The 247408-nt window shown below is 38.2% G+C and overlaps 1 protein-coding gene across 1 annotated transcript; it reads right to left on the reverse strand.

Annotated features, from left to right (window-relative positions):
• Positions 1-372: 372 nt before the first annotated feature.
• SYNPR (synaptoporin) lies at positions 373-161383 on the reverse strand. The gene is made up of 5 exons (XM_024556603.3): positions 161084-161383; positions 127113-127237; positions 50403-50601; positions 7891-8082; positions 373-2356 (listed from the first exon to the last, which is right to left on the reverse strand). The coding sequence occupies exons 1-5, from the start codon at positions 161105-161107 to the stop codon at positions 2099-2101; spliced, it is 798 nt and encodes a 265-aa protein (XP_024412371.1). The 5' UTR covers positions 161108-161383; the 3' UTR covers positions 373-2098.
• Positions 161384-247408: the final 86025 nt, after the last annotated feature.

Raw genomic sequence — 247408 nt, forward strand, 5'->3', positions numbered from 1 at the left:
AAGGCTGCTGTCTGCCTGGGATATTTTCCCTCCCACCTTGTCCTTGTGAAACTTTGTGCCATCTTCAGGCCTGAAGTTCCTTGACTTCTCCCTAACTAGCTCAGGTCTCTCTGATAAATGTTCTCATGGAATTCTGTGCCTCTCTTTGTTGCACAGAGCATAACTGGGACATTATTATTTTAATATCTGTCTCTTCAACTAGAGTATAAGTTTCTCAAGGTAGGGCATATTTCTTCTTTTGCTCACTATCCTATCACCATTGCACAGCAATGGGTGTATAGAAGGTTCTAGACCAGTGGAATGAATGAACACTCCTGTGCTCATGAAACAAGGACAGGGTAGGAAACCAGAAACACTGTGCATTTACCCCTTGTTCTTTTATTATTAAAGCTAAATCAGGTTCTATGTTTGTTATTCTCCATTATTGAGCCAGCATTGTATGCAATAACTTTATTAAGGTCAAAAAGATATCACAATACAGATTTATCCAACAGAATCCAGGAACTGGTTACAAATGTCAAGACTGTTTTGTGTTAAAATCACAGACCACACAATGAGCTTATACATTGATACCAACTTTTATCTGGAAGTACAGATGCTCAGCTTTTCCTCACAGTTGGGCCCTGGTGTTTCAATTGAGTTAAAACAAAGAGGCAAAGATTGGCATTTTCTTGATAATGCATACATTACCAGCTGTCATTGTAGGCAATAACTTTATTAAGGTCAAAAAGATATCTTAATACAGATTTATCCAACAGGATCCAGAAACTGATTACAGATATTAAGACTGTTTTGTGTTAAAATTCTTCCAACATCGCAGATCACACAGTGAGTTTATACATTGATACCAATGTGTATCTAAAAGTACAGATACTCAGCTTTTCCTCACTGTTGGGCCCTGGTGTTTCAATTGAGTTAAAACAAAGAGGTGAAGACTGGCATTTTCTTGATAATGTATACATTCTGGGGGGTATTTCATGAAAACCCTTTTTGGGATATGGAATGGCTCATGGAAGTAAGTTTTAATTAGAATTGGTAATAAGTAAGTTGAGCTAAGACTTGAGAATTTTTAATAATTGAAGAACATATTAACTTTATAAATAAGTAGAATTTAAAAGTTTAGCTGGTAGTCTAGGTTCTCCAGATTATTCTTTAAAAATTAATATGTCAATACAATAGCCTTTTGACCATGGTGTCTGATATCTGCATCACTATTATTCTAAGAAAACAGTACTCTATAAGCACAAACATTTATTGGGCCTGTTGTTCTTGGCCCACAGGATAAGATCCACAAAATCCGTAGAAAGTTATAAGAGTGTAAATATTAAGCTAAGTAAATAGAATAAATACCGAGCAATTACAATACAGTAACACTGAATATCTACTAATAGGGATAAAAGAACCCCTAATCTTAATTACAATGCATTCAGAACTGGTGAAGCCCGAGAGACAAGTTTGCAAGTTACAAAGTGTGAATATATATTTTAAACATCCATTTAACAAATTCCTGGTGCATACTGGAAAATTTTCATAAATACCATTGGAATGTTCATTTTGTGAAAAATGCCTATTCATGCACTAAATTATATAAGTGTTGTTTCATTAAATAGAAAAACACAGAGTAACCATCTAAAAGAAATAATTAGAGACTCACAATCCTATACAGTCTGCAACTAAAAAAATACATGCACATTGTGATGCACCAAATCATCTTATAGAAATATTAAAATGTCTTTGCATCAAAATGCATAGGAAAACTCACTGCTATTTAACTTACTTTATGCATATTACATACTAGAGAACTTAAGCTACAAAATATTTCAACTATTTCAACACACATATGAAACAACATGAAAGTATCTGTGTTTATAGCAAGGTATGATATCCAATTAGCCACCTATGATGAATAATATATCTCCTCATGTCATCTCATCTTTATGTACCATTTATCATGATGCAGGCTTCTCTGCCTTAATGAGGATTACAGATCTCTAATTTATATTCAACACTCTACATTAATAAGTTACTGAAACCTAAAAAGTCTTCTGCCACTGGAAGATGGTGAGGCTATCTCTAGAAGAATGCAAATACTACCCTTTTAAATTGGATTGGTAAAGGAGGCAGGGCCACTGGACTGTTGGCCAAACTCATCGGAAGATGGCCCCAAACTCGCGGGCTGACTGTACCCTGCACTGGACCCATAGCTGTCTTGATTGTACCTGCCTTGGTTATAGCTGCTTGAATGTTTCTCCAATGGGTCTGAGAGATATCTCTGTCCTGAGGAATGCCAACCAGTCTCCTTGAAAACAAACCAGATGTTTCCAGCCCAGAGAATAAAGTTCAAGAATCCAAACACCTAAAGGAGAATGAAAGCAAATGAGTTGATACAATGGACAGAAACCCAAGGAAAAAACCTCAATTTCAGAAAAATCCTTCATAATACTAAAAGTCACTATTCATTTCAATGTTGAGGATATCTGACTGTTGAGTTCTTACTACATGTTAGGCACTGCATAAAGGGGTTTATTTGTATCAGTTCAGCTTCTCTAAGAAGGTCCTATTATTATACTCATATTATAGATGTGAAAACTGAGGTTAAGCAAAGTTGAGAATCTTGTTCAAGGTCATATGACTTGGTAAGTAGTAGACCTCATTCAAACCCCTGTTCTTTCTGACTCCATAGCCTGAATATTCCCCTTGATGTGTAAGATATCTCCAAGGAATAGAGGGTTATTTTCATTGTAATGATGGTGCATTCATTTATAAAGTTGCCTTTGCTTTATGGCTAGAGATACTACTTTTCCATTTATTGCAATGATATAAAGAAAATTAGACCACTTAAAAAAAAGTTTGGAATAAACAGCGTACAGGGATATGCTGATAAGCATACGCATGATCATGTCCAGAGAGGTTGCCTCCTCTAAATAATTGTTCTTTCTGTGCCTCTCACATTCAGAAGGGAAATACTGAACCCAGATCAGGAATAAAGTGCAGGTTTCAGAGAGGCATGAAGTGTTTTCTTTGGAACTGGGTGTAAGACTTTCTTATGGAAATTCCTTTTATTCTCTGCAAGTGTGTCATGGGGCGAGTCAGAGGACCAGGTGTTAAGTGTTGAATGGAAGCAGAAGTGTTCAATGCTTCGAGGCCCAGACAAAACAGTGCTTCTGACACCTTTCCCAAGGCAGACTGGTTGACCTGGGAATTAACCACAGGCACTCAGTTTCAATGATACCTGTTGGAGATGGCTAACAATATAGTATGGTACAAAGCTGTATGACATTAAAGTACATTTAGTAACAACTCCAGCACAACACTGACCAGTCAAAGTGGACTTGAGCTAAAGCTCTGGAGTAGGGTGCTGGAAGTCCCACAAGGTCAAAATATATCCCTTGGTTACTTAATATTAGGGTGGTCCAGAATGCCCTGGGGGTGGTATTGGTGAGCTAGAATGGTCAAGATGAGCATGCTGTGGCTATTGTGGCTCAGTAGATTGAGTGCTGGCCTGGGAACCAAAGGATCGCTGGCTCGATTCCCAGTCAGGGCACTTGCCTGGATTGTGGGCCAGTTCCCCAGTTGGGGGTGTGTGAGAGGCAACCACACATTGATGTTTCTCTCTCCTTCTCCCCCCCTTCTCTTCCCTCTAAAAATAAATAAATAAAATCTTAAAAACAAAGATGAGTGGCTTTGGGGACTTGCTTGAAGCAGGACCTACTTACCAAAGTATTTCAGTATATTAGCCGCAAGTGGATCAGACTGACTAACTGGATATCAGCCTTGGATTCATCCACCCAGGCTTTGGAATCACAGTGGCCTGGGCTCTGCAATTTCTTGCTCTATGTCCTTAGACAAGGCAGTTTGCCTCTGAATCACAGCACTTCCCCCTCTTATTGAAAGAAAACAATTATTCCTTCCTTGGGGGAAAGATGTGCATAAAGCAGCTAAGACAGTGTTGGGCACATCAGTAAATGCTTATTAATTGCTAAGTTTTGCTCTGAATCATTTTCTAAAACATTCCTGTGAATTATTTTCAGTTGGCTCTTTTTCTGCAGCATAAATTGAAGTAGGGCTTTGACAGTGAGTCCGTATTCTTCAAGATGTCGATAACTAAAATTGACTGTCTAGGACCCTAACTGATTTTACTGAAGACTGGTTATCCAGACATCCCTCCCTCCCTTCGTTCTTCCCTCCCTTCTATTCCATCCCCTTTCCTTCCTTTAACGTGAACTGACATGTATTTAATATTACTTTGTGCTATGCCTTAGGCTCCTTGCTGAGGAAGACACAAAATATAAATAAGGCACTTATACTAATGTAATAGTTGCATTATCAAAATGAATTGGGTAATCATTGACATAACTATAATTTACATATAGGGCCTTTTAACTATGTGTATAATAACTAGGATATTTTCCACCAAAGGGGAGATCTTGATTAAACTGTACCTCTGTAAGTATATGTCAATATTATATATGAGTGGAAAAAATTATCAAGGAATCTTTTCAGATATAAAGGGATAGCTCTGCCAGGGGCTGTAATTTTATGTTTTCTATTCCGTGATCTCTTTCTACCAATGCTACTTGGTTTCTAAAAAAGGGAAGCTGAAGAAGAACCTGGAAATCAAGGAAATGCAACTTAAATGAAGAATATAAACAAGGCATTCCCATGTGCATATTTAAGGAAGAGTAATGTCTTACTGTATTTTTATCACAGAGATATCAGATCTCATGGCTAGCACATTTTAGGGGTACATAGACCTGGAATATTTTCTTGCCATTTTGTTGCAACTGAAATTGGAGTATGGATTTTGATTCAAGCTCAGATGTGAGGACAACAGAAAGAGAGACTCCACATAGCATGAGAAAGGAGGGGAGGCTGGAATCTAGAAGTATGTGTCAAGATTGCCTACTGTGAAACCGGAGAAAGAGAAGTGGAAATTATGGATAGCAGGACAGTGAACCTTTGAAAGAAAAATTGAGAAAATGAAAACATTCCTTTTCCCCCTTGTGTGGCTCTAATACTGTATGAAATGTAAGGAAATAAATGCATTTTTGTAGCAGCTTACTTTGGAGATTAATTGAACATCTGCCATATGCTGGGCATTGTACTATGCTAAGTACTTATGCACTTTTACATCAAATCCTTTCAACAGTTTTGTGAGGTCTCTTTTATATTATCCCCATTGTATAGATGATGAGAAACTATAGAATTTATAGGTGATGAAACTAAGTTTAGAAAACTTAATTACTTTGTCTAAGAACAGTCACTTATCGAGTAATGGAGCAAGAATTCCAACCCTAAGCAGATCAACTGCAGAGCAGAGCCCTTCACCACTTTGAGTGGCAATAGCAATAGGAGAACTTGGCTCTAGTCTGGCACCGCTGTAACTACCTGAGAAACCTTATGCTAATCCCTTTACCTCAGCTCCCTACATCTGAAATACCTGATTGGTTTGCCTACCTATTAGTGTTATTGTGAAATTATAGATGCCAAAGTGCTTTGAAAAAAGTAAATTGTTACCCAGGCAGAAAATATTATAGTTATTGCTTGAACCATTAACTTGTAGAGATTATCTCTTATGGTGTGTGTCTGTCTCCTTCTCCAAAACCTACACTTGCCCAAGAGGTGGAGCTCCATGATCCATGTATCCATTATACCTTTCCTCTGGTCCCCGAGCCATACTGATGAGACCAAGGTACACACCTCACCCAAGATGGACTAATGACATTCTGCCAGAAACCTGGGATTGGACCTGAGTGATTTTTGTTCTGTCCAAGATATTTCTTTAAAAAGAAATATAAACTCTGAAACTGTAGAGTGGCTATCTTCTCTTGTATGAGCAGAAAAAAGAGAAAAAAATTCCATCTGATAAGAGGAATAAAGTAGCAGACATGCAGACAGAATCAGAGATGAAGGAGGGAGGATGAGAACTGTCCAGTTTCCTGACAGCCTTCCAGGTTCCTGGCCCTGGGTTTTGACCTTTACCTCAATGTAAAGATACATTTTTAAGGTTTTTAAAAAATTATTTGCACTTTTTGTTAAAAGCTAGCTCAATATGATTTGAAGCCAAATGAGTTTGTAATAAAAAAATATTGTGTTTTAGCACATTAAATATTTTTCCTCTGCCTTTGGTAATAAAAATTTGATTTTCCTTGCAGAGGCACACAATGGTCAAGTAACTTGAGTTCTCTCCTGGAACTTTGCATTTTGAGCAGAGTTATGCAAGGTAAGATCCAACTTGCCATTAATAGCATCTAGATGACACCATTTTTCAGCATCTGATATCTAGGACCTTGGTCCTCCTTTAGACCCTGCTTTTTGTAGGGCCTGTTTCTTCAGGTCTCATCAGTTTTCTGAGAGACTTGATTTTTTTTCCTGATGAAGTTAGAGTGAGTTTCTGTTACTTGCAACTAAATATTCTAATGCATAGAGATGTTTATTCTAGAAGTGGGGGTGCAAGGAGAATGTAGGGATATAGGGGTCATCTTGCATTAGCCAGTTTGAGCTGAGTTTTCCTTTCACTAGGAACCTTAACTGATAGGGATCCACAATGGTAACAGAATGAGTCCTACCCTTTTCTATTCCATATTTTTTGGTTTCCATCCATCCTCAACTTTGGTGTTAAGAAATATGTCACATTATGTCTCATTCAAAATTCCTGTCTCTTAGCCTAAAACTTCTTAGAGACATCAGAAAGGATATTAAATGGACTATGCAGGCTGTCATAACTTACATAGAAGATTATTACTTAAACTCAAAAATATATCAAATGATTTTAGCTTTGTTCTCTGAGATTTTGAGATCATAGTTACATTAACTTCTATCAAGTACTGTGTATGAACAAACTGTAAAAGCACTGGAATATATTTTAATGTACACCTAAAGTAGTCACCTACAGGTGTGGCCCTCAAGGAATGAAAATGACTGTGAGACACTAATACATAGTCTATTTCCATGTTCAGTATTTTACACACGCAATATTCACAGTCAAATCATCAGGAACCCTCTTTCCTTTCTTATAAACCTTCTCAGCTTAAATTTCAGAAAGCTGTAGAAACATAAGTTAACCTTGAAACAAAGATAATTATTTTCAGGGGTCGCTGAAGAATGTTGTTCCTTCAGCAAACATTGCTGAGTCATTTATTTTTTGATAACTGCTGCTTTTTTTGTTTTTGTTTTGCTGCCATTATACCTCCTGTCTTTCTCAGACATGGTTTCTTTCCTTGGAATAACACAAGTTCTTACGCTCATAAACGTCCAATTTAGCAACCCTGTTGTCTGTTAGATTTTCTGTCTTCCCAAAAGACTTGATCAACTTGATAACATTTGACTTTGTTTAGCTTGTATAGTGCAGCTTTTCTGATGTTATCAAACAACTAAACTGGGATCATGGAGAAGACAAAAACTGACCATATCAATTACAAGTACTTTCTTATATGATGTATTTCTTTCCACATCCTACTAGGTCTGGGTATTTTTTCTCAGACAATCAATTGGATATATTCTAACTACATGTGGTTTGAACACTGTTTTCTTGCCAGGATACCTGTATGCCATCAAATATTCATTTTTAACTTCTGGTAAGCTTCAACCTTAAAGTCAGATTTTATATTTGCTTCCTGCTTAGGATTTTGACTTGACTGTCATCCAAGTGACAGCTGTTAATACGTGCTGAGTTCTTATTAAGAACTTTGTAATTGGCAGCTTTCAAGTCTATGGGTTCTAACAATAGAAACTTCAAGACCAAAGAATCATCTTGTATATGGAGTAAAACATCACCTGTTAGATTGGCCTAGTTTTGGAGGCAGAAATTTCCAAGGTGACTTCTGAGATGTTTTATTCACTTGACGGGCAAACAAAGATTTGGGAGGTAAAGCATAGGTGAAAACATACCACTGAAGTGTTTAAGCTGGACATTACAGGGCTGTGGACAGCCATGCATTTGTTGGACGGCTGTTTGCAAGCTGATATCAGTGACAATACTTCTTTGGGATCAGTTGCCACCTTGACATCAGACAGTCCTTTTGCCCAAGCTGATGAACCAACCAACCACAAGAATGAAAAGACTACAGTGACGATGAAGTCCTATAGAAACAAACAGAAAGATAAAACGTGAAAGAAATGTGAATCATAGACACAAATCATTTAGTTTATACAACTATTTGCCAACTGGGAAATTCCAAGAGCACATAGTATTGAAACCAGGGGAAAAGTGAAAAACAAATAAAAACAAGTTCTGTGATATTATATTTATATTTATATAAAATAATAATAACAGTAATACTTATTAAATGCTTACTGCATCCCAGGAATGAAGTTAAGTACTTATAACCCTCATCTAATTGTTCTAAGATGCCTGTAAAGAAGTGAGAATCATTACCCCATTTGCACATGGTGAAGCTCAGATAGAATGGTTGAGCCATCTGTCTGTGATGGTGTCAGGATTCAGACCCCCAATTCCGCAGCCCATGTTCTCAACCATCATGTTATGATGATTTCAAATATTTGGAGAAATTTGCTGATTGGTAAAGACTCCTGGATGGTAATACACATTCATTCATTCATTTGTTCATTTATTCAACAAACCTATGCATTAGCTACATCATACTTGGGACTGTGCCAAGTGGGAAACCATAGCTATAATGTTTTGAGCACTTTATTATGGGTGAAAGGTTTTATATGAAATTATCCATGAAAATATCATGTTAAATAGCTTTTTAACAATGAGAAAACTGAGGCCCAGAGATATGAGGTAACACATGTAAAGTGGCAGAGCCAGAATTTAAATCCAGACCTGTCTGACTTAGAAAACCATCTGATATGAGTTCAGGCAAAGAAGCTTCTTTATTCACATCAAACAAAATTGCTATGGTGTAAGGGGATGAATATTTTAGAGAAACACCTACAAGTTTCTGATGATGCGGGTAGCTACTTCTCACATCCTCCCTCATGACTCACAGATGGCAGAGTGTGGGAGTCACTGTCCAAGACTTAAGCAGACCATGTTCTTACATAGGATAATTTTTCAGATTTCCTGTATTTATGTTTGATTACTTTAAAAATGTTCCACCTTGTTTATCTAGAATATTAAAAGCAGTAACCTGGAAAAGATAACAGGAAATACACCAACAGAAATAGACTTCTTTTTTATTCTAAATGCTAAGCCCCTGAAGAAAAACTTGTATGTGTTTCTTTCCCACTTGAGGTCATGCCACATCTGACCTGCTGTGGTTTGCCTTTGCTCATGTTGTGACTAAATGACTTTTCATCAAGATCCCATGATCTAGACTGAGGGAACTCATAGTCTAAAATTACCATTGTGAATGATAACTGTTAGGAATGACTTTTGTGAAGAATGTCCTAAAAAGTCCACTACTAAGAGTCGCTGAATCTTCTGAGCAGCCAGTTTCTTCATCCAGGGTCTGTTGCAAATTATGTAACTCAACAGTTGACCTTTTCATGTTGGCTGTAGAAAATTTGTGACCTACTCATAGGATTTTTATTGTATGAGTATTCTAACCCTCTTCCTAACTTTGTTTTGTATAGCCATCCTTCTTTTTCCTTGTTCTTCCCTTCTTATTTTAAATTAATTCTATCTTGAGTTTCATATATCCTTGTGAACCATCTTAAGTTGTTTCTGGAATAAGACAGAGGTGTAAACAAACAAACAAAGACATACAAAACTGCAGCTGGTCCAACATCAGTGAGAACATCTGAAATAAAGAGACTCAGATATTTGAGTTTGAATTAGAAATTGGAGAAATTGTTACAAATAAATAAAAGCCAGGTTGACTGTGGCAAATACAACATTCTGCTGATGTTCAGTCTAATACTTGTTTTATTCATACATTTAAACAGTAATTTTTGAGTACTATGCCAAATATTGAGTAAGGTCTTATGGGGAATTTAAAAATGCAAATTATAGACTCTACTTTCTTGATATTAAATATTGGTAGGGGGCCACAGATACCATATAATGAAACTATGAGACAGTAGCTGTCTTTATACTCAAAATCAGAAATAGACTTGTTGAAAAGCCATTAGGAGGGGAAACCTTTAAGAAAAACATCATGTGAAAACCTGTCAATTAAAAATTGGAGAAAATAGTATCAAAAATTTTAGTCTTACTTGGTAAAATAATAATTTGTTGAGCACATATGTTCAGAGTATCATTCTTAGTTTGCATGTATTAGCTCAATTAATCCTGAGAACAACACTGTGAAATAGATGCTAATTCTGTCCTCATTTGACAGTTGAGGAAACTGAGTCATGAAGAGGTTAAGTAAGATTGCTCAGAATCATGAGTTAGTAAGTGAGGGAATCAGGACTGTAAGCCTGGTTGTCTGTTTCCAGGACTTGTGAGCTTGACTATTCTCTACTGTCCCTCATGTCTGCTGTAAGGAATTTTGATCTTCTTATTTAAATCAAATACACTAAAAAAGGTAAAAATTGAACTGGAGATCCTTCTTAATTTAAATATGAACAAATAATAACAAATCACTTTTTGTAAGTAAACCTCATGATTGAAGTCAGAAACTATGTCTTTGGAGTAAATATGTTATCTTGGGGTGCTAATTCAACCTTTTAGCCCTTAGTACCATTTTGTAAAGAAATATCAGCATATCATACCAAGGTAACTCTCACGTGAGTTAAAAGTTCAGCTTGCTATCAGGTAGACCTGGGGTTGAGTCCTGACTTTGCTACTTACTGGCCATGTATCCTTAGGCAGTTTGCTTGGCTACTTAGAGCCTCAGGTTAGCTCTTTGTAGACTGGGATAATAACAGTGTCTCTCTCAGAGGGTGGTTGTGAGGAGTGACAATATGTGTGTGTTTGCTCTTTCTTCTAATTAGCTATCAGCTCCATGAGGACAGGGACTCTGTCGACCTCGGTTATTGCTGGGTCTTGGCAGAATAGAAGCCATCAACATTTGTTGAGTGAGAAAATAAATGAAAGAAAATGGTCTTAATTTTGTTAACACATATTTATGTAGATAAAATTGTATAAGAATTTACCAACTGGTATTGGTAGGATTAGAGATGATTTTTTTTGTGTGTGTGTGGACTGGTAAAACTTTTTTTATTGTTGTTCAAGTACAGTTGTCTCCATTTTCTCCCCACCACTCTCCCCAACCCCAGCCATCCCCACCTCCCACCCTTGATCCTATCCCTCTTTGCCTTTATCCATGTGTCTTTTGTACATGTTCCTGAACAACTTTCCCTCTCCCCTCCCCCCATTAGCCCCTCTTCCCTCCCCGCTGATTACCCTAAGAATCCTGAAACACCAATTCGAAAGAACCTATGCACCCCGATATTCATAGCAGCACAATTTACAATAGCCAAGTGCTGGAAGCAACCTAAGTGCCCATCAGTAAATGAGTGGATCAAAAAACTATGGTATATTTATACAATGAATTCTACACAGCAGCAAGAAAAAAGGAGCTCCTAACCATTGCGACAGCATGGATGCAACTCGAGAGCATTATGCTAAGTAAAATAAGCCAGGCGGTGAAAGGCAAATACCATATGATCTCACCTATAAGTGGAACCTAATCAGTAAAACAAACAAGGAAGCAAAATATAACCAGTGATGATTTTTATTTTGTTTTATATAATCTTGTGTATTTTAAAGATTTTATTTATTTATTTATTTTAGAGAGAGGGGAAGGGAAGTTGAAAGAGGGAGAGAAACACCAATGTGAGGTTGCCTCTTGCACACCTCCTACTGGGGACCAGACCCAGAACCCAAGCATGTACCCTGACTGGGAATTGAACCAGCACCCCTTTGGTTCACAGGCCTGCACTCAGTCCACTGAGCTACACCAGCCAGGGCTAGTCTTGTGCATTTTAAAACATATTTTGTAATTAGACCAAGTAAAAACAATGGGCAATGTGATGAGGACACTGATTGATTATATCAATGCCTCACCCAGACAGAAACTTCAGATGGCCCTATTTGTCCTTACAACAGCAGCAGGATTTATAATTAGAACAAATTGTAAATGTCATTAGGGTTGAGAGTTTTTACATTGAAGGGTCTCAGAAAGTAGCCTGAAGCCGTTTTTTATAACTAAGTAAACTGTGAAGATGGGGAGACCATGCCAAAAATTCTAGCTAACATGTGTGTTAACCTGGACTTTTTTAGTTTTTGGCTTTGGTGTCAGCCTGAGTATAATGCTACTTTCAGGGAGTGAGACAGAGAGACAGGAGCCAATCCTGGACCCTACTTTGCTCTCATCCTTTATCTCCTGGGGAGGCTTCCCAGTTCCCAGTGATGTGATCCACCTAGGTCACCTCCCAGGCACAGAGCAAGGTGGAGAGGGGCAGTGTCCATCAGAAGCTGTCCTGAACTAATGGTTTAATGTCTGTCTTAGGAGCAGCAACAACAGCTGCATTCACCCATATTTACTGAGCGCTTCCTCTATGCCAGGCCTCTGCTCAGCACTTACAGACTCATTGACCTTGCAGCGTGGGTACTTATGTTAGCTTTGCTTTTCTTATGAGGAAATTGAAGCACAGTCAGGGGAAATGCTTTACTTGTAATTAATGCCTGACTTGACTACTGTAGTAGTGTATCATGAGCTTTATGAAAAGCTGGGGGAAAAGATGCTCTTTGGTACATTCTATATGGATAATTATCTTAGTTAATGTTCTCTAAGTTTTAGTCATTTTGGTACTACCTAACCAATTTTTATTTAATCCATATACCTCTTGTTATCATTTGGTATTTAATTTAAAGCAATTTATGTTTTTAAAACATAAATATGGTCATCCCAGAAGGAAATTACACATGTACTATAAATGCTAACCCATACAACTTGACAGAGATAGAAGAAAACTGCAAACATAAATATTCTACAGTGAAATCAAAATAAATTGTAGCAGGGGATATTTGCACAAGGCTTTGGAGCTGATGATCTTCATTAAAAGAGGGATTAAATAGTGTTAGAGGCACTTTGTAAAATATATGATTTTCTAGCCACTATGCTGTACACCTGAAACTAATGCAAAATAATACTGAATGTAAACATTAATTAAAAAATATTTTAAAATTTCAAAAAAGGAGTGTTGGAGGGATATTAAAGAAATACTGTCATGACTTAATCAGAAGGCTTGAAGTTAAATTGAATGTTGAATAATTTTCTCACTCATGTTATTTAAAGCCCTGTTAATGGTCCACCTAAGTGACTCTTCTGATAGTGCAGGTAAGAGTCCAGTTGTTTACAAATGGTACCCCTTGTCTATCAAATAGAGATGGACTTGCATGGAAGAAACTCAAGACATAAATTTGTAACATTTGTTGATAGGTTATGATGGTGTAGAGATTAATTCTTTTAACTCTTCTGCGAGCTTTGCTTGCATTATTTACTCCCACAGAGAGGAGAGGCTAACATTTGGAAGGTGCTTGGATGCCTTCAAAAATACTCTCATACTTGGGATCCCTATAAAAGTCCAGGAAGTAGCCAGAGGAGGCATGTATCAGCCTCATATCACAGATGAAGAGACTGAAGCCAAGTGGGCTGAGTGATTTGCCCATGGTTCATTAGTGCTTTATAAAATATGCCCTGAACTATTGGTCTCACTCTGTACCGATAGAACACTGACACAGTATCTGGTTGTGCGTCTGCCATATGTTGTATGTATCTGTTCAATGATCCAAGTAAATGGCTTCCTCTGCAGAGGGAGCAGCCTGGCTTACAGCTCGCTGGATGCATTGTTTCCATTTCCTTGTTGGGTGTGTTTTGTTGTCTTCTCTTCTCCTAAGTTACTGTCAGCAAACTCATTTTTACTAGAATGTAATTTAATATATTAAAGATGTTTGTCCTGGATTACTCTGAGGTATACAGAGGGAATCATCTTTGGTGACAGAAAACTTAATATTTCAGAACCAGGTAAACCTGTCTCCATCTCTGCCTGGTAGTGGCACACTGCACCTCCACTGGCTATCAGGGAACACAGCCAAGTTCCCATTTCTATTAGCAAATATTCCCAGTGTTTCAACACCAATGACTTTATTATCAGTTTTTCTTACTGGATGATTTTGCACTTTTTTCTGCAGCTGACACCTACACGGAGAGCCTAGACCAGAAACTGGGTGGTCTAACCAGGCACTGTCACCCTCAGTACAACTGGATTCACTTTGCTAAGTTAGCTTTTAGGGATTCCCAACAGGAAGTGTGAATCAGGAAACAAAGAAATCCAAAAGCAAGATAGAGAAGCTCATCTCAGGACAGAGCTTTGGACTTGCTTTTGAAGAGAGGAGAGCTAAGCAGTGGCTGGATGGAATAACTTTCTGTCCACTCATATGTTGATTTTATTACTTCATTGGAAGGACTAACAAAAATGACATCTGACTTCTGAAGAATGTCAACAGTTTTTAACACATGATCACAGAAAATTGTTTGATGTTTACAATAACCACATGAGGGTGAAAATAATTATACCCATTTCACAGATTCAGGGAAGTTAAGAGAGATATCCCAGTTGAATTCAGGGCACTGCCTTAATGTTCAATGAGTGGTTTTCCATTACGCCCAGGTTTTCTGAAACCTGGCGTCAACTACCATTGTGGGAACATGGACATGGCAACAAATAACATCAAGTTACACAGGAAGAAAGGCATTCTCCCTCACAATTCCCTTTCAGTCTAGTAGTAGAGGAGAGAAAGTCTCAGCTGTGTGAGGTAATCTGTCTCTATAACTTATTTAATATCTATTTATCAAAAAAAAAAAGGCCCCAAGCTTCAGAGTATGGCTAGAATACAGTACTTTTTATTTCCATTGATTCATTTCTATGTTTATGTTGTAATTATGTCAAATAATGCTGGATCTCTATAACCAATAGTGGTGCCGGATTTTCTTCAAAAATTCATTTTATTGAAGTTTAAGAAGACGATTTAATTTAAAGAACAGTAGTAAATAACTCATGGCCCAGGTGACAGAAGCAGGGCAGAGAATGCCTGAAGATTGGAAAGGGCTGCTTGGTTCCCATGGGGTGAAAACACTGAGTCTCTGACCCTGTGCTGTCTAATAGAAAAACAATACAAGGCAGAGATGTGAATCAGACATGTAATTTAAATTTTATGGTAGCTACATTTAAAAAAAGGAAAAGGAAATTAGTATAATTAATTATATCAATACATTATATGTATTTCTATAATAAAACCGAATGTATAAAATACTATCATTTGATAAAATTATTAATAAATTACTTTACTTTTTGTACTAGTCTCTGAAATCTGGTGTGTATTTGATACCTACAGCACATCTTAAATCATATCAGCCACATTTCAAGTGTCCGATGTCACTATTGCTACCCTTTTAAATAGCACAGCTCTAATCCACAATTAACACATGGAAGTACATTTATGGAGTCTGTCCAGAAGGTATCCAGCCATGTAATATGAAAAATAGAGACATTTATTGAAGAAGATACAAGACACAAGAAACATTACACACAGGACAATGACTCCTCAGTCCCCTTCAAAGTAGGCACCTTGGGACATCACACAGTTCTCCCAATCGCCATAAGCTGCCCTGTCATATTTTCCTGAATCTCATTTACAGTCTAAAATCTCTTCCTTTTCAAAGGTGATTTTAGTTTTGGGAAAAGCCAGAAGTTGCAGGGTGCCAAATCTGGGCTGTAGGGGGGCTGAGTCAACTGGGTGATTTGATGTTTTACCAAAAAGCTCTGTATGAGATGTGATATATGAGCAGGTGCATTGTCGTGATGAAGCTGCCAATCACCAGTTGCTTATAGCTGCAGGCTTCTGAATCATCAGAATAGTTTCTATAGAGGAATGTTCAAGCTTAATGCAAATTTGATGCAGATTCATTGCTCTGTTTGCTCAGTTATTTTGAATGCGATGGTCACAGTACACATGCTCACTCAATGGAATCTACCATCCTCAGTGACTAGTACAGTGAAGTCATCATTGTCCACACATGCACAGTCCACTCTCCTTGGCTGCCAGGTTATATCAATGTCATACAAACTTTTCTTGCTATATTAACAACGGCTGGACTTTTTCTGGACAGACCTTTGCATATCCAAGGTCAAGGGAGAGTGATACTCCTTTTCTTGTTTTTGCTCATTGATGTCACAATTTCTCTTGGCACTTGAGTCCAAGGTGGCCCTGGTAACCATCCCTCAGCTTAGCTTCTGTGAGGCCAGCCTGCCTCTCCCATCCCTCCTGGCCTACAGGGTGCCATATGTGGATTCATATGGTTGCCCAATGCCTCATCCCAGTGGGGGTCTGAAGGCAGATAAGTGTTAACAAAGGGATGCTTGGGCTTTCTCCCAAAGGAGGAGGTGGGCCCTGAATTTCAGGCTAGCTAATAGGGTGAAAGTCTGACTTGACCCTGCTATTCTCAGGACCTGGCCCAGGATAGTTGGCTGGTCAAATTGGATGAAATATGTAGTCCCATTTTACAGATGGGATAAATTACTTAACTCCAGCTTGAAAGGAGGCAGAGCTAGGATTTTGACCCAAGGAGTTTGGTTCCAGAATCTGTGTTCTTAATCTATTATAAAAAGCACTCTATTGCTTTCAGGGGACCATGATATTATTGGCTCATAATAAAAATTAAGTTGTAATATTAATATTTATGGATATCACTTATGGAGCAGTTACTGTGTCCCAGACATTGTGTGTGACATATGTTACTCATTTAATTTTCTAATAACATTTTGAGGTGGTTATTATTGACCTCACTTGATAGATGAGAAAATCAAGGTTCAGAAAGATTGAGTTGCTGGAGTTCTCAGAGTCACTAAGTTGCTAAGCATACAGAAGTTAAGTAAGTAGAGGAATTGGGTACCAAACTCAGATCTGTTTGACTACCAATCTCATTGATTTCTTTATTTGTCCATCATTATGTCTCTTTCTCAGTCATCTGTCCAGTACTTATTATCTTTCCATTTATAGGCTGGGTACTGTTCTAAAAATGGAGTAGGAGCAGGGGGATACCAGCCAAAGGAGATCTGTTTTTAGTTCTCAAGTGGTTTATATTTTTCCTTTCTCTGCACTGTCTGGGTTGTTTTGTGTTATTATCTTAGATATAGTACAGTTGCACCATCAATTAATCAGGATTTTGTAAAAAGATGCAGAGGATGCTGCTGTTCTGTTATAGGGCTGGCAATACTCACTCATCTTGTCTCATGTCTGAAGGATCTGGCTTATGCTTGAGAATCAATGTAGGATTCCATTTCTTTTTCTCTTAAGTCAGATTTGATTGTGATTGATATTCTGCATTTTTTCTTTTTGAGTATGCTCCTAGAGAACTTTATCAATAGATTTGTAGTTGCTCAGCTGTGGACCTGAGGCTTCTGGTTTCCTGTTTTTAATTTTTTTTATGAAAATAAGACTTTAAAAATCATCCTCTGAAGCTCTTCCTTTGGCTCATAGACAATGGGTTTCACAATCTTGGTGCAAGTGGTGGGTATTTGTGGCTGTTTGGCCATCTCAGAATGAATGCGAAGTCTGCATTAGTTTGCTGCAATGTGATTGTAAATCATATTTTAAAAACATTTCCTTAAAACTTGACTCGGTTTCCAATTGATCCTGCTTAACCTTTTTGTTACAAATAGCACATACATTTAAAACAGGATATTAGAAAATTAATAACTGTTCAAAAGAAATTAATAGTAATAGTAGCAGTTACCCATAATGGCTGTTATCGATTCCTATGAGCCAAAGACCATGTTAAGACCTTTACGTACATTGTTCCACTTAATCTTCATCAAGAATTTGTGAGTTAGGTTTTATTATACATAGAGTTTTAGAGGAGAAGGTATCACATAATGGTTGTCTACAGTCTTTGCAATCAGGCAGCCCTGGCCTTACATCTCAACTCTTATCAACTAACTCTTGGTTCCTGTTAAGTTTTCCTCTTTATAAAAAGGGGTGATAATGACAAATTTTCACAGGATTTTTGCCAAGGATAAATGAGTTAATTCAATAAAATGTTTAGCCTGACACATAGTAAGCCCTCAATAAAATTTCACATAGACACTTCTAAATATAAAAATTGAATATACAACAGAATAGAAACATATATAGGTATTATTCAGTGAATTTTGGTGGTCAAACAAATCAGGTAGGTTTATTCAGTAATTCAAATCTCTAGTAAAAACCAACTATATTCCAGGTGTTAGGAATATAGTAGTTAATAAAAATAGACATGGTGCCAGTATTCATTCTGTTGGAGGAGAGAGACCTGACTCAAATAATCACAGAAGAATGTGTAACTGAAAAAAGTAATAATGGCTTTGCATGAGGAGGATTTGGTGTTTTGAAAACAAACCGAAGATGCATGTGGGCACTGGCTCGTCTAGGGAAATGGGAAACTGCACAGATCAGGATTTATCCAGGATCCTTTTGGACTTGTCCTTTGGGTGTTTTTCAAAGCAGACTCATGTTGAATTAATCAATCTTCCACACAATGGCTTACCTGGAAGGCCTAGGAATTGGCATCTAGAGGAAGTTTGGGCTTCTCTCTACTACCTGCTTACAACGAGGATGCTTGTTGATCACCATCAGGACCAAGAAGATTTGCTGGGCCATGATGTTAACAGAAGGAAGTGCAAGGAGGGAAAATTGCTTGTTTACTGGGAATTTTGGTGGCTCTTGTGGCTGCTGAGGCTATCAACTTCCTGAACTTGCACACCTGCAACCCTCTTCCTCTAAGAAAGCCAAACAATAAACAAAATAGAGTAGAGAGGTAAGAAGTAAAAAGGTCTGGGTAGATCTGTTTACATATCAAATGCTGGCAGAAAAGTATTCCTGTCTTTCTGAACCCTTGCACTCTAGAAGCTTGTAAGACTAGAGAAAAAAACCCAGCATTGTTCAGTGTTTACAGGTGAATTCCTAGCTTATGCAGAAAACAGCCCTCTTTCCAAGTGGTTGGTTATTGATTTGACACATCCACCAATAATTACAGAAACAAGTAAGATGCCCAAGTTCTAGACCAGAAATGAGGCAACTGTTGAAATGAGTGTAGAGGTCTTAAAGATAACTTGGGGGAAAATCTCACTTGTAGAGTGAGTCAAGGATTAATCTGGAAATCTGAAGATGCTAATTGAACATCTTATCAGTCTTTTAAATTGTTATGTATTTGTTAGGACTTCCAAAATATTTGGGGGACTGCTATTGAACCAACTAGATAAAAATGCTAAAATTTAGACTATTAACCACCAACTTTATCTACCGGACATGAAACCATTGGGCATTGTAAACATAACTGGAAAATACTGTCTGTCAGGCAGTGTACAGATGAGACAACCAAAAGTGTGGCACACAGGGAACATGGCAGAAGGTTCAAAGCCAAAAATAGCCAGATCTCCACTTCACCTTTCATATGTATCCTGGGCTACAATGTTCTCTCATTACATGAACAAAATTACTTCATCACAGTGTTTTATATATATAAAACTTGGGAGTCAGATGTATGAGGGGAGACCCCCCAAAACCCTGGAATTTATTTATAAAAATTATGCATTTATTGTTACATGTTAAAACTTCAGTCACCTTCAAAGGACTCTCTGTTTGATGCAGTACACCCATTGAGACTTTATTTGCACTACTCAAAACAGTTTTTGAACTTGTCAATTTTGATGCCTTTTAGTGCTTCTGCCGTTTTTTGTTTCACCTCTTCCACATTGACAAAACATTTCCCTTTGGGGACTTTTTCATCTGGGGAAACAAAAAAAGTCACTTGGGGTAAAATATGATGAATAGGGAGGTTGGAGCATGGGAATCATGCTGTTTTGGGTCAAAAATTGCTGTACACTCAGTGCAATGTGGGCAGGTGCTCTTGTGAATCACCCATCTTGAAATGGGCAAACATGTTGAAAGAGTCTAGAAAAATTCACTGAAGCCACATGCAGCCAATCACAACAATGCCAGCTGGTGCACTGGTACAGAGGGGTTCCTAGAACACTCACCTAGGGGGAAACCTGTACTACAAGGGGCCTGCCCTTCAGAAGATAATTCCATTTTTTTGATAATTCCATTTTTGGGGTCCCCCCTTGTATATGTGATATCACACATACACACAAACACACACGCACACTTTTTAAGAAAGAGATAACACACAACTATCTTTTTCCTCCATACAATGGCAAATGGTAAAGCCATGGATAATTAAAATATTAGATAATTCAAAGTCATTCCTTAATTTGTCTAAACATTTTTAAGTTGTCCCCACCACCAAGCTATATTTAAAAATGGATGTGAAATCATTTCAAGTAAGCTATACTGGCAAATTTTGACTCAGAAAATGCTGGCAGACCTTTCAGGTGCCACTTTCCGAACCCTGCTTTGAGGTCTCTGGCCATCACCTTCCATGAAAATGAAAAAAATGCATGTGTTCCCTCTCCAGACTTACAGAATCTTAGAGTGGGAAGGAACTGCCAAGATAAGTCCAGGCTGTCAAATATTCCTTTGAAAACATAATTCTGTTAACTTACTATTCTACACTGTTGATTATCTCTCAGAGAGTACAGGGAAGAGTTGATGTGCATGGCTGGAAATAATTCAATAGAACAAAATTCATCATGGATTTTAAAATTCTCTGATGTTCAGTGTTCATATCTATACCAAGAAATAGGATGCCTAACTTATAGGATTGTTGTGAAAGTTAAATTTAAATAAAAATGTTAAGCATGGAGACTGGAATATTGTAAGTGTTGAATTAATGGTTGGGATGATGATGGTGGTGAGGATGATATAATCTTCAAGTGGCATGGCTTGATTTTCTCATGGTCAATGACATTTGACCATAAATTCAGCTGCAATGACTTATTTTTTTGCAATCTGTGTTCTGATATTCTTTTGAAAATAGATTCTTCTGCTGAGGTTAAATGCATATGGACAAAATTTTGTTAGTACAGTCTAAGTTATAAGCCTGTAGTTCTCTATCAGTAGAGCTTTGCAACAACCAGGTGTGCACACTTGTGTGTGTGAATATTTCATCTGGTTGCACTACATGATTGGAAAAAACAGAGGTGATTGTGCTAAGACATGTAAGGCCATTTGGAGAAGTTTTACGTGGGGGACTGAGTCACTGCTATGATCAAGGAATAGCTGATCATCATTACATTCAGAATGTAGAGTATGTGCTATTTTAATTCTGTTCACAAGTTGGTCTCATTCACTTGACTGTACTTTCCTTGGGGGTGGAACAGTCTTAAGCACTTGTGTCCTTGGTACCTCACCAAATATTTGATATATATATATACAACTTCTCATATATATCCCTGGTATGCGAGAAGAAAGTATAGAGACTTCACATTTGGCTGTGTCACTTAGAGGGGAAAATCACTTGTATTTCAAAAATTTGCCTGCTCCTTAAATTATCCCAGAGATATAAGAAACTCATAACATTGGCTGCCTATTAAAAAAATGAAATAGCTGAAAGATAGTGATAGAAGAAGGTTTTTGAGGGTTTGTTTTTATTATTTTTCTTTATGCATATCTTTCTCCCTCTGTATACCCTTTTAAATGACTGGATTTGAAAACTTTAACATAATTTTAGAATAGGCTTATTTTACCAGATTTGACCTTTGGCAATTGTGAGAAATCTTCTGTTTAGGGAATGATTGTGATTATATTTCACACTTCCCTCCTGCAAACATTATTTTTTTGCAAGTAAGTGAGAGGTGTTAGCTCAGTTCATGCTATTTTTCAGCATTCCTTATGCCTTTCTAGAATTGAAGACCCATTATCCTGTCATATATCAAACCATCTGTCAGCCTGCAACAGATGGTTAAAATGAAGAACTTCTAAAATACTGAGGAAATTATTCTGCATTTCACCATCTACAGCTTAAATTTAGTCTGATTTCAGAAAATTACTTTGCCACTTCCCCACTCATCATACGAAGTGAAAGTAAGGAAAATATTACATTTAAATTACAAATTAGAGGCCATTCCTCAAAAAGATGGCTATTAGATGTATAGATGCCGGCTTTACTCTTTCAGAGAGGAGACCTGGGTTTAAATCTCAGTTATATTGCTCCTTCGATCATGGCCTTTGACAATTTATTTGACCTTGTAGACCTTTGTTTCCTCAAGTTAGATAGAGAATTAATAGGTTATCTTAGTGAGTTCTTACAAGAAGGAAAACAAATGGATAATCTGTGAGACAATACCTTACATAAACAGGTACTTGATAAATGATAGAGATTATTTTCACCATCAGTTCTTTCCTTTTGTTCTTATCCCATTTCTTATATTTATTCCACATCAAAGGTTCTGCTGTGTCTCTGGCAGCAAGACTTGGGCAGGTGCATCCAACAGAAGGAAAGCAGACATGAAAAAGTGGCCAGGTGTGGATAAAACTGGGGGTATGTATCTGTCTCTCTGCAGTGTGTGTTGTGTACATAGTGTAACTCACTGAGATGTTGTATTGCTGTTTGGTGTGTGTATGTGACAAGGATGGATGGGCAGATACAACTGAAAATATTATGTTCTAGGTGGCAGTGGGGGTGGTGGTGGTGGTGATGGTGCATATTTTTATAAGCCTGGTGGTACCTGGAACTTCTGCCCAAACCCTCCCAAAGAGAGTGATCATATGTTTTCTTGGTTTTCATTTTCATTCTGGATGAAATAAATATTTGTGATTTTTACTCTGTTTAGGCATAAATATTAGTTGAATCATAACTTATGTTTCACACTTTATTTAGCTGATTCCACTTAGTTTTGTCAGTTCTATCCTATTTTCAATACATAACTGTTAGAATTTAACATTCACAGTTTTTAGTAGTGGGAGTTTTTGGGAGTATAGTCTCCCTCTTCCCAGCATTATTTTTTTATAAGTGCTGATGTCTGTGCTAAAAGGTAGTGCAGGCCTAAAATGTTTAAGAAGCAAGATGCGTCCAAGAGCAAGGCATTTCAACTTTATGTGTCACAAGTATCCTGGCATTTCTTGACATGCAGATTCCAAATCAGTAGGTCTGGAGTGGGTCTGAGAGTCTGCATTTCTAAAAAGCTTCTGAGTAATACCAAGGCAGCTGGTCCAGAGACAAACTGAGAAGCAAGGTCCTCGCCTATGAGGAAAGGTCCTCCATATGAACATCCCAGTCTACTCCAGCATCCCCTGCTCTCCCCAGCTCCACCCTCAATGGGCCTTCCCCCACCACTGTGCATACATTGCTATTCTGCCTCATTTTCATGTAGGTCCATCTCATTTTCCCAATTCAACTTTTAGGTTAGCCTCTTGCTGCTTTCTCTCATCTAACAGTTATTAAGGAATTTCTACCCATCAGAGATTGTGCTAAATGTTATTGTCATTTAATGCTTAGGGATAAGGTAGTAGTGCTACTACCATTGATTAACAGTGAAGGCTATGGAGGCACAGAGAGGTCAAGTAAGTTGCCCAGGTTAACCCAGCTAGCAAGTGGCAGAACCAGGACACAAATGCAGTTGGACTTCAAAGCCTGGGCCCTCAATCATTCAGGCTTTGCTAAGATTATGCTTTCCATCCAATATGTTTTTACAACTCCTGCAATACCTATTCCAGTGTTATATCTAATACATCTAAGCACATAGAGCAAAAACCCTTTGTGTAAATTAAGAAGAAACAAATATGCTGCTTTTATCTTTCTTTTCCTTTTATTTTCCTGAACTGGCTGCTTAATAAAACCAGTGGAGTTGAGTATCTGGGGATTAGGACTAACAGTATCAGACAAAAGTCCAAAAATATACACTTCTCTAAACTGCATATAATTAGAATCTGGGTCTGTAGTTCTGTTGTGTGGGCACCATTAAACCTATGTTATATTAAAACCTGTTATGAGATCTCATTATGTGCCATATTACATCCTGTTGATGAGAGAAAGAAATTAGCTATTAAAAAAGTGAAGGTTCTACTTAAGATATTCTTAATCACAGTGAGGACCTTGATTCCACAGAAATTTGCAGAAATTAGCTAAAGATATAATAACCTTGTACCAGAGGGCAGAGCTGCCCCTGTTAAGTGTCACTCATAATAGCATTCCTTTTTTTTCCAAAAAAAAATCTTTTTCACTATCACCAAAATTAACTATATAGAAAGGATTTGGGTTTTTTTGGGGGGGTTTTGTTTGTGTTTTTTGTTTTGTTTTTTTTAGCACAAAGAAAGCTTCACCTTATTCTGGAACTAAGTATGAAACATCCTGGTTTCATATTAGAGGAACTACCCCCATTCTATTTATGCACCATGGCAAGTAGTGTTAACTCTATTGAAAAACACATGGGAAATAAACATGTTGCAAGTTATTTGTTTTGATGAGTTTGAGAGAACATGAAAGAGAAATTATGGTACCTGTTAAGGTAATTCCACAGAACTTAAGTTAAAAAGAAATGCACACTTGTAATAACGATAATTTTTCAAAATGTGTTAAAAATGTGAGAGTTGAATACACACAAATGGAGATGAGTTCTAAAATACTTCTATAAAGTGAAAGTCACAAAGAGTCCAAATAACCATCGAAACATTTCAAGTCTCCCATAGTGAGTGGTGTCATTGCTTTTGTGCATATATCAAGTGTGGGCTCATGCTTAGGGCCCATGGAGGGAAAACGTAGACCTCTGGACACTGGAACTGTTTCAGTTCAGGGAGATGCTCTCACTGTGAGAACCAGCTGATGACAAGCTGAGAGGGAGCAGGCAGCTATGCTGATGCTTCTCAGAGAGATGGCAGGCAGATTGCCTGCAGGCTGAAGATGTTCTTCTTCCCTTTTTCTCTTTAACTTTGTGTGTGTGTTGTTAGTTTTTGCCTTTTTAAAAAAATAAATACACATCGTTGAATAATCATATGTCAAATGCACACACAGTGCTATGTTGTTGGTTTGGATTGGCCATGAGGATTTTTTGTTTGGTTTTGTTTTAGTGACATCCTCCCAGCCCACCTTACCCAAAAGTTTCAAAATAATAGTTCTCAACCTATTATTCCTTTGAAGCAACTTATGAAGTGTCAATTTGGAATAGAGGCTGGATGAGCCTTTTTTTCTGATTTAGTGTGTAGCCTTCCTTGCTTTAGAAGGGTAGGAGAGCATAGGGGTAATGGCTGCCGAACAGAAGTCAGCTCCAGATTCTTCATCACTGACTACTTGTGTGACTTTAGCCAAGACCTCTAAATGCTCTCAATTTCAGTTCCTCCATTTGTAAACTGGGGGATAATAACTACCTCAAAGATATGTTCTGAGGATTAAATGAGATATAATATATAAACACTCATTACATGCCTGGAATATGGCAAATACTCAATAAACACTAACTGTTGGCATTATTATTCCCAGTGTACTAGACAACAGGGCAGAATTGTTTAACAATGAGAATTAATCATCAAGAGTGAAATTCCAAAGCAGATCTAGAATGAAAATGACCCACTTGCTTTCAGGATCAGAGACTAAGAGTAGTAACTAAATTTCACCAGCTGTGATACCACGTTAATAAAGGCTGACATTTGCATTAAGTTAGTCCTCTGGTTCCTGGAAGCCAAGCAGCATTTGCCCTGCTGAGTTTTGCCCTCTGAGGCATTCTTACGACACTGTGTACCTAGTTTTTGTGGGTACTTCCTTCCACTGTATTTTGATCTACACTTCATTTAACTCCCCACAGGCCACACCTGACTCAGAATTTGTATTGCTATGAGTGAAGAATAGTTATGAAAGTATTCTTCTGAGTCACATTTTTAGTTGCCCCAGGGCACTTAATTCCATGCATTTTAGCAAAGAAATAATGTTGTAAGTCACCTACATTTTATCAAAACACATATATTTTCCTCAAGATAAGGGGAACTTTCTCAAAACTGTGAGTTCTGTTCTAAAGAGGTTTTGATGAACTTTACTTATATAAAAGTAGTAAAATAGAGAGCTTTATTTTTCTAATATTCACTGACTACTTTTTTCTAAGTGCAAAATAGATATGAGGACTAATTGTTTCTTCACCATTAAAGATCTCCTAGCTCAACTGGATCATATTATAGCTATTTTAAAGTATGAATGGGAATACCTTTCAAGAGAAAATTCATAATTCATTTTTAATAATTTAAAAATGGATCAGTCCTCCACCCACCCCATCTCTGCCATGGTTGGCATTCAAAACTAAGGTGAAATATCAGAATGTTCTTCCTTAAAATAACAGATAAGTTTTTTGTGTGTTTGTTTTTGTAGCTAGTTATAGAGGAATCAACCTCAAAAAGAATTTGAAGTTACTTATATACTTCAAGTGAGAACTAGAAAAATTAGCTAGATAATCCAGGATGATAAGAAACACCAAAAGAAAAACAATAAATCAGTAAACATCAGTAAACATTGATCATACATCACTTTTTACCATGTGTCAAGTGAGCTTTAGATTCTGGGAATATAGCAGTGGACAATAGCAGACAAAAATTCCTGCTCTGCAGAATGTGGAGGAGGTAGACAATGAGTGAGGTAAATACATACGTAGTGGTTTGGATAGTGATAAGTGTTGCGGAGAAAAAAATAACACAGGGAAAGGATAGGAACTGATATGATGGGGAAGTGAGTGCTGAAATTCCAAGTTAGGTGGCCTTAGAAACCTTATTAAGAGGGTAGGTTTTGATTACGGGCCTGAAAAAAAGTAAAGGAACCAGTCGTGTGGATATCTGGGTAGAGCCTTCCAGGCAGAAGGAAGAGCCCACATGCCTTGTGGGTTTATCAATTTAGAAAAATGAAGGCTTAATTAGCTTGCTTGCAATGACTTCAACAGTGGTTCTTTACATTTTAGGGTCAGAGACCCTTTCTAGGATGTGATGACAAATGTACTTATCCAGCTCCAGGGAAGTTGGATTTGGGGGAAGGATGAGGAGAGAAACAGGAAGATGGTAGTCACACTTTCAACAAAGAGTGACAGTAATCTGAATTACAGAAGTAATAGCTAGATTAAAGGAAGAAGTAATCAGGAGATGGATTTAATGGAGTTTAGTTAGGAATTTGATTTAAATATAGGGAGAAGATGTCATAGAAAACACCCAGGTTTTTGGCTGGAAAGATGGTGGTTCCATTCACTGGGACCCCTGCTCTGAGAATCTGTAATTCCAGGACACCTGACCTCCAGCTCAGCCTGTGGGCTTGGTTGGCCTGCCCGCATGAACTCAGGAGGTTCAGGGCATAGGCAGGCCATGCTCTTGGATAATTAGTTTTTAAGATATAGTTCTGGGCTCTATTTACCCCATTAAAAGTATACACATAAAAAGAAGTATCACTGTATTTCTACATCTTATCTTTGACTAGGGTGGTTAAAAGAACCTCTCATTTTTAAATCTTTTAGATGGAAGGTCTTCTGATGATCAGTACTACCACCTTAAGTTCTTTAGAGTGCTCTTTGGTAGCCTCTTTCTTGTTTATCACTACAATATGGGAGTTTATGAAGTCATAACTTCTCTTTCACTCTTCCCCTCTCTTATATTCTCATACACCCTCATGACCTCATCTAAATTTCAGATCCATACCCCACCTCTTTGCTACTACCCCCACATGGATGTCCTCCACTCCACCAGTTTAACTTGTTTGAAAAGAACTCCTTTCTTCTCCCTCTAACCCTACTACTGCATCTGCAGGTAGCAGCTAGGCTGAAATAAAATCTCAGGTTCCACTGGGAGCCTTCTTAAGCTCTGCCTCCTTGTCACTACCCTCGGACTTCCCTATGGTAGAGTGCGAGGTGGCGATTACCAGCCCTGGATCAGACAGATCTGGTTTCATTTCTGGCTAAACCATTCAACAGCCATGTTACTGACCTTGATACTCATTTGAAATGGGAATCAAAATACTTAGCTAATAGGATTTCTATGAGCTTTAATGAAATAATATATGCAAAGTACTTGGTTTCAGGCTTGGCACATAGTAAGTGCTCATGAAAGAGTTCATGTAATGATTAGAGTCTTACTGTTCTCTCTTTAGATTATTTCAATCATCTTCTAGTTAGTCCCCTTACCACTATTACCAGCAAAATATTTAATTAACATAAATGTTTTAAAACACAGGTTTGCTACTACCCATCTCCGATTGAAAACTTCCAGTTGAATAAATAAGTGTCTTCCAGTTGAATAAATAATAAATAAGTGTCTTCCAGTTGAATAAATAAATAAATCAGTACTCATCCTACCTTGGATTTTTTTTTTTTTTTTTTTTTTAGGAGGAAGCAAGCATCAGAGGTCTTTTATGCTACACAATTAGGCTCTTCCCACCTTTAATAGCCTCATCTTGTAAGTCCTTCTTCTTTAAATTACACTCACCCTCATACACTCATACCCACCCTCACACATACAAATACACACACACATAAACCCACACTCTCTCTGTCCTCTTCTGCACCTGGTACCTTATTTGACTTTTTCTTTCTTTTTGAAAGAAGCTTCCCAGTGTATTTGCATATAGAAGCCAAGCCTTTGTTCTCACATTTGACCGTCTGTTCTTAAAAAAAAAAATCCCAATTTCTCAGGTTGAAGTCAATCTCTTGTTCTTTCTTCCTATACAACTATTTGCTTTTCCCACATTCTGGCCATTGGCACAGTGAATCAAATACCTTAAAGCTAGGGCTCTCTATTATCCAACTTTCTCTGGGCCTCAGAGAGTAGCATAGCATTTTCACATGGTGATTTCTCAATAAGTGTTTGTTGAATTCAATTAGGAAGATTTCAGTCTCTAAAATCTAAATGTAAACATGCAGACAGCATGGAAGCATTGCATTTACCCAGCCACCTGCTGCTCCTGGGTTCACAGTTTACCTTACAGCTGAGTGTGAGAGTTGTATCTGCAGAGCCATCTGTCTTACAAAGTGCCAGCAGGCCCAGATTTGCCCAGTCTTTGCATCACTACACCTTACATTTCTTTTTCCTCACCCTTGAGCCTTTTTGGAGATATAAAAATGAGTACAACCAGTTTGAGAAGCTTAAAATGCTGGTGTTTAGGAGTAGGGTGAATGTGGAAAGGGACTTTCAATGGCTCAATGGGTCACAGGTTACTGAGGCCTCCTTTGTCCTGATCAATATGTTCACCAATGACTGGAAGAAGATTTAGATAAGTTTCTCTGAATGGAATACTGTGGTCTGGCCTAACATACTGTTAAGCAGAATGATGGCACAATTTTAAGAAAATCAGCTACTTCTTGGAACTTGGAAAGTCATTCCAACTGAGAATTCCCTCCTAACTTTGCATGAGGGAAATGGCCAAGAATTTTTTTTAATTCGCACCAGTTTCCTTATCCTTAGACACATTACCATCTGGTGTTTCTTCCATGTACTTGCAGAAAGCCAATTGGAATAAAGTTTATCAAATACCAGCAACATTTTATTCTGAAAGGTTCACTTGGTATAAAACTCACAAAGTCGTGAAATCTCTAAATCTATACACAGGTGATGGATGCCATTGATCTTGATTTAAAGAACACTTCTTAATCTAGTCTAGGAAGAGACTGTATATTCTAATCTCAGCTGGGGATTTCTCTGCTGTAGCAGTGTGTCAGATGGGACTACAGAATAAAGAAAGTTATTTTACCTAAAATTAAAGATAGTAATTGTATTGTCACTAATACATGCTCCTAATAAAACCATGACAATTTGGATCATAAAGAAGTTGGCCTTATTTTCACAATAATTGCCCTAAAATTGATAAACAATTGGTTTTTACTGAGAGAGTTTAGTGCAAAAGGAAAATAATGTTAACTTGAAGCTTCAGTGTCTTTCTTTCAAAATCTAGGCTTGGAGAACTCACAACCACACTCTTAGAGTTTACTTCACCCTTTAGCAAGTTTCTACATAAGATCTTCCTGACCCTCTAACAAAGTATGCTTGCTGCTGAATGAAGATAGATAATCCTACCTACCTAGGAAACATGAGGCCCAGACCTTCTGTTGTGTTTCTATGGGCTTAATTGTTAAATTTCTTTTGAGTAAACTGATAGCCTGAATATTATTTGCTCTGCAAAGCTTTGCTCACAATCCCAGGTAGAATTAACCTTGACTTTTGGTTTGAAGCCACAGCTCTGCAGAAATCACAAGTGTAGCTTGAGGCTGTGAGAACCATATCCAGGAGAGATTATTTTTGTTTATAATCTCTAACTGGTTTCTATGCAGGGAGTACCCCTTGGTGGCTGAGCAAAGCTAATGGGTGGATATGCAAGCGGAGATAGTGCTACATCTTTGTGATAAGAAAAAAGAACAGGGAAATCATGGAAGAAGGCAAATCTGGGAGGCTGGAGAGGCTGGTAGGTAAAGGTTTAAGAAGCAGTAGAGAAATTTGTTGACTTCAGAACACTTAGCAGAGGGTGGGCATGAAATTGAGGCTGAGAATGAAGAACAAATCTCTTAACAAGGTTTCAATTGTTTATTCTTATTAACTTTTTACATTGTGATATGCCATGTAAACTTTGCCAGCTCCCAATGAAGTCTCCTAGATGGCTAGCACCTAGCTCACAGGATGCTGTTGAATCCCATGAAGCACCAGCAATCGGTTCTGGTGGGTGTTCAGTCATGTGTGGGATGAAGCCAGGGTTTACCAGAAATGTGTCCGGATTTGTGTAGAAAAGGCCTATTGCAGGGTTTCACCTGTTGCCTTGCCTTAATTATTTGAAAGTGCTCACTTTCCATTTTGAAAGTGTATCTATTTGATAAAGTCTAAAGCCATACAACATAGCTTTTATGTTACTGTAATTTAAAGACCAGGCATATGTTGTTACTGACTTGCCCATTTACCCACCTCCACCCCTGAAATCATGGGCTCCCTGAAGGACAGGATACCATCTTCATTAATTCATTCAACACTATGTACCGGGTTCTCTATTATATGTGTTAGGTGCCAGGATACAACAAAAAATAAGAAGTGGTCTCTGCACTCAAAGATCTTACAAAATGGGCCAGCTGATATGTGACCAGACAATTATAAACCAGAGAAATAAGTCTGACAATAAGTCTCCACTCCTGCACTATAGAAATTTTGGACTGAAAAATTCTTTGTTGTGTTGGGGTATCCTGGGTCCCTAGAGTGTTCAGCAGCATTCCAGACCTCTACCACTAGGTGCCAGTAGTAGCCCCTCCAGTGGTGACAACTAAAAAAATCTCCAGGCATGGTCAGATTTCACACCTCACCTTCACCCTGTCCTCCTGGCCCCTGTCATTGACAACCATTATTTCTAGTTAAGGTTAGACCCAATACATCATGGCAGGAACGCCAAACCCAGATTTGAGCAGAGTCTTATTAATTCTTCATCCTCAACCCCTAGTTGGTCTTTAGTAAGTGCTTGATGAGGGAATGGAATGCATAATATCATGCCGTCCTTTAGGATTCTTGGAATAAAGCCTGGTAAACTAGGGGGATATTTAAGTATGAAGCCATAGGCAAAATTTGGCCAATAAATTTCACTCAGAATCATTGGCCCCTATGTACTTGCCAGAAGCATCATACGTAGCCCCAAAGGGACTTGCCCCCAAAGTATCACAGTTCAGATTTCCTAGCAATTATTTTTATGTTAATAAACACTGACTGTCAAGCACTTTGGCATATATCAGCTGCACTAAATGTTGAATAGTTATTGTAAAGCCACATAACTATTTTAGATTTAATCATCCACAGCAGGAAAAGGAAAGAGCCTATTCACCTAATGGTTTTACCAACTGATGCACCCTCCTGGGAACTGGCACGTGTTGGAAGTAATCGTCCTTTGCAAAATACAGTTAAATCTCTCCCAGTTAAATCTCTCCTTGCTGCAGGCATCTTGTCCCTAAGTCAGCTATTGTTTTGATGTAAATGAAGACAAGAAAATTCCCAGCACAACCCATATATTCCTTTCACCCAACTTTGCCTAGACTGACATGGAATAAAGAGAGAGCAGGATAGTTAACATGAGCCTGATCCACTCATTGGCTTTTCTTCGTAGACTTGGATGTGCTGGGTGATAATGGAGCTTTCTGGAACAATCTGTGTGACGTTGGGCAAGTGACAACTTCTCTGGGCCTCTATTGGTAAGATGGAGGGTGACGAAAGTAATGATTTCAAAGCTGCTCACAGCACTCTTGTGATTTTTATCTGTAGTCCTAGATCCTTCAAGATTTATAGACTTGAGGGTTTCACAACATTAACTTTTATTTTGGGGGTGGAGGAAATGGCATTCAAAAATCAGCCTCTCAACAATCCTGAACTCCTTTAACAGACTCCCTAAAGTGTGATGAAACCTCACAGAACAGAGTTCTGAGGATGGCAGCCACGTGGGATCAACAGGCGTGAATACTTACTCTGTCTGAGCTACTTCCCAGCTCTTTCCTCACTTGGCTGGTTTTGAGTTGACTACTATTGCAACTTACCAACTGGAAGATGATCCAGCTGGTAGCCCTGGGCTCTAGGTTACCAAATCTTCTGACAATTCTATGAAAACCCTTCCTTTTCCCAAGCTAAGTATGCCCAGCGACTGCACAGAGACCCAGTGATGTTACTTATAAGTTGCCATTAATAATAGGATTATTTTTCTCCAGTGAATCAGTTGTGTCCCTTATTGCCCAACCATAATGCTGACTCCCCAGGGGTTCGTATTTTTGTAGCACTCTTAAAGCATATCCCAAACCCAGGAGAATAGTTGCTTCTTTGTCTTAATATTGCTGCTAGGCTTAAAAAAAATCTCCTCCTTCATTTAATTCCTTCAGGAAGTGTCTCATTCTCAATACTTATTAAAAATGAGGAGGCAGTCTGGGAGGCTTCTAGAGGTCTAAGTTCATAAAGTGAATATGTATAAAGGCAGCAGGATATCAAGTTTGTATAATTACACCTTTTAATGCATATGGTTCCTGCAGTGAAATCAGCTTTGATTTGGGCTGATTTAATATTGGCCTTTCTAATTCAAATCTATTCCTTAATTTCTACTTAGCTGTTGTTCAGTTTCAGATAGAAAAAATGGGTTCCTATTTTCCACCTTCACAAACCAGTAAAAATTCTGTATTTCTAAATAAGAGTAATAAGATAACATTTATTTTCTGACCTTTTCCCCTAATTCAAGAGTTTTGGGGGAAGGAAGTATTTCTGTTTTGGAGAGATAAACTATCAAATGAGAGAGCAGAAGAGGATTAAGAGACACAGGCTTAGGTGAATATGCCCACCCTAAGGCCTTACTCAGAGTCAGCAGGCATCTAGCTTTGCTGCAAGAACAATGCTTAAGACAGGAGAGGAGAGTTTGAATAATCTCATAGCAAAAGAGGTATTTAAGAGGGTATGCCAAAAAAGCATAGACAGAAGTGGATTTTGATGAAAATGAAGGCCACTTAGAGTAATCTGTTTCAAGAGACAGACAAAATCAACTGGAAAGATTTTAAGATGAATTACAGCTGAAAGTGAACATATGGTGTAGCAGGAAGATCTCTTATATGTATGGAGATATATGTATGATTAGCTTAAATGAAAAGTCTGAATTCCAGTCAATGAGCCATATACATGCAAATTGGAGTTTGGAGTTCATTCCTTTAATAAGCACTTACTGAATTCCTGTTATTTTCTATTTAGTGCTGGTTCTTCAGAAGTAACAAAACCAGACCCATTTTCAAGAAGTTCATTTCCAACCTACTGACACATACAGAAAACTGAAGATGTGGCATTGTCCTGGGATCATAGGTGTGGGTAGGGTCACATTTTCCAGCCAGGAAAATATTTTCTTTCCAGAAAATTTCAATTTTTTTAGAGAAATAAGTTGATTTATCTTCCATTCACCTCAGGAATCCATTCATAGATAGTCTATCATAAATTACTTTATATCAGCAAGAGTAAAAACTCACCATTAATTAGCTTTATTTTATTAGGTACAGTAGAAAAAAGGTTTCTCTTCTTTTATAAGCATTTATATAATATTACTAGTTCTCTACTTCTCTCGGAAGGAAATTCATATTTGGGTCTTTAAGAGAATGGTTCTTATTCAAGAGTAATTCTTTAGTTTTCTGATTACACATTTATCAAATAACTTCCCACAACAAGGAAACAGATGCACATTAGTAACCAGTGGCTGAAATGATGCTTCAGCAATTTATATATTTTTTATTTTTGTTCAAGTACAATTTATAAATTTGAATTTGCCTTGATGAAGCATGATTACAAATACCTCTTTTAAATGAAAAGTATGAATTAAAAGCAAATTTCACATTGTCAAGGAGGAGTAAAGACTATAAAATGCCATGAGTACGATATTTTGTTTCCATTTCCATCTTATAAAATAATTGATCAGAACAAAGTGCAAAAAGACATACCTTAATATCTTTTGGTTGGGCAGACTACCCTGTACATTGTAGAATTCCTGTTGTAGGTGGTCTCCGAGAAGAATTACGGTGCAACATTTTGACATAGCCAGTTCAGTTTCTTCTGAGATGAGGCATCATCTTAACAATGGTGTTTGTTGGAATTCCTGAAGTCCTGTTGCTCAAAGTGTAGCAGTCCCAATGGATACCTCCAATATCTATAGATCCAGATCTAGATAGTGTATATTTTATGTTTTTGGAAGTTCATCCTATGTTTCTTTTGGAATATACATTTGCAATGTATAGTCAGTGCTATCCACAGCTCCTGGCACAAAGTAGGAACTCAACAAATATATGTTCAATGATGCTTGTGTATATCCTATTCTGATGACCAGCTTGGAAGGTCATGAATTTCACTTTTAATACTGGTTTCAGGAAACTAGAGCTGTGTTAGAAATAGTCTTCATCCTTCTGATATTTAATATTTAGTGGTGAATCAGAAAAAAACACATTTAACTGAAGTACAAGGCAGGAATGGTTTTCACACAAAGATTTCCACACAGAATTATGGATGTTTGGGTAGGAAAATTCATATATCTTCAGAAGTAAGGATATGGATGGTGAAAAAATTGTTCATGGAACAGATAGCATTTGAGATGGGTCTTTGAGGATGAGTCAAATTTTGATAGGCTGAGATGGGGGAGGAAAGGAAGACTTTCCAGTGGCAGGTGCTCAGTAACTATGCAGAAATAGAAATGTATGCAGCATGTTTAGGGAATGGTAAGTAGTTCAATTTGGCTAAAACATGAGGATGTAGGAAATAGTCTAAAATGGCTCTGGAGAGTAGGTGAAGGGTCATGGCTTTGAAGGGTCTTGAATGCTGGAGTGAGGAGTGAGTCTTTTTTTTTCTATAAACCAGATGTGGCCAATGGCATAAATACAGCTGTATTTATGATGGTGAAAAAATAACAGACAGGAGGTAGGAGGCCACTCCATTGAGAATCTTCATAAATCCAACCTAATATGAATCATTTCTCTCCACAGCCCCTCACCCAACCTGTTCCCTATAACTTTGCCAATCCTAAAAGTGTGTGGGTGTCATAAAACCCAGAATGGAGCCCCAAGAAGTTGGATCTTTTAATCAGGGACATTAATCCCATGTAGCTTTTTTTTTTTTTTCAGTCCTGAATCAACAATTTACAGAACAGGTCAAAAAAAAAAAATGCTAGGAAAGGCTGTGGGATATAGCTTAACTGGGGTTTGAAAGGAGCAACCAGATTTATGCAGAAGCTCTTAGAAGGCCAACTGCAGCAGGCAGGGCTGGGCAAAGACGCCCACGACCATTGCTGCTCCCCAGCCATCTGCTGGATTGCGCAGTGCAGAGCTGCAGGCATTGGAGACAATCAGGGTGAAACTTACAAAGTAATCCATTATTTTAAAAAAAAGTCATCACGCGGAATTTCTGTACCTTTGTTTTCTTCTGTGTGTGGCCAGAGGATCAGTTAACGTTCTTGAACTTCATTTACTGAGCCTCAGTGAGAAAAGACGCTGCCAAATCTGGGGGCATGCAGAGCCCAGCACTGGGGCTGAGCTTTCACTGCCACACAGATCAATGACTGTCATGGGGATTTCTCACTGGTGCTTAAAGCCTGAGCTTCTGCATACTTAAACATGGCTTGATTGAATTTTTGATGTCCCCTTAGTATATCAAGTTTCAAACAAATGTTTCAGTGGCAGCCTTCTTTTTGAAAAATTAGTTTTCTCCTCTGGGAAGAAAATTCTTTGTAGATCTTTTTTGGGGGGAGATCTCTAATAGCACAAGATTGCTGGGTCTAGGTTAGAATCAAAAGTTGAAATCTGAATTCTTCACTCAGATTACAAGTTATCAGTTAGGGGTATATTTTATATAGATTTAAAAACAGGAACTTCTGCTTTAAAAATCAGGAAGACAAACAATTTCTGGGGTTTTATCCTAAAGAAATTACTTAAAATGTGTGAAGATTGAAGTAAAAGACTGATCATAACATTGTTTATGAGGGAAAAATTCAAAGCCATGAAAATTCAAAGTCCAACAATAAGAGATTGACTAAACAGTCTGTGTTATCTCACTCTAATGTAATATTATGCAGCCATTACAAATGGAAAAATAAAACTAGTGTTAAATAAAAGTGAATATTAAAGTACTTACCAGAGTCATTTCACCTTATTCTTTTGTGGTCTTATGAATAAATAAATAAACTGTTATTAAGAATCTACTTTGGCTTAACACCTAACTATGATACTAGAGATTTGTTATTCAATCTCAATAATTATATTTTGATATATGGGTTCTTATAACTTTTTTAAAGAGGAGGTAAGAAAGTATGTATAGATGAAGATCATTTCATTTGTAAATTATTAGAAACCCCAATCAAACAAGCAAGTACAAAGAGAAAATCATAGCTCATGTAATGAGAAAGTCTAGTGTGTGTGACTTCAGGTATGGTCAAATCCAGGTGCTTGTTTTTACCTGATTTTTTTTGGTCTCTGTCCAGCTTTTTTCCTCTCCAAATTTAGGAACTGTTTATTTCTGCTCAGCTTTATTATCTAGAGACTTCCACATCGTGTCCAATGTGGTCACCAACCAGACTCACATCTTCCTAGCCTAACAATTCCAGAAGAAGAACTTTACTCCACAGATAAATCCCAGAGGATTGACAGTACAGCAGTACTATATAAGAGGGAGAGGGCTGGCTATTCCCAAGAAGGAAGCCAGCAGGCAGAAAATGTGTCTGCTATTATATTATCCCTCACCTCTCAGTCTTGTTTAAGACATTCCCTCAGTCAAAAATCTCTCCTTTCCATCCAGCTAGTTTCTATTCTTTGTTAAGTCTCATGTACTCCATCAACTTTCTTTGACCATGCAAGCCAATAACATAGACTCTTTCCTGTTGATTCCTACATGATGTCTCTATTACTGGTAATAATAAACATACTTTTTTGGTACTTTTATACCATGCTATGTCTTTGTCTTATGTTATTAACTTGACTATCAGCTCCAGTGTGGACACTCTTAGATTTTCATTTTCCTCCTTCCATGTAATGAGGTAGTTGTCCAGCACGGTGGGGAAGAACAAGTCTCTGGAGGCTCACTGAACAAGTTACTCAATCTTTGTAAATCTGACTCAATTCCTGTAAAATGGGCACAAAATACCTGCCTTAAAGGTGTTTGGAGAATTAAACAAAGTTACGTCTACCTTATTTAATCTCTGGCCTATACAAAGTGCTCAAGAGTGAATGACAGCTAAAACAATGACATTTAAGCCCTCTTTCACCTACCCTCAACTGCAACTTTCCTAAGTTCTTGTTCTACTCTAATTTTTTTCTAGGTTGTCAATATCTGCATACTTTTCTGCCAATAGATGTGTCTAGTCAATTTGCCACTGAATCACTAGGACTCAAATAAAACCCATAGCAATTCAACCTTAGCTGTTTATTTCTTGAGACAGTACATGAATCAATCAGCTGTTTCTTTTTATTATTTTTAATATATTTATTGATTATGCTATTACAGTTGTCCCATTTCCCCCTCTTCACTCCACTCCATCCTGTCCATCCCCTCCCTCCCACATTCCCCCACTATAGTTCATGTCCACGGGTCATACTTATAAGTTCTTTTGCCTCTCCATTTCCTATACTATTATTACCCTCCCCCAGCCTATTTTCTACCTACCATTTATGCTACTTATTCTCTGTACCTTCCCCCCTCTCTCCCCCTCCCCCTCCCCTGTTGATAACCCTCCATGTGAGCTCCATTTCTGTGGTTCTGTTCCTGTTCTAGTTGTTTGCTTCGCTTGCTTTTGTTTTTGTTTTAGGTGTGGTTGTTAATAACTGTGAGTTTGCTGTCATTTTTACTGTTCATATTTTTCATCTTCTTTTTCTTAGATAAATGCCTTTAACATTTCATATAATAAGGGCTTGGTGATGATGAACTCCTTTAACTTGACCTTATCTGAGAAGCACCTTATCTGCTCTTCCATTCTAAATGATAGCTTTGCTGGATACAGTACTCTTGGATGTAGGTCCTTGCCTTTCATAACTTCAAATACTTTTTTCCAGCCCCTTCTTGCCTGTAAGGTCTCTTTGGAGAAATCAGCTGACAGTCTTATGGGCACTCCTTTGTAGGTAACTGTGTCGTTTTCTCTTGCTGCTTCTAGGATTCTCTCCTTCTGTTTCATCTTAGGTAATGTAATTATGATGTGCCTTGGTGTGTTCCTCCTTGGGTCCAGTTTCTTTGGGACTCTCTGAGCTTCCTGGACTTCCTGGAAGTCTATTTCCTTTGCCAGATTAAGGAAGTTCTCCTTCTTTATTTGTTCAAGTAAGTTTTCCATTTTTTGTTCTTCCTCTTCTCCCTCTGGTACCCCTATAATTCAGATGTTGGAACGTTTCAAGATGTCCTGGAGGTTCCTAAGCCTCTCCTCATTTTTTTGAATTCTTGTTTCTTCCTTCTTTTCTGGTTGGATGTTTCTTTCTTCCTTCTGGTCCACACCATTGATTTGAGTCCCAATTTCCTTCCCATCACTATTGGTTTCCTGTACATTTTCCTTTGTTTCTCTTAACATAGCCTTCATTTTTTCATCTAATTTGTGACCAAATTCAACCAATTCTGTGAGCTTCCTGATTAGCAGTGTTTTGAACTGTGCATCTGATAGGTTGGCTATCTCTTCATTGCTTAGTTGTATTTTTTCTGGAGCTTTGATTTGCTCTTTCATTTGGGCCATTTTTTTTTTTTTTTTTTTGTCTTGGCACTCCTGTTAAGTAAAGGGGCAGAGCCTTAGGTGTTCACCAGGGTGGGGTAACACTGGTCACTGCGCTGTGATGCTGTATGTGGGGGAGGGGCCAAGAGGGAGCGATGGCACTTGCTCCACTCTCTGCCCGATTTCAGTCACTCCCTCTGCTACCCACAATCAAATTGGGCCCCTCTGGTGCCGATTCCCGAGTGGGTGGGATTGTGCATGCTCTAGGCCCCTGTGGGTCTCTCCAATGAACTCTCCTGTGAGGCTGGGAGTTTCTCCTGCTGCCGCTTCAATCCCCACGGGTGTTGTCAATCAGAAGTTTGAGGCTTTATTTCCCCACTCTGGAGCCCTGGGTTGTGTGGTCTGCTTCACTTCCCCGCCATTCCTCCTAGTTTATCTGTGCGAGAATGTGGGGCTGCAGGGTCTGCCAGCTGCAGCCTGGCCTGCCCCGTTCCACAATCTGCCACCTCGCTGAGTCAGTCAGCCACCGCCCTGCCGAGAGTCCTCTCCGTCCTGGCTGCCCATCTCTGCCCCTCCTACCAGTCTGCATGAATGTTTCTTCTTTATCTCCTTAGTTGTCGGACTTCCATACAGTTTGATTTTCTGTCAGTTCTGGTTGTTTTTTGTTTTTAAATTGTTGTTGTCCTTCTTTTGGTTGTGCGAGGAGGCACAATGTGTCTACTACGCCTCCATCTTGGCTGGAAGCCCCAATTAGCTGTTTCTTAGACATTTCAGAACATGGAGGCAGATTCAAAGTTACCCGTCCCAAAGGCAGGTTGTTGAGGGAAGGTGAGATCATATCTTGGCCAAGCTCTCAGGTATTCCCCCAAACCATGTCCTTCACAAGGAATCCAAGACAGTTTTACTAGAGTCACTACCTCCATGTTACCTGGTAAAATTTTGAAGCACTTTCTTGTCTGGCTCCATAGCTATGATTTTGGTCCTGCTAATAAATAAGCAATGGAACTGGTGATGTCCAGCTGGGAGAAAAGGCCAAAAGGGCTGCAAAAAATCCAAGCTCTGAATTTTGTGCTAATTATTTGAAAATTTAACGAATGATGGGTCTTAGAACAAGACATCCTCCAACTGCTGAGGGCCCCAGTGAATCCGAAGCTGCATGCGTGAGTGTCTGCTTGTTCTTGAATCAAAGACATAAACTTAGCAAGTAGTAAGAGTATTTTTGCCATCACGGCTGAGGGGTGGGTGGGGAATATCTCACCACTTTCAAAACCTTATAGGAGGAGGAGGAACGTCTGAACTAGTTTCTCAGTTGGATGCCTCTGAACAGTCATATTTTCCAGTTTCTTCCTGTTACACAATTGTGCTCTTCACACTCTTCTGCTATTTTCAGATTTGACAGTTGATAAGGGACTGAAGTTTCTGTTCTCTGTAGCCTGGTTAATTTAATGAAGCAGTGTTCAGTCCTCTCTTTCCCTAAAGTATGAAATCTGAGTGCCAGAATGGGGACAAGGGAGCTGAAGGGAGGGAACTGATTGATGAGGGACAGTGTGAGGGGACATGGTGGGGCTGACTGCATTTGTGTGTAATGAAAGCAGCTTATGCTGAGTTTGAGACTCAAAGATTAAAAAATAGTAAGAAAGAGTATTTGATGTTAACCATGCAACAAGTCTTCCAAAGCATTTCTGAAGATGAGAAAGTCAGTGGAGTTTGTACTTATCCACTCGTTTTTCAGTCAATCAGTTCATTGAGATTAATAAATATCAGCTACATTAAAGAAGGACAGTATGGACCCTAAGTAGATAATAATATCAGGCTGATGAAAATAATGGCTCAAATAAATGAGCACCTACTGTGTACCCAGTATAGTTCTAACTGCTTTAGGTACAAAAACTCATTTAATATGATCAGAAATTTATGTTAGTAACCATTGTAATCTCTATTTCAAAGGCAAGACCACTCAGAAATGGAAGCACAGAGTGATTCTATAACCTGCCCAATGTCACACAGGTAATACATGGTGGTACTCAGATTTGAACCCAAATGGTCTGGATACAGACCACTGGCCTCTACTGTCTGTCCATGACAGATTTTGTTCCCCTGTCCTCACAGGTAATAGGAATAAAGCAGGTCTCATGAGGCCAGGAGCCAGGTCTTATTTTGCTATATGTATTTTTTTAAACATTTTATTTATTTATTTTAGATAAGGGAAGGGAGGGGGAAAGAGAGGGAGAGAAACATCATGTGGTTGCCTCTTGTGGACCCCCTACTGGGGACCTGACTTGCAACCCAGGCATGTGCCCTGACTGGGAATTGGCATGTGCCCTAACCAAGCGACTTTGGTTAGCAGGTCACACTCAGTCCACTGAGCCACACCAGCCAAGGTGTTGCTATGTGTTCTTGGTGCCTAGCACAGGGCCTGGGCCCAGTGGTGCCTAAGTAGCCATGATCATTCCTCTTGAATCTGAGGAAGAGCTTTGCCTTTCATTGAAAAGGAAGTGCCACATAAACTTGGTGGACTGGAAAGCAAAAAGTAAGAACCAATAATGTGTAAGGGTACTATAAAAAACAATATAAGACAAATTTTTAAAAATTATAGATAACTATTAATTAAATAAGGAAATATCTTTGCCTCTTTCCTTCTCAACTTGATACCATTTTTTTTAGCAGTCTTGTTGAAATGACTTGTAGCCCTGAGTTTAAACTACTTTCCTGAATCGCTTGGCAATATTCACATTGGCTCGAGTTTCACAATTGAAGATGGAGTCAGGAGCAGTGTAGAAGTTCTCAAAGTCTTCTGGGAAAATGCCAGAGTTCTTTCAAACATGATATCTAAAATTGGTTAAAAAATTGGGGTTGGCACCATTTCCCTCTCCAGTATGTCAACTAGATCAGAAGGCAGAGCTTTGGAACAAAGGCTATAAAACTGAGAGGTTTTGATTGTGTGTCTGTGCATGTGTTGGGAATAGAGGGAACAAAGAAGATGGAGAACATGGGGGGTGGGTAGGCGACCCAGATGTGAGATACATAGACCAAGAGAAATAAACACAGTGAGAGATAGAGAGTTCCCCATGAGTGGAAGAATTCAGAAAAAAAAAATGAAGCAATTTCTGAGGTGAGGTCAGATAGACCTGAATTGCCTCTGGGGCAAGTAACTTAAATGTTTCCAGCCTCATTTACTTCATCTCAAGAATGAGAATTAAACACCAAATTCAGCCCTGACAAGCATGGCTGTTAGTTGGGCATCGTCCCACAAAGTAAAACATCATGGTTTGATTCCTGGTCAGGGTACATGCCTGGGTTGCAAGTTTGGTACCCAGTTAGGATGCCTATGAGAAGCAACTGATCAGTGTCTCACATCAATATTTATTTCCTTCTCTTTCTCCTTCCCTTCCCCTCTCCCTAAAAGATTAAAAAAAATAATAAAAACACCAAATTCAAAATGTTAGCTTAAGGATTTAAAGAGAAGACATGTAATGCTGTGCAGTGCCTGGCATACAGTAGGTATTTAATAACTGCTGTTTATTGGTATAAATCATGGTTTCTTATCCTCAGCACTGTTGACATTTTGGGCTAGATAATTTTTTATTCTGGGTGTTCCTGTGCTCGGTAGAAAGCTTAGCCACACCTGTGGCCTCTACTCCCTAGATGCCAGCAATATTTGCCCAGTAGTGACAATCAAAAATGTCTCCAGACATTGCCTGCCAAGTGTCACCACCACCAGTTGAGAACCACTGGTTTATGTCAGAAAAGGAGCACGGTTTCTCCTAGGTGTGCTGGGCCATGGAGTAGGCACATTTACATTTCATGGTGCTTAAAATGAGCAAAGAAACACACAGGAAAGACATATTTGGGGCTTTGCCAAGTTTCCACTAGGTCCTGATTTTTTTCTGACTGAATGATGAGTTCCCTGGAATAAGAGGGAATCTGACAAAGACAAATGGAGTTCAGACAGAAACTCTCCACTTGCCCTGTGACCCATGGCTCCAACACAGGATGAGAAGAGCACTGGGTCTCTGAAAAATCACACTAATCCCATAAGCAGTTCACTACATTGATTAAGGTTGTTGTACTCACTACAGCACATCCCTCTGTTTAACTAGTTATTTAGAGAAACATGGTTCCAAATGGAGTGGGAATTAACCTTCATTTAAATTGTAATTAAGAATCTGCTAATCAAAAAGAAGCTGGAAAAGGCTGAGGATGTAAAATCTGATAAAACATGTAGGTGGTTTATTTCACTTAGCATAATATTCTCCAGTTCCATCCATGTAAAAAGGATTAAAAAATACATGTAGATGGTGGGCTGGGAACCCTTTAAATGGATTAGTTTATTTGCCTTCATTTGTGGTGCCAATTCTGGAAAGAATGTATTTGTTGATGCAAAATGCATAGTAGTTTAGATTAAAAATTCACTTAAGGTTAGGTCCATACCCTTTTGTAATGTCAACAGTTCTTGTTTCAAAGAGTGAGGAGGTGGATACACACACACGGTATCACAAGCCAAGTGTCAGATTCTGACAAGCATGCATGCCTACAACTAATAAGATATATACTTTGGAAGCTTCAAGTGATGTAATTATTCTTAGCATCAGATACAATGAACCTGGAGCAGAACTTCAAACCCAATTTTCCCCGCTCCTCTTCTTACCAATCCTCAGATGCTCTGGTGTTGTCTTTAGTATCAATATACCAACTGGAACCTGGGGAGAGAGTGCCCTGGCTTCTAGCATGGTACACTTACTCCTCTAGATTATCAGAGCCTATCTACATACTTCTAGCAGGTCGTTTGTAGCAGAGTCATAATTGTTAAATCATCAATATCTACACATCGCTTGGCTTTTGGAAAAGTACTCGGTAAAATACACTTAGGCATGAAGTAAAACTGACATGATGAGAGAGAGAGAGAGAAGGGAGAGAAGAGGAGGGCAAGAGTTGAGAGGGAGAGGGAAGGAAAGTGGAAAGAGGAAATTTCTTCAGCATTTTACAAAAAGCTCAGAGACTGCAAAATCTGATTTCCTTCTTTTTTTTTCTACCCCCTCAAATTAATAAAGGACAATTTTTTTTATTGTTGTTCAAGTACAGTTGTCTCCATTTTTTAACCCCCCCCCCACACCCTCACCCTACCCATCCCTGCCTCCCACCCTAGAACCTACGCCTTTTGGCTTTGTCCATGTGTCCTTTATACATGTTCCTTGATGGCCCTTCCCCTATTATCCTGTCTCACCTCCCCTCTGGTTACTGTCAGTTTGTTCTTTATTTCAATATCTCTGGTTATATTTTGCTTGCGTGTTTGTTTTGTTGATTAGGTTCCACTTATAGGTGAAATCATATGGTATTTGTCTTTCACCACCTGGCTTATTTCACTTAGCATAATGCTCTCCAGATCCATCCATGCTGTCACAAAGGGTAGGAGCTCCTTCTTTATTTCTGCTGTGAGGTATTCCATTGTGTAAATGTACCATAGTTTTTTGATCCACTCATTTACTGATGGGCATTTAGGTTGCTTCCCACACTTGGCTATTGTAAATTGTGCTGCTATGAACACTGGGGTGTATTAGTTCTTTTGAATTGGAGTTTCATGATCCATAGGATATACCCCCAACAGTGGTATTGCTGGGTCAAAAGGCAGCCACTGTGGAAAACAGTATGGAATTTCTTCAGAAAACTAAAAATGATTTCCTTCTTTGATCACAGACAAGTAAAGATGCAGTTGATAGTTAGAAATTAGCATTTGATTCTCTGAGCATCTATCTCTGTGCCTGCCTGTTGTGTTCCTCCCTTAGTGATGATCTGAGCCGATATTTGAAAATGAGAGGCCTTGTTTTGTTTGGGGAGTTAAAAATCCACCTTCCAATGATCTAATGGAGTGGAGCTCCAAGAACAGAAAGGTAGTTAGATGCTCAATTTAATAACTGTGATCTTAGAAGTAGTCCTGAGTCGAGCTCTATCCTTGGAGAACCTGAGGGAGGAGGTGCATGGGGTGGAGGGACTGGAGGGTAGTAGAATTGTGAGGCCTACACTCAGTTAAAGGAGGGTGGCTGCACTTTCCCTCCATGGGGCTAAGGTATTATCCAGTAACGGGTGGGAGGATAATTAAAATTAATGACAATAGTACTGCTATAATTAAATTCCATTAATTTATCACTTACTGTGCCTTTCCCTGTGCAAAGTGCTTTATAGGCATTAACTCTTCCTTTGCTTTTGGCAGCCCTGTGAAGTTATGTATTATTATTAACTTCATTCTACAGTTGAAGTAACAGGCTTCCAACTGTGAAAGTCATACAGGGGGATTAAAATCCAGGACTCAGAGTTTAGCCACTGCCCTTGAGATCATTAGCCTGAGAGTTTGAGCTCATGCTCTGCAATTCACTTGTTCTCTCACCACAGGCGGGCTTTCTTATCTCCCAAGGTCTCATTTCTCAACACCTGTGATCCATAAAGATGAGTTAAAGGTATCTGGGGCTGATTCTCGTGAGTCTCCTGCTCTTTCAGGATTATGTTGAGGCTGGACAGGAAAGATGAATAGATTTGGAATGCATGGGGCATGAAGCAAATGTGAGCCACCATACACTGCATACCTGCAAGGATAAACACTTCTCGACCCATAAAATGCTTTTGGTCACCCTGTCTCCTTTATGGGAAAAGCAGAGTTTGAATAACACAGCTCCTTCCTTCTCCACAATATCTTAAGGTGAATATGTATTCTTCTTAACTGCTAGAGTAGTTACTTTAAACCAAAACTGTCATGACAAGGATTCACCAAAATGTGGGATGGTGTTTATTATATAGTCATTGTTAGAGTGCCCTGTAAGATATTTTTTAAAACTTACTTTACATGAATATAAAAAATAAACCTACTTTGACATGAGATCTGAAAATGGCTCAGAACATCCTTTCACAGAAATATAAGCAGGAGATTGGCTTTAAAACCATACTCTAAAGAACATGGCACAATTATGTAACCAGATATGACATTTCAATTCCACAATCATGCACCATTCAGGTGGCCTTTCTTCTTCCTGAGAACTGATATGTATTCATCTGTACAAAAGGCACTTACTGCAGTATGTATAGTGACTGGCTGATACATTGGCCTGATTTTCTAACTATTGTGTCATTCAGCATCAGTAACATTAAGTTACTTCCAATGACATTTAGATTTTTACTTAAAGATATGCCATCTTGTTAAGCATATTCAGTAGAAAATATATTTTAAAAAATAGCCACTGATAAGCTTGGCCCCAATCTGTCTGTGATTGCTCATAACTGCTTGCAAATGTGTAGGAATCAGTCTTGTAATTTCTGATTTTTAATACACATTGATCCTGGGCATTTCTAAAGCTTATTTTTTAATCATGGATGTATTCCCTGTGCAACACAGTAAATTGTAACACAAGCAGGAAATTCCAGTTATCCTAGCATCATCCATAGTTCCACATGGATTTTATAGGCAAGTAAACATACCCCTATAACCATCAAATGTGAATAAGAGTCTAGGGGTTCTAGGGCTTGGTATCTCTATATCCATAGTTAGAGAGTATAGGAGCAGTCCAGGTACATAAACCAATTTATCTCACTCACCCCCACCCCTCTAACTTCATAGCACATTGCCCATCAGGATTTGGGGTCATCTTTCATGGTGGTTATGAATTTGAGCACTGGATTTCAAGATATCTGGATTCTAACTCTTTACCCTCTATTAGTGTTGGATGTGACCTAGGAGAGTTGTGTAACATCTCTGAGCTTCCCTCTCCTCAAGCATAAGTGTGAATAATATTATAAGCTACAGTTGTAAGTATTAAATCAACTTGACACAGTAGAAACTCAATCAAAACAAGTTGATATTATTGTTCTATCAACATTGTGAACATCCTCATCACTTTCCTACATATTGATCTTATTTGTGCATGGTCTGTAATGTCATGTAGAGCCAAATAAGAAATTACTTTTTAGCTTATAAGGATACCTGACTTTTTTAAACTGTTTGTATTAGTTCATGTTAGCATGATATGGTAAGTTTGTTGTTTCAGACTAAGTTTATGTGAATTAGAGAATTCAGAATTACAGAATAAAGAAAAAATGGATGTTTTGTTAAAAGCAAAGCAACAACAAAAAGGAATAGATGATAACAAGAACAGAAACACCCAAGTAATGACCAGTAGCCATTTTTGGTGAATAAATTGTTAAAATATGAACCAATGCTTTTCTAGTTGTTAAGAGTGTTTCTATGCATGAACCACCTTTTCCTGATCTTGCTCCCACTGTGGATTTGCTTTAACCTACTAACTCATAATTAAAAGTGGATATAAGAGCCCACCCTTGTTCCTCCCATCACAACCTTGTCACAGTGGGATTAGAATGGGTAAGGCTCACCTTGTGCAGCTGCAATGACATCACTGGTCCTCCACATTCATTCTGCCTCTGTGACTCTTAGGACTCAAGCTTATTTTTAAATTCACTTTTATCTGCAAAGTTTCACTGAGGAGACTGTCCTTTCCTATAACTAGAATTAAAACAAAATCTACCCAATATAGTACAAAATTCAGGATTTCATTTTATCCTACTTGATGAGGAAGACTACGCAGAGATGAAGTAGCATGCCTTCACAAAATTACTTCATATGAGTAGAATGTAGTTTTATAAAACAAAGTAGATCTTTCCCCACTTAATAGGCAAACTAGTTGAGCCAATTTCTTCTCTCTAGAAAACTTTAGAATTCTGTGAGAGTGTCTACAAGTCTCCAGGAATGGATGCAAGCAGGGTAGCTTTATGGTATCTATCTATCATCTATCATCTATCTATCATCTCTCTATATATCAATCTGTTTTGTGTGTCCATCTGCACAGCACAGGAGGAATGAGCCCAAGAAAGGTGACTCTATTAAAAAGTATTTTAAAACCATTTAGAATATTTATTGGCCCCATCTTAAGAGGATAAATTTTTAAAAGACCCTTGTTGAAAGGTTTAAGTTCTGATCACTCTTCTTTTCCAGGATAACATATTAAAATGCTGCAAATCTGATTTTTTACGGTCCCTTCAAACTTTATCACAAAGTTTACAAACAGAGATTTCTCCTACTTATCCTTCAAAATGTTTTTATTTTAAGGATAAGGTCTCTTTATATGTAGATTAACTTAGAGATCTATACAACTCTTTTACTCACATACTACCTAAAAGAAATCTTCATAACTGTGTTCCTACTTGTATAAAGCTGACATCTAACTTTGTTTTGATTGTAAGTCTAAATTGCAAAGAATATAATTTCTGCCATACAATAAGTATTAATATTTAAAAATCTACTCATTGCACCCTGGCCAGGTAGCTCAGCTGGTTAGAGAGTTGTCCTGAAATGCCAAGGTTCTGGTTTGAGGCCAGGGCACAAACTAGAATTAACCAATGAATATATAAATAAGTGGAACAACAAGTCAATGTTTCTCTCTCTCTCTTCCCCTACCTTTCCTCTCTCTCAAAAAAAAGTCAATAAAAAATTAATAAATAAAAATAAAAATATACCCTTTGCATTCATGTAAGAATTAATCCAATGCAACAGTTATTTGATATTTTCTATCATCTATTGAAAATTAATAAATAAATTCCTCTTTAACAATTGGAAACTTTACATGTTCCTTTTGTTCTCTTTGAACTTATATTTTCATTACACTTCTCTCACACAGTTTTAGCTTGATATAATATTTTTATATGGGAAGGCATTTTATCAATCAATATTTTATTAATATTAATTTGCAATAAATATATGTATATAAATTTATATGACTTTTTATTTACCAGTGACCCTAATGCTTTAAGTATCAAAATTTTCTTTAGGGTTGGATGATTATTTTAAATACAATGAATGTACCATTGTCCAAAACAACATAAATATATCATAAATTTTAATTTCAAAATTTTTAAAAGTTAAAATTTTTGTTTTGTTTATTAGGTTCCACTTATAGGTGAGATCATATGGTATTTTTCACTGCCTGGTTTATTTCACTTAGCATAATGCTCTCCACACCCATCTATACTGTCACAAAGAATGGGAGATCCTTTTTTCTTTCTTCTGCGTAGTATTCCACTGTGTAAATGTACCATAGTTTTTCGACTTACAAGGGGAAGGGACATCAAGGAACATGTGTAAAGGACACATGGACAAAATCGAAGAGGGGTAGGATAGAGGCTAGGAGGTGGGGATGGATGGTCAACAGGGAGTGGTGGGGGGGAAATGGAGACAACTCTACTCTAACAACAATAAAAAAAAAAAAGCTAAACTTTTATTAGAAATGTATGGGGCTGATTTTACTTCAATTAGTTTATATTTTGGGGGATGAATATTATTTACATCTAGAATGGGACATGATTCAGCATAAATTCTATTCCCATTTTATAGATATGTTGAGAGTGCTTGTTCACATAAATGAATGGATGGGAAAGGATGAAATTTTGTTATAGCAATGTCATTGATTTCTTTGAATTCCAGCTGAGTTTTATGCCTCAGATCACCAACAATTATTTTAATGATCTATCAGCTGACAAGTAGATTGAAGGAAAAAGAAAGGAAACCTATTTATATGCAAAACAGTGCATTACCTAGGCATTAGAATCACTCACTTTGGTCAACACCAACACTGATACTTCAAATGGTTCTTTCTTTAGTGCCAGAGAGGTTTTGTACCCTAGCATTGTACTGTGTAGTAATACCTGGGATAAAAAGGAAAGATACTTTTCTCTCATAAAATGGGAGTAGGTAATTGAGAAAGAAGACAAAGATATTTTTAAGTGTAGGGTATTCTCAGTAAGGTAAATTTTAGGTAAGTGTACATGTGAAGGTTGAGATATTTAAATTTGATTTCCTAAAAATTATCCATGGCCATGTACCCCTCTGAGAGTTGTTGTGTCCCCCTAAGTGCCTGGGTGTCCCTGTTTGCATATGCTGGACTCTATTGGTTTCACCCATGTGAGTTCTTGAACCATTGCATAAGGAAAAAGCAAATAGGAAAGTGGTGGTAGGGAAAGAGTGAAAGAGAAACAGTGAGACAGATTCAGAGATGAAGAACATCATTTTCAATCGAACTGACTCTATGCCCAGTCTGTTGTATATTAAGGTAATGTGCAATTCAAAGAAGCAGAAGTGAGACAACTGGTTTACTAACTCCATAATGCTGGAATTATAAATAAATCTGCAGCAGCCTCACTACTCTTCCTTTGATCTCATGAGATTTCCAACCATTTATGTCAGAGGAGGTTTTAGCAAGTCTCGTGATACTTTTCCAACACAAGGGCACAAAAGAATGACAGACATCATGTTTTAATTTTACATCCAAAAGATTTGGATGGAAAGGAATGTGATTGCTTTTAAAATACCCTTCCTGAGGGCTTGGGTAACTCCAAAGCCCTTCAAGCATTGGAAAAAGAAATTAAAGGGGACAGAAAAAAAGTTATCGTGAAAAGCAAACTACTTACAATGAGTGGACCTCGGTTGTTTTCCCGATACTTGTTCTGGAAAAAAATGTAAACGACAGTGGCGGCCAAGGAGTACAGGAAGGCAAACACAGCAACGGTGACGAAGAACTCTGCTGAAGATGAGGAGTCGCCAACCAGTGCCAGCTTCTCCCGCTCCTTTCCCTCGCAGGTAGGCACTTCAAATGTCACCTGATGCAACCTAAAGTGCCAGATTTGAGACACTCTGTAAATGCCATGGAGGGAAACCTGGATGCCATGTCTACATGTTCTCTAAAGCAAAGTGGGAAGTGATTAGGGAGTTTTATGGCATGCCTGTGAGACAAGTTCATTAACAAAATGACAGCAATTATAACTGCAAACATGGAAGGAAATATTGCAGTTAAACACCATGCCATTGGGTTTCACACTAGCTGTCACTGGAGAGAGAGGGGAGGAGCGAAGGGGAGGGACATTAGAAATTATGATGAATTAGAACATGACATCCTTTGCTTAATTCTTCAGGGCCTACTCATATTAACTTGGACTCAAAATCTAACTCCCAAATGTGACCCACTTGGTCTTACAACATGGTCCTGGCTTAGGGTCTTTTCCCTGACTTCCCTTTTGCTAAATCTTCCTGCACCCTGATATTTCCTATGCCTGGATTGTTCTTGGCATTCAAGTGTGAGCTCAAATGCCTTCTCCTGGGATTGTCTATTCCTGTCCATTAACCCAAAATAGCTCCTTTCCCTTAGACATTTCTATCATAACACACTGTTAAATGTCAGTCTTAGCACTCATCACCAGCAACACTATCTTGGTAACATATTTAACTACTTATTTTTTTTTCTATCCTACTGCCCCCTCCATAATCATGAGGGGGCAGTAGAAAATACTAGTTTTCTTCTCTGTGTATTCAAATTCTTGACACTCACTGGCCACTCACTAATTAGGACTTGGATAAGTGAATGATTAACTGATAGATCCTAATTTTACAGAACTTTTAGAACTTCTGTTTTAGACATTAAGTTCTATCAGGACAGCATCCAGGCTCAATATATTAATTAACAGAGAAAAATAAGATTTGGGGGGAGGTAATACTTCCTGCTTAACAAATGACATCTAAGACAATGTGTTATAATTGGTACATTAGCTAATGTGTGAATTAGATGGTAAACTATAATTCAGTATAGGAGCCCAAATTCTGCTTCTTCAGAAATGAACTCATTATTCCTTGAGGTTGAGGGAGGCACTCATAAATAGACATAAACAAGGTTTAGCAATATCAGTAAAGTATGTACCACTTGTAAAATTACCTACAAAAGTAACAATGATAATAAAGCCACTGATGAACCTGTTAAATTCCTAACTTATGCTTAGGAGGAATTTTTCTTACTAAGCAAAACTCAAGCCCTTAAAAAAAGATTTGTTGTGTGCATTCTCTTATAATTTATAAATAATATAATAATAAAATACTAACAACAATGGCAAATAACATATTGGAGCATTTCCTGTGTGCCAGATATTGTGTTTTATGTGCATTATTTAATTTAATTTAATTTTCATGGCAACTGTATAAGATAGGTACTTTATTGTCCTCTCCCACCTTACAGATAAAGGAACAGGCTTAGAAAAATTAAATTATTTGTCCTAAGCCACAAGGCTAATAAATTGGGCTGGAAATTGAAATTTGAGTCAGACCAGAGCTCGATTTTTTAACCTTTGCATTAGCCTGTTTCTGTTAAATAATAAGAATATTAACTACAATGACTGGTTTTTTTTTTTTTTTTCCCAAAGTTAAGCCTATGGACCAGTTAGCTTCAGGATCATAAGGGGCTTTGTTGAAAATATACATTCCAGGGCCTTGTCTCAGATCCACTGAATTGGAATCTTGAGTTCAACTAGGGTGTAGCCTAGTTGATTGACAAGGCAGAAAAATCCAGTCCCCCTCAGTTCCTTATATCTCACAGACCTGTCCTTTTTCATTTACTGCTTAACTTGAAAGAGAACTTTTTATACAGTCCACTTGATTTTGCTTGATCACTGAACCTCCTTCTCTTTCTATGAAACAGAGAGGTGGGCACCTTCAGGAAAAATTAGGAAAATAGAAGCATTCATCATGGTTTTACTGCACAATAGAACCCCTTTTCTCCCTTTATCAGAGCTATTAAAATATTTCTCAATAGTTTAGTCTGTGGCAGGCTGAAAATGAAATTGATTTAAAAAGTAATCAGGCCAATTATTCTGATATAGGTGATTTTAAGATAATGTACACTTTTTTCCTCATTATTTTATAGTATGTCATTCATTCAACAACTTTTTTAACAAGTAGGTCTGTATTTCACACAATAGCTAGATGCTGGGGATAGAGTGGAAAACAAAGAGGGGATGGGATGGTCAAGTTGAACTTCAAGTTTAAAGAGTAAAGAAAGATTTTCTGAGTTGAGCCCTTGGCTAGTCTAGGGGTAGGATGGCCAAGACAAAACTCCCTATGGAAGTGATTTTTAAGCTGCAGCTTGAAAAATGAGTAGAAGTTATCCAGATGTTGGGGGTGAAAAGCACAGTTAAATATGACTTTACATCCACTAGGATGGCTGCATTCAAAATGATTATAAAATTGGAATAATAGGTGTTTGTGAGATTAGATTGGTATAACAAGATAAGATTGAAATAACATGTTTGAATTGGAAAATGGGAATTTTCAAAAAATTTCAGCAGGTAGAAATGAAAATGGTGCAGCCACATTGGAAAACAGTCTGGAAGTTTTTTTAATAGTTAAATGTAGAGTTATCATATGATCCAGCAATTCCTCTCCTAGATATTTACCCAAGGAAAATAACATTTTTCTGCAAAAAACTTGCACAAGAATGTTCATGGCAGCTCTAAAGTGAAAACAATCCTGATGTCTATTAACTGATGAATGGATAATTCAAATGTAGTATATCCATAGGATGGAATATTATTTCATGCAACAGCATGAATGAACCTTGAAAACCTTATGTTAAGTGAAAGAAGCCATACACAAAGGACCCTTTTAAGATTACATGCATATGAAATGTTCAAAATAGGCAAATTTATGGAGACAAATGTAGGTTATGGCAGGGGACTGGGGAGGATGAGAGATTTGGGGATGATGACTAAGTGTTATGGATTGCCTTTGGGGTAATAAGAATGCCCTAAAATTGATTTTGGTGATAGATGCACAACTCCACAAATATACTCATGAGAATTCTATATTTTAAATGAATGAATTATGTGGTATGTGAATTACATCTCAATAACTCTGTTAATAAATAGGTAGGAAATTGTATGTACCAAGATCCTGTGTAGGCAAGGTGCAGAGCACATGGGAGGAGGTTAACTATGGTATGGGAAACTGGAATATCACAGGAAAAGGGGCTAATGCAGAATGAGATGGAGAAGTAGCCAGAAGTCCCCATTGTGGGGTCCTGTGGGTCAGATTATAAATTTGAGTCTTTTTTGAAAGACTTTCTTACAATAAACAACATACAAAACAAAAATAGCAGGCAGAGCAGAGTCACCTGCTACAAACAGCGACGTACCCACTTGTTTTCCAGCTTCTAGGACTCACATTAGAATCAGCCATCATCAACTTGCCAGTTCCCTCAGCCAACATGCACAGACTGGGTCTGAGTCATGTGTGTGTGTCGGGGAGCATCACAGAGGGGGTGAATAAAATAATTGAGTTTTTTCTATTCAATCAGCTAAATATCAACATTTTCCCCCATTACTAACTAACTGTGTTGATTTACAGTACATGTTAATTGTGCTTCTACGTACAAGGCAAAAAAAATGTCACAAATAAATCTGCTGTACTTAATAACAATGACTTAAGGCTTGGTATTTGGTCCGTGAGTCACACTGGAATCAGGAGAAAGAGGGGAAATGGGAGTGAAGCTCTAAGCTAGTGCCTATTGTGTGGAAGGAAGGAGAGATTATTTATAAAAGAAGAGCATGTCAGCTTAAAATAGTCTGAGCATAATAATTCATATCACTGAACATTTTGAATGTTGTATGAAAGTATATATTACTAAATATATATATATATTTAACAAAAAGATTTCTTTAAGCAAGAGTTTCATACATATGGATAAATACATATGTCTTATTTTGGAGGGAAAGATTTTTTAGCCAGCATGTGTTTAGCAGCTGTAAAAACTTTGGAAGAAAATATCATTCATTTAGAACCTAAACAAGGGAAAAACTGTTCTGTACAGACAGAGCATGTCAGTTGACAGAATCTGGAAGCCAACAGGGCCACCTCTGATCTTGTGAGAAACTAGTCAGAGAGCAATTGCTGAACCTGAAAAAGATACCAAATCCAATTTGTTGATTTCAAATGTGTAATTCCCTTCTTGGCTGGCCTGACTCAATCAAGGGGTAATTGAGTGTCGCTGGGTTTTATTGCATTATGTCGATCAACAAAAAGCCTCCACATTACAGGTTTTTTAAAAACTGATGCTTAAACACAGTACTTTTAACAACTCACTGCTGCTTTATTTAAAGAAAAGGAAATAGTTTCCCCCCACAGTTCTTAGTTCTGTTTGTAGGGCCTAGGGAAATATTAAGTGAGTTAGTGTTTTTTAGTTATAAAAATACTTATGAGAACAAGGACCCTCGTTTCTCAACCTCCAGGCACTATGCTAGGTTCTTTACTATTTCTCACTTAATGCTCATAACAACTTTCGTAGGTAGGTATTATTACTATCGTCATTATACAGATGAGGAAACTGAGGCTTGGTGTGGGCAGTGAACCTGCCTGAGGTCATGTGGGTAATGAATTGCAAAGATGAGTCTCAAATGCAAGCAGATTAGGAGGAGCCTATACTAGTAACCACTGCATATTTCTGCCTCTCTGTTTCAAAAGTTATAGCATCCTTACATTTCCAGCTGAATGTGTGTATAAAAACAACAAAGCCAGCTTTCCCATGCCATCTAATTTAAGTATAGGTTGGCAGTTTATACTGAATAGGATTCTAAGCCAACATTCATTCTGCCTCCACCTTGAAGTATGTGCATTGGACATTGTGCAAGGTACCCAGCAATGAGAGGTTTGAATCCCTGTAGACCAACCAATAGGAAGTCATTAAAAGCTCCCTAATTTCCAAATTTTATTCTGCATTAGTCTGACATTTGCTTCAGATGGGAGAAGAGGGTAAATGAACCTGACTGCAGCATGTACTGAAATTGTGATCATCATAGTGTCTGTAGTTCTTTATGGAAAGTGAGATACTTAGGGAAAAAAGCACAAATTCATCTCCAGGTAGCACCGTACCATTATGTGCATCTGATAATAAGACTTGAAATTATTGAGAATAACTTTCACCAGATGCGGAAGAAAACAGGACTAATAATACATCTAGGGGAGGCTCAGTGCAAGACAGTGAGAACATATCCCAAGGGGTTGATCCCAGTGAGGAGTATTCAGGGTGTTGGGAAGCAAGTTGCTGTCACTGAATTTCTGACAGCCAGAGTTCAAGTGGCCAAGGGAAGAAAAGAGGGCAGATTGTGGTGCTGAGCACGTTTCTCTTTACTTGATTATTTTCTACAGCCCCTGTTTAATCCTTCTTACCAGTTGATAGAGACTTTAATCCTCTTGCTCCATTTTTCTCTCTCTTCCCTATATGAAATATTGGCATTTGTCTGGTTTCAGGTTGCCTTTTCTTTTGCTAGCAATGTGTATGTCTATAATAATTATGTTTATGTGTGCATTTACACACACACACCCCTACTTGCTCAGCCTATGATTCACAGCATGTACAAATCACTAGAAAATCCTGGGAGTTTATGAACATTTTCAGACAATACACTTTATTTTTTCCCAACCTTCCCCATTTTACAGATGAGGAAGTTGGTGCTCAGTAATCTTGAAACAGTCATCAAAAATCACCCAGCTGGCACAGAGAAGAGGCAAACTTAGAACCTAGGCTTTCTGATACCCCAGACGTATGATTTTTACTTATGACCCAAATTCCATTTCTAATTTTTCCAGACCACTGAATTCTTTTTTTAAATTTTTAATTTATGTTTAGAAAGAGGGGAAGGGAAGGAGAAAGAGAAGGAGAGAAACATTGATGTATGAGAGAAACATTGATCAGTTGCCTTTTGCCTCTCTCACCTGCCCCAGCTGGGACCAGCATCACAACCTAGGCATGTGCCCTGACTGGGAATCAAATCGAGACTTTTTGCTTTGCAGGACTATGCTCAACCAGTGGAGCCACACTGCTTAGGGCTGAATTCTCTATTATGCTTAAATCCTTCGTTTGAGAGGGATTTACTGAGCCCATGTGCCAGTCCTCAGAGAAGCTAAGAAGGTAAGGCAATGAGTTGTGAGAAATATGAAGAGAGATAGTCTAGGAGTTCAAGAAGGACAAGCTTCCCTCATCTGTCATTTCCCCTGGTTTTCTTGCTGTACCTGAAGCATGGCATTTGGTGATGCTATTTAGGATAATGACAGTGATTTCACTTCTACTGTGTGGCAATCACCAACTGGTGTTTATTGAATACATTGTAGGCCAGGTGCCATGCCAAATGCTTTCACATATTATCTCACTTAGATTTTTAAACTTGATCAAATCGGTAGTATTACCCTTATTTTAGGGACAAGGAAAGTGAGAACTGAGCAGTTAAGTGACTTGTTGAAAGTAACAACTTTGAAAGAGAGTCTATCTGACTCCAAAGTTCTTACTTTTAACCTCTCATATGACAAAACATTCCCCCACTTTAGATACTTTTTCTTTATTATAACAACTTCATTTTTACAACTTTGTTCCTTTATGTGCACACTTTTTTCCATATTAGGATTTTGTGACTAAAAGGTTTTAGGTTACAATGTAGCAAAACAGCAGCAAATATTGAGACCAATAGTGAACTTTGAAAATCAAACTAAAATTTATACGAATGGTAAGGTTATAGAAGACTTTCTAGAAGAGCACACATTTTAGACTAAATTCATTAAACAGAAGTAGAGAGTAAACCAATAACTACAGAGAATTTCTAATTCACATTTTAGATAAGAACATTTATTTGTCACTTGGAACCATAAAGTAAATGTCCAGGAATATCAAGCTGTTGGTCAGGATCCACCATAGGAGGCTAGCATAGTAGATAGGAGTTCTGGAATTTCCAAGAAATCCACATCACTTTTTTGGAATGTTTTGCTATAATTGGTCAGAAGGTGGCTACCCCACACACTACTCTTCTCCCAGAGCTCATAAATCAGGTAATGGGACTCATTTGAAGGCTTCTGTACCAAAACACACAAGCATATCTTTGGGAGGAAGCACAGTCCACACAGGGCTTCAAAGCAAGTCCCTTTCTGTCACTGACATTTGACACCGCACAAGTGTACTGTGAGATACAGTATTCCTGACAATAGCTTCTTCCAGTGGCTCAAGTCTGAGATCCTTGTTTTGTAATGAATTAATGTCTGCAGTCTATTATTTATGTATTTATTTACCAATCACATTTTCACTGACTTCTTAGACCATTACTGGCTTTTCTGATGACTCTCTTGCAGCAGACTCACTTGCCACTTTCAGGCATTTTTCACAGGACAGTGAACATAAATGTGATGACTGTATGGAGACCGTGACCATTTGTTCCATTGCTTCCTTGGCTCATAGGTGACTTCAAACTGGTTCTAAAGGCACACACTGATTAGAACTAGGTTTTCCTTTATGCCACCAGCAGCTCATAAGACATTTTTATACTATAGTCAAACTCTGGGGAGATGTTTAGGATCTATTTGGGTGAAAAGGGTGGAATATGGGGACAAGGTGAAGATTGACAGCAGACTTGGGAAATATACTGGTGAGAAATGAGAGAAGGCTCCAGTAACTGGATGCAAATTGCTAATGTTGGAAACAAGTTTGAAGATGTTAGCCTGCAAAGGAGAATGGAGAGAGTTTGTCTGAGATGCAGAACCCACTGACTCAATGTTGACTAGGATCAGTATACCTGGGATGCCTTGTGACAAAAAGGATCATTACTCGGCTCAATCCAATGTCAAAGCAAGTAGAAAGAGAAAATGGTCCAGTTCACAAACATCCTTCTAGGAGCACCTCAGAGATTCTAATGATGCTGCTTGTTCCCAGGAAAGTCTGTGGACATCGATATCATACCTGTACTCCCATCCACTAGATTTAAGAGGTGACCTCCAGCTTTGTTATTTTCACATTACTGGCACTGTTTAGACAGTCAGAATCATTTTTTCCAGACACTTTTTACTTAACCTTGATCAAATCAAAACCAGCTTCATCCCCCAGGCTTCAACAACAGCATATATTCAGTGAAAGTATTTTCTTTAAAAAATAAACAAAACTAAGTGAAAGACAAAATGCTGTACTTCTGCTATTAAACACGATAGGAGCATGTTTTCCCTGATGTGATTATATACTAAATATATTAGTTTGTTTTCTCCAAATGAAGAATTTTCCTTTACTTTTTTGTGCTCTCTACCATTAGAGAAGACAATTTTTAAAAGGAGAATAATAATAAATGCTAGGCAGAGGGAACTGATCTAAACACTGGAAAACACAAAGTTTCTGCAAACAATACTCTGTTCCACACAGTTCCTTGTGTGTGCACACCAGGATAAATCTAGAAAATGGCTGGCCCTCCCCCCAGTGTGTCACTTTCATCTCCATGGGCCAGAAATATATTTACCAATTGATTCAAAATATATTATGCTAAGAAGGATCTTTTCAACTTCTGACCCTCCCCGCACAAGTTTGTATTTATGTAGATAAACATTTTTAAAATAAAAAAGTAGACTTTAATGTGATTACAAAGGAATGGGTTGGTGGAGGCTGTGACATGGCATGGGGTCAAACTGAGAGAAGGAAAACTCTGGAAACCCCATGCAATGGCTGCAAAGAAGCATTGTCATTCTCACAATACTATGATTTATTAATTTTAGTTCCTTCAAGTAGAATTTGAGTCATAGGGCACTCAGACTGCCCTTACATGTTTAAATTAAATAAATGCGGTCATTATCTGTATGTTTTAGGGAAAATCCTTTTTATTTCTCTTCTCTTGTTTGTCTTCCCTGAACAGTGGTACTCCACTGAAGTGAGTTGTGGGGAAAACAAAAACAAAAACAGAAACAAAAACAAAAAAACCCAACTCCAGAGCTTTTTCTTTTAAAGTTTGAATGTCCAGATAACTGCCTATCTATCCATTTTATCTGCTTCATGAATAAACTACTTAAAATATTTGACTAAAAGGTATTTATCACATTCAAAAACATATGCAGGTAGCATGAGAGGGGGCGGCAAAAATCTGAGCTAACTTTTTTTTTAGAATTTAGATCAAATTGATTAATTCAGTCAAAATATGCTATTTGTAAAAATTCAGTCAATATAAAAATGCTTAGAGGGAAACAATATTAGTTTTCTTATAATATTTCATCTCCAGTATTAACAACTTAAAAAAAAAGAAATCAAATAGAGTCTTTGCTCTGCTGTTTATTATCTAATAATATGACCAATACATATTTTATTATTTTAAGAAGATCTACCTTGTTCTTTTTAATATGCATGTAATATATCTTCAGGGTATATGAATTATCATATTGTGCAGAATGTTCTAGATAGTTGCATAGTCCACTGTTGGGTGTATGATTGTTTCCAATCTTTAACTGTTAAAACAATGGTTTGAACAAGTATCTTTGGATATTTGTGTGATAACTTTCTTCAGATAAATTTCTAGAAGCAGAACTGCTGGGTGAAGGAGTCAGGATTCTTCAGAGAAACAGAACTCATAGGATCTACATTTTGAGGACTTTATTCTGAGGAATTAGCTCATGTGACTATAGGGGTTGGCAAGTCTGAAAGGTACCGGGCAAACCAGCAGGCTGGAGATTCAAGTAAGAGTTTATTACAGTCTGGAGTCTAAAGCCTGGAAAGCCAGAATTCCTAGTTGTAGTCTGAAGGCAGAATTCTTTCTTTGGAAACCTCAGTCTTTGCTTATCAGACCCTCAAATGGTTAAATGGGGCTCATCTACTTTACAGGACAATGGAATGCACTACATTTATTATAGTACTTGCATGTAATTGGCAATAACAGTTACTATTAATAGGTGAACTGCAAACAGCTTCCCGAGTTCAAAATTCAAGTTCTAATTATTAAAGTTGATGTAAAAACCCAAATGCTTTCAAAAAGTAGATTTCAAAGACCTGGAAACATGACATATTCTATTGCTATAATCCTCTGTCAAAAAGCCACCCTATAAGCAGTTATTTGGTCATTTTTCTGTTGCTGCTTGCTGTTATTTTATTCTTCACATAATAACTGGCCTCACTGAATGTCCAGTATAGAACACCTAACAGAACTGTTGCTGGCTAGGAAGTTCAACTTATCTAAATCTCATCATATCAGATTATAATGAAATAAGCAATAATTGCTAATACATTCAGGATACACAGAACAAAATGCAATCTCTGTTAAGCCACTAAAAGACCCTTGCCCTGTCAAGTGACTATGGAATTGTAAATTTCTAATTTTTCAGTTATCATCATTAATACATGAATTCTTTTTGAAAAAAATGTCTAAGATACAAGGAAGCATTTTTCATATTGGTTAACTACAAATAGTTTTCTTTAACATATTTATCAGTTCAGAATGGAAAAAGTGCCCTTTGTGGTCAGGAAATATAATGTCACCCATATTTCCCATGATTTGTCAGCAACCAGGAGATTAATCATATGATCCTCAAGTTGTATTTGGAACATGACATGTAAGAATTAATTTTCCACACAGCAACCAGCAATGTCTTAAAAACTTAAGTCAGAGCATGTCCCTCTCTAGCATAAAATTCTTTCCATCATTTTCCTGGCACACAGGGTCATATTCGAACCCCTGACCATGGCCCTCAAGGACCCATATCACCTGGATCTTGCCTAGCTGTTTGTTATTATCATACCCACTTGACATTCTCTCTTCCTAGAACACAATTTTCCCCTGCTCCCAGGGCCTTTGAACCTGCTTCCATATTGTCCACGGTTAGCTTCATCTTTTCATTCAGGTCTCAGTTCGAATGTGACCATTTCTGAGAGGCCTCCCTTGGCCAACTAATATAAAGGGCATGTCCAACTCCTAGTCATTTATTGCTTTAATTTATTTTATTTATTGTTCTATTGCCTGTCTGAAGTTATTCTTTTTATTTGTGAACCTATACTTTGCCGTCTTTTTAAGGACCATGAAGGTAGGGGTCCTGTTTATTTTGTTCACCTCTTTATTACTGAGCACCAGGTCAAATCTGGATCAGTAAATACTCAATATATATTTGTTAAATTAAAAAAGAAAGATGAGAGAGAGGGAGGAAGAAAGGATGGAAACAGAATGGATAGATGTCAGTGAATTCTTAGATATTTGTATGGAAGCTGAGCCTACTCTTAACTCACAGAACTATAGACAGAGATTCCTCACCTGTCCAGTTAGAGGAAACCAGACTTAGAAAGGTGAAGGCATTTGATCAAGGTCACATATGCAAGAATCACATCTCAAGCCTTCTGCTCCTAGATCAGGGGACCTTTCACTGCTCTGCAATTCCTACACTCTCTTGTAGCCAAGAGAGGCCATGCCTGGAAGCTAGAAGGGTCAAAAGGACAAGGAGTCAAAAATGGAACCCATCCCTTTGGGGCCTGCTGGAGAAGCTCAGCAAACAGCCCTCCCCTCCAGGCCTTCTCAGTCAGGCATTCCTCATAGACCCCATGTCTCTAAGTCACACCTGTGCAACTGTGTGCTGGCTTTGCCCCAATGCCACGGCCAGGCCTTGGTTCCACCCTTCCAGCCTATGTCTCACTCATTTATTCATCCAGTCATCTCCTTCATGCCAAGCACTGTGCTAGGGATTGTCAGAGTAAACAGCATGGAGATGGTTTCTGCTCTCAGAATCTTTGCTCTAATAAAAGGCAGACAACTGAATGATATGTTTTAATAAATGGCAATGAGGGTTAAGTCCAGGATATATAGGAGCCCTTTGCTAGTCTAGGGGACCAAAGAAGGCTTCCGGCAGGAGGTGATGCTTAGGTGAAGTATGGAGGGTGAAGAGAGTTGAGGAAAGGCGGGAAGGAGGGCTCCTGCCTGAAGATGAGAAAGTGTATAGTTTGAGGAACTATTTCTTTCAGAAAGGGGAAAAAGGATTGCCATAATAACTTCAGTCATTAATAATGATAACAGCAAGGATAATAGCTAGTCAGTATCGATCCCTAACTCTGGGCTTTGCATGCCTTATTTCCTTCACTGTTCACCAGGCCCAGGGAGGAATAATTACTGTTACATACCCAGAGTCTGCAGATGGGGATATTGAGCTGGACATAGGCTCATAAAAGGAATGAGATGCTTCCTTTCCTGGCCCATTGAAGTCTAATACAACTGCTTTGTCTGGAGATTCGAGTGGCACAGTGAAGACTTCTTCCTTTTGCCTTTCCCCATGCACGCTTTATGCTTCTCCTGAGGACTGAATGTTTCCTTGGCTACTCTCAGGCACTCATTGGAGCCAGTTGCCTATACACCTCAGAGGGGAGGAGTGGTGCACATTTTCAGAATGGCTGACACAGGAGAAACTAGCTTGTTAAAACTCAATCGGCTAAAAAAACAGTTTGCCAAAAAAATCAGTTAACCTGTCAAGGAATTTTTACCACAGCTGTTTTTCCACCTTGTCTGAGATCGAAGTTCCTCCTCAATTTGAAGGCCAGTGAGAATGTAGATGAGTGCATGTGGTGTGTGTGTGTATGCTGGGCTGTTGGGGGTGTTGTAGAGTGTTTGACCCAGTGCAGCTAATACATTGGAAGTATTTTGGAATATAAAAATGTATCTTTCAGCAAAATGATTATTTGGAAAATCACCTTGAGGGCAATGGCTTTCCCGAATGTTTAGTTTTGGTGGGAATCAACCTAGAGACCCTCAGAAGCACCCACATTTCCCCTGGAAAAAAATCCTTAGGGAATGACTTGGTGCCATTGGAGCCAGTGTCATCTTCCCCTTGACAACAGAGGTGAAGCTTGCATTGGAAATGAGACTTTGTCCTTCAAGGGATGTGAAGGCTTCTGTGTTGCCCATTCTAGTCTATATACATGTTGGGGGTCTCAGGAAATCTTTCATTTGTCCAGCTCAACCACTTTATGCTTGTCCAAGCCAGCCTTCTGAACTTCTGTCTCTGAATAAATCATCCCAATTTTCCCCAATCCTCAATAAAAAGCAGTTTTATACAATGTTTAGCAAGGATTTCATTGTAAAGACTGAATTTTTTAGTGAGACTAGTAACACCAACCTATTCATATAAAGATCAAAAAAGTCTTAAAGTGGAAAATGATATTTAATCATTGGTAAGGTTTCAAAAAAACAAAACAAAACAAAACAAAAACACCTTTCTATGATTTTTTCCCTCTTGATTCACAGAATGTTTAAAAGGATGAGAACAGAAACTAAATCCAGCTTCTGATAACTAAAAATCAAGGTCTAAACTATATGAACATATTCTACAAATAAGCCTTGTAAGTAATTTTTGTTTAACTTCCTAGAAATACTTAATGTTTCTGAAAACTCTAGATGAGAGCTTTTCAAACTATGGTTCATAAACTTATAAGAATATCTGAAACCCGTCCAGGAGGTCCATGATCAAAGTTATTTTTATAATAATACTAATATGTTATTTGTCATTTTCACTCTCATTCTCTCACAAGTGCATAATCACAAGTTTTCCTGAGACACATGTTGTAGGATGAAGCCATATTTCTGAAGGATAATTGGTGTGTACTTGCCTATTCTTATATTCTAAAAATTTTCTAATTTTTATTTCTAATTGGTAAATATTCATAGATACAATCCACATAAATCAAACATTCTTGTTGCCGTCAATCATTTTTAAAGCTGTGGAGGCATCTTGGAACTTAATATTGAGAACTACTGTTCTAGATGATATTTTTTACTTTCTCCAAATTATTTCATTTTTCTTATGCACATTTTTGGTAACTCAAGTAATATGGGCATATAAGGTCTCATTCTCCATTTACACAGGCTTTCTTTTCATGCACCAGATACTTAATGAGTACTTATTAAATGTAAGTCTTCATACTAAGCAGTAGTTTTTACTGTCATCAGTCAGAGTTTATATCTGCTTCCTGTCCTTGACAAATACTGAGTAAAGAGCTCTTGTATCTGAAATGTAAATATTATCCATACAGCTGATTGTCCATGCTTGTCCCAAAAGGATAAGCCTTTATATCAGGTTTATAAATGCTTCCTGGTCTTTGAAATTTCACTTCTTGAGGTCTCTCAGGCTAGAGGTAGGAAAAGAGCGATCAGACTTAGATGTTACATTACTATGATTATCAAGTGTACTCATTAACTCTCCACCCCTTACTTCATCCATGAAAGAAAGTCACAGACTGAGGCCTAAAGATGAGGACATTTGCAAAATGAGAGCAAGTGTTCTCAGTCTTATCACCCCCATGTAATGGGCATTTGTTGTTTTTGCTTACCTGGCACCTATTCTTCCTTTTCTGAACATTTCCTTGATTTTGGGTTAGAAAATCATCTCTAGACCTGATCACTTATCATGTTTCATCCCCTAGGCTTAAAAATGTAAGACAGGCACATTGGCTCCTACTCCAGGATAATGAGGCCAATATAATATGTGGAGAGAGAGAGAGAGAGAGATTCTAGTTTCTTTGCATCCCTAGTATCCAGCACAGTGCCTTGCACATAGCAGACACTCAAAAATACTTACTGATTGAATTGACTTTATGCTAGCTTCTTTACGAATGGAGCATCTGATATAAAAACAGAGGCCCACTTATTCTTTTATCTTGAATTGGCATCACTGCAGAAATACCCACTGGCAACTCAAGTGTGACAAAATCTATTTCCTCCTCTCTCTTATATTTACCCTCTCTCTTTGTTGCTCCTTTGTACTACTTTCTAGCTTTATATTTTCATTCCAAGTGCCCCTTGAGAAGGAAGTTGTCTTATATGAGGACACTGAATATGTTGTATGATTCAAAAGCATTATTTTCTGAAAGTATTTTTATCATTGCATTTCTGTTTTAGCTTCTCTGGCTCCTAAATCTTGTGAAAAAATTTCACATGTGCCCAATCTATGCCAACATTCACAGTCTAGAGAGCAAGCCAAGGAACATGAACTAAAGTGGATTAGGAGAGCAAATGAGCAGAGAAAGAATTTCATAAAAGGAGGATTACAATTAGCAGAATTCTGTGCTCAGTAGATTTGGCTTCTTCAATCAAGACAATATTAACCTGAAGTTCAGATTTCTATCTGAAATCTATACAAATATTCCAGAATCCTACTTACATAAATATTCCGTGCTTTTGATGGCCTGTGATGATTCCAGTCAGTAGAAAGAACTGGTGCATTTTGGCATCCTGAAGACTGACTAGGCCAATAGAATGTAACTCTGCATCTTCAGTTAAGTTTTATAAAAAGCCACATTAAGAAAAGCTTACCTAATTAACATTTCTTCCTTCCAACTGCAATGAAAAGGGTTTCTTCTAAGAAATTTAAGATAGGATTTATCTCTTGTTTACTGTAAAGACTGAGCCCAAGAGTTAAAAAAAAAAATGGTCAGGTCACTGACTCCCATTCTTCAAATCTGCTTCTGTTAGACTTTACTCTTTCTCTATATGGGGGCAAGATAGCAGCCTTACACCCACATCTTATCAGCTCAGTAGTTCTGATCATCAGAGGCAAGCTTCTCTCCCAACTCCAGTAGAAAAGCACAAATTAGGTCACATGTCCACCTCTAAAATAATCACTGAAGCTAAGGAACTCGATGCTTTAATTGGCCAAGTTATGATCAGGTGTCCAGTGTGTGAAAGTATATATGTGATATGTGTGTATGTGTGAGAGTATATGTATATTTGTTTATGTATATATTTGTGTATGTATGTATTTGTATATGTATGTGGGTGTGGGTGTGAGAGTGGGTATGTGTGTATGTGTTTGTGTGTGTGTGTGCACAGAGGGTCACAGGGTGTGGAACTCCACTTGAACTTCACCGAATGGGTTCTTCTGTGAAAGAAAGACTTTCATTACTAGAAAGCAGAAAAAACACATGTCTACTCTATGGGTCTCATTCCTAAAATTAAAAAACAAAATCTCAGTACCTCTTGTACTGAGTCTGAAGTAGATACATACTTGTTGAATGAAGATTGAGTTACCGGCAATATTATATATGTCTTTCTCTGTACAAGGACCAACTCTGTATGCTGTCCAATGTGGATATTTTGCTGAATTCATATTTATTATATGACAGACTCCTCCTGCCCTCCTCCTTCCCCATTGGTATCATGCATGAGCTCATTTCTTTTTCTGCACTTTTCCACTGAATCAATGTGAAAGTGCTATTCAAGTATACTTGCTCCTGAGCATGACATACTTCATTATTTTCCTTACCTTTGAGTTACTGGTGCCATTGTTTTCTGCACTTACTCCTTAATGAGTAAAGTGTTGTCTAGACCACAGCTCTATAATCAGACTACCCATGTTTCAAATTTTCACCATTTACTTGCTCTGTCACCTTAAATTTCTTAATTTTCTGTCTGTAGAGGATGATAATACCAGTATCTCATAATAACTATTATCTGATATATCTACTATCTGATAATGACCTCAAGTATTGTTGCAAGGATTAAATAATATGGTATCTGTAAAAAGTGTAGCATAGTGCCTGGTTTAGAGTATGTGCTCAGGAAATATTGACTATGGTTATACCTGATGAAATAAATAGTTGTATTCCTGTAGCAGACAGAGATGATGCCCAGCACCACATTTCCTTGGCCCACCTGAGTTCATCAGGTTCTGTGTATGTTGATAAACCTCTTATCTTACACTCTCCTCTCTGCTTCCTGGGCCCAAGGAAGTTTATGTTGCTGCAAGAAGGCCCAGTGGGAAGTGTAGGGAGTTGATCCTCTTGGATGTAGCCTTTAAACACTGAGGATGACCATCAGGGGGTAAGTGCCCAGGTTTCCTGCCTTCTGGTCTTAAGATTCTTGGGTGTGTCCTGCAGTTTCTCAGAGGAGCCCCAGCAAAGTTGACCACCAGTTGACCCTCATGGTGACTTGCTCATTAATGAAAACTTAAATGGCTTTTTATCCTTTCTCTGTCTCAGTTCCCCTACATTTTTCCTTGTGCTTCATGAACCACCTCACACATAAGCTCTCAGTACCCAAATCTTTGTCTGAGTTCTGCCTTGGGGAACCCCAAATTAAGACAGGTCCTGCCATGGCTGGTGTGGCTCAGCGGATTGAGTGCTGGCCTGTGAAACAAAAGGTCGCAGGTTCAATGCCCAGCCAGGGCACATGCCTAGGTTGTGGGTTGGTTTCCCAGTTGGGGGCATGCAAGAGTCAACCAATTGATGTCTCTCTCACACATGTTTCTATCCCTCTCTTTCTCTCTTGCTTCCCCTCTCTCTAAGAAACAAATAAATAAAATCTAAAAAAAAAAAAGGACAGGTCCCAATAGTTTAAGTTGTTTGAGTCATTCTTTCAGATACTTTCATTTAGAAGAGGGTTCATGCCCATTTTGGTAGCTCTATATTGGTTGGCATGTTTTGTGGACTGACACTCAATAACTACTTGCTGAAAAAATGATATATTTTGAGAAAATTTGTAGTATTTAGATTCAAGAGAAGGAAGTCCTATGATATTTCTCACCACAGCTGATGAAATTAGTTTTCTATTTGCATTCCTAAAAGGTTGAGGTTTGGGATATTCATGCATGAATGCCTCAACTCCTTTTGGAAAATTTAGCCGAGGAATGATAACTTGTAAAAAATGAACCATAAATTTGGTTTATTTATAAAAATAACTTCACTTGGTGGATTTTACTTTGTTGCAGAATCACACATCTATTGAACAACTCACAATGACACACAAATATGCCAAAATATAAATGACAAGCTACAGAGTTGTGTATTTTTTTTTTTTAAGCAATGTAAAAACTTTAAACTGTGGAACCGAAAGATCCGATGTCCTGGTTCAGAGGTGGAAACAGAAGTGGGAAAGAGAGAAAGGAACTTTGCTTTCCTTCAACCAAACAAATGGCTAGAACCAATCAGGAAGCTGGTCAGATGAGATTTATTCTTTCCAAAGACAGATAGCTATGCTTGTTTGTTTTATTGATGATTTACAAACAACCTGTTATCTGCAGAAATGATTTGGCAACTGGAGATTGTATGAACAGTAAAATAATGTTTAAAAAGTGAAAAATAGAAAGGCACACAAATATTGGGTAAGATTAGTATTGAAGACTATCAGTTAACTATTATCATGATAAAGCAGCATAATAAACAACTTCTAAACTCAGTGCCTTAAAACAGCCCCCATCTATTCTTGTACTTGTGTCTATGAGTTGGTATGAGCAGCTCTGTTTTGTGCATGTTAATTCTGGGGCTCAGGATGAAGCAGGCAGGTCTACATGGAAAAGGCCCTTTCTTGTCAAAGGCAGAGGTGCAGAAAGGCAAATGGGAACAGCCATGCCCCTTAAAGGCCTCCTCTGGGAAATAACATGCTATCACTTCTGCCACCTTCCATTGACCAAAGCAAGTCAGCTGCCAAGCCCATCAATGAGGCTGAGAAATGTACTCTGTCTCTATCTGACCATGGCAAAGGTGGCTTTGCGAAGTACCAGTAGGGGGAAGGAGATGAAGAACTGTGGCCAATAATTGTGTTTACCACAGGGAAAAATATTAATTATTATACTGCCATCTAATATTCATTATGCTCTAGTCACCCTGAGCTCCTTCAATTCACCAAATATATTCTAGCCTTTACACTAATTATCCTGTCTGCTTGGAATTATTTTCCTTTATATCTCTTCCCCTTCTGTAATGTAAAGTATACAGAGGCAATTTTTTGGTTCTTTTTTTTTTTTAACTGAGAGTGGTTTCTTATTTCTCAGAGGTTATCTACATCTTGTATATTTGGATTTGTGTGGGTGGGTTGGGGGGAAGGGGAGAAAATGCAGACAACGGTAATTGAACAGCAATAAAAAAAAGCAAAAAAAATACATTGAGAAACATGAAAAATTAAATAAAAATGTCACCAAAGACACAATATTTTTTAACTAACCAACCCCCAAAGACGTAAAAATCTATAATTTGTGTGATAAAGAATTAAAAATAGTTGCTTTTAGAAAAAAAGTCTTACTGATCAAAATTCATTGTAAATACTTAATTCTTTTGTCCATGTGATAATCTTGTTCAGATGTTTCAAATCACAGGGTGCTTAAGTAGTGTAATAAAACAGGGGGATACTGTTTGGGGAGGACAATAATATACAATTTATTCACCAGGGGCTCTATTTCCCACCACAATATACTCATGATTCAACTCTTACAGCATCTTGGGTATATTGAAAACCAAGGTTAGATGCTCCAATGGAATGTTTTAGGATCCTACAGTGTAGGTGGTTAATTGTACAAGAATATTACACGTGACAAGAAGAATTACTTGTTCCTCTTCAAAAGCTCAGCTTATCCCAGGGCACTTGAGGACTGAGCTAGCATTTCACATTAAGAAAGCAAATATTTATTCATTGTAGCATTGATTTCCACAGGTAATTTGAGTTCCACAAGGAAAAGTATTTAAGGTTTAAATACAAGACACTTTCTGTGATCAGAAAATACCTTGATATCATAAAAGCCTTCAAAGGGAGATATTCTTTAGTTTTCTGTCTTTAAGCATTCATCCAACCATTCATTCACTTATTCATTCAATAAATATTTTTAAGTACCCACAGTATGCCAGACACTGTACCATACCTCAAAACTCAAAGAGAAATGCCTCAAGGAGCTTATACATTAATGGGAATACAGACTCATAAACAGATAACTATCATGGAGTATGATCTGTGCTGGAATGAAGATGTCTATAAGGTTTAACGGAATCTGCAGGTAAATACAGCTCAAGATTGAACTAAGGATTCAGGGAGATATCCTAGTACAGATGAAGTCTGAGCCAATTCATAAAGGAGGATTAAGAAATTTACAAAGCAGAAAAGGGATAAGAATGGGGATGGTTAATTAAGTGGAGGCTTGTAGACAAAGGGTAGAGTATGTGGACAGTTACAGAAATGTATGAAAATAGCAAGTTTAGGGAACTATAAGTCATTTCTACAAATTAACCACCTCAGATTGATAATGACTGACTGTCATAACACTTGGAGAAACTGCCAAATGGTTTTCCACAGTGGCTGCACCATTTACAACTCCACTGGCAATGTAGGAATGATTCAACTTCTCCACATTCTTGTCAATACTTGTTATTGTCTGTCTTTTATATTTTAGCCAGTCTGGTGGGGTTCTCAGAGTAGTTTTAATTTTCATTTTCTTAATGACCAGTGATGTTGAGCATATTTTCATGTGCTTACTGGCTACTTGTATATCATCTTTGAATAAATGTTTATTTAAATTCTTAGCCAATTTTAAAACTGAGTTGTCTTTTTATTGTTAAGTTGTTAGCATTATTTTTCAATCATTTTTTATTTTCAATTACAGTTGACATACATTTTTATATTAGTTTCTGGTGTGTACAGGGGTTAGACATTACATAACTTAATAGGTGACCATGCTGATAAATCACCCATCTATCTGACACCATACATAGTTATTAAACTATTATTGACTATATTCCTTATGCTGGACTTTACATCTCATGACTATTCAGTAACAACAAATTTGAATTTCTTAATACCTTAACCTTTTTTGCCTATTACTTCAACCCACTCCCATCTGGCAGCCATCAAAACATTCTCTGTACCTGTGATTCTGTTTCTGTTTTGCTTGTTCATTTATTGTTTTTAGGTTCAATTGTTAATAGATATGTATTTATTGCCATTTTATCATTTATTATTTCCTCTTCTCCTTCTTCTTCTTCTCCTCCTCCTCCTGCTCTTCTTCCTTCTTCTTGTTCTCCAAGAAAACCATTTAATATTTCATATAATTCTAGTTTGGTGGTGATGAACTCCTTTAGCTTTTTCTTGTAAGGGAAGCTTTTTATTTGCCCTTAGATTCTAAATGATAGCTTTGTTGGGTAGAGTAATCTTGGTTGTAGGTCTTTGCTTTTCATCACTTTGAATACTTCTTGCCAGGCTTCTGCTGGCCTGCAAAGTTTCTTTTGATAATACAGCTGACAGTCTTATGGGACTTCCCTTATAGGTAACTAACTGCCTTTTTCTTCCTGCTTTTAAGATTCTCTCCTTATCTTTAACCTTTGGCATTTTAATTATGATGTATCTTGATGTGGGCCTCATTGGGTTCATCCTGTTTAGGACTCTTTGCACTTCCTGGACTTGTATGTCTATTTCCTTCAACAACATAGGGAAGTTTTCTGCCATTATGTTTTTGAATAGGTTTTCAATTTCTTGCTCTCTCTCCTCCTTCTGGCAACCCCATGATGTGAATGTTGGTATGCTTGAAGTTGTCCCAGATGCTTCTTACACTATCTTCATTTTTTTGGATTCTGTTTCCTTTTTGCTCTTCTGATTAGTTGTTTTTTGCTTCTTTATATCCCAAATTGCTGATTTTATTCTCAGCTTCATCCAATCTACTGTTGATTCCCTGTAAATTATCCTTTATTCAATTAGTGTGTCTTTTATTTCTGTCTGGTTTTTTTTTAAGCTGTTGAGGTCCTCACTAAGTTCCTCAAACATCCTTATAACCAGTGTTTTGAACTCTGCATCTGTTAGATTGCTTGTATCCATTTTGTTTAGTTTTTTTCTGAAGTTTTGTTCCATTCTCTCATTTGAGCCTTGTTTCTTTGTCTCCTCATTTTGTCAGTCTCCCTGTGTTTGTTTCTGTGCATTAAATAGACCTGCTATAGCTCCCTGTCTTGGTATCATGGCCCAACACAGTAGCTGTCTTGTAGGGTCCAGTGGCACAGTTTAACCTATCACCCAAGCTAGGTACTCAAGGATTGCCCCTGTGTGAGCTGTACATCCTCCTCTTGTAGTTAAGCTTTGATTGCTCTTGACACATTAATGGGAGGGATTTACCCAGGCCAATTAGCTGTAACCAATGACCACCAACCTCTGACCTCCTTGGAGGAGCAGCAGTTATGTAGGGGCATCCTCCACAGAGCAGGACTTCCCTCAGCAGGGCTCTGGTGCCCACTTAGTCCACCCTTTCAGTGTGCTTAGTCCACCCTTTGAGTGTGTTGCTTTTGGAGTTGGTTGGGTGGTGGTACTTTGATGTGGCCTGAAGCTGTCCACTGGGTGTGCTGGCTCTGGTGCCTCCTGGGAGGTGCAGGCCAAGGTCAGCCACCACCTGTGTCCTGCATGGGGCCACCTGGCATAAGCTATAAAGCACTCTGCAGATGACTGGTATTTGTGTTTGGTTAGAGATGCCCAGGTAAGGCCAAGCTGTGAACTAAAGCATGCTGCTGCTTGTGCCAGGCCAGGGTCCACTTAGTGAGGGGAGAGGAATGGGGCTTGCTGAGATCAGATGTGGCTTATTTGAGAGAATTAAGAAAATCTGAAGCATGAGCCAAGAGAAGCCATTCATACGGAAAAGCCACTGGAAAGAACCTTGATGGGACCAAAAGTTGTTTGGGGTGGGCCCTCAGGGAATCACCATGGTGGGACAAACAGTGTGAGCCAGGTTATGAAGTCTCAGATATGCATCTGCCCACAGGCACTGTGGAGGAGGGCTCAGCAAAGTAATAATGGCCTCTGCCAGCATTTCTGTCTCAGAGAATGCTGCCCCTCCAGCTCTTGCCCTGTTGCCAGCTATTTCAGTTTGTCCCTATATGTCTCTAGTGCCTTTGAAGCTGCTGACCCTGCACTGGAGCCCAGAGGGAGTGATTCTTGGAATAAGTCTGTGTGTGGGCCCTTTAAAAGAAACTGCTTGGTACCCCAGAAGTTTCTGTCTTCCTCAACCTCAACCCCTGCTGGTTTTTATAGTCACAAATTATGGGGATTTCCTTTTCTGGCACTTGAACCCTGAGCTGGAATTCTTGTGTGGGGCTGGAATCCCATGCTCCTTGGGGAAGAGGGTCCTCCAAAGCTGAGATATCCCTCCCAATTTTTATCTCCCACATGTGGGTGTGGGGTCAGCCCACTCCTTGTCTCTGTCCCCCTTGCCAGTCTTGATGTGGTTTCTTCTGTAAATTGTAGGACTTCCATTCAAGTTGATTTCTGGTGGTTCTGAGTGATGGTTGTTCTATAGTTTAGTTGTAATTTTGATGTGGTCATAGGAGGAGGCGAGTACCAGTTTACCTATTTTGCCTTCTTGATCAGAAGTCTGGAGTTCTTTTTTTATTAAATATTTTATTTTTGTTCTATTACAATTGTCCCACTTTTCCCTCCTTTGCTCTCCTCTGCCTGTCTCACCCCCTGCTCCCACAGTCAATCCCCACCCTGTTGCCCACGTCCATGGGTCATTCATACATGTTCGTTGACTAGTCCCTTCCCCTTCTTTCCACCATTATCCCCCTCCCCTGCTCACTTCCTCTCTGGTCGCTGTCAGTCTATTCCTTGTTTCGATGCCTCTGGTTCTATTTTGCTCATTTGTTTGTTTGTTTGTTTTATTAGGTTCCATTTATAGGTGAGATCATATGGTATTTGTCTTTCGCTGGCTGGCTTATTTCACTTAGCATAATAACCTCCAGTTTAATCCATGCTGTCGCAAAACATAGGAGTTCCTTCTTTCTGTGTAGTATTCCATTGTATAAATGTATCACTGTTTTTTTAAAAAAATTATTTTACTGTTGTTCAATTACAATACCATTGTTTTTTTATCCAATAATTTACTGATGGGCACTTAAGCTGTTTTCAGGTCTTGACTGTTGTAAATAATGCTACTATGGACATTGGAGTGCATAGGTTCTTTTGAATTGGTGTTTCAGGATTGTTAGGGTATGTTCCCAGCAGTGGAATTGCTGGGTCAAAAGACAGTTCCATTTTTAGTCTTTGGAGGAAATTTCATACTGTTTTCCACAGTGTTTGCACTAGTCTGCATTCAAGTCTATTTTGGAAAATATGATTTTCCAGATTTTCTCCCATTTTATGAGTTGTCTTTTTATTTTCTTGATAGTGTCCTTTGAAACACAAAATTTTTCTTTAATTTTGATGAAATCCAATGTATCTATTTTTCTCTTCTTTTGCTCATGTTTTTGGTATCATTTCTAAGAAGCCATTGTGTAATTCAAGATTATATTTACTCCTATGTTTTATTCTAAGAATTGTATAGTTTTAGTTTTTATATGTTCTATGATCCATTTTGATTAATATTTATATATGGTATGAGGTAGGGGTCGAACTTCATTTCTTTGCCACTGAATATTCCCTGAACTATTTGTTGAAAAAACTATTCTTTCTCCATTAATCTGCCTGGTACCTTTGTTGAAAATCAATTGACCATAAATGTAAAAGTTTATTTCTGGACTTTCAATTTTATTCCTTGGTCTATGTATCTTTCCTTATGCCAATATCACTTTCTCTTGATTACTCTGATTTTTTTTTAATGGTAGAAAAAATGCACTCCACCACTGCATTTAATAAGCTATTAAATAGGCAAACAGACCAAAGAGTTAAAGGAAACTTAATTATTTTTTCCCTCAGTATATACTCATACTATAACAACTGAAAACCATTTTCCAAGTTAGTAGCAGAGATAACAAATCATTATGTTCTACATCAAAAGATCTTTTATGCTGATGGACCTTTTCCCCACCTACAAAATTCCTGAGAGTCATATTTTTAGAATCACATTATAAAGTCCTACCTTTAACATACACTTATTGAGAACTTATCCTTTGTAAGGATAGATAATCTAAATGCTACAGAAAATAATTTCTAAAGCTAATAACCATGTATGTAATTATATGCATGATGCATGTGTAATGCATTCATTTTCCACATCAGTATTTTCATATTTTACTTTAGTTCTGCCCCTTACTATTTGTGCAACCTTGGAAAAGTTATATAAGTTCTCTGACTCATAGTTTCCTAATACCAAGAGTGCCTACTCTCATTGGATTCTTATAAATATTAAGCAAAAATGCATGTAAAGATCTTAGTAGAGCATTTGAGACACAGGAGCACTTAAAAGCTTAGACTATTAGCAGGAGATATGCAATAAGTGTCTACTGACAATATGTAATTTTCATGAGCTAATTAAAGTTAGAAGCTAGAAATGGACAACCATGTAATTTTTAGAGTTTTATTTCACTAAATAAACTCAGTTTGTCCGTTTTTCCTCCTAGCTGCAAACAAAGGTTCTATACCCGTATGAGATGGTAGAAAAGGGGTGACAGAAATTCAGTTGCCTTACTGTTCTCATTAATTGTAATTTCTAATTTAGTCATTATTTGATGGCATCTTCCAAGATTGGTCCTTTAATCTTTTTATTAAGAGGAAGGTTTTCTAAGCAATTTAACAGTATAAAAAACTCATTATATATGTGGGTAACACAAATAGTTGATAAACTATTTCACAGCACTTGTCCAAATGCGTTGTATTTAAATTTCAAGTCTAATCTACTTAGTAAATAATATTTTACTGTCTCATCTTTCAGAATAATTCTAAGATTAGTTTTTTTAATTTGGGTATTTTCCAAGGTAAGACTGTAATAGACATTATCTGTCTTGGTTGTAAAGCACTCACTCTCCCTTCTCTTGATTTCTTTTGGGGAATTGTATATCTTGGGAAATTGCTTCACTTTTACAGAAGGGACATTCTTTTTTTTTTTTTTAAGAAGTCTCAAATTTTATTCATTTTGTCATTTTTCCCAAATGCATTCTTTTTTTAATTTATTTTTATTTTTTTTTAATTTTTATTATTATTCAATTACAGTTGTATGCCTTTTCTCCCCATCCCTCCACCCCACCCCAGGTGAACCCACCTCCCTCCCCCACCTCCACCCTCCCCCTTGGTTTTGTCCATGTGTCCTTTATAGTAGTTCCTGTAATCCCCTCTTCCCACTGTCCCCGGCCCCCCCCCCCCCCCCCCCCGCCACCCTGGCTATTGTTAGATTGTTCTTAACTTCAATGTCTCTGGTTATATTTTGTTTGCTTTTTTCTTCTATTGATTATGTTCCAGTTAAAGGTGAGATCATATGGTATTTGAGAAGGGACATTCTTGAAACTAGAGATAGGTATGTGACCCAACTTAGACCAACTGGATTATTTTGGGGTTTTTTTTTTGGACCTTGAAGGGCATGATGTAAGGATGGGATGAAGTTTTGTGTTGAATCATTCCTATAGCAATGCTTGCATTTAACTATGAATTGAAGCCATTCCTTAGTTTTTACTGTATATGTGCCTAACCTGCCCCATTTCCTGTATTTTTTGGAGCTCAGTTCTTCAGTGTTCCTTTTCATTATGTGAACTTCCTTATATACTTCCAATAAATGGCCTCACTTTTGTTACATGCAACATCAAGAACTCTCAGTGATATAAAGTCTGCCTCCATCCCTGCCCAGTTACAGACCCTCCAAAAGAAGTAGGGCTATGTGAAGTGAGTTTTCCATGTGCATTTGTTTGTTGACTCATTTAATTTCCCACAAGTCTTACCCCTAAATTTATTACTCCCTTTAAGTCCCAGAATTTCTTAAGTATTCTAGAACTCTCCTTTAAAAGATTTGATTGCGACCATATCTGATAGAAGAAAGTAACATTTGATAATGATAGAAAAAAACCACAAAATCCTTCTTTCACTTCCATCCTTCAGTTCTTCAATAAATATCTATTGAGGTCATACCATGCTCTGTCCTAAATTCTAGAAATACAAAAATGACTATGACAAAGTCTGATTCCTTAGAGAGCTTGGAGTCTTGCAGGGGAGATAAGACACACAGAAATAACAGTAATGCCTCTAAGATTGTGATAAGAACTATAATTGAGGTACAGATCAAGTGCCATAGGAGCACAAAGGAGGGGAGATTAATTCAGTCTGGGAGGATTGGGGGAGATTTCAGGGGAGAAGATGAAACTTCAAGAAGATTAATCATCCTGTAAGTGCGCAGAGGCCAATTATCTCCAGGAAATGGAGTTTGCAAAATTAAGCCTGACCTGTAAAGAGTAGTTTATTTTCCCTTAGCGTGGCATCTTACAATTTCTAAGGTTTCTGCCTTCCTGGGCAATGTACTGAATTGCTAAGGACATGACTGAGAATATAAAAATGTCAAACGTTGCTGGTCTGTGTCAAATATATCTAGAGCCCAGTGTTTGCCGTTTTTTAGTCAGTGGGGCTGGCCGTGGTCTGGATTGGGGCCAATGTACTTCTCAGCAGTCTTTAAATATGGTTTAAAGTTAACTACCAGCTCCAAATAGCCTCTTGCTCTTATTTTGTTCAACTGGAGACAGCAGCCTGGACAGAGACTGTGACTGGTTCTCAGCCACCTTGAAAATAGATACTCATTTCACGTTCTTTTATTTCCACATCTTCCTTTTTTTCCTGCCTACATAGTAAAGTCAACTTCTTCATTTTAGCAGAATGAAGGATGCTCTGAATTAATCTGAAATGGACAATCAGTCTGACAGAATGGGCTTTAAAACCTATTGTTGCTCATGGCTATCCTTGCAGAGGGTTTGTATGAAAAACTCTTTTCATGCCTGTGACCTTTAAGACATTAAGAAGCAATGTTATGTGTAACATGAGATGTTGTGTATCTAGATGACAATGAATTCATCTGTCTATCCAGAGAGCATGTAATTGAAAGAGAGAAAGCCACTTATTTTTTTTTAAGTCCTATTTTTTCAAAAGGATAGTTTAATTTGACAAAATAAGTGGCCCAATGTGCTCCTCCATCACCTGCAAAATTCACATTGTGGACAGTGTTTCCATTAGTCTTTCACTGGGCAAGAACAAAGGAAAGAATGCAAGGCCATTGCTTCTTATAAAGTCTGGGAAGGAAGACATTTTAAGTCATCATTTTACTGAGATCTGCTGTGTGAACACATTTAGGGAGGAGCTTTTGGGGCTCACATAACATTCCTATAGAAAAGGAAGAAGGTTTCAGTGGGAATTCTAGTGCTGCCCTGATTTTCCCAATACGTGTCCTCAGTGTCGACTCAGTTCAGTGACCCCCAGGATATCCTAAAGATTCTTCCATATTTGGAAAATGGTAAGTATAGAGAAAGCAGAGGTTCTTCATACCTATGGCCCCTCATTAGTTCACAGTGCTCATTGGGAAAGGGTCACTTTTGAAATTTGTCAGATAGGGCACAGGAGATTGCTTGGGCCCAATGAGTGCATACAGATTTGCTGTTAAGGTTTGAATTGTGTTCTGCAAAAAAGATGTGCTGATGTCCTAACACCATTTTCCTCAGAATGTGACCTGATTTGGAAATAGGGTCATTGCAGATGTAATTAGTTAAGATACTGGAGTAGGGTGGGCCCCCAGTCCAGTATGACTAGTACCCTTATAAGAAGATGGCCATAAGAAAACAGACACACAGGGAGAATGCCATGTGATGACAAGGGCAGAGACTGGAGTTAGGCAGCTGCAAGCCAAAGAAGGCCAAGGATTGCCGACAATCCCCCCAAAACTAGAAAGAGTTAAGCAACGACTCCCCTAGAGTTTTCAGAGTGAGCATGGTCCTACTAACATTCTGAATTCAGACTTCTAGCCTCCTCCAGAACTGTAGTTTTAATCTACCCAGTTTGTGGTAGTTTGTGGTAGTTTGTGGTAGCCCTGGGAAACAAATACTTTTGCTGATGACTATGACACAGATGTCCAGGTTCATGGTCCACTATATACCACCTCCCCTTCACCACATCTTAGGGCTCCCTACGGCTTTGAGCATTGCTTAAGTTTCCCATCTCCTTTCTCACCTCTATGAATGTGTTTACTTCCTGGCATAGCCAGAACCCTGGATTCTAGTCTTCTCAAAGTCTACTCATCATTCAAAGTGAAAACTCCCCCATTAAGCCTGGCTGAGTGAGAATGACTTTGTCTTCCAAAGTGATTTGTTTGTACCAGCACTCTGCTTGCTATTGAGCTAGCTAACTGCATGTGCAGTTTATTTCTATATATTAGCACTCTTTAAAAGTGGAGACTGTATGTTGTTCATTTTGCATCTCTGAGTGGATTGCTTCTCAAAGTATGGTTCCCAACTGGGAGCATAAGATCACAGAATCTCAGTCTCCATCCCAGACCTTCTGAATCAGAATCCACATTGTAACAAGTAAGCTCCTATGGGATTATAATGCACAGTAAAATTTGAGAAGCACTGCCTAGAGGGCCTTGAAATACCAGCCACTATGAATTGAATGCATGTTTCACCTCTGCTACTTCACTGAGTATTTTTACTTATGTGATTCAAACTTAGTCATCTCAGTGATTTATGAATAATTCTGTGAGGTAGGAGTTATTTCTCCCATTATACAGATGAGAAAACCGGGGTTAAGCTAGATTGAAAACTGCAGGGAATGCTCTTACTTCACCTCCCAGTTGAACACAACTCTGTAACTGGCCTACCCAGTGGTTTGGAACTCCCCAATTTCAGGGAGACATATGAGCATCCATTGCAGAGCTAAGTACTCCCCCCTACCTTTTTTTGTTTTCTATTTTAATGCTAGTTGATGAACTCATGTCTCTCCAGATACCACATCAAAACAGGGTTCCACGGAAACACTAAATTTGGGAAAAGCTGCAAACGACATGGCCCTCTAGAGTATTAACAATGCAGAGCCACCTATTAATAAAGGCCTCACACATGACCTCAATAAATATACTTACTTAGCTTTGTTTAACTCAGTTTTCCCTAAAGTTTATTTGACTCCAAATTGAGGTTGTGTAACAGCCATTAACATTCTGTGAAACACACTGGTTTAAAATGAGATGTTAATGAGAAAGGGAGATCAAGAGGGAGACTCACTTCATGGATTATTTTTTGATTAGTGAAGGGAAAGAGAGACAGAGGAAGCAGAGAGAGACAGAGAGTTTTTCCTGTAGTTATCTTCCAAGTGGAAGTTTTTTCAAAATCAGATATTAGTGTGCAGGAAGAGACTAGGGACCAGTAGGAGCTTCTGAGCCACTGGGAAGGGTGGTTCACTTCTCTATGCATTATTAAATATCAGCAAGACCTCCCTAGAATTTTCTGTTCCATGCTGTAACTCAAGACAAAGAACTATGATAAAATTAAGTAGGATGTTAACTCTGAAGTGCTTTGGGAAGATAAAGTACCCCATTAAATTATGCTAACTTTTTAAGAACAATCTAACAATAGTCAGAGGGGAGTGGGGAGAGGGGTTTACAGGAACTACTATAAAGGACACATGGACAAAATTAAGGGGGAGGGTGGAGGCGGGGGAGGGAGGTGGGTTCGGATGGGGTGGGGTGGAGGGATGGGGAGAAAATGCAGACAACTGTAATTGAATAACAAAAATAAAAAAATTATGCTAACTTTTAATAAATGAATCCTAAAGTTATAAGCTTGACATACGGGGGCACAGAATTGCAAAGTAGCAAGATAAAGCCATGTAAAAGACATTATTACACATCAGGGGATGCTGAGGAGAGGAGGAAGGGAAATTACATACTTGGCTATCAGGGGAAATCTCTTTTCAAGGATCCTTTTCCCCATTGAGATAAGAACTTCATTAAGAGATTTCCTTTTTGCTTGGGCTGGACTCTTAATAGTCCAGAGGAAAGATTTATTTGGATTCCTGGAGCTGATGGAGAGTAGTTCTCTGTCCATGGAACTAATCAGGGCTCTGGCAAGCAAGGCCACCATTCTCCAGAGTTTTTATTTAGGCTTGGCATCCCTTTAATTCAAATCTAGGACATCGGTTGATTGGTGCCTGCTTGCTTATAATGGAAATGACAGGATTGGGCTTTCTAGATATTTTCTTTGCAGACAGAAAAAAGAGGACTTGGGGATTTTTTTTTTCCTTTTGGAGAGACACCTTCTTTATGCTTGGTGAGGACATGGACACAATCATCTGAAATGCCTTTGGATGATGAATGTGAAGCTCTGCAAAGAGAGATGAAAGCAGGCAGATAGAAGTGCAGCATGAGCTTTCTGCTTAGTCCATATATTTGTTTTCCATAGTGCTCTGTGATCTCTTTTTCCCAAATGAACTACTGCTTTACTCCAGTGTCCCCTCTGTCTGGAATGCTTTGGCAGCCATTTCTGCCTATTGAAATCTTATCCATTCTTCAAGGCTCTGTTCAAATTTCTCTTATGAGAAGGGTTTCCCAATCACCTCTGGAGACACAAAAGTTGCTCTTATATAGCCTCTTTGGGCCTGTCTTATAGCACTGATCACATTTTGCATTCTGCTATTGTGGTGTCCATGGCCATCTATAAGGTTCACCCTTTGAATATGGGATTGGATTCTGTATCACATTCTCAAGCTCCCCCTACAATCAACAACATGAGCTGATGCTCAGTAAATGCCAGTTGAATTGTATCTCAACACTGCAAAAGGCTGCAATTGGGAATAGGCAAAGGTCATTATTCAGCATCCTGATCTGGATAACTAGATGGTTTTCTCCTTACTTCCAGGCCTATTCTACTGTCTTTATTTCATGACTTGCTACTAAACCAACATTTTCCAAATGCCAGTCATTTTCATATCTCTCATGAATATGTCACACTTATTCTTCTACTTACTTAATATTTTTCTTTAAATGGGTTTCCTTATCTTAACTTATTTAAAAAGCACACAATTTACCTATAATTAGTATCAGTTGCCCTTAATAGAAGATAAACATACATATGAATACGAGAATTAAACCTTATTAAATTCATCAATTTAACAAATATTTATGGAGTATCCATTATGCACCAAGCACAATAGCTGGGTGCTGGGGCCATGGCAATGAATAAGGACATGAGCCCCACTCTCTTTGGGTTCATGCTCTATTATAAAAAATGAAAAATGAACAGTTAAACTTATTGTTCTTTCAAGCAAGCGAAGAAGGGTAAAAAGATGGAGAGGAATTAGAATACTATTTATATAAAGATGTCATGGAGGGTCTTATTTGGAGGTGATATTTGAGCAGAGACCCTGAAAAGCAAATTTATGTGATCATCCGGAGGCAGGGGGTTACAGGCTCAGGGAGTGGCAGGTATCAGGGCCCAGAAAAGGGACTTGCTCTTGGTGATATCTCAAGACCTGTAAGTAGGCAAGTGTGGCTGGAGTATACTGAGGGAAGGGAAGAGCACTAGGAAATGAAGTCAGAGTTAGAAGCAAGATCAAGATCATGGCAAGGCTCTTTGATTAAGACAATGCCTCTCTCATTCTAAAAGGGATGCAATTCTAGGAGACTTCTGGTCAAGATGGAGGAATAAACATGGATCACCTCCTCACACAAAATTACAACTAAATTACAAAGCAACTACCACTGAGAATTGTTAGAACATCAAGCTGTATGGAGGTCTGACAAACCAAGGAATTAAAGAAGTCACATTCATCCAGATGGTAGGAGGGGTGGAGATGCAGAGATGTGAAGATGTGAATTGGGTGGTCCCACACCCACGTGTGGTGGATAAAAATCAGGAGTGATACCTTGAGAGCAAGGAATCCCAGCCACACACCAGACTACCCAGCTCAGGGTTCTAGTGCCAGGAAGATAAGTCCCTATAGTTAGGGGTTAGGGTGATGGAAGAAATAGGGGGATTTTCAGGAATCTCCTCTTAAAGGGCCCACAATGGTCTTAGTACTTACACAGACTCACTTTCTCTGGGATCCAGCACTGGGACAGTCACTGGAAGGGCACCAGTGGCATATGGGGAGAAACTGAAGTGTCCGGCATCAGGGCAAGTGCCGGGGGACAGCTTCCTCCAGGACAAAACTCCAGAGGCCAGGAAGTGGCCATTTTCCCTTTTCTGAATCCTCCCCCACACAGAACCACAGAACAGCAACACTATATCTGAGACTACATCAACCTGGTTCACACAGGTTTCCTTGCTCTGGTGGTAACCCAAGGTTCCACCCCATCTAATTTACAGGTGCACTTTTCTACAATAGGCCATCCTCCTCAGACAGAGAGTCCAAGCAGCTCTACTTAATACATAGAAACAAATACAGGGAGACTGATAAAATAAGGAGACAAATAAACATGGCCCAAATAAAAGAACAGAACAAAACTCCAGAAAAAGAACTAGACAAAATGGAGATAAGCAATCTATCAGATGCAGAGTTCAAAACACTGGTTATTAGGATGCTCAAGGAATGCACTGGGTATTTCAATAGCATAAAAAAGACCCAGGCAGATATGCACTTCATACTAAGTGAAGTAAAGAAAAATTTACAGGGGATAAATAGGGGAATGGGTGAAGCCAAGATTCAAATCAATGATTTAGAACATAAGAGAGAAAAAAGCATTCAATCAGAACAACAAGAATAAAAGAGAATCTTCCCAAATGAGGACAGGGTAAGGAATCTCTGGGAAAATGTCAAACATACCAACATTTGAATCATCGGGGGGCCAGAAGGAAAAGAGAAAGAGCAAGAAATTGAAAATTTATTTGAAAAAGTAATACCAGAAAACTTTCCTAATTTGGTGAAGGAAATAGACATATAAGTCCAGGGAGCAGAGAGTCCCAAACAAATTGGACCCAAAGAGGACCGCACCAAGACACATCATAATTAAAATGCCAAGGGTTAAAGATAAAGATAAACTCTTAAAAGAAGCAAGAGAAAAGAGGTCAGTTGCCTACAAAGGAGTTCCCATACGACTGTCAGCTGATTTCTCAAAAGAAACCTTTCAGTCAAGAAGGGACTGGCAAGAAGTATACAAAGTGATGAAAAGCAAGGGCCTACAACCAAGATTACTCTATCCAGCAAAGCTATCATTTAGAACGGAAGTACAGATAAAGTGCTTCCCAGACAAGTAAAGCTAAAGGTGTTCATTGTCACCAACCCACTATTATAGGAAATGTTAAAGGGATATATTTAAGAAAAGAAGATCAAAACTATGAACATTAAAATGGCAATAAATTCAAGCAAACAAGCAGAACAGAACAGAATCATACATATGGAGATCATTTGGAGGGTGAGCAATTGGAAGGGGGAAGGGGAAGAATGGGGAAATAGATGCAGAGATTAAGAAGTATGAATTGGATAGGTACAGAATAGACAGGGGGATGTTAAGAACAGTATAGGAAATGGATTAGCCAAAGAACTTATATGCATGACCCATGGACATGATCTAAGGGGGGATTGCTGGAGAGAATGGGGGTACACATGGAGGGAGGCAGAGGGGGAACATTGGGACAACTGTAATAGCATAATCAATAAAATATATTAAAATAAAAAATAAAAAGGATGGAATTTTAGAACATGCTATTGCACTTGTCAAAATAACACCATTGGTTGAGTGAAGATCCAAGAAAAGTCTGCTTTGGACTTCTAATTAGAACATCCTACTTGGTTCATGACCAAACCAGCAGTCAAGCACACTTGTCTTCAAGAGATGGTTGCATTTCAGGGGACCCAAAGGGACAATGCCAATCATCTTGTTTCCCTAAATTCTGAAGCCATTGGACAGTGCCTGGCACAGAGTAGACATGCCTTTCCTGTTCATGTAATGAAGAAATATATTTTGCTTTTCCCTTTCATACTGTCTTGTTATTTTGGAGCTGATAACCCTGTGCCCCCCAGTCCTGCTACTCACCCCCAATGGTCTCACCTCCAAGGATTGTCTCACTCCCCAGTGGTTCTTTCTGGCTTATCAGCGAAAATGTGGGACTGACTGATTCACCAGCCACTGCCTCACCCACGGTCTGCCAGACAGCCACTGCCTTGCTGCACATCCTCTCCTCCCTGGCTGCCCATCTCTGTCACTCCTTCCAATCCAGATGAATGTTTCTTTAACTCCTTGGTTCTCAGACTTCCATGCAGTTTGAATTTCTGGCAGTTCTGGTTGTTTTTTTGTTTTTAAATTGGTTGTTATCTTTCTTTTGTTTGTGGGAGAAAGACAGAAAGTGGGATTTCTATCTACACTTCCATCTTGGACAGAACTCATCCTCTGATTCTGGGTTCTTCATAGCAGTTTTTGTAATAAAGAAAAGAAGGCAATACTTTCCTTGACTTTTACTTTAGGAGAATCAGTTTTTATATCTTTTATGCTTTTTCCAGTAAAGTTCCCTAAATGTATGGTTTCTTCTGCTTCGTACGATATCTTTTCTTCCATGACCATTCACTGAGATTGAAATCATGTGCAAAGCACTTAGCACTTGAAAGCACATTAGCCCCTTAAAACATCACAGTGATTCCCTGAATCAGCATTAGTATCTCCCCATTATACAGAAAAGAAAACAGACTTAGAAGTAAGGTTGGTTCTAAAGCTGTCCAGGCTTATAACCCTTATGATATATTGCCTTCTTCTTTGCTAGAGTCTTCAATTTGTGGATAAAAGCTTGTCCAATCCACTGTTTGGTTTGTAATACCTCTGGGTCTAGAGATGTCAGAATTCTTCTTAATTATTTAGTCAATACCACACATAAACAGATCACTCTGAGGCCCACAGGTTATGTTCCTTTTAAGTCAGAATGTTAATATCCCTGAACAAGTAAGTCTTGCTTATATAAATAGAATTTGCAAAGTAGGTTAAATGACATCCCATATACAACACTATTCAAAGGCTTCATGAATATATATTATATTTTTAGGTAAAAAGAGAAGAGGATACTTTAATACATCAAGGATTCTAATGAATCACAAACATGTAAAATAAGAAAAGTTGCTTTCTAACTCTTGGAAAGGCAAATGCATATCAAATTGAAATTTAAAAAGAAAGAAAAGTTAACAAGATAAATAGAGCTAAGTTTGACGTAGGTGAGTCATGGCTTTTGGTACTCTGCTCTGAGAAGTTCCAAAGATTAGCTCCAGAGGAAATAAAAGGCCAAGCATGGTCTTTGGCATCAGGTAAACTGGGATTTGGATATAGCTCAACTAAAATGAAGGTGAGGCTTCAGATCTCTTACAAGATTATCAAGAGAATAGAATGTCAGCACTATGTAGGTGGTCAATAAGCATTAATATTCTTTCTTCCTTCTTTAGAATTCTTCTTCTGATTTAGGATAAAACCAGAGTAACTATTTCCAGTGCACAGTTATTTTAACATGAAAAACTTGCTCCTGATACAAAATGATGTCTCAAAGATACAACACCTTGCTGGAGAGTCACAGAAAGCCCCAGAGCATCATTTAGAACCACTTTAAGAAAACAACTGGCATTTCCAAAGCATGTCCAGCCAGGGAGAGCATGATCCAGTGTAGTTCAAGATCAGCAAAGACTGGAAAAGAGTCTGACTGACATGGGTGTCCTCTTCTAATCTAAACCAAGATGAATGCATGAGTTAGTTAAAACTTCTGAATGCTCTTCTGAATACCCAATACTCACTAAAATTTAATATCTTTGAATACCAAATCTAACTTCAGAAATTCTTATTGAAGAAGTAATTTTTAAAAATACTGTTATAGCTATGAAGAAACGATGTTGATTGCAGCATTGCTTACATTATTAGTCCAATTAATTATTGGACTGATTGTTAATTGTTCAACTCTATAGGACCAGTTAAAGAAGTTGTGGTCCACCTGTGTAAGAGAGGCTCTGCAGTCATGATAATGTGAAGAAAATTTAATTTAAATGACCACAGTATATTAAATTGTAAGGTAGAAAACATTATATTCATACTTCTCAATGGAAATTCTCCAAGCCAGAAGGGAATGGCAAGAAATATTCCAAGTAATGAAAACCAGAGACCTGCAAATAAGACTACTTTATCCAGCAAGGATCTCAATTAAAATGGAAGGCCAAATAAGGAGCTTCCCAGACAAAAGAAGCCTCAAAGAATATACCAACACCAAACCAGCTCTGTAGGAGATACTACAGGGTTTGCTTTAAGAACAGTAAGAAAAACAGTGAAAGAGAGAGGAACATAGGTATGAAAAAATAGCAATGAATAAGTACCTATCAATAATTACCTTACATGTAAATGGATTAAATGCTCCAATCAAAAGACATAGAATAGCCGAATGCATAAGAAAGCATGACCCCACTTATGCTGCCTTCAGGAGACCCAGCTCAGAACAAAAGACCTACACAGAAGGGCTGGAAAGTGAAAGCCTACAAACAAATATTCCAAGCAAATGGATAGGAAAAAAAAGCTGAAGTAACAATACTCACATTGGACAAAATAGACTTCAAAAAGAGGGCCATAAAGAGAGACCCATAAGGTCACTTCGTAATACTCAAAGGAAGAATCCACCAAGAAGACATAAACATTGTAAATGTATATACTCCCAACACAGGAGAACCCAAATACAAAATGAAAATCTTGGAGGACTTCAAGGAAGACATTGACAGCAACACAATTATAGTAGGAGATTTTACCACTCCACTGTCAAAAATGGACAGATCTTCCAAACAAATATCAACAAAGATATTGTGGCATTAAACAATGGCCTGAATGAAATAGACTTTACTGACATATATGGAGCCCTCCATTCCAAAGAAGCAAAATACACATTCTTTTCAAATGCACATGGAACATTTTCAAAGATAGACCACATGATAAGACACAAAACAAACCTCATCAAGTTCAAGAAAATTGAAATCATATCAAGCATTTTCTCTGAGCACAAGGGACTGAAACTAAAACAAATCTGAAGGGAAAACACCCCCAAACACTCAAAAACATGGAGATTGAGTAGCATGCTATTAAACAATGAATGGGTCAAGAATGAGATTAGGGAAGAAATGAAAAAGTTTCTGGAAACAAATGAAAATGAACTCACAACAATCAAAAACCTATGGGTCACAGTGAAGGCAGTCCTGAGAGGGAAGGTCATAGTGATACAGGCCTACCTGAAAAAGATAGAAACATTTCAAACAACCTAACCCTACACCTACAAGAACTCGAGGAACAACAACAGAGACAACTCAGAGCAAGTACAAGGAAGGAAATAACCAAGATCAGAGCAGAATTAAATGACATAGAGACTAAAAGCACAATTCTAAGGATCAATGAATCCAGGAGCTGGTTCTTTGAAAACATAAACAAAATCGACAAGCCCTTAAGCAGGCTCATCAAGAAAAAAAGACAACCCAAATAAACACAATCAGAAATGAAAAAGGAGAGACTATAACTGATACCACAGAAATACAAAAGATTGTAAGAAATTACTATGAAGAACGATATGCCAAGAAATGTGAAAACCTAGCTGAAATGGACACATTTCTAGAAAAATATAATCTTCCAAAACTGAATGAAGAAGGAGCAGAAAGCCTGAACAGACCAATAACACCTGATGAAATTGAAACAGTAATCAAAAAGCTTCCGACACACAAAAGCCCTGGACCAGACAGTTTCATGGGGGAATTCTACAGAGCATTGAAGGGAGAGCTAACCCTTACCCTCCACAGATTATTTCAAAAAATTCAAGAAGATGGAAGAACCCCAAACTATTTTTATGAAGCCAACACTGTCCTAATCCCAAAACCAGATAAAGACACAACAAAGAAAGAAAAAACTTCAGGCCAATATCACTGATGAACAGAGATGTTAAAATTCTCAACAAAATATTGGCAAACCACATCTAGTAATACATTAAAAAGATCATACACCATGATCAAGTGGGATTCATCCCAGGGATACAAGGATGGTACAATATTCCCAAATCAATAAACATAATACACCATATAAACAAAAGCAAAGACAAAAATCACATGATCATATCAATAGATGTGGAAAAAGCATTTGATCATATATAGCACCCATGTATGATAAAAATGCTCAGCAAAGTGGGAATAGAGGGAGCATTCCTCAACATAATAAAGGCCATATATGAGAGACCTACAGCCAACATCATACTCAATGGACAAAAACTTAGAGCTTTCCCACTAAGATCAGGAACAAGACAAGGATGCCCTCTCTCACCACTCCTATTCAACATAGTATTGGAAGCCCTAGCCACAGCAATCAGACAAGAAAAAGAAATAAAAGGCATCCAAATTGGAAAGGAGAAAACAAAACTGTCATTGTTTGCAGATGACATGATAGTGTACATGGAAAATCCTATAGACTCCACCAAAAAAACTACTCGACCTAATAAATGAATTTGGCAAAACAGCTGGATACAAAGTCAATACTCAGAAATCAAAGGCATTTTTGTACACCAACAATGAAACATCAGAAACAGAAATCAGGAGAAAAAATCCCATTTGATATAGCAACAAGAAAAATAAAGTACCTAGGAATAAACCTAACCAAGGAGGTAAAATACCTGTGCTTAGAAAACTATACAACACTGAAGAAAAAAATTAAGGAAGACACAAACAAATGGAAGCATGTACCATGCTCATGGATTGGACAAATTAACATCATCAAAATGGCCATACTACCCAAAGCGATTTATACATTCAATGCAATCCCTATTAAAGTACTTATGACATATTTCACAGACATAGAACAAACATTTCAGAAATTTATATGGTACCATAAACAACCCTGAATAGCTGCTGCAATTTTGAGAAAGAAGAATAAAACAGGAGGGATCACAATAACTGATATCAAACTGTATTACAAGGCCACTGTAATCAAAACAGCCTGGTACTGGCATAAAAACAGGCACATAGAGAATAGCACAGAACAGAGAGCACAGAAATAAACCCAAGTCTCTACGGTCAATTAATATTTGACAAAGGGGGAAGAAGCATATATTAGGGTAAAAATAGCCTCTTCAACAGATGGTGTTGGGAGATCTGGACAGCTATGTGCAAAAAAATGAAATTTGATCACCAACTTACGCCATACACAAAAATAAATTCAAGGTGGAAAAAAGACTTCAATATAAGTCATAGCACCATAAAAGTCCTAGAGGAAAACATTGGCAGGAAAATCTCAGACATTCCACGCAGCAACATCCTAACAGACACGTCCTAAAGCAAGGGACATAAAGGAAAGAATAAACAAATGGGACCTCATCAAATTAAAAAGCTTCTATATGCTTAAAGGAAACAGCATTAAAATGAAAAGAGAAAAAACTGTATGGGAACACATATTTGCCAATGACACCTCCGACAACGGTTTGATTTCTAAAATATATAAAGAACTCACATGACTCCACTCCAGGAAGACAAAAAACCCAATTCAAAAATGTGTAAAGGACTTGAAGAGACACTTCTCCAAGGTGGACATACAGAGGGCTGAGAAACATATGAAAAGATTCTCAGCATTACTAACCATCAGAAAGATGTAAATTAAAACCAACTGAGATACCACTTCACACTGCTCAGAATGGCCATCATAAACAAAACAAACAAGTGTTGGAGAGGATGCAGAGAAAAACGGAACCCTGGTACACTGTTGGTGGGAATGCAGACTGATGCAGCCACTGTGGAAAACAGTATGGGATTTCCTCAGAAATCTAAAAATAGAACTGCTTTTTGACCTAGCAATTCTGCTGCTGGGATTATATCCTAAGAACCCTGAAACACCAATCCAAAAGAACCTGTGCACCCCAATGTTCATAGCAGCACAATGTACAATAGCCAAGTACTGGAAGCAACCTAAGTGCCCATCAGCAAATGAGTAGATCCAAAAACTATGGTACATTTACACAATGGAATTCTACACAGCAGAGAGAATGAAGGAGCTTATATACCCTTTGTGACAGCATGGATGGACCTGGAGAGCATTATGCTAAGTGAAATAAGCCAGGTTGTGAGGAATAAATACCATATGATCTCACCTTTAACTGGAACATAATTAACAGAAGAAAAAAGCAAACAAAATATAACCAGAGACATTGAAGTGAAGAACAATCTAACAATAGCCAGAAGAGAGGGGTGAAGGGATAGTGGGGAGAGGGGTTTTCAGGAACTACTACAAAGGACACATGGACAAAACCAATGGGGAGGGTGGAAGCAAGGGAGTGAGATGTGTTTGACTGAGGTTGGGGGGAGGTTGAGGAGAAAATGTAGACAACTGTAATTGAACAACAATAAAAATTAAAAAGAAATCTAATAATTAAAAAAAAGACAAAACAAGAGAATCCTGCAGAAGAAGAACTAAGTGAAAGGGAGGCAAGCCATTTATCAGATAGAGTTAAGAGTAATGATTATAAAGATACTCAATAGCATAAAAAAACCCAGAAACAATAAAAGAGGACAAATCAAAAATAAAGAATGCAATATCTGAAATAAATAATACAGTGGAAGGAGTAAACAGTAGGTTCAATGAAGCAGAGGATTGAATCAGTGATTTGGGTGACAAGGTAGAAAAAACAGACAAGTAGAGCAGCAAAAAGTAAAAAGAATTGAATAGAATGAGGAGAGCTTAAGAAACCTTTGGGACAACATGAAGTGTAACAACTTCCACATAACAGGAATACCAGAAGGAGAAGACAGTGAGCAAAGCATCAAGAACCTATATGAAGAAATAATGACTGAAACTTCCCTAGTCTGGTGAAAGAAAAAGACACACAAGTCCAGGAAGCTCAGAGGGTCCAAAAAAAGGTGGAGCAAAAGAGGCCTATAGAAAGACACATCATAATTAAAATGGCAAAGCTTAAAGACCAGGAGAGAATCCTAAAAAACACAAGAGAAAAGCAGATGGCCACTTAAAAGGGAGATCCAATTACACTCTCATCTGATTTCTTAAAAGAAACATTTCAGGCCAGAAGAAACTGACATGAAATATTCATAGTGTGGAAAAGCAAGGACCTACAACCACAGATACATTACCCAGAAAAGCTATCACGTAAAATGGAAGGAAAAATAAAGAATTTCCCAGACAAGAAAAAGCTAAAGGAGTTTGTTAACATCAAACCAGTATTGCAACAAATGTTAAAGGGTTTGTTCAGAGAAGAAGGAGAAGAAAAAGCAAAACAGAGGAAAATAGTCTAAAAATAAAAACGGCAATAAATACATATCTATCAGTAATCACCTTAAATGTAAATGGCTTACATGGTACCACCAAATGACATAGAGTAGCTGAATGGATAACAAAAGAAGACCACATGTATGGTGTCTCCAAGAGACTCACCTCAGATTGAAAGGTACACACAGACTAAAAGCAAAGGGGTGGAAAAAGATATTTCATGCAAATGGAAAAGAGAAAAAAGCTGAGGTAGCAATAATTATATCCAACAAAATAGACTTTAAAACCAAGGCTATAGTAAGAGACACAGAAGGATACTACATAATGATAAAGGGAAAAATCCAACAAGAGGATATAACCCTAGTAAACATTTATGTACCCAACACAGGAACACCTAAATGTGTAAAGCAAATCTTGATGGACATAAAAGGAGAGATTGAGGCAGGTGGATTTGGCTGGGACGGGCGTGAGTGGTGGTGGGGAAATGCAGACAACTGTAATTGAACAATAATAAAGTAATTTGCAAGTCAATAAATGTGATTCATTACATAAATAAAATGAAGAATAAAACCACATGATCACATCAATAGATGAAGAAAAAGCATTTGATAAAATCCAGCACCCTTTTATGATAAAAACTCCCAGCAAAGTGGGATTAAGGGTAACATACTTAAACATAATAAAGGCCATATATGACAAACCCACTGCCAGCATCACACTCAACAGGCAAAAACTACAAGTATTCTCCTGAAGATCAGGAGCAAGACAGGAATTTTGCTTTCACTTCTCTTATTCAACATAGTACTCGAAGTCCTAGCTACAGCATTCAGACAAGGAAAAGAATTGAAAGGTATCCAAATTTGAAAAGAAGAAGTAAAACTGTCTTTATTTGAGATGACATGACATTCCACATAGAGAACCACAAAGATTCCACCAAGAAACTACTAGAACTGAGATATGAATTAAGCAAATTAGCAGGTTACAAAATTAATATCCAGAAATCAGTTGTATTTTTATATGCCAATAATGAAGTAACAGAAAGGAGAATTAAGAAAACAATCACATTCACAATTGCTTCAAAAACAATAAAATACCTAGGAATAAATCTGACCAAGGATGTAAAAGACTTGTAATCAAAAAATTGTAAGACACTGAAAAAAGAAATTGAAGAAGATAAAATAAGTGGAAGAACATGGATTGTGTTCATGGATAAGAAGAATTAACATCATTAAAATGTCCATGTTACTCAAAGTGATCTGTAGATTCAATGAAATTCCTATCAAGATTCCAATCTGGTATTTCAAAGAACTAGAACAGATACTTTGAATATTTATATGGAACCACAAAAGGCCCTGCATAGCAACAGCAATCCTGAGAAAGAACAAAGTTGGAGGAATCATGCTACATAATATCAAACTATACTATAAGGCCATAGTAATCAAAACAGATTGGTACTGGCACAAAAACACACACATAGATCAATGGAACAGAATAGAGAGCCCAGAAATAAACCCACACCTTTATAGTCAATTAATATTCAACACAGGAAGCAAGCACCTGCAAGGGGTAAAGATAGTTTATTCAATAAATGGTGTTGGGAAAATTGGACAGATACATGCAGAAAAATTAAACTAGAACCCCTTGTTACACCACACACAAGAATACATTCAAAATGGATTAAAGACTTAAATATTAGACCTAAGACCATAAAAATCCTAGAAGAAAACATACATAGTAAAATTTCAGGTATAACTCATAGCAATATTTTATTCCATATATCTCCCAGGCAAGGGAAACAAAAGAAAAACATAAACAAATGGAACTACATCAAACTAAAATGTTTTTGCACAGCAAAGGAGACCAACAGAATAAAAAGACAAACCATAGAAAGGGAGAACATATTTGCCAATACTTCTGGCAAGGAGTTAATATCCAAAATTTATAAAGGACTAATAAAACTCAACACCAAAAAAACCAAAACAACCCATTTAAAAAATGGGCAAAGGATCTCAGTAGACACTTCTCTACAGAGGAGCTACAAATGGCCAATAGACATATGGAAAGATGCTGAATGTCACTAATCATCAGAGAAATGTAAATTCAAACCACAATGAGAGATCACCTCACACCTGTTGGAATGGCCATCATCAATAAATTAACAAAGAACAAGTGCTGGGGAAGATGTGGAGAAAAGGGAACTCTCATGCACTGTTGGTAGGAATGCCGATTGGTGTAGCCAGTGTGGAAAGCAATATGGAGATACCTCTAAAAACTAAAAATGGTCTGCCTTTTAACCCAGTGATCCCACTTCTGGGAATATATCTGAATAAACCTAAAAAAAAACATTTCAAAAGAATATATGCACCCCTATGTTCATTATTTACAGTCACCAAGATATGGAAGCAGCCCATCAGTAGATGAGTGGGTAAAACAACTATGGGACATTTACACAATGGAATACTACTTGGCCATAAAAAAGAAGAAAATTTTACTGTTTTTGACAGCATGGATTGACCTGGAGAACATTATGCTAAGTGAAACAAACCGGTCAAAGACATATACTATACGATTTCACTCATATGTGGAATCTAATGAACAACCTGAATTAACAAACAAAATAGAGACAGACTCATAGATAGAGAGTAGGATGACAGCTATGGGAGAGAGGGCAGAGGTTAGAGGGTAGAGCAGGGGTGTCAAACTCATTTTCACCAGGGGCCACATCAGCCTCATGGTTGCCTTCAAAGGGCTGAAATAATTTTAGGCCTGTATAAATGTAACTACTCCTTAACTGTTAAGGAATTGAAATTATATTCAGCCCTTTGAAGGCAACCACGAGGCTGATGTGACCCTTGGTGAAAATGAGTTTGACACCCTTGGGCTAGAAGGATCAAGCAAAAAGGAGAAAGGACTCATGGACATGGACAACAGTGTGGCAACTGCAGGGTGGAGGGGGTTATAAGGTGGTTAAATTATAATGGAAAAAAAAATACACACTTTAAAATAAAGAACACTGGGAATAGGAGTGGCTGGTATGGAGTAGCTTTCATTTTTGGCTTAACTGTATTATGTGAATATTGTACAAGGGCATGTGTTACTTTTGTAAATTGAAAATGAAGAGAAAAAGAGAGACCACAGCACAGAAAATAAGTTCATTCAGGGCTCTCAGTTCTAGTTTAAGCGGCAAAACCTCATAGGCTTTCTTTCAATTGGTATTTTAAAATAGTGCATGAATCCATTTGAGAGTCCATAATTACAAGTTCCTTCTTAGTCCCTGGTAGCAGGTTTTATCCTTTAATAAAGCTATTTAGATGGGACCACAGATAATAAAAGGCATAGCCTTTCAGAGGGACAAAGAACTTGCTGGCTTGTCATCCCTGTTCAGGTTCACATGGCAGTCCTTGACAGCACAAGTTTGTCCCAGCTCTCTTTCTTGCCTCCGTGGACTAAAAATACAGGCATCATAGGAATTCATGTCAAAAGAAAAGAAGCAGAAACACATGTTTGCATTTTCCTTAGCAAACAAAATGATAAAAGCAGCCTCACTCCAGCTGCGTTAAAAAATGGGAGCAGAACATTTTGTTAAAATGTCACAATTAAGAGCTCTAAAGCATCCTCCTATTGGACTCGGCACAGTGAGTACAGTAGGCTGGATCAGAATCCTCCACTTTTTCCCTTGTTTCTAGGTCCAATACACAGAGAACCCACCAATACGCACAGGGCAGCTCAGTGTGACTTCCTTAGGAGAGGCTCTCTGGGCACTCCAACCAGTGAGCAGAGGCAACAGGATTCAAATCTGGGCCTTTCTGGTGCCACAGTCTATGGTTCTCAATATCTGAAGAGCTTAAGAATCACTCAGGAAACTTACTAACTTCCCAGACTCTCAGGCTCCAACCCTCCCCCAAAGATTTAGAATCTAGAGATTTGGGGCTAGGCCTGAGGGTCTGCATTTCAACAAGTACTTGGTATAATCAGATGCAGAACACACAGACACACACACACACAGTTGTACCTCCACTATTTTTTTGGCAATTTTATCTCCAGAAATTTTATTTTTAAATTTTTAAAATATTATTTTATTTTATTTTAAGTATATTTTATTGAATATGCTATTATAGTTTTCCCAATCTTTCCCCTTTATTCCCCCCCCTGCACCCCCCAATCCTCCAGCATTCCCCCCCTTAGTTCATGTCCATGGGTTGTACATATAAGTTCTTTGAGTTCTCTGTTTTCTATACCATTTTTGATCTCTCCCCATCTATTTTATGCCTACCAATAATGCTTCTTCTTCCCTGTACCTTTTCCCCCCATCCCTCCCTTCCCCCTTCCCACTGATATCCCTCCATGTGATGTCCATTTCTCTGATTCTGTTCCTGTTCTAGTTGTTTGCTTAGTTTTTTTTCATTGTTTTTCTTTTCTTTTAGGTTCATTTGTTGATAGTTGTGAGGTTGTTGTCATTTTACTGTTCATAGTTTTGATTTTCTTTGATTCTCAGATAAGTCCCTTTCACATTTCATATAATAATGGCTTGGTGAAGATGAATTCCTTTAACTTGACCGTATCTAGGAAGCACTTCCATTGCTTCCTAGACCGTATCTAGGAAGCACTATGACAGTGGCCACAGCGAGGGAATGGTGGATAGCTTTTCAGAGCAAGGTAGAGGTTTGGTTACAGAGCGGGACTAATCACTTGAGTGTGTAGGGTTTTTTTCTGTATACTATTTGCAGCTTGAAAGTTGTCTATATTAAGTAGTTTATATGTATAAAAAATCCATATAGAGCAGGAAGGAGAACCAAGATGGTGGCATAGGTAGACACACTGCGCCTCCTCATACAACCAGAACTTACAGAAAATCGAACAGCAAGGAAGTCCGACACCAAGGAGATAAAAAATAAACATTCATCCAGACCGGTAGGAGGGGCGGAGACGGCAGCCAGGGCAGAGAGGACTCATGTTGCTGTGGCCGTATCTAGGAAGCACTATCTGCTCTTCCATTCTAAATGAAAAATTTGCTGGATAGAGCATCTTGGATGTAGGTCCTTGCCTTTCATGACTTGGAATACTTCTTTCCAGCCCCTTCTTGCCTGTAAGGTCTCTTTGGAGAAATCAGCTGACAGTCTTAAGGGAACTCCTTTGTAGGTAACTGTCTCCTTTTCTCTTGCTGCTTCTAAGATTCTCTCCTTATCTTTAATCTTGGGGAATGTAATTATGATGTGCCTTGGTATGTTCCTCCTTGGGTCCAGCTTCTTTGGGACTCTCTGAGTTTCCTGAACTTCCTGGAAGTCTATTTCCTTTGCCAGATGAGGGAAGTTCTCCTTCATTATTTGTTCAAATAAGTTTTCAATTTTTGGTTCTTCCTCTTCTCCTTCTGGTACCCCTATAATTCGGATGTTGGAACGTTTCAAGATTTCCTGGAGGTTCCTAAGCCTCTCCTCATTTTTTTGAATTCTTGTTTCTTCCTTCTTTTCTGGTTGGATGTTTCTTTCTTCCTTCTGGTCCACACCATTGATTTGAGTCCCAGTTTCCTTCGCCTCACTATTGGTTCCCTGTACATTTTCCTTTGTTCCTCTTAGCATAGCCTTCATTTTTTCATCTAGTTTTTAACCAAATTCAACCAATTCTGTGAGCTTCTTGATTACCAGTGTTTTGAACTGTGCATCTGAGAGGTTGGCTATCTGTTCACTGCTTAGTTGAATTATTTCTGGAGGTTTGAAGTGTTCTGTCATTTGGGCCTTTTTTTTTTTTTTTTTTTTTTGTCTTGGTGCTTCTGTTACTTAAAGGGGCGGAGTTTTAGGTGTTCCCCAGGGCGGGGTAACGCTGATCTCTGTGCTGTGATGCTGTATGTGGGGGAAGGGCCCAGAGGGAGCAATGGTGCTCACTCCACTCTCTGCTGGATTTCAGTCACTCCCTCTGCTACCCACAATCAAATTGGGCCCCTCTGGTGCCAGTTCCCGAGTGGGTGAGCTTGTGCACGCCCCACGCCCCTGTAGGTCTCTCCAACGACCTCTCCCGTGAGGCTGGTAGTTTCTCCTGCTGCCACCCCAACCCCCATGGGTGTTTCCACTCAGAGGTTTGAGGCTTTACTTCCCTGTGCTGGAGCCCTGGGTTACAAGGTCTGCTTAGCTCCCCGCCATTAGTCCCAGTTTATCTATGCACGAATGTGGGCCGCGGGGTGCCACCCACCGCTCTGCCTGCCCAGTTCTCCGCCACTCTGAGTCCAGCCCTCTTGGTTTATCTGTGCGTGAATGTGGGGCCGCAGGGTCTGCTAGTGGTCGGATTGCCCTCCCTGTTAGTCCCACAGTCTGCCAGTCTCGGTCCTGCCACAGCAACATGAGTCCTCTCTGCCCCAGCTGCCGTCTCCGCCCCTCCTACCGGTCTGGATGAATGTTTATTTTTTATCTCCTTGGTGTCGGACTTCCTTGCTGTTCGATTTTCTGTAAGTTCTGGTTGTATGAGGAGGCGCAGTGTGTCTACCTATGCCACCATCTTGGTTCTCCTTCCTGCTCTATATGGATTTTTTATACATATAAACTACTTAATATAGACAACTTTCAAGCTGCAAATAGTATACAGAAAAAAACCCCTACACACTCAAGTGATTAGTCCCGCTCTGTAACCAAACCTCTACCTTGCTCTGAAAAGCTATCCACCATTCCCTCGCTGTAGCCACTGTCATAACTACAATGGGGGACCTGTGAGATGCAAGCTTCTGCCATAACACATTTTTCTTCTTCCCGGTAGTGTTGTTGATAAGTGAGGAAAGTGAGGGAAAGAATTAGTGTTTTGGAGCCAGCTATAGCTGCATTTGAAACCTCATTTCAAAATTCTTTCACTCTGTATCTTTGGGCAAGATATTAGTTTGAAACACATGAAATTGTCAATGTTCACCTAGTTTTGATTAATAAAAATGGCAATTTCATATAGTTCAACCTAAACTTCTGAGCCCTGGTTTTCTCATTTATAAATGGTACTAATATTGCTTTTAATTGTGACTATTACATGTGTGTAAAGTATTTAGCACAGTCCTGGAACAAAGTGGGGTCTCAGTAAATGGGAGCTATTATCACTGATCACTTAGAGCATGTCCCACACATTGTCTCTCCCTCCTTCTTTATTCAGAGCATTATTCAGTTCCCAGTTCATTATTGTCTTTAACTCACCCTAAATCTCTTTAATAACCTTTCTTTTCTATCGCCTTTTCTTAATCATCTCAGAAATCTCTCTTTGCTGTCTTACTCTTTCTGTCTCTTCCCTTACACACTTCTGTCCATGTGAGCCACAAAAGAATACTATGAGATGCTATACAAAACCTTTGCCAGTAACTTCAATGGTCCCTGAAATTTCCCAAAGCAGCTTTCAGGATGTACACAGAAGTCTCTCCAATCCTTGTTTCAGTTGCTAATTAAAAACTGATTTTCTTTAGGCACTGATATTGAAGGCACATTTGAAAGATTATATTCAGTTTTGTACCAAACTCTTTTAATTACTAACCTTGCATCTGTGTGTTCATTTAAATGTATAACATTTTAGCAGTACATGGAGCTTTAGTGGGCTAGTCTTGGAACCTAACACTGTTCACACTTCAACAGGAAAATGAGGTTTAGAAACCCAATTCTTTCTGAATTTCAAAGACAGGTCGTGAAAAACCTATAGAACAAAGAGGGAAGATGCAAGTGACAGGATCACAGAAACAGCAATGTTTCATTTTGTGAATTACAAATTCTAAGCTAAAGCAAGTTCATATTGAATATCTTTTTATACACAGCTATTTGGTGTGCTTCAGAAAGTTTCTGGACTGCTGTTTGCAAGATCTCCATAAAGCATAGCAGTTTCTCTCTACTCTTAGTGGACAAGGGTTCTTAATTTTATTACCTTCTCAAAAGCCTAAATATTCAGACCTATGCATGGCCAAAATATACGTGTGCATATAAGATTTAAAATATTACCAACACATTGTAAAATATTTTTGAACAAAAATAACATTAAATTCCCCTTTGTTATAGGTACTGTCTACTTGATAGAGGTTTAGGAAATTGCATGTTATATAAGATTACTTTCAGTAAAAATCCAATGGGTTCACACATTAGTAGGGAATATTTTATAGGACACAGTAACCTGCAATCTACATTATAGCTAGACATCTGGATTTACTGAATACAATATTCTACTCATATACATTAATCAAAATACTATTGATATCTAAACAATACATGATTTTTTCAGACTAATCACCTAATTTCAGCCATTGACTCTCCTTTAAGATTATTTATAGAAATACAATATTATTGGTTTGTGCCATGCCCTATGATAAGCAATTGTCATTATTTAATTAAATTTCATGAAAACCTTACATAAAAGGGATTATTAGGCCCATTTAGTTTACTTATTTATACAAAACTACAGTCAACAAGGAGTACTGATCTTTGCTCATGCCACACTATATATTATAATGTATAGTCTATTTCATAATTAACATATTTGACAAAAGAAGGTGACTTCTCTGGATATTCTGTTATTAAATTGGGAAGATGAGGCTTACTTGCTAAAAATGACTGGAAATTATTCTGAACACAGTTCAAATTGTGTGTTTTCTGATAATAAGTGAGAACAAGTTTACAGAAGATTAAAAGGAGCTGAAGAATTCTGGAACACAGCTTAGAGGGCAAAAATATTTTTTGGCTTTTAAATCCCAGAATTGTCCACTGGGCACTCACACTAGGAACCCACATATACAGTCACTATAGTCCAAAACTGCAGTCATCACAAGCACTGCCATTTGCTGAGCACTTTTTTAAAAGCGTTTGGACATACTTTGGCTTATTTGATCCTTATAATCTCCTTTTAAGGTGGACAGGGAAGACATGTACTCATTTTATTGTGGAAAGGAAATGGCATTCACTCACCCAGGATCCAATAGTAGCTCCTTGGGGGAGGACCTGATGTACAAATTTAGATTTTGTGAATCTGAGTCCAGCATTTTTCTATGTCAGTGTTTGCAAGAATCTGGTAAGTGTATCTGTAGTGGGATTTTAGTTGCATGCAGGACTGCTCTTTATTTTCAAGGTCACTATTTATTTTTATGGATTAAAAATATATAAAAAGTAAACAAACCAGAATTTCAGAGTTTTATTGGTTAGGATGAGACTACAGCTTATATTTAAGATAGAAAAGTGAGTTTTATCCATGTAAACATTAAATAAATAAGAATCCAGGTGGTATGCACATATAGTAAAAAACAATAATCAAAATCTGGGAAACTCCACCTTATACAATGCAGTTTATTTCATAATACAAATTATCACTTGTACTTTCCATTACTTGATGGAGTTTTTTTTATTGTTGTTCTATTACAGTTGTTCCAATTTTCTTCTCCCATAGTGCTCCCCTGCCCCACCCACTAACCACTCCAGTCAATCAACACCTTGTTGTCCAGGTCCATGGGTCATTAACTTGTTCTTTAATTAGGCCCTTCCCCTTCCTTCCTCTCTAACCCTGCTTCCATCTCCTCTCTTGTCCCTGTCAGTTTGTTCCCTGCTTCCATGCCTCTGGTTCTATTTTGGTCATTTCTTTGTTTTGTTTGTTAGGTACCTGTTATGGGTGAGATCATGTGGTATTTGTCTTTTGCTGCCTGGCTTATTTCACTTAGCATGATACTCTCCAGTTCTATACATGCTGTTGCGAAAGGTAAGAGTTCCTTCTTTCTTTCTGCTGCATAGTATTCCATTGTGTAAATGTACCACAGTTTTTTTGTTCCATTCTTTTACTGATGGGTCCTTAGACTGTTTCAACACTTGGCTATTGTAAATAGCACTGCTATGAACATAGGGGTATGTAAGTTCTTTTGAATTGGTGTTTCAAAATTCTTAGGGTATAATACCAGTAGTGGAATTGCTGCATCAAAAGGCAGTTCCAGTTTTAGTTTTATGAGGAAATTCCATACTGTTATCCCCAGTGGATGCACCAGTCTGCATTCCCACCACAGTGCACTGGGGTTCCCTTTTCTCTGCATCCTCACCAGCACTTGTAGTTTGTTGACTTGTTTGTTAATAATGGCCATTCTGACTGGTGTGAGATGATATCTCATTGTGATTTTAACTTCCAACTCTCTGATGGCTAGTGTTGCTGAACATCCTTTCATATGCCTATGGGCCCTCTGTTTGTCCTCCTTGGAGAAGTCTTTGTTCAGATCTTTTGCTCATTTTAAAAAATTGGATTGTCTTCACGGTGTTGAGTCCTATGAGTTCTTTATTTATTTTCAGATAATGTTTAGGTTTAAGTCTTTCATCCATTTTGAGTTTATTCTGGTGTATGGTGTAAGTTGGTGGTCTAGTTTCATTTTTTTGCATATACCATTCCAGATTTCCCAGCACCATTTGTTGAAGAGGCTATTTTTACTCCACTTTATACTTCTGCCCCTTTTGTCAAATATTAATTGACCATAGACCCATGAGTTCATTTCAGGGCTCTCTATTCTGTTCCATCAATCTATGTGTCTGTTCTTATGCTACTACCAGACTGTTTTGATAGCAATGGCCTTCTAGTATAGTTTGATATCAGGTATTGTGATCCCTCCTACCTTGTTCTTCTTTCTCAAGGTTGCTGAGTCTATATGGGGTCTTTGTTTGTTCCATAAAAATTTTTGAAATATTTCTTCTACATCTGTGAAATATATCATTGGTATTTTAATAGGGATTGCATTGAATCTATAGATTTAATTGGGTAGTATGGGCATTTTAATGATATTGATTCTTTCAATCAATATGAACACAGTATATACTTCCATTGTATCTTCCTTGATTTCTTCAGTGTTCTGTAATTTTCTGAGTACAGTTAGGTTAAGTAATCCTTGGTTAAGTTAATTCCTAGGCACTTTATTTTTCTTGTTGCTATAGTAAGTAGGATTTTTCCCTAGTTTCTGTTTCTTATATTTCATTGCTTGTGTACAAAAATGCCCTTGATTTATGAATATTGACTTTGTATCCTGCTATTTTGCCAAATTCCCTTATTAGGTCAAGTCATTTTTTGGCGGAGCCTATAGGGTTTTCTATGTACACTATTGCAAATAATGACAGTTTTACTTCCTCCTTTCCAATTTGGATGCCTTTTATTTCTATTTCTTGTCTGATCACTGCACTAGAACTTCCAACACTATGTTGAATAAAAGTGGTGAAAGGGAACATCCATATCTTGTTCTTGGTCTTAGTGGGAAGGCTTTTAGTTTTTGCCCATTGAGTAGGATGTTGGCTGTAGGTTTCTTGTATATGGTTTTTGTTATGTTGAGGTATGCTCCCTTTACTCCCACTTTGCTGAGCATTTTTATCAGAATGGGTGCTGTACTTTATCAAATGCTTTTTCAGTACCTATTGATAAGATGATATGATTTTTGTCTTTCATTTTGTTTATGTGGTGTATTATGTAAGTTGATTTGCAAATATCATACCACCCTTGAATCCCTAAGATGAATACTACTTCATCATAGTGTATGATCTTTTTAAGGTATTGCTGGATCTGGTTTGCCATATTTGGTTGAGGATTTTAGCATGTATGATCATCAGTGATGTTGTCCTGTAGTTTTCTTTCTTTGTTGAGTCTTTACCTGGTTTTGGAATTAGGAGGATTCTGGACTCATGAAAAGAGTTTGGGAGTCTTCCCTCTCCTTTAATTTTTTGGAATAGTTTGAGAAGATCAGGAGTTAGCTCTTCCCTTAATATTTGGTAAAATTCTCCTGTGAAGCCATCTGGTCCAGAGCTTTTGTGTGCCGGGAGCTTTTTGATTAGTGCTTCAATTTCACTAATTGTTTTCAGTCTATTCAGGCTTTCTGCTTCTTCTTGATTCAGTTTTTGAAGATGATATATTTTTAGAAATTTGTCCATTTTGCCCAGGTAGATCAAAATTTTTGGCATATAGTTGTTCATAGTGATTTCTTACAATCCTTTGTATTTCCGTGGTATCATTTGTAATTTCTCCTCTTTCATTTCTGATTTTACTTAACTGGATTCTCTCTCTCTCTCTCTTTCTTTTTTCTTTTTGATGAGTCTGGTTAAAGATTTGTTGATTTTGCTTATCGTTTCAAAGAACCAGCTCCTGGATTTACTAATCCTTTGAATTGTTCTTTTAGTCTCTATGTTATTGAATTCTGCTCTGATCTTGATTATTTCTTTCCTCCTACTCACTCTGGGCTTTGTATGTTGTTCCTCTAGTTCTAGTAGATGTAGGGTTAGGTTGTTTATTTGAGATTTTTCTATCTTCTTTTTTTCTTTATTTTTTAAAATTATTTTATTGTTGTTCAAGTACAGTTGTCTGCTTTTACCCCCCCACCACTATTCCCTCCCCACCCCAGCCATCCACACCTCCCTCCCCTGCTTCCGCCTCCCCTTGGTTTTGTCCATGTGTCCACAATCTTCTTTAAATAGGCTTGTCTCATATGAACTTCCCTCTCAGGACTGCCTTCACTTTGTCCCATAGATTTTGGTTTGTTGTGTATGCATTATCATTTGTTTCCAGGAACTTTTTGATTTCTTCCTTGATCTCACTATAAACCTATTCATTATTTAATAACATGTCACTCAGTCTCCATGAATTTGAGTCTCCATGTATCTGAACATTTTTGAGTTTTGTTTTCCTTGAGGTTGGTTTTTAGTTTCAAGCCATTGTGATCCGAGAAAATGCTTGATATGATTTCAATATTCTTGAGCTTGTTGAGGCTTGTTTTGTGACCTACTATGTGGTCTGTCTTTAAAAATATTCCATGTGCTTTGAAAAGAGTGTTTAGCTTCTTTGGGGTGAAGGGTTTGTATATATCAATTAAGTAATTTGATTTACGGTGTTTTTCAATGCCACAATATCCTTGTTGACTCTTTGCTTGGAAAATCTATCCATTGTTGATAATGGGGTATTAAAATCCTCCACTATGAGTGTGTTGCTGTCAATATCTTTTTTTGAAGCCCTCCAATATTTTCCTTTTATATTTAGGTGCTCCTATGTGGGGTGCAGATATGTTTACAATGGTTATATCTTCTTTATGGATTATTCCCTTAAGCATTATATAGTGTCCTCTGTTGTCTCTTTTTATGGTCTTTATTTTGAAATTTATTTTGTCTGATATAAATATTGCTACCCCAGCATTTTTTTCATCTCCATTTGCTTGGAATATTTTTGTCCTTCCCTTCACTTTCAGTCTGTGTAGATCTTTTGTTCTGAGGTGGATTTCTTGTAGACGGCATATATGTGGTTCCTGTTTTCTTATCTATTCAGGTACCTTATGTTTTTTGATTGGAGCATATAATCCATTTACATTTAAGGTTATTATTGATAAGTACTTATATATTGCCATTTTCCCCCTTTGTATCTCTCTCTCTCTCTCTCTCTCTTTCTTCATCTTCTTAAAGCAATCCATTTAGCATCTCTTGCAATATTAGTTTGGTGAAGATGTGTTCTGTTAGCTTTTTGTATGGGAAACTCCCTTCCATCTTAAAGGACAGTCTTGCTGGGTAGAGTCATCTTCATTGCACGCCTTTGCTTTTCAACTTGGAATATTTCTTGCCACACCCTTCTGGCTCATAGTGTGTCTGTTAAGTAGTCAGCTGATAGCTTTATCAGGGCTCCTTGTGTGTTACTAGCTGTTTATCCCTTGCTACCTTTAACACTCTCTCTTTGTCTAAATTTTGTCATTTTTATTATGATATGTCTTGGAATGATACTCTTTGGATTCATCTTGATTAGTACCCTCTGTACTTCCTGGACTTGTGTGACTTTTTCTCTCATCAAATTAGGGAAGTTTTCTGTCATTACTTTTTTAAAACAGGTTTTCTATGCCTTTCTCCTCTTCTTCTCCTTCTGGTATTCCTATATTATGGATATTATTATGTTTCATGTTGTCCTGCAGCTCCTTTAAGCCCTCTTCATTCTTTTTGAGTCTTTTTTTGTTCCTCTGTCTGGGAATTTTTTCTTCTTTGTTCTGCAGCTCACTGATTCAATCCTCTGCTTCATCTAGCCTGCTTTTAATTCCTTCTACTATGCTCTTCAAATCAGAAATTGTATTCTTCATTTCTTCCTGACTCTTATTGATAGGTCCTATGTCCTTTTTCATGCTGATGTCTTTTGCAGTAAGTTCCTTGTAGCTTCCCTGTAGTTCTCACTGAGCTCATTGAGCTTCCTTATAACTATTATGTTGAACTCAATGCCCAATACTTGCCTCCATTTCACTTAGCACTCTTTCTGGGGACCCTTCCTTTCCTTTTGATTGGGGGTTGTTTCTTTTTCTCCAAGTTTTAGGTGCTCTTCTTGTTTGTTTCTGCTTCTTAGATTGATCTGCTTTGACTCCCTACCTTTTTTTTTTTTATTGTTGTTCAAGTATAGTTGTCTCCATTTTCTCCCCACCACTTCCCCCTACCCCAGCCATCCCCACTTCCTTCCTTTGATTGTAACTCCCTTTGGTTTTGTCTATGTGTCCTTTATAGATGTTCCTGAAGACCCTTCCCCCTTTCTTCATGGTGTGAACTTCTATGGGAGAAGATCTGTGGGATTTAGTGGTGCAGTCTCCTTGATCTCTTGAATTTTATGTTCTTGGGATGCCCTTTATACCATTTATGTTGGCTTTCTGGTTATAATTTTGTTTTGATAGTTATTGGGTCATTATTTCTTGGTTCCTTCCCTCTGGCTGGCTGACTAAAGAGTCACTCTGCCCATTAGGTCCTGTATGCTCTTGTGTAGGTGCACTGTTTTTTCTTTCTGGATCTGCCTCTGGTGATGTCAGATGGTGTCCCAATATGGCCTTAAGCACTTTTTTGAGGCTACCAGGGATCCACAGTCTATGACTGTCTCTTACTTGATGCAGATTTTGATGGACAAATTATGCATTTAATTTTTTGTTTTACTACAAAAGAATGTATAATACCAATGACAAATAAATAGTGTTTTAATACCTTTATCCTTCCATTTGGAGTTTATATAACAATTATTTGCATTATTTTTTCTTCATTGGGCTGCAGACTCCTTGAGGAGAGTGACTTCATCTTCCTCATCTTTGTAGTCTTCAGTGTGCTGAGGTATTTATTTCAAGTAGTTTAGTTTATTAGAAAGAAACAGACTGATTTCAGTTACATCAAGAAAAGAGCATATTTTTGGAAGGACACATATGGACAACACTAGAAAGTAAGAAAAAGAGGATGAAGCCCTAGGGATCAGTAACTCACCTCAATCTTCCTTGACAGAGATGCACCCTGAGGGCTCCTTGAAATACTTTTACTTCTGTCCATCTGATACTCTTCTTCCTGTAAATGTCTTCCTTTTGATTCAGATTTTCTGCTTCCTTTTAATTTTGGTTCAAAGATAGCTTTTCATGGCCCTCTGGCTTTGAATATATCTCATCTGTGATCTTCTTCTGCAACACCCTCTCTCTCACCAGCTTCTTAGTGCAAATTTCCCCAATATAGAATCCCATTGGTCTCTCATAGCTTTGTGTAACTGGTGATTCATTAATTTGTTTTAGAAAATAAATAGCTGATACAAATATTAAGTATCTCAATTTGACAACTTCCCACCATCATCCTCTCAGTTCTTGGGCCCCAAATCGTAATTAGCTTTACCTTCTTTCCATATATCCTTTTTGTCATCTAATTTTATGGACCAAAATTTTAAGAATAAATTAAATCTTTCCAAGCTTCTCTCAACCAGTAAAACCCTAATTTAAGACATCATCATCTTTTGCCAAGATTAACTCATAGTCATTGAACACAATCATTTCTCCTTATCCCACTAAAAAACTTTTTTTTTCACAGAGCAGTTAAAATAATTCTTAAAATATGTAAATCAGGCGCTGTCACTCCCCTGATTTTAAGCAAATGATTTCCATTGCATCTAGAATAAAACTCAAGTTTTACATGGCTCATGAAGCCTTATCTGACATTGGCCATTGTCTGCCTTGCTGTCCCACACTCCTCTCCTTATGCTGTGTTCTTGATGCACAATTCCTCTATCTATTCCTTAACCGCACCCAGTCCCTTCCCGTCTTTGCACATACTATTCTATCTGCACAAATCTCTTTCCAGATCTTTGCATGGTTTATCTTTCTTGTCGTTCAGGTCTCAAAACAAATGTCCCCTCCTAAAGGAGCCTTTCTTGCCTACCTCTTTTCCAGTTTTTCTCCATCACATCACTATTTAATTTTTGTCCTTGCCTCTGTTATTTTCTGACATGATCTTGGTCTTTTGCTTGTTTCCTTCCCCACCCTCTCTCTGTTCCTTCTCCTCATTATCACCAACCTATCTTGTCCTCCACTGGATCTCCAGCACCATGAACAGTTCCTTGCACAGGGTAGGTGTTCTAAAAATGTGTTAAATGAATTAATGAGTCTTTCTTTGCCCCAGCAACCATTCACAAATTGTTGACCAAGTAATAATTTGGTCCAATTGACTAAAATGAGTAGGGCCCCTGGGACCTATGGCTGAGTATGGTCTGGATCTGTTGCAGAGGGCAAACACCTGATACTCATCTGATTACATGCTTGGCACATTTATTCATCAAATGAATAAATAGTTAGGTTCATAAATTCAATAAGTCTCCGAGGACTCTTGGAGATGTACAGGAAGATTCTGAAGAAAGGACTGAGTGTGCTTTGCTTTTTTTCATATTGTCTGTATTTCTCTTCCAAAAAGCATTATAAAAAGTGCTAGAGACACACTGTTTATTTGACTAGAGGCATTTGGTTGAAAATTGAAGTGATTTTTAAAAACATAGAAACACAGTCATCTGGGCAATAGTGATGAACTTGAGCTAGAAAGTAATTCACATTACATTTTCATTTAGTCTTGTACAACATAAGGCATTTATGTTCATTTTCTTATATAGTACTTTTTCTTTCAATATGGGATATTTATGCTTCACATTTTTTTTCTGCATAAAGGGGACATTAAACTTTTTTATTCTTTAGACAACATTCACCCTGCAGAGGAAGCAGATTCCATCTCTAAAGGCCATGGTAATCAGAGTAGCAATTTCAGGTCTAAAAATGGTAAGTATCACGTTGGTCTAAGATGATGACACAACTATCATTATAGGTAGCATTTATTCTTAATTGCTTGTGGTGACTTGAACAAAGGTCAGAGAAAACAATCTCTTCTCATTTTGGTGATGAATAAACTAAACATAGAGGTAAATAAAAGTATATTATTAAAAATTAGCCAAAAGACAAACGCTTTCATGATCTTTTGTATCTGTGAGGAAATAGAGATTGGCAAATGAGTTCTCTTTGCAATCACCATTGGGTACACTGTTCTCAATGTTAACTTTTAATGAGGGCTTATTAAGATGAGCACCATGATATAAATTAATTTAGTAAATGAATTCTTAAAATGTTCTATGATACTGTAAATATTAATTTGTCAATTTAGGCAATTTGTAATAGGCCTCCTTTTCATTAGTAGAGATTAATATCTTCATTCTATTTATCTCCACTGTGACTCTGTGTGATGGTCATATTGCATAAGGATTTCAAGGATGTTAGTGCAAATTCCTGCATATGAGGAGTTGCTGTGGGTGCTGGATGAGTCATGTAACCTCTCTGTGTCTCAATATCATCAGTGTTTAATATTCTTTTAAAAGACTAAGCTCTATGAAAAGAGGACCTATTCTGTTTTCACTTTTAAATTTCCATTGTTACCAGGCACAGTACCTGACACCATATTGAACGTTTGTTGCATCAATTAGTAAATCTCACAGGAGTGCATTGAATAATGCTGAGTGAATATATCAACTGAGGTGGGAGAAAGTAATAAGGTTTATATGCCAGGGATTAGATATTTTACAAAAAAATGAGCATACTGTTTTTTCTTTTTCTTTTGCCTGCAATATAAATGTCTAATAATTATATAACATGTTCATCCTCACTAATAATCAAATAAGTGCACTTATTTCATTTTTGGAAGAATATGGAGAACTAGGCATCTTTATACCCTTTTGGTGGGCATATAAATTTCTTTCTAGGGAGGGATTTGGCAAAAACCTATGAAGATTTACGGCTTATATACCTTTTGCCCCAGGAACCTGCCTTATAAATGAAGTTATGAACCTATGTTAGTGGTATCATTGTTTGTAATTATTTGTAATAGCAAAAAACAAAACAACCTAAATGTCCATCAATAGGTAATTGGCTTAATAAATTCTGGTCTAGCTGTGCAATAAATTATGGTCTAGCTATGAGGCCAATAAAACATGGTAGATCTATTAAGGTTGATAAGGAAAGCTATCTATAATTTTGTAAAAATTAAGAATTATTTGCAAAATACTATTTATACCAGAATCAGTTTGCATAAAAAATGAGTACATGCAAAGGAAAAGTCTGAAATAATATACATCAAAACTTTTTTAAATTTATTTTGTTTATTATTATTTTTAAATTGTTGTCCGAGTACAGTTGTCTCCATTTTCCCCTCACCACCCCCCCACCCCACCCATTCCACCTCCCACCCTTGATCCTACCCCCCTTTTGTTTTTTGCATGTGTCCTTTATACATGTTCCTTGATGACCTTTCCCCTTTTTCACCCCAGTATCCCTTCCCTCCTCCCCTCTGGTTATTGTCAGTTCTTTATTTCAATGTCTCTGGTCATATTTTGCTTGCTTGTTTGTTCTGTTGACTAGATCACACATAGGTAAGATCATATGTATACATCAAAACTTTTGATAGTGGTTATCTCAGAGAAATTACAATTCTCTAGAAGGGGGATTCTAATATTTTCCTTCATTTGTTTCTGCATAATGGGATTTTTTAGAACAAAAGTATGTTCTTTTTTCTAATAAACATGTATTTCAAAAAGTGTAACTGTTTTAGATAATGGGATGTAAGATGTTAAAAGAAACAATGGAAAAGTAAACTCTTGATAGGTACGCTAAAATAACACATGAATAAAGATTGTTAAGCTTAATTCTCAGTTAGTATCTAAAGAGCCCAAGAGCTAATTGAGTATATTTCAGAAGTCCCAACTCTGCAATTAGGAAAAGTGGTTCTCTATACTATCCACTTATTTCGGGTATCTCAGTGCTAGGCTTGAGCAACTAAACTAAAGATCTTTCTAATCAAGTCTCCTGATAAGTATCTGAGACCTCTTGACTCCTCAACTCCTGCTTCCCTCTGCAATCCACCCCTTTGCCAGGGAAATGAGAATCTTTTGTAGCACTAAACCCTTTGGAGTAATTTTATTCTTAGAAAACACTGCCATTTATGTGACTCCATAACATTCAGCCTCAAGTGACAACTGCTACTTTTGCATAGAGACTTTCAAAATTTATTTCAAATTCTGGCCAGCTGCATATAGGAAAAAGAGGGTGATCGTAACATATCCAGGCTGGAATTATTTTTCCTTCGCAGTTTATTGCTGGACTTGGGAAATCAACTGGAAAAGCAATTCTGAGTTCCAAGGAACACGATGTCCCTAAGAACCATTCCCTAAATCTCTCTTGCCTGCCTAGTCTGCCTCTCTATAGGGAGCAGGCTATAAATCTTGGAGATGATGGAAGGAGTCTCTGCGATTGTGGGGGTTCATCAACTCAAAGACACACTGCTCCTCTTTCCAGTGTAATGGTGAAGAGCGTGGTCTTAGTCAGGCTCAGATGTTCAAAGTCCAGCATTGCCATTTGTCAGATGCATGAATTTGGGCAAGTCATTCAACCTCCATGAGCCTTAGTTTCCTCACTGTCAAGTGGAGTTCAGAGAAGCTATTTTATGGGGATGTTGTCTCACAGGGATATACTTTGCACACTTCTTCAAACATGATAAAATTATCAATAAATAGTGGCTTTTATTTGATGATTATGATCATCATCATCTTCTTCATCCATATTATCATTGTTAGAACACAGTTTGGGGTGATAGCAAACAACTCCATCGAGACACCCATGGGAGTCAGAATATTTGGATAGGTTTCCAGGTTTGTAATTTATTAGCTGAATAACTTTGGTCAAGTTTATGTCTCCGTGTGCTGATTTGTATAAAGAGAAATAAAAATACTCTGGTTCTGCCTAGGACAGTGTTGGTGTGACAAAGGGATAATGACTATATCAATAATTGTTATTCATTATATACACATACATGAAAGAATCAACATATTCATCCCACTTTCTGATTTCTACCCTGATTTCCACTTGGCCTGGGGGGAAAGGCAACTACTACTTTCACATTTTCAGGAGACATGCTATAAAGCACATTATGAGTTTGGGGGAAGGGTAGTAAAATTGCTGTAGGTTTGTCATTGCTACCAAATTTAAATTGCCATTTGCTTTTTTTGTCATTTATTGTTTTCCATTCTAAGAGTAATATATGCCCAACAGAAAATTTTAGAATAACAGAAAACAAACATCCATTTACTATTCACATTCTTATCTTTTTCATTTTATCATGTTAAGTATAATAAATAAGACAAGTGTTTGCTTAAACAAAAATGTAATCTCAAATATATTTTTTAAAATCCATCAGTGTTAAAACCCAAAATACTGGATAATTGCAGGTTCAAGTTCTACCTATTTCTCCTTAGGTCAGCAGATCTCCAACTTCTATGTGTCTAAGCATCACTTAGGGACTTTAATAAGTGCCAGTCCTGGGCCCCAGGGCAGTAATGCTGACTGGGTAGGTCTGGGGTAGGATCTTGGCCTCCCCATTTTTAACAAGCTTTCAGTGTGATACAAATGCAGATATCATACTGGTATAGAGTCTAAAGTCCTGATTCAGATGCAGGCCTCTGAATACCCACAGCTGCACCCTGGAAGGGGAATTAGGAATATGAATCTCAGCCTTGCAGTTGTCACTTCTTGAATCCCAGGCTCTGAGACTTTGACTTTTCAGTTTTGACTGGAACATCTGGCAAGCGAGACAGCGTGGGCACTTGCCTCCTTTTTGTGTGACCTGTGGCCTCATGGCTGACAAAATGCCATTCTTTAAGGAATGGTTTGGGGTAGGAAAAGAGAGGGAACACAGGCCTCTGTCACTTAGTTGACACCAGCTTGACCTTGTGCAATTTATCATGTGACTGCTAGCCACCTGCTTGATAGCTCCAGGGGACACAAAGAATGTTCCAACATTTTTCTGGCCCCAGAAGAAAACAGAGATGGTGGCTAATGTGACTGACGATCAGACACCTAACAGTTTCAAGGAACAGGACATACATATGGGTGTGAGTGTGATCCTTTCTTCTGACATTCCTGGGCTGTTAATAAAGTTGAATCCCTTTGTCCTCTTCTAGGCAACTCAAAGTCAGTCTCTCTTTTTCATTTTTTCTCTCTCCCACACCCCTACTCTAGAAATGAAAACATATATAAGGAAGATGTATATATAGATATATAAGAGATAGATATAGATAGATGATCTAGATATAGATGATAGATATAAGTACAGATATGGATATATAAGGAAGAATGAATTTTTGTAACTTTGAAAAAAGCAACATTTGCATTCTTCTGGGGGGGTTGAGTTTCCCCAAGTAATGAGGTTCTGCCCACCCACTCACCCATGACTGCTCTGTAAAATTTTACACAATGTGTCAGAGAACTACATAAAAGCCTCACTCAGCATACACTGATTTAATCTCTGCCACTTGCCACCTCCCTATGGGAACTCAACAGAAATAACAACCTTGGTTACATAACCTACAATCATTTTTGATAAGTGCCCAAATCCTGGTCTTTAAGGGCCTGTCCAGATTTTACCTAAACAGAACAAATATCAGAAGAAGCCTTATGAAGTTGAAAGTAATTCTGTTGAATTTTTGTATTTCCTTCTGCTCTCTCTGAAGCAGCAGTGGCTAGTGCATTATCAGCCTTTCTGTCCAAGGTCAAGTACAACTGTTCCCCTGAAAAACAAATCTATGTATTTCTATTTCCATATAATTAGAGGTCTAATTCTCTCTTAAGAAAGCTTCAATCCAGTTTTCTCATTTTGTAGATGAGGAAACTGAAGTTCAGAGAGGAACTCTGCTGGTCATTGCTTGTTTGTTTTCAATTCCATGCCTTGCTCCTCTCCTGGTCTGCTCTGCATCTCTGGGTCCTGATTTCCTTAACAACTGCTTTTCAGGTAGGTTTGCCCAATGGTACATTGTTGCTAGACTGGAAGGCAGGAGTGAGGGAGAGGCCAGGGTATTTCTCCCTCTTTCTCTTATTGCTTTGGGCAGCATCTCCAGCAATGGCTGCACCTTCCATTGTTCCTACTCCTTCTGGAAGTCTCTTTTCTTCATGGTCCCTGCTTCTACCACACAGGCCCCATCTTGTGCTCTGATGAGACCACTTCCTCCCTTCATGCCTCTTGCTCAGGAGTCAGTGAACTCATTTTTTTCTAAGGATTGGGTAGTAAATACTTTAGGCTTATGGGTTCCCACAGTTGCTAACCTCTGGATTGCCTCTTGGTCCCCTTTCCAATCATCAAGCTCTGTCTACCTAGGTCCTTCTCTATATTACTTTAAGAAACTGAACCACCTATCATGAACCCTTGACTGATAGAGGCAATGTTGCCAGACTCGGACATGAGACCTCTGTACCTGTTCTCACCTCTCCCTGGAATATACCACTCTGATATCTGTGAGGTGCCTGCTTTCTCCCTCTCCTTCTCTCTTATTTCTTGCAGGTCTGTCCTTCAATGTCACTCCAGCAGAGAGATTTTCCCCAGCCAGCTGGTCTAAGACAGGCTCCCCACGCTGGTCCCTTGATCTTCTTAATGTCTTCTCAACATTACCCATGCCCTTTCCTTCGCTTAGGACATTCTTTCTCCTTCTCTTTTGACTGGCTTAAATGCCACCTCCTCAGGGAGGCCCTACTGGAGCATTTTCTATAACTGGGTGTCCTTTAACCCTCACCAGTCCCAACAAACTTATTTTCCATCTCTGAACAATGTTCACCCTCTGCTTAGAAATTACCACTACTGTGAGTGTGTGTGTGTGTGTGTGTGTGTGTGTAACTGTCTTCCTCCCATTCCCATGTGATTATAAATTTCACAATGGAAGGGGCCATGTCCATTTTATCAACCAATAGAAATCAAGCACTTACATAGTTCAGGGCCTTTTACACTGAAGGTACTCAATAAATATTTGAGAGAATGAATAAATGATCCAATAGGGGGTCATTCACAGATATAGGAAAGGTGCTTAAAGAGTCTCCCCATTGTAACAGAGACCACCAGCTGAGCACCCATATCACTCTGGCACTCACCAGTTTTGTATATAATGATGGTCTTCTAATATAAGCATCCAAGGTCTCTGCCCAAAGGCTTTCTTGGGCTGCAAGCACATGCTTGGTCTGCATGCAGTACCAGGGAGTTAACACCTGGTAGAAGCAACTTTTGACCAATGGCCAACAGGAGTGGGTAGATAATTATCCCAGCTTCATCGTATGCCTAATAGAATTCATCTGAAGCACATTATCCACAGTTTCGAGAACTCTTGGTTGCCCCAATTGACCACAGTAGTACCTTACCCATTAATCCACTCTTTATTGGCTTTCTTCCCTTCCCTGTCTCACTCACCACATCTTACTGGTGCTTCCAGGGGTCACTTGTGAAGAAAATTAGACATTTGACTCAGGGTGTGCTTCTGGGAGAGCCGAAACCAAGACATCCCTCTATCTAATTCTCCACCACCACTCTTCTTTTGGAGAAGTATTGCAACGAAATAGTTCCAAACTACCAGTTACATAAGTTGGGTGGGGAACAGTGGAGTGGGGTAAAATAGATTAATTAATTATACATTACTTTTTTCCATGCCAGCAGCAATTTTGCCCCATTTTCTGTGATCTCTGCAGACATTCCCTACAAATTACAGTTCTCCTTTCTTCACTGCAGAGATTTCCAAATAGGGCTGTCCTTGTCTTTGGTCTACAGCCATACTGTGGTGCCAGCTCCTTGCACTAGCTTCTATTAATAATATCAACCACCAGGATAATACAACTGAGTGAACACTTGATGTGTGCCAGACTTTGGTACACAATTAACTTATATGACTTAACTGAATGGTCACAATCATACATGGAGGAAAGTGCTATTATTTTCTCTTTTTCTTTATCATTTTTTTATTGTTGTTCAAATACAATTGTCTCCATTTTCCCACTGCAACTTTTCCCTGCTCTACCCACCCCCACCTCCCATCCTCCATCCTTCCCCACTTTGGCTTTGTCCATGGGTCCTTTAAATATGTTCCTTTATGACCCCTCCCCTTCTTTCTCAGTTATATCCCTCCAACCTCCCTTCTGGTTACTGTCAGTTTGTTCATTTCTTACGATAAGGAAAGTTAAACCTGGGAGGTTGTAATTTACTCATCCGCTAGGTGGCAGAGCTCGTATTTGAAGCCAGAAACTTGGCTAGAATTCCACCATTAGCACTTTGACTATACCACATTCAGGCCTCCCCACCTCTCCATAGAATCAACAGGTCTCATCACACACAAAATTTATTTTAAGGCATGACTTTAAAATGAGATATGATAGTAATAAAGTTTCTAAAATTTTAGCCAAAAGAGTATTGTTTCTTTGGTTATGAGAAACAATAAATGAATTGCTCTAATATAATTGCAAATGGATCATTTAACACAAGGCATACAAAATTGCAGCCCTTAACATTTTTATTTTCCCCTAATTGGCCCTGATAGTAAAATAAAAAAAAATGTTCATTATTGTTGCTCTATGGTGTGGATCTTAAGGAAAAACTGCTTTCCCGCTGACAGAGCCAGCATTACTAGATAATGGCCCACACTGCACACCTTTCCTAGTGTCAGCCTCCACCTGTCCCCACGTTCCAAACAGGCAGAAGGGAAATCCGACTCAGCGCAAGCAGCTTGAATCATAAAGAAGAGAACTTCGTACAGCAGCGCTCAGATAAGCAGACCCAGCTCATCCCTCCCTCAACACAGAAGCCCATTCTTTGAATTTTATGTTTCAAGGAAGGATCACAAGGATCAGACTCAGAGTTTCATTCTCTCATCTCATTCCAAGCAACCGCAGAAGGACCACACTAGTGCCACTGAGTGTTCTCCGTCCTGTCACTTTGGGGGCTTTCATTCTCCCATTAGTTTAATGAGAAAAATAACAATGAGCCTGATAATAATACCTTCAAGGGCAACCCAAAGAAGCATTAAAGATAACAGTTAAAACCAAATTAATAAATGTAAGACAGTTAAATATGTACACACCATTTAATGTTTGCATATTGGGGCAGTGAGGGTTGGGAAGCTCCCATTCTGGGTAAAACATAACATAATAAAAGGTGTTTTTTTTGGTTTTGGGGGGTATTTTTTTGTCTTGGGAGTAGTTTTGCTATTTAAGTAGAATGTTATTTTTTTAGGTCTTTAATTTTAATTACCCTTTCTTGATTTTGTAAGTAAAATAATATACTAAAAGAGAACTTACTGAATGCTAGACCTTGGGTTAAGTGTTTTGCATGTATTGCTCATTTAATACAACACTACCATGAAATAGCTAACATTGTCTCTGTTTTACAGATAAGGAAAAGAAATGGTAAGCAATTTCTCAACATCACACAGCTAAGCTAGTAAGTAGCACCGAGGGGGTTTACACCAAGCTACTTTCATTCCAGAGTTCAAGCTGTTGTGGTTGCCTCAGTACATTAACAGTGTAAAAAAATCTTCACAGCTTACTATAGAAAATCTGGATGAACTGTACAAATGTAAAAAGAATATTTGATTCACTCATAATCTCACCGCCTACAAATAAGTTAACATTTTGATGCAATGATCATGACAGAATCTGTATACATATGGTTTAGTTTTTGTTGTTTGAGAATCCTAATGACAAAGGCTTATATGCTTAGCCACTAAATTTGGAGAATATAGCTGGAATAGACTGACTTAAAATATGGCCTATGTCTTACACAATATCCATTTTGAAGGAAGGCCCAAGAAATATCTTCAAAATCTGAGCAATCATTTACTTTCAGAAAATTTGAAACTGCAGTGAAAGAACATGTTATTGTGAATTGGAAAAGACCTACCATACATGCTACAATACCATGGACAGAGAAAACCAACTGTGGCTTCATATATGAGACCACAGTGGGACGTTATAAATGGAAGGTACAAATTTCCAACCAAGCTGGTTTTCCCATGAGCAATATTCTATAACATGATTTAGAGTGAGACAAAATAGGGATATCTATCTAGCCACCTAGCCATCCATCCATCCACCCACCTTCCCATTTATCCATCCATCCATTTTCTTTTATGCTGGTAATTCACGCAATGCTAGTGTCTTATGTTGAATTTCCCAGAAGCAGACCTTGACATCAAAATTTGAGTGCAATTTGTTTTTGGAGAATCCATTCTTGGAAATACCAACATGTCAGTGGAGAATTGAGGTGGAAAAGGAAGAGAAAGTAATAAAAGGTGTGTTAATGACAAGTTTTCCACTGAGGGTAGTTATCCTGCTGGGTGACTCTCGAAAATGGTATGGAACATGACTGAGGTTTGTACCCATGAAGGGTGGATAAGTTGGAATATTTATCCTCCAATTCACATTTGTCATTGGATAAGGGTTTTCCCAGGAGACACTAACTCCCCAGCATTTCTGGCCTGACATGCATATGACCAAAGAAGTTCCTGTGGCTAGAGAAAGCCCTTGAACATTCAGAGGGGCTTTTAGTAAAAGGTGCAGGCATGAATGATGAGGGACTGGGAAGTATGGGCAGCAATGGCAGTATCCGCCTCAGCCAGCTGGTTAAAAAAATTGGACTCATTAGATATACAGAGTCTTATATTTTGTTCTCTCACCTAATACAATGTCAGGAGCATTCCACATATCTTTAAATGTTATTGGAGAAAACGACTTTTAGTGCCTGCCTAGCATTTCCTTGTATAGATATAATTTACTTAACTGATTCCCTATTTTGGGACACTAATTTATTTCTAATTTGGCAGGATTTAAAATAATTCAACAATAAATACTTTTGTACAGACTCCTTTCTCTGTATACCCATTTCTTTCTTTCTTTTTTTAATATATATTTTTTATTGTCGTTCATTTACAGTTGTCTACATTTTCTCCCCACCCCTCCACACCACCCCAACCCAGCCAAACCCACCTCCCTCCCCTGCCTCCACCCTCCCCCTTTGTTTTGTCCATGTGTCCTTTATAGTAGTTCTTGAAAACCCCTCACCCCACTATCCCCTCCCCACTCCCCTCTGGCTATTGTTAGATTGTTCTTAACTTCAATGTCTCTGATTATATTTTGTTTGCTTTTTTCTTTTGTTGATTATGTTCCAGTTAAAGGTGAGATCATATGGTATTAAGGCAATCTAGCTCATTATCTAAAGCAGTGATTACCAGTTCCATATCTACAAGAATATTTAAAATTGATGGGGTCTCCAGACATGGAAATGACATAATATTGGTTTGGCCAAAAGTCCATTTAATTTTTTGTATAAAATAAAAGAAACATTTTTCATTTTGACCAATAATTTTATTGATTTGGATATTTTGAGTATGTTAACTACCTTCCACTATTGGCTTCTAGTGGGTAGAGGCCAGAGGTGCTGCTAAACATCTTCCAATGCATAAGACAGCCTCACAGCAAGTAATTATTTGGCCAAAATGTCAATAGTACCAAGAAACTTCACAAACCACTTTTGGCACATATGATCAGTCACAGCACTTTCTCCATATACTGCACAAATCTTTTTTGCTTTTCAGTTGCATTTTTACCTTTTTTGAAATAATAAAGCATGATATGCCAAAATGTTGCATATTTTCTTTCATCTTCAATATCAAAGTGGCTGCACAAAAATTCACCAATTTTGATGTTTTTTTAAATGCACTCTGATATGACAGTAGTCACAATACAATCTAACAAAATTGTTTTGAATGACGTTAAAGACAACTAAGCACTACTAGAGCCATCTTATAGAAAAACAAACAAACATTTTGGCCAACCCAATAATACATATTTAATTCTGAAACTTCTGTTTTCTCTATATTCAGTTATTCTCAAATTATGGAAGATTTTTCCACTGCTTCAGTCATTCTAATCACTGAGTCATCTACAGTGTGGAAACGCTGGACATATGTTTTATTATTACACTGGAAATCTTTATTATTGTCTACCCAAGATGACAAGTTTATCATCATGTCATCAAATTACTTTTAAGAAGCCAGAGGTGAACACCTTCTCCATAAGACAGTTGTTAAGAAACTTGGTCTCTTTTTCCTCTAAAATCATCTTATGCAGGCTTAATGTAAGATTGGTTAGAGTCCTTAGAATTTTGCATTTTACTTATCTAAGGAAAAACACCTAATTCTATTTCCCATTCAACAGCCTGGCATGCTTTTCTTCCTGATAAAATATCTTACAAAAGTCCTTAATAACCACCATTAATTCTATACACTGGCCTTATCTTAGTTTTCACTCCTTTACTTCTTTGAAGTTTTGAGTGGTACCACTAGTGAAGATTTCTTGCTTTCTGTGAAGCCTACACTCCCCTGGTTGTCCCACTTCTTGTCCATTTGGCTCCTCTAGGCTCTCCTTAGTCTCCCCTCTCCTTTGTTTCTCATAAGTGTGGGCACCCTAGCTGGGCCCTGGGCTCTGTCCAGTTTGTCATGTTCCTCTGGTCCTTCCAACTGTCTTGGACACCATGCTTCTTCCAGGACTTACATTTCACAGTGTGAGGATGGCTCTTAGAGCTCCATCCAGTTGCATCTCTCTCTCCTTACACGGGATGTTCAGGAAAACTTCGTGACAGAATGTGCCTCACACTGTACCGGATGAAATCCAAATGTATACCTTCCATTTCAAAATGATTTCCCTTATTATTCTCTTTTTGTAATCTTTAACTCTTTCTCCCTATTAATCATTTAGAAACTCACAGTCTTCTAAAATCTTACCAAAATCTACCTTTCTGACTTTATTACTTTCTCCATCATAATTCTTTGCTCCACTCACCATGCTTCCAACAGACTGAAGAGGGTCCTCTTCTGTTTGTATTTGAATTAGTAGAATATATGAAATCCAAATGTTTGGATTTGATTTTCTATGTGATGTTGACCAATTTCTCTCAGCTCAGTCTTCTCAATCAGAATAATAGCAACCTTCTTCACAGAGGTGGTGTAATGATCACGTAACATAATGGAACTGAAAGTGGCTAGTACAGTGTTTGACACATTGTGGGATCCATGCATTGAGTATTAAAGCAAACCGTTCATTGGCATTTTTTGAGTAGGCTTTTTCCAAATATATTTAATTCATTAAAATAAGGAACACTACTTCACACTTCTGTGTATAAAGTGCTAAAAATATTAAATCCAGAATTCCCACCCATTATCAAAAAGTTTCTACCAAATTAGTAAATACTAGTAGATGAGAAAACAGCTAAATATTATTTGTTCATTTTAACCACAAACTAGAAGGAAGATCAGGTGACAAATGTTTCATTCCCATAGTAAAATGATATATGCTGAATGTATATTCCTTTTGATATGAGTCAAAAATACATACATATAGTGGTGTGAAGGAGTTACACACTTTGGTATATTAATTAGAAACAGCACGTGAATATTTTATAAAGTTATCTAGCATTTCTAAATTGACATTTTCCTATATCTGATAATCAGATTAAAAAAAAGTTAAGTAGCTTCCTTTTATGTCATTTACACACTACTGCAGTCCCCTTTTATCTGAAGTTTTGTTTTCCACATTTCAGTTACCTGCAGCCAACCAAGGTCTGAAAATATTAAATGGAAAATTTCAGAAATAAATAATTTATAAGTTTTAAATTGTGTGCTGCTCTAGGTAGTGCAATGAAATCCCATGCCATCAGTCTCCATCCTGCTCAGGATGTGAATCATCACTTTGTCCAGCGTTTCCACACTGTAGATGACTCAGTGATTAGAGTAACTGAAGCAGTGTCACAGTGCTTCTGTTCACCACTCTTTACTTAATAACGCCTCATTCACCTCACTTCATCTGTTCATATAGGCACTTCATCATCTTACATCTTCACAAGAAGGAGGGTAAGTACAGTGCAACTCATGTAACTTTTATGACAGTGCATTGTTATAATCATTCTATTTTGGTGTTAGCTATTGTTGTCAATCTCTTATTCTGTTTTATTTATCAATTAAACTTAACATAGGTATGCACACGTAGGAAAAACATAGTATTTATAGGGTCTGGTACTATTCAAAATTTCATACATCCACTGGGGGTCTTGGAACATATCCCCTGAGGATAAGGGAGGACTAATGTCCTTGTTTTTGTTCAAATGACTTGGTATTAGAGTTTATTATTTTCCTTGTGTTTGCAATAAACTGAATACTTAGAAGCTGCTGAATGCTCTTATTTTATTTCTAAGATTATAATCAAATCACTGGCATTGGTTTGTGAACATTTGGAAGAAAATAACTTTTTAATGATTTACATTACTAGCTTCTTGCTAATCCAACTTCTTCTGAAACTAATGACTTCAAAATAATCTGTATGAATTCTAGATTCAAATCTAGAATTACTCAAATCTTTCCCAAGAAGATAAGGGCACAACATTTAAAAATATCCAAATGTATAACTGAAATTGCAACTCTAGTAAAACCGAGCCTCTTTAGAATAGTATGTATATCTCCTAGATGGGCATTAATGGGACAAAACTATAATGCACTCTGTGGAGTAATTAGGCTCCTGAATAGTAGTCAGTAGATGTAAAGATGTGGTAAGCACAGTAGGAAAAGCTTTCTTGCTTTCGTCTAGAACAGTGATTTTAAATTACTTCTAGGAGACCCAAGGTTCTGAGGACTTTTTGTAGGAGTGGTACAGAGTGCTGGGGTGGGATGGAGTGAGTGGTGAGGAGGTCATGGGGGGGCAATATGTGTGGCAGGGAGAGGGCAGAGAAGGACCAGTTAGATGCTTCAAGCCCCTTTCTTCCCCTACTCCAACTTTCTTGATTACTTATATGTGTTTTCTATACAGAGCTTCTTAGCAGAGTAATGTTTAGACGAAAAGCTCTGCTACTCACTCCAGTCCAAGTACTAACCAGGCCCAACCTTGCTTAGCTTCCAAGATCAGAAGAGATCAGGCATGTACGGGGTGGTATGACCATAGATGAAAAGTTCTGCTACTGAAAAAAACAGTGGTTGATCATTTGTTTCAGAACCCAAGTAATATTCTTTCAAATGAGTATTATATACTTATAAATGGCAATAAACAATTTCATACCATTTCTTAAGTTGCCTTTAATTGGGCAAGTAATAATGTTCTGGGAAGAAAATGAAGAAGCCCAGAGCTGGAAGTTATGTTCTTGAAGGGTTTTTTTCAAATTTTACACAGCCCAGGATTGCATGAAATTGAATGTTACCTTGTTCTCCATCCTACCCCAAACCAGATACTGGTTTTCTATGTTTAGAGGACTCTTGATCAGTCTTTTCCAGTCTGAGAGACAGACAGAGAGACTTGTGCCCCATGCTGGTGACCTGTTGTTCTTCACATCTTAAAAGTTTGACTTTCAAGTCACCTGCTCCTACCACACCTCTTGGTGGGAAATCATTGTAGAAGGCAATGCAGACCTCACAATTTCATGACTACTGTTACTAAGCATCTCACCCCTGCTGCCCAGACATTGGCAGTTCTTATCTGCAATTTTGGATTTTGTATGTTTATCAGTGAGCTCGCATTGGCTTGGCCATTCTCTGTTAAAGCCAAGGAGTTCGCCCAAAACTCCAAGGTGTTAAGCACCCCTACCCCCATTTTCAGCAGCACAGGATGCTCTTCTTACCAAATTACCAGGGGTAATTTGCTTAACATTTGTTGGATTTATTTTAACTTGCTTAAATAATTAACTTGAACTTTGGATTCTCTTATTAGTTAGGAGAGTATCTACTTGAGCAGAGGTACTTGCAACTTTTATCAGCTTTACTCTTAAAAACTGTTAAGAACAAACTGTTTAGTATAAATGCCACTTCCCTGTGATTCATTGCCTATGAACTAAGTCTCTTGTGTTTTGGATTAGGATTCCCTAGATCAACATACCAAGGATGTGTTCCATGATATACAAATCCTCTGAGATGTTCAGTGAGAAAGGATTTCTGTGGTCAGACACAGCTGGGAAACACTGTACTTCTCTTGGTGATTAAAAATGTGCATTAGAATCCCTATTAGAGTACCCATGACATATTTCACAGATATAGAACAAACATTGCAGAAATTTATATGGAACCATAAATGACCCCGAATAGCTGCAGCAATTTTGAGAAAGAGGAACAAAGCAGGATGGATCACAATACCTGATATCAAACTGTATTACAAGGCCACTGTCATCAAAACAGCCTCGTACTGGCATAAAAACAGGCACATAGACCAATGGAACAGAACACAGAGCCCAGAAATAAACTCAAGTCTTTACGGTCAATTAATATTTGACAAAGGAGGCGGGAGCATAAAATGGAGCAAAAACAGCCTCTTCAACAGATGGTGTTGGGAGATCTGGACAGCTACGTGCAAAAAAATGAAACTTGATCACCAACTTACGCCATACACAAAAATAAACTCAAGATGGATAAAAGACTTAAATATAAGTTGTAACACCATAAAAGTCCTCGAGGAAAACATTGGCAGGAAAATCTCAGACACTCCACGCAGCAACATCCTCACAGACATGTCCCCTAAAGCAAGGGACATAAAGGAAAGAATAAACAAATGGGACCTCATCAAAATAAAAAGCTTCTGCATGGCTAAAGAAAACAGCACCAAATCACAAAGAGAACCAACAGTATGGGAAAACATATTTGCCAATGATACCTCAGACAAGGGCCTGATCTCCAAAATATATAAAGAACTCACACAACTCCACTCCAGGAAGACAAACAACCCAATTAAAAAATGGGCAAAGGACTTGAACAGACACTTCTCCAAGGAAGACATACAGAGGGCCCAGAGACATATGAAAAGATGCTCAGCATCACTAGCCATCAGAGAGATGCAAATTAAAACCACAATGAGGTACCATCTCACACCAGTCAGAGTGGCCAACATAAACAAATCCACAAACAAATGTTGGAGAGGATGCGGAGAAAAGGGAACCCTAGTGCACTGTTGGTGGGAATGCAGACTGGTGAGGCCACTGTGGAAAACAGTATGGAATTTCCTCAGAAAACTAAAAATGGAACTGCCCTTTGACCCAGCAATTCTGCTGCTGGGATTATACCCTAAGAGCCCTGAAACACCAATCCAAAAGAACCTGTGCACCCCAATGTTTATAGCAGCACAATTTACAATAGCCAAGTACTGGAAGCAACCTAAGTGCCCATCAGCAAATGAGTGGATCCAAAAACAATGGTATATTTACACAATGGAATTCTACGCAGCAGAGAGAAAGAAGGAGCTTATACCCTTTGCAACAGCATGGATGAAACTGGAGAGCATTATGCTAAATGAAATAAGCCAGGCGGTGAGGGACAAATACCATATGATCTCACCCTTAAGTGGAACATAATCAATAGAAGAAAAAAGCAAACAAAATACAACCAGAGACATTGAGGTTGGGAACAGTCTAGCAGTGGCCAGGGGGGAGTGGGGTGGGGACAGTGGGAAGAGGGGATTGCAGGAACTATTATAAAGGACACATGGACAAAATCGGGGGGGATGGTGGAGGTGGGGGAGGGAGGTGGGTTCAGCTGGGGTGGGGTGGAGGGAAGGGGAGAAAAGGCATACAACTGTAATTAAATAACAATAAAAAATTTTTTAAAAAATGTGCATGAGAATGACAAAGTGCTAGGAAGTATTTTTTAAACAATTGATTATATAATTTTTAAATTCTCCCTCTTTTCCCTTTGCCCTCCCTTCTTTTCTTCTTTCCTTTCTTTTTAGAAACATTAACTATTTAGGGCCCCTTGGGGAAGGTTTGGAAAGCACTGCACTTGCCTGTTTAAGAAAAGTTTTTTGAGGTTAATTTCTACTTTTCTTTGTAATTCCAGAGCTAGCACAGTGTCTGGCAGAAGGTGATTACTCAATACATGTTTGTTAAATTAAATGAAAGTGTATTAATAAGATGCCAAACATTGTGTTGCAAACAAGTTGTTTTCAAAAATTGCACCGGTTACTTGGTGCCAAGAATTTGGGAGTTTTACAGACATAAATTATTTTGAAATTAAATTTAATTAATCCATATTGCATTTGGATCAGAATCACAACATGTTCGATTTGGGACAAGCATTGGTATGTATTTTGTAGATAATGCAAAGACAAAGACAAGGTATTATCTTTCAGACTGAAGATGCTGAAAGACTTATCTCAACCAAATTAAGTATAGAAATAAATACATGAGCCCTGGTCTCAACTCAGGTGGGCTCAAACCCCAGCTCCCCCGTTTACTAACCAAGAGAATATGAGCAAACCTATCTGTGCCTATTTCCCCATTTTAAATGGTGATGGTAATTGTGCTCCTCTCAAAGGTCATTGTGATGACTAAGTAAGATTAACAAGTAAACAGCAAGTATCTGACACACAGAATTAACATAAGATATTAATATTATTAAATACATTATCTGCCAAGATTGCACAGTCAATATGAAATTAGAGGTGACACTAATCCTATTTAGAGTTTGGAAGACCTTAAGATTGGAAATATGTATGGGGAGAAAAGAACTGTATAATTGAAGTCTCTATGTTCACTTGCATCATTTTCTATGCTAAGTCTCTGTTTACTTGCAGTCACTGTGGACCACTTGCAGTATTTTCTTGGAGGAGAGTCAATTCTGGTTTGAAAGTACAACTCACAAACCTCCTAGGGAGAGGTGGTAGGTGGACATTTTAGTTATTTGGGTGTTTTGTGGACTCAGGGAAAATTCTTACTGTTTACTCAGAAGTCCCTGGAAGTCTGCATCATTTTTGGAGAAATGAGAGAAGGAAGATAGTGCCCTCTTTGTGAGGCCAGTGTGCACGAGTCCCCATGCCTTACCTGAATGGGTAGGCAAATGCTATGTCAATGCTAAGATTACTGTCTGTCTTGTTGACGCAGTCCACACTCAGCCGCAGACCTCCAGAATAACCACCGCATGTTGCAAATGCAAAGATTGCAAAAAGCTGTCAAGAACAAAAACAAAAGACAAAGCGGCTATTAGAGTGATGCTGATCAAATGAGAAATATCAATATGAGCTTATTGTCTGGATTGAGTGAAGTTATGGTTCTTCTAAAGTGCAACAACACCATGTTTGGTTCAGGCTGGAAGATGAAGGCCAGAATGACAGAGGACAATGGAGAGGTGGTTTCTGAAAAAATAATCTGTCAAGCTAGAGTCATTTTGCTTGGGGATAAATTAAACACAAGGACAAAATATCTGTATTTGTGTGTGTAAAGAGCCATCATGCCTCAGAAGCTAGAGATGTCATCTCACATCAAAGGATCTGGAAAGCTACCTGTCCCACAGGATTAATGATGGATGTTTCCAGGTGGGAAGAATTTGAGGTGTCTCCTTGCTGTCTTCTTTTTGTTTCTCTGTATTTTTCTTCAATAAACATGTTTGTCTTTTGAAATAGATTATTAAAAAGGCATGATCAATTTTAGATCCAAAGGGTTGAGGACAAGTAGATGAGTATCTAAAAGGTACCATTTCAGAGCAGAAGACCCCAGCATGTATGGGCCTCAAGCTACTCTTGGTGGTTACATCTGTGTGTAGGTTGCTCTTTCTAAGCCAACTATTATTTGGTTCAATTGCTTACCAACTAATACCATGGTGTAGTCTGGTGTAGACATAGATCTATGCAAATTAGGCAATAAAAATGAGAAGCATAAACTCAGGGATGTCTTTAAGAAAGAAGATACATCAGGGAGGGTGGGTAGCTGAAGATGGAAAGAAAAAATGCCGGATTATTCCATGTAGTATAGATAAATTCAAAACAATTTCCTTGTTTCCAAAGAAAGTTGATCAAGTGCACTTAACACTGATCCATGCTGTAATATTCCCATTTATTTTATTTCAACACTTGGAATTCAGCTTTTTGTAGTAGGTTGGGATCCCTATTAGGAACACTAGTTCACTTTACATAGCTAGAGCAGTTATTTGTTTCCTTACAATAACTATAAATGTATAGGCTCTAGAATGTGACTTTGGCATTGTTAGTTCATTTCTCCATGCCTTGGTTGCCACATCAATAAAATAGCATTGATAACAGATCCTCTGGGTAATTTTGCTGTTCATGATATGAATCAGACAGTTGCTGTAGACAAGAAGGCTGCTGAAGCTAGCAACAGTCACCAGGTCTGTTCAGAAAGTTCAGAAGGTGAAATAAGTATTGCCCATAACACCTACTGCCTCCCTCAATCGGTGGTAGAAGAAGAGCTTCAGAACTGTTTGTCCCAGTTGTCTATTTAACTTTAATAGAAAAAGACTGGTTAATGATAAAACCTTCACAGGGAAAGCAATAGTTGGTGTATCATTTGTGTGTGTGTGGCAGTTTTAAGTTGTTAGTTTTAAAATCAATATTTGAAAAATGGAAATAACTTGTCTAAAATATATAGTAGATATGGTAAAGAGCAAACTGGGTTTCTATGTGTTAATGTTTGTAAAACATTTAGAACAGATCTTGGCACAGAATAAACACTCAATAGATATTATCGAATGTTATTATTGTAAATAGATGTGGATGAGCTCCTTGGTAAGATGTTCCAGACCACAAAATATGGCATTTAAACTTACTTATCTCTAGCCAAGTGTGTATGACCATCAGCCCCAGTGAAAAAACATCATGTCTTCCAGAAAAACTGGTCATTTTTTTTTCTGCTTTTCCTAGTTTGACTCACTGATGGGAGGTGAGGAAGTATGCAGGAGCTACTCCAACCCACTCCACAGTGGGGATGATGCACACAGAATATCAGGACAAAAGGGAACCTGATCTTTATCCCTGTGGCATGGATTTGATGACTTCTCATGATCAAATATTCTTTGTGACAGCTCTTTGTATTGGTAGGAATAAAGAAGAAGTGATTTTAATGTTCAATACTTAAATCCAGATTTCATCATACAATACTGAGTGTCTCAGCCTTTGTGCCATGTCATGGTGGCACCATTGGCAAGTCTTCTTCCAAAAGAAGGAATGGAGAAATGGAACCCACAACTCTGTGGTACACCTGAGGAGAGAGCTCTTTCCCTGTCCTCACCTGTCAAACAGGGAAATCCTGTATCTTTCTGAGTCAATGAGAGAATTAAATGAGATGGAGTATGTATTCATGTGCAGCCCCCTCTCAATTTATGAAGAGATTTGTGTGGTATTTACGCTTGTGCATTTCTCTGGGGCAAGAGCCATGTGTGTAATTGGCATTATATTCCTTGATTAAAGATGTGGAAGAATAGCATAGCCTTTGAACAGCTGCATTTTAAACAAATTCCTTGAAACATTAAAGCATAGCAAGTTAGAGTAGAGGGCATAAAGACAAATCCTGATAATTTTAGCACTTAATGGCTACAAAGAAATTATCCTTGCATTTCATCTTATTTTAAAGTACTTTATATACAGTAATATATTATTAATACTACCATGTAATGAACTTAAGATGAAATGATAATTACATTCAACTGTTCAAAATGTTAGATGCATAGAGGAATGTTGGGAACCGCCCTGCTTGGTTTCAGAAGCTATAACCCCCCATGGTTAAGGCTGAGTCAGAATTAGGACGATAAGCCATTAAGGAGACAAAGCTTATCTCCTTGGCAGGTGTGCCACCTCTGCCCACTTCACACTGCTTGGCCCTGAGCTTGACCAGTTAGCCAATGATGGGTAAGATTCCTCAAGGGAGGAACAACCTAAGACAGGCATTGGTCATCAGGTATAAGCCCACAGGGAAGGACTCGGAGGGCTATAGAAAAAGGGGGTGATGGACCCTCACCCCTTGGCTTTGAAATAGCCTGAGTCCTTATTCTGTCTGCAAGAAGTCTCCTAATCTCTTGGCTGCCTTACTTCCCTTGCCTGACTTAAGCCTGAAGCAATAACAGAGGGCAGTGCAGTCCTGTGCTGGGAGGGGCGGATTCCCTGAGGAATCAGGCCTAAGAAAAAATGCATATAATCCTGTGAAACCTACTTAATTTATACCCTCAGTTTAAAAGATAAGGGTCCAGACCTGAGATGAGTCTGGCACCCAAGGTTTTATAGCCCTTTAACTAATTGACCATAACTCAGAATAAGCCCTCAAAGTTCTCTGTAAATTATGCATTGTTTAACCCTTACTGCCTGACAATGATTGATGAGCTTTATCTGTATTCCTGTGCGAATGAACCTAATAAAAGCCCATAGAGTAAAAGGCTCGGGGCCCTTCTCCTTTGAGAGATCAGCCGCCTCTCCTCCCCAAGAAGATCATGTCTTCGTGGACTTATTCTTCATCCGTGGCGGACGCGGGGCTCAGACATAAAGCTCTGCGACAGAGGAAGGCATCATACTATTGAAACCACACACACCACTAATTTTTTCTTTTTATTTCTATTGAGTTCCGACATTGTACAGGAGTTAAATATGATGCCCATGGGCTTTGTGCTCAACTGTCTGCTTTCCCACATCCTCACTGATTAAAGTGAAATCATATTGTGTGACTGATATCAAATTAAGTAATATCATAATATGAGGATTAAACAGATAACAGCTGTATAACACTGAAAGAGTCAGATCCTGCTGAGTGAATAACAGGTTACAAGATAGCTGATTCTGGATTTGAGTGAGTGAAATCAACTCCTTCAGAGTATATTAGCCAAGGGCCTGGTCCTGTAATTAGAATACATAAAGACAGAATGGGAAGAGGGGGCTGGAAGCTCTTTGGGGAGTCAAAATTCTCATGGTGTTGTAGGAGAATGTAGAGTGGGAGGAAACTTTGGAAATCCTCCCACCAGTTTCCCTCCCAGTAGTCCATGGAGCAGTTCCAGAGTCAGGCAGACCTAAGCTTGAGTCCAATTCCCAGCTGTCTGATACTGAGCAAGTTACATAACTTCTCCAAACCTAACCTCCTACATCTACCACATCAGGACACATTTGATGGTTCATTTAGCAGATATTTAATGGTGTACTTGCTAAGTGCCAGCTGATAGGGAACAGAAATGTAAAAAAGTTAGAGAAAAGACAAAGAAGGGCCCTGGCCACTACAGAGTTTAACACTGAATGCAGGAGACAGAATCAAGAAGAACATACATATGAAGTAATTACAACTTGTGCTACATATATTGACGGGAAGCTCTTCTAGACTGGGAGTTATAATTGAGAATGTCACAGTTAAGCTGAGACCTTGAAGATGACTGAGAGAAAGCCATGCAGAAAGGGGTTGGGGGTGAAGGAAAGTGCTCTGGGCAGAGGGAAAAGCACAAGAGAAAGCTCTGGGGAGGAAAAGCCTGATAAGTTCAAAGAGCCAGTGGAAGGTCATCTTGGCCATTGGTCAGTGAAAGAGGTGGAGAATCATAATATTTATCTCCCATGTGTTTGTGTCCATTAGCTGACGGAACACATGTAACACAGCAGGCTTTTAGCCTTCCATAACCGTTAAAAATATTACCATACTACTGAAGAAACTGAGAACTAGAGAGTAAAATTCACTTGTCCCAACTCAACTAAGTGGAGTTGGAACTAGAATCTTGGTCTCTAGATTCCCTGAGTCAGTATTTTTCTAGAATAAGAGAAAGAATAATTTCTGGCCATGTGGGCAGCAGGCATGTCAAATGGTCCAACCTTCTTTACCCAAAAGCACACCATGGTACTTATGTGGCTTGAAGCTCTCTACGTTTCTCTTTAGTGCCTCACAAACATATACCTGTGAGCTCACTAGTCAAGCAGAGTGGGTACTTTGCCTGCCTTCCTTCCTTCCTTCCTTCCTTCCTTCCTTCCTTCCTTCCTTCCTTCCTTCTTCCTCTTTTAACTCTTGATGGGGTGGAGGATTTAAGAAGGAGGGTCTTAGAAGATGTTGTAAAGAGAAATTTCCTTAGTTTGACAACCATGGTTCTGAGAGACCATTATTGTTAGCAAGAGGAAGGTTTGTGTTTCTTGTGGGTGTTTGGCTCCACAAGACTAATGTTTTTCCTAAGACAGACAGTATCCCTCCCTGGGAGATGGAAGAGATGGGAACCCTTTGTTATGCTGCCAGGATGCAGTGAGAAATGGGTGTGGGTCCTGGAATGTAAGGAGGGAGAGGAGCCTGAGGACACCAGGTATGTTGAGTGTAGAGAAAAATTAGAGTTTGCCTGGGAGAAAGATTGTCATCTGAGGCCAACTCTCTAAACAGCTTGATGAGGCATGTAAAGACAGGTGTTTGTGTGCCCATGTGCACACATGTGTTATTTTCTCTTAACTCTGGACTCCATATGCTCATCCTCAGCTAACAACGTGTCTTCTTTCTGGTAAGGCAGTGCTCTCACTCAAGAGACATTGGGTGTCAAGAGACATTTCTAGACATTGAGGGCACAACTCAGGGGCAAAAGTCCATTTGCCCAATCAAGTGAAATTGTAAAGCTTCTGTGTTCCCATCTTTCCTAAAGCTCCCATTTCTCTTCAAACAAAGCAGATACCTTACTTCTAGCACATTCCAATATATCATACCATAACCACTGGCTCAATCATTCACTTCCCTTGAGTTCAGGAGACCAAAGTAAATCTCCTGCAATAAACTCTCATTTTACTACTGTCTTAAATGACGTATGGCTCTATTCCTAACAACAAAAAATTACTCTCTAAATGGACAAAATTGGCCAGTGGAGATATCTGTTGCATACAGTCTGATTAGAAATACATTCAGGTGAATTAGAACAGAAGAATTGCCTCGCATTTTCTGGCTTAATAAGCATCCATAAACCAAAATTACCCATATCAGGAATATCTTTGCACAGTTAATGAAACCAAAGGTTTTCCCCTGACAAGAAGGCAAGCAGCTCCCTCCTTGGAACTGATTGAACCACACAAGAAATATTAATGAAAGCTACTATTAATCCTGCTGGTTAATTTGCAAGGTATAGTGAAAGCAATCATTGGAGGAGGACAAGAAATAAGGCTGAGTAATGGTTCTCATAGGAATCTGTGGTCTACAGTGATGTCAGGGAAGGGACATATTCCAAGGCCTGATACACAACCTTAGGAATGAAAGATGCCTTGGAAGAAGTGAGAGTAAGGAGACTGGTAGGAAAGGTATTGGTAGATTGGGACCTAGTACTGGTACTCCTATTACCACCAAGCTGTGTGCGCTGACAATCACATCTCCAGAGGAAAAAGCTTTCTTTATAGAATTTACTAATTTCCATTGTGTAAATACACCCACCATGGCCAGCTCCCAGTAACTAACATAATACCTCTGAACCTTTGATTGGGAATAGAACTGTGTGTATAATCAGCTGGGCTCCAACAGACCACTGCCACTGAGTGACTTTCCCTGACTCTCCCCTGGAGCAAGAACTCTGGGATGATTTCATTGAGTTACTCCTCTTCCATCTAGTACAATTATTAATTCTTTGATTCATTTATCCACTCACTCTCTCACTTACTTATTTATTATAGCAAAAGTTGTTGATGTCTTACCTAGATTCCCTTAGCCTACCCTAGTGGCCACCTGCAGCTTTAGGAAGAAAGTCCTCATATACACCAAAGGCTTTCTGCTCAAACATCTGAATATGTGTGCTGAGGGCTTTTTCAGGCAGCAGGAATATGCTCAACCTGTGACTGAGGCAACAGGGAAGTCTCTGGGAGTTAACTCCTTGGCAGCCTCCAAGAAATGTGCAATGAAAATTGGTGAATAAAACCCCAGTGTCCTTGCACCTCTGTGGGGAAATTTTCAGGTGTGTTCAATACAGTTTCTCATAGGATCATACCAAGGTTCAGGCCCAGTTGTCTGCAGCAACATCTGCTCATTCACATGCCCTTAGTTGGCTTCCTTCTTTCTCTATCTCATCTCCCAACTCATTATCATGTTTCCTGGCATTGCCTTACCAATAAACCTCTTCAGCCAAACATTTCAAGATCTACTTTTGAGAAATGCAATGGAGACAGTTACTGAACACTGACAGGCACTGAAATTGGGCCCTAAAATATATTAATAAAGAAAGCAATATCTCCTTATCTCACGCCTTTCAGTGTCTTGCTTACCACACTCTCACCTCTCCAACTCTCTCTCAATAAGCTGATCTCTTTTTTAAATAGGACTACCTTGTCTAGAGTAGACCTTCTGACCCCAGCCCACCCCTACCCTGGCCCCACTATTTCCTGTTTTTTATTTTTACATGAGCAGACTTTTTAATATCTGTATTTCTTTGGCATCATTTATTAACCTGTTTGTTTTGTTTAACTACTTCCCTGAAGAAAGATAACAACACACTTGTCTTTGTTTCTTACTGACTCTCTGCCATTATGCACAGTGCTTGGTATGAAGTAGGTGTTCCCAAACACTTGTTGAAATAAGTAAACATATCTTCCCCACACCTCCAAGGACTTCCTGTCTATTTGGGGATACAAAGAAGTGAATGAACAGGCACCATGACAGTCTTTTACTGTGGTGGGAGTATTTGGATCGTATTATAGGAAAACATGGTACACACTTGCAGAGGAATGGAGGGAACATGATGAATAGCTGTCTGAAGGAATGAATAGCTAAGCAGAAATAAAGAAAGCATGCAAGCTCTACCCAGGTAAGAGGGACAAGAAGAGAATTCTAGGAAAAGAGAGTAGCAAGTAAAAAATATTCAAGTAAGCAAGTAAGGCACACTTGGACTATGCATTTTGTATAAGTGAAGCAGACATTTGTAAAGTGGGAAGCAGGAAGTGGCTCTGTTCAAGAGGCAGGCAGGATTTGCCAGGTACTATGTTGCAGAGTTCCTAAACTACAGCCCCTGTGCCATATGCAGCCACAAGTCTATGGCACTTTTGTGCTACAGTGGTAGAATTGAGTACTGACAACACAGACCCTATGGTCCACAAAGCCAAGCATATTACTACTTGGCCCTTACAGAAAGTTTGTCAATGTGAAGAAACCTGGGTCTCATGAGGGGATTGAATGTTCAGCAGGGGATGGGCAAGACCAAATTTGCACTTCAGAAAGAACACACTGATTGCAGTAGAGAGTGGATTGAGACAGGGTGTGGCTAGATGTTGGAAGATGAGCAAGTGCCTGACTTCCCCAGATGGTCTGCAAATCCTTTGCCAACAAGACAACACCTCAGTAAACTGTGTGTCCCTTATTGTGCCAAAATATCATAGATGATTCAGAAATCTTAATCAAGTGAATGAATACAGGATGGGGCAGAAGTAGTTTACAGTTGTTCATGTGGGAAACAATATAATAATTAATAAATAATAATACAAGAATAAACACCATGTTTTATGTACTTACAACTGTAAACCTCCTTTCATCCACCCTGCCTATGAATGAATGGGCAAGATAAGATGAGAGGATGAAGTGCTTGGAAAAGTGTTCTGGCACTGAAGAATAGAATGATAAACATTGTAATGATGATGATAATAATGACTGTAATAATAAAACAACCACATTTGGTTTTTTGTACCAGACTCTTCATTATTTACATCAGCTCATTTAATCTTCTCAACATTCCTTCAAAAATAGAAGCATGTCCCCTTATTTTACAAATGATAAGAAAATTGACGTTAAACAGTGTGTGAAGGTCACAAGGTTTATTGCTACGTGAAGTAGTCATGGTTTGAACTCAGATCTGCCTTTCTCTAAAGTTTATCTTCTTTCTCCACTCTGCCAGGGCTGTGAAGGGGTCTCTCTTGGCTGGAGCAAGTTATGGAAAGACTAATACAGAAATGTCAATTATGGGCTTGTTAAGGCTTTCTCTGTCACATTAGTGCTCAGAAAGCCCAGTGAGCACTAAATGAAGCGTTTGTAAGACAAAGCCCTGATCATGTAAATGGATGTTAAGGGCAGACTTTGTGTTTTGCAATAGCAACACCAGCCTTCATTCAGCCTGCATCATCACAGGCCATGAGGGGAGGGGGATTAGGGTCTGACATGACAGCAACATTGAAGAAGCCTGACTTAAATTGGTTATGCCAATTTACAAGTTTTTTCTACAGTCAGCTACTCACAGTGAGGATGGAGTTGGCTTTCTCGCTTTCATACATCTGAAACATTCAACAGTTTATAGGTTAAAGAGACCCAATTTCTGTTCTTCTACCCACTGTGATGAGCCCCTCTTGTCCCATCTCCCTTTATGATTTATCTTGGGCTGATGAACCATTTGTCTTCAGCACCCTTGAAGAGCATTTCTGGAAACACAGCTATTTGTAGAAGCTGATTACTTCAAAAGTAGCCCTAGAAAATTAAGGATTAATTCCTGTAAGGATATATTCTGGTGCAGAAAGAGTTTTTGATTAACTGTGGCTTCCCTCATACCCACTCGCTCCCGAGGAGGCCCCCAACTTCTAAAACTTAACATTCCATTTCTACTCATCTTTGTTCAATTCTCCTCTCTTTTAGTGTTTCTGCTCCTGCTGATATTGGATTTTTCCAAGGAAATTGACCAAGCTACATCAGTTTATGGTTATTGCAACACTCTGACCCAGAAGGCTTTTGTGAACAATCCTGTAAAACATGGGTTGGGACCATCATGTGAAAATTAAAAACTGCAAGTTGTCCCTGGAAAACAATATAAGTGTATCTGATTTGGAGGCATTGAAAACCATTGTTAAGAGCTTTCCCCCATAGAGCCATATGTTTTTGCTGTCATTGTATATAATCATCTTTTTCTTAACCAGCTCCAGTACCTTCCACACTGCATTCCATTTCATGCTACCTGCTAAATCTGGGACACTGTGTTCTTCCTGCTGCTTTATGATTTGTGTGGCAACTTCCCAGACAAAAGCAGCCTAACAGAAGTACTTCATACAATCACCTGAGGAATTCTAACCAAGCACTGCAGAAAAAGAACTCCAAATTACTTGCATAACAAAAAATTTTCCATTTCCATTTTCTCCAACCTGCAGCTTGGAAACTGGATCAGTAAAATATGTAAAGTAGGTCATAGGTAACAGAAAGTTTGACCTGTACTGGCTTAAACAAAGTTTGACCTGTAGTGGTTTCTCCGTATGTTTTTTATACATATAGAGAAGTCCAAAACCAGGTGACTACTGGTGTTGGTGATGGCGAGGCCAACATCTCTTTGGTTATTATGGTTTTTGCCTCATAGTCACAAAATGCCTGCTGTGTCCCTGGACACCCTTAGCTTCATGGGAGACTGGGAAGTAAACATTAAGTTTTCTTGGGCTCTATTGATAGGCAAGGGCACAAGGCCTGGGAATGACTGTTTAGTTAGTCAGTCTCCACTGTTTACCACAGGAACTTATGAAAGAAAGGGGCAGATGTAAAATAAGCATTGATGACATTTTATAAAATCAAGACAGGAAAGTCAAGCCCATTCAATATCTGGCCATTTCCTTTTCCCTGGACAGTACCTAGAAATTTCTGTGCCTTTATGTGAAATACAAAATAGCTAAATTTAACACAGGCCCATAAATTAAAATGTAAATTTCTGCTCAAATTTTATTTTCCAACATAAACTCTGACACAAATCTTCAAAGTAAAATGCATGGTTGAAATAGTAAAAAATAAATTGGAAACAATATTCATGCCTATAAAATAATGTAGAGTAATCAAATAAATTCTAAGGCAACAAATGGAATATTATATAGTAGTTAAAAATAAATAGAAATATAGAAAGTTATAATCTTTTATAAAGCAGAAAAAGCAAATCACCAAGTATAACATACATTCATTGCATTTCCAAAAAAGGAAATATTTGCACATATACATACATACATACATATGTATATATACACATATACAAATGTATATACATATATACATTTTAATAGATAAGGTCTACAGTCCTTACAAAAGTCCTTATATTGAAGGATTTTGCAGGCAGAATCTGTTTACAATGATTTTCATATTATTTCAATTCCTTCCAATAAGCCTGTATAACCTGGGTAACTCAAAAGAGATTTTCTTAAAAATGCAAATTTAGACAACCTCTCAGTGACTTGAGCAAAGTAAATTCGGGCCTGTCAATAGATGGCTGTGCTGCTTTTAACTTTCATTTGAATAAAAATTGTAAAGTCAAAGAAAATCCACTCCCTTCCAGAATTATCTTCAATACTACCTTTGAGTTATTTATACTTATAGAGAATATAAATAGAGCAATATTTTTGCCCTGCTTATTTATTAAAATATTTTGGCAAAGTCACTCTTTGGAGTCAAGGTAAAAATATTTCAAAATATGTCATGGGAACATATGTCAATCATAGTTGAATAAAAAGTATGACTTAGCTTTCATCAGATTCAATGACAGTATTTTTTAAAGGAATCAACTCCAGTTCTTTCATATCTGTCACAATGGAATAACAAGAAGAAACAAAAATTCAACAGGGCTTCTCACCTAGAACTGACAACACTTCTCTGATACCTGATTAGAGAGTCTGATGAATTAATTTCTTACCTATTATACTGCTTTTGAACTTGACACTTTTCCAGGGTAAACTTATCATGTGGACTTTCTCAATTTCCTTACCTACCATAACCATTTCTTAGAGAATTGAAGAAAATCACTGATGATAAATACCTTAATAGCATACTTCTGCTTGAAAGAAAAATTAGAGCAAGGTAAAGGATCAGAGCCACTGTTCTGTAGTTCAGAAATACACATTGAATATGCTAGCATGAACTATTTCTTGCCAGAAGCAAGGTTTTCATAATAATGTAGAGTGATTAGATTTTTTTACCTGAAGCTAAGTTACAAGCCTTAAACCTCATTTTTAATTTTTAGAGAAGGCCTCATATTACTATGTCCAGTGTTCTCTGAATAGAAAAAAAAGTCAAATGGGATGCTATTATGATTGAATTCAGTATATTTGGCATTTCTTCTTTAAGATTTTAGTATTTCATGAACTAGAGTTGTATGATATCCATAAAGCAAATTAGAATAACAGAAGATTACTTGGGAAAAAATATTGATCAATAACCAATTGGCCACATTCAATTAATGCCTTTTCACTAGACAGCAAGGGCCATTAAACAGAGAAGTTTCTCTTGTTCTCCATTCTTCTTTTAAAAGTTTTGTTTTGTTTTAAATTTAGCATTACCTTAATGAAAGACAAGCACAGGATCATGTATCATGTGAAAAGAGCAGTTAAGAATTAGTCATAACTAATAGGACAAAAGCCACTTTCTCAGGCCCTCTTTGCCAGAGCTAGCTAGACCCCATAAAGCATGACTGACCCTAATTGTTTTATGAGCCTTTATCCTTAGGACTAGAACATTATTGGAAGTACCCTGAAGGTTCAGAGGCTCCAGGAACTTATGAAACAGGACATACCAGACCACAACCACGGGACGGATCCTGCACCCAAAAATAACATTGAAACAAGTTATAGTCCAACTGAAATATCCTGCTCTACAACCAACCATTACCGACTCCTCAGGGCTGGTGCTGGTGCATATCTCTGCACCTAGCCCCTTCTCTTCCTTGGGAAAGTAAAAATAAAAACCTTTACTCTCTGTACTTTCTTCTCTTTATGAATTCTTTCACAGCCCGTGTCATCAACCACCCTAACATTTTGGTGGCCCATACTGGGACATTCTCTATTTCTCCCTCTCCTCTGGCCTCCTGAGACTTGTGACTAGGGCAGCAGTGGGCAGCAGAAAGCTTGACCAGGGCCACCCCCCCTAACCCTGTCTCTGTAAGACTTGGAGAGAGGATTCTAATCCTTCTCTGTCTGTCTCTCCGGACTCTGTGACAGCCTCCTCCTCACTCATCTTTATGGCCAGCAATTATTAAGCCTCTCTGAATTGTGGGATGAAAATATCCTATCAAAAATGATAGCTTATCCCCTCATCTCATTGTCATAAGCCCCAGTACTGGGTCTATGACTTTCACAAACCTCATGTTTGGTCTGCTCTCAGCTCTGGCCACGGAACTCTAGGTTGTTTGAGTTGGGACATCCTTCTCAAATCCTGCCCTCCACACCTTGATTGTTCTTGTCCCTGAGATATCCTTCCCTTTTCTTTTTGTAGTTCTCATCATGGGCAATACTCAATCCACCCCACCCAGGGACTCCCCATTGGGATGTCTGCTTAAGAACTTGAAGGCTCTGGGACATACAGACCTCAAGGCCAAGTATTTGATTTCCTATTGCAACACAGTCTGGCCTCAATACAAACTGGGTGACCAGGAAGTCTGGCCCATGAACATCTATCTCTTAACTGTAATACTATCCTCCAACTAGACCTGTATTGTCACCATCTCAATCCCCTCCTTAGGTTTAGTTCTTGAGAGCAGACAAGATTTTAACTTTCAGCAGGGATTCCAGGCCTCTTTCTCCTATCCCTCTCATTCAAATTTGCCTCACTCTAACTATGCCCTGCCCCACCCAACTGTAAAACACTCTGAATTCTCCCTCTGGAGACCTGGGAGATGCTCAATCCTGGGAACAACTGGGCCTGCCTGCCAGTGCAGAGAAAAAAGTGGTATTTTAAACTCAAGCTGCTTTACTGTCCCTTTGTCTGACTCTTTCACACCCCCTTCATCTCATCTTCCTACTTCTCTTCCTCAGACTTCTCCCCTTTGCCCCCCTTTCAGATTGGGTTTCTTCCAACCACACCCATTCCTGTCATCTATTTCAGGAAGCTCCCAAGAGAAAACTAATCTTGACACTGACTGAATGTTTGCTAACCATCTTTTCTTCATTATTAATTTCCATGAGATCCTCAGGGACAGCTTAACAGGGCACTTGCTCTACTCAGAATGTCCCAAAACAGTCTAGAGACTTACAGGGATGCCTCTAAGTCTTGGCTTGCTACATATCTATCTCTCTGAGTGGGTTAAGTCCATTCTCAGTGCATCTGGCTGGTGCTCTCGTCATTGGTAAGGTCACCCTCAGGCACAGGGTAAATACATCCCTTTCTTTGTATTTCTCTGCTGGTGTGGACTATGACTCCCAGTATTCTATCTGCCACATATATCTTCTGTTACCAGGTTTCTGACCTTTCAGAGGCCAAAGCAACCCCATCCAGGCTCTTTCCTACTGCTCATTCCTTGGAGCCAAGACATTATTTCCAGCACTGCACTCACTAACAGTCCTTAAAGCTTTTATTGAGGGTCTCAAAAGGTCTTCTTGCTTGGTATTTAGGACTTTCCATCCCCTTTTCTAGTCTTCCTAAAAGTTGTCAAAAACAAATAGGAAAATCTATGCTTTCTCTACAAAAATTAGTAATTAAAATTATGTGTATGGACTATAGGTGATATGTGTTTGTGTATTATGTGTGGTATGTTTTCTACTTCTGGATGGCATAACGAGGTTGTAATATTTTATTGGCTTAAAAATATTCAAAACTAGTATCTTAATTTTTGTGGCTGTTATATGACTACATGCTTTAAAAAAACTACATTAAAAAGGTGAATTTTACTGTTTATAAAATACAATAAAAATTGGCCAACATAAGCAAATCAACAAACAAATGTTGAGGATACGGAGAAAACGGAACCCTAGTACATTGTTGGTGGGAATGCAGACTGGTGAGGCCACTGTGGAAAACAGTATGGAATTTCCTTAAAAAATTAAAAATGGAACTGCCTTTTGACTCAGCAATTCCGCTGCGGGGATTATACCCTAAGAACCCTGAAACACCAATCCAAAAGAACCTATGCACCCCAATGTTCATAGCAGCACAATTTACAATAGCCAAGTACTGGAAGCAACCTAAGTGCCCATCAGCAAATGAGTGGATCAAAAAACAATGGTACATTTACACAATGGAATGCTACACAGCAGAGAGAAAGAAGGAGCTTATACCCTTTGCAATGGCATGGATGGAACTGGAGAGCATTATGCTAAGTGAAATAAGCCAGGTGATGAGGGACAAATACCATATGATTTCACCTTTAACTGGAACATAAGCAACAAAGCAAAAAAGCAAACAAAATATAACCAGAGACATGGAAATTAAGAACATTGTAACAATAGCCACAGGGGAGTGGGGAGGGGATAGTGGGGAGAGGGGTCTATAGGAGCTACTATAAAGGATACAAGGACAAAATCAAGGGGGAGGATAGAGGTGGGGGAGGGAGGTGGGACTGGCTGGGGTGGGGTGGAGGGATGGGGAGAAAAATGCAGACAATTGTAACTGAATAAAAATAAGTAAATAAATTTAAAAAATACAATAAAAATTAGTAATATAAAAATATATATTAAATACTAGTATAAATTAAACAGGATCCTGTGGTTTGGACAAATTATTTGATATCAAAACTGGTTTTAAGTTTGATCAATGTCTTTTAGGGTTATAACAAAAATATGTATATACATGTATGTATGTATATATATTTTACAACAAGGTTATGTTATAATCTTTTAGTTAAGCTTGTTTGACAACCTTCCCAAAGTTTAAATTTTAAAAACTGAGAAATGACTTAAGGTTATTCCAATGGGTGCCTGAATGCCTCAAGGATTTATTCCCTCTCCTTATAAAAGAGAAACTTTTGAAGAAATGAGATCTATTTAATATGTTTGAAATTACATGGGAAGCTTTGCCAAACAGAATAATAATAACTATTCTATTTGTATACGTATATTTTTATCAAAATAGATGCTCTAGAAATTTCAACCCACCCTAGGAAGAAACTTGAAAAATTTTAAAGTCAAGTTCAAATAGGAAACTCTCAGCGGTAGCAGGTGTCTTGTCAGTGACACCAGACAAGGCAAGGGTGATTGCCCCTGTGGGGACATCAAGCAGTGGTACTCTGGGTCTTTGTAACCTGAACATTGGGAATTTATGAATTGTTTCCAATGCTTAATGCACACTTCCAATAAGTCCCATACAGTGTTTTAAAATCTTGTATACTGTTTGGTCTTTATATAGGAAGAGATTGTGTGTTAAGTCAAAAAATATGGGCTTTATATTATTCTTTTATGTCATGCGTAGTAATTATTACTTACCAAGAAATTGTTATCTTGGAAATGTTATATCTTATAATGAAGCAAAGTGCTTTATCAATTGCATTATAACCAAATCTACAACCATGTCATTTTAAATTTTGTCATTTATAAACAATCTTTTTTTTTTGACAATTGACATTCAATATTATATTAGTTTCAGGTGAACAGCATATTGGTTAGACATGTATACAATATACAAAGTGATCCCAATATTTCCAGTACCCACCTGACACCATATATAGTTATTACAATATTATTTACTATATTCCCTATGCTGTACTTTACATCCCTAGGATGATTTTGTTACTATTAATTTGTTCTACTAAATCCCTTCACCTTTTTTTACCCAATCTGGCAACTATCAATTTATTCTCTGTATCGATGGTCTGTTTCTATTTTGCTTGTTCATTTATTTTCTTCTTTAGATTCCACATACAGTATAAGTGAAATCACATGGTATTTGTCCTTCTCAAGAAAACAAAACAATTTAAAATTAGCAATATTTTGAATCAAATTTTGTTTGTTTTGATTATTTGCCTGTATGTCCATGAATCCAGTTATTCCTTAGGGTTCTATAAATCTTCATTTACTTCAACTATATGACCTGTTTAGATACCTGTAATTTAAAGTAAGCCAGAGTTCTTTCCATGAACCTTTCCAAAGATACATTTTCAAATGCATTAGAGTAAAACAATGATTGTTATTTGTCCTTCATTGTTTTAATCTATGCATCCAATGTTGATATGAATGTGTATGTATAGACAAAATGCAATAGTTTTTTTATTTAATAGATATGTAAACAGTTTTCATGTTTTTAAAAAGATATTTAAAATAATTTTATCAAAATTCCTGAAACACCTTTTAAAGTGAGGAAGTCTCATTCTGTTATATTATTATAATACTGCAGGACTTAGAAGAAAATATATTCTCTTTTCTTTAACAAAAATTTCTTTCTTAATAATCTTTTATTGATTGTTCTAAGAATCCATTTAGTTCTGCCTCATTATGAGAGAGAAGCCTTTTCTCATTATGTTTTAATGAAATGAAAGATCACTATAGCCTAAAGGATTATACATTTCATGTAAAGGACATTATTTCCTAGACAATAAGACAAAAATCCCCACCATCATTTGATAAAAATACCTCAAATTACTTAATATTTAACATATTGGTTTTAGTTTCTGAGTATAATGTTGTTGAGTGCATATTTACTATCCTGATAAACATAGGCATATATAAACCATCAACTCTAGCACTGCAGAAGAGACCGAAAATGTGAAACTATTTAGTGATTTGTAACTAAAAGCAGAACGGCCTTTAAAAAAACTTATGTCTTTCAAATTAAACTTATGCCACTGTTTAACACATCTAGCAAGATTGAAATACTATCAAAGCCACCTTATTTGTTTGTGGGAATCAGAGACAATTATGAAAGAAACAGTGATATCACTCTAAAAGAAGGGCATTGCATGGGCTGGAGAAAATTGGAAGGCATGGGGAGAGAAACATAAGTGGAAAATGCCTTGCTAACAGTAGTTGACCAACAAAACTGTTTTTAATGAATGTGAGGGACAACTCTTCCTCTAAGAGACAAAAGGGAGGTACTTGATGGGCAGGGAGTCATGCTGAGTTCAAAAGGAGGGCAATTAGGGGCCTATGTGGAAGGGCCTCAATCTTCTCAGTGAATAAAAAAGTGAGATCACATAGTGAATAAAATGAAGGAGGAGATTAGGAATTTGAGGAACTAAGAAAAAGTTTAAATATCTACTGAGGAGGTGGGAAGAAATTAATTAAAGATGAAACCATTAAGAATCACAACAAGGCACGATGCCACCACATTCTTTTCCTTGCTTGGCTGGAAGCCCTTTGAGAGCACAGCCCATCTCTTGGTTATCTCTTTATTCCCCATACTACAGGAGTGCTCTCATCACATCTGCAAATTAGTGATCTCCTCAGTGAGTGTAAGCACACCCAGAACAAACCTCCAGCACCTCAGGCAGGTTACCTGAAAAGTAGGAAAAAATATTAGAGAAAAGTTCTTTGATGAAGGTAAATAAAGACCAACACAACAGAACTGTCAGTAGGGAAAACAAAATGCTTAGCTAGGAAGGAACATTTGATACTGCTTTGTTGAACTAATGGAGATACATTTCTCATCTTCCTCCAAACAGGACAGAACCCACAAGTTTTTATAAAAGTACTTAAGAGGTCCACCAGAAGTGGTCCAGGTAAGAGTCTAAGAGGAAATAAGTTGAATTAGAAATTAGTAGAAAAGACATTGACATAAAATTTGAAGTCAGGTAAGGGAAAAGAGGCAGAAACACTGATAAAATAGATAAATGAGTTATAATAATTGAATGACAACATCCCAAGGTGTGAAATTATCTTGTAAATTGGAATAAGATAAGTTTGTTTTAGAGGGAATTTGATAATGGTCATCTAGGGAACCCTGTTGGGATGAGATGGGGAATATCTGAGGGCTGGTGTTTTACCTTAATTGACCCTTTGGGGAGTAACTGAAGGCTATGGATTTACTCCATAAAAATATTTTAACTCATATATTTAAAAATTGTCATACAGATTTGGTGGATTTAGAGACCTGTTAAGGCTCTCCATAGACCACAACAGTGATACAGGGACCTCAGGCTAATGAGGTACCACAGACGGAGAGACCACACCTCCTTCTTAGACTTGGCTCTCACATTCATTCAGCAGGTATTTTTCAGGCAACTATTATTTCCAAGGTCCTTTCCAGGTCTCACTAGTTTCTGATGGAATCTAGGTTTCTTCAGTACTTACCATAAATCACTTCCTTTAGAATTATGTCACTATCTAATAATTTCTTTTTTTGTTATTCCATATACACCCAAACTCTGTCTAGTATGAAAATCTGGGATCTGATTTTTTTAAGCTGGGTTATTTTGTACAAGGTGCTACATGAATGAAAATAACTTTAGTGAAAAGGTAAACTATAAAATATTCTACAGTAAAGTAAAAGCCAATGGCTTTATCTTGTTCCCTCAACTCTAGAAGAAAGTGGCAGATCCTGCCCTGGCTGGTATAGCTCACTGGATTGAGAGTGGACCTGCTAACCAAAAGGTCACCAGTTCAATTCCCAGTTAGGGCACATGCATGGGTTGCAGGCCAGGTGCCCAGCAGGGGGCACATAAGAGGCAACCACACATTGATGTTTCACTCCCTCTCTCCCTCCCTTTTAGTTTTATAAAAATAAATAAAATCTTAAAAAAAAAGAAAGCGGCAGATTCTTCTGTGAAACCTACCAGCATGTGGGAATGTCAATGACTATGTGTGGCACTGACTTGATTTCTAATGGAATAACTGGTCTCTGAGAAATGTGGTTAGCAGCAGCCAGGCCAACTGAACTGTGTGTGTGCAGAGCAGAGGAGCCCAATGGAACTATGGAGCCCAGTCTCCACTTGCTTCTCTGATGGCCCTGGGTCTAGATGCCACACACCAACACACTTCCCATTACAGGAAACCAAAAGGCATGCCCAAGAGGCCAATTTAAGAGCATTAAAAACCTTATGATGTTTGACTTCCTTAGTGGAGTTGGTTGGAAATGCATATTATAATGGATGCACACTGAAGTATGCAAACAATAATTTCCCAGTCTAATGCTTTTATTTCTTCCCTGTCATAATAGATGTGATACCATCATTTTAAAGCTCATTTTATAACAATACACAATTTAGGAAGGACACCTTCTGTGACCTCTGTGATCAATGACTCCAGGAAGCTGGTACCCTATGTTCTAGGAATAAAGTATAATTCAATGACTTAAATTAAAGGTGAATGAGTAATAATTCATACCACTGAATTCAAGGTTTTATTTGACATATGACCCTTCCTGGAATAGTCTTTTCATCCAAAGCAATTTTATCAGAGGTATATGCTCATTTCCTTATAATAAAAAAATGAACATCTAAATGTAAATATTCATTGTCTGCCAGAAGTGTAGGTACAGGAGACAATAGATTGATGATAGATAGATAAATGATAGATACTGCTCTCCTGGAGCTTAAACTATGGTGTGAGCAACAAGCAATAAATGAATAAACAAATATAAAATTATAGTAAAGAAAATTAAAATATGTGCTGATACAGTGGTAGAGAATAACAGGTGGGTCTTCTTAGATAAAGTGAACAGGGAAGGTTTCTTTGAGGAGGGACATTCAGGCCCAAAAGACTGAAAAGGATGTAGTCTTGAAGCAGTTAGCCTTGGGTGCAGGTTCTGAGAAGGGCAAGCTGCTTGGCATGTTTGAGGAAATAACAGGGAGCTCTTGTAGCTGCAGTGAGAGAGGAGGAAGATAAATAGCATGTGATAAGGCTTGAGGCAAGACCAGGCAAGTCCTCAGGAAGAACATGGATTTACCACATGAAATTTGTCTTGTTATTTATTCATGAGGCACATTATAATACTTGTTAATAAAATACTCATAATCAAAAGAATAAGAAATGTTTAGAGAGCATTTACAAATGCCAGGCTTGAATAAAATGTTTTACATGCATTATCTCAAGTGATCTTCCCAACATGCCTGCAAGATCGGTACTATCCTACTTCTACATTGCAGAAACTGAGGCTCAGAACATGGCAACTTCTCTAATATCACACAACAAGTAAGTCTTATAGCCAGGAGGTGAGCCATCAGTTGTAGACTGTCAGACTTGAATACTTAACCAAATTCAGAGACACCCTCCTCTTTTTGAAGAATTCGAAGATGAGTAGAACGTTCTTTTGGATGAGATTTACAGAGACTTGGGCTCATTTTGATCTCATTCAGCCTTACCATTGTATTTGGTAGATGCTAGGATGAAATACAAAATGCTGAGAACCAGAGGTCTGTAGGGGGAGCATTAGAAGCGATGCTTTAACACAAGTCCAGAAAACAGCCAGAGCAAAGATGTAAGAAAACACCCTGGCTGGTGTGGCTCAGTGGATTGAGTGCTGGCCTGCGAACCAATGAGTCGCCGGGTTTGATTCCCAGTCAGGGCACATGCCTGGGTTGTGGGCCAAGTCCCCAATAGGGGGCACGTGAGAGGCAACCACACATTGGTGTTTCTCTCCCTCTTCCTCCTTTTCCCTCTGTCTAAAAATAAATAAATAAATAAATCTTTTAAAAAATCTGCACATTAAAAAAAGGAAGTGTTAGACTTGCTCAAGGAAAAGGAGGAAGTTGCTGCATTTGGCTTTTATGGTTTGATGTGTTCATGTTCTCTGGGAATAACTGGTAGACAAAGGCCATAGGGAAGTAGAAAGGCCTGGGTAATGTAGGGCTTGCTTCAGAGGAAGCATATCTCATTAATGATTATGATTATTATGTACTCATTTCTTAATGCTACAAGTCCAATGAAATATTGGAAATGAAACAATAAGGGGCATTTGGGCATTGGGCTTAATGAGCAGTTAAAGGCTTTGTTCCTTTTAAAGTGACTCCTAGAACCCAGGGAACAGCCTCATTTGAGATATGCTCAGTCTCAGCCCATGGTACCTCCTCAGTCCTCACCAAAGTCAAAAACCAGAGAGCATCTTACATTCCTTTTTCTTTCATCTCATTCATTCTAACAGGCACCTAGCTTTGTTCATTCTGCATTCTTAATTTTGATCATAGCCGTGTTTTCTTCTCTATTCACCTGTTACCACGTTGGTCCAGGCCACTGTTATCACTTGCCCAGAGTAGTGGTTTGATCTCCTGTCAGTTATACATGCCTCTAGCCTTGCCCCAAAACTTCCAGGCTCCTTTATGCTGCAAGAGTGATATATGGAGAATGCAAATTTGACTATGTTGCCTCCCTTTCCCCACTTACTATCATTCAAAGACCTGCTCCCCTTTCCCCACTGCCTGCAAGACAGAGTTTAACTTCCTTAGCATGGTATTCAAGACCTTTTGTCTTCACGCTCTCACTTCCCTCTGTAGTCTCATCTCTCATTGTGTTCAGTGAACAACAAATTACTTACAACCCTACCCTTCCCCAAGCAATCTTGGCCATTCTTTGCCTACAAGCCCTCACATGTGCTGCTGTCTATCCCTGGAGTGCCTTCTCCAACTTTGTGTTTTAAGACTTAGTTCAATTGCCACTTTCTCTATGTAACTATTCTTATATCACTCCTTTATAATTTTGTGGTAGATAGAATAATGACCTACCCAAAGATGTCTATGTACTAATCTCCTTCCATGGAAATACTATGGTAAAATGGACCAGGCAGAAGTAGTTAAATTAAGGACCTTGAGCTGCGGAGATTATTTTGAATTACCTGGGTGGACCAAATACACTTACAAGGGTCCTTAAAAGAGGGAGATAGATAGGTCAGAGTCAGAATCAGAGAAAGAGATTTGATGACAGAAGTACTGGGGGCAGGGAGGGAGAGAGAAAGAGAGAACATCAAGAAAGAGAAAAGCAGAGGGCAGTGCTAAATAAATTCCATAAATACAAGGAAGAATCAACCTAATTAGATTTTGCTAGACTTTATTAATGCAACAATTAAATTACCTTATTATATATTAAAAGGAACCAAATTTTAGTGCCCCAAATACTCTCTGATTTTCACAACAGGTGTACGTATAACTAAGATTAGGAGGAGACAGGTAAGAAAAAAATGAATTATCGTTTTGAAAGGAGAAAGTTGTTCATAAGAATTAGGTTGAAAACTCTACCATTTAGAATGTAGAAAGGCAAGAGGAGAAAGTCAATGCCAAAAGCATCATATCTGATGTTATCAGTAACACCTACAGCATCATCCAAGAGTAAGATAATTATGTAATCTTCCATGTGCCGGGTATAAACCAAGTCCTCACAGTGGAGACCTCTGCCTTACTGCATCAGTGCTTGGCAAATATTCAGTGTGTCCCTGATAAGGTTTGAGGTCTGTGGGCCTGTGTACTTTAGGGGATCTTTTCCGTCTTTCTCATGTAATACAAGTTAGAGTTTGTTCCACTGAGACTTTTGACACTTTATTAAGTACAGGAGTTTAATGACTTTCTTATTTGCAGCTTTTTTTCACTTCTTCCTGTTTTCTAGATAATAAAGCCAGTTTGTTAGATGTTGAAGTACTTGAAGATCCCTTCAATCCTATTGTGACCTAATTTATTTTAGCAGATGTAAGAACTATTACCGAAGAGCTCATTAAAATGTACTTTCTGTGCTTATACTATGACTGTTGGTGAGTTCTTACATGTCCTTCAGTTCTAGAAGAAAAGAATGACCTGCTAGGACCTTAGGGAGTAAAAATTAAATAATAAAAAGGACAATTCTAAGTAAAATATTAATTTAATAAAACAAGAACATAACTGATTAGAATTGAAAACTTTCCTCAGGGAATCAGAATTTACTCAAAGAGAAAGCACCAAGTTTGCCAGGAGGCTAATTCTTACCTTGGGAGAGAGAACAAAAGAGGGCTCTGAGTACGTTATAGCCTCAAGTAACTCCCTCTGTGGTACTTGGAGGTAAGCTAGAGAAGGTATTCTTAGCTTGGGAAGTGATGACTACACATAGAGAGAAATAGGCAAAGGCCTAGGGCAATAAGCAATCTCCCTATTAACAGCCAGCTGAGCGCTGTCCTGCTAAGACAGTCCAGAGGAGTGCACTGCTGTGGGGGACACTCGGCAAAGAGGGGAGTTTCCCAGGGTCTACCAATTCTGGCAGAAGACAAAAGGCAGTTTTTATCGGTATTGGTGTTTGGTATCCAATCTTTATAAAGGATGAGGGGGATCCTAGGATGGATTTGAGGGGAAGGACGTTAAGGCAAAAAACAAACAAGTGAAAAATGAAAATAAATGAACAAAAATCCAAAGAGAAATTGGCCCAATGCTTTGGTTGAAAGCAAAGGTGTTGGATTCAGGCCACCTGCAGGTGAAGCTCATATCATCACTGCCTAGTTCTTTGTCCTTGTTCAAATTCCTCAACCTGTCAAGCCTTGCATTTTCTCCTCTGTAAAATGAGCATGATATCCCCCACCTTACAGGACTGCTGTGAGAATTCAATGATTAAATGTATCTAACATATTCTACCTCCTGCCTGGTCCACATAGGGGCATGAAAAAAATGGGAGCTGTAATTCTTACCACTCTTCTCTCATTCTTATATCCTACTGATAAATTTAAGAAACTATTTACTCTCCATCTGACTGGTTGGACCGAGGAGGCCTGAAAGGACTTATTTAACAGCATACATCTGCTAGTAAAGCAAATTCTACATGACTGTCATTTATTCATTCAACAGACATTTACTTAGGGTCTACTCTACGCCAAGGACTAGGTCTTAGACACTAGGGAGTGGCAGCAAAAAGAGGAGTGCTATTTGAGGTCTATTTCAGGTCTATTAATGGGAACAGGATAACAATTGATATTAGGCATTGAGAATATTTGAAGATACACACACACACATACAACAGAGGCAAAATGTGAAGGAAATTCTTAATTCAGATGCACATTGAAATGATTCTCTTTTCCTCCATGCTACCAGTATTTTCCAGAAAATAAACCAAGTAAGACGTGTTCTACTTAGCTTTTCACAGGTTAATATAGTGTGTAAGAGCCTGGGCTTGGAGTCAGACACACTGATGCTGCAGTCTCAGAATCACTACTCACAAAATGTGTGTCCTTGGACAAGTGGTTCAGACTCTCTACATCCCCTTTCCCCAACCTTAAAATATTAGTGATGCCTCATGGCATTGATGTGAAAGTATAGACCCTGTGAGGTATAGAACACAGTGCCTGGTAAATAGTAAGTACCACATAAATGTCAGTTACCTGAACTCTTAGCATCTTGTCCTATTGTGTGACCCTCATTCCAGTATTTCTAGAATTATTAAAAGATTCCATGCCCTTCTGGAATTTTTGGGCTCCAATACTCTTCTCTTCTTATTCCTTCAAAGGGTTGTTAGGATTAAATGAATTAATATGCTTCAAACACTTGGAACAGTGCCTGTCACATAATTAGTACCCAAGATGGCTTAGCTTTTATTTTTAGCACTTACTACAATTCTAATTAAATCACTTTAGAGGTATTTTTAAATGGACTCTTTCCCTCTTAGACTGCAAATCTTACAAAAGCAGGGACTGTATCTGTTTCAGACACCTGTATATGCCAAATCTTCACATTGGGCCTAGGATGCTTGCTGCTCAATAATACAGCAGGAAGCATAAAGGAATGAATGGATGAACAAATCAACGACTGAATGAATGAGAAAACTTTCTTGCCTTCCAGAAGAGATCCTCACGGGGAAAAATATGTTTGAGAAACACTTTCTTAGAGAGTAGAGTCAGTAGGAGAGGGAGAAAAAAGTATATAGGGGAACTAAAAGGTCTGGGAGAGGTTTAGAAGAGGTATCTTCCAAATTTTTCAGAGGATGAGGAGTTTATAAATACCAGTTAGAGTGAAGTGGTGAGCCAAGTCTGGGAGAGGACTGCCAGTTGATAATGGCCTTGGAAAATATGTAAGCTAACCATGTTTTCTGAACATCTGTGTCAGGAAATGCTTTGTGGTAAACAAAACATGAGAAATTGGAAACCTTTGAATTTCCTTCACCAGAGCTAATGAGGTAACCAGGGCAGGTGACAAGAGGCTTTCCCTGAGCTTCAGTCCTCAGGAAGGAAGAATCAGGATTTGTCAATTACCCTGAGGAGCTTCTGTGGAGAGAGGAGAGGGTTAAGGTCACGGTTTTAGAATGTGATGGGCCAAGGTTAGAGGCTATGTCAATCCCCCAGCACAACTAATAGTCTACATGTCTGGACAGATGGGGGAGAAAGGGTTCCAAGGAGCAGAAAGCAAAATTTAGGGGCAATCCTAAGATGAGTTGATCATTGGGAATTGCTTTACCCATATTGCATTTTTTTAATTAATTAATTTATTTTTATTCAGTTACAATTGTCTGCATTTTCTCCCCTTCCCTCCACTCCACCCCAGCCAGTCCCACCTCCCTCCCCCACCTCTACCCTCTCCCTTGATTTTGTCCTTGTGTCCTTTATAGTAGCTCCTATAGACCCCTCTCCCCACTATCCCCTCCCCACTCCCCTGTGGCTATTGTTACAATGTTCTTAATTTCCATGTCTCTGGTTATATTTTGTTTGCTTTTTTGTTTTGTTGCTTATGTTCCAGTTAAAGGTGAGATCATATGGTATTTGTCCCTCACCGCCTGGCTTATTTCACTTAGCATAATGCTCTCCAGTTCCATCCATATTCATTTTTTTATTATAGTTGCTCTTCTGTGATGCTATTCTGTCTCTGAAATTTATAACATCAACTTCAATCTCCCCTTGAGATGTAATTACCCATCAAAGCATTTCCAGACTACTTTAGACCCATCCCATAACAACAGTCATTTTCCTGGTCGATGGGGAAATGTTTCCCCTGACCTCATGTACTCGTGAGGGTATAGAGTAAAATCTAATAGCAGAATGGATTTTTACTCCAGAGGGAAGGAAATAACTATACTGTTGTCTAGGCTGGCATGGCCTGTAAAGGGTTTTCCCATATCGTCTGTGACATATGTCAGCAATCCTCTCTGTAACTCTACATGGGCACTCACTGTTTCCATTTTACAGATGAAGAGACTGAGACCCAGAAAGGACAAATGAATTGTTTAAGGCTATGTATACTTGTAAGCGGCAGATCTGGACCTATTTCCCCTCATTCCAATTCAGTTCTTTAAAACAATGTAGACAGAAGATAGTTTTCTTAATGGATATTCTGCCAGAGCAATATGCTTAAAAGGCCTTTTATGTTGGTAAATACACAAAGGTTTTAATAGTTACAGAGACCTTTTAAGAGATCACCAGATGAAAGGATGAGTGGGGGCTTGGAGGAGGGAGGCAAAAAGGAGGAAAATGGGGAAATCTGTAACAGTGTTAACAATAAAAATTGAGGAAAAAAGTAAGAGCTCATGAGATGATTAAGGATTGGTATAGTGGGAAAGCTCTGTATCTATCCAGGCTCACAGGTATGTGTGATGAGCGCCATTCAAACCACCATCTGTCTTTGAAGCACTCTCTGTGTCTACCACTCTTCTAAGATCTATCAAGAAGCCCCATGTCTCTGTAGCATCGTGTGCATCTAATTAAAAATCTGGGACTTCTCTCAGGTGCCTCCATCTCTGGAAATAACCCAGAGCATATATATTTCTGGTATGTGCAGATCCATAAGTTGTCCTTCCTCTGTTTGAAATAATTCCTCAGCTCTCTGGGCTTTTCTCTTCCTTCTGTACTGAATTCACCATAAGGACTTGGGAAACTCAACTGTTGGGGCTTCAATTTTCTGACTTACAGAAATTAAGTTTTAATGTTTTATAGTCACCAGCAAGAGGTCAGATGGTTTGAGGGTGTCATCTGTTTCCTGCTGAGATGCTGATTCATTCAGTAGGTCCATCTGACTTTGAACCTGTGCTCTCTCCACTCTAGTAGACTCATCTCTAGGGCTCCCTGTGGCTTTTGTAATGCATCACTTTATGTTCTCTGAACTATTGAGGACATTCTAAAAGTGTAAGTGGACTGTCCAGAACCATCCAGCTAATAAATACTGAGTAAGGAAGCCTAGTCAGTGGACCTCCTATGCTCTGGCCTCCACCCACTGCTACGCTTCCTTCCTTTACAAAGCAGCCTCAAGAGAAAAAGTATGCTTTAAACATACCTTTTTTTCTCATTAAATATTATAAATTTGCATAAAAACACTGCATATTTTAATCAGGACATATGAGTGTGAATCCAGGTTCTATCCATTATTAATTTCAAAACTTTGGGCATATAATCATTCTAAGTGTCCATTTACTCATCTGTCAAAAGGTTGTAACAGTTTAGCCCTGGCTGATGTGGCTCAGTGGATTGAGCACCAGTCTGTGAACCAAAGGATCGCTGGTTCAATTCCCAGTCTAGGGCACATGCCTGGGTTGCAGGCCAGGTCCCCAGTAACGGGGTGCATGAGAGGCAACCACACATTGATGTTTCTCTCCTCCTCTTTCCCCCTCCCTTCCCCTCTCTAAAAATAAATAAATAAAATCTTTTTTAAAAAAGGTTATAATAGTTTAGTAGTATTGTTTCACTTGTTGATTGCTGTAATCAAATAAGACACTGGAAATAAGACAAGTAAATGTGGTGAAATATTATACAGAAGTAAGGACTAATAATAGTAAAAAAGACTTGCATTTGGAGAAACTTAAAAATTCTGGAGTAAATCATGAAGTGGAATATCTGAAAGTAAGAAAGGTAGAAATATGATGGGAAGATTTGCTCAAAGCTGATGGTATTACTAAATTTCTTACTGCAGTTCTATTCTAGGGGTTATTTGATAGTGTCAGGAGAGAATTTTGATTGTCACAACCTGAGGGAGGTTCCTACTGACATCTAGTGGGTAGAGGTCAGGAATGCTGCTAAACACATTATAATGCATAAAATAACCCCTACATAAATGACTTAATCTGGGCCAAAATTGTAATAGTGTCAAGGTTGAAAAATCCTGGCCTATTATAAGTTCCATTAGTTCAGAAGCTAGTATATTTTATGTATCCCTGTCCTAGCAGCTAGCACTGGATTAAAGTGGACACCCAATATATACATATGTTGAATAAAAGGACAAGTGAATGAACACCCACAGAGACCCAGATAATGCAAGTTAGATCTAATTTGGATTGCCAGTGAAAATTTTAGGTCCTCTTGGTTTACTCTGGTATCTTCTTTTCTGTCCTGTTGAAGTCTTCCCTTTTATTCCTCATCCAACATCCAGCAAAAATGAGACCAGCCTTTCAAATCTGAGAATGCCTGGAGCAATAAATAATGCTTATAAGATACAAGCACTGCAAGGCCTCTTCCAGCTCCCCTTCAAACCACTCCATTTTACCCAGACAGTAATCACAGTAAATAAATGGCTTCACTCTTGTTTCTTCACTGAGCATGAACAGGTAGGACAAAAAGCACATATTTTCTGCAAATGTCTTACTAGAGCAGTTCAATTATGGTTTAAGGAGGCACATCCTGGGACATGGAATAGAAACTAGGTTTAGGTGAGGAAATGGAAAATGAAGGCACTTGGTTCTGGGAATGCAAATATTATCTGTTCATGACTGTATTTCCCACGCTTAGTGTAGTGCCTGGCACATGGTAAGCATCTTTAAATAGTTGATGAATAAAAGGATAGCCTGGTGAAGTCAAATGCTCTAACCCTTTTCTCAAATGTAGCCCCAATAAAAGCTTTTTATTTCATTTTTTTGTCTCAACCATTCAATTTCATAGAAAGGCAATTTGAATGCCATAAGTCTTGAAAAATTGTATACGTTTTCCTTCCCTTTGGAGATCCAAAGCCAGATAAAGATTATGGGGTCACTGTTGAGAGATAGATACAAAATCCTCATAGTAATAATTCATATTGGATGCAAACACTATTAAAGCCACATTTTACCAGAAATAAAATAAGTCCCTAAAATACTTGTCACATCTTTGCCCAGGAGTCTCCACTGAGACAATGTGCGGTAATTTGGGTGGAAGCAAAAATTCCATAAACGGGACTAAAGAGATCACATGGGGACTACCAATAGAAGCCTTTTATGCTCAATAATACATCAGGCCTGCAAATGACCATAATGACATGACTGTACATGTATATTGGCCATGGCAAAATCCCACAGTAAAATGATTGCCCTGTGTTGGGGATAAGCTTTCCAGAAACTAGTGTAATGTGTTTGAATTTGCCCCAAAACAATTTTCCATTAGTACTTTCAGCTAGAATCTGTGTTAAAAAATGATCCCAATTAAAATATATTAATTATGCAGATCCATTAGTCTGCAGAGTAGAGAGATTGAGGTGTTCACATTTTCAACTCATCCCTAATCTTTAAACATTTAAAGACACACCAATGACTAACAGCCTCTTCTGGAGGACTGTGTGCCCATACCAGGCTCAAATCCTCTCTGATTCCATTTTCTTATGCATGCATGGACTAGGACCACCAGCTGTATTTGTACACCAGCTAAGAATGTTTGATAAATTCAAGACTTGTCCAACACTAATTATGTCTTAACACCAGCTGCTTTCTCCATACTTAATAGACCATTTTTATGCTCTTAATGATTAACGTGTTTAAGTACACACATCCACAGACAAAGAAAAGGCAGAAGGAAACATAGGTAAGATGAAGTACAATCTTTCCTGCTATTTATTTTGGCTTTGGTCACCTCTCTGAAGAAAGCTGTATCTTGTAGATGGAGACTGAAATATGGTGCTTTTCATAAAATTGTCTCTAACTTCAGTTTTATGGGATAGCCTACATTTGATGAGCACTGTGGCTGACCACAACATATTTCATTAAAGTAAAAGTGCTTCCTTTATGACTCAATATTTACATCATAAAAGTTGACAGAAAAAGCAGGTTGACTTAAATTCCTTGATTATGGCTGGCTCTAATATCACACTTTCTGATTAAACCACCAAATTATTTTTTTAAGAACAAGAAAAACAGGTAATAGAGAATCAATGTTACCAACCTTGCCTCTGATGAACATGACTACCGTTTGGAAACATTTTATTGTGTACTACACTTTGAACTCTTTTTAATTAACAGAATGTCTATACTGGGGGTAGCTCAAAAGCTATTGCTTATTGGATGGAAAAGAGTACACAAAGAAATCAATATTGTGTCAACAAGCACTTCAAAATTTGCCTCTTTATGCTCCCAATTTGTGGTGGACTGTTTTTTGTTTTTTGTTTTCTTGTTGGTGGTGTTCTTTTAATTCCCTCTGGTGTTCAGTGAAATATAGCAAGGGTGTCCTGAGCTAGGCTCTATCAACTAGCAAAATTTTCATCACTCATAACCCTTTCTCTCTCTCTGGAGGGAAGAAACAGCAGCATTTCACAGACTCACCTCACCTCAACTGGTGTGCTCTGCCTCTCATCTGAAAACTGCTAGTTGAGGAGAAATTTCAAACACATTGACTCTATGTCAGTTGCATTTTCCTCTTATAAGACTCGTCTGAATTTTATTTGCTTAAATGGATTTCAAATGGGGAGCTCAGTGCTCAGGTGCAAAAGAATGCATTTGGGAACTCTGAATTTCTACCTTGTCACGCCTCTCGGCATGTTTATCGGAAGCTGTGTTCATTTTTTAATTACCCAGGTGGTGCAGGTGCTTTGCAACTATTCTACCTGAAGTGCCATCTCAGCCCTTTCCAGCTAGTCAAAGAGTGAAAGAAAATCAGGCTGGGGAGTAAAAGGAAGGTGAGAATTCCACAAAGTTCTCCATGAATCAGTTCAGTTGCAACTGCTTTTTAATTTTCATCAATGACAAACCAGATACCGTGAGATATTGACATTTCTAAGTTATTGTCACCTCTTTATTTTTTACTCTATGTTCAAAACATTGAAAGTTAAAGGGATGGGTTTCTTTTGATTAATTAAAAAAACGACCTTAATTTAGCTGCTTGTGCATGTATCTCTCCCCAGGCTGGTGCCCTTTGGTCATATCCACATCTTTGTAGCCGTACGAGTTGAGTGGAAATAAAACACATTCTCCAGTTTCAAACCATAATTAGCTTTGTGTCACAAAAGCACAGTCTGAGAAGGAGGTTATGTAGAGTCAGAAGGGAGAAAAACATCTGGTGTGTTATTGTAAGGCCCTAATATTGTTCCAGTCTAGGAGTTGGTTGTAGATTGTCCCATTGAAGGAACACCCTGACAGAGGGTCAAAATAAAAAGCATGACCATGGAAGGAGCCTGCCTGGTTGAGTATCACCGTCATCACTGTGTTGCTTCAAGTGCGTTACATACTTGCCCTAGGCCTCCGTTGTCTCACCTGTAAACTGAGAGGTGACCTATCTCCCTCATGGAATGGTTGTGAAGATGAAAGAAAATAAACCACATAAAGTGTTTAGCTCAGTGCAAGGCATATAGTAGGTACTTTCTAAATGAACACCACTATTGCCATCTGCATTTTGCTGAAAATAATAAATGATCTCATTGTGAGATAAAAATTCCCTTTATTTTTTCCCCAACTTGGCACAGAATTTTATTCCTTGGAATAGATTACAAGAGTTTTTTGGCTATGATGTTCTGGGCTTTCCCGAAATAATGCTTGTAGACTGTTGTGCACACTAACCCTAAGTCAAACTAAGGGTCCTGACGTTTTTAAGATAAAAATGTCCCATTGTCCTTCCTGTGTCACTGGGTTTGAACATATGTGGAGTGAACACTTTTGTAAGCTGACAACCTGGAGGAAAAGACAATGCTTTCACCCATAGGTGGTCATCCTCCTCACATCTTCATTAATTTATGTTACCAAACAGCCTTAGATGACCATAAACTCTCTAATGACCCTGAACATAACCTGTTACAACAGCTGTGAAAGGTGAATGATGACAAAAACATTAAGGGATGTGGGGGAGGGAGAGGGATGTTTAGTACTGTTGAGTTCACTCTGCATTAATTGCCAACAACCAAATGATAAGTTTTGTTTGTTTTTTTCAACAAACTATCTGCTAAGGAACTATTGTTCCGGGAGGGTTTTTGGCATCTAAGGCTATTATTAGGAGCATGCTTATTGTGACCAGAATGAGGCAATATTAATAAGTTCATGTGGATTGGGGAGATTTGTCTACCTTTGAGGCTGAACTAGATTAATCAAAATTCAAAATTCTGTTTGTCAGAATGAATAGTTTTGTTCCGGTGTGCAAAGAATGTGTGAAGGGTGGGATGCCTGGAAGGAAGCGAACGTGAGGATTGATTGGAGCATTCCTGATGTGCATTGCTGTCTTCAGGAGCTGCCCTTAGACTACTTCAAGGTCTGAAAATTTGCTCTTCTGAAAAACATGCTATGTCTGAGAGGTCTAGGCAAGTGTGATATTCCCACTTTACTTTTAAAATCTCTAAAAAAATATAAGTCAGGCCTCCTCTTGTTTCTCATTCAAAAAAGCCTTTAACTTTCATTATAAATAAATATATGAAATATATTCTCTAGTTCATTTCACCATGAAAAAGACTATGCAGATTTGCTTTCAGTGTAACAAAAAAAGAAGAGATTAAAGCGCTTGTTTGTTTCCATTAGAGCCATTGCTTGATCATCTTATCATCTCTTTCTAGGATGATTATATTAAACGACTTTCTCCCAGACTTCTGAATTAACAACAAAGAACTCAGACCCTCTAATACTCTCTAGGAAAAAAGAAAAAGAGGCAGTTAACCGGGTAGTGCATTTAAAAGCCATTACTAGCAGTGGCAACAAGATAGTCATTTTGTACTATTTTGAATTTAATAACAACAACTTTTCTCTTAGCCAGCTTCTGATACAGAAACATGAGAGCCAGGGCTGGGCATCTGGCAGATGGTGGCATAAATGCGAAGAAAGACAGAAGAGAAGAGAAGTGACAGCCACTTGTCATTACATCTTTTCACGGAATGCTAGAGATTGACTTTAATGATATGCATCCTATACATAAATTCAGTTCTTTTAAAGGTGCATGCACCCAATCTTAGGGAAGACTCATCTCACTCATTCTATCTTGGGATAAGACCTTATGCAATTAGCACAACCCTGTCGGCATAGCACAAAATATTCGGTAGCTGCTTATGAAGTTTAAGAAATTAAAGAAATTCTTGCTCTGACAGACAAAGAAACTTTAATTAATTACAGTAAGCAGGCTGTAGCTCAATGAATATACTTAGGGCATTAAACTCTCTAAAGGGAGGTGAGATACAATGACATTACATTTTTATAAAACCAAATGTAAGTTTCCTTAGTTTCCTTACTATGTTAAAAGAAAACTGTCACATCCCTCAACAACTAAGGTAAGCATCACACTATCACAGCACAACCTCTTCTATTTAAACACAGGAACAAAAGAAGGCAAACAAAAAAGATGTTATCACCAAAGATTCAGAAATGATATCGGAAAGAAAAGTGACCATACAGCCAAAACGTTTGTATGAGACACTCACATGTACATGCACAGCCAGACGTAAATCAAGAGAGATAAGAACTTACCGGAGCAAATATCACCATACACATTTACAAAAAGAATTGATAATCCAACTTCCCTTTCCTGAAAGAAAATAGAGGTTGTCTCATACTAAAAATAAAGCTTCTCTGTCACAGCACCAGCCACTTGTCCCTCTTTTTTATGAAGCAAAGGAGGGGAACAGGAAAATCAATGAGGTGGGAAAGTGAGATGTTATACCAATCAGGTAGCAGCTTCTGCCTTATTTGCAGAGAGATGGCAAAACAGTCATATTATTAGACAGTGACAACCCACAGCCGAAGTACAGCAACCTGATACCTCCCTCTGGAAAAGACTGCCTGCTTGGAGGGGAGGTGGTTCCTGCCCTCCTGGAGAGCACCCACCCTGGGCTCTCTGCTCACCACTGGGGCTGCTTTGTGCAGCAGCTGCATCATGAAGAGAGCCTCATCTCCCCTGTTACTCCGTAAACCCCTTCCTCCCTCAAACATGGATCTTAAAAACAAACTGGAAAAGAAAAAGCAGCCAGGGTTCTGTGTGTTGGATGTGCGAGTGTGAAGTGGCGGTTTTATAAAATTCTTAAGAATAGATTTGCATAGATTCAGTAAATGTTTACAAGTTTGTTTAAAAAAAATTGCCCTAGTTTTTTACAGCAGTGCCTTGGTGCTAAGCCTGATCTCCCACTGCTCTGGGAAATTTGTACACTACCCACACATAATCCTAATCCTTAGGGTGAGAGTATGGGAAGATGGGCTTTGGGGGCTCAGGCAACTGTAGAAGAAACAAATTGCAACTTGGTTGCTTATTCCTTGCAGGAGTGTCACTTAAAGGCTTCTCCTTCAAAATCTTAAAATTGAAAGGTTTCAGAGGTGTAATGTGACCTGGGTCTGCTACAAGTGGGCCTCCTCAGGAAGGAGCTGAGCTTGACTCATGTGGGATGTTGAAATCCTGGCATCCTGAGGCAACCTGTGTTTGAGGGATTGACACTGAATCATGGAGAGGCTGCCTATGGGCTACGTGCTCCTCACACTGGCTTCCCCAGGGCAAGTTCTCAGCGCTCTATACCACAGTGAAGGTGAAATAAACCTGTATGCCTTTCTCCCCAGGTTCCCCACTTCAAAATCTCACTGGTCCAGGAATAATGTCAGATTGGCTCAGGTGTATCTGCTTCGTCTTCTGGGCAGCAGGTGATGACCCAGCTGAAAGCTTATCTTGGCTAGCCAGGTTTTTTTATTTGTGGTTATTAGTTCAGAATTGGCCTTAAGTCTGTTTTTGGGTCCCTCTCTCTGTCTCTAACATACACATACATTCATCACCACATAAATTGTTATCATCACCCTTATCCCCTTACTCCCCTTCTTCCTTCTCCATACATACAGCAACAACTCAGTGGAACTGAAGGGTGGGAATGAATCAGACAACCTGGGGTTGAACCTGGCTCTTCACTTACTAGACATGTGATTTTGAAAGTCCCTTAAGATCTCTGAGCCTTAGTTTGTCCTCTACAAACTGGGAATACTTAACATCTCATAGAGCTGCTGGTGGGGAGATGTGGGGAACAAAAGAGAGATGACTAAGGTAGTGCTTTCAAAGCCGCACTACGCACTTGCAAACTGTAATCCATCCTCAGCTCCTTCCTCCTCCTCCTCCTGTGATTTGCTTGTTCCTCATACATAACCTTTCAGGGTTCTTATGAAAGCTTCAAACCTTTTATACCCTGTGGCCCCTTTGAAATTCTGATGGGAACCTTATTTCCCCCTCCCCTTACCCTCACCTGCCAATTGAAATATCACTGCATTTCAAGAGGAAAAGTTAATCAAAAGAGTAAATTAAGCTTGTGAACAAAAAGTTAAGCAGGAAAAAAAAAGACTTAGAACCACCAGGCATTTTGTTAACACTCAGTAAGCATTTGTTGAATAAATGAACAAAGGACTGATAAAAGGACTAATGTTCCTGTGCAGAGGCCACAGCTCTTGCCCAGTGGCTGATAAGGAGCAGGGTTGGAAAACAGTTAGAGGTCATGTCCCAACCATGCACCCATAGTGGGGAACCATATTAATAGTTTCTCCAGGGTGGAGAGTGAGTCATTCTCATCAGTCTTGAATATTAAGAGCCCCATTTCAAGTAAAAGAAAAAAAAGTTTTGTCTTCCACATAATAATAGTGAACATTCCTTGAATATGTGCTCTGTGCTAGGTACTATTCTAAATTTTATCTTTTTTGTATAAGTGAATTACCTTATGTGGTTCTCACAAAACTAGAAATAGTTGCTATTTTTACTCCAGTTTACTGAGGAGAGAACCAAGGCCCAAAGGGGGAAGTAACTTATCCAAAAATACATAGTTGATAATTGGTAAAGCCCAGGCTTGAACTTAGCTGGATGCCAGGCCCCACACTGTTGTCCACTCCACTCTAAATGCCACATAATGCTACTTACACTTTTATTTATCCAGCCTCCAGGGTACAAGTAATCCACCAATGGATACACAACCCTGCCATAACTTAACAGCTCTTCCCACTGTACAGATTCACACAGAGAGACTGGGAACCCCTGGGGTAGTCTGAGGGTTTACCAGGTTGACAAGGCCCATGCCCAGGCTCTGCTGCATTCTTTGTGGACCTGGGCACCTTATTTAACACCCTGGAAGATAAAGAGTATGAGGTTCAGTTTTGGGATTGCCAGCTGTCTGCTCAATGACCCTGAATGTGTCCCTTAATTTGTCCATGTCTCATTTTTTCCCATGTTTATTTTAAATATATTTTATTGAGTATGCTCTTACAGTTGTCCCATTACCCCCACTTTATTCCCCTCCAACCTGCACACCCCCTCCCACCCACATTCCCCCCCTTTAGTTCATGTCCATGAGTCATACATATAAGTTCTTTGGCTTCTACATTTCCTATACTATTCTTAACCTCCACCTGTCTATTTTGTACCTACCAATTATGCTTCTTAATCTCTTTACACTTTCCTCCTCTCTACCCCTCCCGCTCCCCTGTTGATAACCCTCCCAGTGATCTCCATTTATGTGATTCTGATCCTGTTCTAGTTGTTTGCTTAGTTTGTTTTTGTTTTTGTTGTTTTTAGGTTCAGATGTTAATAGCTCTGAGTTTGTTTTCATTTTACTGTTCATATTTTTTATCTTTTTCTTAGATAAGTCCCTTTAACATTTCATATAATAAGGGCTTGGTGATGATGAACTCCCTTAACTTGACCTATCTGGGAAGCACTTTATCTGCCTTTCTATTCTAAATGATAGCTTTGCTGGATAGAGCAATCTTAGATGTAGGTCCTTGCCTTTCATGACTTGGAATACTTCTTTCCAGCTCCTTCTTGCCTGTAAGGTCTCTTTTGAGAAATCAGCATATAGTCTAATGGGAACTTCTTTGTAGGTAACTGTGTCCTTTTCTCTTGCTGCTTCTAAGATTCTCTCCTTCTCTTTAATCTTGGCTAATGTAATATGATGTGCCTTGGTGTGTGCTTCCTTGAATCCAACTTTTTTGGGACTCTCTGAGTTTCCTGGACTTCCTGGAAGTCTATTTCCTTTGCCAGATTGGGGAAGTTCTCCTTCATTATTTTTCAAATAAGTTTTCCAGTTCTTGATCTTCCTCTTCTTCTCTGGCACCCCTAGGATTTGGATGTTGAAATGTTTAAAGTTGTCCCGGTGGTTTCTACTCCTCTCCTTATTTTTTTGAATTCTTATTTCTTCATTCTGTTCTAGTTTAATGTTCATTTGTTCCTTCTGCCCTAAACCGTTGATTTGAGTCCCTGTTTCCTTCCCATCACTGTTGGTTCCGTGTACCTTTTCCTTTATTTCACTTTTCATAGCCTTCACTTTTCCCTCTATTTTTTGACCATACTCAATGATTTCTGTGAGTATCCTGATTACCAGTGTTTTTAACTGTGCATTTGATAGGTTGGCTATCTCTTTGTCATTTAGTTGTATTTTTTCTGGAGCTTTGATGTGTTCTTTCATTTGGGCCATTTATTTATTTATTTTTTGTCTTGGCACTCCTGTTAAGTAAAGGGGCTGAGCCTTAGGTGTTCACCAGGGCGGGGCAACCCACGTTGTTGACACTCTATGTGGGGGAGGGGTCCGAGAGGGAACAATGGTGCTTGTTCAGCTCTCTGCCAGCTTTCAGTCACATCCCCCTCTACCCACAATTAAATTGGGCCCTTCTGATGCTGATTCCCAGGTGGGTGGGTTTGTTTGCATTCTAGGACCCTGTGGGTTTCTCCAACAAACTCTCCTGTGAGGCTGGGAGTTTTTCCCACTGCCTCAAGCTACACAGGTTTTTTCACTCAGAGGTTTTGAGGCTTTGTTTCCCCAAGCTGTAACCCTGGGTTGCTTGGTCTATCTCACTCCCCAGTTGTTCTTCCTGGTTTATCTGCACACGAATGTGGGGCCGTCCTGTCCACCGGTGGCTGGCTTGCCATGAATTCTCTCCATCCAGCTGCCTGTCTCCGCCCCTCCTACTGGTCTGGATGAATGTTTCTTCTTTAACTCCTTGGTTGTCGGACTTCCATACAGTTCAATTTTCTGGCAGTTCTGGTTGTTTTGTTTTGTTTTGTTTTTAGATTTGTTGTTGTCCTTCTTTTGGTTGTGCAAGGATGCACAGTGTGTCTACTTGTGCTTCCATCTTTGCCAGAAGTCCCAATTTTTTCCATATTTAAATTGAAGGGTTTTCACTGAATGATCTCTGAAGGATATTTTGGGTCAACTTGGACTAAATAAGGTTCTAAGACTAGTGCAATTCTATTCTGCTGATTGGGTTAGTTTTTCCTGCCTCACATTTTGTTCCAGAGAAAGTGTTAGGGTGCTCTATGTCTTCCCTGCTACCACCCTACTGCCATCATCTCCCACCTGGACCCTGCAATTGACCCCAACAGGTCTCCCTGCATTTACTCTTATCCCTAGAAATCATTCTCCATATATTATCCAAACTGAGTTGGTTAACGTATAAATTAGATAATATCACTCATCTAAGAAATACATTCCAATAGTTGTCCAGTAGCTTTAAAGTAAAACTCAAACTCTTAACAATGCCTTCAAAGCATTATATGATGTGACTGCATCTACCTTTTTGTTTTCATCTTATTCTAACCCTCTCCCTCCATACTCTTCAACCACACTGGCCTTCTATGCCTTTGCACTTGCTTTTCCTTCTTCCTGGAACATCGTTTCTCCTGATTTTGGCTACTGCCTTTTCCTTTGTCATTCAATTCTCAGTGCTCCTATCTGCTCTACCCAGACCACATAACCTAAAAAAAACCCAAAAAACAAAAAGCAAAAACCTTTCTCTGCCCAATCACTGCCTTTCACATTACCCTGTGTTTAGCTGCTGTTGTTGGCGGTGGCTTATTCACTTGTTCATTTAATTATTGCTTGTCTTCCTTCACTAGGAGATATCCTCTAGGAAAGTAGGAATCTTGTTTGTTTTGTATAATACCATATCTTCAGTGTTTAAGAGAATACTTGGCACATAGTAGATGCTTAATAACATCTAATAAATGAATGAATCAACACAAAAAATAGGCTTGAAACAGGCAAAAATACCTACATTTATCAAAGGAGCTTAGTCTTGAAATGCAGGGCAGGTGAACAAGCATGATTGGTTCATTCACCTTTCTGGACACAGATTGTTTTCACTTCCTTATTCAGGGTTGAAATAAGGAAGGTTGTATCCTATTGATTTAAGTGGAGGCCATGTCAAATCTCTTGGGGAGTTTCTGTTGTAAATCATACAGACCAAATATTTTATAAGAGCTTGTGTTCCCAGGGTTCAGTTCACCCGTGCCCACATAGAACAGGTGGTACTTGCACACCTGACTGTACATTTGTATATATAGTCTTGTCAGCTAGCCACTTACACTGTTTTACCCTCCAATTTGTCAGACATTTCAGAAAGTTAACTACCACTCTCTAACATGCCATTGGAACTGACAAAAATAATTTGCTGTTATTTGATGGTATTTGTTTCAAAAATGATGTTAGCATTAAGCCTAAAAAATAACATTTGTCCATTATTAGACTATTAAAAATAGAAGTAGAGTGTTTTCTAGGTTGAGTATTTATAGAGAAGGTTAAGTAGATTAAAATAATCTGTGAGTCTCTGAAAACCTCATTAGCAATGCTAATTTCCAATACAGTCAGATCTTCAAATCTGATCTTTCAAATGAACATGGCCTTCAGACAACTTTAAATAATTTTTTTTCTCTGAACTATAAAGCTTTTCTCCTCTTTGGCAGACACACCTCCTGGTAAATGCCATAGTTCCTTTCTGTTATAGCTTCTTTTTCTAAACATGTGGCTTCTCATAAGGGGTCCTTTTAGACCTCTCTGCTTAGGGGTTGGACAGTGGGAGGCCTAGCTTTCTAAGCATCTGGCAAGGACTGAGAGGAAAATTCCAGCACCACGAGGATCTCTCCCTTGCTGTTGGGGAAGGGAGGTAATTGAAGACAAAGAAACTACTCTGACCACACTAATAAATGACCAGTAGAGTTAGATAAGGTTCTTCCATTTTGCTGCAAAAAACAATTTCAGCTCTTTCAAGCTATAGCAATGAGAGCACTTACATTCAATCCACTCATGGAACAAGCCTGAAACCTTTAATGGTGTCTTCCTTGCTCTGACTGAGCACAACTCCTAGCAGGGGTAAAATGCAATTTATTTTTATTTAGGTAGGTAGGATATATAGAGAGTTAAGGCCAAACTTTCTAGGCCTCTTTTCTTATATTTCCCTCATAGGAGAAAGAATATTTTTCTCTAATTCTGTCTCTTTTCTTTCTCAAATACCTCATGAAATAGAATAGTATCAGTATAATTTGAAAATTTATTAGATTATTAGCTTTCTCAGTAGAGTTCAAGGCTTCCTGAAAGAACCTGAATATAGTGGAGACCTTTGTGGAAATAAGAGAAGCTAAGATATATTGTGGAATGAGATTTGAGGAGTGTTAGGATATTTGGGTGAAAATGTAGCCCTGCATGGGAGGAAAAAGGAGAGAAAATGGTTGTTAAAACAGCAAACCAAAAATGTTCAGGACACATTCTGTGGACCATCTTAGACCATGAGTCTAAGGTCTTCAAGCACAGGTTATATTGTATTTGTCTCCACGTCCTCAACCCAGAGCAAAGTCCCTGGCACAAAGCAGACAAGCAAAGAAGATTTGCTGAATGAGGGATAGACAGACACATTTGGAGGCAGAATGTATATAGCTGAGGCCACTCCCCTTTAGGCAGACATTGTGCTAGACAGCTTCTGTTTGTCTCTCTAGATCCCCTTTCCCACCTTCTCTGTGGGAGTCTCAACAGGCTGACCTAGGGAACACAAACACATCACCACATGAGACCACAAAAGATGACTCACCTTGTACCTTCCCACCACAGGAAGCATCTCAGTGGGAGGTGCAGCCAATGGGAAATACTCTGGGGAGCTTCCGGCCAAGATGGAGGCATAAGTAGACACACTGCGCCTCCTCGCACAACCAAAAGAAGGACAATAACAATTTAAAAACAAAAAACAACCAGAACTGACAGAAAATCAAACTGTATGGAAGTCCGACAACCAAGGAGTTAAAGAAGAAACATTCATGTAGACCGGTAGGAGGGGCAGAGACGAGCAGCCGGGACAGAGAGGACTCTCAGAAGAGCAGTGGCTGACGGACTCAGTGAGGTGGCAGATTGTGGAATGGGGCAGGCCAGGCTACAGCTGAGAGACCCCGTGGCCCCACATTCTCGCATAGATAAACTGGGAGAAACAGCTGGGGAGTGAAGCAGACCACACAACCAAGGGCTCCAGAGTGGGGAAATAAAGCCTCAAACCTCTGATTGACAACACCCATGGGGGTTGAGGTGGCAGCAGGAGAAACTCCCAGCCTCACAGGAGAGGTCGTTGGAGAGACCCACAGGGGCCTAGAGTATGCACAATCCCACCCACTCGGGAATCGGCACCAGAGGGGCCCAATTTAATTCTGGGTAGTGGAGGGAGTGACTGAAATCTGGCAGAGAGTGGAGCAGGCGTCATTGTTCCCTCTTGGCCCCTCCTCCACGTACAGCGTCACAGCCAGTGACCAGCATTACCCTGCCCTGGTGAACACCCAAGGCTCCGCCCCTTTACTTAACAGGAGGGCCAAGACAAAAAAAAATAATAAATGGCCCAAATGACAGAACACTTCAAAGCTCCAGAAAAAATACAGCTGAGCAATGAAGAGATAGCCAACCTCTCAGATGCACAGTTCAAAACACTGCTAATCAGGAAGCTCACAGAACTGGTTGAATTTGGTCACAAATTACATGAAAAAATGAAGGTTATGCTAAGAGAAACAAAGGAAAATGTACAGGGAACCAATAGTGAAGGGAAGGGAACTGGGACTGAAATCAATGGTGTGGGCCAGAAGGAAGAAAGAAACATCCAACCAGAAAAGAAGGAAGAAACAAGAATTCAAAAAAATGAGGAGAGGCTTAGGAACCTCCAAGACATCTTTAAACATTCCAACATCCAAATTATAGGGGTACCAGAAGGAGAAGAGGAAGAACAAAAAATTGAAAACTTATTTGAACAAATAATGAAGGAGAACTTCCCCAGTCTGGCAAAGGAAATAGACTTCCAGGAAGTCCAGGAAGCTCAGAGAGTCCCAAAGAAGCTGGACCCAAGGAGGAACACACTAAGGCACATCATAATTCCATTACCCAAGATTAAAGAGAAGGAGAGAATCTTAGAAGCAGCAAGAGAAAAGAACACAGTTACCTACAAAGGAGTGCCCATAAAACTGTCAGCTGATTTCTCAAAAGAGACCTTACAGGCAAGAAGGGGCTGGAAAGAAGTATTCCAGGTCATGAAAGGCAAGGACCTACATCCAAGATTACTGTATCCAGCAAAGCTATCATTTAGAATGGAAGGGCAGATAAAGTGCTTCCCAGATAAGGTCAAGTTCAAGGAGTTCATCATCACCAAGCCCTTATTATATGAAATGTTGAAGGGATTTATCTAAGAAAAAGAAGATCAAAAATATGAACAGTAAAAATGACAGCAAACTCACAGTTATTAACAACCACACCTAAAACAAAAACAAAAGCAAACTAAGCAAGCAACTAGAACAGGAAAAGAACCAGAGAAATGGAAATCACATGGAGGGTTATCAACAGGGGAATGGGAGGGGGAGAGAGGGGTAAAGGTACAGAGAATAAGTAGCATAAATGGTAGGTAGAAAATAGACAAGGGGAGGGTAAGAATCATATAGGAAATGTAGAAGCCAAAGAACTTATATGCATGACCCATGAACATGAACTATAGGGGAGGAATGTGGGAGGGAGGGGGTGTGCAGGATGGAGTGGAGTGAAGGGGGGAAATGGGACAACTGTAATAGCATAATCAATAAATATTTTTTAATATAAATTAAAAAATAAATAAAAAGAAATACTCTGCTAGGAGATCAGAGTGTAGGAGGAGACCAAGGTCTGGGTATTCATTCTCTTTGTCCCCCCTAAAGGGTCTGCAAATTGGTTACATCCCTCCAGTGAAGGCCACAGGTGCTGTGAAGTTGCCTTCTCCAAACAGTTTATCTGTGTCTGTCTTTCTCTCTTCCCCAACTTGATTCTTCAGGTGTAGGATGGTAATAGCTCCTCTGGGTAACTATCCCAAGGTACTGGATCTGCACTACCCCTTTGTGATTTACTTAAACCCTGTCCTCCCTTTTTAATCTATCCCTTTTTATATTCCCTGAATTATTCAAGATTGAATGTGTCTATTCTTTCCTACCTGACTATCCAAAACAGGTGGGTTTGAGCTCCACTTCTATCCCTTACCACTTATGTAGTCTTGTCACATGCCTTCACCTATAAAATTGGATACTTGTAAAGTAATGCATACAGATTGCTAAGTTTATAGCAAACATCCAGCATATAACAATAATGGTGATAACTCTAATCTTGATAGTGACACTCTTTGTCAGCTTCTGTTTGCTTTATAGAGATAACACGTGGCTCTTTCATTTCTCCTGGAGGGAAGAGCTTTTCCTGTTTTGGAAAAGAAAGGAAAACTCACATCCTGTTCAGAAAGATTTAGCAGTTTCTCCCCTCACTGGAATATGAGAGACTACAGAAAAACATTGAGGTATATGACTTGAAGCAAATATTTGTTTAAAATGGTTTTGAGTGTCAGCATTTCTGAATATTCATACTACACTGGTCAGTCTACTTAGAGCAGGTCTGTGGGAAGTTGCTTCTTTCTGACACTTGGTGGAGGGTGATTTATGGATTCCCGGATGTCCATCAGTGATTCCCCTGGACCTCAGGCAAAAAGTCAAGAATTATTACATGCTGATTAGCCTTCTGCTTTCATTCCTGCTCTAATTAAATATTGCAAACCAATGGGCCTTTAAAAACTCCCTTTGTATCTCAGAAATACTTTGACTCTGGAGAGAAGGGAACTTGGATTTTATATATCTCAGCTAAAGCCTAGGTGGGGCCCATGTTCTCAATAGGGAAGAACAGTTCTCGGATTATGACAACTTTGTTAATCTCCTACATGAAAGGACAATAATTCATTATCCTAAAATTTCATAAAACAATTGCTTAGGGAGTGTGTGCTATATGCCAGGTATGTGCTAAGTTCTCTGGATACAGCAGAGAAAAATATAAACATGGTCCCTGTCCAAAAGGAACTTAGGATGTTTCTGACTTATTTGCATAAATACTACCAGGGTCTGGTGTATAATAATGCTCATTACATATTTGTTGAATTATTGAATGAATAATACTGAATTACCATGATGTATTTCTTAGTTATAAAGGTAAACATGTGAACATATTGTAGCCTCACAATTTTTTAAATGTAAAGTACAATAGTAAAATAAATATTTCTACATACATATATGTACTAGAATACAGATGGCACATTCAAATGACCAAAATCATGTCACATCCCTGTATAATAAAAATTAAAAATGATCTTTAATATCCTAGAACTTAAGCTGCACACCATGAATTCCATTGAAATGCTCCTTGGCACACAAAGGAGATGGGGAGATGGTTCTAGGGGCCCCACACCCTTCTCTACTTCACCTCATGCCACTGTAATCCACTGTTTACTATCCTGTATTCAAGCCTTTTGTACATGATGGCATTTGAACAGAAAGTTTTATGTCTTAAATAAAAAATAATGGAGAACCATTGATCTAACAGAGGAATATGGCCATTGTCATTTCCTGCAGAGGATCTTTCTGATATTAATAATAGTGCTAATACTTATTCCTGGGTATTATTAGCCTAAACTCCATTCATGCATTATCTCATTTGATTATTATTCAACCCAGTCACTTGGAATCCATTGTTATCTTCAGTTTACAAATGAGAAAGCTAAGATTTACTGTTGTTCAGTAATTGCCCACATTTGCACAACTAAAAGGAGCTAGAGCTAGGATTTGAACCTGGGTTGTGTGACTCCAAACTCCAGGCTGTAAGTCTCTGTATTACCAGCCTTGCTATTGTGTGCAAGTTTAGCATTTACCAGGTGGGCAGCTGGACAACACCTCTCTGACAGATTTTACAGTTACTGGAAAGCAGAAGCCATGATGTATTTCAATTGCATACTTTTTTGGTGATTACATCTGCTGTTCTGGTGTAAGGAGTTAAAAGTGGTTCCACCATAAAACTGAGCAGTGGAATCAGTCTTCCTGCTGTCTTGCATAGTACCCAATATTGCTTTGCATATAGTAGGTACTAAATAAGTCTTTACTAAATAGTTAAGCAGGATAAAATGAATGAACTTTATTAAGCTCATATTTATAATTCTAATAAAAAAAAGCAAAGACATAGCTCTGTTTTTTCTTTTTTAATAATAGAGCTCTATCAGCAAATAGATGGTTTATAAGTTTGGCTGTTTCTGACACATATATTTTTTAAAGACTGATGTGAAATCAGAGATGAATAGTTGTTATTATGACTAAGGATAAAGACTTTATGTCAGAAAGAACCCCTAGGACCTATTTTTATATGAATCTTGTTAGTATTGTAATGAGAGTAAGAGAAGGAAAACACAGAGCCCATTTTCAATGATCTTGCCCAGTACACTGAGAAATGAATAGTAAATTTGATCAAGAGATTCATGACTTTTTCTCATGGATCATTTCCCCATGAAGGGATGTGCCATATCCAACTATATGTACACATGTGACCCTTTTAGCCTTTCTAAATTTCATCGCCTATAAAATGGGAATGATATTGCTGGTTATATAAATAACAAAAGCCTGATAGTAATTATAACAACATGAATGACATGCATTCTCTCTCCCTGCTAATGCTTAAGGCAAGATAGATTTAAGAATCAAATACTTGCAAAATGGCTTTCTGGTTTGCCTTTTCTTCCCAACAAATTGTGTTAAAATCCCTCTGTAACACAAACATGCCTCCAAAACCCAGACCAAATTATGTCTCTTAATAAAACTGGATGTAGGTGGGGAAGGGGATGAAAGTCTTTTTTTCCCCCATTGAGTTTACAAACTGACGAATTTTTATAACATTCAAGTGTTTTTACGGAGCTCTGAGGACTCCAGTCCTGGTCTGTTTGGTTATGATTCCATCTGAAGGTATTCTGCCCACTTAACTCCCAGCTCCAATCTTAGGGATGTATGTGGTGATGATGTTATGTCCCAAGGGAATGGAGTCAGTCAAAATGACCTGGGGTATTTTCATTTGAGGGCTGGGAGCTCTCAAATCTTTGAAAAACCTCTCTCTTTTGCCTGAGTCTGTCTATGCCAAAGGTGTCCCTGGATTTCTATGATAAGGGATTTGGCCATTTGGCTTAAAGCAAATATATCTTTTGTTTAGCCAATGAAATCCATTTAGCCAATCCATTTGGCCAATAAAACCTCTACAGTTTTACTAACAACAACAATAAAAAAATTCCTCCTATCTGTGGGATGCTTCCTGCATTTTTAATTTACATTTTTCCAAACCCTTGGATTCAGGGATACAAGGAGTGGTGGTGCAGCCTCAGCTATCTCCCTGGGCAGCTGTGATGCCAAGCGACAGCTCCTGTGAAAGTACTGTGAGAAGTAAAATTTGCAATACTAAAGAGTTCCTGTTAGTCTCTGTGCTCAGTGTCTCCCTCCATAAACGTAAGATACAAATATTCTTCCTCTGATAGCTGATCATTTATTACTGCGGGCCTGCTTAGAACAGTTCAAAATGCCACGTGCACTCTCACAGAGAGAAGGCAGTTTTCTCATTCAGCTGTGCGTCTCTTTTTAAAATAGAATCCAGTGTCTTCCTTAAAATGTTAGTTTCTTCTTAAACCATCTCCAAGTTGTTAAATGATACAAATTAAGAGAGTGAATTTGAAGAACAGGACATTCTGATATTTGCAAAATGTCACTTATCTCAGTGCCAAGAGCAACCCCTTTCCTCTTGTCTCTGAAAAGTGTGGAGACAGGAACTACTTTTAAAAGGCCAAAGCACGACTTGTTCTGACATTAGTCGTAGTCTAAGGAAAGTGTGCCTTACCCTCTGGTTGGAGGAAAAACGTCCACCTTTTCTGTTATAGCACCACAATCTGTATATCAAAACTACTTAGCAGCATAGTTCTCAAACCTGGCTGCACGTGCTGGGGATCAAAGCCATTTAGCAATATGTTTCTCAAACCTAGCTACACATCCAAATCACCTGGGCAACTTATAAAGACCCAAATTGCCATTTCCAAACCCTGATCACCTGATTTATCAACCAGGAGGCTCCCCAACTCCTTCTTGTCCCTGTGAATTTGACAAGGTATAAGTGCATGAGGCCAGTGCTTAGATTAAGTTACAGTTAACAAGGCAACCATGGCTTGTCACAAGGCGAGTCCCATATTCAACAAAGACTCTGAGTAAGAAGAGGAGTCTCATCTACAGGGAGAAAGGCTGCCTTCTGGAATCTGTGCCATGGAGGTAGAAGATGATAATGAGCCAATACGGCTACCTCTCCTTCTCACCTCTCTGTTGTGTCTTGGGTCCTCCTCTTCTAGTAAGCTTGCTCCCACAAAAACAAGAGGAAAGCCGTAGCTGATGTGGCTCAGTGGGTTGAGCACTGGCCTGCCATCCCAGATGTCTTGGTTCAATTTCCAGTCAGGACACATGCCAGGGTCGCATGCCAGGTCCCTGGCTGGGGGTGCATGAGAAGCAACCAATTCATGTTCTCTTGCACATCAATGTCTCTCTCCCTCTTCTTCTCCCTCCATGGCTAATATTTATGTGCCAGGACCTTGCCTAAACTCTTCATATGAATTAACTCATTACACCCTCCTTAAAATACAACTAACTAAAAAAGCAAAGTCAAAAGACCAACAGAAACACACCTTGAACCATTTCCTAGAATCAGCTTGGACTCTGCTGCCTTGCCTGGAACCAGCCCCAACTCTTCCCAAGTGAGTTCATTAGCTCTGCTGCTCTGGGTACCACCAGTAGCTTAGGCAATGCTGTCTTAGGTTATCCTTCCTGACAAGTTCCTCTTGAGAAAAGGGATATAAGTGCCAGTAGTTTATTTGGAAGGTGATTCCAAAGAAAGAAAGTGGGGGGTTGCAACAGGAAAGTGAAGGTAGGTAACAAAAAATATAAGGGAGCGAACAAAAGATGTATGAATGAGCAGATTACCATGAGGTGCAGGAAGCTGGTGCATTTACCCTCCAACTCCCTCCCCTTCTTGGATACTGCAAGCATTAAATCATCTACATTTCCTGCCTATACTGCTTGACAACCCATGGTCCTCAGGCTGAGAGACCAGGTCACAACAGAAAGATGCTGAAGGCCTGTGTGGGGGCCCTGAGAGCTTGGGGGAGAGGGCACACCCACGGCAGGGAGTGCTACAGGTACCTTTGAAAGGCCTATGTCACAGCAGGAAAGGAGAAAAGGGAAGGAGGAAACCATTACATTTTTTTTTTAACCATGACTTTTTCATGAGGGCTCCAAGGAAAGATTTAGGTTGGTTCTGGCTCTACTTCTCCTGCATGATTTTGTCTTTGTGCTTGTTTTGTTTTTAAAAGGCTTGGTGATTCATGTAACAGAGAAGGCTTCTCTCTCTAGCCATTTGTGTCCATGCTCAGCCCCTTTGCTTATGCTGTTCCCTCCAATAGAATGCCTTCATGTTGTTCCTGGATAAACATGACTCTGCTGGTTCTTCAAAGACCAAGTAAATTCCCACTGCCATCCATTTTAGTTTTTCCTTGTATTAACCACATTTCCTTCTCTTTGGGTCATAGTTAGCCATCTTCATGTTTATATCCCCCTTTAACCCAATATTTTGCAAGAGATAGGTGCTCAGAAAATGGATGGATAGACCACTTCTGAACACAGCAGTCCCCTCTTATCCACAATTTCACTTTCTGCAGTTTTAGTTACCCGTGGTCAACCATGGTCCAAAAACATTAAGTAAAAAGTTCCAGAAATAAACAATTCATAAATTTTAAACTGTGCATCATTCTAAGGAGTGTGACAAAATCTCTCAAGTCCTGTTCTGACCTGCCTAGGATGTGAATTGTTCCTTTGTCCAGTATATCCACACTTTACATGTATATGCTACCCGCAAGTGCCCTTATTTTACTTAATAATGGTCCCAAAGTGCTGGCAATTTGGGCACGCCAAAAATAAGCCATAAAGTACTTCCTTTTTATTAAAAAGTTGAGTACAGTATAATATTTTCAGAGAGAGACACATTCACATAACTTTTATTACAGTATATTATTATCATTATTCCATTTTACTATCAGTTATTGTTGTTACTCTATTAATGTGCCTAGTGTACAAATTAGACTTTTTCATAGGCATGCATGTATGGAAAAAACATAGTATATATAGGGTTCAGTACTGTCTGTGGTTTCAGGCATCCACTGGGGGTCTTGAAAGGTATGCCCTGTGGATAAGGGGAGACTACTATAAATAGATGTCAAGCTTCTTCCATATGATTTTTCAAACCCTGGGCATATGACTGTGGAAAGGAAATCTTGTTCTTCCTTGCACATTAAAAATGTGTTAATTCATCCAGTATTATTGGTTTCTCTTTCATAAGTACCATATTAGGTTTATAGCAATGAGGGCTCGTATACATTTTATCAGTGAGGTGGTACAGGTGAGTTCATAGATCCAGTAGAAACTGGCATTATTGAAGACAAAGAAAGAGAGAAGATTTATTAGGTCTGCTGGATAGAGTAAACAGTTTCACAAATCATATTCCATTTTTGAAAGCAAATCTCCACATTTTCTTTGTTGAAAATCCCCTTTTCCTATTAGAGTCTTATCATTTGGTTTTTGAACTCCTACTCATCCTCAAGAACCCAGACCACTTGTCACCTCTGTAAAGAGGCAAAACAAAAAGGAGCTGACATTTGTGGAACACTTACTCTTTTGCAGACACTGTGTGAGGCACTCTAATTATATTCTTTTACTTTCTTCTCCCAGCAATGCTGCAAGGCAGAAATTAACCCCAGGATCATTTTCCAGAAAAGGAAAGTAGAGCTAAGTAAAAACTTACCTAATACGTGATGAAATCAAAATTTGAATACAAGTCTCTCAAAAAGCAGAGTGCATATACTTTCTGCCAATGCTTACATATAATTCTTTGTATAATAAACTTTTTTAAAAAGTGCATATGTCATTATCCAGGATCCTAATACATTCTTACATTCTTATTCAATAAACCTGTTAGTTGAATATTATCAACTACATTTTACAGAGACAGAAAGGTCTGGGGTTGGGGGTTCTTTTTTCGCCTCCATTTTCTTTTCTTCTATAGTGGCTCACATATCTCAGTTACAGCATCTATGTTAATATTTCACAATTATGTGCTTATATTTCTATCTTCTAAACATGAATGTTAATTTCCATGAGGACAGGGTTTCTATCATTGTGTGTGTGTTTGTGTATATGCATATGCATCCTCAGTGTATGAGTAAATGAATGATGGTGTGGAATGAATGAACAAGCAAATCCACCCTGCACTCTAACTTATAATATAAAAATAAGTCAGTACTTCAAAAAAGTCCATAATTTATTTGACAAGCTAATCTTTGACAAAATAGGGTTATGAAATACTTAATATTCAGAGCATAGTTAGGCCATCTAGAATGTATTTAGTCTATTTATTATTTCAGGTCACTTATATCTTTACCTCCTTGACACCTAGTGATGTGTCAAGGCTTTGGATTCCAACAATCTAGCTCTTATCTGTCTCTGGATATTGGCAAAAATCAGAAAACAATCAGGCAAATATGTGTCACCAAGGTTCCATACACTAAAGGTTAAGTACCTAACTCAGATTAGAGCTCCCTGGCCCTTCCTTAGAGCATAATTACTCTTGTTTTATAAATAATCTTAATACAGTTGGTTTTTCTAAGATGACAACACATAAGAAGGAACCAAGTAAAATGGAACAGACTCTCAGAAGCAGACACACTGAGAGTATGTGGGAGAAAAGAGAGCACAGAAACAATAAAAAGGACATAAATAAGAATTTGAACACATACTATTCTTAGAAAATTTAATGTAAAGAAAAAAAACACTGCTTAGCTGCCTGGGCTCTGAGGAGGTCATTGCATTATGTCAAAGAACAACATTGTCAAAAATGATTAAAATATTTTCTATCAACTCTATTTTAAAACACAAGGACATGAACAACTTATACTTTTAAAGAATGACATATTCAAAATAGTTACAATCCTTTTTAAAAAAAACTAAAAATTTGCTTCTTAAATGGGCAATTTCAACTATTGAAAAAACAGGGCCATTAAGTAAAAATTGTTCCCTAGGGTTTCCAGAGACTGCCAAAGTTTTATAGCCCTGAGGTGATACCAGCCCTAGTAATATGCAGAGTGTGCATAAATGCTAAGAATTACTGGGTATGTCATGATTAAATTCCATTTGAAATCCAAGGACACTGACTATATCTTAGACAACTATAGCTTTAGCAATTTGAGGACCTTTCCATTGTTTTCCACCTACATGCTCTACAGAATAGAATAATATGTTGGTTTATGACATACGAATTATTGATACAATTTGTTCAGTATAGTGAGTAATGGAGTTGTAAATATTTTCTCACCATGGTTTCCCTTATTGTGTTTTTTTCTTTCAATAATTCTTTATTGCACCACCAATATTATAGCTACCTACATGAAATAATAAAGGTAAAAAGAAAAAATATACCCACAGTCCTATTACCCTAGCCTTGCCAACACATCAATTCTTTGCATTTTTATGTGCCTTCTAGTTATTTATTGCTCATCTATGTGGTACATTAATTACAAAAAAAAAAAAACCCAACACTGAATCTCTTATTCCTTTTCCTATATCCACCCTCATTCAATATGACTTTGCAGCTCTTCTTATGCAAGAAGTAGAGTCTACTTCTGCACTCCTTGAGCCTGGGTTCACCTTACGTCTGGCTTTGGCCAACAGAATGTAGCAGAAGTGAACTTGTGCCTGTTCTGAGTCTAGGTCTCAAATTGCCTTGCAGTTTCCATTCTCTTTCTTGGAACTTTTCCAAGCAAGTATGAGGATAAACTTTGACTAGTCTACTGAATGAAAAAGACACATGGTACAGTCACCCCCATTGCCCAACCAACAGCCAAAAGACCACTGAACATGTCGATGAGGTTGTCTAGGCTAGTCAGTATCTGGATGACTTGACAGCTGATTACAGACACAAGAGCAAGCCCTGCTGATCCCCAGCAAGTCTGCTTATCCAAAGAGCAACAAGAAATAGTGAATGTCTATTTTGTAAGCATTGAGTTTTATGTGGTTTATTATGTAACAATTGCTGACACAATATGCATACATAGAGTTGACCTAGTGGAACTCATGTCATAAATCATTCTGTTTAATGGCTAATATGTCATATGATGGATATACAATAACTCATTTAACCATTCCCTCTATGTTGGGTATTTAAACTGTCTATAGTTAGGAGAAGCAATGATGCAATGCACCAAGCATAAGATGTTGGCTTCCTAATTTACTATAGTGGCTCACAGAACTCTATTACTTACTATATTGGTTTATTATAAAGAATATTATAAAGGATTCAAATGAACAACTTGAAGACTTAACACAGGGCACAATTGGAAGGGTCTTGAGCAAAGGAGCTTCGATCCCTGTAGAATTGGGGTATGACACCCTCCCAATGTGTGGATGCACTCATAAACCCAGAAGATCCTTGAACAGCACCATTTAGGAGTATTTATGGAGATTTCATCACTCAGGTACAATAGATTATTAACTCAATCTCCAGCCATTCTATACTCCGAAGAGGCTGGGGCTGAGCTGAAAGTTACAAGCTTCTAATCAAGGTTTGGGCTTCCTGGTGACCAAGACCAGCCCCATCCTGACTCTGTCTCAGGGCTTACCAAGAGTTGCCTCATAACAACAAAAGACTTATTACCCAGGAAATTCCAAGGGATTTAGGAGCTCAGGAAAAGGTGTTCCTATCAGCCCCATCACTCAGGAATTTACAAGGTTTTAGGCTCTCTGTATAAGGAACTGGGGGAGAAGAAGAAATATCAATTTCTTGTGATATCACAGTATCACAAGCTATATATACATAAGCATAGATACAACATTAGATCGGAAGAAACCAGTGTTTAGAGCGAATTATGGATTTACTCAGCTTCCATTTCTTAAGGTGAGAAGTACTGAAAGAATCAGTGTCCTACAACAGTAGAATTGGCCTAGACCTTGGATATCAGGGATCTTCAGTCTGGTTGTTACCACACACCAGTGCATGGCAAGAATTAAGTGGATATACAAGAACTAGCTAATGAACTTGTTTAATATACAGGCTCTAAAGCCAAATAGCCAGGGATTTTTATTCAGTAGATCTGGAGTTGGCCCCAGGAATCTGTATATTTTAAGATTTCCCCCAGGAGATTCTGACATAGTCCGTTTGGGGAACCACTGCTTTATTATCTTTCCTCATTTTTTAGGTGGGAGATCAAGACCAAGATTTATTAAATGAGAAGCTCAGAGCTCCTCAGGGAGTCAATCCATGGCTGAGCTGGGACTAGAACCCAGTTCTTGGGATTCTGAGACATGGCTCCATATGGCTTCCAATTGGGACAGTTATGCTGAGTTCATCAAAGGACAGAAATCTGCTAGAACTTTTGTTCTAAGAATTTACTTTTCTTTCTGAGGCCAGCATTTATTTCATCCTAGTTGATACACTGGGGAAATAATTAATGTGAATACATCTTTTATTTTTCACTGAGACATGTCCTCTGAACTGTAACCAAAGAAACTGACTTTCAGACAAGTTGAAATATACCAAGAAATGGTTTATTTTGTATGTTCATATAAAGCTTAGTGTTAGCTTTCAAAAAAAAGCAGTAAATAAAATCAAGGTAATAGATTCTTTTAAATTGTATTTTTTCCTTGGGGCTTTGTAATACATTCTTTAAGATAAAGCACTAAGCACTTTATATAACTCATCCTTTCAAACATACAGCTTGAGACTTTTTTTGTCTTCCAAATTCAAGGTTTGGGAGGACACCTTTCTGTCATATGAGTTCTTCAGAAAATGTTGCCTTCAAAATAAATATACACAACAGGTATATTTATTTTGGTAGAACTGGAAGGCTTGTTTGGGTGTTAGAGTTATTTGAAAATGATTTCAAATAAATTTAGAAGTTAAATTCAAGCTCAAATCAACTAAACTTTATTTACAGACACAAAAGAAAAATTTCAGTTCAAGCCAATTGTTTGTAAAGTATTAAGCTTTATGTGGCTTAGCAATAAAAGTAATTACTGGTATATGATTAAAAGCCTGGTGCTTGAGAAGACAGGTGTCTGAATGCCTTTCCACTTACAAGCATGTGACCATAGACAATAAAAGCTTCTCTAAGCCTTAACATCTTCATCCACATAATGGGGATAACTATTGCACAATTTTGTTGAACATTGAACATTTACTATATAACAAGATATATTAAGGACTCTGGTGTCATTATTTCATTCAGTACTTATAACAACTCCGTTTTATAGATGTAGACACTGAGGCTCAGAGAGGTGTAATAACCTGCCCAGGTCACATAGGTAGTAAGGGATAAAGCCTGAATTTTGAACCAAGACAGGCTGATCCCAGAGCCTAAGCTTGTATGAAGGGGACCCCCCACCAAAAAAAAAGGAATTATCCTCTGGAGAGCAGGCCCCTTGTAATACAGGCTTCCTCCACTAGGTGAGTGTTCTAGGAACCCATCTGTATCAGTGTACCAGATGGCATTGTTGTGAGAGGCTACATTGGGGTTCTGTGAATTCTTTTGAAGACTCTTTCAACACATTTTCCCATTTCATGATGGGTGATCTAAGAGTGGACCTTCCTATACTACACTGAGTGTTCAGCAGTTTTTGACCAAAAACATCATGATCCCTGTGCCCACCCTCCTTATTCACCCAGTCATGCCCCTAGCAATGTTTTTTGAATTCACAGATTAAAAAAAAATTCCTCAAAGGGAAAGGTTTTGTCAATGTGGAAAAGGTGAAACAAAAAATAGCAGAAACACTAAAAGGCATCAAAACAGACGAATTCAAAAACTGTTTTGAGCAGTGGGAAAAAAGTCTTCATAGGTGTTTTGCATCAAATGGAGAATAATTCAAAGGTGACTGAAGTTTAAATATGTAAGAATAAATACACATTTTTTAATAAATAAATTCTGGTGGTTTTTTGGTCCCGTCCTGTAGCAAGTAGGCTAGAGTAGATAGCTCTTTATGTAGTTGCTGTAGGGATTAAATAAAAGATTCTCTGCCAAGTGCTTAGAAATGTGCTTGGAAATAGTGATAGCTCAAAAATGGTGTCTCTAAGACCATTTCTTTTTTTTTTCTTTTCCTTTTTTTTTTTGCAGAGGAGCACCTTGACACACATAGTTATGTGAGGCATCCTCTGCTGGGGCTATAAGCTACTTTCATACTATCATTTGCCTTTCATGATTCCTAGCACATATACCCATAATATTAAATGAACTTATACCTGCTTTACCTCCTTTTTCTCTCTTCTAAATAATGTTAATTATGATCTAGAAAATACAGAAAAGTATAAAGAACAAAGTTTACAAAGTTCTACAATTCAGGTGACCACTGTTTTGTTGAAGAGTATATTCTTCTAGTTTTTTCTCTATGCAAATGAGTATTTGTTCATTTCCCCCATCCATGTGAATTACCCTGTAAATAGGGTTTAATCCTAACTTTTCCCCCTGATGTTTGTATTATAAGGATTCTCCCCATCCTATGTACTATTCTGTGGAGACAGGATTTTTTATGTCAGCACAAAATTTCATTTTATAAATTGTGCGTAAACTGTAGGCAGACTCTGCCCTTTCTCCTTCCTTCTCCCTAGGAGGATGGATCTAGTGTGATTGGGATCAGGCACATACACTAGCAAAAAGAATTACTAGGTTAAAAATGTGCACACAGGGTCTTGTTTTCTCTCTGCTCCCCTCCCTTAATTTGGCTGAAGGAGGAAGAAGACCATGATTACATACAATTTTTCCCTTGTATTCTCTCTTTTATTTGGACAGAAAGTGGTGTAATGCGATTTTATTTGGGAGTTATGAAGAATAGGAAAGAAAATTCTCCTACCTAAGCATAATGTTCAGTATAACTTAACGATATGCCCCCCTTTCCAAAATACCCCAAATTGTCAAAAAGATTGTTAACATCATGTACATTTTTTGATGTTTGTTAATAGAGTAATCACAAGCTTGTCCTGGAGCACTGATATGTTAAAATCAGACAACTTGCCCTTACTGGTGTGACTCAGTTGGACATTGTCCTGCCAACTGAAAGGTCACTGGTTTGATTCCAGGGCACATGCCTAGGTTGTGGTTTGGTCCCAATGGGACATGTACAAGAAGAAACAGACTGATGTTTCTCATTCACATCCATATTCCCACCCCCCTTTCTTTCTCCTTATCCCTCTCTCTAAAAATAAATATACAAAATCTTTTTTAAAAAGCAGATAACTCAAACTAGCTTTTGAAAAAATAAATAAATATATATTTGGAGCACTATGGTTTTCTTATCTGACACAAAGACATCCGAGGTAATAGTAGTGTAAGAATTATAATAAAATGCTAATAATAATTGTGCTTGAGCCATCACTATGTGCTAAATGTTTTACACAATTTTCTCATTTAATGTCTCAATGAATCGATAAGGTAGGAATTTGTTCACATTTTGTAAAAGAGGAAATGAAAGTTGGAAGTAGTCATATGACTGGTCAAAGGCAACAAGGGCAGTGTGTGGTAGAGCCAGGATTGCAAGGAAGACTTGTCAGCCTTCAGAGCAACACTTCTCAACATCTCCAGCAACACCCCACACCCAAGGTGGGGTGGGTTTTTTCTGGTGCATTAGGTGATACTTAATGAAAACAACAACAGTGTTTTATTTTAGAATAGTTTTAAATTTACAGGAAAGTTGCAAGAATATTACAGAGGTCCACATACCTCATACTTTGTTTCCCCTATTGTTGACCTCACTAGGATACATTTGTCAAAATTAGTGAACCAATATTGATAAATTATTACTAACTAAAGTTCATACTTTATTTCAATTTCCTTAGTTTTTAACCTTATTGAAAGGGTCAGGCCAGATCCCCAACCCCCAGACTGCTAATGACCCAGTCAGGCCAGTTTCCAACCCTCTGGACTGCCTACTACTCAGTGGTCCCTACTGTCTTGGTAGCCCGAAGCTTAATCGATACTCTCTCCCACCATGCACAATAGACACCTGGTGCCAGCTACAATAGCTGGTGGCCAGATTGACCCTCCTGTACCTGGGAACAGCCCACCCTTTACCTAACCCATTGTCCCGGCTCACATCCTGGGACCCTGAAGCACTTGCCCAGAAAAAGAAGAGACTAACCCTTCCTCTCCCCCCTCACAAACCCCACGCTTTTTGTTTTAAAAACCACACTCTTGCCTACCCCCGGTGCTGAAGTCAACCCCGACTCAGCCAGTCTTTCAGCCCAGCATCCAATAAAGGCATTTGTATCAGACCACCCAGTTCCTCCTGCCTCTCTTTCTTGCTCATTTCTAACACTTATGTCCTTTTATGTAGATGTTATCATATTGAACAATCATTTTGCAACTTGCTTTCTTTAAGCAATGTTAGACTTGAGATCTATGTTGATATATACATACCTAATTCATTAATTTATAAAAACTCATATTTTGTGATATGCTATGTTTATCCATTTTTCTGATAATTGACACCTAAGTTGTTTTCTATTTTTGTTATTAAAACAATATACAATGAACAATCTTATGTTTATTCTTGATGGAGGTATGTGAGTTGCTTTACAGTACATATCTATTAGAGGAATTCCTGAGGCTTTTTTAAAAAGATTATTTATTTATTTATTTTTAGAGAGAGGAAAAGGGAGAGAGAAAGAGAGGGAGAAAGAGAGGGAGAGAAACAGCAATGTGTAGTTGCCTCTTGCCCACCCCCTACTGGGGACCCAGCCTGCAAAACAGGTATGTCCCCTGACTGGGAATTGAACCAGTGATCTTTTGGCTCACGGACCGGTGCTCACTCCAGAGCCACACCAGCCAGGGTGGCATTCCTGAGCCTTAAGATATGCCCATATAGTTCTTTTTTCCTAGGTCTGACCAAATTCTTTTCTAGATTATACACCCCTGTCTCAGCACTGTACGTGTGTCTCAATTATGCCTAATTACTGCTTATACTTGTTACTTTCAATAATTTGCCAATCTGAATGAAAATATTTCTCTTAATTTACAACTTTATTGATACATAACTGACATATAATAATTTGTACATACTTAATGGGTATAAGTTGATGAATTTTGAGAGATGTATATACCCATGAAATCAGCACCACAATGAAGATACTGAATATTTCCATTACCACCAACAGTTTCCTCACACTTCTCCGAAAATCATCTGTCAACTTCGAACCCCAGATGTGGTGCACTCCAGTGATTAAATTACAGTGTGTGGCAAAGATGAAGAGATTTTGTAAATGTAATTAAGGTCCCTAATGATTGGCTTAAAGTCCCTAATCAAGTTGATTAATTTTATTAAGTTATTCCACGGGAGGTCACCCAGATGGGCCTGATCTATTATTTGAGCCCTTTGATAGAGGTTCTAAAGGTCAGAAAAGGAAGCTACAAAGATTTCAAAAAGCAGATCAACTCACCTGTTGTCCTTGAATAACCAAACTGACATGTTGTGGGGAGGGGCATGTAGCAGAGAATGACAGGTGCCTGCAAAGTTTAGGGCCTTAATCTTACAACTGCAAGGAATTGAATATTGCCAACAACCCAAGAGCTTGAATGAGGACTCAGAGCCTCAGAAGAGTTTGCAGCCCTGATTTCAGCCTGAGCGGATAATCCAGCTATCCCTGCCCCATGGAAACTGTGAGATGATGAATGTGGATTGCTTTAGGTCTCTAAGTTGTAATTTATCATGCAGCAATAGAAAACTAATATACCAGACAACAATTGATCTGCTGTCTTTCACCATAGATTAGTTTTTTAAAATAAATGTCATCACACAGTATATATTTTATTTTAGAGCTGGATTTTTTAAATTCAGCATAATGATTGTTGAGATTCATCCTTATTGTTATGTATCAATGCTTAGTTTCTTTCTAGCCAATGTATGGATATACCATATATTGTCTATACATTGACCTGTAAGTGGACATTTGGTGGTTTCCAGGTTTTCTGGCAATTACAAATTAAACAACAAGTCTTTGTGTGACATGTGCTTTCATTTACCTTAATATGACTTTTCCTGATCACTAGTAAGATTGGTTATCTTTTCATATTTTATTGCCTATTAGGGTTATCCTCTCCTGTGAATTACGTCTTAGTATCTTCTGCCCATTTTTTTATTGGGTTATTTGTATTTTTTTCTTCACTGAATGTAGGGTTCTTTATATAGTTGAATACAAGTTCTTTGCCTATTATTTTTTTTCAACTTTAAGCTATCTTTTGTCATATGAAAACAAATTTTAATAAAGTCTAAGTAATTTATCTTTTTTTATCCTCACCTGAAGGCATTTTTTCATTGCTTCTTTTACAGAAAAAGAGAAGAAGGATGGGAGAGAAACATCAATGAGAAAGGGAAGCACGGACTGGTTGCCTTCCGTATATGCGCATAGTGGGGACCATAGTGTGTGGACTGGCAATAGCACACGCTGGACCAGATATTGAACCCACAAGCTAAATATGTGCCTTGAGTAGGAATCGAACACACAACTTTTCCATATGGGATGACACTCTAACCAACTAAGCCACACCAGCCAGGGCTAAGTAATTTATCTTTTTAAAAAATATTTGCTTTTATTACTTATTTTAAGAAACTACTCCAAGACCTGAGATTATAAAATTCTTTTTCTACTTGTTATAATAGTTTTAGTGTTTTGTTTTTAATCTTTAAGTTTTTAAAATCTTTTTGGAGTTTACTCTTGTACAGAGGGAAGTAGAAACACAATTACTTTTTTTGTGTAAAGAAAGTCAATTTTTTTAACTCTACATATGAAATAATTCATCCTTACTCCACTGGTTTTCAGTGTTGGATAGAGCAATTTGTATAGATGCATGGATCTATTTTTCAGCTTTCTATTAGCTTTCTATTCTGATGCACTAGTGTATTTGATTATTACTAAACCAATACCATGCTGTTTTAATTATAATATATTGGCAATAAGCCTCATATGTGTTATGACATTTCCTTTTCTTTTGTCTTCTCTGTCAGAATTTTCTGGTCTTTATTGGCTTTTACTCCTTTAGATAAAGTTGAGAGTAAATTTACCTGAAATTTTTTGATGTGTTTTTAAACTAGAATTGCATTGAGTTTATAGACTAATTGGAAGAAAATTTACATCTTTACAATATTCTCATCCACAAGCATATTATATCTAACCCATTTTCTTGTCTTTTAGATATAACATTTGCAATTTTTTTCTCTTAAAGATCTTGTACTTCCTTTGTTAGATTTATTCCTCAGTAGATATGGTCTTAAATTTATGCAAATGATCATAGCTATTTCCCTAGGAAAGTTATAATGTGAAGAAATTGGAATCTCACCAAGTAGACTTGAACCTATCCTTACTGTTGTTTATGAGCTGATGTCTACAGTGATATTTTATCTATTTTGTGATTAGAGAGCAGAGCTCACTGTGTTCCCGACATGAGAGCTTCACAAGCCTTTCCTGGAAAATCACCTTTCGTAGTCTGTATTCAGGATACAGATATTCGACCACCTTGCTGACCAGCGTACTGGGGCTGGCAGCTACTCAGCTTCAGATCATTGCAGTGAGGAAATGGGGGACCAAGACTGCTAGATCTTCCATTTTTCTAGAAGAGCTGACAATACAAATTTTTATATTAAATATAAATATGAAATATGTCTGACTTTTAAATATTAACAAATAATTTTTTTAAAACTAACATTTTATGGGCCAAACTAAACAGACCTGAAACCTGCTATGCCAGGAGGGCTGCCAGTGTTCAATCTTTGGGGTTGTCTGGACCCACAAGACCTTCAGTTCAGGTTCACCACACTCCTCAGTCCATGAGCATAGGCAGGAAAGTAATGATGTGCCTGGGATGTACTTTCTAACTCAAAGTATCTGGTATCACAAAATGTAAACTATAAAGGATGTTAGAGTTAGTCTAATTCTACTTCAGTTTTGATGGTTGTAGCAATTTTGAAGGTGATATAGGAAAGCAATTAGCCTAGGTTGACCCAATGACCCAGAGACAAGGCCAGGCCCAGAACTCAGGTGGGCTGAATCCACCTCCAACAGCTTTACCATTATGTACATTGATTATTTACAGAACATTCAGGGGACAGGCTGTGATCCTTCTCACGCCTGAAGTAAATGAGAATTTTATAGGTCAGATATTATTGAGGTACTGTTCCTTTTTAAGATGAATGTGGAGGGACTCTAGCAAGTGGAAAGAATGTGCACAGACACATAAATGTTGCCCTCCAAGAGGAAATTAAAATGCATACAAACTATTAAGGCTCTATTAAATCAACTACAGTTATGCACTGCATAAAGATGTTTTGGTCAATGACCAACCACATATCTTATGGTGGTGGACCTCGAAAATTCCTGGCTTAGTGACATCATAGCCACTGAAACATTGAAGTGCAATGCATTACTCATGTGTTTATGGTGAGGCCGGTGTAAACAAACCTACTGTGCTGCCAGACGTATAATAAGCACAACACACACAATGTAATACAAAATGTTTACTAATAATAACTATGTTATCAATTTATGTATTTATTACACTTCTAAATATTACTTTAGAGTGTACTCTTACTACTTACAAAAAAAATGCTGTAAAATAGTATGTGGTGTTGCACAAGCAAGAGCCTTATCTAGATCTTTACTCAGTCTTTGGGTCATATCATTTTCTCTTGTGCTTGATTTAATCTCATGCTGTTTTGTACAGGTTTGTGGCCTAGGGGCAACACGCTATACCATTTAGCCTAGGTGTGTAGTTAGCTATACCATCTGGGTTTGTGTAAGTGTATTCTGTGATGTTCACATGATGAAATCACCTAACCACACATTTTTCTAACATATCCCCATCATTAAGGGGCACATGATGGTATTCTATTAATTCTTAGTGACTCATAAACCTAAAATCTGGGAAATTGAGACCAGATTTTCCAGATCATTGGGAGAGATTGAGCATAGCAATAACAGTTGTGCTTCAGGAATGTTTGATACAGGTCCTATGTATGGGTATGTGTTCAATGTATGTGGCTACACATAAGAACACTCATATAAAGTAGAATGAAATACCACTATCTATAAAACCAACATTCCTAATGCAGATAGCCATGTGAGCTGAAATGTAACATTCACTGATTCAATGGGAAAGAGGCTCATAAAAGTTAAATGTGTACCCCAAATATGTGGTTTCATATTACTTATAAAATAAGTGGGTTGAATGAATATGTCTGTGTCTTGCTTGTGAAATTCCATTGCTTCTTGAGAGTTCCCTCTGTAGCTTAGTGAATCAGGCAAATTTAAAGGGCTTTAAAACTGCAAAGTATCATTTCACAACTGTCATCACATAATTGACCAACAAGCCTTTAGAGATGGAATTTTCCTTTAATGTAACTGCAAAGTGAATCAAATGAACTGTGTTGCAATTTTCTGCAGCAAAACGTCATTGATACTTTAATTCTATAAGGGCACTGACTAGATTCAAAGATTATTATTACAGTTATTATTTGTTGATTAGAAGGACAATGGCTAAACATGAAGTTAATTATTCCTGTTTTAGAACTTCCTGTTTAGAGGTTGGAAAGCTATGACCTGTGATTCGAATCAGGCCCACATGCTGTTTATGGGAATACATTTTTATTGGAACACAGCCAGGTCTATTTGTTTACATATTGCCGGTGGCTGCTTTGGGGCTAGAATGGCAAAAATGAGTCATTCTGACTGAGAATCTCTGGCCCACAAAACCTCATATGCTTACTTCCAGACCTTTACAGAAAAAGTTTGCCACTTATTACCTGTCATATATTATTCCTTTAAAAAATAACTATTTAAGTATATAAAACATTCTTAATTCTTTGGGATAGAATTTTTCTTTGAGGGTGTAGTTTGCCAAGCTCTGGTCTAGACAATCAAAACAACAAGAAATCAAACTCTGGTATCTAGCATTTGCCTATTTCCATGGTATAAATATTGACCAATTTTAAGCTACCAATATGCATTGTCAAACAATGTGTTGGGAAGAGATGTGCACTGGCATGCCTTTTTGGAATATTTTCACCATACACAATACACTCAAGTAACCTCAGGGGCATAGATAACAGCAAGATGTAATAAAATAATTAGAAGATGGTGAATTTTAAATGTTTATTCTTCTTAAATGTAACTTATTCAATTGTATGTTTATATGTTTTAATTTTTAATAATGACCATGCTTAACAACCAGCTTATAAAATCTTTGAAAATTTAACAGCTGGCACTAGTGAGTCAGTACAAGCCTCCTGAGGCACATCACTGAATTTAAAAACTTTTCACTACTTAGAGATACAGGGAAAGTACTTTAATACCAAACTCTAAGTTCGAAAGTGGTAAATTTCAAAATATGCACATATACTAGAGGGGGAGGCATAAACAAGGACATATTAGCTAATTAACTTCAGTGTAAGTACAAATGATATTGGTTGTAATTATGATATATGTAAGTGGAAAAGTTCCTGTTTGTGTAATCAGTCAACAATCAGACTCACATATTCTCCACCCACAAATAAATTCTCTTTCAACTTCAAGAAAAATAAACTCACTAGCAGGTAGATTAGATCTTGATTGTGTCAAAATATTTAGTGGATAAGTTTTCCAGTCTTTTTATTAGAACAGGTTGGTTTTGAAAGTTTTTGTGATCATTTGAATGTACACAATGTTTCTGAATTGCACCAAAGAGGCAGGGGTAAGCACTTTTTGCAGCATTGCTAACATCTCACTATCATTGTTCCCATGGAAAAGCCTCTTGGTCAATTTTCTATGAAAAGTCTCCTTCTACATTTCTTCCAATTCAATAGACTTGGAACCCAGGCTAAGGTGGAATGTTCACCGCCTTAAGGAATTCATCGGATGGATCTCTATTGTATGTGTTTTCTTTTTTAATGACACTTAATGTTTTACATTTTTAATAAAAAAGAAACACAAAACTAATTACTGTCAACTACATTTTAAGTTTTCAGCTATCTAGCTAGTAGAAAGCTGTTATTAAACCACTGTAAGCCTTTTTTGCTGTTCTTCCCACATAAGGATCATTATTTTATGCACAGTATTGGCTTCATAACAGAGGTTGTCAATCAAGACATGCAAGAAACAACAAAGAGTCTTTGTCTTTGTTTCAGATATATATGTTCCTCTTAGGGTTTCTTAGTCTCACCTCCATTGTTACTAAGAAAATAAATGGAGAAAGTTTCCCTACTTGATGACACCACAGCTCCTAGCTTTAAGATCATTTCTTTTTTTAATGTCCAACTCCCCCATTATTCTTCCATAGCACTGGAAACTTTAGCATCTGGGAAGCATAGAAAACACAGCTGGTGGGGATTTTTCTTCCCAGTCCCCCATCCCCAAGCAACCATCACCATTAACAGCAGCTGCCATCAACTTATTCATAACAGACAATAACTCACAGTGATTTTGAATAGAGTAAGCCAAAAGTATCCAGAGCACTGCTATTTAAAGTTCTAGTTTAGTATAACTGTTCTCTGCTGAAGTGGTACTTAGGGCTCAATTTGTTCCAAGGGTCTTGCCTTAATTTTTGTCCTTATCACCTTTGTTAATGAATGAAAATAAAATGGCTTTAGTCTAACTAGCAAAACTTAATTTTCTATTGTGTGTTATTTGTGGACCAAATACACCATTATATAAGCCTCAGGGACACATTTTTAGATTTCTTTCTCAATTATTTACTCATTATTTACTCATTAAGACCAAACACACCAAATCCTGCCCCTCAACATTCTCATTGATAGTGACCTTCTGAGCCTTTGACAAATTGTGACAGAAAGATAAGAGAGCATTTTAGTTCAAGTCACTTATAGATAAGACATGGTGAATTGTGGGAATATGATTGAAGGTAACATATTTAATTAAAGAGAGATTAAAGACACATTGTATCCATTCCAAATTTGCTTTGTAGTAGGAAAATGGTTCCTTAATGAGGAAGGTTATTTTATGGCTTCCAACAAGTAAACAAAGCAATGCCACTGTGTGATCACTATCTAATTTAACCATTAATATGGTAAAGTATGACAGCACACTGATTTGTGGCATTTTCCATTGCCAGGCTTCAAAGGGCATAAGATAATGGCATGAACACTTGGAACCCTAAAGGTAGTAGTAAAGGTAAAATCCACCTACTAAAAATATGCAGAGAGCAAGTTTGGTTATTGGCGATTGATCTCTCATTAAAGCTATCTACCATAACTCCAGCAGAGTTATCTTTCTGCAGATAGAACACAAATCTGATTCCATTAGGCCATGCATAAAATACTTCAGCATCTCCTGGTAATCTTTTTTTTTTACTTTAAAAAATTTCAATTACAGTTGACATTGAATACTATATTAATTTCAGACATTTGTACACCTATGAAGTGATTCCTTAAGAAGTCAAGTATCTACCTGTCATCATACCTAGTTATTACAATATTATTGACTATATTACCTATGTTTTATGTACTTTACATCATAGAGGTACCAGAAAGAGAAGACAGAGAACAAGTGATTGAAAACTTGTTTAAAAAACCAGTGATTAAAAACTTCCCAAACTTGGTGAAGAAATAGATATATAAGTCCAGGAAAAACAGGGAGTCCCAATCAAGATGAATCCAAACCAACCCTCTCCAAGACACATCATAACTAAAATGCCAAAGGTTAAAGATAAAGAAAGAATCTTAAAAAGCAGCAAGAGAAAAGCAGTTAGATACCATACATGGGAGCTGATTTCTCAACAGAAACTTTGCAGGGCAGAAGGGAGAGGCAAAATATTTCTGGCAATTTTTAGGTTAAAGTTCAAAATGCTTATAGGATTGCTAATACCAGCCTTATGCCTAAATCTGCAGCCTTGTCAACTACTGCCCAGTCCCCACTTCCTTGGCTTCAGCCATATTTAATGTTTTAATGTAACTTTGTTCATCACTGGGAATACTTTTCTGTTCTCTTCCACCCTCTGTTTCTTTTTCCCCTTCAGCATTAGCTCCAAAACCACTTCCTTAGGAAGGCTTCCCTGATTTCCCATACTTGTTCATGTCATTCTACTATATGCACTTAGAATATAACTTTCTTTTATTATCAATTTGGAATTATATATTTGTTCATTACTGTGATCATTTGAGTATGGTAAGACTCTCCATTATATAAAACTACTGGAGTTATGTCTAGCATATTCATCATTATATTCCCCCATTGCTTAGCCTGGGGCTAGGAACCTAGTAGGTACTCTATAAATATCAGTTAATGACTGAGTGAACAGATCCAATAGGACAAGGGCCTGAAGACAGATGCTGCCAACACCAATATGTCCAAGATGGACCTGAAGCTCATCTCCTTCTCAATCCTTACTACCTTTGATTTCAGATTTCCTAGACTTTAATTCTCCACCCACGACACATACATCTTTAGATTAGACATTTGCTGTTCTCTTTTCTCAAGCTCTGGCTCAAAACTTTTCTGACTCAGACTCTACATTCCATCAGTTGGGGTTCTTACTGGCAAGAAGCAGAACTGACTGTGGGTGGTTAAACAGAAAACACATTCATTAAAGGATAGTGGGTAGCTCACAGGATTATTGGAGGTTTAGAGAACTGGGCTTAATGCCAAATTTCCAGGAATAATCCCCAAATCATGTTCCAAAACTAGCCTGATGGGAAGAATGCTGCTCTCTCCCAGCACTGGTACTATTGAATGAACTACTTTTAACACTGCAGCCTCATTACAGATACCACATGCATGCCAGGCACTCAGCTCTGCCATCACTCTCCTCCTTAGAGCCAGGGGCCTCTCCTTCCTCTACCAGCTAACAGCACTCAACAGTAAGCCTCAGATTGTTCATTTATGAACTGAAGTCTGGTCAGTGGAGAATGGTCACTTGCCTGTTTTTAGCTGCAAAGGAGGGTGGAAGTGAGTGTTCAGGCTTCCACATTGAGGAAGGGCAACCCATTAAGTGGAAAAATCCTGCAAACATAACAGTGTATTTAAAAATGCTGGGCATTCAGACAACATAGTGAATGCCCACCCCTTAAATCATTGTCAACATTTTGGCATCTTGTTTAACCTTTTTTTTGGTGGTGAGACTCAGCCAATATGCATTGCCCAATCACAACTGAACTGACAACTCATAAGGAATTTAGCCTGCTATGTTCTCTGAGATAGACCAGACCCAGAACCTACAAGATTTTAAAACCAATTTAAACTGTTCTAAAAATAGCTATTTGATATTTTAGAATACAGCATTTCAGAGCACAAACTCCGAAATCCAATGGTCTGAGTTATAAAGCTGACTCCATCATTTACTGAAGTGCATGATTTTGGTGGACAAGCTACCAGAGGCTTTAAAGACAGGTATAAAGACTTGCAGGTGTATTACCTAGTCCTCATCTGGCACATAGCAGATATTTAATATTTGTTGAATAAATAAATGAATAAATGACTGCATGAATGAGGTGCTTCTGTATTAATCGAAGCAAGGTTAAGCTGTACTAATAAGTCATGAAAACCTGGTGGCTGAAAACAACAAAATTTTCTTTCTTGCATGTTGCTTCCAGTCCACTAAGGAATGGACGGGACTCTGCTTTATGTCACCCTTATTCAAGAACACAAGCAAAGGGAGTGTTCAGTATCTGGGACATCATTGAGACACAGGGAAATAGAGCATGGTTAATTGTGTATTGGCTCTTAGAGCTTCCACTCAGAAGTGACATGTATCACTTCTACTCATATTTTATTTATCAAAGCCAATTATATGGGCACACCATTCCAAAGAGGCATCAGTTCTCAAAGAGGGAGCTTGAAATACATGATAAATAGCAAATATGATAGCCTCCACTTTTCAGAATCTCAGTTTGCTCATCTTTAAAATAAAGACAATAGTAGCATCTACCTCATAGGGTCATTGTGAAGACTAAATGAGACACACATAGTGAGCCCCCAGTACTTAGGAACACCTCAGGAACAGTAATGAAACTTTAGAAAATTCATGCAAAGCACTATGATATGAAAAACAAGTGTGAATTTCAGGATAACCTCACCAGCACACTCCTCATTTTATATCTTCATAGGGGCAAAACAGAAAGCCCAGAGATCAATGTCAGCAATGAGTCAAGGACAGGAGCCAAGTCGCTGAAACTTGAAAGTAGAATTCACAATGAATGGATGTGACACAACCAGATATGATCCTGAAGCATCAACCATTGCGCTTCTGTTCCTTCTTTGATTAGGACCCTTCCTCCTGTCAGTTAGAAGCACCATGTTGCCTCAAGGAGAACTGGTGTGGTTACAGCAGAAATGGAAAGAGAAAAATAAAATCTATGTTTAGTTTTTCTGAATTCCAAAATGTGTTGTTGAAGTCTACAACAATAGCTTTGATAGACATGGATGTTGATTTATCAGGAGTTGTATGAAAAAATGAAAGGGTTTTTGAGAATCACAGTGGAAGGCCCTGAGGAAAAAATTAAGGATTTAGGGTTTATGTTATTAACACATGAGATCAAGAAGAAAGAAAGCTGCAGGCTGATCAATCTGTAGGGAAAAAAGATAAGGATCACCTGGCTCTGTGAGGGATATGAGAAATAAGGAGAGTAGGGAGGCTCAAAATCGTAGAGCAGTTTGGTTGGGTCAGAGAGGAGAGACCTCATAAAGATAAGTAGAGGGCAGAGTGTATGTGATTATGAAGGCTTTCTGTGAGCAGCCAAGGGGAAGCCATGCCAAAACCTGAGGACTTCCACAGACATTTGGGGGAGCACTATATGTCACATACCGAGGAGCCATGTTAGTCAGTTATCTAATAGAAAGATGCCTTTAGTATGTCCAGTGTTTTTGCTGAGCCACACCCTATTGGGCATTCTTACTTCTTCAAAAGTGAAGACACACCCTCTGGATTACAATCTAACTTATGAGTACTTTTTCTATTCACCCCACTATATGTCTTTCTCCAAAACAAGACGATTGCACCTCTGGATCTACCACTCAAAGGAACAATTTCTGGATGTGTATTCCTTTTTTCTTGAGCAAACATACCTTTGGAAAATAATGAAAGATTATGAAGTAAGACACTTTGCTTGTAGGTTATTAATGATGATAGATAAGTAACAGCTAAGACTGAGCACTTACTATATACATCAGCCTCTATTAAGCACTTTAAATGGGATATCTTACAACAATGTTATTTCCATTTTATGTATGAGGAAATTGAAGTCAAGAGAGCTAAATGCAAACATGTAGCTAGGATGATTTGAACCCAGCAGACTGAGCTAAACATTCATAGGCTTGACCACTATACTATACTGCTCCTTTATTAGACATAAATAAGTTGCATTGTTTGAGAGTTTACTATAAACTAGGTACTGTGTTAATCACAGGGATAAGGAAGCCAATTGGACACAGTGTTACTACTCTGGAACCACTCCTGGTCTATCCTGCAGTGGTCCATTGCTGCCACAGTCCTGAACTGTTTCTGTGATTTCTCCATGAAAAACCAAGATGCAATGGGAATAACTCTGTAAACTTCACCACCAGTACATGTGGGACTATAGGCAAGTGACTAAATCATTTAAACTGCCTATGCTTTGTTAACTGTTAGATATTTGCAGTCCTCCAATTACATGGTCCTGGGACTAGGACAGATGGACTGTGAGTCCAAGGTATCATCTATTCCAAGAAAATTCAGATGCCAACTAACATTGCTTAGAGTCTCAATTACTCAGCATGGACTCATCTGTGATAATCCAAAGAGCAACAAATCACTTCTACCAACAGTAAAAATATCTAGACTGGAACTTATGTTCTGGTCCTGACTTCTAATTGTTGTGGAATTCAAACTGGGGCACTAAAGTTAATCAAACACATTCCTGCTAACAGTGAACTTGAGGCAATGTGAAGAGAAGTGATTGCTGTTACTCTAATGAGACCTGCTTGTAAGATGACCCAGCTCCAAATTCTACACTCAACAAAGCTTTCCTTCTTTTTTCCCACCTTTGAAATCCTATTTCTTTGTGCCTGAGTGTGTACCTGCCTCAGGCATCTCTACCTTCCTCTTTGTGAGAGACAGCAGTGTGCTCTGGATAAAGAACAGGAGCCAAGTTGGGCTCTGCCCAGTCCTAATGGATGACCTTGGGGATCAAGAAAAATCTCTGTCCATCTCAGGTTCTGAATTAATCAAATGGAACCACGCCACCTGCCTCCTAGATGCTTGGAGATTAAAAAAAAATAGTACATTCCCTGCACACAGCACTTGAGGAGTAAAAATAAAGCACCTAGGAGAATATAGTGCCTGGAATAGAGAAGGCGCAGGACATCTCATGATTTTCTGTGAATTATTTGATCTCTTCTTCCTTTTTTCTCTTTCTTACCTCACACCTATGTTTTCTGTACAGCAAAAGGAACAAATCTTACTGAAAATCTCATGTGTATGTTGGTCCTGACAAGTACACAATATTTTGGTGGTAAAAAGCTACACTCTTAACCTACACACCTCAAGGCTTGGATTCTATATAAATTCCATTATTGTCCTCCAACATTCATTTCCAGCAGGAACATGGGCTCAAGGATCAGACTTCCCAAGTCCCAGATCTGCCACCCACTAGGAGTGTGATCCTGGGCAAGAAATTCAACTTCTCTGATTCCCAGTTTTCTCTCTGTAGGGCAGGAAGAATAACAGGTATATGTCTAATTCATGGTGAGGTTGTGAAGACGAAATGAGAAGTGCTGATCAAGTGCCTATCTAGAGTAAACACTCAGTAAGTGCCATTGTTTTGATTATTGTTATTATTTTGTTGTTATTGAAACCTGCACATTGAAATGTTCTCCACTAACACAAAATTTGAGCTACAAAAAAAAACCATACACACCAAGTTTTGGAGATTCTATTACTTAATCTTCTGTTCAATTCCATTTATTCCTTTATATCTCCTAGCACAAACCATCCCCATCTCTTACTCTGTCTCTTGAAGTAGGTAGAATCCCAACCACTCTCCCTGCACCCAGCTTTGGTCTAGCCAACCACTCTCCATGTGGCAGCCTGAGGGATCATTCTCAAAGGGTAATCTAATCACTTCACTCTCTTGCTTAACACTCTTTATCTGCGTATGATTGCTCTTAAGATAAAGACCTGTCCGCAGGCTCTGACCTGATTTAAATTAAAAACTAAATTCTACCTATAACCTTAACACCACACACCACTTATCCATCCTTAATAACCCATCTGTACAGAACTATTTTACCTTCCTTGAATGTGTACTGTACTCTTTTGCCTTCAACACTCTGCATCTGCTGTTCACTTGTGCCTTACCTCTGCATTTGGTACCACCTTCCTATCAGATTATACAACATTTCTTCTGAGAAGTTTCCCTTGTCTTGCATGCTTCCCCAACAAATGTGAACTCACAGCTTCATGTAGTGTTTCTTCTGTTAGATGACCCATCACATTGTATACTATTTGCCCACTGAACATTGAAGACCTCCCATAGAAAGCTATGAACAGAGACTGAGCCTATCTTGTTCATCATTACATGTCAGCCACATTTCCTTTGTTGTTGTTGTTATTCTGTTACAGTTGTCCCAATTTTTGCCCCTTTACTCCCCTCTACCCACCTACCCCCCTGTTCCCACAGTAAATCCCCACAGGGTTTTCCATGTCCAGGGGTCATTTATATCTGATCTTTGACTAGTTCCTTCCCCTTCTTTCCACCATTATCCTCCTCCCCCTTATCCCCTGGCTGCTATCAGTCTGTTCTATGTTTCCATGCCTCTGGTTCTATTTTGCTAATTAGTTTAATTTGCTCATTAGATTCCTCTTATAAATAAGATCATATGTATTTGTCTTTCATTGCCTGGTTTATTTCACTTAGCATAATACTCTCCAATTTCATCATGCTGCCAAAAAGGTAGGAGTTCCTTCTTTGTTTTGGCTGCATAGTATTCCATTGTGTAAATGTATCACAATTTTTTGATCCATAAATCTACAGATGGGCACTTAAGCTGTTTCCAGCACTTGGCTATTATAAATAGTACTGCTATGAACATAGGAGTGCATAAGTTCTTTTGAATTGGTATTTCAGGATTCTTAGAGTACATCCCCAGCAGTGGAATCACTGGGTCTCAAAGCAGTTCCATTTTTAATTTTTTGAGGTAATTCCATACAGTTTTCCACACTGGCTACATAGGTCTGCATTGCTACCAGCAGTGTACTAGGGTTCCCTTTTCTCCACATCCTCGCCAGTACCTGTTGCTTGTTGATTTATTAATGAATGCCATTCTGACAGGTGTGAGGTGATATTTCATTGTGGTTTTAATTTGATCTTTCTGATGGCTAGTGATGTTGAGCATCTTTTCTTATGTGTATGGGCCATCTGTATGTCCTTGAAGAAGTGTCTATTCAGATCCTTTGCCCATTTTTTAATTGGATCGTTTGTCTTCCTAGCATTGAATCCTACGGTTTCTTTATATATTTTAGAAATTAAATCCTTGTCTGATGTATCATTGGCAAATAAGTCCTCCCATACAGGCAGTTCCCTTTTCATTTTGATGATGGTTTCTTTAGCCATGCAGGAGCTTTTAAATTTGATGTAGTCCCATTTGTTTATTTTTTTCCTTTATTTCCCTTACCCTAGGAGAAATATCAGTAAAATATTGCTACATGGGCTATCTGATATTTTACTGCCTATGTTTTCCACTAGGACTTTCATGGTCATGACTTATTTTTAAGTCCATTATCCATTTTAGTTTATTCCAGTGTATGGTGTAAGTTGGTTGTCTTTTTTTTTTTTTGCATGTACCAATGCAGTTTTCCCAACACCAATTATTGAAGAGACCACTATTACTCCATTGAATGCTTGTGCCCTCTTTGTTGAATATTAATTGACCATGGAGACATGTGGGTTTTTTTTTTTTTCTGGGCTCTCTATTCTGTTCTATTGATCTATGTGTCTGTTCTTATGCCAGTACCAAACTGTTTTGATTACAGTGGCCTTGTAATATAGTTTAATACCAGGCATTGTGATCCCTCTAACTGTGTTCTTCTTTCTCAAAATTGCTGAGGGTATTTGGGGTCTTTTTGGTTCCATGTAAATTTTTGAAATATTTGTTCTAGATCTTTGAAATATGCCATTGGTATTTAATAGAAATTGTATCAAACCTATAAATTTCTTTGGGCAGTATGAACACAGTACATGCTCCTTTTATTGGTATCTTCTTCAGTTTCTTTTGCTAGTGTTCTATAACAAGTCTCTTACCTCCTTGGTTAAATTTATTTTCAGGTGATTTATTTTTCTTGTTGCTACAGTTAATTGGATTTTCCCCCCTAGTTTGTCTTTCTGATAGTTTAATATTGGTGTACAAAAATGCCATCAATTTCTGAATATTGACTTTGTAACCTGCTATTTTGCCACATTCACTTATTAGGTCAAGCAGTTTTTGGTGGGGACTATAGGGTTTTTTTTATGTACACTATCATGTCATCTTGAATAATGAGTTTTACTTCCCCTTTTTCAATATGGGTGCCTTTTATTTGTTTTTCTTCTTTGATTGCTGTGGCTAGAACTTCCAGTTCTATGTTGAATAAGAGTGGCAAAAGCAGACACACTTGTCTAGTTTCTGATCTTAAGGGGGAAAGCTTTCAGTTTTTTCCTATTGAGTACGATGTTGGCATTAGGTTTCTCATATATGGCCTTTATTATGTTAAGGTATGCAACCTCTATTCCTACTTTGCTGAGTATTTTTATCATAAATGGGTGCTATACCTCAACAAGTGCTTTTTCTACATCTACTGATATGATCATGTGGTTTTTGTCTTTCATTTTTTATGTGGTGTATTATACTTATTTGCTAATATTATACCTTCCTTGCATCCCTTGGGTGAATCCCACTTGATCATGGTGTATGATCTTTTTAATGTATTGCTGGATGCAGTTTGCAAATATTTTGTTGAGGATTTTAGCATCTATGTTCACCAGAGATATTGGCCTGTAATTTTCTTTCTTCTTGTGTCTTTACCTCATTTTAGAATTAGGATGATACTGGTCTCATAAAAATGGTTTGAGAGTCTTCCCTCTTCTTGAATTTTTTGGAATAGTTTGAGAAGAATAGGAGTTAGTTCTTTTTGAATGTTTGGTAAAATTCTCCTGTGAAGCTGTCCAGTCCAGGGCTTTTGTGTGTCAGGAGTTTTTTTAATTACTGCTTTGATTTTGCTAGTTGTTACTGGTCTATTCAGCCTTTCTGCTTCTTCTTGATTCAGTTTCAGAAGAATGTTTCTAGAACTTTATCCATTTTGCCCAGCTTGTCCAATGTCTTGGCATGTAGTTGTTGATAGTAATTTCTTATAATCCTTTGTATTCCTGTGGTATCAGTTGTAACTTCTTTTTCATTTCTAATTTTATTTATTTCGGTCCTATTTTTTCTTGATGAGTCTGGTCAAATATTTGTCAATTCTGTGTATCTTTTCAAGAACCAGCTCCTGGATCCTTTGAATTATTATTTTTTTGTCTCTACGTCATTTAATTCTGCTCTGACCTTGATTATTCCCTTCCTTGTACTCTCTCTGGGCTTTGTTTGTTGTTCTTCTAGCTCCTGTAGGTGTAAAGTTAGGTTCTTTATTTGAGATTTTTCTCTCTTCTATTGGTAGGCCTGTATTGCTATGAACTTTCCTCTCTGAACTGCCTTCACTGTGTCCCACAGGTTTTAGATTGTTGTGTGTTCATTTTCATTTGTGCCTGGGAACTTTTTCATATCTTTCTTGGTCTCATTGTTAACTCAATCATTATTTAACAACGTTATTTAATGACATGTTTTTTAATATTTTTCAGTTTTTTCCTTGAGGTTGGTTTCTCTTTTCAAGCCATTATGATCCAAGAAGATGCTTAATATGATTTCAATTTTCTTGAATTTGTTGAGGTTTTTTTGTGTCCTACCATGTGTTCTATCTTTGAAAATGATCCATGTGCATTTGAAAGAATGTATGTTTTGCATCTTTGGGGTGAAATGCTCTGTAAATATCAATTAAGTCCATTTGATCTAGAGTGTCGCCCAATGTCACAATATCCTTGTTGATTTTTTGTTTGGATGACCTATCCATTCTTGACACTGGGGTGTTAAAATCCCCTACGATAATTGTATTGCTGTCAAATTTCTCTCTTAAAGTTCTCCAAGATTTCCCTTATATATTTAGGTGATCCTATATCGGATGCATATATGTTTACAAGGATTATTTCCTCTTATTGGACTACTCCCTTAAATATTATGTAGTGATCTTGTTTGTCTTTTATTATTGCCTTGGTTTTGAGTCTATTTTGTCTGATAAAAGTATTGCTACCCCAGCACTTTTTTCATGTCCATTTGCTTGGAATATTTTTTTTCCATCTCTTCACTTTCAGACTGTGTAGATCTTTTGTTTTGAGCTGAGTATCCTGTAGACAGCATATAAGCAGATCGTGTTTTCTTCATACTCAACTACCCTGTATCTTTTGAGTGGAGCATTTAATCCTTTTACATTTAAGGTTATTATCAATAGGTATGTATTCATTGCCATTTTCCCCTTTGTACCTGTTTCTTCTCTCTCTCTTCATTTTCCTAAAGAGGTCCCTTTAGCTTCTGTTACAATGCTATTTTGGTGGAGATGTACTCTTTTACCCTTTTTTGGTCTGGGAAGCTCCTTATTTCATCTTCCATTTTACGTAAGAGCCTTGCTGGGTGAGTAGTTTTGGTTGTAGGCCTTTGCTTTTCATTGCTTAGAATATTTCATGCCATTCCCTCTGGCTTGTAGTGTTTCTGTTGAGAAATCAGATGATAGCCTTATTTGAGATCCTTTATATGTTACTAGATGTTTCTTCCTTGCTGCTTTTATGACTCTCTCTTTGTCTTTAAATTTTGCCATTTTAATTATGATGTGTCTTGGAGTGGGCCTCTTTGGATCATCTTTATTGGGACCCTCTGTGCTTTTAGAACTTGCATGACTTTTTCCCTGACCATGGTAGGGAAGTTTTCTGTCATTATTTTTTCAAACAGATTTTCTAACCCTTGATCCTCTTCTTCTTCTGGTATTCCTATGATGCAATTATTGTTATGTTTCATGCTGTCTTGCAGCTCCCTTAAACTATCTTCCCTCTTTTTGAGTCTTTTTTCATTTTGTTGCTCTGACTGGGTGTTTTTTTATTCTACCTTGTCTTCCAACTTGCTGATTTGATCCTCTGCTTCATCTAGCCTGCTTTTAATTACTTTTATTGTCTTGTTAATTTCAGATATTATATTCTTCATTTCCTCCTGGCTTTTGTTCACAGTTTCTATGTCCTTTTTCATGGTGATGTAGTTCCCTCTAAGTTCCCTGTAGCCCCATAAAGTTCCTTGTAGTTCTCACTGAGTTCCCTGAGCATCCCTATAGCCATTGTTTTGAACTCTATGTCTAATGGATTGCTTGCCTCAATTTCATTTAGCACTCTTTCTGTGGATTCTTCCTTTCCATTCAGTTGGAGGTTGTTTCTTTGTCTCCTCATTTTAGGTGACTCTTTTTGTTTGTTTCTGCATATTAGATTGATCCGCTTTAAGTTCCTGTCTTCATGGGGCCTTCTGTGGTAGGAGATCTTTGGGACTCAGTGGTGCAGTCTACTTGACCTCCTGAGTTGGATGCTCTTAGAATTCCCTTTGTGCCATTAATATGGACTCTCTTTTAGTAATTGGGTTTTGGTTGTTTGGGGGTTGTTCTTTGTTAGGTTCTTCCCTTCAGCTGGCTAACTGACAGTCACACCACCCACCATGCCTTTTACGCTGTTGTACAGGTGCAGACTATGCAAAGCATCCTCTGTACTCCTTGGCTTTAAAAATTCACATCAGCTGAGATACTGTTGATTGTTCAGGTCACTTGTGAGAAAATCAGCTGAAAATCCATGCTGGGGGCACAAGCAAGTGGCTCAGCTTCCACCTACTTGGCCACCATATTCTCTCCTCCTGTCAGCCACATTTCTCAGCTGGGAGAGGGGTTGGAAGAGACAACCTGGGCTGCAGTAGTTGAGATAGGGAACCCTTAATACTGATAGAAATATATCCTTTTCCTTAAGATGGTCACCAAATAATGGTGTGGGTTACTGCCCACTCATCTCATGACATGTGACACATGGTAGATGCTCGACAAATATTCGTTGAATGCATGATTAAATAAATGCTAGTATATTCATGTACACTGCTGGCTTGTAATTTGTGATTAAAAAGAGTTAATGTAATGCCTCTCCCTCCTGTAAATTTTTCAATTCTGGCTTGAGAGGGCAGAATAATCTTGTCTAAACCATGATATTTCTATTAAATATGTAAAATAAATGAAGCAGATACTATATTTAAAAGAATCATGAGAGAGAGAAGATGGCGGCGAGATAGGTGGAAGCTGAGTTAACTTCCCCCTGCACCTGGGTAAAACACCTACCCACTCCACTGAGAAACAAAGCAAACAGCCAAAAGCAGCCCAGTGTTTATGAAGATAGGAGACCAAAAAGTACAGAGGACACTGAGAGAACAGAAGGTAAGGGGATTGCTTCAAGACAAAAAGGTCCCTGGGACCACCACGGGGACCAGGGCGGCTGCAACCCCAGGCCTGCAAGTGCGGGGCCTGCCACAGGACTCCTGGGAGAGAGCTGGGTTAATGGCCCACTCCGCTGCCAAACAAGGCCAGAGCAATACTGTGAGAGACCTGGTTGCCTGAAGTCGCAGGGAGGGGAATAAGGAAGAAGTGGAAAACCCAGGGAGACCACAGGCGCTGGCCGAGGAGAGTTGAAAGTTGGGCTGCATGAGATCCTGACTCAGACAGCCCCCTGCCTAGCTAAAGAGGTGAGCTGTGTGAGAGGTCAGGCCCTTCCTTGTACGGAGGGAGCCACAGGATTGAGCAGGAGGATTTTTTCCCAAAAGAAAAAGACCCTCTAGGGCACTTTGGGGAATTCCCTTGCAGCAACAGCTCCAGTCTGCTCTCCACCCCTCCACTCACCAGTCCAGGAGTGTGCACATTGACCTGGGAATGTGCGTACCTCATCTCTGAGGGAGCTGAGACTGCAGGCACCACCCGGGGCAGGGTGCCCAGCAACCGGGAGTGTGCCTATCCACACAGGAGTGCTCGCACCTCATCTCGGAGGGAGCTAAGACTACAGGAACCACCCGGGGGAGGGTGCCCAGCGAATTTGGAGTGTCTGCACCTCATCTCAGAGTGAACTGAGACCACAGGATCCAGGGAGAGTGCAAATCAAGGAAAGCTCAACACGCACACCCATAGACCAGAGAAGGCCTACCATAAAAAAAGAGTGGGAAGAAACTGGGAACACCAGGATTCCTCCTGGAAGAGGAAACCCACCAACAAAGGAATCACCAAGAGATAACAACAGAAGAAGGTGAAGGAGGGAGTGGAAGTCACATTAACTCAACCCAGGATCTATCTGGAGATACAACTAAATAGTGAGAACAAACAACTGAACAAGAGCAAGAGAAAAGCCTCAAAACCTTGTAAACACGGAAGAACCAGTTCCAACACAACCTGCCCACACCTGCACAACAGAAGATAAGAGGTGGGGGACAGACTGACCCTCAGATAACCAGCTGGTGGGAAAGACCCACCAAAGAAAGACCCAACAAGAACCAAAAACCAAAGACATATACAGAGCCAACAGAAACCACAGCCCAAGATCAGTAAGATCAGGAGATCAAGGAGACTGTACACAAAATCTCACAGGTATTCTATCACAGAAGTTTATGCCAAAAACTCAGGGGGGTCAGAACAGAGCAACTTAAGAACCAGAGGCTAACAGGAATAATCTCACAAACAATGGGAAGACAAAGAAACAATACCCAAAAGAAAGGAAAGGGCGAAGTCTCAGAAACAATGCTAAATGAAAAAGAGGCAAGTCAACTATCAGATTCTGAGTTCAAGGAATTGATTATAAAGAAGCTTCATGAGCTCACACAGAATTACCAAAAACTACAGGGGAACTACAATGAACTCACTGCAAACTATATCAACATGAAAAAGGAAATAGAAACTCTCAACAAAGGCCAAGAAGAAATGAAGAATACAATTTCTGAACTGAAGAACACAGTAGAAGGAATCAAAAGCAGGCTTGATGAAGCAGAGGACCAGATCATCAAACTGGAGGACAAGGTAGAAAAAAACACCCAGAATGAGCAAGATAAGGAAAAGAAGCTCAGAAAGAACGAAGACGGGTTAAGGGAAATGCAGGACAACATGAAACACAATAATATCTGAATAATAGGGATACCAGAAGGAGAAGAGGAAGAGCAAGGGATAGAAAACCTGTTTGAAAGAGTAATGATGGAAAATTACCCTAATTTGATGAGAGAAAAAGTCACATAAATGCAGGAATCACAGTGAGTCCCAAGCAAGAGGAACCCAAAGAGGCCCACTGCAAGACACATCATAATTAAAATGGCAAAATTCCAAGACAAAGAAAGAATCTTAAAGGCAGCTAGGGAGAAAAAGGAAGTAACATACAAGGGAGCCCCACTAACGTTAGCAACTGACTTCTCAAAGGAAACGCTCCAAGCGAGAAGAGAATGGCAAGAAATATTCCAAGTGATGAGAACGAGAGGCCTGCAACCAAGACTACTTTACCCAGCACGGCTCTCAATCAAGATAGAAGGCCAAATAAGGAGTTTCCCAGACAAAAGAATTCTAAGAGAATATAACTCCACCAAACTAGCTCTGTAAGACATGCTAAAGGGGCTGCTGTAAGGAAAGGAATGAAAAGAGAGAAAGAGGGAAGAACACAGATACAAAGAATCGGTAATGAGTAAATACCTATCAATAATAACCTTAAATGTAAATAGATTAAATGCTCCAATCAAAAGACATAGAATAGCTGAATGGATAAGAAAGCATGACCCACACATATGCCGCCTACAAGAGACCCACCTCAGAACAGAAGACCTACACAGACTGAAAGTGAAGGGCTGGAAACAAATATTCCAAGCAAATGGACAGGAGAAAAAAAGCAGGGGTAGCAATACTCATATCAGACAAAATAGACTTCCAAAGAAGGGCCATAAAGAGAGACCCAGAGGTCACTTCATAATGCTCAAAGGAAGAATCCACCAAGAAGACAAAAACATTGGAAATATATATGCTCCCAACATAGGAGCACCCAAATACACAAAGAAAATCTTGGAGGATTTCAAGAAAGATATTGACAGCAACACAATTATACTAGGGGATTTTAATACCCCAATGTCAAAGATGGACAGATCTTCTAAACAAAATATCAACAAAGATATTGTGGTATTGACCAAGGCCTTGGATGAAATGTACTCAACTGATATATATAGAGCCTTTCATCCCAAAGAAGCAAAATACACATTCTTTTCAAATGCACATGGAACATTTGCAAACATAGACCACATGATAGGACACAAAACAAGCCTCAACAAATTCAAGAAAATTGAAATCATATCAAGCATTTTCTCTGACCATAAGGGACTGAAACTAGAAACAAACCTCAAGGAAAAAATCCCAAAACACGAAAAAATATGGAGATTGAACAGCATGCTATTAAACAATGAATGGGTGAAAAATGAGATCAGAGAAGAAATCAAAAAGTTCCTGGAAGCAAACAAAAATGAACTCACAACAACCCAAAACCTGTGGGACACAGCAAAGGCAGTCCTGAGAGGGAAGTTTATAGCGATACAGGCCTACCTAAAAAGAATAGAAACAGCTCAAATGAACAACCTAACCATACACCTACAAGAACTGGAGGAACAACAACAAAGACAGCCCAGAGCAAGTAGAAGGAAGGAAATAACCAAGCACAGAGCAGAATTAAATGACATAGAGACTAAAAGCACAATTGTAAGGATTAACAAATCCAGGAGCTGGTTCTTTGAAAGATAAACAAAATCAACAAGCCCTTAAGCAGGCTCACCAAGAAAAAAAGAGAGAGGACCCAAATAAACACAATCAGAAATGAAAGAGGAGAGACTACAACAGACAGCACTGAGATACAAAGGACTGTAAGAAATTACTATGAAGAACTGTATGCCAGAAAATTTGAAAACCTACATGAAATGGGCAAATTTCTAGGAAAATATAACTTTCCAAAACTCAATGAGGAAGAAGCACAAGCCTGAACAGACCAGTAATGCCTGATGAAATTGAAACAGTAATCAAAAAGCTTCCGACACACAAAAGCCCTGGACCAGACGGTTTCACAGGAGAATTCTATAGAGTATTTAAGGGGGAGCTAACCCCCATCCTCCACAGATTATTTCAAAAAATTCAAAAAGATGGAAGACTCCCAAACTCGTTTTACGAAGCCAGCATCATTCTAATCCCAAAACCAGATGAAGACATAACAAAGAAAGAAAACTTCAGGCCAATATCGCTGATGAACATAGATGCTAAAATCCTCAAAAAAATATTGGCAAATTGCATCCAGCAGTACATTAAAAAGATCATACAACATGATCAAGTGGGATTCATCCCAGGGATGCAAGGATGGTACAATATTTGCAAATCAATAAACATAATACACCACATAAACAAAAGCAAAGACAAAAACCACGTGATCATATCAATAGACGAGAAAAAAGCATTTGATGAGGTACAACACCCATTTATGATAAAAACAATCAGTAAAGAGGGAATAGAGGTAGCACTCCTGAATATAATAAAGGCCATATATGAGAGACCTACAGCCCACATCATACTCAATGGACAAAAACTTAGACCTTTCCCACTAAGATCAGGAACAAGACAAGGATGCCCACTCTCACCACTCCTATTCAACATAGTACTGGAAATCCTAGCCACAGCAATCAGACTAGAAAAAGAAATAAAAGGCATCCAAATTGGAAAGGAGGAAATGAAACGGTCACTATTTGCAGATGACAGGATAGTATACATGGAAAATCCTATAGACTCCATGATAAAACTACTTGACCTAATAAATGAATTTGGCAAAACAGCTGGATACAAAGTCAATACTCAAAAATCAAAGGCATTCCTATACACCAACCATGAAACAGCATAAACAGAAATCAGGAAAAAAATCCCATTTAATAGAACAACGAGAAAAATAAAATACCTAGGAATAAACCCAACCAAGAAGGTAAAAGACCTGTACTCAGAAAACTAACAACAATGAAGAAAGAAATTAAGGAAGACACAAACAAATGGAAGCATGTACCATGCTCATGGATTGGAAGAATTAACATCATCAAAATGGTCATACTACCCAAAGCAATTTATAGATTCAATGCAATTCCTATTAGAGTACCCATGACATATTTCAGAGATATAGAACAAACATTTCAGAAATTTATATGGAACCATAAACGATCCCGAATAGCTGCAGCAATTTTGAGAAAGAAGAACAAAGCTGGAGGGATCACAATAACTGATATCAAACTGTACTACAAGGCCACTGTAATCAAAACAGCCTGATACTGGCATAGAAACAGGCACATAGACCAATGGAACAGAACAGAGACCCCAGAAATAAACCCAAGTCTTTATGGTCAATTAGTATTTGACAAAGGAGGCAGGATCATAAAATGGAGCAAAAATAGTCTCTTCAACAAATGGTGTTGGGAGATCGGGACAGCTGCATGCAAAAAAATGAAACTCGATCACCAACTTACACCATACACAAAAATAAATTCAAGGTGGATAAAAGACTTAAATATAATTCTTAACACCATAAAAGTCCTAGGGGAAAACATTGGCAGGAAGATCTCAGACATTCCACACAGCAACATCCTCACAGACACGTCCCCTAAAGCAAGGGACATAAAATAAAGAATAAACAAATGGGACTGCATCAAAATAAAAAGCTTCTGCATGACTAAAGAAAACAGCATTAAAATACAAAGAGAACGAACAGTATAGGAAAACATATTTGTCAATGATACCTCAGACAAGGGCCTGATCTCCAAAATATATAAAGAACTCATTTGACTTCATTCCAGGAAGACAAACAACCCAATTAAAACATGGGCAAATTACCTGAACAGACACTTTTCCAAGGAAGACATACAGAGGACCCAAAGACATATGAAAAAATGCTCAGCATCACTAACCATCAGAGAGATGCAAATTAAAACCACAATGAGGTACCATCTCACAGCAGTCAGAGTGGCCAACATAAACAAGTCAACAAACAAATGTTGGGGAGGATGCAGAGAAATGGGAATCCTACTACATTGTTGGTGGGAATGCAGACCAGTGCGGCCACTGTGGAAAACAGTATGGAATTTCCTCAGAACACTAAAAATGGAACTGCCCTTTGACCCAGCAATTCTGTTGCTGGGATTATATCCTAAGAGCCCTGAAACACCAATCCAAAAGAACCTATGCACCCCAATGTTTATAGCAGCACAATTTACAATAGCCAAGTACTGGAAGCAACCTAAGTGCCCATCAGCAAATGAGTGCATCAGAAAACTGTGGTACATTTACACAATGGAATTCTATGCAGCAGAGAGAAAGAAGGAGCTCCTACCCTTTCCGACAGAATGCATGGAACTGGAGAGCATTATGCTAAGTGAAATAAGCCAGGTGGTGAGGGACAAATACCATATGATCTCACCTTTAACTGGAACATAATCAACAGAAGAAAAAAGCAAAGAAATATAACCAGAGACTTTGAAGTTAAGAACAATCTGATGATAGGCAGAGGACAGTGGGGAGGGGATATTGGGGAGAGGGGTTTTCAGGAACTACTATAAAGGATACATGGAGAAAATCAAGGGGTAGGGTGGAGGTGGTGTAGAGAGGTGGGTTTGGTTAGGGTGGGGTGGAGGGGTGGGAAGAAAATGCAGACAACTGTAATTGAACAACAATTAAAATTTTAAATAAATAAATAAATAAAAACTATTAAAATGTCATTCATATCACATTCTAGATGGGAATCCAGCTCTTCACAATAGCTATTCAGAAAACATAATCACCATAATTACTGTTCACATCTAGTTAACATTCATCTTCCTTTCTACAGCATCTACAGCTGGACAAACCATCTATTTCAGGATAAAAAGTAATTCTCTGTCACTTTTTCTTCAAAAATTAAGGAAACCAGTTTGCCTAACACATGGGCTCAGTGTTTTTGTTCTTTGTAAATGGTGATTGGAGGTAGAACAGCTACTATTAACACTGCTCTAAATAGTAATAACTGAGAATTTGGACCTGGTCACAAGAAATTAAATCCATTCTGATGTTTATAGGATCACATTTGTTAATCTCCAATTTAAGAACTGTGGTCAATTAAAAATCAATCCCAGAGTTTGCTCATGCATTGTCTTTTGATGAGCTCTTCCCTGATCTAGCTTCTTTCTATCTGATTTACTTCAATACTCACACCACTCTCTTCTTTATGCTCTGTATAATACATCCTGGACTCCTTCTAGCTTCCCAACCTCATGTTCTCTTTCACCTCTGGGACATTAACTATGTTAGTCATCTGTCTTTCTTCTTTAGTGTAATGGATAGGGACATTGGCTCTGATACCAGAACATCTTATTTCACACTTCATGGGGTACATTTGGTGGCTTCTTCTGGTCAGAGACCTCTGGTCTCATATTTGAGGCCACTTTTTTCTAGAAAACATTCCTTCATGTTCTGGGACAGTTTAGGCCTCCATGCCGGGTGCTCCCACAGCCCCATGTACTTCCAAATTTGCATTACTGTCACAGTTGTAATGATTATGTCAAGCATACCATGTTTTGTTCATTTGTGCAACAAACATTCCTTGAGCTGCCAGTACAGCAATGAGTGAAAAGGATTAGATCCTTGCCCCAGTTGGGCTCATAATCTGTTGAGTGTCTGGAGATAAAAAATAAACATGTGCTCAAATAAGAATACAAATCCAGAGCTTAATTACTGTGAAGAAAATGTAACAGTATAATGCAATAAGCATGATTGAGGGGACACACTCTTCAGTTGGGCAGTCTCTGAAATAACTACACTTGAACTGAGCCCTGTTTGATTTAAAAAGAAACTAGCCACACCCAGATCTGAGGGAAGACAGCTCCTGGAAGAGAGCATTGCTAGAACAAAGACTTGAAGGTGGGACTGACCTCAACCTGTGACCAGACTTGTTCCCCTCTCCTTCAGTGAGTGCACAATCTTCACCCCCACCTGCTTCCACTATCTCACAGTTACAATTGGAAAGTGTATCCCCAGCTACGCCCACAAATACATTGGCCATTTTTCTCATTGAGGATTCCCACAAAGAGGAGTGGTAATACACATAAAATGGTAAAAGGACATAATTTCTAGAATCCTTCAAGGTTCTTATCATGCTTAATGAGTTATAAAATATTACCTTATTTTTTAGAGAGAAACTGGAATTCATGTTGGATTTCTACTCTGTTATTTTTATCATCTAGAGCAATGGTTATCAACTGGGTGATTCTAAACCATCCCCACCCCTGCATTGGGAAATTTGACAATGTCTGGAGACATATTATTGTCACAGATACCTGGTACCTAGAGAGTAAGATGATGCTAAATATCCCACAAAGCATAGGATAGCTCCTTACGACAAAGAACTATCCAGCCTTAAATGCCAAGATGGCCTGATCTAGAAATGGTCTTCTTCCAACCCCTTTCCCAGCTTCTGACTCCATCGTCAACAGGGATGGCAGGGGCCCCTTCTTCTGCCATACTGTTCTTCCTTTGTGAGCAGATAAGATTGAATAAATGAAATTAAGGAAGAAAAGTGGAACCTCTTTGTTTCTAAGGAGCAATGTTTGTCTCTAAAGATTAGTGAACTGGAGAATACTTTGTTCTCTAGGTGCCCCCTTGCCAAGGACACTGCTTTCCTTCATTTCCTGCTGGCCAAGAATTCCTCAACTTTCAGAGATCAGCCCTAGGAAGGGCAAATTAGGCTCACCCTGTACTACAGCTCTGACCGATTGGTAGGAAATGTTTGCAGCACCATTTTCATTCCCATAAGGTTTCCCAAGGCTATCTTCAGACTCTGAAAGAAAGTCAAGTCAACTAGTGATGTCCACATGAACATAGACATAGCACCAGGTATTTGCTGTCCTTTGTAACAGAACAGATTTTGTTCTCTCATTAACCTGTACCACAGTTTGTCTTCTCCCCTGGGCTAGATGCATGATGCTCTAAAAGTTTGCAGTTAGTGATACTTAAACTTTGCTTTTCATAGACAAACTGGCTAAATAGTACTCAAATAACAATGCTTCATTGCATTTTTTCTCTACCTTCTTGCTATTTGTCTTTAGGCCAGTTCACCTGCAATATGGTGGGAGGTAGTGAGATCTGACTACCCATGGCTGGTGATTGGAGTAGAGCTTCCTGGTCTCACCATGGTACAATTCTACTTGGCAGTAAACATTATTAGCATCACCATCCTTTTTTTTTCTTACTTCTCATTGACAATGACTATTGCATGCTCTTAACTGAATGGTTCTCATCAAGCATTTATTTGATCTATGGCCAGTCTGTTCACTGCACACCTGCAGGCTGCTCATCAGCAAATCCAGTTATCTTCTTTGGTGCTTGCTTTGCTATTTTACTTGTAGCTCTCTTCACAGATTTCCTCATAATGCCTTTATGAATACTCGAATTTCACCTCTCTCTTCCTTTATCCACCTGCATTATAGGTTTCAAAGCCTTATGGGTTTTATAAACCTCTGCCTTTCAAACCGGAGCCTTTTTAGGCAGCATCACAGTTAAACCTTTTGTGTGCACTACATCTGGTTTCTGTACCTTGTCTCTTCCATTGGTTACTCTATTGTCAATTTTTTCTCTCCTTCTGGACAATCTCAGAGGCTCTTCCATCACACATATCAAGCCATTCTGTCTTACTCTAGCTCTTGTACACATCGACCCTAGTTCTTTCCCTTGGGTCATACCAAATGAGTTTAAGCCCACTTTATATGACATTTTAAATGGATATTTCTTCTTTATTTTATTTTCATTTTTGACTATTTTGCTTCCACTTCCTACAGCATTTTATTTGAGGAAATTATTCAAATATGTATTGGGGGCAATTACATTATTATTTTTTTTTGCAGGGAAACTACCTCTTCCCCATTTAGTCAATTCAAATGATCACTTAATTTAGTACCTGCCTGTAGTGATTTTTAAGTATGACCATGCATTCTTTGACACTCTTACTTTTGAATGACCCTAATTCTCCTCCCCTTAAGAGTGAGTGAAATTTAGTGACTCTTCAAATGAATAGAAGGTTGCAACGGTGACAATATATGTCTTCCCAGGATATCTCATAAAAGGCACTGGAGCTTCTTCCTTGATCTCTCCCTTAGGAAATCTCTTGCTGTGCTGCTGTGGGGGATGCCAGGTGGCATGTTGTGAGGGCACACAAGCAGCCTGAGAGAGAAGCCCATGTGGCAATGAAGTGAGGCATTCAGCCAACAGATAGTCCTATTTGCCATCCAGTTCCTACAAGCCATTTGGAAATGAATTACCCAGCCCTTCAGGTAATCACAACTCTGGCTGACACCTTGACTGTGGCCTCATGTGAAACCCCAAGGCAGACCTTCTCAGCTAAGCTGCTTTCTGGATTCCTGACCCACAGAAACTGTGAGACATAATAAATACAAGTTGGGGCAATAGTAGGTTTACAGTTGTTCCTATGGAAAATAATACAATGATTAATAAACAATAATGCAAGAATAGACTGTGTTGCATGTACTCACAACTGTAAATCTACTTTTGCTGGACCCTCTACTATTATTTTAAGCCCTTAATTTTTAAAAAGATTTTATTTATTTATTTTTAGAGAGAGGGGTAAGGAAGGAGAAAGAGATGGAGAGAGAAACCTCAACGTATGGTTGCCTCTTGTATACCCCCTACTGGGGACCCACCCTCAACCCATGCATGTGCCCTGAGTGGGAACTGAACCAGTGACTCTTTGGTTTGCAGGTTGGTGCTCAATCCACTGAGCCACACCAGCCAGGACTTAAGCTTTGAATTTTTAGGGTAACTTGTTATGTGGAAATAGATGACTAATACACTGTACCTCTCTAAGAAAAGCAAGCTATTGTTGTGTAAGAGCCCCCAAGATCTTATTCACATTTAAATATTAGCATTCCTTTCATCATACATCTACTGGTCAGTTGGGATGGCTCTGATTATCTTGGCTGAGCTCACTCATTCTTCTACAGAAACGAGTTGAGGGTGGGCACAGCTATATGGTTCTGCTTCATGTGACTCATTTCCATTGAACAACAGAGTGGCTTAGGAATTTTCTTTTCATGAAAATGGCAGAAACACAAAAGAATGAGCAAATATATGAGAAACCTATTAAGGCCCAGACTAAGAACTGACACACTTTCACTTCTATCTCAATTGGCCAAAGCAAATTACATAGTTGAATACAAAACCAAGATGCAATATATATATATATGATTAGATGGTATAGGTATAGATATAGATATAGATGTAGATGTAGATATAGATAAACTTTAGTGAGAATAACTACAAAGTCACACAGCAGAGACTGGGTGTATAATTCTGTTACTTGGGAGGTGCTGAAGAGTTGGCATCATAATCTAGTCCACCACAGCTAGATCCTTTTTAGTCAGTGCAGCAGGCTTTGTACTGAGCTCATCCATTCAGATGGTTTCCTCCAGAACTCTGAGTTTCTAGGTGAATGGTGCTAGGTTGGAGAAAATTTCTCCATTTTGTATCTCATTCTGGCTGATGGTTCTGACAAAACTTATCTTGCCATGAGAACAGTCATGTTTTTGCTTCCTCACCTAACAAGAAGTGTCTTAGTTTCTTCCTTGCTTCTTAGCTTGGGTCTCCTGGCCCTTCAAACATTCCTCACAGACTGTGGTTTTCATTCCCTCCTCACTTAGTAGCTATCATCTAATAGATTACTCTGAAAGTATACTCTAAAGTGGACCTGTTCAAAGGCATTTCTTTATGTGTGTTTGAAGTAGCAGAAAGGAAAGAGGGCCTATCTCTCTGTGATAGAAAGTAGGCTTCTGTTAATGGAGGCTAGGATTCCATTTGCATTTACTACCAACTCAAAATCTGTTTTTAAGGCACTTCTTCTAAGACACCAAACCTAGACTTCATTGATGAAGTCACTTTGTCAGCTTTGGAACTGCAGAGTCCTTCTTTATTTGGGAGTTAAATTCATTTAAAGAAGATGAACAATCAAATCTGGGGCGCATCATATTCCCAAAAGCAAATTGGTTACTTGATTATTTTCTTTCCCAGGTTTTTCTAAGAAAACTTTCACCTCTCCTTTTCATCACACCATCTCAGGACAGTGAAAACTCCTCCCTTCTCTACCCATCTCTAAGATTAACTGCAAATTCTGTTTCCATTATGTTATAAGTATGGTACATATCCCAAATAATTTCTTTGCTGAAGCTATCTGAATGCCTATCTCAATGTCACTTTTTATTTTCTTCAAAGGCAGTTCTTGGGACACAGAAGAGAATTAATACCTGTGTACATTGTTCATGGGCTATTACCATATTCATAGGAAACTATCATCTTCCTCAAGATGAGAAAGAATTTTTGTAAAAAGATCATAAGTCCAAAGTCATAAAGCTAGTCAGTGGCAGAGCTTGGATTGAAAACCAAGTCTGTCTAACTCCCCAGCTGATGGTCTTTTTTTTCTTCTACTACATACTAGATGGCCTAGTACTAACCTGGCTTCTCATACCATAGATCTTCAGAATAAGTAAGGAATTGCTGAAAGCAGTGATTTCATAAATGTGATCCTTGGGGCCTAAGTGTTCTTTAAAGGTGCCTCAGAAGCATCTAGAAAGAGGAGAATGGGGAAGGGGCTGAAGGGGGGGAGAAATGGAAGGGGAGAAGTAAGTGAAATGGATGCCAAGTAGGTAGTGTTTTGAGCCCCACAGTTCTATTTTAACCAGAGTAGCTTGATTTCTATCTGTTTTAAACATCAGAGTTTCAACTAAGATTTTTTAAAGGGCTCTACTGCATTAAGAAGTTTAAAAACTAGCAATTTGAATTTATCCTCTCATTCTCTAGACCTGTGATTTTGGAGACAGGTTAGGTGGTTGGCTCCAGGTCTCAGTAAGTAATTGTGCCAAGACTCCTACTCCAGCTACCTGGTCACCTTGGAAGGCCCTTTCTCTTCTCTCTTTCCCTTAGAGCCATCCAGAACTAACACACCCTGCCATATTTTGAATACCAATGTCCTTAAGGCTTTAGACTGCTTCCCTTTTTCTAGTACTAAAGAAGCCTGAAATCATAGCAGAGAGCTCCCACAGGAAGTAAAACAAAATAAAGCACAGGTATGAAATATTTAAACTTTACTGCTTGCCTTTTTGTCAGATTTTGAGTATTGATGGTCCCTGAGCTGGACAGAGAACTCAGCCCCTCATGACACATCTGTTCAAACTAAAGACCTAACAACCCAGAGACATACCCAGGAGTATTATTGACATCTTAAGAAAAAAGTATGTTGCCAATCTGAGAACTGAAGATGTTGGCTGAAAAGGAGGTGATACCTGAACTAATGGAGTTCCTGAAAGAGATACTGAAGAGACACTGATTTAGGATGTCTTGGGAAGGAGTGATTGAAAACTTCTCCCTCTCTCTCTTCCTCTACACATGGGATATTGACTTTCCCAGAGTTGCCTTTACCATTTTATTCCTCAGGTTTTGCTTCTATAAACTTTGTTTTGTCAGAAAGGGAGCTTTCAAAGTTTTATTTTAGGCTAACAGCTTTTTCTTAGAAAAAAGATCTTGAGGAGCCTCATGATATGATTTATCACTGAATTGAAGGGCAATGAGAAAGTTCTTTCATAGGGCATACCAGCTCCAGGATTCATCAGTTGTGAAGCTGACATCATATTGTACAAGAGACTGTACAGCATGCAGGTGTAACCACTCCAAGGAGGAAAGGATGCAGCCAGCAATAGCTGGTCCGGTCTGCAGGAGTTCAAGCATAAATGGTTGGCTATGCCCATGTGGTTATTATTTATTAGGTGATGGCTATCCTTATTAGACTGATTAGTATGGACTAGGAACTATTATAGTGCTTTACATGCTTTCTGTTCATTTAATCCTCACAAGAGATGAGAAAATCGAGGTAAAGAGAGATTATGACAGAGAGCTGGACTTTACATAGATGCAATACACTTTTAGGGTTTTATTTCAAGTTGTGAAACAAAAAAGATGCTCATCTTTACAATTAACAAAAAGAAGTTTAAAAAAAAATCCCAATAGATGATTTTGTACGTACTAAATAAGGGGGAAAAAAGAAAAAGAAAAAAAATGAAATACAACACCCCATGTAGCTAAAGGTATAGTGATAAGGCTACATACAATGAAAAAGTTAATGTATACATACTATATAATACAATGGATATACATACAATACTTATATACATTAAACATGCAATACTTCTTATCGGTTGTTGCTAGTTATTACTATCTTTACTTCACATGTGGAAAGGCAACAGTCATGAGATGTGTAACTTTAGGCAACTTGCTTAGCCTCTCTGATTCTCTGAGTCTCACTATCTCCACCTGGGAATAGGCATAATCATTGTATTTGATGCACAGGGTTGTCATGAGTTTCACATAAGGTAATGTATATAAAGTGCTTAGCACAGTGCCAGGCACACAATAACCATTCAACAAACAGAAGCTAGCCATTTTGTTACTATTACTATTAATGGGTCACATATTTTGCCAGTAGCACTGAAAATGTGTGCCACCCTTCTGGAAAAACACTAGAATCGATTCACATATTAAGAGTCATTAAGAGGTGTATTTACACTTTTGGAAATTTATTATAAGGAAATAGTTCAACAGAGTCAAGAAGCAATGTGCAAATTGCCTTTGGCAACATTTTCTCCAATAATTCTGTGGTTTAGGCAAAGAAGGATGACCATCTATCAACTCTCCAAATCACATGAAAACTAGAACCAGAAACCAGCACCCAGTTTGATTTCCCCCCTCCAACATCAAAACTGTTTGATAATCAGTGGTCAGGCCCTGAAACAAGTTGATTTAGAGCTCTTAAATCTATTATTACCTACCATGTGGGTTATAACAGTGCACTGCTTCTCATAGGGTGGAATAGACTAGTAGGTACATATTTTTGATGGATATGCCTATTTATACTGATGATTTTTATTAGATAAATAGTCCCCATAAATATGAGATAATTGAAAACTTTATCTGATGGTGATATTCAGAATAGCTTTAGTGGTTAATACTGGTTTTTAGTTAAAAAATTGTTTAAAGCATGATTTCTTAAGGCATTTTTATTTCTTTGAACATATTCCTACTTTCTCGGAGCTAAAATTCTGGAGAAGTAATTCTGAACAGAATGAGACTTGGTGTTTCAGCTTATTTGGGTATATGAGGTCTATGTGGAAGAAGTCCAGCCTTTGTTAATATAACAAGATAGTTTGCATAACATCGGTGTAATCTGGTAGCCAAGGAGAGTGGACTGGAATGCACATATGTGAACAATGATGACTTCACTGTACAGTCAGTGGCAGTGGCAGCAGTATATGCCATTGAATGAGCATGTGTACTGTGTGGCTATCACATTAAAAATGGTTGAGTGAGTAGAGCCACAAATCTGCATCAAATTTTGTGTTAAGCTTGAACATTCCTCCACGGAAACTATTTGGATGATTCAGAAGGCTGCAGCTATGGGCAAATGGCAATTGGCAGCTTCAACACAACAACATGTCCGCCATTCACACATCACATCTGGTATAGAGTTTTGTTGGCAAAACATCGAATCACCCAGGTGACTCAGCCCCACTATAGCCCAGATTTGGTGTCCTGCAACTTCTGAGTTTTCTCAAAACTAAAATCACCTTTGAAATGGAATAGATTTAAAAAAAAAAAAGAAAAAATAGGAAGAGATATCAGACCATCGATGAGATTCAGGAAAATACAACGGGACAGCTGATGGTGAGTGAGAGAACTGTGTGAAGTCCAAAGGTGCCTCCTTTGAAGGGAACTGAGGTGACACTGTTCTATGTACAATGTTTCTTGTATCTTCTTCAGTAAATGTCTCACTTTTTTGTATTACATGACTGGATACTTTCTAGACTTCATATCTTGGGAGTGTGGCCCATAGCCATTTAACATACTTACTACCCAGGGAAATTTGGGGGCATTTTATCTGTGGAAGAAAGCTGAATGGCTTCTTTGATCCAGAAAGGTTGAGAATGATTTGCTTTAAAGGTAAAAGATTTTACCATGATAAAGAAAAAATTGTAAATGTAATTGCTCAATTTTTTAAGAAAGCAAGAATAAAAAGTGAAGTACACTTAGAATCTTATTTAATGTTGTCTTTAGGGACCAAACCAGGAGATCCTCAATGTAAACACTATTTTTCTACTAATAATCCAGAGTTAATAAGAACAGAATGAAAACAAGATTTTATTTATACCAAATTCTGAGTTAGAATGAATAGAGTTAAAGCTAGACTTCAACATCAAATTTTCTAAAAAAGAAGACTGAGTAGAAAATAGGTTGACAAAATGTGTTATAGTTAAGAAAATGTAGGCTAAAAGTTTAAGAGTTTTGTGCAAAGTCACAAAGCTAAGAAAAGGGAAGAATTAAGATTTAAATTTAGGTCTGTCTGATTCCAAAGTTCATACAATTATTAAGCAAATATTTATTTCATATTTATTATGTGCTAGTGCTATGATCAGGTGAAAAATATTGGCTAAGATTAAACACAGCCCTAACCTTGGGGAAATTATGTTCTAACATAGGAAATAGACATAAAAATAATTATTGGACAAATAACTATTTAGCATTATTCCAGATGCAATGAAGGGAAAGCACACTGTGATATGACAAGGGACCTCATCTGATCTGGGACATCGAAGATCTCCCCGAGGAGGAGACTATTACACTGGGACATGAAATATGAGAAGAAATTATCTATGCTATATTCTACTTCTCCAAATGATGTTTGTATATATATAACTCCTTAGAAAATGTTTTACATATATATATCAGACAAAAAGTTATCAGCCATAATATGTAAAGAACTTCTACATCAATATGAAAAAGTTTAGTAGACAAATAAACAAAGGTTATTAACAGAAAATCTCTCAACCAGGAGACAACAAAATGTCATTTGTTATTCATTAAAATAATCAACATGAAGAAGTTTGGCAATAGTTCCATGATAATGTGGAGAAACAGTCACTCTCTAAGACTAGTGAAAGGAATAAATGTAAAATGTGCATCCATTTTGGAGACTCATATACTCTGCGACCCAATGATTATACTTTTTAGTATTTATGTTAGAAAACACTCAGAAACGTGCACAAGAAGGCACGTATGAGACTGTTTATTTTAGCCTTACCTATAATATGGGGAAAAGGGAAAAGAAATCAGATATTCACCATTAGGGAGATAGGTAAAATATATTTTGGTGTATTTAATCCTGTTCAACATCACACACTTTTCCAATGAGTGATGTAAATGTATATATAACTAATAAATATCCAAGACATATTTTTCAGTAATTCATTGTTGAGTCCAAATAGAAGAATAATCAACATAGAATTTTATCATTTATGCTAAAGACTCCCAACCACACCATTTAGCTTTATAGGGCCATATGCATTTACAGAAAAGCATAAAAATGCATAGAAGAACCACAATATACTTATTACAATGTTTGCCTCTGAGGAAGGAGGGCAGATGGAAATTGGGGTGTGAGTCAAGAAAAACTGGAGATTTACCTATGATACTTTAGTATGTTTTTTCCCCACATAAATGGAAAAATGAAAAATGTTCTACATAATGAAAAGTGGAATTTCTGGTATATAAATTCATTCATAAATAAAAGCTAATAAAAATAAAAATACGATGTTGCCTACTAAGTGACAGCATTGCCCAATAAGATAATGAGATCTAGTTCATCACACTTCCCAGAAAAACAAGAGTTTCTACTTGCGTTGCGTATTTTGGCTGAACCATCAGGCACCTGAGGTGTAACTGAATTCCTGGGACAATAATAATGATACCACTTTCCATTTGTTCAGCACTTTGCAGTTTTCAAAGTACTTTCCCCACACATTATTTCCCTTGATTCTCACAACAGCCTTATGAAAATGCAGCTCTAATCCCCAAAGATGCTGAAGAGCACAGGAAATATCACAGATTTCCAAGAGTCCACAAATAGGCATATACAGACACAAATGCTGTTTCCTCAAGAATCATGTATAGCTTTATTGCAGGGGTCCTTTAGTGTATGCAGTCATCCCTCTGGCTGGGCAAATGTGGAATGGAAAACGGTAATTTGGAGAGTTGATGGGCAATGATGTAGCCTGAGAATCTATTTGATTTTTGCTTCTGAAACCAGAGAGCAGTATCACTTTTGAAAACCTGACTCTTTCTGCCTGGAATTAAACAATCCAATATTCCACTTTGAATATACTAATGTGAAACCTTGAAAAAGGTAGGACATGTGGTACCATTTCTGGGACTGATTCTCATGTCTTCTCTTCTTTATGGTAAATTTACCATTACGCAACTCTTAATTATTGATAGTGAATTTTAGTTGGGCAATAGAGTTGCTAGTCCTAAGGAAGTTGGAGATTACTTATAACATAAGCTCATATTTAGAAGACTTCTCACTGCTCATGACTGATAAGAGGCAGCATAGCTTAGAAAAGGGCAACAGCCATGGCCAACAAGGACCAATGTGCCAGAGGCAGGAACACCGGAATTATTATTTTGCCTCTGCTATTTACTAGCCACAAGATTTGGGGTATGTAAATCTACTTCTATAAGTTTCAATTTCTTCATCTGTAAAATGGAGTTAGCATAGCATTTGAAAAAGCAGACTCTGAACCCATTCATCTTGGTTCATATCTCAGCTCTACCATTATTTTCCTATATGATAGTGGAAAAGTTACTTAAACTTTCTTTGCCTCACTTTTCTCATCTGTATGAGAGGTAATAACTGTGCCACCATGTAGGGTTGTTGAGAGAATTAAATGAGGTAATATGTATGTTATATATACAAGTGAAGAATCCCCAAAACACAGAATTATGTTCTGGAGGGTGGGCCCGTTGTTGTACAGGCTTCTTCCACTAGGTTACTGTTCTAGGAACACATCTGTATCAGTGTACCAGCTGGCATTGTTGTGAGAGGCTGCATTTGGCTTCAATTAATTTGTTTTTGAAGACTCAACATGTTTGCCCATTTCATGATGGGTAATTTACAAGTGTACCTGCCCATAGCAGGCTGAGTGTTCAGCAGTTTTTGATGAAAAATGGCATGATCCCTGTGCCCCACCATCCCTATTCACCCAAACTCACCCCAAGAGACTTTTTGTTGTCGTCATTTCTCCAGATGAAAAAAGTCCTCAAACACTGAAGTTAAGAACAATCTAACAATGGGCAGGGGGGAGTGGGGAGGGGACAGTGAGGAGAGGGGATTACAGGAACTACTATAAAGGACACATGGACAAAATCAAGGGGGAGAGTGGAGGTGGGGGAGGGAGGGGGGTTCAGCTGGGGTGGGGTGGAGGGATGGGGAGAAAAGGCACACAACTGTAACTGAATAAAAATAAAAAATTAAAATTAAAAGAAAAAAGTCCTCAAAGGGAAAGGTCTTGCCAATGTGGAAGAGGTGAAACAAAAAATGGCAGAAGCACTAAAAGGCATCAAAATCAATGAGTCCAAAAACTGTTTTGAGCAGTGGAAGAAATATCTCAATAAGTGTATTGCATCAAATGGAAAAGGTGACTGATGTTTAAACACATAAGAATAAATACACAATTTTTATAAATATATTTTGGCTTTTTAAATCCCCCCTCATAATAGTGTGTGTATCTCACACATAATTCTCATAAGTGTTAGCAATTATTACTAATGTCTTAATATAGTATGTAGCATATAGTAAGTACTCCATAAGTGGTAGTGGATGCTAATGGTGCTATTGATAACTCCCAGGGAGGGACACAGAAAGATTCATGGTGCTCTATTAGACTATTTTCAAGCCCAGCTAGAGCTCTGAATAGAGGTAGAGATAATTCTAGGAAGAAGCATCCTCAATGTTTTTTCTCCATAAGTTAAACAAAAGCTTTTTATCAGAAGTGGTTTGTGATGAAAACCAGTATATTTCATTTTAATTATATAATCCATTCAAAGACTAACTATGGCCTAGCACTCTCCTTGACACTGACATATGATAGGGAACATAGTTGACATTACCCCCAGTTTATGGGGCTGGCAGTCTAAGGAGAGACACAAAATGCCAGGGCAGAGGGCTCTGAATGAGTACAGTGAGTGATAGTGGCATGAGGAAACCCAGGGAGCAGAGAGAATTTCCAAGGAGGAAGAGGTCTTGATTGAGTAACCAGGCAAAGTTAGAGATGAACATTCCAGGCAGGGGGAATATTTTAGAAGAAAGCTCCTGGAAGAGGTACATTTTTAAAAGTTAGAAAATATAATTAGGCTGAAGCCAGAGCTTCACTGGGAATGAATAGTGAAGAGATGATGTATCTGAGGCATAGGGCATTAAATCTTTTTGCCTAAGCTCCCAATACAGGATACATGCCCAGGTTTGGCTGAATGTAGGCTGTTCCATTTCCTCTCACATGGTGCTTTTGACATTGTATCCCCACAATGGCAAATGTCCTCAGGAAGCAATCAGCAATGGCACCGTATCATCTTTTAGGGATCAGCCCGGGTCCCTTTCTTTTAGGTATACAGTGTCCTTTATCTTTAACTTTTTAGTTACATCAAAACCCATCACACTTGAATTTCACATTCATCCTTTCCTGGGGGCCATTCAGAGGATGTATTCTTGCCTCTCTGATTTGCTAAATGTATCCTCAAGAGAAATGCTTGACTGGAATTCTATCTACTTCTGCTCAATCTTTGTATTAAAATTCAAAATTAGGCTACAAAACACATGTGTTTATCATGATCTTTAGAAAGGACAATTTCCCTGTTGCCAGTTACTGTGCACTATAAAAAATGCTGAGATATCCCATGTTTTCTCATGTCTAAGTCATGGCTAAGACAATATTAAATGTCCCAAAAATTGGACAAAAGTGCTTGGTCCAATTTAAAGGTTTTCATAGGTTCCTAATTGAAAGTGAAATAATACTTGCAAATATGCTAGTATAGAGCCCAGAGTGTGTTTGCTATTAACTAGAATGATAGTTCTTAATTAGGGAGCACCTCCTATGTTTCAAAGAACCTTTATGTGCTAACATATTAACAATTATCCTTGTACCAATCCTGCCAAGTCAGAATCATCAGCCCCATTTTATATATGAGCAGTGAGGAAAAGAGAACAAAAGTAACGTGAAATGAAAGAGGCAAAGAGGCAAAGAAATTTAACTTTTGTCTGAAAGGATAATAGATGTCATGTGTTTTTGTCTGGCATTCATATATCTGTTTAGTTGTTGCTGTTGACCCCACACTGATTTTCCTTCAGGGAATCACCCCTATCCCCCTACCACATTCTCAATCCATACCCACTTCCAGAGGGGCTCATGGGATGTTCTGGCTTCCCACATAACCCCCAATAAAGATACCCTACCCCCCAACCACAGTGTTTGGTTCAAGGATGGAACATGACCTAAGTGAACCACCAAAGAGCATCAGCCCCACTGAGTTGGCTGGAACTCTGCTCAGTACTTAAACTGGGATGTAAGCCCAGCCATTGTGGAAAAGCCTGTCAAAGAATGAAGCCAACCTGATATCATGTGGACTGTGTCCCAGTCATGTTGAGTCTAACAATTCCCTCATTCCTTCTTTTTTTATGCTTAAGACATATTTTGATTATTTGGAACCAAAAGTACTTCACTAAAAGTGGAACCCAAACACACTCTATTCACTTAATACACTGTTTCACAATGCACTATGACAAGGGGGCTCGATAAAACACTTTCTTTTATTCTTAAATTCTCTGACAGCAGCTCCAAAGAGACCACCACTTTCACTTTTGCTGATCATAATTTGATAAGAATAAAAATCTAGATGTAGCCAAAATTCCTAATCTCCTCATTCAAAGGTCAGAAAGATCTAATTTCTCAGAACAACTGCTTTATTAACATACAATAAAAACCACTTCTGCTTTTTTCTTTTGTTGATTAAGTTCCAGTTAAAGGTGAGATCATATGGTATTAGAACCTAACCAACAAAAGAAAAAAGCAAACAAAATATAACCAGAGACATTGAAGTTAAGAGCAATCTAACAATAACCAGGGGGGAGTGGGGAGGGGATAGTGGGGAAAGGGGTTTTCAGGAACTACTACAAAGGACACATGGACAAAACCAAGGGGGAGGGTGGAGGGGAGAAAATGCAGACAACTGTAACTGAACAGCAATAAAAAAATGTTTAATAGGAACCAAGATGGCGGCGTAGGTAGACACACTATGGCTCCTCACACAACCAGAACTGACAGAAAATCTAACAGCAAGGGGGACCGACACCAAGGAAATAAAAAATAAACATTCATCCAGACCGGTAGGAGGGGTGGAGACAGGCACCGGGGTGGAGAGGACTAGCGTGGCCATGGTGGGACCCAGACTGGCGGAGTGTGGGAGGAACGACCCAGGCAGTCTGAACACTAGAAGACCCTGCGGCCCCACATTCGCGCAGATAAACTGAGAGGGCCGGACTCAGAGTGGCAGAGAGCTGGGCAGGCAGAACAGTGGGTAGCACCCCGCGGCCCCACATTCGCGCACAGATAAACCAGAGGAATGGCGGGTGCGAAGCAGACCACCCAACCCAGGGCTCCAGCTCAGGGAAATAAAGCCTCAAACCTCTGATTGAAAATGCCCATGGGGGTTGGGGCAGCAACAGGAGAGACTCCCAGCCTCACGGGAGAGGTCCTTGGAGAGACCCACAGGGGCCTAGAGTGTGCACAAGCCCACCCACTCGGGAACCAGCACCAGAGGGGCCCAGTTTGATTGTGGGTAGTGGAGTGAAAGATTGAAATCCGGAGGGGGGTGAAGCAGGCGCCATTGCTCCCTCTCAGCCCCTCCCCCACGTACAGCATTACCCCGCCCCAGTGAACGCCTAAGGCTCTGCCCCTTAAAGTAACAGACACGCCAAGACCAAAAAAAAAAAAAAAAAAAAAAAAGGCCCAAATGACAGAACAATTCAAAGCTCCAGAAAAAATACAACTAAGCGAGGAAGAGATAGCCAACCTATCAGATGCACAGTTCAAAACACTAGTTTTCAAGATGCTCACAGAATTGGTTGAATTTGTTCGAAAACCAGATGAAAAAATGAAGCCTATGCTAAGAGAAACAAAGGAAAATATACAGGGAACCAATAGTGATGTGAAGGAAACTGGGACTCAAATCAATGGTGTGGACCAGAAGGAAGAAAGAAACATCCAACCAGAAAAGAATGAAGAAACAAGAACTCGGAAAAATGAGGAGAGGCTTAGGAACCTCCAGGACATCTTGAAATGTTCCAACATCCGAATTATAGGGGTGCCAGAAGGAGAAGAGGAAGAACAAAAAATGGAAAACTTATTTGAACAAATAATGAAGGAGAACTTCCCTAATCTGGCAAAGGAAATAGACTTCCAGGAAGTCCAGGAAGCTCAGAGAGTCCCAAAGAAGCTGGACCCAAGGAGGAACACACCAAGGCACATCATAATTACATTCCCCAAGATTAAACGCAAGGACCTACATCCAAGATTACTGTATCCAGCAAAGCTATCATTTAGAATGGAAGGGAAGATAAAGTGCTTCTCAGATAAGGTCAAGTGAAAGAAGTTCATCATCACCAAGCCATTATTATATGAAATGTTAAAGGGAGTTACCTAAGAAAAAGAAGATCAAAAATAGGAACAGTAAAAATGACAGCAAACTCACAGTTATTAACGACCACACCTAAAACAAAAACAAGAGCAAACTAGGCAAACAACTAGAACAGGAACAGAATCATAGAGATGGAGATCATATGGAGGGTTGTCAATAGGGGAGTGGGAGGGGGAGGGGGGGAAAGGTACAGAGAATAAGTAGCATAGATGATAGGTGGAAAATAGACAGGGGGAGGGTAAAAATAGTGTAGGAAATGTAGAATCCAAAGAACTTATAAGTATGACCCATGGACATGAATTATAGGGGGGGAATGTGGGAGGGAGGGGGTGGGCAGGATGCAGTGGAGTGGGGGGGGAAATGGGACAACTGTAATAGCATAATCAATAAATATATTTAAAAAATAAATAAATAAAGGGCTATTGGGGAAAAATGTTTAATAATGAAAAAAAATTAAAAAACCCACTTCTGCTTACCCCATCCCCTTTTTTTCTACTTATGGAAATTTGTGCTCTGTGAGCATATATTAATTAATATATGGCCAATCTAATATCAAGTTTCTAGGCATAAATCTAATAACTCTTAGAACCTCATGAAGTTCGGTCTCTACACAGTCACACTTTAAATGCACCATTGGAAAAAAATATATATATATACACACACACACTACTTAAAAAGTAACTCAAGTTTTACTTGGGCTCATTAAAAATATTAAATGGAGTCTAGTTCATAGCACACAGTGTCATGGATGCTGTGAAATGCCACCTGGATAGTCCTTCAAAAGTAAGGAACATATCTCCTTAGCTGTGCTGTGGAGTCATGCTGCCAGCAGCTCAGCTGTCACCAACTCTCCCAAACTTACCCAAACCTATGCCCTCTTCCTGGGACCACCCAAATTCAATGACTGATCATGGCACAAAGGTGCAGGCCCCTTGTCCCAACTGGGGATGGATCTGAAGGGTCATCCTGACTTCAGAACTCTCTAGAGTCACCTGAAGTTTTTCTGTGACTACACTGTAGCTCATCTTTCTATGCCCCATCTTCCTTCCTCTCCACAGATGTAGATCCAAGTCCTTGCAGACAAATGTCCTGGGTAGTAGTCTGTGACTCAGGGCCAGCTTCCTGGGAAACCCAACCTTTAACACACAGAAGCATAGCCCCAGAGCTTTTCCCCTCCCTTTGACCTCTCACACCCCACAGCTGCTTCAGAACCTTCCACTTCATACCCCAAAACCCCACAATAGCTCCCATTCTATAAGCCTTTCTTCCTGTTTTCCCCCACCCCTCCTCTGGCCTAGTTCTTTGACAAACCTGACCTCTTTGACTATGACTATGTCCCTATCTTTCTCCCCACTCTGTCTTTCTCCACCCACTGTCCAAGTTCTGAAACTAGTAAAGTGGAGTCTTTTGCTGAATGGAGGGATGAGGAAGAATTAGGAGGTACATGCAAAGTTGTTTCAATCAAACAGATCAGCAATGGTAAACTGGTGTGCCACAAGGAATTTTTAAAAATGCAATGGCTGACTATCTTTTTAGTCAGAGCCACTTACCTCTTTTCCCTTAGATTATTAAATTAAAAAAAGTGAAAACAGACAACACAATGATAGCCATCTGATGTGAACGAATCAAAGTTATACATATTTTTGTGTCTGAATGGCAAAAAATATATTTTTGGTGTGCTGTAGAATTTTAGTAATTAGTTTATGTGTGCCATGAGATGGAAAAGTTTGAAAATCACTGACATAGATCATAATGGTGCTAAAGTTCTCTTTACATTACAGTAAACTTCAGCATGCAAGGAAATGGACGCTGCCCTGATGAGTAGCATTGGGAGATCAGTAAGTTGAAAATGCCGATAGAAAACTAAAGGTTAAGAGATGTGAAACCCATCTGTGTGAAAAATCAGATTTATATCCTCCCTTCTAAATATTCTGGAGTTCTAACATAATTGTATGGTAAAAAAAATTACGTTTATTTTAAAAGTAGAGTGATTGAAAGAAAAACAAAGTCATATGTTTGGATATAAGGTAGTACATAGATGTGGTGAAAATTGCAAAGGTGGTATGCAGATAACTAGCTTATAGGCAACCATTTCTTACAGCATTGTTTTGGGGATCAGGTCAGATCACTATGCAAGCATAAAGCTGTGTGTGTATGTGTAAGACATTTGTTTTGCTCTATGAAACATTGCATGATCTATTAAAGGGTAGTTCTGATTTAAAGAGATTGCAGTTTTCCTAGGAGGACTACCACGCCTAATAAAACCTGACACCAGAGAAATGGGCTTCTTGAGGGACAAGGACTTTTGTTTTGAAAAATCCTAATTATTTGAAAAAATAGCAGAGGCCTCTTGGCAGGATCCCCGCTGTCTTGTCAAGTATCTCCTGTGACCCAAGATGCACCACCAGCTGCCGAGGCTAACAGGGCACTTGGTAGCCTGGCCTGATAAGCTGACCAAGGGTAGAGCTGCACTGTGTGCTGCATGAGCAGCCTCTCACTCCTACCAGGTTGACCCTGGCTGGTTGCTCACCCACATCCTTGAAGGCTGATCCCAGGTCGGTCACCCAGAAAAGAGATTCATCAGAACACAATGAGTCACAGTCAGATTTGCATGTTTAGGAAAAGAAAGAAAGGAAATAAATATAATCCAACTCTGCTCTTATTCTCACAGAAGATAATTACAACCAAACGAGAAAATTAAATGTCAAAGTGCCAGACTATATTATAATTAAACAAATACTAAGTAGGTTTTAGGAGCATTAAGAATGCCATCAAAATGATTCAAACAAAGCTTGTTAACAAGGAAAGCAGACACCTTGTCATTACTCCAGAACTCAGCACTGCCCCATGCCTTCTAAGATGGCAGGCACAATGGAACTGTGGACTCCCACAGGATAGAGGACATTTACTTCTTTATTTGGGGGTGAGATAGTCAAGCTTAGCAGCTAAGACAGAAGCTGTGAGGTCAATTAAAACTGGGTTCAAATCACACTCAGCTACTTAGCATATGCATGTTCTGAGACCCATTTCCTATCTATAAACTAAGGATTGATTGATAACCATTTGTCAGTTTTGAGAAACATGTAAAGCTGACCACCATAGATCCTCATTTGTAATAAGTACTCTGCATATGTTAGTTGTGTGCTACCAAAATATTTAGTACTGATCATAGACCTGATGCATTTGTAGGAGCCCAGTTGGTATTGGATGAGATGAAATAAAGGTGAATGAACTTCTACCTACTTACAGCTCCCAAGATATCATTCATCATTCATCCAGGAAGGTCTTTTTTAAAGATTTTATTTATTTTAGAGAGAGGGAAAGGGAGGGAGAGAAACATTGATTAATTGGCTGTCTCTCACACGCCCCCAAACATGGACATGACTCACAACCCAGGCATGTGCTCCAACTGGGAATCAAACTGGCGATCTTTTGCTCTGCAAGACTATTCCCACCCCATTGAGCTACACCAGTCAGGGCTCATCTAGTAAGGTCTTGACAGGACTAACATTGTGTCTTGAGTCGGTTAGCTTTCATAGTCTGTGCCAAGAATTTTAGCACTGTGAGGTTAAGAACCATATTTGGTTTTTCTCTGTAAGAGAAGTGAAACACAGCATATACTTCAGAACTGCTGTTGACTGATTCCATCATGCAAAGAGTAAAGGGCATATCATATATGTTCATGCAAATTTGCAATAGAGGGTTTCCTTCTACTCAGTCTCATATTAAGTCTAATCACATAACTCTTGTCCTCAGCCACTTAATCATTTGGAAACATTTTCTAGATGATTTTTGGAAAAATATAAATTATTGGTAGTCAGGAGAAGAGCTAGAGGTGCTATTAATGTTACCACCAAATTATGAGTTTATGTTTCTTAAGTCCAAAGGAAAGAGCTGTAGAACTTTCTAGTTTATGAATGATCCCATGTCCATTCCTTTGTTGGGTTTTCACAAAAATTCTCAAAGAATTTAAGCCAGTGATTCTCAAATTGTGGGGCACATTCTTAGAATGAGAGGTGATATTAGGTGATATAAAATATTAAATGATATTGAATCACACCATCTTAAAATTAATCCCTTTTCAATTGTTTTTCAATATTTCTTATTACATCCAGAAAATGTCTTAGTTGGATCCTAGCACTTCCTTAACACCTATATAATACTTGATAAAAACCTTCGAGAGAGAAAGGAAGTGAGAAAAGAAGGGAGAGAAAAAGGAAGAAAAGTCAATGGAATGGTGGGGTCGCACATAACTTGCCTTCAAAGCATTTTGCAGAACCAAGGAAGAACTTAACAATACTATTTTCTTCATTGTATTTATATTCATAGTTATCTAATTAAAGAAGAGTATCAAGGGTATATTATTGAGTAATCATACAGGAGTTATCGATGTAATATAAAAACTGAGGAAGTGGTTTTAAGTGACTGAAATTTATATTCACACTTCACATCAGGACATAAAGTCACAAATCTGAAAGCTGGGGCCAAGGGGTCCTCTTAACTCTGTGTCTTCCACTCTTTCTACCTCAAGAATATCTCTTAAATTATTAAGTCATTTCAAGGATAAATTTGAGTAGACATTAAGAGCTTGTCTCTCTAGTTGGAAAGATCCGAAATTGAATCCACCTTCAACACCATTAGCTGTATTTTATTGGATGAATTACTTAATATTTCTAACCCTCAGTCTCTATCCTTTAGAAAAGAAAATAATAATAACATCTAACTCATAGGGTTGTTTTGGTGTGTCAATAAAAAATAATCAATATCCAGCATTTAGCATTGTCCCACAAACATAAGAGCTCTATAAATGTCTGCTCAAAATATTGATTACAAAGCTGGAGGCATCACACTTATTTCAAACTATATTACAAAGCTATAGTAATCACAACAGGATAGTCAGGCATAAATATCAACACAGACTAATAAAACAGAATCAAGAGCCCAGAAATAAACCAATACATAATGTGTCAATTAATCTTTGACAAGTGTGCAAAGAACACACAATGAGGAAAAGATAGTGTCTTCAATAAATGGTGTTGGAAAAACTGTATATCCTCACACAAAAGAATGGAATTGGATTCCTATCTTACACCAATCACAAAAATTAAATCAAAATTCCTACAACTCGGTAGCACAAAAACAAATAACCCAATTTAAAAATGAGCAAAGGATCTGAACAGAAATTTTCCAAAGAAGACACACAAATAGCCAATGAGCACATGAAAGGTGCTCAACATTACTTATCATCATGGAAATACAAATCAAAACCACAATGAGATATCATCTCATATCTGTTAGGATGGGTATTATCAAAAAGAAAGATATAACAAGTGTTAGGTAGGATGTGGAGAAAAGGGAACCCTTGTGTACTGTTAATGGTAACGTAAATTGGTGCAGCCATTATGGAAAACAGTGTACAGGTTCCTCAAAAATTACAAGTATAATTGCCATATGATCCAGGAATACCACTTCTGGGTATATATTTAAAGAAAATGAAATCGAGTCACAAAGATATCTGCTCCCATGTCATTGCCACATTATTCACAATAGCCAAGATAGGGAACCAATTAAAGTGTTCATCAGCAGATGGGTAAAGAAACTGTGACAGATGGATAAATAGATAGAGCCAGAGATATAATGAAATATTGTTTGGCCATAGAAAAGAAGGAAATCTTGCCATTTGCAATAACATAGATGAACCTGGAGGACATTATGATAAATGAAACAAACTAGACCCAATATAAACAAATACTATATGACCTCACTTACATAAAGAATTTTTAAAAATTCAACTCAGAACCAGAGAGTAGAATGGTGGTTTCCAGGGATTTGATAGCTAGGGGCAGTGGGGAGAGGTTGGTCAAAAGGCACAAATTTCCAGTTATAAGATGGATAAGTTGTGGGAATCTAATATATAACACGGTGACTATAGTTAGTGATACTGTATTGTATACTTGAAATTTGCTAAGGAAAAGTAACTATTTGAGATAATGGACACATTAATTGCAGTAATCATTTAGCTATATTTTTATATTAAATCATCACATTGTACACTTGAAAAATCACATGCAAAACCTAAATAATACACAATTTTATATGTCAATCATACCTCAGTAAACTAGAAAAAAAAACCAATTGAGCGAAAGTCTTAAAATAAGAATTTTCAGAATGGTTGAACATTGTAGCATTATGAGTGGTTGCTTTCACCACCTGGTCTCTTAGAACATATTCTTTATTTCCTTTCTAGGAAAAACCCTAACCACAGTTAGGAAATTATATGACTTGTTCCTGAGACTGACTAGTTGAGATAAAGGGAACCTAAAATCACATATTTGGGATATTGTCATAAATAGCTAAACTTTGGGGAAAAAGGTGAGAAATTGACATTAATTAAAAAAATTTATTGTCATTCAATTCCAGTTGCCCCCATTCCCCCCCATTATTCTCCCCTGTCCTACCCATCCCCCACCTTCCACTTTCAATCCTCCCCTGCCCCCATTGTCTATGTCCATGGGTCCTTTATACATATGCCTTGACTTGACCCTTCCCCTTCTTTCCCCTATTATCTCCCTCCCCCCTCCCCTCTAGTCACTGTCAGTTTGTTCTTTATTTCGTGTCTCTGGTTCTATTTTGCTCACTTGTTTGCTTTGTTGATTAGGATCCACTTATAGGTGAGATCATATGGTATTTGTGTTTCACCACCTGGCTTGTTTCACTTAGCATAATACTTCCCAGGTCCATCCATGCTTCATGAAGGATAGGAGTTCTTTCAATCACAGCCAAGGATGCTCTATTTAGAAGTAAAAGATCATTTTTTTTGTATCCTCTACCGAGGAACTTTTTCCACTGCTTTCAGAGAGAGAAGGGGACAGAGAAAGAGAGAGAGAGAGAGAGAGAGAGAGAGAGAGAGAGAGATGTCCGTGTGAGAGAGAAACATTATTTGGTTGCCTCCCATATGAACCCCAACCAGGGATAGAACGCACAACCTATGTATGAGCCCTGACCAGAAATCAAACCTGGAACATTTAAGTCCATCAGATGATGGTCCAACCAACCAAGCCACACCAGCCAGGGCAAAAGATAATATTTTAAAGGATAAGTATTAATATCCAGCAGATTTTAGGAATGTTTATCAAGCACTCACTCCACTCCACTCTCTACTAAGTGCTGGGAAATAGCAATATATAGGGAATACCAGACCCTGCCTTCACAAGACTGCAATCAAACATTCCAGAACTCTAGTCCTGAGCTCACAGTCTTCCCAGCACTCTTTCAAGAAAAAGCATAGCTCAAAAGAAGCAACAAAGTAGACATTAGGTAATTTAGCACTGATTGCCATCAAATGATATGATGCTTTGGAGAAGGCATTTGCCTCTCTGAGTGTCCACAGTGACATAACAGCATCATCAGATGTTCATCAGGGTTTTCCAAATATCAAGGATTTATAGTTGTATTGTTGTCATATTTAAATTCCATCATACTATTCTTTACTTTTTTATTCTTTAAATTGTTTCAAAATTTATTTTTCAAAGGAATTCCTATATCACTACCATAATTTAAATGGGTGTCTTATGACATAAAGAAAAGTTACCTGTAAAAAAAACAAATATTTTTCTAAAGTTTAGCAAAGTCTTAGTGCCAGCTATCTATTAAACTATTATAGAAAGATAGATATGAAGCCAAGATGGACTTCTTGATATCATTGTGGGGTTTTAACAAAAGATCTATCATTTCATGTTACTGGAGTCCCAGAAGAAGAGGAAACAAAAACACTTAAAAAGTGCTTGAAAAATTATGGGTGAAAATTTCCAAAATTTAGCAAGAGACAAACCTGGGTGATTGGTATATGGTGATTTGTTTTTCTAGTCTTTCTTCTGTGTATGCTTGAAAAATTCCATTAATTTTTAAGACAGTAAGAATTTGAAAGTGAACACATTTTCCACTATATGATTTAATGTTATTAATGATGACTTTGGACAACTTATAGCCAAATCATGAAATATTATATTAAATAAACTGTAAGCATCTATCCAGTTATAATACTAATGTTGTAACTATCTATAATTAATGTACACAAAAATACATAGTGTTATTCTTTGTTGTAAATGTTCCACTATGTTATATATTTCTTTCTAATACATTTGATTTTATGCTCTTATAGTAAATGCAATACAGAGCCATACATCAATTGTAAGGAATCATAACTTGATTTATTTTGCTTTTCTTTCTGAACTAATACTAATGAGACTTATTAATGAAGTTGACCTTTTTAATATTTTGTGACCATTTATTTTGACAGTCCAAGTTTCTTATGTTCCTCTGATTTCCATTATATTTCTTTTGTTAAAACTTCAACTCAGCAGTAAGGGAAACAAATCATGAAACAGAACATTCTGTGTAATAATTCTCCAGTGCTCTGCTAGAATAAAACCATGTAATTAATGTTTTTTGTTTAATAACATAGATTCTAATTTTCTGAAGCATTGTGTCTTCATGAAGAGGGTTTCTTTAAGCATCTAAAATGAATCTCAGTTGGTTTGCTTCATCCTTGCTATTGGATTCTTTAAATTTTCTTTCACCTTTTATTTTATAAGACACTAAGACAAAGATTTTAACTCGAAGTATGTGATTTCATTAAAGATGATAGGTTGGCATTTCCTTACTCACATTTGCTATTGTCCTGAAGCAATTTCATTGTACCTTTCCAGGCTGTCAGTTTCACTTAAACCTGATAATTATACATATAAAATAAGACTTCTTTTCTTACCTGAAAGTGACTTCTAACATCAGAGCAAGTTGTTTTTTAAATCTAAAATTGTAAAGTCTGGCCGTTTATGCCTCAGGAGCCTAGAGAACCACTGGCTGAAAAGCTGGTAATAAAATGCCACATCCTGTTGAAATATTTCAATAAAAAACCTTTTTCCCTGGTACTTTTAAGTAAATTGAATATTTATTCTATCATGTGCTCTTTGCTAGATAAATGTTTAACTCATTTGACAGCAGATGTGTTTCATAAATGCTATCTTCATAAAGATATGATAATATAGCAACAGAATCTATCAAATCAATCAACACTATTTTTGTCTTATTTTTACTTTTAAATTTTGTGTTGTCAGTTTAAAAATGAAAACATCACTATGAAGGATTCCTCTTGAAAGACGATGATGGCTTGTACTAGGGTATGAGTAGTGAAGATGGGGAGAAGTGGATGGATTTGAGATATGTCTGAAAAGTGCTATTGATAGCACTTGCTGATGGATTGGAAAGGGAGGAAAAAGAAGAGATGAGAAACCAAGGTTGTTGACTCCTAGATTTTCAGCTTGTTTTGTTGGGTGGTTACTGGTGCTATTTACCTAACAAGAGAAGGAATCCTGGAGGAGCAGATTTTAAGGGAAAAATGAAGTGTTCCTTTTTGGACATGTTAATTTTGAGATGCCTTTAGATATCCAAGTGGACATGTCTGCCTTTAGACAACCAAGTAGACATGTCTGGTGGATGAATGCATACTCAATTTTGTACTTGAAAAAGCAGATCAGGGCTAGAGATAGGAATTTGGGACACATTGGTATCTATCTAGGATAACATATGTTTTAAGCAGTATTAAATGAACTAACTATACTGACACTAAATATCATTTTCAGGGAGCCTATGTAGAATAGAATTTAACTATAATCCCAAGTCATCAACAAAATCTGGTGGTAAGTTTTTCCATTTTCATAAACTATAATCAAAATATCATCTTATCAACTATACTTCAATAAAAATAAGTAAATTTAATATATACATATATCATATAAGTATAATTGGAAACCCTGAAGGACTTAAAGACTCTGGGTCTAAAAGTGCTTTAATCATATAATCAAAATGGGTTCATTTAAATTATAAATTCAGCAATGGGGCTTAAAGGATATTTTCTGAGCTTCTGAATACACTTTATTTATGAGTCTTTCTCTAACTCAACAGTCTAAAATTTTACAAGGTTCTCACTTATGAATTCAAAGCTCAACCTGAGAGTACAAAATGTAAAATTCCTCCTTATTTTCCCAATGGGCCTGAATAAAATACAAGCCATCTCTAAATTCTGGAGAGTAGAAGATGTATTTATTTTGAAACTCAAAAAGCACTATGTGCCCTGGCTGGTTAGCTCAGTTGGTTGGAGCATTGTCCCATAAACTGAAAGGCTGACCATTGGATTCCCAGTCAGGACACTTGCCTGGGTTGTGGATTTGGTCCTGGGGGTGTGTACAGGAGGCAACCTATCAAAGTTTCTCTCTTATACTGATATTTCTCTCCCTCTCTTCCCTCCCTTCCCCTCTCTCTAAAGTTAATAAAAGAAAAAAATGTTTTGTTATTTTTTTGAAACTGCTATGTGACCCATCCTGAAGTTTTGCCTCTGGCGTAGAAACTTCCAGCTATGCCTACAAATCATATACAAAAAACCATGTGACATTGGTTCACTTTTAACACAGGGTGAACTGGTCATAGTAACATAAGTTCCAGGACAGTGTTTTTGGATGAGCACAAATTCCATTTTAAGACCTCTACAAAAGAGAGATTATCAAGTTCTACTAAAAGAAAGTATCCAATAGATTCTTTACTGGCACACTAGACATCTTGTATATATATGTGAGTGTGTGTGTATATATATTAAAAATTAATATATATATAATTTTTTAAATTCACCTTGAGAACAGTTAAAGGATTAAAAAAAATCCCAGACAGAGGCAGAGTCAGTCCTCTCAGAACACTCTCAAGGGCCTGATTTTCTAAATGAAATCTTGTCAAGTATTTTAAAATATTGCTGTTCTCATACTGGGCTAGATTTGAGAAAATCTAGCAGGGAACTCTAGGACAGGGAACTCAGAGGATAAAGGAGGATTAACACATGCATTTCCTGTGGATGTCTACAAACGCATCACTTATTCACATATCTCCATCTATCTAGCCACTTGCTGATTATTTGGACATTCAAAATGGAAACAATGTGCCTAATCCACAAGGATGGAGCCATACAAACTGCTTTTAATTCTCTGCTTTAGATAGTAAGATTCAAGAGTTAACTTGAAGGGGTTCATCCATGACCCTCTTCACAAAATGGTCATGGGACAAGAAAGGGACTTGGAGAGGCTCTGAGTTTATGAATCTTTAGATTCCATAGGTGGGGAAAGAAATTCTTAGTGTTCACTAACCCGAGTCAATCTCAGAATTCCATGAAGTGGTAAAGAAGCAAGAAGGGAGTCCAGGACTGCTTTAAAACAATAAGTAAGATAATGGTATTAGATGACTGATGATCAATATTCCAATTATGATCGAATAAAAAATAATGACATGCAAAGACTTGAGAGTGACAGCCTCTTTGTCCTTCACCTTCGTAGCAGTAGGTCTTATTTATGAAATGAACAACAAACAGAAGGCAGCAGAATGGAAAAAGAGATTACGCCTTAGGGAGCTTGAACACCAAGTTTCAAATTTCAAAGAACTGAATTGGTATATTCAGTGAGAAAAGGCAAATACTGAAATATTTTTTAAAAAGTAAGTGAGCAATACATATCATATAGGTTAGGTTATTTGACAATAAGCACTTAATTGTTTCAATTTCTTAACTGACCATATTGTTTTTGTACATTCATGTGTTCTCTATGGTCCATTCCCCCTATACTGTCTGTCCCTCTTCCCACACTTATCGTCCCCCCTGCCCACCTCACAGATTGCCTTAGTCAGCTCTGGCTGCCATAACAAAACACCACACACTGGGGAGTTTAAACAACAGAAATTTATTTTTCTCGCTGTTCTGTGGACTGGAAGTCCAAGGTCAAGGCATTGGCAGGTTTGTTTTTTCCTGAAGCCTCACTTTTTGACCTACAGCTGACTGTCTTCCTGCTGCCTCTTCACATGGTCACTTGCTGTGCACACAAACCCTTGGTGTCTCGTTTGGTTTTTATGAGGACACCAATCATATTGGATTTGGTTCCCATCCCAATAGCTCATTTTAATTTAATCACCTCTTTAACAAATTTATTAATGAATATGGTTACATTCTGATTACTGTGGTTGGGACATCATGTAAATTCTTGAGGGATACAATTTAGCCTATAACATAGTCCATCAACATGGATGATTTGCTTTTCCTAATCTTGAGAATAATAGCTTCTTCATGTAAGACTTCTCACCTCTAAGAACCCCCTGGCTCAGGTCTGACTTGAACATCTCTCAATGAGTGGTCTTCAGTTTCTCACTACAATCACTGCATAAACTCTTGGCAATATGACTTGAAGCAACACCATAGGAACAAAAAAGATCTCTGTAGATAAAGTCCTTTGATCATTTCAAGGACTACTCTCCATTCTACTTCCCCTGGTTCAGTATGCAGCCCTGGGCACCATTACAGCTGCTTCTTTTTGAAAATGCATTGCTTCCTTGGGGACCACAACTGTACATCTCAGAGGCCTCCTTCCTGTTATCCCTTTCTGGTCCCCCTTTCCTTTTTTGCTCCTGTCTTTAGGGTCCAGGCTCACCTTTCCATTCTGTTTTGTTCTTACTTTCCTTAAGAAAACTCTTTCCCTTGGACTGATTCTACCATTATCTCCTATACAAGTAGCTGAACTGCCTGAGAACTGGGTCTCTTACATTCAATTCCAATTTATATTCAATTCATTTTCAATTTTTCAGCTCAAACTCATCATATGCAAAATCACATTACTTTTTCTATCAAATTAGAACCCTTTTCTGTGCTTTTGCTTCAGCACAAGACACAGGCTCCAAGCTTGGTATTATCTCTGGTCATTGATTAATGTATTACATAGTGTTTATAGAGCCCCTGCTGGGAGGCACATGCTGAGCTAAGCAATACAGATGATACCCGTGAATGAAAAAGATACACTTAGCCTTGAAAGTGTTCTTGCTCCACATAAAATCTCCCTTTCAGGTCCCATAGCCAGTCACTAAATCCCATAAATCCTTCCTCTTCTCTCTCTCTCTCTCTCTCTCTCTCTCTCATCCCTCTGTCAAAGCCAAAATCTTGTTTCTCATTACATTGATTTTATCCCACTCGGATTGATGTGATAAGCTCCAAGCTGAAACCAATCTTATGCCTGCAATCTCCCCCTTCCTCAATTCTTACCACCCCGTCTCTCCTGAATATCACTGCAGCCCTAGCCTTTAATTGCCAGTGTTGTCACTGTCCCTCCCTGCAGAAATGTTTCAGTGAGTATACTAGCCCTCTGAAAAATACAATCTAAACTCCAGAGTTGGGAAGGCTGGAAGAAAATTATAGATTTGAATTCTTGCTTTGTCACTTCAATGCTTGGTGTCCCCAAGCAAGGTATTTGCACTTTCTGGACATGTTTCTCAATGGAAATATTAGGATTAAAGTTGGTAACTTGCTCATAGGGTTGTGATGAAGGATACTGACACATATTGTTATTACTGCCACTGCCACCACCTGATCTATGAGCTCAGACACTGGGCATTGTCATCATTATTGCTTACTATTCAGTAGCTCACTTAATCCCCACTCTACATACTAGCTGTGTGACCTTGGGGCAAGTGTCTTAACCACTCTATAGCTCATTTTCTTTTTCAGTTTCCAAAATGAGCATTATGAGGTGTGAATATGATGATACCTGCAATTGCAGCACCTGGCATAGAGGAAGCACTCAGTAATGGTACTGTGACTCTTACTCTGCATCATTCATTGTAACTCCTGGATGGATTGTAAAACTAAGTCTATTACGAGAGTATCCATATCTTATTTCTTATCCTAAATTGATGACTTTCCACTAAGAATGAGCTCTCTTTTGCATTTACTCTGTTTTCCTGACAGCATACACACACACACACACACACACACACACACACACACACACAATAGCCCTGACTGGTGTGACAGTGGGTTAAGTATTGTTCTTGCAAACAAAAAGGTTGCCAGTTCAATTTCTGGTCAGGGCACATGCCTGGGTTACAGGCCAGGTCTGTAGTTGGGGGTGTGTGAGAGGCAACTGATCAGTTTCCCTCGCATATCAATGGTTCTCTCCCTCTCTTTCTCCCCCTCTTCCTCTCTCTCTAAAAATAAGTAAATAAAATCTTTCTTTAAAAAAAAGCAGAATAAGCAGTTGCTCAGGAAATGCAATGAATGAATTACCAGATAACACTGTTATAAAGGTACACAGCCTCTACTTGAAGTTGTTATCCAGATGGTTTCTGAGAATGGCCTTTCTTCTTTGGTTTATATCATACTTAGCCTTTTCCTTTCATAGCGTAGTGAAGTTACTGTCTTCTAGCTCTGTAATTATAGCAATAGAGATTGTCTAAATTTATCTAATACCATAAATATTCCTCATCTTGTCCCCCCAATAAAATTAGCATTTTAGAAGAAAAACAAATCTGTAGGGAGAAAACCTAAATTTTATCCCAAGAAAACCTTGAAAAGATTTAAATTCTACTTAAATTTAATATATAATCAAAGATTATGTATGGGTTAATGAGTCCAGAAGTAAAGCTAATTAAGGCTCTGTTTCTTTTGCAGAAAATAAAATGGATTCAGCATAATTAAGTCTTTTATTAATAAAATGACTAAATGCAAATATTTATCAATTTTACAGACAGCATTCAATGTCATTTAAAATAGCAAAGAGCTATGTTGCAACAAAGGAAATAAAAATGCACCAAAAACGTCCCACAAATCATTTGCTCACTGCCTTTATGTGAGAAATAATTAGATTATTTAAACATGAGGTGTGTTCTATTAATAGACTCACCACACCAAAATGTACCAAGGTCAAAATGTATGCACTGCTTCTGAGCTGCATAGAAAATGAAATAAAAAGTGTTTTTCAGTGTGGTGGTTGCCATAGAGGAAGGGGGATGGGGAGAGGTAGAGGAGGGTATAGGGGGCATAAATGATGATGAAAGAAGACTTGAGCTGGGGTGGTGAACACATAATACAGTGTGCAGGTGATGTATTATAGAGTTGTAAAAAACTGGTTTTGTCTCTCTCTCTCCATATACACACATACATGTGCACACATGTGCACACACACACTTATATAACATATATATAAAGTCTCCTTTACAGGCCCTCTTTGCCCTTGGTAACATTTTTTCCTCAGATTAATGAAAAGAGCACTGATATGTTTCTTTCCTCTTTCAGCATCTTTTTGAGGAAATGTACCAATATTATTTTTGACAGTAAATTGTAAGACTGACATACTTTTCAGTAATTCTTCAGCTTTGTTCCCACATGTTAAATTTTAATCAATCTAATTTAAACTTAAATCCTCCGTATGAACCTCTGTGTGGATACCTTAGATGTAGAACAGACAATAGCAGAGCTCATGGGGCTGGGGCTTCCTTCTGGGTAGAGCACTGAGCTCCACCCACCCCTGCCCACTCCCACCAGGGAGACTTGCTGTGGAACCCTGGGAATCCACAGAACCCTGCTCAAATACTTCTAGACTAGATGGACTAGGATTACAAATCATTCTAAGCTGTAAATTCCATTTTTCTATGGCATTCTTGTTGTTGAACACAACCTTCAAAGATAGTGGAAACTGTGGGGCAAATTATAAATTATATAGTTCATCACTCATCCCTTTACAGATATCTAGTGCTTCAGCTCACATTAGCTCTGCTGCAAGTCACAGCCCTCTGCTGGTACATGTTTATTTAGCAGTCAGCTAATTCCCCTTAAATATTTTCTGTAATTACTCACTGATCTATAACTATCACTCCCCATTCATGTGATTATGTAGAGGTTTCAGACTTTCCAACATAAACCTTACATTTTTCTTTTTTAAAATGCCATTTCATTAAATTTATTCTTTCAGTTTATTCATGTCAATTAATATTATAATTCAGTCACCTCATGTATTAATTTATCCTCCAACTAATGTCTCTTAGAAATTGATGAAGGTAACTTATGTAAAGCAGAGCATCCCATGGCCCGTGTCATACCTAGTGAATCATAATCTCCAACAGCATATTCAAGCTGCTCTATTTTTCCCATGCATCCCAGGTGATTTGGATGTTTGGGAACCTCTTTTTGAGGTCTTAATAGAAGTCATCAGTAGCAGTGAATGGGTCAGGACCAAGGACAGAGGCCATCTAAATTCTAGTTGATTTTAATCCATACTTGATGCTTGACAGTTCAACCAGTTAAGAATTCACTGACTCTATCCTCTTCTAAAGAGGATTACTTTTATCCAAGCTGAAAACAAAAAATTCTTGAGTGATTTTCTGTAAAACCTTACTTACATCTAGATAGATCTGTTCAAAATATTTTATGATCTAACCATATTTTTTTTTTAAAGGAGACAGTGACATTAATACTTGTAGTTAGGCTTCTTCCCTTTCTGTGGTTGCATAAACCATCTATCTATTAGACACTGGATTGACATCAAGCTCTTGAATCTTTAAGCTTTACTATCTACTGACCCCACCCTTCTTTTTTAAAGAATCACCAATGTCTAAGCAAAAGTGCAATTCACCCAGAACAGGACAAAGGGACTCATCTAGATTTCTGATACCCTGCCTGTAGAACCTTCAATATCCTTATCAGTGGTGGGTTTTACATTTCTAAACTGATGATCACCTTCTTCAACAAAGAAAATGGGGACACAAAAGGAGCTGAATGTGGGAAAGTTTTTGTGGATGGTAACTCTAATATTATTATTAGTATTATTTGTTTATATTTTCTCATCATTTCAAATCAAGAAACCTGTATCTCCAAGGAAAACAGTGGCAATAGTAGTAGTAAGGTAGTGGTGATCAATTTCCTTTTAATATTAAGCGCTCCGCCTGATTACCATGAACAGTTTTCATAGTGCTGCCAATGAGTATATGTCAGAGGTTATACAAAGAGTCTGGGTAGAAGGGAATAGTGCTATGAGAGCTTTGTAGCTCTTTCACTATTAAATGCAGGCCAAAATGTTCCACAAAAGCAAAGAGTTTCAGGGCTGTATTCTGAGTATCTACACACTACCTGGAACTGAGTGGGTTTAATTAACATCTAACTGAATAAGTAAATAAATGATTCCATGAATACAAAGCAGTTCATCTTGTTTAATGCCTACAATAGGCCCATTAATTAGCTGTCATTCTCTACCTTGTAGATGAAAATAAAGTTCAGGTTGGTTAAGTGACCTGCCTAAGATCACAGAGTGAGTGTAAGAACAGCAAACCAAGCCCACGTATTTCAACTGCCAGATCGAATACACCTCATCTGTCTCGCAACTGTACTATCAAGAGAACTGAATTTCCTTTTATGTTCAGTTACCCATTAGCTATAGCCTCTGGGAAAGTCTCAGAAACTTTCAGAGCCACAGTATTATCATTCAAAATAAATATTTCTGGCCCTGTTTACCTTGAAAGGTTGTTTTAATTCTCCAAGGAAACACTGTGTGGTTAAACATGAGAAATTATTAGTAGTGTTATCAACATCATCTCTCAAAATTTCCCTAGGAAAAAATGTTTAAATATCTAAATGTGAAAAGGCTCATATTTCTACTGTTACATTGGTGCTGTGCAAAGGAAAACTTTAAATATTGCAACATCGGATAGTAATAAGACAAGAAATAATTATGGGGAATAATGCTGGTTTCCAATAGTTAAGTACACAAGAAAATTGTGCTCCAGGTAGCATAAAAATGGAAAGTTGCTTTTGCTACCATGCAGATTAGTTGCATACAAATATTATAGAAATTCTTGTGCTTCCTTACTACTATCTAGTCACATATTCAAGGGACTGTTTGGATAATTCTTTTGGTATTGACAATCACTTTCATTAGGAAGCTTTGGCTCTCTTACAAATTTTTGTCTTGTTACTTGCTTAGTAAGAAGCTGATGGTATAGGGAAACTTTAGAATGAAGGGGTTGAAAGGAACAGATTTTTACAAAGTAGAATGATTACATTGCATCTCTGGCTAGAGGCTGAGACATCTCTGTTCATTATTTGGTTCTCAGCGTGAATGTCACCTCTTCGTAGAAGACTTCCTTGATAGTCCCACCCTTTTGACAAAGCTAGGTTGCCCCCCTCACCTCAGAATCTAGTACTCTCTACCCATATTATTCATCACAATTGTGATAATGAGTTATTTTGTGTGTGTGATTATTCAGTGTAAGTCCCACCAAACTGTAAGGTCCTTAAAGGTAAATGCAAATCTATTTGCTTACTTTTACTTTCCCAAGGCTTAACATGGTAGGTTTATAATTTAGTTTTTTAAAATAAACCTATCCATGAAGCTATGATAGAGAGAAAACTGCACTATTTATCTTGGGAAACCTGCTTCCTAACATGGTGCCTGTCACTTAGCAGTTGCTCAGCTAATATGAGCCAAAGAAAAGTAAAGTTCCCTGGCTGGGTCAGGATAGACTTGGTTATACTGCGGTAACAAACAACTTCCAAATCTGATAAGTTTTCAAAAAACAATGGTTGATTCCTTACATATGTTATATGTTCATCATGCATTCAGGAACACAGTCTGATTGTGCCTTCACCATCTGAATCACCCCTGGCTGTGGTAGCAGGGGACAGTGATAGGCAGAAGCTGTACCGACCTTTATGTGCTTCTGTCACAGGGGCACACAGCGTCCTCACTCACATTTCATTGGCCATACTGTCCAATGAACTACACCTAAGTTCAAAGGGATAAGGAAAAGAATTCCTCTTGTATGCAATATTAAAGAATTCTATATGGGGAACATTAATGATATCTCACTCCCCCAAACAATTGTTGAACATAATCTGATAATATTAGCTATTTTTCTTGAATTGCCCCATAAGAGCATCAATTTCTTATTTTACAAAACAAAATAAAATTTGCTATATAAATATGTAAAAGTATAGCTGAAGTTTCAAGT

The sequence above is a fragment of the Desmodus rotundus genome, chromosome 8 (assembly GCF_022682495.2).
Source record: "Desmodus rotundus isolate HL8 chromosome 8, HLdesRot8A.1, whole genome shotgun sequence".
NCBI classification, from domain to species: Eukaryota; Metazoa; Chordata; class Mammalia; order Chiroptera; family Phyllostomidae; genus Desmodus; species Desmodus rotundus.

Excerpts from the sequence above, each read along its gene's own strand:
- SYNPR (XM_024556603.3), bottom strand. The coding sequence starts at position 161,107 with ATGTGTATGGTGATATTTGCTCCG. Across the intron at positions 127,238-161,083 it reads GTATGGTGATATTTGCTCCG|CTTTTTGCAATCTTTGCATT; the intron begins GTAAGTTCTTAT and ends TGTTCTTGACAG. Across the intron at positions 2,357-7,890 it reads CCAGCTTAAACACTTCAGTG|GTGTTTGGATTCTTGAACTT; the intron begins GTATGTTTTCAC and ends ATTCTCCTTTAG.